The 243,084-nt window shown below is 41.2% G+C and overlaps 1 protein-coding gene and 1 pseudogene across 1 annotated transcript; both read right to left on the bottom strand.

Moving 5' to 3' along the window:
* Positions 1–8,746: 8,746 nt before the first annotated feature.
* Neb (nebulin) lies at positions 8,747–209,060 on the bottom strand. Its single transcript, XM_085834915.1, has 163 exons — positions 208,979–209,060; positions 208,397–208,461; positions 204,793–204,834; positions 202,705–202,905; positions 200,893–201,000; positions 200,330–200,434; positions 199,351–199,455; positions 198,621–198,725; positions 193,119–193,223; positions 187,409–187,513; positions 186,751–186,858; positions 177,769–177,885; positions 175,760–175,864; positions 175,559–175,666; positions 175,353–175,457; positions 174,777–174,875; positions 173,310–173,414; positions 172,077–172,184; positions 171,887–172,000; positions 170,825–170,926; positions 170,622–170,729; positions 170,426–170,530; positions 169,235–169,333; positions 166,896–167,000; positions 166,240–166,347; positions 166,050–166,163; positions 163,601–163,798; positions 161,929–162,036; positions 160,202–160,300; positions 159,375–159,479; positions 159,187–159,294; positions 157,630–157,941; positions 157,342–157,548; positions 156,253–156,357; positions 155,414–155,521; positions 153,761–154,072; positions 152,669–152,875; positions 150,966–151,070; positions 149,306–149,413; positions 148,146–148,457; positions 147,451–147,657; positions 146,876–146,980; positions 146,659–146,766; positions 145,802–146,113; positions 144,441–144,647; positions 141,824–141,928; positions 140,806–140,913; positions 139,245–139,556; positions 138,917–139,123; positions 138,253–138,357; positions 136,270–136,377; positions 132,684–132,995; positions 132,292–132,495; positions 129,549–129,653; positions 128,429–128,536; positions 127,792–128,103; positions 127,287–127,490; positions 126,955–127,059; positions 126,761–126,868; positions 125,287–125,598; positions 124,796–124,999; positions 124,238–124,342; positions 120,407–120,514; positions 117,896–118,207; positions 115,861–116,064; positions 115,454–115,558; positions 113,939–114,046; positions 112,534–112,845; positions 111,898–112,101; positions 110,708–110,812; positions 106,797–106,904; positions 105,453–105,764; positions 103,950–104,153; positions 102,691–102,795; positions 101,355–101,462; positions 100,395–100,706; positions 98,334–98,537; positions 97,123–97,227; positions 96,873–96,980; positions 95,606–95,917; positions 94,807–95,010; positions 93,915–94,019; positions 92,852–92,959; positions 91,057–91,368; positions 89,954–90,157; positions 88,744–88,848; positions 88,008–88,115; positions 86,906–87,217; positions 84,702–84,905; positions 84,240–84,344; positions 80,892–80,996; positions 80,474–80,785; positions 79,514–79,618; positions 78,868–78,966; positions 78,587–78,688; positions 78,364–78,471; positions 77,375–77,686; positions 76,033–76,137; positions 75,817–75,921; positions 75,395–75,499; positions 74,611–74,718; positions 74,394–74,507; positions 73,795–73,992; positions 73,349–73,453; positions 72,556–72,660; positions 72,354–72,458; positions 71,956–72,063; positions 70,256–70,369; positions 69,544–69,741; positions 69,125–69,229; positions 68,364–68,468; positions 67,125–67,232; positions 65,498–65,602; positions 63,817–63,924; positions 63,149–63,253; positions 62,949–63,053; positions 61,909–62,007; positions 61,394–61,504; positions 60,694–60,798; positions 59,990–60,094; positions 59,446–59,550; positions 57,370–57,474; positions 57,142–57,246; positions 56,238–56,342; positions 54,973–55,077; positions 53,572–53,676; positions 51,206–51,310; positions 50,752–50,859; positions 47,431–47,535; positions 45,932–46,036; positions 45,462–45,566; positions 44,689–44,793; positions 44,488–44,598; positions 43,730–43,840; positions 43,411–43,512; positions 43,201–43,305; positions 38,556–38,666; positions 37,962–38,066; positions 37,166–37,270; positions 35,665–35,769; positions 33,251–33,361; positions 32,685–32,795; positions 32,030–32,143; positions 31,005–31,109; positions 30,139–30,243; positions 29,460–29,564; positions 28,753–28,845; positions 27,591–27,683; positions 25,976–26,068; positions 25,435–25,527; positions 24,503–24,595; positions 22,720–22,812; positions 21,831–21,923; positions 21,208–21,300; positions 19,529–19,621; positions 19,097–19,189; positions 18,668–18,760; positions 17,731–17,838; positions 17,234–17,417; positions 16,903–16,995; positions 15,795–15,947; positions 15,293–15,399; positions 8,747–9,168 (listed from the first exon to the last, which is right to left on the bottom strand). Exons 2-163 carry the CDS (start codon positions 208,430–208,432, stop codon positions 8,995–8,997), a joined length of 22,467 nt encoding a protein of 7,488 aa, XP_085691041.1. The 5' UTR covers positions 208,433–208,461; positions 208,979–209,060; the 3' UTR covers positions 8,747–8,994.
* A 26,623-nt stretch (positions 209,061–235,683) lies between these two features.
* LOC110305937 (cyclin-dependent kinase 4 pseudogene) lies at positions 235,684–242,833 on the bottom strand (annotated as a pseudogene).
* Between the last annotated feature and the right edge of the window lie 251 nt (positions 242,834–243,084).

Below are 243,084 nucleotides of genomic sequence, written 5' to 3'. Positions count from 1 at the left end.
GTGCTGAGGTCAACCTGGTCTACAGAAAAGAACCTGTTTTAAAACCCAATTAATCTTGGAGAAAATAGGTCTTAGAAACACATTTAAGTTAATGTTCTGTTCTGCAAATAATAGCTGAAGAGTTTTGTTTGGCCTACACATATGAAAATGATAAAGTATTGGTTTTGAAGTCAGGGAAATATTTAACATGCTTCCAGACTTGACTGATTAAGAGTCAGATTTCATTTGAATATTTGTACTTGGTTTCATAAGTAGTTTGTCAGGTCCACAGGCTGTAGAACAATTGTGGGCATTGTTGTGGTGACATTTGACTGGGCAGAAGCCTGTTTTTATTACCAAAACTCTAGCTCAGGCTGGCTTGCAACTCAGTCTCAAACCCTCTTGTTTCAGCCTCCCAAATGTTTTTTCAGCATTTCATAGATATCTTAATTTTGTGGTGTCTGATAACTTAGTTATGGTTATGTTTTTGTTGTCCCTGGCTTTATATTAAAGTCCATGTCCTTTAAGTTTAAGATCTGTAATTCCTTTTAACAGTGCTCTTACTAGCTATGGAACTTCACTGAGTTCTTAGAATAGATGATAAATGTTATAATTTTTTCACATTTCTTCCTATAGATAAAAACCTTTCTTCAATTAAAAGAAATGACCTGACCTAAGATGTTAAAAAGAACAACCTCTGCCATGTAGCTTTTATGCTTCAGTTATAGCAGAGTGGATGTTGTCTTTGTTAATTTGTAATTGGGTAGAGAACTAACTTTTTAACATTAAACACATATGCTTATTAGTGCACAGGGAAGTGATAGAATGAGGGGGAATCAGGTGGGCTGAATTTGATTTTGAGGCAGTCTTACTTTAGCCCCAGCTGACATCAAACTTAGGACAAATTAGGCTGGCTGACCTCTTGCAGAGATCTGTTTGCCTCCAATTTCCCTATGTAGGCATTAACAATGTGTACTACCATATGACACTCCCTTAGCCAAAAATTGATGATAAAACCTTTTGGTGGAAGAACAAGCAATCCTGTAGTTAGAAAAATAGTGTTTGGCTTGGAATGCTTCTCTGTCATGTATAACACTACCTTTTCCCAATTAATATGATTATTTTAAAATATATAGTCAGGGATGTGGTAAGCAACTTGTCTAATTCTAGCCCTGTGGGGTAGAGAGCAAGAGTTCAAGGCTGGGAAAACTATTTTGTACATAGTTTAATAAAAAATGTCTAAAGCATTTTAGTTTTTATAGAATAAGACTTTTCTAAAAAACTGGAATTGAGTATAGAAACCAAAGTATAGTAGGAGAACTTAGTCACTACAGCACAATACGAACGATGTCTTACCTCTGCGTTTTGTGTTTGTGTGTTTGTGTTTTGCCTGTGTGCACCATGTGCATGATGTGCCCACAGATGTCAGAAAAGGGCATATCTTCTGGAACTTAAGATTAAGAGTTCCAGAAGGTTGTGGTGGTAGGAATTGAACCTGGGTCCTCTAGAAGAGCAGCCAGTGCTCATAGTCACTCCAGCCCCACTGTCTCTCATTTTAAGCCGTTGGGAAGAATTTTTTTATAAATATTTTGAAGCAAATGAAGAAATAGTTCTATATTCTTGGTATCCAGAATTAGTTGTATTGTGGCAGTCAGGCTGTGTTTGGCTGCTTTCCTAATTTGGTGACAGTTAAGTAATCAGAAATTAGCCTACTGTCCTCAAGTATTTATTTGTCTCTTAATTTAAGAGTTTGTCAGTTATCCTTTTAACAGGATAATTTTATTCATGTTTGGTATGTGGTCGATTTAGTTACTGCTAGACTCGTCTGAAAGCCTTTCCTATTAGCCATAAAAGTTTGCCTTTATAAGATAGTCATGGTTGGTTGTGATTGCTTTACTCGTGTTCTAGTACACATATAGTATGAAACAACTACTTATTTTTGGTGAGTTAGTTGCTTTCAGTTCATTTTAAACACTGTTCTGCTAATAGCCTTAACAAAATATGAACCAGTCATTTGTTAATATTTTGCTGCCCTTGGTGAAAGTTTAGTTTATACTGAAAGTATACTTGATGAGATTCTCTAATTTTACCTTACAATTTAACAGAAATATCTGTTAGTTATATTAATAACACCAGTGCCTGAGAAGTACGGGCACCATTCTAAGGGGTTGCATTAGTAACAGGCTTGGAAACAAGCAGCCTCCTCGCAGTATGTCGGGCACGTGACTGTTGAGAACCTTTGCTGCAGAGTAAAGTTTCTCATGAGTAATTGGGAGTTGGCTGTAATCATTTGCCATTTGAGAGTGATTATTTTTAAATGTACTTTTATTTAAAATAAAAGTATAAAACTTATTTCTGGTGTTTATTTTTGTTCCTTGATTTTGAAGTCTGTTTTGTATTATTGAGACTTGAGGGGACTAAGGATGACATGACTGAGTACCAGTATTTACAAGCATCATGGATGCCAACAAAGAGTAACCCCCACCCCGAATTTACCTGGGTGGCTCTGGACAGTTTCTGGTGTTTGTATTTTGTTTTGTAGGTTTTGTAGGTTTCTAAATTCATAGTTATTAAATAACAGCATTTATTTATGTGCTATTTTTTGTGGGCACAAACTAGGGTCATTTGAAACTATGGTCATTTGGAAAGTGGTAACCTTTATTGTCTGTAGTCAAGTCTCTGGGGGCATTTTCTTGGTTAATGATTGAGGTGGGAGAGACCAGCCTACTGTGGATGGTGCCACCCTTGGACAGGTAGTCCCAGATTGTATGAAAGACAAATCAAAGTAGAGTTTCTCCATGGTCCCTGCTCCATTCCTGTCTCCAAGTTCTGCTTTGCTTGAGTTCCTGCCCTGGCTTTCCTCAGTGATGGACTGCGATCAGTATGTATTATATTGCCATTGGTGTGATAAAATACTGTAACCAAGGCAACATAAAAAGGCTTAATTGAAGCTTACAGTTTTATAGGGATTGGTGTTAATCATGGTAGGTGGGGAGGGAACTTGTTGCAAGAAGGCATGGTACTGGAGCAGCAGCTGAGAACTCACATCCAGACCTATATAAACATCATGGGACTGAGGGAAGCTCTTTGAGAAACCATAAGCCTTCCCTCCCCTAGTGCCATACCGTCAATAAAAAACTTCCTAATTCCTACCAAACTACCGACAGAGTATTCAAATGCCCACAAGCTTTATGGGAAACCTTGTATTCAAATTATCACTGCATGTAATTTGACTGTTAAAATAAATGTCTATCCCACCCCTCAAAAAAAGCCAGGTGGTATGGCATACACCTTTAATCCCAGCACTCGGGAGGCAGAGGCAGAAGGATCTCTTAAACTTGAGGACAACTAGAGCTGCAGAGAGAAAACCCTGTATTAAGTAAAAGAATCTGACTAGTATAGAAATTGGTAACAGAAGCTTGGGATATTGCTGTGACAGACCTGGATATGTTTGGAAGTATCGAATGGGAAAGCCTTTGAGTATTGAGCATTCTGTGGGTACTTGGAAGATAGGGAATGGTCACAGAGGTTCAGAAGGAAGTTTGAGTCCTTCAAATAATATTCTTCATTTGAGTGATGTTTTATATTAAGAATCTGGCTTCTGATCATCTAAGATGGAAGAATCTGTAATGCTTTAGAGCTCCGGAGACCAGGACCACTGAAGTGAAACTTTGGTTTTACCGAGAATTGATGTTGGTTAGCAGGGTTGAGAACTCTAAAGAAAAGGCCAGCACCATTGAGGTGAAATCTGGTAAGTATTCCTTGTGTTCAGCAACCAGAAGTTGTCCTGAAGGCACCAAGGAGTCATTTCAAGCTGTCAGTTAAGTCTCCCACATAGTACTAGTTTTGGCTGCATGGAAGCCACAATATTGAAGCTACTGAGAGAGACATTTCTATATTGGGAGAGTCCAGGACTGTGGCAGGTGTGGAGCCAGCCTGAGATTACAAAACGAGCTTCTTGTACTGCTAGTGGCAGAGCTGAAGAGGATCTTCCTACATAAGCCCTTTGGAGCCAGAAGATGGTGAGTCCTAGAAAATAGACAAGAACTTTGAATTGCACTGAGATTTTGGTTTTGCTTTGATTGGAACTATGACCTGATTCTTCCCTCTTTTAATAACAAATTAACTCTCTTCTCCCAGGCACTTTAGTTGCCTTTAAAGACAGCTCAGACTTTTATTGAAGTGTTGACTGTAAAGTTATACTTTTTTTTTTCCTTTTAAATTATTGATTTGGATGTTGATATGAGATTTGGGTACAGGGAAGTGTTATGGTTAAACAGATGATTTTTTATGTCAGATTGACAAGGGGTCAGTTGCGCTGGTTAGTTTTACTTGTTACAAATGAGCTATTTGGAAAGAGCGAACCTCAACTAAAAATGCCTCTGTAAGATTGGCCTATAAGACAAATTTGAGTTATTTTCTTTTTAAAAGAAATACTTGGTTTCTCCCCCCCACCCCCAAAGATTTATTGTATGTATGTGAGTACACTGTCAATCTCTTCAGACAGAAGAGAGCATCAGATCCCATTATGAATGGTTGTGAACCACCATGTGGTTGCTGGGAGTTTAACTCGGGACTTCTGGAAGAGCAGTCACTGCTCTAAACCACTGAGATGTCTCTCCAGCCCAAGTTACTTTCTTGATTGATTGGTATGGGAGGGACCAGTCCAGATGCTCCTGGGCTGTATAATAGGCCAAACAAGCCATGGGAGTCAAACCAAATAAGGCTCATTCCACCATAGCCTTTGATTTAATTCTTGCTTCTTCCTGCCTTGGGTTCTTGCCTTGACCTCAAGTTGCTGAGGCATGCCAATGATCACAGTAGAAAGCAAACTGTAATAGAACCCAGCAACTCTACTTGGAGTCTGTTTCAAAGATGTCAGCTTGGGTTGAAGACAAAGTTCTGGACCTCTTTCCAGGTTTCCTGGTCACATGGGAGAAGAGCAGAGCTTGGGGGGGGGGGGGGAGGCTTACAGAAGCATCACTCCAATCTTTGTATTTAGCATCTCCTCCTGTGTGCCTTTTTGCCCACATTTACTTCGCTTGAAAGGACAGCAGACTTATTTATTTGGCTAATCTCATCTAAACAAGAATGGGGCAGGGTGGGTCATATAATCCAAAACATGCTTAGGCATGGGTGTTAATTTTTCCCTCTTTGTTACAATTAGAAGGTAAAATAAATAACTGGTCTTGAGGCCCTCTGCAGCTTGATAGTCATGCTTGTAGTGGAGATTCTCAGGTTGCTTGCTCCCAGTAGACTGGTAAAAATAGAACAAGCAGATGTGGAGGGGAGGCCAGAAGGTGGGGGCATGGGTGAAAGTTGGGACATTCGTGATTTCCAGCCTCTAGGATGTGGTTAATGTTAGGAAACATTGTGGGGTTTACAGTGAAATCTCACTAGCTAGATTTATGTGAAGTTATGGGAGGGGCCAACTGGTTGGCTGGAAAGCAAGATTAAACTTTTTTTTTTTTAAGATTTATTTATTTATTTATTTATTTATTTTTGGTTTTTCGAGACAGGGTTTCTCTGTGTAGTCGTGGCTGTCCTGGAACTCACTCTGTAGCCCAGGCTGGCCTCGAACTCAGAAATCCGCCTGCCTCTGCCTCCCAAGTGCTGGGATTAAAGGCGTGCGCCACCACGCCCGGCCCTATTTATTTATTATATGGAAGTACACTGTAGCTGTCTTCAGACACACCGGAAGAGGGCATTGGGTCCCATTACAGATGGATGTGAGCTACCATGTGGTTGCTGAGATTTGAACTAAGGACCTCTAGAAGAATAGTCACTGTTCTTAACTGCTGAGCCATCTCTCCAGCCCAAGATTAAACATTTTTGAGGATATCTGATACAGGACGATCCTCTACTTCATTGTTGAGGCTTTAAGAAAAATCTAGAATTAAGAGCTTTCTTTATATTAGCAACTAATAAATATGACGAGTCAAAATAAAAACTCTCTCAGCTCATTGTACGGAATGTGCAGATGCTGTTTTAGGTATTGCTAGATAGCTGCTTATTGCATTAATTTTCCCAATATCTGTTTGGCCCAAGTAGGAGCGGGAGAGCGAGTACAAGTGTACCTAAGTGTAAGTGAGTCGGTGAGTTTACTAGAGCACTGGTGAGAGGTGACAGGAATCTAGGGGAGCTCAGAGGAGCGGCATCACTGTTCAGTACCATCCAGCACATATGACAACCTCATGGAAACTACTTTATGGCCTGCTTCCTCTTCTGTATACTTTTGTCCCAAATCTCTTGCAACTCTGGCAATCCCAGGGAGGTCCTATGACCTTTCCCTTTTTCCTATTCCAGAATGTTAGTAATTCTGCTTCTGTGCCCATAGATCCAACTGTTGCTGTGTTTTCAGTTGATTGCTAGGGCTTCCTAGCCCATGGTAATCTCTATATTGTTATCATGGTCGACCTAGAGGAACACTGCACAATGCGATTGATGTCTCATTTAACCGAGTGGAGATGAAGCTTGGAGACTGAGGTGAGAGAATCATTGGAAGATTCAGACATTTTGGGGGTTTGGATCTAGAATGTTTTCTAAGGTTTACTAAGGTTTGGTCTCTGGTGCTTTTCGTGGGTGATGGGGCTGAAGGCTTAGGTCGTTGCGAACCATGTCCATAAAGGACTGTGTTTCCTTGGTCTTTTCTATTTCCAGCTATCTGACAAAATAGCCTCTTTTGTCATATGCTCTTATGATGGTTCTGCTTTGCCAAAAGGTAATGGGACTTGTTAGTGAATAAGCAGAACAGCTGAAGGGGTAAAATGTTGTGCAAACTGGGTATGCACAGGTATTTACCCTCGCCTAAGTGCATTTAAGAATAAACATAGGCCTTTGTGCTGGTTAGGGTGTTTTTTTGTTCTTTTGAGTTCTTGATTCCATAAGTTAAGAGTCACCTGGGAAGATTGCCTGTAGAACAGTTTGTGGGACATTTTCTTAATTTCTGACTGAGGTGGGAGGATCTACCTCAGAATGGGTATTGTGCCTCCTGACAGGGAATAAGCCATGAGGAGCAACCCACTCAGTAGCATTCTTCTGTGGCCTCTCCCTGCCCTGGATTCTCTCAGTGACATGGAAATGTAAGATAAATAACCTTCTCTCCCTCTCCACGTAGTTTTTGGTCAGAATATTTTATTACAACAATAGAAAGCAAACGAAGATAGTCTCCCTAGTGAACTCCTTAACCTTTTGTCAGAGGAGAACATAGGAAAGAGTCCCATGCAAGGCCTTGCTTGCTGCAGGTAATCTAGTCTCTATTCTTTTGTGTCTTGTTTGTGTTCATTTTGGCTTTATAGTCACTGTGATCGGAATCATTGTGTTCCCTTACTGGACTAATTGGACTGAAATTTTCACAAAACTGTTGAATTTAGAAGTATTAAGTTACTTTAGTGCTTTTGTTGTAAAATTGAAAAAAAATCAACATACGTATAGTATGCCTTGGGACTCTGAGGACACCAACGTTCTCAAATGAGTTTCATTATGTAGTTCAGTGCCTGACATAGAGATGTTTCTCCCTATTTACAAATAGGTGATTTTTGCTACAGTACTCAACCCCTTAAGTCTCAAAGAATCATGTATTAAGAAACTTAAGAAAAAGGGGACACTGCCTAGCATGCCCAAGACCCTCGGTTTGATATCCAGCATTGCCCCAAATAACAACTAAAAGACCTGCTCCAGATTAGCAGTATTGCTGTAGTTATCATGTTCTGGAGACAGTCTTTAGATCTTTGAGAAGGATAGTTTTTAAAGAAATGGTCAGGCATTCATTGCTGGTTGTCTTGAAAGAGTAGAAACCTCCTGTTCCTTCACACAAGGTTTTGCCCACATTGTTGCCCATTGCATTCAGGTGCCAGGAATCCCTCAAGATTGCTTCCCACAGGTCTCTCCAAAGCTCTTAAGGAAAGTTTGCTGAACTAAGATGGATTAATGCCAACCTCAAAAGTTGGAATTGCTTCAGTTCTCCAGTCAAGAGACACAGGTTAGCTGAAAGAATTAAACAAAATCCAAAATATATGTAAAATGGATCATTTTGAGAATGTCTGATCTTCATTTTTATCAGTACATTAAAAAAAAAAAAAACCAAAAACCTTAGGCCGGGCAGTGGTGGCACATACCTTTAATCCCAGCACTTGGGAGGCAGAGGCAGGCGGATTTCTGAGTTCAAGGACAGCCAGGGCTACACAGAGAAACCCTGTCTCAAAAAACAAAAAAACAAACTTAGGTAACTTAATGGGAGGGGTGGGTTTCATTTTATTGTTTATGCATATAGGTGTTTTGCCTGTGTATTCATGTGTACGATACGTGTGTGATCTTTGGGACTCAAGTTACAAATGGTTGTGAACTGCCATGTATGTAGATGCTGGGAATCGCACAAAGAGCACCAATTCACAGGTCTAACTTCAAATTTAGGTAACTTTTAAACTCAGACTATTAAAGTGTTGCCCATGAACAGTTTATTTCAGATTTTATTAGTTTCTACTTTCTCAACACTTTATATTGACTGTTCATCCTTACAGAAACGAAACACAAGCATTAGCACATAGTAAACAAGAGAAAGTGGTTCTCTTTTGTTTTCTTTTACAAAGTTTGGATGTTCAGAATAATGTGAAAATGTTTTTATAATTGGGAAGGACTGGTTTGGTTACATAACACTACAGAAGCATTTAACAATTCTATTGTGAATTTGAATTTACTTTAAAACTGAAGAATTCATAATGTAAAAGCTTATTTGGAAAGTAAGTTTTTACATGTTTACTGTCTCCAGTTCCATGTGTAAATCCCAGAAAAAAAAAATGAAGCTGTAAATCTAGTTTAAGAACAGAGCAGATGAATTGATGTTGGGTTTCATGGAGAATAACCATGGTTTCTATAGAAGAGATTGTAACACATGAAATGATATTGCTACAGGTGAAAACCTGAGAGAGCTTGAAAGCCATGGGTATACTGAAGTCTCCACTGAAATGTCGCCTGCAGAGTTGCAGATACTGCAGACTGATGGAGGTCTTGAAGGGCTTAAATAGCTTCCACATAGTTGGCAGGGAGCATACCGGTCCTGCCAGTCCTCTGCACAGTGCCATACATCCAGCCTTCATCAATCGCCTGAGCATTCACTATAGCATCTCCATCCTTAAAGGACACTTCATCCGCATCTGCAGCCATATAGTCATATATAGCACGGAAGATTTTCTGTTCATGGGGATGAAAACAAGGAAAATGCCATATATTGGTAAGAGTGTATGACCTTTTCCATAAATTCAAGTTACAAAGTACAGTGTGCAGCTACCACTAAAACAAAACAACAAAAGCACATGTAAAATATTTGCACGTCATTTGCTGGTAAGTTTATACTTGGAATATATGAAGGCCTCCAACACCAAAACTATTTAAGATGCTAAGGGTTTGAATAAAAGACTTCTCCAAAGGAGCTATCTAAGTGAACAGTCAGCTGGAAAAGATATTTCACTCTTAGCCAAGCTCTCAAGCTATCTAATTATTCTTTCTGCTGGAGAGAGCTCAGTTCATTAAGAGCACTTCCTGTTCTTTCAGAGGATCTGGGTTCAGTTCCTAGTGGCTTACAACAGTCACTGTGACTACTCCAGTACAGTGTCCTTTTATGACCTATATTTATGTTGTACACATAAGTACAGGAAAAAAACACTCATACACATAAAATAAAAATCTTTAAAATGTAATAAGCAAAGGGAAAGAGCCTATTCGTAGGGAGCAGAGGAAGCCCTACTTGAGTCAAGTACTGAGTGAATGTGTATTATTGACATGACTTGTTCATACCAAGGACTCCAGGGCAAAGCCTGTATACAATGCTTTACACCTGGCTGAGACTGGCAAAGCTCAAGAGCTCGCTCTCTCAAAGATTTTTAAAATCTTAAATGTTTTTTTTATTAAATGTCTTATTCATTTACATTTCTTTTTTTAAATTTTTATTTATGTATTTGTGTGTGTATGTATGTATTTATTTATTATTATATGTAAGTACACTGTAGCTGTCCTCATATACTCCAGAAGAGGGCACCAGATTTCGTTAACAATGGTTGTGAGCCACCATGTGGTTGCTGGGATTTGAACTTAGGACCTTTGGAAGAGCAGTCGGCACTTAACCACTGAGCCATCTCGCCAGTCCTCATTTACGTTTCAAATGCTAGCCCTTTCCTAGTTTCCTCTCTGAAAATCCCCTATACCCACTCACTCCCACTTCCTGGCCCTGACATTCCCTTATACTGGGGCATAGAATCTTCGCAAGACCAAGGGCCTCTCCTCCCATTGATGGCCAACTAGGCCATCTTCTGCTACATATGCAGCTAGAGACACAGCTCAGGGGGTGCTGATTAATTCATATTGTTGTTCCTCCTATAGGGCTGCAGACCCCTTCAGCTCCTTGGGTACTCTAGCTCCTTCATTGGGGACCCCTTGTTCCATCTATTAGATGACTGAGCATCCACTTCTTGGGTATTCTAGGTTTCTGGGCTAATATCCACTTATCAGTGAGTGCATATCTAATGACTTCTTTTGTGATTGGGTTACCTCACTCAGGATGATATCCTCCAGATCCATCCATTTGCCTAAGAATTTCATAAATTCATTGTTTTTAATAGCTGAGTAGTACTCCATTGTGTAAATGTATCATATTTTCTGTATCCATTCCTCTGTTGAGGGACATCTGGGTTCTTTCCAGGTTCTGACTATAATAAACAAGGCTGCTATGAACATAGTGGAGCATGTGTCCTTATTACAAGTTGGAGCTGGGCAGTGGTGGCACATGCCTTTAATCCCAGCACTTGGGAGGCAGAGGCAGGCGAATTTCTGAGTTCAAGGCCAGTCTGGTCTACAGAGTGAGTTTCAGGACAGAGAAACCCTGTCTCGAAAAAACAAAAACAAACAAGTTGGAACATCTTCTGGGTATATGCCCAGTAGTGGTATTGCTGGATCTTCTGGTAGAACTATGTTCAATTTTCTGAGTAACTGCCAAACTGATTTCCAGAGTACCTGCTTACAATCCCACCAGCAGTGAAGGAGTGTCCCTCTTTCTCCACATCCTCGCCAGCATCTGCTGTCAACCTGAATTTTTGACCTTAGCCATTCTGACTGGTGTGAGGTGGAATCTCAGTGTTGTTTTGATTTGCATTTCCGTGATGATTAAAGGTGTTGAACATTTTTTTTTTTTCAGGTGCTTCTCAGCCATTCTGTATTCTTCAGTTGAGAATTCTTTGTTTAGCTCTGTACCCCATTTCTAAATAGGGTTATTTGGTTTTCTGGAATCCAATTTCTTGAGTTCTTTATATATATTGGATATTAGTCTCCTATCAGATTTAGGATTGGTAAAGATCTTTTCCCAATCTGTTGGTTGGCCTTTTTGTCTTATTGACAGTTTCCTTTCTGGCAAAGCTTTCTTTAGGTGTCCTACTACCAATGTTTATGGACAACTGATAACCTTGTACAAAAACTACAATTGGCACCTTCTTTCTGGATGTTTACAACAGTCTGAGACTGCCCAATAACCTACTGATTCATCAAACCATCTTTTCAGAAAATACCAGAAGCATTATTTTGGACTGAAGTTTAATAAGCATAACTGAGAGACTACAGGAATAAAAAAAAATGAGGCTATGTTAACTGAACTATGAAATAGAGCTAAGACAGCAAGTAATCCACGCCAAGAAATTGTTAATTTCCTCAATTCTCTAATCAAGAGATGGGGGTTAACTGGAAGGATGAAGAGACAAAGACATATTTCTACCGTCTACAAGAAACTCAACTAATAGGTGCCACCTTAAGGTGAAAGGATAGAAAAGAGTATTTCAAGCACATGAGACTAGGATGCAAGCAGGTATAACTATCCTAATATCCAATGGAACAGTTAACCCAGAAGAGATTGTATTTCTAAACATACACACCAAACTCTAGCACAACCAGTTTAATTAAGTATAGTTCCAGAGTTAAAGACAGATTAACTTTCAACTCAGTAATAATAGATGATATAACCTACTTTCTCCAAGTGACAGACTATTGGAGTTGAATGACACATCAGATAGGCCTGATATCAGTGGAATATTTCAATTAATACTAAAGAATATACATTCTACTCAGCAACCCATAGACCACATCTTGAGACACAAACCAAATGTTAACCAAATTCAAAACAATTGAAACAAAATCATTTGTTCTGACCACAATATAATCTTAAAATCAATAGTAAACAATTATCTAGTACTTATACAAAGTCAATGGTGATTAATTAGTGAATGGTGGGGTCAAAGAAATAAGAATAATCTTGAAATGACAAAACTTTTGGGGCACATTAGAAGCAATCCTAAAAACAAAGCTGTGTGGGCTGGAAGGTTGGGGAAGCCCTGGGAAGTAGTTAAGGAAGGGGAAAGGATCTGATGATCATCAAGGAATAGTGCATGGAAAATATTTTTTTTAAGTAAAGCCAGAGCACAAGTAAGTAAATGATTTAATGGTGCAACTCAAGCAACAAGAAGCCAAATGCAGTAGACAGGATAAAACAATAAAAATCAAAGCAGTAATTAATGGGAGAGAAGCAAAGAAAACAATGAATCTAAGAAATGATTCTTGAGACTTTTGGCCCAACTTGTCAAGAGAAAGGTGAGTCAAATGAACAGTATTCGAGAAAAACAACAGACAACAAAGAAATTCGGGTTTATGAGGGAATTTTTTTTTAAACCTATTGTCCATTAAAGCTAGAAGATCTAAAAACACTAAAGCTAGATGAGAACACAACCTTGTATAGACCCATAAGAAGTGAGATTAGAACCATCATAACAAGCCTTCCAACTAAGGCCCAGATAGATTAATAGCAAAGAATTCTACCAATTTTTCAGATATCTATAGACAATCTTTCTTAAAATAGATGTTAGAAACAGAGGGGCACTTCCAAATTTCCTCTATGTAGCCAGTATCACTGTTAATACCAAAACTAGGTAAAGACGGAACAACACGGGTCAACAGAGTATGGAGGCAGAAAATTTAAATACGATATATAGAAGTACACATCAAAAAGGTGACCAGGAACAAGTTAACTTTATCCCAGAGATGCAGGGATATGTAAGTCAGTAGGTGTCATGCATAGACTTTCAGACAAAATTATATGCATATCTCAATGGATATAGAAATTTTCTGATAAAATCCAATGTCTTCATTATAAAAGTCTTAGTATGTATGACAAAGGCTGTGTTTGGCATAACTGTTGCCTTGAAGCACAAGCTATAGCTGTACGATCAAAAGAAAGTTATGGAAACTAGGAATGCTAGTTGGAAAAGGACTCAAACCATATTTATTTGCAGCTATTACACATAAATCCCAAAACTTCCACTAGACAACAAGAAATCAACACTTTTAGTAAAGAACCAGGACACAATCAACTCAGAAAACTTGGTAGGCAACAATACTTAAACATGTGAGAAAGAGATCATAAAAGCATTCCTATTCACAATCTTGGATTAAACTTAACAAAGGAAGTGGAAAACATCTACCATGCAAACTGAAGTCATTGAAAGAGATTGAGACAGATACTACAAAATGGAAAGACTTCCCATGCTCACGGATTGGTAGGATTAATACTGCGAAAACGATCATCCTACCATATGCTGTTTACAACTTCAATACAGTCACACTCACAATAGCTAGAAGTTAAAAAAAAAAATTAAATCCTAAAATTTCATATGGAACCACAAAAGACCCTGGGTAGTCAAAGCAACTCTGAGTGAAAAGAACAGGTAGGAAAAATTGTCATTAGATTTCAAGATATATTGCAGAGCTATAGTGGTAAAAAATGGTATTGTTCTGGATCAAGAATAGACATGCAGCTCAGTGAAACAAAACATCAAACCTTTGAATCCATATAACTTCAGCCATCTGATATTTGACCAAAAACCACACATTGAAGAAAACAGCGTTTTCAATCATTGGTCCTGGCAAAACTGTCCACATGTGAAGAGTGAAAATAGACCTTGCACAAAAGCAAACAACAAATGGGTCAAAGATCTTTTTTTTGGGGGGGGGGGGAGTCAAAGATCTTAATATGAAACCTGAAATATTGAAACTGCTAAAAGAAAAGTAGGCAGTACTCCTCAAGATGTAGACATCCTGAGTAAGATCCATTTCCCTAGGAATAAAGGCCAACAATTTACAAGTGGTACTGCATTAAAAGTTTCTGTGCAGCAAATGAAATGTCCAAGTGTAGAAGCCCACAGTGGGAGAGGATCTTAGCCAGCTGTATATATGATAGATGATTGGTATCCAAAATACATAAAGAACCCAAAAGCCAAACCAACAGTATAACTTTAAAACTGAGACTGAAAATCAGGGACTAGACAAGGCTTCCCACTCTCCTTATCTATTCAATATAGTACTTGAAATTCTAGAGTAGACAACAAAAGGAGGTCAAAGGGATTCAAATTGGAAAGGAAGAAATCAAAATATCACTACTTGCAGATGATATGATAGTATACTTAAGTGACCCCAAACATTCCACCAGAGAACTCCTAAACCTGATAAAGAACTTCAGCAAAGTGGCTGGATATAAAATTAAACAAATCAGTAGCCTTCCTATATCAAAGAATAAATGTGCTGAGAAAGAAATTAGGGAAACCACCCTCCACGATAGTCACAAACACTATAAAAATATCTTGGTGTGGCTCTAGCCAAACAAGTGAAAGAGATCGAAGATCTCGGCAGGTGGAAAGATCTCCCGTGCTTGTGGATTGGGAGGATTAATCGAGGAAAAATGGCTATCTTGTTGAAAACAATCTACAGATTCAATGCAATCCCCATCAGAATTCCAACTCAATTCTTCATAGAGTTAGAGCAATTTTCAAATTCATTTTGAATAAAAAAAAAAAACTTAGGTTAGCAAAAACTATTCTCACCAATAAAAGAACTATTTAGGAATCACCATCGTGACCTCAAGCTGTACTACAGAGCAACAGTGATAAAAACTGCATGGTACTGGTACAGTGACAGGCTGGTAGATCAGTGGAATAGAATTGAAGACCCACAAATGAACCCCACACACCTACAGTCACTTGATTTTTGACCCAGAAACTAAAACCATCCAGTGGAAAAAAGACAGCATTTTCAACAAAAGGTGCTGGTTCAACTGGCAGTCAACATGTAGGCAACTGATGAGAGAAGAGAATTAGTCTGGAGTGAGCCCCTTAATTGGCTATCTAATACCAAGTAGTCAGCCCTAAACACACACACACACTGCTTTATGAACCTAGCAGGCTGTATATACATACTTATCTGTGATTTGTGCCCATTACTCTTTACTTACCCCTGCAGTAGATGGGTGTGATGGGATAGAGGACAGTGTTGTCTGCTGGGTGGCAACTGAAGATGACCGTTGCTGTGGGAGCTGAGTGGTTTTCACATGTTTGTATGCTGCAGAGAAGGAAGAAACAGGTTGTAAAGGCATGTGGTAGATAGCACATCTGTGCTTACCAGCCAAGCAATGTCTTTTCTCAGTGACTCCTGTGGAGAGATGAGCTAGTAAAATTATGAAGGTCATTAAACATGCAATTCCATACATAATTCTAGGTTTTTTTTCTCAGCAAAGTAGTAACTTTTAAATTTTAAATATTGTTTAGAACAATCAGTGAGCTGACTGACCTCTTGACTGTTAGTACCATTCCCTTAGTGGTTTTTGTGGTTGTGTTTGAGACAAAGTCTGTGTAGCACAGGCTTGCCTCAGATTTGCAGCCCTCCTGTGGGAGCCTCCCAAATGCTGGGATTACAGGTGTGCACGACCACGCCCATTTAGAAAAGTCTCCTTATACCTGTTGAGGTTGCAGAGAAGAAGGCACCTCCATCACTGTATGTGGAAAGGCGCTGGTCCGCAGCTTCGGAGTGCTCAGATTTTTCCTCGCCCCCACTGATACTCAGTGCACTGGCAGATCTTGACTGGTCCCGGCTCCGGCGTTGAGCTTGGACTGGTAGACATGTGGAAAAGATAAGATTTTATGGGAGGGAAGCCCCTTTGTGTTTTTGTTTGTTTTGTCAAGCATATAGTTCTAAGCAGTTTGCTATGGCTGACATATAATTCCTCTAGTGTGTAGCTGTTCTTTATGCATGAGAATTTAAATAGCGAAAGATGGCCTAAGTGGCTCAAGGAGGTATCACACTGAAGTCATCTGTCTTTAACTATGGGCCTTCCCACCACCATACCCTTTCCTGGCTCACTTCAACAAATAGAGAGAGCAGTCATATTCACACTTCATTTTTGGTTTCTCCAGAAAGGCCTCACTCATTTCCAGATGGATGGAGGTTCCTTTCCTATGTTTCATGGTCTTGTGGGCACAATCTTAAAATTATAAGTGTCAGGGTAGAACAGGTCTCTATCCACAGACTACAGTATAAGTCTTTAAAGAACAGCACAGCTTCCTTCACTTTAAAAAGAACAGCACAGCATGATACTTTACTTTTTTTTTTTTTTTATATAAAGTTGCACCATGTAGCCCTGGCTGGCCTGGAACTCAATGTGTAGAATAAGCACAAAGAGATCTGTTTGCCTCCTGATTACTGGGATTAAAGGGGTACAAAAGGTCTGACCCATTGGTTTATTTTCTACATGAGCAGACAGTATGAATATCCCCTAACACAAATAGTTCAAAATGATCCTGATGAACGTGTATATTCTCTTCCCTTTGCCCATGTAATTTTTTTCTCTAACAAAGGGTAACTTTTCTCGTTAGAAGAATATAGAAATGATAATGGGATCTGAAGGAGACAGGAAGTGAAACAGTTTGTCAAAATTCTTTTCCTAAAGCAAGTATACTTAGTTTAGTTTGGCTCACCAGCCACCAAGCAAGCTCAGAAGATGCAAAACCCTGGAGGGAAAGAACACTCATTGATTCTAGTCCACTAGACAGTAGTGGATGGGTATACCATTAATCATGTGCAAACTTCGGGACTGAATGTTGTCTTCTGCCGGATCATAGTCAAACACTGAACCAGGGTTAGTACGCCAGACACGCAGACCTGAAAAGAAAGAGAGTATTCAGAACAAATGTTCTAGCATTTGCCTGTATCTAGAGATGCAAGCAAGAGTGTCAGCAATCAGGAGGGCTGGGCTTCTCCTACTTAGTTTAGGTTCTGGTCTTCTCAGAGCAAAGGTGGCAGAAGATAGTACTCAGATCTCAGATTGCAAACTGGCAATGGGGCTTTCTCAGATTTGGGTCCTTTGCCTTCCACTTGGTGTCAGTTTGTTTCCATTTACCTGTAATGGTATCTTGATCCTGGTCATTCCGCTTTTGTTCCATTTCCACCACTTTTCTCTGAATACCTCGGTAGTTAATGTCACTGAAGTCCTGTGTGTTTTTCTTTACTCGTTCAGTGATAGGGTCTGTCACCACTGGTGTAAAGCAGCCTTTGTGTTTCTCAAAGTCTTCATGATATTTCACCTGAAATAGGAATTTACTTCTTGAAAATACAGTAGTATAGTAGTGTGACCATCTCTGTTTGAATATATCCCAGCAGGCTGGTCAGCCAATCATAAAGGATTCTGTGGCTGGAAAAACAGCTCGGTGGTTCAGAGCACATGCTCTCACAGAGGATCTGTGTTGAGTTCCCAGTTCACATGAGATAGTCCATAAACGTATGTAACTCTAGTTCTAAGAGATTTGATACCCTTCTTCTGGCCTCCGTGGGCACTGCACACACATCGTACACATACATATAAATGTATACATATTTAAACAAGAGTTTTTGACTTACTGTTGAGATGTGCCGTTGGGTTTCCCTAACCCGCCTCATCTCTGGAGTATCTAGCACATAGGCAGCTTTCCCTTGTATTTGTTTCCGGAAGCTATCGGAGTAAAGAACCTATGGAGGAGAGACGTCTATGAGTACATGGCATGGCCTTGTTCTAATTCTTAAGCTCAAAGACTAACAGATTGAAATAGAAGTAACTGCCGAGGTTAGTTTAAGTCAAAAGACAGTAGCCAGATATTTGGACCTAGTGTACCAGATCAGCACAAGGACTGGCAAGACTTGCATCAGAAGACACAAGACTTGTTTTGACTTTGGAAATGAAAATGTTTCATTTCCAAAGTCAAAGGAGCACAGTATAAGTCTGAAAGAGAGAAAGAAAGTGTCCTCTTGAATTTACTGGGAATTGCAATACAGCATCAGAATACTTAATGACACTTTTTACATTAAATCTGATACTGATCATTTGTCTTAGGTAATGTCCAGACTACATGAACCAATATGCCAAAGGGGGGAAAAAAAACAGAGTCTTCCAGACACAAGAATATCAAAGTGAAGACAGAAATTTCAGAGCATTACCTATTTAGTAAAGTACCTTAGAAATAACAGCAGAAGGTTGAAGATGTTAGGAGAGGGGGGTCAATTTGTTTTAGCTGGTTATGAGAAACGACCTTAGAGTCAAATGTGAGAGGAGAAAACCATAGGTGATTATTGTATCTTTAGTACAGTTTGGAATGGAAAAAGCACAGTTGTGTTAATTTTAGTGTACATTTTCAGGAAAAGAAGTGCACATTTTTATGATGTTAAAAAATCTCCCAAGATGTTGCATTATCCATTATTTTTAAATTTTAGTGTGTTTTCAGTTGAATGAGAAAGGCGTGTTTTCATGATGTTAAAATGTTAATTCCAAGGTCTTCCACTGCTCTATTGAATTGGGAAATACCGAGCTAATGTTTTCTTGGTTGCGTTTGGCTCTCTCCATGTCTGGAGTGACAGGCGTTGGTGTTGCTTTTCTCATGTTCTCTTTGTACAATACCTAGGGGAGCCGAGAGTATCCCGACATCAGAGAGCAAAGGAAAAAAAAAAACAGTTCTGAGAAGTCACTGTTGAGCTATTGTTACGGCCCAATTATGTCACACAGTATAAGAAACACTTCAGGAGGAGAAAGCCATTAAATTGTTACAGTAGAAAGCAAGAGATAAGACTTGAACTCAGTGTGAACTAGCAAAGGTGAGTGGTTGTTTTTAAGTGGCCAAGGAAGAATTTGAAAAGGTATCAAGAGGCCTTGGAAACACTGTGAGAAGAATTAGTGGTATGGCCGTGATGATCAGGCTTGTTAGAATTGTAATGGTTTATTTTTGCTCTCAAATACCGAGCTAAAGTTTTCTTGATTGCGTTTGACTCTTTCCATCTCAGGAGTGAAGGGTGTGGGGGTTGCTTTCCCCAGGTTCTCTTTGTATAGCACCTGTTAGAAACAAAGGTGGACCTGCAAGTCACTCACAAGGAGGCAATATTCGCTATTAAATATATATGCATATATATATGTATGTATATATATATATACATACAGTTGGGGTGGGAGAGGGAAATGTTAGGTGTAACCTATTACTACTAGTGAAACTAGCTCTCAAGAAAAAAAGCAAAATTAGTTAATGGCAATAATGAATGTTGTGGGGTGTTTAGAGGAGATAAGAGCACAACTGGCACTTTATTTGGTTTTAACCTAGGATGGGATTAAGAGCAGGCCAAACTGCAAGAGTTACTTTGTAAAATCAGAAGCACTTTTCATTTCTCAAGACAATACCGAGCTAATGTTTTCTTGATTGCGTTTGACTCTCTGCATCTCTGGAGTGACAGGGGTTGGGGTGGCTTTCCCCACATTTTCTTTGTACAAAACCTAAATGAGTCCAGTGGATCCAAAAATCCAAAAGGAGACACAACAAAAAAGAGTTACAATTACCAAAAGAAGAAATGGAATGGTATATTAATTTTTGATGAGGCTCTGGGCACCAAGTCATTTAGGCGCTAAGGTTAGACAGCGGTCAATGTTTTTAAAGGAGAAGTTGACTGTAGTTAGAGCAAGACACACATTCTATAGTACAACCTTGCCTTGTGAGAACCATGATGCTCCAGAAAGGAGGAAGCCCTACCATCATTTTATCCCTAGTATGTGACTATCAGTCTCCTGACACATCACCTAATTGGGAGTTACCACGCGGGTCTGTATTTTGAACTTGCCCCAATACAACAACCCTTTAATGAGTACCTTTGCAGCACAGGACCTCATAGGGAATAAAACTGTAGACTTTCCAGGTAAGTGTTTCACTTACTCTTCTATCTTTCTGTCCTGCTTGTTTTATTCACTAAGTATGTCACACTTACCAGCCTCAAGAAATGTTTTCAGCAATTACATTACCAGCATGTAAAAGCTGTGTCATGATAAACTCTCAACCTCAATGCCTTCCTCAGTGTCCTTCTAAGTAACCTGGGAGAATTGGGAAATGTCACTAAGGGATTGTCTTCCAGCAGTTCTCTAAGTCCTTGAATAGCTGAGTCAGTATCAGCTGAGAACTTACTAGAAATGCCTGTCCTTGCTCTATACTGCAGCTACTGACAAAACAGGGAACATGGGTCAGACCCAGAAACCTGTTTTAACCAGTGTTCAGGTGATTCTGATGAAGAGGAGAAACCTTCAGGCAGTATAAACACTGAGCAGTAACTTCACTACTGACAGCTAAAGTCCCCACAGACTCTGTCCCCCAGTCACTGACAGATTAATACCAGAGAGCACAAGCATGAAGGAAATAATCGTTATTGTTAGCACTGAGTTTCATAGTAGAAACAACAAAACCAAAATTAAAATCAGTAAGACAAAAAGTCTCGACGCTTTCCTTTTTCAATAGCTTATTCCGTTGTGAAAACACCACCATAGCAAGCAAGTCATTATCTATGGATGAGGGTCAGGAGCTACTTTCCCAAGATCTCTTTGCCCACGTCTATCACAGTAGGACCCAGGATCTAGTTCAGTGTAAGGGAAGGGCACGCTTCAGTCCGTGCCAAGCCTTGCAGACTGGTTATATATACTACAAAAGAGTCAAATCTGGTGGGGTCAGTCAGAATCATCAACTCGTTCAGCATCCAAGAGAGCCTCATTATCCCTCCAATTTAACTCATCAAGGTCCCTAACGCCCCAGTTTCTCAAGCACACAAAACAAAGAGACCTTGGGTACAACAGTAAGTTATAGGAGAGATGAGAAGAATATTTTGTAGGAAAATCTGTTACCTTGATATTAGAATTTTAAAGGCAATAGAGCAATTCTGTTATTATGAAGTTAAGGCTAGCTAGGAACAAAGGATAAATGTGGTCAAGAAATGGACAAGACTTAAGGTGCCTTTTAAAATAGGATTAATAGGAATTATTTTTTAAGTCATTGAAGTAGTTTTAAGATCATGAAGAAATCATGTTTTTCTTTGTCAGAGTACCGAGCTAATATTTTCTTGATTGTGTTTGACTCTCTCCATCTCTGGAGTGACAGGTAAAGGGGTTCCCTTGCCCATGTTCTCTTTGTATAGAACCTGCATGGTAAGAAAGTAGCAGAAAAACAGAGGTAAGTGACATTTCATTTGCTGTGACAATTTCAAGGTAAGGTCAAATTCTTTGGCACAAAATAATACAGGAGCCAGGAGTTATATGCTGACAAGATGCCATGTGCTATTTAAGGAAGCTGTTACTGGGCTGGGAAGTTGTGAGCCACAGAAGCAAGGACCTAAACTGCTAGCTAGGAAAGGCTATTAGAGTCGTCCACACTGTTGAGGGCTTTTCCCCCCCTCCTCATTTTTGTAGGTACCTCCTACGCAATTGCATAGATTTGAGATGGTTAGAACTCGATTTTGTTATCTACAAACTAAAATAGTCACTCCTTTTTAAAATATGTTTAAAAGCATCAGGTGAAATTAAAAAAAATCAAAAACATAAAATGAAAAAGAATATCCTTTAACGACGAGACATTAGAAGCAAAGGGAGGGAAGAGGGTTTAATGACATGACGAGCGAGGTTCTGCAGTTAAATGGCATCTGGGTGAGACCCCCCTTGCCTTCCAAAATACCGAGCTAAGGTTTTCTTGATTGAGTTTTACTCTCTGCATCTCTGGAGTGATGGGGATGGGAATCCCTGTCCCCAGGTTTTCTTTGTATAGCACCTGTATGAAATGAAAGCAGGCAGAACAGAAAGCCATCAGTCATGCAGTTTCCTCTCCTGGGGAGCAGTTGGCTGTGGGTGGGGGGGAGGAAGAAGAGTTAGAGATGGGGAGATACCAAAAGCTTCAACCTGTAAGACAGAAGGATTGCAGGAGGGAGCCACAGAAATGAAGATTAAAGAGGTTCTGTTATTTTGTTGTCTGGGCTCATTTCTCAGCATATACAGTAAAGAACACTACAAAAGGACACATTAGTTGTCATCATTATGAGGGAAAGGCAGAGACAAAACCAAACCAAGAAAGTTATTTTCTTAAATCATGGAAAGGATGACGAGTTTTATAAGTATTATCTATGGGAAGATTCATACATACTTTTGTTGACTTTCTGAAGAAGTCAAAGTATTTATTTTTTAGTTTGGGTGAACATATTGGGAACAATTACTTTTAAGGTAGCTAGAGTAAGATAAGAGACTAAAAAGAGACTTTAGGAAGACTAAGTAAGTGCCAGGAGAGGGGGAGGTTAGGATAGGAAGTGAGCCAGGGGTCAGAGCTTCACAGAACGCTGCTTTGAAGCTTCATGTTCACATCATATTTGCCAAAGCAAGGTAAACACATTGTTGTTATTTTCTAAAGCTGGAATACTTTTAATGATCACGTTAATGTTTAACTGGGGTAAGGAAACTGAACCATAGGGAATGGTAGCATTAGTTAGCTACAAAACAGGTCATATTTAAAAAACTGGGATGAGTTAAAAGGTTGGTTTTGTTTTTTGTTTGTGTTTTTTAATTTTTTTAAATACCGAACTAAAGTTTTCTTGATTGTGTTTGACTCGCTCCATCTCTGGAGTGATGGGGATCGGAATCCCTTTCCCAAGGTTCTCTTTATACAACACCTGTATGACACAAGAAAGCATTGGAGGAGAACACAAGCCTATGAGATACAGACATCCAGCAGGAGCGACCACACCCACTGCCCTGCACTGTGTGAGAAATCATTGCTCATCTTTCTACTCTAGCCTAAGAATTAAAGAAGAAATACAAACAGTTTTACAAGATCATATACATGCTCAGTATGTGGAAGAGATAACATTATCAAGTTAGCAGCGAACAGTTCTTTTCTACATAAAACATGTGTCTTAGAGCATAACAGGCACTTACAACTACAGTCTGAATCTGTATTCTCTGGCTACTTTGGTCTTTGTTAAGTTTACAGAAAGTCTACATTTAATATACAGTCTTGCCTAGTGTATCTAAAAGGCCTGTGCACCGCTGGGCAAGGTTGTCTAACATAACCTGTGAGAAGAATACAAATCATACTTTAACAAAGAAAAAGTTGTCCAGGGTCATTAGAATAGTTTCAAATAGATATACAAGAATTCACTGTGATATAGAAATGACTAAAATTTTAAAAGGCAACAACTTTCCCCCAAAAAGGAATAATGAGCTCATAGAAAGAAAACAGTAGACAGCTCAAAAGAAATATCAACATACAATGAAACTCACGGTTACTGAGATGGTGTTAGTAAGCAGTAATTGGGGACAAAACACAAAGTGGACTCCAAAGGAGATACTGCTCTACTGTGTGGGAGAGCCAGTTGTTAGGGAGTACTCAATCAAAATGAAGCGAATTTCAGGTCAGCCCTCCTCCCCAAGAGTGGACCCAGTTAACGTTTCAGAAGACACCTAAATCTCCACTTCAAGCCTGGACCTTCCTTATATGGAAGGGTAACAATTTGTTATGGTAAGGGTTTGTTGTTTTTAAGGAATATAAGTTAATAAAAGAAAATAATGTAATTCATGTTCTGATTTAATTAGCATGTTTTATAAAACCATGCCTATGAAACTAGGGCTGGGGAGGCTGAGGCAGGAGGGTGGCATGTTTAAAGTCACCCTAGCCTACATAGGATGATCCTGTCTTTTAAAAAAATGGAAAGCATAGATTTCTAGTCATGCGATGGCTCGTTTAGAACAACTATCAAAGTAAGGCTTTTGGTTCCAATACTTGAGTCCATCTCTATGCACATGGGACCCGTGGTCAAGTCACCATTTTCCCAAGCCAGGGAGCTGTTCTCACACACAGCCTTGGACCAGTGTCCTGTTGCACTAACCCAGAAACATCAGATTGAGAGATTTCCAAGGAAATTACAAGCTCCCAGTTTTGGGTCATTTGGAAGTCATTTAATTTCAAAAGGACCAAGAGTAATAACAATGTTGAAAAGGAAAAGAACCAATTCAAAATGTTAAGGGAGGGGCCTAAGTGGTAGAGCACTGGCTTAACCCATGCAAAGCCATGAGTCCAATTCCCAACACCACATACAGACACAAAGTTAATACAGATATACCCACACATCTAACATAAAGAAGGTTTAAGGGGTATTTCAGGAAGTACAAAGCATTGGGATAAAATGGTAAGTAAAATATCCATGGCAGAAGGATTCAGTTGGTGAGGGTTTTTTTTTTGTTTGTGGGTTGTTTTTTTTTTCCCAAGTATTTGTTAAATTATTATAAAGGGGTAAATGGTAAGGATTTTGTTTTATCAAAATTGTTTTTAATATGGAGTTAAAGGAACTTTCTCGCAAATACCGAGCTAAAGTTTTCTTGATTGCGCTTGGCTCTCTCCATCTCTGGAGTGACAGGTAAGGGGGTCCCCTTGCTCAGGTTCTCTTTGTACAGTATCTGCGTGCACAGAACCAACAGTCACATCAGCATGGATCCATCTTTCAGGTAGATCTCATCTTAAAATAAATCACCACGAGTTCCTGTTCTTACAAAGAAGGAAAATAAACCTACAAAATAGAGCAACTGCGGACTGCCTTTGTGCGTTTAGTTGTCCCCTGTACAATAGTTGGTCTCCTGGTAACATTGATGCACACACAGGGTTGCTTAGCTTATATATAACTTCTCAAATATAGAGGATTGGGCTCGATCAGATAGCATGTAAGCTAACTGAAGTTAGTATCTATAATGAGTTAGAGAGAACATTGAAAAACAGAGGACTTGAGGAGATTAAATAAATCTCTATGAACATTCAAACTACTGACCTGAATGCATTCCGAAGGAAAGCATACAACCAAAGCTCCCTGACATAAGTAAATCTGTCTGAGCCATATAAATTGGTCTGTTGTTTTCAAATGGAAGATGTTTTAAGAAACATGACCACTTAGGAAAAGCTACAAATATTAAAAAAAAAATCAAGTCACAATAAATATAATTCTGATTAGTACTGACCTTTGGGGAAGGATGTTAGATTTAACTTTTGACCTGTCTCATACTAGTTACATTGGAGGAAGGAAACTGAGAATTATGGGTTTTTAAGGAAAGTGATTTAAAGAAAACAGTTAAAATTTCACACCATTGTTAAAAATTTCATTAGATTTGGGTGGAAATCTGAAGTAATACTGGCATCATTCCTTCATTATATGAACTTAGTAATTTTACATTTGTTTGTTAAAGATATTAATGTGACCGTATTAAAATAAGTATTAGGGTCAGGATTTTTTGCCCCTAAGAAATACCGAGCTAAAGTTCTCTTGATTGCGTTTGACTCTCTCCATCTCTGGAGTGATAGCTGTAGGGGTTCCTTTTCCCAAACTTTCTTTGTACAAAACCTGTGAGATACAAGAAAGTACCCAGAAAACATTCAAAACAAGCAGAGACAGAGGAAGGGGGTAGGTTGGGGAGTGGGTGAGGAGGGGGATTTTAGAGAGCAGTATTTAGTCAGGGTAATGTTTTGAAAGTCACAACTTTACAGATGAACTTTACACTGCTATGTCTTAGGTACAGCAGGAAGCACTGAGTTCCAGGGTTCAAGCACCCCAAGGAAGCTTGTTAATGCTGCTAACAGTGTTTCAGATCTAGCTCACACCAGTCAGTTGCTGAAACTGTTAAAGAGCAAAGAGTGGCCAATTCTGAATCAGTTCAGGTGGTTTTCAGCAGAGGACGATACACAAAACACACACAGAGTCGTTAAGCTGTTACTTTGAAACGTAGAACGGGAGGTTATTCTGGTAGTTTTTTTATGGGAAAGAATTTCTTATTTCATGTATCTGTAAATACCGAGCTAAAGTTCTCTTGATTGCGTTTGACTCTCTCAATCTCTGGGGTGACAGTGGTTGGGATGCCTGTTCCTGGGTTTTCTTTGTACATAACCTGCAGAATAATTAGAATACCCAGAAAGCAGAGTCACCACAAATGGTTCAGATTATAGCTCCGGGAGGGAGCTTTGGTGAGCGCCCATAAAAGCAAGCTGCCTTTGCAAGATGAACTCAGGGACAGAGGAAAAGAAGTCCATAAATATTTGTAGGAATTTTGCCCTCTAGAAAACTAGAAACTCAATTTTGCATTTTCCACAGCCAATACTTAGTATATTCTTAAAATGCTTTAAATGACAATAATAAATTTAATAAACAATGAGAACCCTTTTGACTGGCACATGCAAAGCATTGGATTCAGTTTCCAGTAACCACCCCCTCAAAAAAAATAAGATAAATAAAATAAAATAAATAAAAGCAAACCAAACCAAAGTAACCATTTTACTGCACCAGGCTTAGTGCCTGGAGCATAACTATGTCTACATAGTTGTACTCAAAGCACATGTTGTCTATTTTAGAATTTGCTAACCATGTGGTGTTCTAATTCTCACTTCTTCAGAGTCATTGAGAATTTTATGTATTTCCTAATAAAATTCTTACCGTTTTACCTTTTATTTCTCTCTATATTTTTGGGACAGGCTCTTATGCTACTTAGCTCTGACTAGTGTTAACCTCCCAGTAATCCTCCTGACTCAGCCTCCTAAGTGCTGGGATCACAGGCTTGCATCACCGCTCCCAGCTCTACTGAGCCTTAGCTGATCCCTAGCTGGACATCTAATACGAGCAGACAGACTTTGCTTTTCAGGAAGATCGTCTTTCTCTGAATGATTACAGGATCAAGGAAGCCAGTGCTTGTTGGCTGGTCTTTTTTTCCCTGTGTTTATTTTTATGTTTTATTTGCACTGTTGGGACCAAACTCAGGGCCTGAGTGCATGGTAGGCATGTGTTCTATCACTGAACAGTGTCCTCTGTCCCTGCCCTAAATCTATGTTTCCTCTTAGGGCTATCATCAATAGACATTAAATTAAAAAAACAAAACAAAACAAAAAACACAGTAAGTGGTCCCCACTTTCTAAATCTCTTGTCTCTCTCCTTCCTGCCTTCCTGCCTTCCTGTCTTCCTTCCTTCCTTCCTTCCTTCCTTCCTTCCTTCCTTCCTTCCTTCCTTCCTTCCTTCCTTCCTTCCTTAATAAGTTTCAGCCTAAGCCTGGCTTGGTGGTACACACCATGAATGCACATGGTGGCTGAGGCAAGTGGAGCACCTGGATCAAACAAAATTACAGAAATTACTGCAACCCAACACAACACAGAACCCCTGGGCTTGTTTTGTTTTCTTCAGGTTAGTGGACAGAGAATTCAAAACAAAGTTGGCAACGGAGAAGTTCGAGTATAATAAGGAGTACTAGGGAGTGAGCTACTGCTAGATTGAGGTCTCCTGGCAACCCGAGGGGGACAAGGGAGGAGTCACAGCATCCCCAGGTATTGGGGGGCCTTTAGCAGAAGGAAGGGATGGATGAAACTAGGGTGCCGATTGAGAGGATCCTACAAGTTCATGCGTTCATGCCAAGTAAGAGTCAGTACCGAGCTAATGTGCTTCTGGGTCTCCTTGACGCGTTTCACTTCAGGCAGGTCAGGGATCGGAGTTCCTTGTCCGATTGCTTCTTTATACTTGACCTACATGGAGATGGGGACAAAAAGGTGTTACTGCATGCTGAATTCTTCCTACTACATATGTGTGGTTGATCAATGTCCTGTAGTATTCAGGGGGGTTGGAGATTGCAATGTTTAGGATACATCCTACCATAGTGTCACACAACTTTTCTTTAGTTCTGTGTTGTCTTGAGACAAGATCTCACTTGTGTAGGCCAGGCTGACCTCAGACTCACAAAAGGTCCACTTGCCCCCGCCTCCTGAGTGGAGGGCTAAAGGCATGTGCTGCCACACCAGCTGCCTTTTTCTTAATTAGTGCTTGCCATGCATGGTGGCTTCCTGTTTTCCAGTTCTGAGCCACGGCAGCAAACAAGCACGTTTTCCCTCCCACCTCTTTTTCAAATGTATAGATATAAAATTTATTCTATCACATAGCAACCTCAGCATCCAGCATTTGTACTTCTTACAGAGGGAGCACTGCGAAGCTCTTGGGCTTATCTGACTGGGTAGCATTGTTCCTCTTTACTCTGGGGCTGTCACTAATAAGATTATGGCTACTGTACACAAACACTGCAGGAGTAAAATCTGCCAATGCAGACAGCTAGCGAGGACGGGCAGTGTGCACTTCCTTCTGGATTATATTGAATGAAGGGATGATTCGTGCCCCAGGTAGGATAAGACGGGAAGCCATAGATTTATATTATCAGAAAGGATTATTTTTCTGGGCTTTTCCATTTCACAGTTTTGGGAGGCAACTGGAATCAGGGTATGTAGAAGTAGGAAGAGGCCTCCTGCCCACCAGCCTTCTCATAACCAACAGTCCACTTGCTTATGACAGATGTAGCCACACATGAGTCTCCAGAAACGCTCAATCTTTGATGTGGATGTAGTTTCTCATAAGCCTCTGCTTTCCACAGCTATTTTCATCTTCATAAAAACCTCCACTAGCATATAGCATGTGATGACGGCAGTGCACAGGCACCTACTTTTAGGTTGGACACTGTTTCTGGTGTCAAGTTCTGAGTGTAACTCAGAAGTCACAGATTTATCCAAGACAGGTGGAGAATGGCCCAAGTGACTGACGTGTCCTTACCGAGCTAATGTGGTCCTGCGTTTGCTTCACTCTGAGCATCTCAGGCGTCTTTCCAATTGCTGTCCCCGGGGATACATCCTCTTTATATAAAACCTGGGTATTCAGAATCAGGAGAGTGTTAACCACAAAGAGGGAAACCTGGGCAATGCCTGGAGAAAGGGCAGTGCCAGGCCTCTGTGAAAACCAAGACAATACACAGTGTCTCCAGGAAAGAGCTGAAGTACAGCATCTGATGTTCTCCTGTCAGAATCAAAGCCTGAAATCATATAGGCAACCAGCTCTTGATAGTTCTATTTAGAATATCACAGGATATTAATACAGGATGAGAAAAAAAAAACCCAAAACGATTAAAAACCACAGAACTCATTAAAGAAATGCACAGTCAGTCCGTTATTTTGGAGAAGGCTAATTGAAAACCACATCACAAAGAAATCCACCTTCTTGGAACAAGACAATGTGTGTTACTGTCGGAGTTACTGTTTGAGATTAAAGAATACAAAGAGAAGAGTTATTTTGTTAGATTTAAGTTATTCCAAATGTTCTCAGGAGTGATGATTTAGAAGTTGGGGGGCTTTTATCGGGGACCTACTAGCATTAACTGGGCAAGTTAGAGGTTAATTGCCTGGGTCAGCATGGGCCCACGGACCTTCTTAAAGAGAACGGCATTGTTAGGTTAGCATTAGATGGAAAGCAAACAGTAAATGTACCGAGCTGAAATTCTTTTGGTTTTCTTTAACACGCAGTATTTCTGGCGTGTCTTGAACAACTGTAATTTTCCCTTTACTGTTTTTAAGGTCACACTGGTATTGAAGCTATGAAGAAAGAGTAAAATATCCTGTTAAGATTTCAACATTCCCTTTACACGCTTTATAATTATTCTATGTTGTGGATGGGAGGTTAAAATTTTACATTAATGAAAGCCCATGCCACTACAACCACAATGTGGTAGTCAAAGTCAATTCTTTAATAAGAATTTCGGAGAGAAACGAGTTTTAGTGATGGGGTATTGCTAGAGACCTGGAACCTCAGACATCATGAAGCCCATGCTCTAATGCCAAGCTATGTGTGTCCCCAGAAACAGAAACTAATTTTTAAGAACCTAAAGTGCATAAAAATGTTAAAAGTATTTCTTGCTTTGAATTAGTTTTAGAAGGACATGTCACCAGTTTTTAAAAAACTGGTTAAAAGATAGTGATAGTTTGTCTTCAGTGACACCAGGCCACCTACTGAGCAGGGGACACTTTCATGCTCACAAAATAAGCCCGGAGAAGATTCATGTGCACCCCTCTGCCTTCATGGGATACCAAGTGTGTGTCCCCAAAGCCACCCCACTTTAGCCTGCTGGATCCCAGCAGTGGGCTGGGCCTTTGTGGAATAGAGACTTACCAGGCTGAAGTTCTTCTGGTTCTCTCGGACTCTTTGCATCTCTGGCGTGTCCAAGACAGTCTCATAATATGACATGGACTTCTCTGCATCTTCCTTGTACTTTTTCTAGGAAAAGGTTCCAAGGAATAGACGGGATGAGCCCCATAGTTATATTGGCCGGGAAACCTAGACCAGCCCTTCCATTGCAACAGACAGGAAGTTCTTTGCATCCTGCCCATGCAGGTATAACCTGATCATCACTGAAGAGGACCAACAAATTAATATGTCCTGTTGGTCTTTGTTTTTGTTTTTTATATTTGTATTTTTATAGTTTGGTTTGCAGGACAGCTCACACTGGCCTCTTGTTCCCCTCCTCCCCAAGTACTGAGGTGACAGGTGTGTGCCACCGCACCCAGCTGCAGGAAGGTGGAAGCTATCCAGCCTGGCATGCCGTGGTTGTGTGGCTCACGTTGCTCATTCAGCCTCAGTCACGAGTGGGTGGTCTACTTTGGGTCTTCTGCTTGTGCTCACACACCTTAAACCCACATTATAATAGATGCTAAAATATTCATGAATCCAGAATTATACCACAGATACCCTCTTCAGAACTTGGAAATTCCCTCACAGTGTTTTGAGGTTTTTCTTCCTGTGCTTAGTGACCCAGGGTATCACACTCTGCCACTGAGGTACCCACATCCAAACCCTTCTCAAAATCTATCTTTCAATCTGATTTGGAATTCTCAGTTCTGACTCAGATCTAGATTGGAAATAAAGGCCTTCTGGTTTGGTGGTGGCGCGGGGGGGGCGGGGGGGAGGGTTGGGGACAGAGATATGAGAAAACAATGCCTTAGGGATACAAAAAGCCTTTGCCCTAAGGCAAACCTTACCTGACTGGAAAGGTTCTTGACTTGCTGAGCATGGATAATTTCTGGGGTATCAACAACAGAAGTAAAATTGGCCTTTTCCATTTCTGCTGATTGCTTGTACTTAATCTGTAAAAGGACAGCCAACGGTCTGGTGAGTGCTCACAATATGCATAGCACCTCTTAGCTTGGTTGAATGAAGAAGTGATCATATTTATTTCTTCTGGCACTCAATACATTTCTGTTGTGTTTAGACTTTTTAAAGTTTTAAATTTTTCTATGTACAGGTGTTGTACCTGTATTCATGTTTGCCCATCATATGCACTCCTGCTGCCTACAGAGACCAGAGAAAGATGTCGGATCTCCTGGAAATGAAGTTACCGAGGGCAGTGAGCAGGCATGAGGGTGCTGTGGTTCTGATCCAGGCTCTCCACAGGAAGAGCCAGTGCCTTTAACCGCTGAGCCATTTTTCCTGTCAGTGTTTATTGAATTATATTAACTAATGAGATGCAAGAAAGTCTTGCCTTTTGAAAGACTGACTGTCCATTTAGATAGATGCAGAATAACTTCAGACAAAGGGATAATCAGGTAGATAGACAGGAAAGCAGGGACTTGTTTACATAAGACCTGGCACCAGGGAGCCCTAGACAACACTGGATGCCTACAAAGATGTGTTTAAAATTCAGGTCTATAAAGCACGGGGGGAAAAAGAACAGAATCTAATGAAGGCATTCTTAGTACCACCTAAGGAGTGGATTGAGTAAGAAACACGGATGTCAGAATCTGCCCCAGGTCCACGCAGTCATTCGGGCTTCTGGCTCTGGCACTTTTTTTTTTTTGATGTCCCCAGTGGCTGTAGACTCAGAAAGGCAGAGACAGAAGGAGCCTGACAAAGAGACCCTGGGCTTTACATTATATTTCATCCAGCAGATGCTTAAAGATGCTAAACATATGTCACTGTCAAACAAGGAAAATGACAGAGGACCAACAGCACGTCCTTATCACCATGGCCACCATTTGGAGAGGCGCGCCTTCCCAGAAGCGCTGACCTGGCTGGCAATGTCGGTAGCATTCCTGGCCCGCATAAAATCTGGAGTCTCGTTGGCCATGGCATTCAGGCCTCTTCCTTTGACTTCCAGCTCCAGGTCTCGCTTATATTCTTTCTGTAGAAGAATTGTTTGTTCGTTTTAAAGAAAAAGGTCCCCTACCCTCTTTGAGTAGGGAGACAGAATGAATTAAAAATCCACATAACACGCTCCTCAGTGGTTGCAGATGCTGCCCTTGCCAGCTACCTCAATGGACAGGATGGCATGCTTGTTCATCCTGCTCTAGGTACAGCAACATTAATCAAGGGAAGTCCGTTAATACAGAAAGTAAAGTTTAAATCTGGTTTGGTACAAATTAGGATTAAATTTAGGTGCAAGCCATTCCAATGTGGTGTGATATTTTAAGTGACCATTGTGAGCACATCACAACTAAATCAAGTAATATTAGATACTAGTGGGTTATGACAACCTCTAGAGACACATAGAGATTTCATATCTACTCATCAGAAATTGACATGTATTTTATTTAGCAGTTAATAATTATCCGGGGTATAAAGTTTGGAATGCAAAACTTATTTTCTCTTTCTCTTGGTCTACCTTGGGTAGGATGAAGGTGCATTATTAGTTATGTGCGTGCAGTGGCTAGCCATGGTCTTACCTCATTGAGGATCTGAGTGGCATTCTTGGCTCTCAGCATGTCAGGAGTGTCTTCCATCTCAGTGAGACCTCTGCCTCGGATGCTTTCTTCCAGGTCTTTCCTATACTCTTTCTAGATTACAAAAATAAAACCAGCAAAACTGACAAGAAAGCCTGGGTCATTCTCGTAGGTGAAGAGCCAGAACTAAACTGAAACGAATCAGTGAATAAATAAGTACGACAATTATTGCAGTTTTTAAACAGTCCATGATTGAGTAAGTAAATACATGAGAAGATGCAGGGTGTGTGGTTCACAGTTGATGTTAATAATTAAATCCAAGACTGGCAATTAATAGAATGCTAAGGTAGGCATGTTTTATTAGATTTTTCTATAGACTACTAAGGTAGGCATGTTTTAAATTAGATATTCCATTTTAAAAATTAGAAGAATTAAAACGGGTCACAGATTAGACAGTAGTATCAAACATGGAAAGGCCACCTGAAAGGCTGAGTCAGGTGGGACCCAGGCAGGAACACATTAGTGTGATTATTGGGTGAAGGAGGAGGGGAAGGCCACGTGGTTACTACCTCGCTTGCTATTTTGGTCGCATGTCTGACATGTAACAATGCTGGCGTGACCTCCAGGCCCGTCAGGTTTCTGCCTTTAATGGACTCTTCATAATCTTTCCTATATTCTTTCTAATATGAGTGAGAAGGGAAAAAACAAGAAAGACTCTGTTAGAATCCACATTTCGGTCCAAAGAAGGAAAGTATGTTTTCTTTCTGACAAAAGTCACACGTTGGAAGCCGTCTCATTGTTCTGGAAATATTTTGCTGACAGAAAATGGCTCCAAAGAAACTCTGAAGTTTGTTGATGACTCCCTGAAGTCTGTCTGAGGTTGTGATGGAGCTGACCTTAACCAAAATGGGCCACTGGCTTGAAATCTGCTCTCTTCCTGAGACTGTCCCATTTACTCACTTTTATTATTTCCATTATGTGAGAACAGGAGCATACACATGCCTCAGCATGTACACCGCAGTACAAGCGTGGAGGGCAGCGGGCAGCTCTCAGCAGTTGTTTCTCTCCTTGGGACTTGTGGGTCTTCAAGATGGAACTCAGGTTGTCGGCTTTTGCTTCAAGTGCTTTACACACTGAGCCCACTTTAAACTTTATTGTATCGTATTGTACTGTACTGTATTTTTATATGTCTGGGAGTCTTGCCTGCTTAGATTCCTCAGGAACTGGCAGTTTAGACAGTTGTGGGCTACTGTGTGGGTGCTGGAAATCAAACCTGGACCCTCTGAAAGAGCAGCCAGTGCTCCTAACTACTGAGCCACTTCTTCAGTTTCTTCAATATATATATATATATATATATATATATATATATATATATATATATATATACATATATACATATATACATACATAAAGGGGACAAAGTAGTTTATTTCAGATTTGCAGCAGCTACGGGGGATGAAAGTAGAAAGAAAAAGCCTGGGGGACTGAATCTGCATTGGCACTTTCTATTCTTATGCATTTGACTGTTTAGGAGATGCGGTAGGCTGGCTTTGAACCCATGACCCTTCTGCACCAGCCTCCTGGGTGCTGAGGTTACAGATGTATACCACTGCCCCTATTGTATCCTCCCTTCCTATCTCTTCATTTAACAGCCAACATCTAGCATGTGCCAGCGCTTTGTTAGGCTCTGAAATTACAGTGCCAGACAGTCATGTCCTCTTGGTCCCGAGGGAAGCAACAAGGGGCTCATGGGTGGGTTATTTTAATCCCTGAGCAGACTTGGTGAACAGTGAGGCAGGAGCATAGGAATCTGTGGTTCCGTCCATGATTGAGAGAAAGGGCTAGTCTCCTTTCTCCTGATCTCTTCAACTCCATTCTCACAGAGACCAGGACTAGATATTAGAAGCATGCCTTTGCAACTTCTCATCTTCATGGTTTGAAATCTCCCCAAAAGTTTCAGGAGCACTTCTATAATGCCTAATTCAGAGTCACCAATTATTTGAACCTATTTTAAACTTTCCATGACCTGCATTCCACATACCAGGAAAGTCCACAGACTACTTGTCTTAAAAAAAAAATGCTGTTATACTTGGAGACGGGCTTCATGGAGAAGAAGCAAACCAGACCCCCAGAGGGCTCATTCCCGGGGAGTCTTAGGTAAGATTCCATCCTCCACAAAGATTCAAAGTGAAAAAGGTTTGTTTATAAAAATATCTCTGCTTTTCACTTAGGGAATATGGCATTTGACAGGGTTTTCATACATATGTATATAATATATTTTGATCATAACCACACCCCCCACCCTATCTCAGGCTACATCTCTTTGTCTTTCTTTTCTCCCCTTCTGGTCTTCACAAATAGTTTCCTCTCTATATTTAAAAAAAATCTAGATTCTGTAAACATAGGACAATTGTCTTAGCCTGGCTTATTTAACATGATGACCTCCAGTTGCATCTATTTCCATGCAAGTCACATGACTCCCTTTGTGTATAAAAAACAACATCACTTTCCCCATATGTATTTATCTGTTGATGGGCAAGTAGCCTGATTGCCTCACTTGGCTGTAGGAAACACTGGCACAGTAAACATGCATGTGCAGGTACTGGTCCACTCTTGCTTGGCTTGGGACATCCCACTAAGTGGCGTTTGTGGCAAAGCCATAATGCACCTGTGCAGCGGGAACTTTTCATTCAGTAAAGAAAAATTCAAATTGCACTCCACATATTTTTTTTTTTCAGTTTTAGAAATAAGTGTATTCTGATTTTCTGAAAATGTTGGAACAAAACATGTATGCCAAATACTACTCAAAACATCTTAAAGAAAATAATTGAACTGTAGAATTTCTGCAGTGAGCAAGATTTCCAGTTACAAAGCTGTACCTCCTACCACTTTGGGGCAATGTTCTAGGAGGCTGGAAAGGTTCCTGAGTTGAGCTGGCATTCTTTGGTTTGATGGTGTCACTGTTGTGTAGTGTAGGACTTACCCCGCTCTGCATCTGCTGAGACTCTTTGGCAGTGATGTATGTTGGAGTCTCAAAGTCCAGCATGGGCTTGCCTCGTTCTTTTTCATATTTTTCTTTGTATTTCACCTAGTGATGAGAAGGTCTGTTAAGTCTTTCACTGCTTGTCAATTCCTAGACAGAGACTCTATCTACAGACAGTAATTTATTGATTCATTTAATATTATCCGAGACAGGTTCTCACAATAAAGCACAGGCTGCCCTTAAACTCAGAGTCCTCTAGCCTTAGCTTCCTGTGTACTAGGATTATAGGAATGGGCCACTGCCCAGCAAGGGAAAGAGCTTTCAGTTGACAAATACTGTCTAGTTGGCTCAGCTTATTGCCACTCAAAAAAACTTTTCTATTGTGTTACAGATGTGGACCCTTTTAAGTTGATGTCTGTGGATGGAGAGTCAATGCTGTCTGAAAAGAACAATCTACAGTGTTGAGATTTAATTTAGAAACACAAAAGAATCATTGGCAACAATTAGCTGACAAAAATATTGATTTTTGGAAATGATGTTTGGAGAAAAATGCCCATATATAAGGCCATCCAAAATATGGATATATGAATTTTGACAATAAATAGCATCTTCAATATTTCTGATAAATCCTCTAGTTCTTTCATAAGAACTATTACTCCTAGACACCTGTGGTCTCCACTGACTGTAGAACATGTGAGGCTTTAAAAGCAAATAGCTCCCCCTGGGGCGCCACTGTCTGTGTACTTTACTATTTATTATAACTTTGCACTTAAGGGCAATGTAATTTATAGCTGGACTGAATAAGCCTGACATTATCAAGTCAAATTGCCTCCTTCTTACATACACAGAAGATATATGTAAGGGGGTTACATATACAGAAGATTTCACAAAGGAGAAACTGAGAGATAGAAAGACAAGGGCCCTTCCACCCATGACCTCAATGGCGCTGCTCAACTCAGCGCTCTTGGTTATGATGGGACACTGCTTTACCCGGGATGTGGGAGCACCTGTAGTAACTCAGCCCTCTGGCTAATACCCCAGGACACCCCATAATGGTAGGTTTGTGGTAGCAAGACTATGTAAGTAGTAAGTTCTTCCTTCTAAGAAAAATTATAACACTCAGAGACTCCTCCAGTGCTGGATCTGATCATGTCACGTGTCCAGTAAAATCTTCCCCTTGGACTCCCTGTCATCTCTTGGTGTTTCCTGGCTTGGGACATAGGGTTACTGTGAGGGGTTAGTCTCTCTCTAGCCATGCTTCCAGCCCTGTCATAACATGAATAACAAACACTACAGCATGTGTATTTCTCTATTATGTATAAATACTGTTAATATACTTATCTCAAAATGTTACCAAATTCAAGCCCCAGCACCTGGGAATATTTTCTCAAACAATGGCTGTTAAAATGAGTCTCCCCATGCTTAGAGTGGACTTGATACTGGTTTTTGATACTGTGGTGAATGGAAGCTTGGAGTGGGGAAGCCATCTTGATGGACTTACGATACTCTGCAGCTCTGTGGCTTCTTTGTGGTGTAGCTGTTCCAGGTTGTCAGGTATTGTGTGGTAGTGGCCTTTGCTCTTCTCATAGTTCTTCTTGTACTGGTACTGAGGGGAAGCAGCAAGGAAACACATCAGTGGGAAGTCTCTACAAAGTCTCAGTCTTCCCTCCTTAGAGAAGCTGTATAAGGACCGGGCATGCGGCACACGCCTTTAATCACCGAAAAGGCAGAGCCATCAGATGTCTGTGTGTTCTAAGCTAGAATGGTTAGCAAGTTCCAGGCCAGCCAGGGCTATGCAGAGAGCCCTGTCATCCCCCTCCCACCACTGAAAACCAACCAACAAACCCCTCCAAAAAGAAAAGGAAATGGTTGGGTAGATAAAACGCCAAGTGCAGCACTGTTGATAAATACCAGATGCAAACACTGCTCTGGTGTGGCTGCTTCTAAGAAGGTGTCATTGAAAGCAAGAGGCTGTTTCAGATGACTCGTACATCCTTACAAGAACTGGAGCTATCTGGTTTTTGTTTTCCTCCTGGGCATCAAACCCATGGGTAAACACTGTAGAGCAACATCCTTAGCCCTAACAGAAGCATTTTTACAACCTGAGAGGCATTGTAGCTGATGGTATTTTATTAGTAATTGGTAGATTAATGTAATTTGGAGGACTATCACCAAATAGTAATTTTGTGATAAACAGAATGTATCCATAGCAGAGAGGAGACCATAGGAGCTCAGAGGAGGAAACGTGCTGCCAATGCCTGAAAGGCGTTGTTTTTGGAACCAATGACGGAGCTTACAGAACTGGCGAGCTGGCTTGTATTTAGGACGTGGTGCATTATCAGAGACTCCTTCATGTCAGTCACAGGTTTGTGGAGTTTCTTCAGGTCAGCCTTATATTTGACCTGGTGGTAAAGAAGGAAATCACATATGTAGAAAATGGGAAACAGCACTAAGGAAGATGGCCGTCCATGAAACGAGTTCTGGGGGTGGCTGAGAAGGAAAACCACTTTGTGCATAGCTGCCAAAAAGTAGAAATGACTGGAGTGTCCATCAATAGATAAATGGGTATCATTAAAAAAAAGTGTGGCATACACACTGGAATTTTACTCAGCCATAAAATGGGATGTAGTGCTAATTAATGCTGCACTATGAAATGCTATGCTAAATAAAATAGACACAAAGAGACATACTGTAGGATTCCATGTATGAAGGAGACGTTACCAGGAGCTGAGGGAAGAAAAGGTTGCTTCATGGATTTGTTTGGGGCCATTACAAAGCTTTGGAAAGAGTGGTGGTAATTTGAGAGCACCATGAATGTGATCAATGCTCCTTAAATGGGATTAAAATGGCAAACAGTATGTTATGTCCTTTACCACAATGAAGGAACATACCTCACTTGCAAGGTTGTTGGCATCTTTCATAGTTTTGTAGAGCTGGCTGTCTTTCGGGTTGTATTTGGGTGTTTTGCCCTTCTCCTTGTCAAAATTTTCGCGGTATTTAACCTAACGACAAATGCAAATGTCCAGATTATTTCTGAGCTTCTGACCAGGGAAGCATAAACAGTAGTGAATATGTCTGCATTATAAGTGACCACGGAACTTGTTATGCCAGTGGGGCAGTTTCAAGAATATGAGGTGTCACAGGATTTTCCCTGTCCAATTACAATAGTACAGAGGAAGCCTGATTGGAGAGGGTAAAGGGAGTCGGCGAGAAGAGTTGCGCAGAGAGAGAGGAGAGGAGAGAGAGTGTGAATGTGTGTGTGTGTGTGTGTCTCGGGAGAAAGAGAGAGGAGAAAGAAAATGGCTGTGGATGTGAACCCATGTGGTGTTTACCAGCCACAAGTAGATATGATTTCACACGGTTAGAAATATTGGAATAAAGCTTTTATCATTATCAATTGGCTCTGAAATTATTGTATTGGCATCTTGTAAATTGTGATTTTATTGATACACAAATCTAATTGGTTAACTAAAAGCTTAAAGACTTTTAATTCTACCGGGTAACTAGGTGTTGAGATGGCTGACCGTGGGGTGCATGGGGCATTGTGTGGTAGTGAGAGGAACTGGGTTGGGGGTGAGGAGAGATTGCACGAGTGAGATAACCTGGTGGGAGTCCCGTGGCCTGCCTATTGCAGGCACTAGCCCAGGAACATGCCGGGTCAACTTTTTTATTATTTCATCAATGAAATATTCAGTATTCCCAAATCAATGAGGGAATACTGTCACAGTTACACAGGGCTACATACGAGCAGTGATGGTGGGAAGTGACACTGGACAGCACAGGCTTTGCCATCATATTCTCTGATGACATCAACGTGACATCCTGCTAATTCAAGTCAAGACTAAGCAGTAAAAGCTTGCTAGGTAGTAGTAGCACACACTTGTAGTCCCAGCATTTGGGAGGCAGAGACAGGAGGGTCTCTGAGTTTGAGGCCTAAAGAATGAGTTGCAGGACTGCCAAAGCTACACAGAGAAACCCTGTCTCAAAAAACAAAAACAAAAACAAAACAAAAAGCTTTAGGCTGAGGTCAGAGAGGTTTCTGGGATCATTTTAGCATTCCCACATGGATTCGTCAATCATCATAGATTTATAGGAACTAAGAGCAGGTTGTAAATATCAAATGTCAAGAAGTAAGAATTTGTTAAGCTAGGTGAATTTATTATTATTATTTTAATATAGTGATATAAATTATTTCAATTTATCACTATTATTATTATTAATATTAATTATTATCATTAGACTCACAGAGGGCAATGAGATGGATCAGCAGGTAATGGCTCCAAGTACCATATTTGAAATAAATAAAAAGTGAGATACTTTAGAATAACAAGGAATGTAAGATTCACTGTACTTCTGGAGTACGTAAGAGTAAGGATATGCAAAGGAGTGAATGAAAGAAAGAGATGGCCATTATGCCCAGGTAAGACACAGAAAAAGATGGCTCCTCATTGGAGAATTCAACCATAACAGAGTGACAGAAAACGTTCCTTATTGTCAAATTGATGCCTTTTTCACTAACATTACAGGATCAAGTCCTGAAGCCCATTAGCAGTCCACTCTTATTACAGGTTAAGCCAAATAAAAGGCAGCCTTTGGCCCTTAGGTTTGGAACATTCCATCCCAGTTGAAACCCTTGCCCCAGGAAGCAAATGGGATGAACAAAAGGCCGGGGGCGGGGGGGGGGGGGAGGAGGAAGGGAATGTACCTTGAAAGATTCCTGAGCGTGCCTACCAACAGTATAAAAGGGTAAACAATGGCCAAGCAGCCAGCTACAGAAGGAAAGGTTGTGTTCTGACTGTGGGGTTGCCTGCAAGCTATGGGAGAAGCCCAGGATTCTCACCATGTTCCTCTTAAGCGGTTGCTTGTGAGTTACCCCTGCTCCTTGGATGTACCCCCTCATTCATACTCTTGTTAGAAATAACCCCCAAACAACAATAACAGTGAAACCTTATTGTTCACCATATTGGACTTTGTTGCAATCATTACTTTGCTCTGTCCAGAGCACCTTTTCTGGAGTGAGTAGACGTGTGTTGCCTCTACCCAGGAAAGGTCTATAACACAACCTAGGGCAAATCATAGCTTAAAACCTCCCTCAACTTTCATCTGAGACAGCTGCAGACTCTCCTCCAACCAATGGTAGCTAACACAGAGACTCTCAGAGAGGCTTCATCAAAGCCTGCCACACAGGAGAAGATGCCACCACAGCACTAGGGCCCACACTCTGTCTGTATTCAGAATGGGAAGCAGAGGGGGACAATGCCTGAGGATGGTGGTCACTGGTGGTCACAGTACTGCAGACACAAAGACAGCACAGAGGGGTAGAAGACAAAACCACATCCCAGGAACCAAATGTAGACAGTTCTATAGGGCTCTGTTCTGAAAGCAGTTCCCAAACAAAGGGAAACCCAGTGGGAACAAAGTCACAGTGGGAAGGACTGGTATCCAGACCAAAAGGCAAAAGGAAGACTAAAGATGGTCACCATTGCTAAGACACCAAAGTCAGAATGGCGAAGACCACCCACAGATGAGGTCTCCTGGCCCAGGGGCTACACCAGACACTATCAAACACTATCAAAAGAGCAAGTCTTTCATGGGATGTGAGCCAGAAAGATGAGCTTATAAAGAGTTTGGGTGAGATGTGTTCTTCATGATATAAGGTTTACTTAGGATTTACATAGGATCTACTGGCCTTTTGATGTTCAAGAACACTCAAGCTTTCAGTTTCAACATCAAGTAATCTGATAATTGGAAAGCCTTGAAAAATTAAAAACATTAAGAATTTAGATTTGTAAGCTCTTACTATTTTTTTTACTACAAAATTGTAGGGCTTTTTTTTTTCTTAGTCATATTATGTTTTGGTCTCAAGTAGCTACACAATTCCATTAATTTATGATTAAATATGGTACAGAAAATTTACATATAAGCTCAGGGAATCATGGGGTTGTCCTGACCCAGCTGCCCTGAGAGGCCTGCACCATTGGTATTTCAGGTTAGAGTCTGTGGCCCTGGGGACACTGTGGTGACTTTCAGTTCCTGAGAAGCCCGGGCACTCTCTCAGGCAGTGAAGTGTTCAGGCTGCCTATGTTTCTTCCTGCTCCTTAGAAGTCTGTGAAGCATATAGAAGCTTGGCTGGACACTTAGTCTTAGATGTTCATCTTGTATGCCCTGCACAGCTTGCAAACAGCATTGTCTCCTGGCAACTACAATCGCACTGATCTTTCCAACCTCCACTGTACTCTGTTTCTGATATAGATATAAGAAGTCTGATGGCTTGCAGTAAACTTGTCACAGCTCAGTCTTGCTGTGACCCCTCCAACTCATGCCTGGCGAAGACTCATTTCTCATCAGCCCTATCAGCTCACCGTGGTCTGGTAAGTAAGAGCGGGTGCTTACTCTAAAAATTGTAATTGTTTGTTACCAGTCATCGGAACCTTTTGTCTCAATAATTCCAATTTTTATTTTTATTTTTTTTATTTTTATTTTTTATTTTTTTTGCTTTTCGAGACAGGGTTTCTCTGTGTAGCCCTGGCTGTCCTGGAGCTCACTTTGTAGACCAGGCTGGCCTCGAACTCAGAAATCCGCCTGCCTCTGCCTCCCGAGTGCTGGGATTAAAGGCGTGCGCCACCACGCCCGGCAATTCCAATTTTTATAACTTGATTGTATTGGTTTGTAATGTCATGTTTGATATTTCTGGAGGGCAATAGGCACAACCACATGTACCCCAAACCTATTTCTTTAAACAAATAGTTGAAGATAAAGGACAGTTGAAGAAGAAGAAGACAGGGTTTCCATACTGGAGGAGAAAGAGGATATTCCTGATCTGAAGTCAGGTAGACCCAAAGGTTGTCTTCAGAGAGCCAGTGTTAGACTGTAGCTCTCTGAAAACCTGTGTAAACTTGGAAGCATTGCAGAGAGATTAGGGAATACCAGGCAGTCCGCTTTGGGCAACACATTTCTGAGCCTGTCTTAATAATACAGAGTCTGCTGAAATGAAGCATTCTTCCTGACACCCCGTGTTTACTATGACCAAGCCCTTATCATACAAAACTGTAATTATTTAACCACAGAGACAAGAATCTGAAGATGATGGTTCACCCCTACTCAGCCATGCCTAGCTGGAGCACTTGTATCTGTTGTTAAATGCAGGAAGAAAGGTTCTTTTACATGGTTGGGTTTTACATGGTTGGAATTTCATGACTGTTACACAGTACCAAGTCTCTCACAGGTGACTCAAGTCCAAAGCAGACCTTCTGGATATAAATCTTACTGCCTAGCAAAAGGCACTCTTTGTCACAGAAGAGCAGTTAAATACACAAGCAGCTAGATGCATACCTGTAAATGGAGATGTGGAAAACTAGAAAGCATAAGTTGGTTAGCAAGAAAGAGTCAAGGTTTTATACACAGTTTAAATGCTACAGTACAAATTAAGAGCTCATGTCTCCTTGGTCATTGATACTGTGCTTTCTGGGAATCTTTTCTCACTGAATAGTTTTGAAAAATCCCACACTGGGGTCACTGTTTGTCATTTTCTATTACCTGGCTGCTCAGCTTGGCTGCCTTCTTGGCCATTTCAATGTCTGGGCGGCCAAGCATGCTTAACCCATGACTGCCTTCCTTGCGATGCTTGGCTCTGTACTCCACCTGTGTCAGAGAGAACAGAAATGGGAAGTGTGGTCTCAGTGGCACACACCCTGTTCTTGTTCACAGTGGCCCTTCAGTGCCAGGTCATTTTAATGACACTCTTACCTCACTGGCCTGTTTGGCTGCCTGGGTGGCCTTCTTGATGTCTGGCCGGTCGGCCACTGTGGTGTAATGCAGATTTTCTTTGGCATCTTTTTTATAGGCAACCTTTATTTGAGGGAAGAAAAACGCTTACGTGAGGCACACAGAATTTTCCAATAGTCTTCACTAAATACAAACTGCATGCATGTATGTAGAAAGAAGCCAATTTCCACCCCTGCTTTTTCTAAAACCGCCAGACAGGGAAGTCACTACATCAGGAGCATGAACTCGTTTGAGGTCCACTGTATCACGTGAGCTTCTGGGATGCTGAGGGGACACTTACGTCACTCTGCTTCTTAGCCACTTCCATGGCGTGTTTCACCTCTGGAGGCTCTTGCATGATGGAGTAGTTGGACTTGCCTTTCTCCTTGACAAACTTCTTTTTGTAGTTTGTCTAAATGGCAGCAGAGTTGTCCGTGTGAGGATAGGAAGGTGAGGAAAAGGTTTATTTGAGGGATCTGAGAAGATCTTCAGGAAAACCCATGGTTTCCAATCACTGTCAGTTGGAACTTGGATCTCTGGGCCATAGTCTACTGCCTCCCCTGCTTTTCTCTAGTGGACCAACACCAGAACTATCCAGGAACAACACTAGAACTATCCAGAAAGCTTGGAGAACTGAATTCAAGCACACTCAATGCTCACTCCTAATTCTTACCTTTAAAATATCTGTTATAGGTTATACCAGCAGGACGCAGTGGGCAGAGATTATTTTGGTCCACAAGGTGATTTTAGCTCTCAAACTGTACATTACTTAATGACAGCAGTGGCTACTTTCGATTGGCATTGCTGTCTCCCACTGATAACATTAGTTATGCCTTAGATTGCAAGATTTGCTAAAGTGCAAAGCCTACATCTGCTTCAATGGGCACAATTGGAACACCAATACACTTCTAAAAAATAAACCCTAGAGTTTAGGATTCATATACAGGTACTCAGGTTGAGAGGGCTGATCCATAAAAGAAGGTGGTTTGTAAGCAGGAAGTTGGTTGTCTTTGATATAACTCCTAGTTGCCATCAAGAGCTCCGCGGCTGGCCACTTACATCACTGACGTGCTTGGTCACTGCCTTGACGTGAACTGTATCCCTGGTCTCTGGTAGGGTTGTATACGAGCCTTGGGCCAGGTGCTTCTTGACATGGTCCTTGTACTTGTTCTGGAGGGATCCACAAAGAGCTTGTTAAGGCCTCTGCCTGGGGCCTCAGCCTGAGATGGAAGTGAAGCATATGGGCTGTGGGTGGGTTACCTCAGACACCAGATTGCTGACAGTCTTCGCCAAGAGGATCTGTGGGGTGTCAGGCACAGCATGGCAGCTTCCTCTTTCCTTTACGTGTTTCTCTTTGTATTTCAGCTGTGGGGGTTGAAAGGGACGAGACATTTCTTTACCTTCTTTTAAGGATCTTGCACATTTTCCTTCAGCTCCCAAACCCCTCAGCAACAGCTGAGAGCATACCACTGATAAACAAGGAACGCACCAAAGGATTTAATGCTCATTCAGAATGGGTTTTTCCTGACAACTTGGGGTTTTAATAAAGATGAAAACCTCACGGTAAATCTTTGCCTTTAGTTCAAAGCATTCTCGAGTATGTCACCCATTGGGCCTGGAAACACACAATCTTTCTTCCTTTACAGAGGTGTCAGGTACACAGTAGGAAGACTAGGATCCCACAGAAAAGAAACTTTAAGATTCGGGACAGAATCTAGCCGGTCTTTCAGATTCCCTGTGCTATGGGAACGGCCAGCTTCAGTATAAGCCAAGAATCATGCCAGGCTCAACAGCATTTTCACAGATGGTACCCAGCTCATCACAGATGCCGCTGATGGCAGCACCGTGTGCTAGGACCACAGCTGAGCTCCTACAGAGAGGACTTCTGTCCTGTCCTAGATGTTTCTGGAGACTACTGAGTCAGAGTAGACATCACTGTAGAAGCCAAGGATGGCCTTGAGTCAGGGTAGACACTATAGAAGCCAAGGATGGCCTTGAGTCAGGGTAGACACTGTAGAAGGCTGAATACTTACATCGCTCTCTATTAAGGAATTCCTGAGGGCCAGCACCATGTCTTTATCGTCAGTGACAGAAAGCTTGCAGCCCTTGAGAAACTCTCGGTCCAGCTTATATTCAAACTGCGATAGGAGAAAGCAGAGGCAGCAGGTCATTTGATTAAACTGGAGAAGAGTCTTCAGAGGGAATACCCATTCTCAGAGTCAGGGGAGGGGCTTCCTGGCCTTTCACTGTTACCACATGCTAGATTCGTCCTTTCTAGTCCAGGAACCAAGACTAGGACTAGACTCTCCTGCCCTCTCTAGCTTCAGGTCTCTGAGCCCTCACGCCTGGGACCAGTTGTCAGAGGACAGGCTCAACAGCCAGGTTTGTTTCATGAATTTGCATTTCCCCTCAAACTTCCTTCTGTTCTGGAGCCCAAGTCAGCTGGGGCAAGCGCCCTGACAGTGAGTACTGGAACGGGCCACGTGTCTGTCTCCTCTCTTACGTCACTCTGCTGCAGAGACGACTTGGCCGCCTGGATGAAGTCTGGGCGGTCGGGCGTCCACTTCCAGTATGCTTTATTGGCTTCGTACTGCTTCTTGTAGTCCAGCTGTTTTGAAAGTGACAGAAAGACAATGCTCAGGTTGAGGTGACACATATATGCAGTGCCCAGCGGGACTCTTGCAGTTTAACGTCCCACAAATCGTAGCTCATGGAACCCTCAATAAAACTGTCTGCGCTATTCAGCCTGTCAGTCACTCAGGCTATCAGTGGATACTCTTTGCTCCCAAATAGATACTGAAGCTTTGGAAGACTTCCAGATGAGATGATTCTACAACCTACCTTAACTCCACCCTCGTCACCTTCAGAGTCTACTTGTTAACTTGTAAGTAAATTATAGGTATTTTCGTAAAGGTGGCCAGAATATGACAGACACTATACACAACTATCCCCCAGACTCCACAATGTCTGTTTTCCTACATTTCCTTCCCACATCTGTTTACCTATTTATTACCTACTAGTGCATCCTTAAGACTCCTGCTAGCTTCTATGACACCTTAATCTACTGGCCCCTAGAAATGGATGTTTCTGGAATGAATGAGAATCAGTTGGATTTCTAATGTTTCATAACACTATTTTATGTGTTTTAAAAAGTTGGTGCCCATCTAAGTTCACAGAGTTGGTTCTGTGGGTGAGATTTTAGGGTGTTCCAGCTAAAGAAAGGCATCAACATAGGGATTATCTGAGTAAGTCGAACATCCAAACAGTGTACCTGACAGCAGCTAGCGGCTCTGGCTTCTCCTTCAGAAGCAGACACTAGAGCTTAGGGCAAGAGGGGAGCATGGAGCAAAGACTGAAAGATGCTGAAGTGCTTTCCAAAGCACTGCCTTCAGTTCAGAATTAACGTCTGGACTCAGCTGTCCTCAAACACTAAGGAGATGTAGCGTGTGACCTAGCAAGATCACCCTCGTCTCTTCATGCCCCTTCGTGAAGAACAGAAGGAACATCTAGTTTTTAATACCATTCGCTAGCTACTTGTTCCCCTGAAGCTGAGCTTTTCATCTGGACAGGCAGAGGCTTCATCTCATGATGAGATTTGAAAGGCCACATGCTTGCTGAAGTGGCTAAATCTCCACCACGGTTGCTACGGTGAAACGGCAAACCACAGCCATCTCCAAAACTCATGCTGAGGTTTGACTGCCACTGGTATGAAAGGAGGAGTTGAGACCTTCAGTAGGCCATGTGGGCACAAAGACAGAACCTCCAGGGGGACTGTGGCTCATGCTGCAGGAGAACAATCATTCACTTTTAGACTTTCCCTATCTGCTCTCTGCCATGGGAGAATGCACTAAGAGACGCCATGCCAGATACTCATATACTCTTGACCTCCCTATCTCTCTGAATGTAAGTCAATGTCTGTAAACTACCCAGTCATAGGTATTCTATTACAGCAGCAAAGGGAGACTAAGGCTGGCCTGAGACAAGGAAAGCTCTATAACTTACATTTGTGTTGACTTTGTAGGCATCTTTCGCTGCTTTGATATGAACAGCATCTGGCTTGATGGTGCAGTTAGATTTATTTCTTTGGTAAACTTCCTTATATTTCAGCTATAGGAGACAATGATGGCATGGTTAGTTTTTTACCCCCTAGGGAGTTAGTTAAACCTTTTAAAGATGAAGAAACTAACACTTTGATGGCACTACACTATGTTGCCCACGAGAGCATATCTGGTAACAATCTGCTGTGAGGGGAAGATGCAGCTATGTGGAACTGAGCCTTCTTACATTTGTCAAAACACAGTGAGTGTGGTTAGCAGTGTGGCTACAGGCTTTACTCCTGCTAGTGTGGGCTGGAAGAGTCAGCTGGCAGCTCTCCATGTACACTTCTCCTTCCCACATCAGAAGGGCCTTGGTGCAGACATCCTGAAAACCACCCTCCAGGACGCATTCAGGCCTGCCCTCCTCCTGTGTGCCCATGGTTCCTCCTGTGCACCCATGGTTCCTCCTGTGAGCCCATGGTTCTTCCAGCTCTCCAGTCACAGCATAGCTATTTACCTGTCTATTTTTTCTATTAAGCTGAACCTCTTCAAGGCAAAGGTTTTACATCAGTTACTATCTCATTCCCAGAAGCAGCACATAGAATCTCAAGGGGCAAACATACCAAAAGACACGGTCATCACAGCTGTTGGACTAGAGCTGTACCTCATGAGTTTTGGTAACTGGATTGAACGTGGGAGTGCCAACAAGTAGTTCTGCTATCTTGAGTCTAGGACCTCTAACTTCATCTATGTTTGCTTTTCCTAAATCCTATGGCCCAAGGGTACAATATTGTCATTTTCACTTGGTGTGGGGGAATGTGATTAAGGTAGAGTATGCTCAAAGGGAAGGAACTGTATCAGGGTCTACTATATTTACCACAAGAAGTACTGTATGCTGGGATTGTTTACAGACTACTACATTAATTAAGTTCTAGAACTTCACAAGAAAGTTCTAGAATTAGTACTTCTCATCAGTACCTACCCCAGCATATTCTAACAAGCATTTGAGGAAGTGGATATAAAAAATGCCTCAGTTTACCACAGGGAGCAGGCTGCTGTGCGCTTGACCTGCTGGATACTTGTGTTTATCTTTGTTTGTGTGCAGCACCTAAACTTATTTTTAACAGATTTCATATTGCAAAGATGCTCTTTTATACATGTCCACCTTCTCAACCACTACACTAAATATCCAAGGGTTTTTCATGGTGACTCATAGTCAACAGTATGGCATATTTATTCATCTACCAGTGTACCCCTGTGCATAGCTATAGTCAAGGTTTTGGGATAGGTGGCAGGCATAACAGTTTCCTGTGTGTGTGTGTGTGTGTGTGTGTGTGTATACTCACGTGCACGTGTGTTTGCATGGGCCAAGAAGCTCAAATACCATAGAATTATTTAAAACACTGAATTTGTGTGAGTTATATTGATTCATGCCACTTGGAAGACTGAGGCAGGGGAATCACTGTGAGTTCAAGGCCAGGCTTGGCTAGAAAGTAATCTCTAGGACAGTCTGAGCTACAGAAAATTAAACATTATAAAAATAAAACATTCTGAATCTTTTTTTTTTCTAATGAATTGATGGTGGTTTTTCAGTTACAAAAATCCAAGCAAATATCTGGTTTTGTTCTGTTTATTTTTTTCTACACAGCCCTGCCTGGCTTTATTAAACCAGCAATCCTCTCAGCTAGCCTCCCAAATGCTAGGATTATACCCATGTACCAACATAAAGTCAAGATTTGAAAATTTATGAATAGGAATTCTCCTGAAATTCAGAGTGTAAGAACATAACAGCTAGTTCATTTTCTCTGGGAAGGTAAGGTTGGTGGAGTGGTCTTGGTTGGGTCACACTGCCTCAGTGGGATCTCTTCCACATGCTACCCCAAAATGTGGCTTTGCTGTTTGCTCCTCCAGAACTGGTGACCATTTCTTTATCATTTGCCATAGTTTGAACCTGTAATGTCCCTAAAGCTGACTAACGTCTTGGTCTCCAGCCTCAGGTGCTGCTTGCTGGCAGGTAGTAAAAGGTGGCTTCAACCTCCTACAGGTCTGCTACCTCCCAGCAGTGTGGCCTGTCCTCTGAGGGGATAGTGAGACCCAGCTCCTTTCTCTTCCTTTCTTATATCATATTGGCCCTGTTGCTTTGCTGTGTACTTCTGCTACAAGTCGCAGTCTAACCCAGGCTCAAGCAACAGGGCCAATCAATCACAGAGTGGAAGTACCCAACAAGGAGTCAATATAAAACTTTCTTTTTATAAGGGGATGTATCTCGGGGATGGCAAGTGAACACATCTCTTGGAATGTGTGTAAAAGGTAGGGAAGAAATGATGTCTGAGTTCCAGGAATAACTCTTGACTGACTTTGAAACATTGGCTCTCTGCCTCCTAGATCTCAGACATTACATTGCTAGTTGCCAAGCTATACTGAAAAGATGCACAGAGGGGCCTCATTTATACAGAAGCCAATCGGCCATCAGCTGTCAGTTGTGTGAGTATGGCTCTCTGTGGATTCAGCTTCACAGAGCTGTGCTCATCTTGATTGAAACTGCCACGTCTGTTCCAGGGTCACCCTGGTCACCCAACTCAGTTTTTCTTACAAAGATTCCTAGCAAAACACTAGGACAAAATCACTGTAGTAACATATAGATGTTTACAACCAAAGGCTGGTGCCAGGGAAGGGCCTCTTGACATTACTATTTACTATTGGTTTTGTCTGCTTTTGGTTTTGAGATGGGCTCTCACTGTACAGTTCTGGCTGGTATAGAACTCAGAGATCTGCCTGCCTCTGCCTCTGTAGTTCTGAGATTAAAGACATGTACCATCATGCCCAATTGACATTATCTCAAGATGAACAGGTACATTCCTGGGTCTGGTAGAGTTGCCTTTGACGTGACCAATACATACATTTCTCCTTCTGGTACAAACCACAGGGGTCTGCTTTGCCTTGCTGCCCTGGACTAAGCTTTGCCACTAAGTTCTCTTCAATTGCACTTTGTGTCTCTGGATCTGCCTGCCCTTTTCATCCACATCAGTGTGACTCTGATACATTGGGACTGGGTCTTGTAAGAACCACCTTGAATCTTGGCCTAGCTATGTCCCTGTTGTCTGCGAATAACGTTTGGAACAGACCTTTTTTGCTGTGTCTAGTCAACTCACAGAATCATAAGGAAGATGGGGGATTGTCATTTTAGGGCATTAAGTTGCTATGTGGTCTTTCCCCAGGTCACCACCTGGAGTTTACTACATCACAATGAAAGGCTAAGACGGAGGGGCTAAGGAAGGTTACTCACATCGCTGACTTCATCCTTCACTTTGCGGACATGCAGCAGCATGGGTGTGTCATGGATGGTGGTGTAGCCTCTTGGTCTGGCTTTGTTGTATTCCAGTTTATAAAGTATCTGAAGCAGATCAAAAAAGCAGGAAGGTGTAACATCATGTCTCTCCATTTGCAATTTAAAATACACATGGCAAGTAAGTAGGAAGGAAAGGCAATTCTATAAACCCAATAGGTATTTACAAGCCGTCTGCTGAGGCCCCTGCTTCTTCCTAGCTTGCTTGCTGATTTGAATGACAAGTCTTCAGTATGAAAGAAGAGCCCTGTGTGCAGGGGGTATGCATCCCCCTTGCCTCCCGCCCCCTGACAGCCATTTCTCAGACACCTGACAGTCTACAGTGGGCCCCGCCCGGGCAGATGCTCTGAGCCCAGGGATGCTCTGGAGATGCAAGCCTTTGCTCTGTACCTACATCACTGATTTGCTTGTTGACTTTTGTGGTGCGCAGGTGCTCTGGGGTGTCCACAACCGAGGTGAATTTGTCCTTTGACTTCTCATACTTTTTCCTGTATTTGATCTAAATCGTGGAAGAAAGGACAAGTTAAGCTCAAGAACAGAGGCCCTAAAGAAATCTCATGCAACACCAGAGTGTGTTGGCATCATGGTGGCTTCTGCCTTAAATCCTAACTGGAGATGTTTAACACAGTTTATATTTCATTGCAGTAGTATAGTAGCATGGACAGATATTTTTCAATATATTTCATATACATGGAAGCAAAGGGGCTCTCAGAGGTTAGGAGCCTGAGCCAAGGGCACGTATGCAGTAAATATCAGAGGAAGACTAGATTCTTCTCTGGACTGACAATGTTACTCTAACATTTCATATTACATTGGTAATTTTTCCATGCCCAAGTAAAATAGATGTCCAATAAAATGAATATATATGACTTTTAAAGTATTTTAGATTTTTTGTCTATCATCTCTCTGTCTGTCTGTCTATCTATCATCTATCTATTAATATACCTATCTATTCATCCATTCATCTACCCACTCACATCCTCACCCACCCACACATCCATCCATCCATCCATCCATCCATCCATCCATCCATCCATCTATCTATCTATCTATCTATCTATCTATCTATCTATCTATCTATCTATAATCTATCTACCTATCATTTATTCTTCTTTCATACAATACATCCCAACTGTACCCTCCCCTTCCCTCCCTCCTTCCCTCCCCTCCCTCCCCTCCTCCCACCTTCCCTCTTCCCCAGATCCAAACTATATCTTTTTTGTAATTCCCAAGTCTCATTTTTTTGTGGTTTTGTTTCTTTTTTTTTTCATGCACATAAGCTGTTTTAAGCAGGACAGATACAGAGACCAACAAATTTTCATGCACAGTGTTTTGATGATCCTATCAAGGCAAAAGATGTTTATGTAAGAAGGTATGCCTTTATATATATATTGATTTGACAACAAACTAAAAATCACAAAGCTTTCTGCTAATACAAAAGACTGGCTAAAGCCTTTCTGGCATTTCATTAATGCTCTTGCAGGTAATGAAGTTACCATATTCTCTTCCAGTCTCTGATGGAAAGGTGTCAGTGTGTGCTCAATGGACCTTGTGGGGTGATAATATTACCAATATGAATATGGCCAATGTCTGGAGGCTACGTGGCTAGCCCCAGCTCTCTGAAACAGTTGCAGTGAGAACTGAGCAATGGGGCAATTAGAAGAAAACATTAAATATTCAGACCTTTAAAAGCCACGAATCTCCTAAAGAGCCTTAATTTCTAAGGAATCTGCCTCTCAAAGCAAACACTAAAAAACACGAGTAAATGTTATATCAGGTTGAAAGAAAAATGCATGGAGACTCTGCTGATCTTTGCAGATTTCTGAGCATTAGATGTACAGACAGTGGCTGTCCGGTACCCCAGGTCACAGTTAGATTTTACTTCTAAGGAGTGAATATTCATATGCTGTATCATGAGAAAGCAGCAGGGGCAGAAGTCAGGAGAGGAGACCAATGAGAGCATAAAAGGAAATGCACAGACGGTCTAAGCCTGCTTCTTCACACCCCTTGAACATTACCTGGCTCCACATGTGTGTATTGTAGAGAGCAGTCAACATATCTGGACGCAGGATTTCATTACAGCCTTGTTTCAGAAGCATCTTGGCACTAGATTTATATTTTCTCTGTCCATGCAAAGAGCAGTGAAGCACAAAAGAGACTCATGAAGACAGAAAGAACATGGCTCTATATCCCAGTCACTGCTTAGTGAAGAGATGTAGGCTTAACATACTCTGTGTACTCACAGGGCTGTGTGGTGAAGTCCCCATGTGGGATCAAGGAGAGTGGCTGAAATATTTATGCTTTGACCACCCCCAATCCTTGCAAACCGGTAGGACAGAGGTATCAATATGTATGTTACCACCCAGACTGCCTTACGAAGATGATATCAACAGAACAGAAAAATAAGAGTAGGGATTTCTTCTGTCTTTTTTCTCCCATAACTTTAAAATTTTGTTTTTTTAACAACTCAATTTGCAGTTTACAGTTGCTGTTAACAAACCAGTTCTACAGAAGAATAAAACAGAGAGAGCCCAGGCTTCTGTTTTCATCTTCACCACAGCACAAGTGAGGACACAGAGAATTGACTGGCACACTCAAATAGCTCATAGGCTCTTTGGGTGGCTAGACAGATACTTGGAAACAGAACATCCCAATATCATAGGCAGAACCTATGACATCCTTGCAGCAGACGGGACGACACCTTGGGAGAAATCGCAGCACAGTCCTGTCTGGGCCAAGCCACTGGCCTCATCACAGTACCTGGCTGATCTGGTCGCCTGCGGTCTTAGCCAGCAGATGTCTAGGTTCATCGACTACCAGGTGGTATTTATCTTTCCGCTGCTCATAATCAGCTCTGTATTTTTTCTGCTCAAACATCATATTAAATTACAGCAAGAATGTGACTTCGTGGGTACATGGTTATGTCTCAATCTAAACACTCCGGAGCGTTTGAAACCTATCAGTCCCCAGGACAACGCTTAGATGATCATACAGAGAGTTGGAATTACAAGTTAAGGCAGATTTTCCAGAGAGAGGCTGGAGCCTGGGAGAGAGCAACCTCTGGAGCAGACCAATGGACCTTAGGCCCACATGTTTCCATCTTTGCATAAGACATGTTAGTAATGTCAGGCTGTATGGAATCTTACACTGTATTTAAAATGAGATGCCAATAATCTACAAGTTTAATAACAAGGCACCAAGAATCTAAGAGTATAATTAATGCTATACAAAAGTGTAACTAACTATAATATCCAAAAGTATAACTACATTTACTCAAGGAAAGTTGTACTAATTTCCTTGATGATTTAAAAGACACTTGGAAATTATTCATGAAATAGGAAAAATAAAATATATCAAGATTGTTGGCCCTAGGAAGCTGCTGATGGTATTGTTCTTAGAGTTTTCCTGCCTGGAAATGTGTTGAAATGAAATAATTAGACAGAAATGAATTGAAACCGGCAAAGGCCATACATGGAAATGCACGGCTAGCTACAGTCTCATTGCTAGCTCGCCTTTACTAATTATCTAACGTGTTTGGACTTATGCAAGTCCACGGATATCTGAAAGCAGAAAAGAATAAGTTTAGTTATGAAAACATCTAAACATTATAAAAACTCCCCAATCAGGACTTGATTATCAACTTGCTCAAATTATATTCAAATTACATCACTGTAAAAACAGGTATAAGAAAGAAGGGGTAGAATATAAGGGGAGCTATAAATAGATACTACTATGCATCTAATTCCATGGGAGTAATAGTCATATATTTGAATGCATGAGTCACACAACTATTCCCATTGAGTGAGTCAGGGTTCTGACCACTTCCATTTTGGTGCCTTTGTAGGACTACTGAATCAGCCTTGACCATCTAGGTCTCCCAGGTCTACAACGGGTTAAAGGGATTTAGCTGATAGTCCACAGAATCCTTCCTCCTCTCTCTGGCACCATAAAACTGTTACAGAGGTGAAGATGAATGTGGGCCTACTCAAGATTTTGGCAGAGCCTACCAGTTAATGACACTGTATAGTCTTTCCAAGTTCTTATATGGAATGGGCACTTAGGACAGATTTCCTGTTCATGCTATATAGTAGGTTTTAATGAAATAGCCTTGCAGATTTATTAAGAGAACTGAATAGGCTTAATCAAATTAGTTGTACGTACCTCATTCATCAACTGAGTTGCATACTTGAAATGCCTGTTAATTGGACAGTCAGCAACATACTTGAAGTTTGACTTTGTTCTTTCAAATACTTCTTTATACTTATACTGGGGGAAAGAATATAATTATTTGATTGCATATCTAATCTTAAGGTTGAGCAACACTCTTTATTTTACAATTGTAATAATGCATCCATAGAACTAACAAGTCTTCATTGAGTTTTTTTTTTCTTTATCTCCTGGGGCAGTGCAAATCAGAAGGGCTGACATCTTGAAAATTGTACCAAATACATAGTATAAACCACCTACTAGATGGTCACTAAATACAAATTCCATGCTGATGGAAGACCCAAAGTTTTTTCTTCTCTGTTTTGGCACAGTGCGGTGATTCTACTTTAAAGTGTTTTGAAGGGCCACAGGAAAGCAGGTTTTAGTATATTAAACTGTAGTTTTCTCACAACTAATCAAATAATTAAAGTTTTACAGAGGAGGGTGGATAATGACCTAGTTACCCCGAAACCTGTTTTTAAACAGTTCTACAAATTAAGAATGTTTTTTAAAATATAACTTTAAATGATTCTAACAAATAAAATGGATGCTATAATAAAGCCACCAAGTCTACTGCAAAATATCTTCTGTCTGGCACTCATCAAAAGTTGGATTTTTTTTTTTAATTTTAGATTAAAGGCAAATTCAACTGCTTTGTTTTTTTAAATAGAAAAATGAGGTCCCAAAACCATAATTCACCTCATATACCACATTGCTTTTAGATTAAAATAACCATACTTGATATTTGTTGCTGTACTAATGCTTTAGTCAGGCGAATCATCCCTATACATTCATGAGAGGGAATTCTGGAATCATCATGAATAGTCATACTAGATAATTTTTCATCAAATACAAATAAACTCCTGTTAATGAGGTCAGCACTAAGGAAATTTCTAGCCAGGCATGACTATACATGCCTTTAATCCTAGCTCTTCAGGAGAAAAAGAGAACCAGAGCTTTGTGAGTTCAAGGCCAACTACTCTGTACACATAATGAGTTCTAGGCTAACCCAGGCTACATAGTAAGACCCAGCCAAAACCCCAACCAAACCAAACTTGAAACTCTCTAAAAAGCGAAAAGTTCAGCATGGGTTTAGTTGCAGGGTCTAGAAGTGAGGACAGAGACGGAGCTATAAAAGGCTTTCCGCAGCGCTCATCTCTGCGAGCTTGGCTTTATATTTAATGATGAAGCCTCTCTCCTGGAGAAGATAACAAGTATACCTTGCTGTAGAGAGTCTTGTTCTGTTCAGCTAGCGTCAAGTCAGGGGTATCATAGGCATAGCAACCAATGCCTTTAAGCCAGGTCAAATCTTCTTTATATTTTACCTAAGAGAAGGGGAATAGCAAGGCATTTTAGTAATTCATCTCTAATAGGTATAGGTTAGGAGCCATCCAAGTGAACAAATTGGAGACTGTGAGTCCCAAAGTTTGTCAAGTAATGAAGATTTAAAAGAGTCTGTTTTGTTTAAATAAATTTCTAGAATTACTGGTTTCTTATGATTTGTTTTAGAAATTTTCATTTTTATTATTAAATAAAATCAACTTTAACTGGTATACTTTTCTATAGAGAATATCAGTGGCTTGGCCGCTAATCTGTCACATAGACAGGTGAAACCTCTTTCTACATGGGCCTTGCTTTCTGTCATATTCTCTTCAAAGGAAGCAAGATGGGCATGGACTATGTTGCTTTGAGACATTGATGAAACCATAGGGGGACCCAAGATAGGCATAAACTATATTGCTCTGAGTCATCAAAAACATAGGGTGACAAATTTGAATATAATTTTCTCTCTCCTAAGCACAGGCTTAGTCACTTAGTAATTAAATTTTATGACTTGAAATAACCATACCCAAGATCTAAAAATCTATGGAAGCGGGGCCAGCTAGATGGCTCAGCAGGTACATGCCACAAAGAACCCTAATGGGTAGTGGGAGAACCAACTCCCACAAGGCATCCTTTGAACCCAGCACATTCACTGTTTCTCATGTCCCATGGCATATGAAACCTACTCCCTAGCCCTGCAAAAAACTAGGCAAGTGTTGCAGCAGTTTTTAATGCAGTGGCTGATATCACAGCTCACAGGGAAGCATGGATTTCTGTGTGAAAACTGACGGTGATACTCACATCGCTGACAGCATCGGTGACTGCCCGGTGATGGAAATGTTCAGGGCGATCAGGGATGGAACTCCAGATTCCCAGCTGGCTCATGTAGTTTTCCTTGTATTTCACCTGTTGTAAAAAGTCAACTCTAAGTTAATGTAAAGTGAATCTCCCTGTAGTTTTAGAAAAGTGACTTTTTTTTGGGGGGGGGGTTACAGAACCCATTTCAAGCAGTCACACCCAGGGACATACTTTACTGATGTCGTCTGTGACTTTGCGATGATATACAATGTCCAGGGCGTCCTTCACTGTGTGATATTTCCCTTTAGTCTTTTGAAATGTTTCTTTGTAGCGAAGCTGTTAAGAGAGAATACAACACTGCTTATGAAGATTACCGAGTTTAAATAACTCAGGTCAGTTCAGTTTTAACTCTCCTGACTTTCTCTCTCAGATTTTCCCCATGAATGAAATTAGAGAAATGCTTGAAAATCCATTCCCGATGTTGGAAGAGAAAAAGACACTAAAGAAAGCTTCATAATTTAAAAAAAAAAAAAAAACACGGACTGAAGAAGTAGTAATGGATGGAGCCATGCTTCATGGTTGTGCAAATATCTGAATGTTAGTGACGGGTGAAACCATGTTAGAATTCTCTGTATGTCTTTGCTGTTTTTCTTTAAATCGGAGTCTACTTAACTTTAAAAAAGAAGTATATGTAAATGTTTATTTCAGGGATGGGGTGGAAACAAACAGCGAAGAATACACAGCCTTGCTTTGTCTAAGACAAACTAATGTCTTGGCTCCCACCCTCTGCCGTTAAAATATTTTCCGCCAAGCAGTCTTGAAATTTCACTTTATTATGACTTTCATCTTTGTGACATGATGACTCTATTCTCTCATCTGCATAGGACAGATGCTTCTCTAGGCAGCCTGCTTTTAGTCCTGAGCAAGCAGATAGTGAAAGATGCCTTTTCTGAAGTACTTTGTTCTTTATGTGGGTGATGTTAGAAAATTACTTGTGGGGTCAGCCATGGTTGCTACAGTAAATCTAACATCCTTGTTGTGCTGGGGTGATTTTAAAGATTAAGGTTTCTTGGGACTGGTGCTGAGGACTGTTAAAGATTAAAGATATAAAAAATTGCCATGGGGGGAAGCTCTAGCACACAGTTGGACCCTGGGATCAACTTCAAGGTATGGCCACTTCACTGCAAAGAAAATTAAATTTGATACAAGTTAATATTGACAAGTTATTGGTCACAGTTGCTCCAACAGTGTACTCTCAGGATTTGAGAGGGACTGTTGTGAGTTTGAGGCCAACCTGGGCTACATAGTGAATGAGAGGCCACCTCAGCTACAAAGTCAAAGCTTAGTCAACAAAACAAAACGGGAAAAATTCAGCTGTAACCTTGAATGATAAAGACAGGGGATGTCACACAAGGACTGGAATGTACTGAAGGATAGATTTTTGAAGTAAATCTATAGTTTTCTCACCTTGCATTTTAAGTATTAACTAGAATTGTCTTTTTCCTAGTAATTACCTCATGTGGCCATGAAATCTAGAGCTATACTGTGTATACGTAGTGCTGGCTGGGGCTTTCAGCTAGGTGTAAGCCCAGTTGTCCAATCCACTAAGAGCTGTGGCAATAGGTATAGCAAATCTGCAGTTGAGTTTTGAGGCACAAAGCCAGGAGGCCCTCCCTCAAGCGGACTAATAATCCCTATCTTCAGAAACAGATAAACTCATTGGCAGCAGAAGGCAGACTTTTCCCTGATCAGGTGATGTGGACAAAGAACTCTTCCCTCTGATTCTAGCTACTGTGTTCCTGAGTCCTGGCACTCACACACTGTACAGGAGGAAATTAGAAAGAGAGCATTTCCCAAGCACTAACTAACAAGCTCTGTAGTGTAGTAGACACATTATTCACATTTTTTGGTACATGTAGTCTTAGTTCATTACCATGTTTCTCATCCTATTTCGCACGTGAGAAAAATTAGACAAATTATATAGAACATATATATTGAAGAGCATGCAACTTAATTGAATCTATGTGGTTTTTTTTTTCACCCAAGACCACGATTTTATGTCTAAATAAATTAGCTATCAAGTATCTCCGGGATGCCGCCCAAGACCTACAAGGAGGGGTCATGCTGTTGCCCAGGAGAGCATGAATAGCTTGCAGCATCTCAACACAATTCTTAGCTACTTAGCTGGAGTGATGCTGTGTTTGTATGTTCTTTCTTGATCCATTCTGTGGGCAATGACTTTGAGCTATAGATGTAACAGAACAGTGCTCTCTATCATAGCAGGAGAAGGAAGGAAGGGACACTCACATCACTGGCGTTCCAGTAAGCTCTCTTGGCTCTGATGAGGATTGGTGTGTCTGCAACTGGTGTATACTTGTCCTTCATCTTTTCATATTGAATCTTGTACTTTTTCTAAGGGGTAGAAAGAAAAGAGAAAGACAAACAAGCTTAAATTTCATTATAATTATTGTGGCATGTTTGTGTGTGTGTGTATATACATACATGTGGCATATGCATGGAGACTGAGGATAACTATGTGGGTTGGGTCTCCTTCCAATTTTATGTGGGTTCTGTGGACTGAACTCCAGGTTATCAGGCTTATCCTGCAAGTGGTTTATATGTAGATACCACATGGTACCAGCCCAAGTTTGTGTTTTAACCCTTTCCAATTTACACCCAAGTCACAAGTCTAAGGGAAAGGTACAATGCCTCTCATTCTTAGAGCACAGCTTCTGTGTGTGGGTGATGATGAGTACACGCTGTAGTGGTAAAAGTTTCACTGAGACAGCAGGAAAAGGCTTGGAAGTATTTCTTAGCTAATGGATGTGTTGGTATGGGATCCTCAACTTACCTCGCTGACCATGTCCTTCACGTCTTTAGCGTGTTGCAAAGCTGTGGTCTGATTTCCAGCGTGGTGATGAGGTCTCTCTTTAGTAGCAAGTTCAACATAGAGATACTGGGTAATAAGAGAGTAGGGGAGGAGTTAGCGATGAAGTTTCAGTCTGTCCTCTTCATTTTGAGTCTTTATCTATGTGTATGCATGTTTGGCTGCCTAAGTTTGTTGTTGGTATATGCGTTTGTGAATCTGTTTCTCTGGGCATGACATTTGAAAACACATATCCACGAAACAGCTGTCTAAAAATCCTTCTGCTGGACTTGATCCAGTGTAAAGCCATGTGATAAAAAATGCCAACGAAGACTGAACAGATCCTGAAAGATCCTTCAGCATCCTACCCCCCCCCAACTTTGCCTGCATATGTGACATAGAGTTTCCTTTGTCTGTGGATAACAGACACATTCTTGAAGTGGTCAAAGGACCATTTTTACTACTTAGCGCTCATGACAAACTCAGACAGCCCTTAGCAAAGAAGACAAGGTGCCCTTTGTTTGTGAAAACGCAAGCACAGTTATGATAGCCCCAAAGAAAACTGCGATATTAGTGGACATAGGCTGCAGCAAGGACAACCAACTCTGTCAGCTACCAGCCCAGGAAGGTCAAGTAGACATTACCACCTCCTAGAAGACTAATCAGTTTTCATTAATCATAGGCACTACCTGACTCTGAAGCTTCTGTCCTCGCTTGGCTCTTAGAAGGTCAGGGGTATCAGGAACTGAAGTGAAGATGGACTTCTGCTTCTTGCCTGAGGCTCTGTACACCAGCTAGAGGCAAAACAAGAGACCGCTGTCACTTCCTCTTTGTTGGCATGGCTAGTGTGCTGGGGATGCCCTGACTGCTTGCTTGTGGGTAAGGCAGGTGACCTACTGCTACAACTGGTTAAGTTTCTTCCTTCTAAACTGATAGTTCATGAATATGTGCCTCCTGAACTTCCCCTCCCTCCCTGCCATTGCATCAACACAGCAGCCATTATCAAGCCACCCAATAGTCAATGACCCTGTTGCTATATCCTTGGTTCCACACTCAAGACAGAAAAACTTGAATTAATGTTAGTTTGCAGGCAGACAATTGTTTAAGGCAAAGACTTTTTAAGCTATAAAATCATGTCAAACCTCTTATTTACCCTAGTTAGAGAAGGGCAACTATTAATGCCTTTTTACATGAGGAGAAAAACAATTAAACAGAGCCAATGTGAGGCCAACTGATTTACATAGAGACAATGGAACATTCTGCAGTCAAGCACAGAAGGGACATCCTTTCCCTGTCATCAGTGAGTACTATCATCATAGACAGGAGCTGAGAATCCTGAGGAGCTCAGTCCATCTGGCCTCTCTGCCTCTTATGTAGTGGCATCCTTACCTCACTCAGATGTGTCTTCAGTTCCTGCACTTTTCTGTATTCTGGGGTGTCAAGCACCACTTTGTATTTGTCTCTCATCTTCCGGGCATTATCCGTGTACAGGTAGTTCGACTTAGAAGAAGAAAGCCAGAAACACAAGTTGATTAGTCATTTAAGGGACTGTATGTCATATCTATCAAATGGCTGTCATATGCAAACTGAAAAGGCTCTAAATGTGTCCTGGGAGGCTAAGGGTCTCAATCATTTCCATCCCATTTTCTCCCTCTTCAGGGGGACAAAAATAACATCAAACAAGAACAAAAACAACCATCACTTAGCTAAGCACATTACCTTTATAACAGGCACAGATCATCAGAAGTAGATTATGACCTACTCAAGTGGGTTGATGGCAAATTTCACCTTAAAAGTAGAAGTAGGCCTAAGATTCTTTCTGCTCTTTCCCTGACGGGAAGCCAGCAATGGGCTGCATGAGAGTTCTATGGGGGAAGCTGTGTACTGTGAAGGCATGTCCTCACCCAGAGCTTCCTTAGGTGCCGGGATCGGACCATGTCAGGAGTGTCGTACAGGAAGCAGCCAAGTCCCTTCAAGATCTGCAGATCCTCTTTGTATTTAATCTGCGGGGCAAACACAGACAGATGGTTATGAGCCAGGGTAAATACAAGACAAAAAAACACAGACAGCCACACTTCTTTACTGGTGTATAGTTTTGTTTTCTATGGTTTCAGTTTTCTATTGTCAACTGTTATGAAAAACTAGAAAATGGAAAATTCCAGAAAAAAGCAGTTTGTGCATTTTAAATATCTTTTATTTTAGTATATCATTATGATTATTTTACTGTATTATGAGTTTTAAGCTTACTATTGTGTGCCTTATTCACAATTTAAATTCTATCAAGAGTATGTAGTAGAGTCGTGGCTTGATACATCCATTGGTGGTCTATGGAAGGTTTCCTCTACAGATAAGGGGGGTGGGGGAGCTGAACTTTCCAGCTTGATTCAACATGTATACCTTATTCTCTTACTCTGCCTGCAACCAAATTGTAAGTTAAATCTCTAACCCTGAGTCAAGGGGAGAACAGTGATATTGTATTATCCTGTCTAGGGAAAAGATTGCAGATCCAATGGGTGGGTCCACCAGGAAAAGGAGACATCCAAGTAGCTTTTGTTTGTTTGTTTGTTTGTTTTTAATGGCAGTAGGAAGATGCTAAGAGGGAGTGCCAACAGGGTCCGGAGGAGAAAGAAACCTAATATGACCAGGGACACAGGACACTAGAACAGTAGGAGTTGGTGAAGATCTTATGTTGACGTAGAATGGCAGTGACTAAACAAGAGGACATGGTGGCCATTCCTGTCCCTCCACTGGTTTTCTCATGACTTTTCCTGTGGCCAGAAAACTGTGGGAATTCCCTCAACAATTTCACCTCCACATTGTACATTTAGTTATGAAATGTGCAGTGGAAAAGGCTTTTTTAAAGCCCACAGCGAGTATCTTAAATGCTGAAAGCAATGCTATTTCTCAGTTGGACTTCTTTAGAAAGAGCCTACAAGATGCTTACATCACTCGTGATGTCTCCCACGTAGCGACAGTGCAACACTTGGGGTGTATACGGCAGCGAGATCATGTGGCCCTGCATCTTGAAGAAGTCTGATTTGTAGATCAACTAAAGTGGGGAGGAAAAGAACAGAATCACGTTAGAGAGCAAATAGTGAGCATTTCTCCCTGGACAGATGGCCTGTCTGCTTCCCATACTCTTACCTCACTGACAGCTTCTTGTGTCTTCTTGACTTGGCGGATTTCAGGTGTGTCTGGGGTTGTATGTATCTTGTCTTTTAGTTTGTGATACAGTTCTCGATATAGTCTCTGCAGTGAAGGAGAAACCATGCTAAGTGTTTAGGGCAGGATCATGAGGGAATCTACTGAGTAACAAACAAGTTCTTTACACAAAGGACCAAGAGAGGAAACTCCGGGACTACAAAATGATTTAAGATTAGAATGAGAGAAGATGTTTCTGTCATCTAGGTGAAGAATTCTGAGGGTAAAGTAGTCTATGTTCCATGAGATGGTAGTTTAGTAGGGCAGATATACAATAGAGCTGATGAAAGTCGGGGTGGTGAGCCAGACACAAATACAACCAAATGAAAGATTAACACAAATACCAAAGTGCAGTATTTCTTTACAAAAATAAAACGCCCAGCATAGTCTATGGAACCAAGTCTTTATGATGATTTAACAAATAGGAAACAAAAACAAAACAAACAAAGAAAGAAAAACACTGAGAGGGACACCAGAACCATAATAGGGTCCTCATCTTGTTGTCCAATCTGCAAGCTTACAGATGAAATATAAGAATTCTTAATGTTTCCCAAACAAAGCCATCATTTTGAAATTCAGTGTTTTCCCCAGAGAACAAATGTTCACGGTACCTCACTAGTGACATTGTTGACTCTCCGGACATGGACAAACGGGACATCCTTGGGTCCAAGTGTGTACCCATTTGCCTTGATGTGTTCATAGGCTTCTTTGTATTTGAACTGAGAAAGCAAAGCCAGATGGAGATCAGTAATGGATACACAAACAACCGTACTCTATCTCTCATTTAGAAAAGAGACTGTGCCTTGATTTGAAACTTAGTCTCTAAACATTAGCTGTAAGAACTTGTCATTGACATAAATTAAATGTTATTTCTATATTATTGGTGTGTGTGTGTGTGAGTGTGTGTGTGTGTGAGTGAGAGTGTGTGTGTGTGTGAGTGTGTGTGTGTGAGAGAGTGTACGTGTGTGTGTGAGTGTGTGTATGTGAGAGTGTGCGTGTGCAAGTGTGTGTGTGTGTGTGTGTGTGTGTGTATGACATGTACCTGTGGGTGGAGCACATGTGTATGGCATGCATATGGAGGTCAGAGGGCCAATTTCTGGAATATGTTTCCTTTTTCCATGGGCTCTGAGAGTCAGATCTGGTGCCAGCTCACGTGACATATGCTTTTGGCCTCTGAGCTGTCTCACTGGCCCCACTGTCATGATTTTAATATGGTCTTAAGCCTTGTAAGTTATTAGCTGAATGATAAAGACGTGTCTGGAAAGGTTAAAAAAGTCCCCTTACCAGGTGAAATCTTTTTATAGGAGATGATACAAAAACACAAGAAAAAAAAAACCCTATCACTTTAATCTCAAAGTGGCTTGAAAATTAGGAAACATAAAAAGGACCAAGGTGATATTTTTTAAATATTGAATGATGACTTATCGAGTGATTTCTAAAAATAACAGGTTTGATTCTTAAATCTGTTAATGTCTACTTTGGCAGTAGTGCATTATTGGGCCATGCTGGCACTGTCTGGTCAGCAGGATCAATACCCAGGACTCTGAAGATGAGCATCAACGAGAGAGAGAGAGAGCTTAGCCTCGCTCTCCACACAATGGCTGGCTCATGGTATGGCCTGTAGACGACTACCACACTTCTCTAAGCCTTGCTCCTGGAGTACTTGTCTCAGGTCCTATGCTGATTCTGACAAAACCCAGGAAAAGGAAGTGCCAGAGGCAACCTATGGCAACTTACCTAGACACCCCTTGACTGCCCATGAACTGAGCACAGAGGTAAAAGGCAAGGTAAGTGTCAGGCTCAGCAGCGTGGCAAGAACTCTTCTCAAAGGGGCACACGGTGATGTCTCCTAAGCTTACGCCCTCAGCACACAGTGTGTATGTGAAGTTGCATTTCCAGCAAACTATGTGGAGAATGCCCGTGATACTTCTATGTGGAGAATGCCCGTGATACTTCTATGTGGAGAATGCCCGTGATACTTCTATGTGGAGAATGCCCGTGATAGATACTTCTAGTCTAAGCCCAGCTGAACCAGAGGCATCTTGATAGCACTGAGTGCTGAACCAAGGTGCCTGTGATATCCTGTTCTGACTCACTATCCTAGTCAGGCACACCCAAGCTGTATAAGCAGCCAATGCCATCACATCCCCAGGAAACATGACATCTGCCTTTGTCCTTTCCACCATCACGTTGAGCTGTCTGGGTATAACTTGAGCATGAGAAGAGATTATTAACTAATATTAGCTTCTTCACATTTAAATTTCAGACCCTGACACAATGAAGGTTACTCACATAGCTGCTCATGTAGCGGGTATCCTTGGTGTGATTGAAATGAGGGGTATCAACAGGGAGCCTGTACCCAGTGGGCAGGAAGCGCAGGCCTTTCTTGTACAAATTCTGCCAGGATGAAAAAGAGCAAGTAAAATGTCTTTTAGCATCAAAGCACATGGAGTTAAACACATCACATTAGATTTTTGGTCAGAAAGTTGATCTATTTATGTTCTCTGAGTTGATTTCAAGAAGTTCAGTTGTAAGAATTATGGATTCAGTCAGGTTCCTCTTGTCTTACTCTTTTGGGGAAAAAGACTTTTAGGGGTTGGTACTAGCACCTCTGTAGGATCTTTATACGGCCTCCTAGGAGACAGGCCTAGAGGCATACCCATGAGGTATTACATTAGGTTAGCCCCCGAACATATCCAGGAGGGATATTCCTGACTGAGTTTACAGAAGTGCACACCCTAATGGAGAGCAACCCCATACCCTGTGTTTGGCTCCTAGGTTGTATAGAAGAGAAGATGCCAGGTAAGTACAAAGACTCATCTCCCTCTGCTTCCTGACTGTGAACAGAATATAACCAGCTGCTTCAAGTTCCTGCCATTGTGACTTCCCTGCTATGGACCCCTGAACAGTGAACCAGGATGGTCTTTTCTCCTTATGTTTGTCAGTACCTTTATGAATTTTTCCAACAGGAAAAATTAAGACAAGGCTGAAAGAGGGAAATGGCTTATAGATAGGAGGGTGTTTGTGCTATCAAATATGTACCTGACTGGCTTCATGGCATGTAGCAAGAATTTGGCCATGCAGACAAGATAGGCAGCCAAGTACTATCTCTGCCATATCTGCTCGCAGCCAAGTACCATCTCTGCCATATCTGCTCGGGAGATACTCAAGCCATTGATGGTCCCTGCGATGGTTATTATTATGAGGCACATCTGATAATTGTCCTCCTGTATTCCCCAGACATAGTGACATCACAGAATGAGGTCAAGATGGATATGTTGGTGGAGGAGTGTAGGGCAAAGGTCTGTTCATGGTCTTACATATTCTGGCTCTCAGGAGAGCTATAAGCATAAGAATAGTGTTTAAAGTGGGGAAAGAAACCAAATGACATATTATATTCTAAATACAAACTAGCAGTAGAGCAGCTTCCTGGGGTTGCACAGTAAAGTGGGGTGAGAGGGAGAGCCCCCATTCTTCATCTTCCAAACTCAAATGGCAGTTTCTACCTTTATCTCTTACTGTTAGTGGCCTTTTATAGCAAATGCCTTAACTCTTCCTTTGTGATTTTAAGGTTTTTAAGAGTAGTGATGGTATATCAGCTCTCATCTTCCTGACTTGCAAATATTGCTCATCTGCATGCCCATTTATCATTTGTTTGGCTTCGTCTTAGGAGGATCCCATTAGCTGAGAAGGAAGGCAAGACATTACTGGTTCCTGTTTCCAACCCACTGAGTGGAACAGTGAAATATTTGTTTTTGATGGGTTTTTTGTTTTGTTTTTGTTTGTTTTCCCAAACTCATGAAATAGAACAGCATTTATATATCTTACAAGACCGGTCAGTGAGGATGCATAAGCCAACCTGCCTCTATGGACCCCGAGGCCTGGCTTTCTGCTGATATTTCCCTTTCCCAACACCCACCTCACTCTGAAGCTTGTATGCGTGGAGGGCCCGGTCCAGATCCACTGTTTTTGTAGTTGGGGCCACTTTGCCTCTGACGCTGTGCACGTAGTCATAGTGGTAGACAGCCTGGGTGCAGAGAGGGGTAAGGTAAGCTCATTCAGACTGCAGCTGCATTGTTAGAGTGAACCAAGTGGGAATCATATTTAGGACTATGAATACGGGGCAGCCTGCTTCCCCTTGCTCAGTGTTTAAATACGACCTCCCCCACTGCCATTGCTTCTTTAACCCTAGCCGGTGGGCACTATTTTGGAAGTGGGGACCTAGCTGGGGGAAATTGGTCAGTGGGGGCAGATTCTTGACCTAGGCCTGCTTCCTCACCCCTTTCTCTCCTTCCTGTCTACCACGAGGCAGAGAACTAGCCTTCGCCACAGGTGGGTACCTCCACAGTATCCACACCAAACACACAGGGTCAAGAAACCACTGACCGAACTCTCTAAAACTGAAAGTCACTAAGTAGTTCATCCCATTGTTTCTGTCACAACGAAAGAGGAACGGATACACCTAGAGACCTCTGCTATGTGACCATGTCTTATGCAGTGGAATCAGAACCAGCTACAGATAGCTCTGAGAATTTTTGGCACCACTCATGTGTCAAAGATAGGGATGGACAGATCCCCTCCAGAAGTTCAAGGGAGTAGGTGGGATCAGATCCTATAACTGGTTCGATTAGATTAGATTAATTACATTAGATAACCAGTGGGCTCTAATAGTTACTTGCTACCCGTGCATAAAAAGGACAGCTGGGTGGTTCTCTTCTCTGCCTGCTCACAGCCATGACAGGAAATCTACATGCATGCTTCCCCATGTTATACATAAAGATGCCAGGCTTGTATTATGTGGCAAAGGTACAACTCCAACTTACATCATTAACACCACAGCCCGCTTCCTTCTGCCACTTGGCTCTAAATTATTAGACAGCTTAGACGGGGAGACATAAATGCCTCTCACTATGTACAGTACAGCAATGAAAAGCACCACTGGACGCTCTACCATACAAAGCATTTCACAGACTTGGCTCAAAACTTTACCCCTGCAAACTACTGACACTTCCGATGTTAGGGAGAGGAAGCTCTTCAAGCACTTTCTCGGGTACCAAGTCTAGTCCCCAGTTAGGAAGAGCTGCTGCTGTCCAGTCCTTGGTTGATCTGTGCCCCATCTTCCTTGCTACCCAGAGTCATTTCCCCGGGGAGGACTTACATCACTCAGCTGCTTCCCACTCTTGACTGCCTGAACGTAAACCGGTGTGTCAGTCACCAGCTTGTAGTCATTCCTTGTCTTCTGCACGTGAGCTTTATACTTGATCTGCCAAGAAGAAGCAAGCAAGCAAGCCTACGCTGGAACATCCGTTGTACCAGATAGTGCAAGATTTTACAAAGGGCTTGAGGGTCACTCCCATCCATAACGTGCAGAGGATGGATTTGAATTTTATAGCAACCCATACTTACCAATGCTTACAATCATTTGGGGCTTTAGAATTATACAAATGGTGTTATGGCCACTCTCCTCCTCTGAAAGCTCTTGTTGAAATCCTCACTATCATATTACTGTGTGACAAATTCCCTTATATCTCACAAATAAATCTCTTTGATTTTCCCAACGAATGAGTTTTTCATAGAATAAAAATTATGTGCTCATTAATATATTCAAAACAGTTTAAATATATTCAAAATAGTTTAAATACCTCTAACATAGTCTAAACAGATCTAAAATAGTTTAAAGAGAGGAGGCCTTGGAGTCACTTCTCCATAGAGGAGCAAGGCACAGCCGCATCAGGTTGTTTGATAGAAATGCTAAATGTGTTGCTAAGAAATGACTATTCTCTCTTTAGCATCTTTCTCCAGCTTGGGCATCTTCACCAAGACTGGACCGTGGCACCGTTCTCCCTTTAAACATTGTCTCCTTGACTCTAAACTGTGTAGAGGTATGTTTATACCAACAAATCAAATGAGGCTACTCACATCATTGCGTAGGTCATAAGCATGCTTTGCATGGAGAATTTCAGGAGTGTCCCAGACGTAGCAACCAATGCCTTTCAGCCAGGTGAGGTCATCCTTGTATACAATCTAGGGGGTTTCAGCAGATACAGAAGATCAGAAAAAAAATCTGACCATCCCTTGAATATTAAAGAATTGGTGTACCCTAGACCCAGATGACATGGGGATGGAACAAAAAGCAAAGGTTATTAGTAATGAGGCTGGGAGGCCACAGAAATCTGCCCAATCCTGCTTGCAGGGATAGCTCTAAAATCCCGAGACTCAGGTAATCAGAACACAAGAGGGATAAAGGTGGATAGGCAGGCGAGCCAGCTTCTCAACAATGTTGGGGTATGAGTGTGTTAGAGCAACTATGGGAGGGTCCGCCTAAGCAATGGGCTTACGTCGCTGATCTGGTCTGTCACTTTTCTGACGTGACTGTTGACTTGTAAGTCAGGGTGGCAAATCCATTCATGGAGGTGCAGGCGGTAGTCAATCTCGCTGACTTTCTTCTGAGAGTCCTTGGCAGTCACCATCTCCACCATGTCGGGCACGATGTTGATTTTCATCTTGTTCTTCTCGTACACTGATCTGTACAGGCGCTGTGAAAGTCGTTACAATTCAGTTACAGGAAACCTGCTGTGTTGCCGTGGAATGACTGTCTTCTTCAGATCATAGCAAGCAACTGGGTTGGGGGGTGGAGGCTGGAATTCTCTTGCACTTTTTGTATAGATTAATACCAGGATATTTTTTAAAGATCTATTTCTCTGTTTACGTTTATGTATGTGCCTGTGTCTGTGCCTGTGCCTGTGTCTGTGTGACTGTCTGTATGAATGAATGTGTGTCACATGCATGCTGGTTCTGGTAGCTGGACTTCCAGGCAGTTGTGAGTTGCTTGATCTGGTTTCTGAGAACTGAACTTGGGTCCTTTCTAAGAGCAGCACGTATTCTTACCTCTGAACCATCTCATCTCTCCAACCTCCAGTTTGAGGCAATACTTAGCTTCTGTGTAGATGTACAATGAGTGTCACACGCCTGGTTTCATAGAAAGTACTCTGATAACGCATGGCTATTTGGTTCAGCTTCTGTGTACACTAAAGCCTCTGCAGTACTTACGTCGATGTTAAGTTTGCCCACTCGGAGACACCGCGCTGTGTTTGGATCGTCGTCAACACTTTTTGGTAATGTGTAAAGGGCTTTGAACTTTTCATATTCTTCTCGGTATTTGATCTACAGAGAACAAATAGAAAGGCCAGAACATGAAGAGTAGAGACTTACTGTTAAACAAAGAAAGAAACAAACAAACCATGAAACAATAGAAGGTGCCTGATCCAGCTGATGTGGGGTGGGGGGTGCAGGTTGGACCACTTCCCAGTGATCACTTCCTTACCCTTGAAAAGACACTAGAGCCAGCAAGAGTCATTGTGAGACCAGCAGGCAATATTGGAAAGTACTTTTATACTGGACAGTGCATAAAATTGTATTGTTTGTTTTAAGTGCCCATGTCAAATATTGCTGCCACTACACATTATTTTTAGGAACATGCTTAATCGGGTAAAATGTTTGTCATGATGAAGATCAAAACCAGGGCCTTGAACATGCTGGGCGGAGAGTCTACTACTGAGCCACACTCACAGCTGATAGTAAAGCGATTGATTGTTCAGTAATCTCTTAGTGATGTGGCTTTATCGTCCTTACTCTCCTGAGTAAAAAGTTCAGACTATGCTTGGAATCTTGATCTTAAGCGGTGCAGTGCCTTGTGGTTGAGTGTGACAATTCTTGGATTTCACTTTCTCCAAGTATTTCAATAAGGCAGTGCAGCCCACCTTTAGCTCATAGTCTGCTCCACCTGTCAACTGATACTTGGCAAGTCCACAAGCTAGGAATAAGGCAAAGGGTAAGAGCCATCCTCCCAGTGTGCAGGGGTAACACAAGCCTCTCAGGACCCAGAGGGAGTGGGACGCTGCTCCGTTAACTAGAGGCTAGACGGAATTCTCCCCAGAATCTCCCAGAACAGAACATGCCAGTCTCTTTGCACTGATCAAATTAGCATTCAAAGGATCTCTTTTTTTTTCCTCCTTAAAATTATTTCTAACTAGTGTTAGGATCCTTAATTTTTCTCTGACCCTCAGTCCTTGCTCTAACAACAGGTTGCCAAGAATTTGCAACAGAAGAAGAAAAGCCTCCACCGAACTCTGCAAAGTTTATTCAAAAATCCAAATGAGGGGCATACTCCTGCACCACATCTGTTTATTGACTTGGTAATGGTGTGATAACAAGTCACCAAACACATCACCTTAGCTTTGTCCCAGTTCTCACCTAGTTCTATCAAAATATCCTATTCTTGGTTTTGTTTCTTGAGAGAGGGTCTTACTCTGTAGTGCAGGCTAGACTATGTTGTAGGCTATGTTGGCCTTGAACTCACGACAATCTTCTTGCTTCAGTCTCCCCAGTGCTGGACTTGTACTTCTGAGCCTCCAGGCCTGGATGGAAACTCCCTATTCTGTATAGCATTTGGTGTCTGCTTTCTCTCTTCACTGCTGGCTGAAGCAGAAGCTATCTATCCATGTTGTCTGCCCATAGGTAGCCTGAAAGATCACACCTGTGTCCTCCTGGCTGATAGGTGTGACTCTCCAGGGACTGCAGGGCCCTGAGAGGAGGCAGTGAGCAGACTCTGGTGCCCAGCAATTGGAAAGTTTTGCCATACATGCCAGAGAATAATGGGGTGCTTCTGGGTAACATCTGAAGAGCTTGGGGAATTCTTGGTAAGGGGAGCAGAGGGTGAGGGGAGGCTATGATGTTTATACTTGACTTACATGGCTGGCCAGGTGCTTCTGGTTCTTGGCATGTGTCAGGGACAAGGTGCTGGTAGGCAGGTTATAGCTGGTGGCTTTCACCTTATCCCAGGCTTCTTTGTATATGTTCTAGAAGGGTTAAAAATCTTGTGAGTACAGGAATTGAATTCTGGCTAGCTTCCACATCATCGAGTTTTCCTCTGTCTCTGTCCTCAGATGGGCTTCGCCAACCCCAGGATATTTCTTCAAGTGAGGTTTAATTGTCTAGTGAGAATTTGTAGGTAAATTTGGAATTTGATAATCCAGGGGAAACTTGACAAAACTTTAGGGAAGAGTCTTATCCCTTTTGTTTACTCCCTCCTCGAGCGGGGCGGGATGGGGGGAAGACAGCTCCTAAGAATGAGGAAAAGACAACTCACACTGCTGTACAGACTCTTGAGGTTCTTGGTTCTGTCGTAGTCTGCTGTCTCTAGCACTGTGGTATACTTGTCCTTAATCTGATGGTAATTTTCTTTATATTTCACCTGCAGACCAAAGAGAACGACTTCTGTACCCTTGCTGGTGGGATATGTCTAAGACAAAAAAGGACTTGCCCTGCCAGACAGGACAAGGACACCATACCTCACTGGCATTAATGCCACTCTGAAGAGCCGTCACGTAAACTGGCGTATCTGTGACCAGGTTATAGTTCTGCAGATTTTCTTTACTTGCTGCTGTGTATTGTAGCTGTGAAGAAAAGACAAAGTCACCCAACGTGGTAAAAAGCAGTGCTAGCTCTTTATAGCAACCAAGTCACCCTTTTCTTTATATCTGGGTTTCTGCTTTAACTTAAGAAGCAGGCTGCCATCCTTCTGCAGTTTGAGGACTCTGTGTGGCAGCCAAAACAAGCGGCAGCTTTCCTCTGCCAAGAGAGAGGTCTGGACCTGTGTGAGGTGCCTTTCTTCATTTTGTTACTTGCTCCAAGCCACCTCCCAGTCCCCCCAGCAGCAGCCTGCTCTACCAATTGTCCATCAGATCTGCTCAATCGCAGTTCAGCCACATGCTGGGACGTGCCCCAGATAATGATGTCTTTTCCCCTCCAAACGTATATCCCTGTTGTCAAAATACATTTTACTTCCTAAATTCTGCATATTAACCAAGCCAACATGACGATGCCTATGAGTAGTTCACCATCCGCCAACCCCCTCTTCTATAACTTCCTGTTATAAATGTGTATCACCTTCAGCCACAGGACAGACTCATACCAGAACAGGTCACTACAAGAGTTTTGATTGGGACCCAATTTGTTTACCTTAGACCATACACCTTTCTAGCAGTCTCTCAATCAGAGCTTAGTGGTAGCCGCCTACAGATGCTACTACCATGGACCACAATGACATCTGGATAGTTGGTCCTTAAAGGGAGATTGGTTCACCTGACTCTGGAGGTCATATGATTTCTTGGCATGGAGAATCTGGGGTGTGTCCCAAACATAGCAGCCAATGCCCTTCAGCCAATTCAAGTCATCTTTATATACATTCTGCAACAAAGAAGAAACATGAAAGGTGGCAGGCATTTAGAGTTTACAGTTGGTCACCTCTTGGTGGTTTCTTACTGCTCCCTGGCCTGAAATAGCTGAGAACTTCTTCTTGGATGAATGATGTCTCAGAGGGGGACAGTGTCTGAGTATAGTGCTGAACAGATTAAATATTCAACACAAGTGCCCTATGGCTCAAAGGGGATTCTGACATGAGGCATGGTTACTCATGCTGCTCAGTGGTGAAAGTCTTTGGGTCTGTGAACAGGAGACGTTGTGCCACACAAGGTTAACGGGGAACAGAAGTCTATAGGCCAAGTCAAACTACAGAAAGGACATCATACATCACTTAAGATCTCCTGGGCATTTCGGGCGCGGATAACATTGGGCTCCTCGGGAAGTGACGTCCACTGATGAAAGTAGTGTCGGTACTCCAGGTCACTGAGGATATACTGGCACCTCTTCGCCAGCACGTGGTTCATCATGTCATTGGGAATATGCACATTTGCTTTGGTGTCTTCATAATCTCTTCTGTAGTTCAACTAAAGGTGTTTTTAAAGACAAACACTTGAATCATTCCAACCAATCTCTTTAGTCTCTCATGTAGAGCAGTATAAATAGAATAATGTTTACGATAATACTAACAATTATAAAATATTCTTCCTATCCCTCTATCATGCTATGTCCACAGGGGAGTTGTTTTCTACTTCTGCCAATTCAAAGCTCTTAGTGTGTGCTTGGTCAAAAAAGGGTGGGGGTGGGGAGCAGGACAATGTCCATAGATTTTAAGGGTCCAAAGGTGAGGGTAAAGAAACCTGAAAGATGATCTGCCCCATACCACTCTCTCCCCAGGTAATCCTGAGTCACAGGGGAGGCTATAGATGGGTAGACACAAGAGCACACGGAACTTGTACACATCTACTGGGAAGCAAGCCTTGCTTACCGCACTCCGCATCTGCTGGAAATCCAGGCAGTGGACCACACCAGGAAACTCACTTATTTCTTTTCCAGCCAGGTAGTGACCTTTCTGCTTCTCATAGGTTTCCTTGTATTTAAGCTGAAAAATGGATTCAACATTGAGAATTTCTGGAGTTTTCTATCCAGTTTCTTGTTTCTCAATAAAGACTCTGATCCTAAGAGAGGGAAAGCATCAAACGGACCTCACTGTTCACCAGGTCAGCATGCTTGGCTCCAACAATTGGAATATAGCGCTCATCCAGGGTGTAGCCGTAGGCCTTGGTGCCCTCCCAGGCTCCCTTGTATAGTATCTGGAACAAAGAAACATGTGTTAATAACATTGCATTCAACTATATTCAGATAGGACTAAAGCAATCACTAAGGTTGGGGCTGGAAGGTGTATGTTCAAGGCAAGGATGAAAACTTTATTTGTAGTTATTAGAGTGCCTAACCTGGAGCAGGGTCATTATTTGATTAAATCTACAAACTGAAACATCTTATATCAGAGTTGATGTGTTTCTACTCTTTGAAAAAAATGATGAGAAATTCTTATACAAGAAAGGATTTACCAAACACGGTTATGTATTGACACACATATCCTCCCTCCCTCCCTCCCTCCCTCCCTCCCTCCCTCTCTCTCTCTCTCTCTCTCTCTCTCTCTCTCTCTCTCTCTCTCTCCTACTCCTTTGAATTAGCTGAGTTAAATAGGAATTAGGAAGTAAACACCTTCCATTTGTTGGTTGGAATTGTGTGTGTGTGTGACTATTGAAGGATGTAATCTCCACCCTTCTTTTGGTACCTGTTGCATCCTTTGTGCTGTCTCCAGAGCCCTGACAGCACTTATTATAGGTACTATTACCTGTTTATTTGTGTCAGTATAAGAAACTGATCACCTTCCAAATTCATCAGTTTATAAAGTCAGTCAAGAATATGAATACAGACAAGAGCTTCATTAGGAAACAAGTTATAATATAAAATAGGACTCACAGTACTATAGAGTTTCCCCATGTCTTTGGAGTGGGAGATGTATGGTGTGTCTGGAGAAAATATGTACTTGCCCTTGGCTTTATTAAATGTTTCTTTATATTTCACCTAGGAAGAAGGGGGAAAAAATCTTTGGTTAGTCTAAACATATATTTAAATTTTAAGACATACTGAAAACAATCTACACATATGTAAAAACTAACCAGGTGGTTGAACTTCTGTTCATTTTAGAATATTCTGGTCAAGAATACAGATATCTAAAAGTACCCACTGGTATATACCCAGTGGTATATACCAGTGCCAAAGCTTATCTTACGACTTGCCCCTCTGTCCCTTTCTAATTATCAGCTATCTAGAGTTAAAGGAACTGATCATTCACTTAGCTCCTCAGCCGAAGCACTTCAACATATGCAGTATGAACTCACATCACTTTGATTGACTGAGTTAATCTTGGCTAGAACAATCTCTGGAGGGTCCTCCACACTTGTAAAGTTGGGATAGTTGGCAAGAGCATCTTTCTTGTACTTTATCTGAAATGAATAGAGACAGGTAAGATAGCTCTGTCCCCATGGGGCATCCATCCCTCTGTGGCAGGTAAGGAAAGTAAGCCTTTGGTTAGAAATCCAAAAGGCTCTGCATACCTGATTCACCATTTCCTGGTTCTTTGTAACCCTCACATGGTCCACAGAATCCAGAGGGATCCAGCCAATACCTCGGAGCCATTCCAGGTCAGCTTTGTAGACATTCTGAGGGGCAGAGGAGAGATGGGAGGAGCTGTAAATGATACAGGACAACTGCGTAGCAGTCCAGGCAATCTTTTCAGAAAATTAAGATGGATTTCTCTTTAGCGGCTACTGTCCCCTTCATTCAGTCACAGCTTTGCCTGGTTTTATTTCTTGAGCCTGTGACTACACAAGGCCCTGAATTCAGTGCCTTAAGGAGTCAGTATAAGGTGATGTGCTGTAAGAGTTAGCTCAATGAAGTGCTATTGGCATTAAGGAGCTGTTGACATAGGAAAGGTTTACCAAAGAGGCTGCAGTTTTAGGTAGACAGGGTACCTCACCTCTGCTACAGTTAGCTAGCTACCTGGACAGAAGGAGGGAGCGTGTACATGTAAATGGTCAGGAAGGTTTAGGGAATGGGACAGCATCTCCTCTAATCTGGACAAGCCTGCCTGCTCCCATCACCACCTTCTCTCCTGCTCTAGCTCCTGGGCTCGCTGGCCCTTTCCAGACAAAATGAAGAGTGGATGGTTGGAATAAAGTCATTTTGTAGCAATCAATGAAGCAGTCTCCTTTCCTATCAAGTAGTGATGAGAAGACCTACGATGAGTCTTCTGCATCTGACGTAGGGCTGTGATGTGCGTTCAGGCTTCCCTGTGAGGTGGCCTGTGTCATTATGTACTACACTATCTCTCTCTCTCTCTCTCTCTCTCTTTTTTTTTTTTTGGTTTTTCGAGACAGGGTTTCTCTGTATAGCCCTGGCTGTCCTGGAACTCACTTTGTAGACCAGGCTGGCCTTGAACTCAGAAATCCGCCTGCCTCTGCCTTCCGAGTGCTGGGATTAAAGGCGAACGCCACCATGCCCAGTACAGTTTATGTACTACATTCTAAGTTTAACTAAGGCTCTTCTTGAGGGATGCTGGGTGCATGCAGCTTATAGTACTTTGTTTCTCTCTCTCTCTCTCTCTCTCTCTCTCTCTCTCTCTCTCTCTCTCTCTGTCTGTCACTGGATTTCTTGTAAGCAGTTCCTTAAGTGTCTTAAAGAGTAAGATGTTCAGTGAAATAGGAAGGAGGCTTTTCAGTCTTTATCCAGGATCACGAGTGCTAAAACCTCAGCTCAGTCTCCAGCATCTTCCCTTTCTAGGGATGAAGCTAAATGCTTATGGTATGGTCCAGACTGACATTCCTTTTTAGGGAATGCTGCTTATTATTCTCAGAGTGTATGGTACAGTCTAGATAACAAGAAACGACAGTTACTTACGTCACTCTGAAGGTCGTAGGCAATTTTTGCCTGAATAACATCATTTTGGTCAGGGTGGCACGTCCACTGGTGTAGGTATTGACGGTAATCGATGTCACTGACAAGGTTCTGCCCTTCCTTGGCGGCCACAACTGACACCATGTCAGCCGGGATATTGATTTTGGCCTTTGACTTATGGTAGCTCTCCTTGTAGAGTCTGTCATTCTGAATCTGGCCTGCGTGCTCAAACCAAACCAGCTTGGGATCGTCTCTCATTGTAGGAACGCCAACGTAGTGACCTCGCTGCTTAACGTGTTCAGCTTTGTATTTCAGCTGCAGAGAGGTAGAATACAGAACCCAGAAGCTTTGATAAGCACATAGCACAAAGCGGGGTTGGTGAAGAAGGGGAAACAGCAGGAGCTTTAGCCCTTAGCTTTCGGTTGGACACATCTATTCTGATATTAAAAAAAAAAAACACAGAGATAAATAAATCCCACTGAAATAAATAGACATGAAGAAATAGCCAGTTCACACTTGCCACTACTGATGCTTTGGACAGTTTCTCAGCTCACTGAGAGGAGGCTGGCCTTCATACATAGTTGAAGGTGGCTTTGAACTCCCGATCCTCATGCCTCCACCTTCTAAGCTCTGCGATTATGGGTTTGTGTGGTAAACACCTGGCTGAAAAAGCATTTAAAATAGAACCCCCTACCCCATATCATTGTTCTCTAATTATGGCTATTTCTTTTTTGGGGGGAGTCTGCAGATTTTATAGCAGCCAGGTAATACAAGAAAAAAGCAAAACCCAAACCAACCAAACAACAAAAACAAGCCCCAAACTCAAGTGAAAAGAGCCAAAAGGGAGGGACTATTTCAGGCCTCAGTCAGCACAGACTCATCTACCAAGCTGAGATGGAGCATCCTCAAGCGGTCATTTGTATTTTACAATGTGTATCCCTTTCCAGCAAGGTCCGGCTTCTGCAGGGTGCAGTCATATTGGAATATATTACCTCACTCTGAACATCGCTGGAATGATGGGCATGAACGAATGGCACAGCATCAGGTGGCAGAATGTAGCCTGTGGCTTTCTGTTTCTCCCAGCCTTCCTTGTAGAGGTACTAAAAGACCAAGAGCCACATTAGGGGTCAAGTGCAGGGTCAGGGGGAAGACATGGTCATGTATGTAAATCTACAGACCCATCTCCAAGCACGAGGCATCTGCAAAAGTCCTTACCTGGTCCAGGATCCGGGCAGCCTCCTGGGCAGTGTGCAGCAGTGGGGTTTCTGTAAGGGTATACTTTGACTTGATGGCATTCCAATCTTTGCGATATTTAATCTAAAAATGAGAGGCATGGGGGAAAATTACTTAATGTTAAGAAATCTCTCTGTTGTCTCTAAGAAATCTCTCTATATTACTAGCACAGATAATTTCGGCGATGAGATTATTAGCGCAGTCATTGCAGGAAGAGGAGAGTTTTGGCATTGCTGTACGACTTACAGCAGCTATCTACTTACATCATCTCGGATCTCACTGCTCTGTTTCGCTGTCACATAATCCACTCTGTCATCCACAGGAGTGAAGTTGAGAGTTTCTATTTTTGTGCGATATTTTTTCTATGAGGAAAAAGAGAAACTTGTCAGCCATAGTCACTGGATGTGTGAGCTGAGAGATGCTAAATTAAGGATTTCTTTTAGAGGCATAAAGTACCATCAGTGAATGGCATTTTCTTAGCAATTTAGTTTATATTTCTCAAACAACCAGATTGCCTTATTATACTTCCTACAGATTTTTTTCAATATTGGGGTTTGAATCCAGGGCCTCACAGATTTTTCAAGTAGAAGGATTCTCACTCCTCCCAAGGTCTCATCATTACTTGAGTCATAATATTTGATTTTTTCCAATGGACAAACTTCTCCCAGAAAATTGCTATTGTTGACAAGAGAAAATTTCCATTTGTGCTATTTCATGCATCAGTGATTATGTTTGATGCTGTTAGGGATATAGTACCAAAGTATAATAGGTATGGTGCATTTTGAAAAATGTCTGGCCTAAATTACAGCAATGAAAAATAGTTAAAATGCTGACCCAAGGTGATTGTATTTTGAGTTTGTTGTTTTCTAAGGAAATGTGCAGAATGTCTGGGCAAAGTTTCGGAGTTACCTCACTGAAGATATCTGCAGCATGTTTGGCATGATTGACAGAGACAGAATCATTTGGCATCCACCCAATTCCACGTAACCATTCCAAGTCAGCCTTGTAGACAGCCTGTGAGAACAAGGCCAGAATCAGTTTAGTCAGTCTAATTCCCGGAGCCTATTGGTCTGAGGAGGAAACACAAGGTTAAGGGTATAGAAGCAACGGAAGATATATTCAAGCAACCAGGCAGGACATGCAATAAAAGCTGCCAGGCCAGGTTGTCATAGCTGGAGGACATTCCTTCTATTTAATACGAGAGCCTCAATTCGGCTCTAGGCTACGGTTGCCAAGTGACAGAGCCTGTCTGGGGCTGCATGCTCAGAATTTTCAAAAGTAATAGGAAGCCTTAGACTTGCAAAAATTTTTTTTTCCTGATTTGAAATTTTGACAACTTAATTCAAGATCTCTGAACAATTGTGTCAGTTGAAAAAGTGTATCTAGATCCTGTGTATGAACTATCAATAGTGTATGTGTGTGTATATGTACATATATATATGCACACATACCTTGATTGTTATATGAATGCTATAGATAATAATTTTCTATAATAATTCAGTCTCATCCCTTCCCTCCTCACCAGGATCGAACTATGTGTCCCTTGCACTAGTCTGGATCTCTCTATTTAGACCAGGCTAACCTTGAAGGCGCAACAATCCTCTTGCCTCTGACTCCCAAGTGCTAGTATTATAGACATGAACCACTACAAATTTCTCACAGTAGTTATTTTAAACCTTCCCTCAAGACCTACACTCATTTACACTGCTATTCATTTCCTTCCTGGCACTGTTGATTCTGATGTCATACTGCAAGGCCTAACTACTGTCGGACTCTTCGCTGGGTAAAGCCATGTCCTTGTGACAAAGGTACTTAATGCTGTGAACCTTCTGGGAGTCATAGGAAAATGATACAGTGCAGGCCACTCACATCGCTCTGCAGCTCGTAGGCTTTCTTGGCCTGAATCACATCGTTTTGGTCAGGCATGCACGTCCACTCGTGTAGGTAATTGCGATAGTCAATGTCGCTGACCAGCGTCTGGCACTTCTTCGAATGCAGGATAGAAAGCATGTCCACGGGGCTCTGGAACTTGGTCTTCCATTTGGCCCACTGCAGCCTGTACTCCCTTTCATTCTGAATCTTGCCAGCGATGAGGGCCCACCGGATCTTGTTGTCATCCCTGGCTGTGAGGGTGCCCACGTAGTGTCCCTTCTGCTTCTCGTGGTCAAGCTTGTATTTATACTGGAGATTAAAAAGCAGAACAGATGGGTCACAGTGCGCCCTCGGAAACACACAGAGAATTTGCTGGAAAAAAAACGAAACCCAAAGGTATAAAAGGCTCACTTACGTCACTGGCAATCTCCCTGGAGGCCTTGGCAGCCTGGATGGGGATAGCATCCAACCGGACATCACAGCTCATCTTGACTTCATCCCACCCCTCACGGTAGAGTTTCTGAAGAGGAGAAAATGTAGAACAGGCGAAGTTATTTTTTTAATTTACATCATTGTTCTTGAACATGAAATTGTATCCACAGTCAGAGACCCAGACCCAACTAGGCTTCTTTCTTGTTTCCGTTAATCACAGCTGACGTGTGGCCATCCAAAGCCTGGCTCATTTTCCTTTCTAGTGTCAGTGTATAGATAGCGGTGGGATAAGTTAGATGCTACAGACTATTGTCTGTGTCTTCAGCTCAACTTTGTTGTTTTTTACAATTACAGATGTTTTCCATTTTTGAGGTTTTCTTCTTTCCAATATAGCCTTTTCATTCTTCTATGACTGATCATGTGCATTGTTCAAGGATAATAATCTGATCTGATAAGTATATGCTATATTTTTACTGTTACAAACAATTGAAAATAAAGTAATAACTTATCACTCCCTTCAAGGTTTTTATTTTCTACTCTAAAAGTCAGATGACTAGAACTACCATGAGAGACGATAGCAAAGGACGGTGCAGTGTCTCCATTACCTGTTTCTTTGCATTGCTAAGGAACGTGATGTATCAGAAGTGATGGCGTTTGGCCAGTAAGTGCCAGAGACATACGTGTATCACACACATTTCAATGGCTACATTCTACATTGACCATGATAGAAAGACTCAGAAATGACAGTAATTTAAACATATAATTTAAAAATCATACTAATCAGCATGGGGACTTCCACAGTGAAAAAAGAAAACACGACAGTGTCATAACTATCAATTGTGTCCTTAATTTGGCATATCTGAGTCTTTAGGTGAATTTTATACTTGTAAGTATGGTTAAGTGCTGTATGAATTTTCATTTACATTTTTTGTTTGAGTGAATTTTGGGTGGGTGTAGTTTAAAAACTGATTTGCCTTCTCTGTAAAGAGGAAAAGGTGTCTTCCGTAATTAAATATATTATTCTCCATCATACTTCATGTAAATAAGTCATCATGTCACCTTAACTTTATTTTTGTCTTCAGCATTTCATATTTATTGTTATATTTTTATTCTTTCTTGTTTATGAGATCAAACAAATTTCTGTCAATGAACTGAAGCAAACCCAGGCACAAGATCTAATTTTTTCACCTAATAATGCTGAGAAAAAGCACAGATTTCCAAACTTTAAAAGTTTCAATTTCCCTATCTAACTAAAAAAAAAAAATCACTCTATATTACTGACATAGTTTGAGTCTTGTTAAGCTGAATTTGCTTTGCTATCCATAAAACTGCATGCAATAATTTTTACTTTACAGAAGACATCCTTTCTAAATTGGCAATTCTCAACCTTCCTAATGTTTCTACCTTTTAATACAGGTCCTCATGTTGTGGTGATCCTCAATCATAAAATTATTTTATTGCTCCTTCATAACTGTAATTATGCTACTGTTAGGAATTGTAATGTAAATATCTCATATGCAGGATATCCAATATATAACCCCAAAGGGATCACAGCCAGCCCACAGTCTGAGAACTACCAGTCTAAAGGTGGACACTGCTGTGAATAGCAGATCTTATCAGTTATAATGATAGTAATGTCCCAGGAAAAGAAAATGTATATTGCAGTATGCACTGCAATGAGGTATTTGATTCCCTGTGATGTGAACCCCTGTCATTACTGCCCAAAGTTTGCTCTTAGCACAATTTTGAACACTCTGTTAGTTTGCAACCATGATATTAATGATAGGGTTCTAGTATTCTCACATGAGAACTTTGTCATATAAAAACAAGCATATGTGACTTTCCAGAACGCTTCTGCCAAAATGGCCATAACTGAATAGAAGAAGCCCCTTTGCTGTGGCATAGAGATTCCCCAAGAGTGTCTGTCCTACACTGTGGCACTGATACTGGATCTCCAGCCCCCGAGACACCCTCCAGCTGCACTGTTCTCTCAAGTTCCAGAACATTCAGCTCCATTGTAGCTCACTACTCAGAGCTGACAGAGCTGAACACATGGAGAGGAACCTTTGCTTAGCTGACTCAACCCCTCACAAAAATGTATTTATTTTTGAAAATAAATATGAGGCTTCAGATTGGAAAGACTGCACTAGGCACCCCCTTTTAATGGGGTGCATACTTATTCTACGCACCTGCAAATTTCTGGGTTATGATGGCATCTGTCACACCCCTCTCTTGAGATGTGTAGCTAGCCACATAACTGAATCTTTCTCCCTAGCTATTGGGTTTTCCATGTTCTCTTGTGGGCTTAGCACGGCTTCTGCAGAGAATAATTTGGCCTCTTTCTTTCCAGCTTTCATTTCTCCTTCCTCCTCATGTGTTACCAATGAGAGGCTTTACTTAATCACCTAGTTAAGTTTCAAAGAGGTGCTGTGAAGGAACAGCCCTATTTCAGTCCCAGCTTAACATCAAAGGCTCAAGAGGATGAACTGGCCTTAGCTTTCAGATAGATTTTGAATGTCACATCTAATCTTAATTTATCCATTTTAACTAGGGCTTTATTGAAGAACAAGAATGGATATTGCATTTTGTCACATCATTTAAAATATAGTAAGGGCACGTGTTTATTTCCTTGTGAGTTACTGTATTTTTAGGCTTTTGGCATGGGATCCCTGTTATTCCTGGACCCTTGCTTGCATCCCATCATTTGAGCCCTGATGAATGTGACTTATTAACATCTCATGGTTTTCTCTGCTGTTATTGTTCATCATTTCATTTCAGAATCAACCTGTAACAAGTTTGGTGCCCATGACAGCCTCCCTTTCTTGTATTAGGTTCCCCAGTAGTCAATTACCTATAATTCTGAAGGAATCCTATGAAATGATTAGAAGGATCTTGGCATTAAATGACAAAGCAACTAATAAATGTCTTTTTGTTCCTATGTGTTTTCTAAAAATTTCCAGACTCAATTTTGGTCATTTCTATTTTCTACAAAATCTTTCACAATCTGGATTTTGCAACTAACCAATATATTTTTTGCAAATATTTTAAGTTAGAGTCTGCCACTATCTCCCTTTTCTAACCTGTGCATTTCTTTCTCTCCTCTCTCTTGTTCTAGTTTTCGCCTCCCCTTTGTCCTGTGGCTATTGGCTCACCACTAACTGGCTTGGTTACTGAGCTTTAGGGCCAGAGTTCTGCTCTGCTCCTCAATCTTGGCCAAGTGCTGGTAGTGACGAATCATCTTCCCCTTGGCTACACAGATACACCCTGGTCATCTACAGAGGCACCAGCACGGTGACTTTCTGAGCAAGACAGAGTCTGTTGCAATACTTACATTGCTCACATTAAGAGCATTTGCTCGAGCGAGATTAATTTCAGGCGTGTCTGGCATTATGTGGATGGAAGTTTTATCTTTGTCCCAAACTTCTCTGTATTTTGGCTGTGGAAGGAACCAAAAAATAACAGAAATCAGTTGATGGTTTATAATCTTACTAGTTTCAGTGAACAACTTGTCACTATTTTGGGGGGGGGTGTCTAATCCAGGGTTATCATTTCATATTAAGGTGAAGGTTATTTTAAATTTTTTTGCACATAAGTTACTCAAAGTTTGTAAGAAATTATTAGTAGTCTTTATTAATATTTTTGGTCTTGAAAATATTCAAAAACCAAAACTATGCTATCAAAGCTGCTTATACTTATTGATATTTTTCTTAAAGACACATGGTTAAGATAATTATTCATTATGATTTATAGCTTGAATTCAATATCAATACATAGAAAAACACTAGTAACTCACAATGCTAATATTTTCAGCATTTGACTTAGCAAGGACAACTTCGGGTGTGTCCACAATACTTGTGTACTTGAGCTTCACCACGGGGGTCCGGTAGACACTGTCGCAGAGGATCTCCTGGGCATTTTTGACTCTCAGGACTTCAGGAGACCCTTCTGGCATCCAGCCAATGCCACGCAGCCACTCCAGGTCAGCCTTGTAGATGGCCTGCGGGAGAAGCCACAGTTATGTAGAAGCAGTGTTATCTCTTTCTGATTGTAACAATAAAATAAGGAAGCCATTTTTCTTATATAGCATTTTATACTTCACAAGCAATAATTAACAAACAAACAAACAACACTTGCCAGACATATCCCACACCCACACCCATACACAGCAGTGTTTTGTTTCGATGTTCCCTGTGCCAGGGTTCTAGAACGAGGCGCCAAGGCGTATGTGCAGAAGTAGCCCATTGGTTGGGTGTATGCATGGATGCTTTCTGACTAAAAGTTAGGCGATCATCACACTAGCCAATGCGGACTTTCAAAGCTGTAATAATGGCTCTCTGCATAACCAGAATGACTTTTTCAAAGTCCTCAGCTCAAATCTGGCACCACTAAATCCCCCTCCTATGGCTCCCACTGGTTTCTGGATCAAAGACTTTCTCATGGACTTTGATCTGGTGCTTGTCACCACCTACTCTTCGGACCTCCTTCACCCATCCCCTCTGTACTGATCACACGGGCCATCTCCGAGTGTCTCTGTGACCCCTGCCACCATCATAAGTCTGCAAAATCAACACTCCGCCCTAGGAATGTCCCACTTCTCTTTCCATAGTGTCTCAGATCATTCATTCTGAGCCATTCCACTTTCAGGACACTCTTGTTAGCATGCATTTCTGCATCACTGTGAACTCCCTCACCCCAAGAGCCACATCCGGCTCTTCCTTCTCTACTTGCTATCACATCTTTTGTGCTAATACAATGCCTGGTTCTGGCATGTTTAATAAGTATTTTTAGAAGGATAATTAAGAATTCAAAACCAACTGCACAATTTTGGCCTAACTTGACTTTTCTTTATCTAAGATAGTCTCTCTTTTTCAACCGGGATCTGGCATATTCTTGATTATCACGCCACATATAAAAGTAAAGCAGATTAAACTGCTCTACTGTTAAAACACCAGCAATTAATATAAAAAGCCACTGGTTAGAAATGGTATTTTAATAACTAGCTATGGGACACAAATGTCAAGTGGGAGTACGAGACTGAAAATATTAGAAAAATCTCCAAAGGATGGCGTCATGCGCTGCAGCATTTACATAAGATGGCTCCTAAGTTCATGGTTCTCTGTCCCATTTTTAAAGAATGTGATTTAAATACCTGCCTCAATATACTGATGCAGTTTATGCTAAAACCTGCCTACATCTGCCCCTGGCCATTCAAAGTCATTTAAAGCCATACTACCTTTAACACTTCATTCAATATTTAATAAGCGTCTTTTGAAGTATAAGGAAGCCCAATTCAGAAAATTAAAAGAAGACATCCATTCTACACAAGAAATACATAACCTTGGGCTGGAAAGATGGGGCAGTGGTTAAGAGCACTTAGTGTTCTTCCAGAGGACCCAAGTTCAATTCCAGCACCCCCACAGCAGCTAAAAACTGTCTAACTCTAGTCCCAGTACCTCTGTGGACACCAGGCACACACATGGTGTACAGATATATATGCAGATAAAACACCCATAGACATAAAATGAACAAGTAATTAATTTAAAAAAGAAACATATAACCTTGTAGGAGCTATCATTTTAGAAAAATTGAACTGGCATATGAGTAAATCTAAAAATGTTTTGGCTAAGGTAAACACTGATGTCAAGAACATCTAGTTCAAGGGAACAGGTGAGTTCAGAGCACGCCCCAGTCTTTGAAATTAATCACAAGGAAGGCATCTCTATTGTTCTTCAGTATACAGCTGAAGGGCTATGGCTAGTCTTCCATTGAACAAACCATAAATGTTAAACACCTCAGCAAATCTCCTAAACATTCTAGTAGCCCCTTAGCAGTGAATATTAGAACCTTCCGAACAAATCTTGCCACAGCACAGTCAATCAGTAACTCGGGCAAAATAGTAAAGGGGTGTGCTTACATGGGGAGTGTTAGGCTTCCTAGAGCATTGGCGGGTGTCAGCACGCCAAGCCACGGAAGGCTTTCTTCCTGGGGGACACTTACATCACTCTGTAGGTCGTAGGCCTTCCTGGCTTGGATCACATCATTCTGGTCAGGAAAGCAAGACCACTGGTGCAGGTACTGCCGATAGTCCACGTTGCTTGCCAGTGCCTGGCCCTCCTTGGCAGCGTTGATGGACACCATGTCCACTGGGATGGAGATCTTGGCCTTGTGATCATTGTAGGCTTTTTTGTACAGCCTGTCGTTTTGCATCTTCAACACGTTTGCTGCCCAAACCAGTTTCGGGTCTTCCTTGGCACTGGGACAGCCAATGTAATGGCCTTTCTGCTTCTCATAAGCAGTCTTGTACAGGTACTGAGAAATGTGGGCACAAGAAGGAAGATCACGTTTCCCACACTCACTTTCCTACACACAGTAATTTCCCACTGACAACAATCCTGCCTCCCTTGGGTCACCTTTATTTTAGACACTATTTTTTCCCCCTAAGTTTACACTGTAATTTATTTTTTCATTGTTTGTTATATCAATTTGCTTCCTAAGAGCACATGTCTGGAAACACTGTGGGCACCTGGAAGATAAGAGCTGTCTCCTGGACATGTCTCCTCTCACGCCCCACCAGCATCCCCCAGGGTCCAGTCACTGTTAGCTACCTTCCACCAGCATCCCCCAGGGTCCAGTCACTGTTAGCTACCTTCCAATATTTTGTCATAAACAACCACAGCCCTGTCACTTCAAATGAAATTAATTGTTTAAAGTTATTTTCAAATTGTAAACTTATTTTTAAAAATGTCTAAAATGACTTTTAAATATATAACATAGAGGATAATCAGCTTGTCTATTCTGGTAAAATAAATTTCATTATTAAAAATACCCCCCCCCAAAAAAAACTTTCCCTGTACTGCCTCAAATTATTCACAAATAGTAAATGTGTCACACTTCAGGGTAATAAAATTTTCTATATTCATTAACCCAACAAATGTGTGTCCTTCAAAGCACTGAACAAGTTGTTCTGGAATTTGGAATTTTAAAATAATATGCTAAGAAAAAAATATTGTCATTCTAATGTAATCTCTGAGAAATTAAGTCAAACTCCCTATGTGTCTACAAGTCAGTGTGTTGAACCTGGACAAGAAAGTGCTCTTACGTCACTGGCAATATCCCGAGAAGCCTTGGCGTGCTGGATCCCAATGGCATCTGCACGGATGTCATAACCTGTCATCTTGACATCTTCCCAAGCCTTCTGATAGTGTTTCTGCAAATGGGGATTGCAATGCGACAGTCACTCTGAAGAGGGAGCTGTTGAGTCAGCATAACTGAGCAAGAATAGCTATTAGCAGGAAGCGGCATTTTATACTGACAATAAAACCCTACATTACAGGTGGTAGAAAATGAACTGCTGCTAACAGTCCTACTGTTCATAAATCTCCTTAAGGTTTATAGGACAGACAAGCTTCACACTGAATTTGATCTCACATGCATTTTCAATGATTCGTACTAAAGAAATCGCCAATAATTTTTTTGTGACAGAAATTTCAGAGACAGTAAATAAAATACAATAAAATAAAAATTATAAAACTTTACATTTGTTGGCATCTAAAGGGGGAAAAAATGATAGTTCACTGAAAGGGAAGCCACTACAAATACCTTTCGGCTATATTTTGTTTTAGTTGTGAGAAACCATTGCGTTTTTTTAACAAGGCCTTTCCAACAAGGATATGTGTCTACACTATAAAAAGTAGAGAGAGACATACTAACTTCTAGTGTCTTAAAAACTGGAAATAAAAGGGCCGTGCTCTTTGCCTAACTTTTGTTGGATACACGGGAAGGAAAGGTTTGGTAGACGGAGTTCTGTGAACCAAAGCCTACAGAGTCAGTCTTACATTGCTAATCTGGATGGCATTCAGTTTGGACTGCAACATCACAGGTGTGTCAGCAGGCACGTTCACGTTAGCCTTCTCTTTGTCCCAGGCGTCACGATACAATGGCTGGTAAGTGTGGAGGGTAACAGAAAGGCAGATTAGAAAGTCACTAACCACGGGAGTTGTGTGGAAAATTAAAAGTTACTGCTGGCTGTTACTGTTGGAGACACACACACACACACACACACACACACACACACACACAGTATGTTTTTATTTACAAATACCAAATAGTTACTGCTGGCTGTTACTGTTGGAGATACACACACACAAACACATATAGTATTTTTTTATTTACAAATACCAAATAGTTACTGCTGGCTGTTACTGTTGGACACACACACACACACACACACACACACACACACACACACACACACATATATAGTATTTTTTTATTTACAAATACCAAATAGTTACTGCTGGCTGTTACTGTTGGAGATACACACACACACACACACACACACACACACACACACATATATAGTATTTTTTTATTTACAAATACCAAATAGTTACTGCTGGCTGTTACTGTTGGAGATATACACACACACACACACACACACACACACACATAGTATTATTTTATTTACAAATACCAAATAGTTACTGCTGGCTGTTACTGTTGGAGATACACACACACACACACACACACACACACACACATATATAGTATTTTTTATTTACAAATATCAAATAGCTTCATAAATAATTCATATATAATACAATATAAATTTAAATATGGTAATAAAAATTCTTGTCCAATTACTACATATAGTCATGTGACTCTCACGTCTATATTATAGAAATTCTGATAACATACAGTACCAATTAGAACTTTGCCTTCTTAGCCAAAATAACTGTCATGATGTCTAAAGATAGAACTGCCCTGGAACTTCTCAGCCTATGTCATGATTAAATAGCCACAAATAGGTGACAATTTTATGATTAAAGTATTAAGCAGCATTTCAGTTTGCATCTTCAAACGCAATTAAAATGTGTGTCAGACTCTGGACCCAGTTGTCTTGACAGAGATGGTGAACTGACTGTGAACATCTGGACTCAGCTGTTCCCCAGATCTTACTTCCCATAAGACTGGTAAATCTGAAGTTCACAAACCGAACTCCCCTTGACTGAGCTTTGTCTTGGAAACATAACCGCACCAGCTTACCTCACTGATTTGCAGAGCATTGGTCTTCGCCAGGATCACCTCTGGAGTGTCGACAATGCTGGTGAATTTGTAGGCCTCAGGCCTTATTCGGTACAACCTTTCATTCAAAAGATTCTGAGCATTCTTCACTCTCATCACTTCCACAGAACCCTCCGTCAACCATCCGATACCCTTCATCCATTCAAGGTCTGATTTGTACACATTCTGTAGGGAGGAGAGAAACACACAGTAGGAAGACGCAGGTTAGCCAGGAGAACTTGACATTAGAAGATGTAAGCCCTGCTTATGTCAGCCAGACATCATTTTGATTAAACTTGAATCTTTGCATGTTACGTCTCTGCCACCTGTCCTTAGATCTCCTGAGGGAACTAGAGCATAGTTCCTAACTGGCACTTGGTGGAATGAGGGACAGCAATGGGTAGAAGGACAGATGGCACTGGCACACAGTTTTACTTTTGTACTAAATTGAGATTTTGTGCTTAGTACTTGAAGTATCTTTCATGAGCCACCAAGAACAACAGATGTAGCAATATTAGGGAAGGAGCCCTTTAGATGTATGGACAGTAAGAAAATATCTCCATATTATTTTCTATATGTGTCACTTGAATTAAACTAATATTTCTGTATGTTTTTATCTGTTTCTGTAATGTAGATATCAGATCACACAAAGGTCAGAATAGGAGGACTGAAACTTTCAATTTAATTACATAGAATAAGATGGATTTTTTTTGTTGTTGTTATTTTTTCGAGACAGGGTTTCTCTGTGTACCCTTGGCTGTCCTGGAACTCAATCTGTAGACCAGGCTGGCCTTGAACTCAGAAATCCACCTGCCTCTGCCTCCCAAGTGCTGGGACTAAAGGCGTGCGCCACCACACCCAGCTAAGATTGATTTCTTAAAAAAAAATGTTGGTGAATAGGATCCTGCCATCACCAACAAGATTCCTTCACAAGATAGAAAATGTTGGGATGGCTTCTATTATTACCATGGGCTGTGCAGAATGGCATAGGTCGTATTAAGATTGCTGCTCGATTGGGGCCTCTGGAGCACACACTACGATTAAATGCACACATTCCATCTCCTTGGAGGCTCACACACACTTACATCGCTCTGCAGCTCATAGGCTTTCTTAGCCTGGATCACATCGTTCTGATCTGGCAGGCACGTCCACTGGTGCAGGTAATTGCGATAATCAACATCGCTGACCAGGACTTGGCATTTCTTGGCTTGAACAATTGACATCATATCCAAGGGTGTGTTGTAAATGCCTTTCGACTTCTCATAGGCTTTCTTGTATTCTCTGTCACTCTGGATCTTAGCAGCATGTATAGACCATACCAACTTGGGGTCATCTTGCAGGCTGCGGAAACCCACGTGGTGGCCCAGCTGCTTTCTGTAACCTTCTTTGTATTTGTACTAAAGTTGTGGTTGAAAAGAAAAACAGAGAAAAAGACAAATAATGTATTTATATTTTTCTTTAAGTGATTTCAGAATCTTAATCTTAATGCAATTTGGCTCAACACTGGAAGTCATTATATATTTCAGTTTAAAAGAAATCAGGACTATTTTAGGCAGATGAATGAGTCAGGAAGAAAACATTATGGTGAATTGAAATAATGTAAAAAAAACCCTAACATTTCTGAGCAAATACTGTTTGCCAGACCTACTATGAGAGCTTCAGACGTGTGAGGTTTATCCATACCAAACGGATGAGTTCTTTACATTCAAAAATAAACAGCGCCAATTATAATTACAATTCATTCTCCTAGTGTTATTGTGACATAGATCCTATGATATTCAATAATTCAAAAGAAAGATTGTACAGTGGAGGTAATAAGGTTGCTGGGCAGATGGAGGGTTCAGTCAGACAGACCCCCAGGGTGCTGAGGGGACCTCAGGTAGGGAAGAGTCATGGGCATGATTTTAAAGATGGGAAGAAATGTATACATTTTTCATGAAGCAAGATCACTGGTTTCAAGCAGGAGATGTCTGTGGACAAGAGCTTTCACCTGATAAGCTCTGGAGGGAGATGGTGCCCTTTTCTTTCTTGTGTCCAGACAACTTGGAAACATTTGGATCAAAGGGAGAAAACTGGGATTAAGGTGTGGGTACTGGTGGTTAAGAGGTGAGACAGAGGAGAGGAAGCTCTATGTGAACAGATAAGGTATAGAGGGACCAGAGGACGGGAACAGGAGTGCTTTGTTGTTGTTTGGAAGAAGGAGTGCTTTGTTGTTGTTTTGGTTAGTTGGTTGGTTTTTTGAGACAGGGTTTCTCTGTGTATCCCTGGCTGCCCTGGAACTCACTCTGTAGACCAGGCTAGCCTTGAACTCAGAAATCCGCCTGCCTCTGCCTCCTGAGTACTGGGATTAAAGAAACATGCCAGCATGCCCAGCTTAAGGAAGGAGTATTTAAAAGTTGGAGCTGGGAGCATAGGACAGTTTAGAGGATAATTACGTTACTGCTAGTGAATTTTAAAAGGCAAGAAGTAAACTTGAAGACATTGCTGAGATATTATACATAAGCCTCTAGCATAAAATATTTGATATAAAATATGATTTCAAGTCTTAAGTAGTGTACAGAATGATCATCACTTATACTGTGAAGAATGCCAGAAATATTTGGGGGATGAAATGATATTGTATTGGTTCCTGAATTTTCATCCAAAATTTTAAAAGTGCTTTTATGATATTTTGTTGTTGCCAATAAACAATGCAGAAATTATATCTCTACTTATTCTAACTATAATGTTTTTACCCCTTTTAATATTTCCAAGTAGAGAATGACTTCAGCCCAAGATAAAACATGATTGTTTGCATGAATCATGAAAAGAAAATAAGATTCTTGGAACAAAGTATTTGTTTTACAAAGGAGAGAGCCCAAAAGCAAGCAAGGACGTTACCTCACTGGCGATCTCCCTGGAGGCTTTGGCATGCTTGATTTCAATGGCATCTGCTCGCAAGTCGTAGCCTTTCTGCTTGGCTTCATCCCAGTCTTTTTGATAGAGTTTCTAGTGAGCCAGAACACAGGTTTGTTTAGTAAATAAAGACACTCATAGTATACCTACCAGGCATCGTAACCCATGATATAAAGGTGGTATAAGAAAGACATTCATCTCTGGAGTCCTTTGCTGTTGGATGTTTACTTTGTAGTAGAGGAAACCTCTGATATAAAATTTAAAGCTAAACATCCAGTAGTACCAATGGCTGAACATCTACTTTCATCACAACTTGATGCGTGTTTGAAAATCTCTTCCTGCCCAAATGCATGGGGATTTCAGAAGGAATGGTGAAGCCAGGGATGGCTTATTTATATTAAGGTCCAGGAAGACCTGTGGAGGATTTTCCTTTCATTTTGCCCTTTAACTCAGGCTTTCTTTTCTTCTCTTCCCTGCACCCCCTCCTTGCTCTTTTTGAGCCAGAGTTTCTTTGTGTAGCCCTGGCTGTCTCTCACTCTCAAGACCAGGCTGACCTCGAACTCACAAAGATTCACCCACCTGCCTCTGCCTCCCCAAAACTGGAATTAAAGGTGTGCACCACCACTGCCCAAAACTCAGGAGTTTTTTGATGGGAAAATGTGACATTATCTCTTGCTCTTTATCATTATAAATTTCCCTTGTCTATCACTTGGCTTTGCGATGTCAAACAAAAAGATATTATCAGAAGGCCTGAGATGACGGTAGATGCTGTTGAGCATGGAGGTGTTTGACCGGGATTTAATTACTTCCAGGGACTCATAAGCAATTAAGTCACAGATGTTGGCTATAGGAAGATGGTTACGAGGCTACAGAGAGAACATCTAGAGTCTAGGCACTCACCCATGCAGTTACACTAACCTTTTAAAAGACAGAATTTCTATCTATGGATGCTAAGGGGAAAAAAAAAACCCATAGCACCAGAATCCATGGGCCTTATTCATTATCTAGGAGATAAAGACTTTGTGCCCTCTGTGCTTATTCTCCTTACGTTGCTAATCTGCAAGGCATTGATTTGGGCCTGGAGCATCGCTGGGGTGTCCAAGGGAAGGCTGATATTGGTTTTATCCTTATTCCAGGCTTCCTGATACAGCCTCTGTGGATCAAAAAGGAAACATCACTTTAACTCAGCAGCAGGTAATGGATATCTGAAACATTAAGCCTTGGCAACAATACTATTTAAAATCAAATGTTTCCATAGGTACTTATAATGGCTAATCGGATGCTTTAACTTGAATAAACAGTGGTATTCAGACATAGAGCCTGACATTCCGTAGACTTCAGAGAACACAAAATTCTCCCATTGTGTGGATGGGCCTTGTCCATCAGTTGGAGCTTGTAATATTCTCAAGTCCCCTATCGAGAAGGAACTCTGTCAGCAGACCACCCATGACAGTGAGCTGCCATTTTTCCCTGGTTTCCAACCTGCTAATCTATCTTGCAGATCCTGGAATTGCCAGCCTACATAATGACATGAGCCAATTTCTTAAAGTTGTCATTTCTTTTTTTCTACATATTCATTTGTAGATAGATCCCTCTGGATCGGTTTCTCTGGGAACTCCTGACTCATGTAACGCTACACTATTACAGAGCATCATGTCCCTTGCCTTAGTACTACTAAGAGTTAAATACGTAATTCCTTGAATTGCAATGGAGTGAGACCTTTCAGTTTAGTATTTCAATGTCCCTGTGAGAAGGGAAAGACATATTCCCCCATCAGAGTTCTACTTTCAACGTGACTGCATTAAGCTAGTCCCCGATACCCTCAGACTTGCACCCTCCATAAAATTGTTTGAAGAGAACAGTCTGTTTCCTCAGCTTTATCTATTGTCGACTGAACACTGTCTGGAAACATGGAAGCTCAGTAGTTGGACGGCTCTTACCTCACTCATTTGCAGAGAATTGGCTTTTGCCAGGACAACTTCTGGAGTATCGACAATGGAGGTGAACTTCAAGGCTTCCGGTCGTGTCCTATACAGTCTCTCATTCACAAGGTCTTGGGCGCCCTTCACTCTGGTCATTTCTATGGAGCCTTCCGGCATCCAGCCAATGCCACGCAGCCACTCCAGATCTGCTTTATACACACTCTGCCAAGATGTCAGAGCAAAGAGTTCTGAATGTTAGACACACCCCCTGCTAGCTGAAAACCCAAGGGTTTGAGGAAAGAGGCGGGAAGCAAGGGGAATGTTGGTTGTATACAAGGAAGAACTTTATTCTTATAGGATTCAGGGGTTTTAAGACTGATGACAAAAGTCATTTGTAAAAGCATAGTTATTTCTACTTTCTATATTAGTAGTATTTATGATGCCACAATATAATTATTTGAACTTTTAAGACAGTTATGTAATTGAAAAGATTTAAAGGGAACTTTTGTTGAATCTCTTTCCATTTTAACCCTGTGATAAATGACTCATACACTGTTTTGGAACTGGTGATAATTATTCTTAAATGTTCAGATTTTCCTGTATCTGTTTGATTTGCTAGAAATTACAAAGGACATGAAAGAATTGTTTGGAAATAAAAGATATGGCCTCAGTAGGGCTTTTCATCTAGGTATTACAATGTGGATAACACTTCCCTGGGTTGTGCATAGACCACACATCTATGCCCAGGGCTCTGATAGAACAATTAACAAATATTCCCGCCTCCTTCATCATCTGTCCCCAAGTTGATGTTACATACATCACTCTGCAGTTCATAGGCCTTCTTTGCTTGAATAATGTCGTTCTGGTCAGGCAGGCAAGTCCAGTTGTGCAGGTAGTTACGGTAGTCCACATCGCTGACCAAGGTCTGGCACTTCTTGGCCAGCACCACCCCCAGCATGTCCACTGGGCTGCTGAACTTGGTCTTCCATTTTTGGAATTCCTTCTTGTACTCCCTGTCACTGTAAATCTTCCCTGCATGCATGGCGCAAATGATCCTGGGATCATCTTCAACACTCTGGGCTCCGATGTGGTGGCCTTTTTGTTTTTCATAGGCTTCCTTATATTTGTACTAAAATGCCAGAAACAGGTTCAGAAAAAAAAAAAAAGGTTTAAGTCACATGAAACGTACAAGAATTTCAAACCTTCAGCTTTCTGACAGCCCAGTACGATGTTTACATTTTTATGTTATTATGAAAATAATGGGGCTAAAGAGATGGCCTTGTGGTTAAGAGTATTGGCTGCTCTTCCAGAAGACAAGATGTTATTCCCAGCACCTGCAAACTCACTGAGGGATCTGCTGCCCTCTTCAGGGCTCCTTGAACACAATGTTCACATGTTGCATGGACATACATGCAGGCACACATGCATGATATAGAATGAATTAGATTTAAAAGACTGTAATGATTGATACATCCTCATTGCTGAGACCTTTCCTTGCAGCAAATTTAATTCAAAAATGTACTCTCTGCAAAAACAAGGGGAAAGGTCTGGGGAAATGCACATAGAAGCAATTATGAAGTGGTCCACTGTTGTGGATAGCCCTGGGGCTAATTATATTTGATGTTAATTCCATTCTCCCGTGAGGGGTTTGGAACAAGGAATGAGTCACACTCAGGTGATTTCTTGTAAACCTGATTCCCACCTTAATTTGTAAAATAAAGGAGAGCTGATGATTGGGCAGATAAAAGGGAAGGTGGAGCAGAAGGCGAGGGAGGGAGAAGAAGGAGAAAATGGAAGAGGGAGAGGACTCAGAGGAGGAGGAAGAAGGAGAAAAGCAGAGCAGAAGCACATGGCCTCTAGAAACTGCAAGTTCTAAGGGGTCTCATAGATGTGGACGATGGTAGTGTAGTGGTAGATCTGCCCAATCTAGGCGCACAGCATGTATTCACATTAACTATGTTGTATTTTCATTGCTGGGGCATACCTGGGTTAGAGAGATTTACCACAACAGTCCACTAGTCAGACTGTTGGATGCACAGCACTACGAAAAGCCCAGGATCTAAAGTACAGGTGAAGGAACTCACATCACTGGCAATGTCCCTGGAGGCCTTGGCACTTTTGATGGAAATAGCATCCTCTCTCAGGTCATAGTCCTTCATCTTTGATTCATCCCATCCCTTGGTATATAGTTTCTAGGTAGAAAGGGAAATACAACAGAACACGGACCTGTTTTAGAAACCCAGCAGGCCACTCCCAGACAAGACACTATTAAGGTGGAAAATTATTTTAAAGGTTTCTACGAAGGCTTAAGCAACACCCAAGAACATCTCTTACATGGCTGATATTGGCAGAATTGCTCTTGGCCAGCAGGATTTCAGGGGTGTCTGGCATGACGTGGATGGAGGCTTTGTCAGCGTCCCAAGCTTCTGTGTACAAATGCTGTGGAGAAGGAACAATAAAACCTTTTGCAGAAGCCAGTAACCTTACAGTTAGTGTCAAAGATCACCAAAGTTACTACAAATAAAGCCCTGTTAGGTAGCAATCAATAAAACATGGCAACATTGAAACAACTAGAACATGGCCTTAGAGCTCCCATAAACCAATACAATAGTTTAATTATGAATTGGTTTCACCCAGTGAAACCCTGATCTTCCTCATTAAACCTCTAGAGGGCCATTGGGTTACACATGTGCAATATAGCAGAGATCAAACACAGAGAAGTCAGCCGCAGGATGAAGCTGGGTGCTCTTGAGAAGGGTGTATACTCTACACACTCCTGTTTAAAAGTAGATAACGGCATGTGTTGGTGATTATTAAGAGATTATAGTATGTAAAATGCCTTGAGCGATAGTAGATTGTCGGTGTCTCTGTGTCTCTTCTGTGTCTCTGTCTCTGTGTGTGTGTCTTTTTCTCTCTTTCCTGTTCTTCTTTGTGGTTGTCCTGGATGGGAATGGTGTATTGAAAATAGATTCTGGAGTTTTATTCTACAAACTCTCTCATTTCCAGAATGACTGAAAGACATCTAGGCAGGGTTAGCAGAATTCATATAAGTTCGATTCAATTAAATGTTAATGTACCTACTGATTTGATAAGGTATAAGCAGATAAGTTGGGACTCTGTAGAAAAGCATCTCCTATTTTGTGTCCTAATACTGCAAGCATATACAGCTCCGTTTCAAAAGTGGATTTTCACAGCCTAAGTCAGCAGAGCAAAAGAAGCAACTAAGCTGTTGCATGCAACATGGACCAAGAACACCGAGGTCTATGTGTGCTGCAGTTGGGCCAGTGGTCCATGCCGGGGAAGGTCAGAGGGCATGTGCATTGCTGTAGGAGATCACCCCAGGTTCGGCTTTCACATGTATACATGGTTAGAGGGCATCATTGGAGAAAAGCACAGGGAGTCAGCTAGAATAGCTGCAGTCCTTCTGCAGGAGGCTGAAGAAGAAGGCCCTGTCCTGACTGCTGCCCCCTGGCTCATCAGGCCGTTTCCAACACCATGGGCCAAGTCCCTGGGAGGCCTGGCTCGGGTGACACCTAAGGACTCACCTTGCTCATAGTGATGGCATTACTCTTTGCCAGGACAATTTCTGGGGTGTCTGTAATACATGTGAACTTCAGCTGGTCTGCAGGTTGGCGATACTTCCTGTCACTCAGGATTTCACCTGCTCTCTTCACCTTCTCGACCTCTACAGAGCCAATGGGAACCCATCCAATGCCCCTCAGCCACTCAAGATCAGCCTTGTACACAGCCTGCAAAGGTAGTGGTGAACATTCAGACGTTATCTATAGTCATTCTGGCATCTGACGTCGACAGAACCCATACAAGTAACTACTAAATCATATTTGTGTGCAATTTTAGGAAGGCTCATCTTTGTGAAAAATGGTTTAAATCCTTGTCCCTGAAGTTGGCTGATATTTGCTGGTTTTTATCCCCCCGAAGGGCCACAAAACCTCATCAACATTTGATTTCAGTGGCATGAAACAACATTCAGGAAATCACTGTCTGACTTCTAGAGTAAGGTGCTCGCTGTCTGATGTGATGTTCACTCTTTCCCAGGTGGGAACAATCCTCTTCAAACACAGCAGGCTCCTATCTTGTTCAGCAGCAGCCTTCACAGAGAGCTTCATGAATAAATATACTTTCTTGTGCAAATATAAGTAGTATTTTCATATGGCTTTTATGTCTGTGTGTCTGAATCATATTTTCCTTGCATTTAGTCTGGGTTTTTTGTACTTGGTCTTATAATTCATTTTATTCATTGAATTCAAATAATCAGCTATAGGAGAACTTTTCTTACAAGGAAGGGCAACAGCATTTTATTTTTATGTTTTTTTTTTAAGGAATTAAAAAAATTATACCATTACTTTTATGACTCTTGCAAAAGTAATTATTTAGTCAGCGTCCAGTCAAAACAAGAATTGACTATACCAATAAGGGGGTGTCTGAGAGGCCGCAGGTTGCCTACTTCAGGCAACAGAGGTGTCTCTTTTGGTTTTAGGTCACTATAATTTTTCATTTTACTAGAAAATTGGTCAAAACCTGCATGATGCATCCCTAAATGTTCATTCACAAATTATTACTGATGCTTCATATTAAAATAGGGCATCAGTAAAAGGATGATATAATTAATCAGTTTGCTTTAGATCAGGAATTCTTTTATTTATTTATTTTATTATTATTATTTTATTTATTAGGTATTTTCTTCATTTACATTTCCAATGCTATTCCCCATACCCTCCCCCCCACTCCCTTACCCACCTACTCCCACTTTTTGGCCCTGGTGTTTCCCCTGTACTGGGGCATATAAAGTTTGCAAGACCAATGGGCCTCTCTTTCCAACGATGGCCGACTAGACCATCTTCTAGATCAGGAATTCTTAACCTGACATCAATGACCTTGGACAGAACTAAATCTAACATCCGTGTTTTTATTAACATCTAGCTGAAACATAGCATTCGTACTTACAAGTAAAAGTATGCACAACAGTATGTATCAATAGTACATGTGCCTGAGTAAGCAACAGATGTTATAGACACTATTGTATTATTGCAGATGTTGCATATTTCTTAAAATATTTTTGCTCAGTGCTCTGGAGAACTGGTTCAGCAAATATGAGTACTAGTTGCTCTTCCAGAGGCCTGTCTGGGGTTCAATTCCCAGCACCCACATGGCAGCTCGCAACTGTCTGGAACTCCAGTTCCAGGGGATCCAACACCCTCACTCAGACATATATACAGGTAAAACCCCAATGTGCAAAAATAAAAAATAAATAGATCATTAAAATATTTATGCTCTTCACATGTCTTTAGAATTAGTTATTATACCCAGAGCTTGTTATTATATATATGACTATAATTATTTACTATGTTAACACATAACTATACATATTACCATACCTCAGATTTGGTTTAATATTTTCATAATCATTCTCAATATGATTGGTTTCCTTTGAGCCTAGTGCTTATTTTATGATTTTTATACCACTGCCTTGAGAATGGTTCATGGGTTTTATTAGACTTCCCAAAGATTCTATATAACACTGATAATTTAGTAAGCCCCCCCCAAACTATTAGAACATATGGCTGAAGAACATTAGACCCACTCACATCGCTCTGGAGATCATAGGCCTTTCGTGCCTGGATGACATCATTCTGGTCAGGCAGGCATGTCCACTCGTGGAGAGGATGCTTGTAGTCTATGTCACTTACAAGGATCTGGCACTTCTTGGCCAGCACCACGCCCAGCATGTCCACTGGGCTGCTATACTTGGTCTTCCACTTCTCAAAGTCCTTCTTGTACTCCCTGTCACTCTGGATCTTTGCCACATGCATGGACCACATCATCTTGGGGTCATCCTTGATGTTCCGAGCCCCAATGTGGTGGCCCAGCTGTTTGCGGTAGCCTTCCTTGTACTTGTACTGAAGAAAGAAAAGGTTTGTCAACCTGACAAAAAGGACACATACTACTTCTATGTGTTTCCCCCACTATTATCAAGCAGCACAGAGATGCGCATCACCCACCCTGTTATACAACAGGATCCTGATGGCCACAGTTCATGATTGTAGTAGAGTGGAGCCTGGACTGCAGGGCTTCTTATATTTTGTTTTCCCCCTTTTTCTAAATCACACTACCCAGTGTATACTGAATTCCTTAACAAGTAAAGATATAGGTTTTTTTTTTTAAACCATTTATCTGTAATGTCAGGTAACATCTGGATTAACTACTGTTAAATTTCTGAGGTTCAAAAATAAAAGGACTGGGACACAGCTTGGTTGGAGAGCTATCACCTAGTATGAGCAAGACCCTGGGTTCTATCTCCAGTACCAGAAAATGAGATGAAACAAACAAACCAGTAGGTCTTTACCGGACTAATAGGCATAATGGGCATGGGTCAGTTCCTCCCTCACCCCAACCCCTTCCAATCTTTAACTTTGCATTGGAGGGGAGCCACCAAAGGGAGATGAAACTTGGAAGTGTAAGCAAGGTGTAGCAAGAAACACTCTGAAAACTTGCAGCCAATAACAGCTTTAAAGAAAGAAACATTTCTTTAAAAGCAATCAACTTACATCACTAGCGATCTCTCTTGAAGCCTTGGCTGATCGGATAGGAATGGCATCCACTCGCAGGTCATAGCCTTGCCTCTTGGCCTCCTCCAGAGACACTTTGTAGAGTTTCTGTGGAAAGAGTCCTTAGTTACCACTCCCTTCAGAAGAAATGAACCTGATTTCTGATCATTTTTTCCTGTCCTCATTTCAGTGACTGAATTGAAGCCCCTAAGTGCTCTCGTAGCATGTCTCACAGCCCACAGATTCACAGGCATGTGTCTGAAACGCCAGGCTCTCCTGATTGGGAAGTCTAAAAAATGTTTGGAGGTACATCAACATTTGGTTGCAGATATTTTATTTTTCCCAAAGGAGCACATATAAAAATCCAGCTCTTACTAGTGCCTCAGAATATTAAAAACATCACCTTAATGAAAGGAGAAAGAATAAGGAAAGTGTCTTTAAAATGGAATATATTTGTTTTTTTGGAAAAATCCATGTAGGCTACTATAGTGGAACATGATTGGTTAGGAATCGTTGCCATTATGAAAATATTGGTCCAGATAAAGACGACCAACTATCTGCAGGAACACCAAATGAAAATCAGAGCAAGAACACAGGAACTCACTGAAAATACAGTTACACCTCCGTGCCTGAGAAGGGTTTGGTCTAAAAGCTCTCTCCCCACATGAAGTCCTTTGACATTCAAGTCCCTTATACACATGGTAGCCTAAGCACATCTCTAAGTAGAGCTCTCTATTTTCAAGTCTTGAAAAAGCTCAGGTTGTCCCAGACCTTGTTATGTAGCCCAGAGTATGCTCAAACCCATGACCCTCCCTGCCTCAGCCGTCCTTCTGAATGCTAGGATTTACAGACATAGCTTACCTTACCTGACCATCCTATATATATTAAATCAGCTCCAGGTTACTTATGAAACATAATACAACATAAATCTATGTAAATGGTTACACATGACTCAGGGAATGTTAACAATAAAAGACCTTGAGACACTTTCATAACAGGTATAGTGTTTCTGAGCATCTTTAAGCCAGAGATAAATCTACAGATGCTGGACCACACTTGTGGCAGCAGACTACAGGGACCTTGCGCCCATGGCTGACCCAAGGGAAGGTTTGAGAGGACCGACTCTGGTAGATTACTTCCCCATAAGCACTCCACTTCCTGACTGATAACCGAGGGCTGGCCTTCTACGCGGACCCACCACATGGCTCAAGATTAAGTCAAGGATGAACTGTTTCTTCTGCCAACTATGTCAGTTGCAGGGTAGGGGATAAAGTAATCAAAGCAGTTAACTAAGGGAAGCCTCCCGGCCCCTCACTTTTCCTCTCTGGACACTCACATCGCTGTAGTTTATCCTGTTGAGTTTGGCCAACATGATTTCTGGCGTGTCTGGCATGACATGGATCGTTTTCTTGTCATTGTCCCAGGCTTCCGTGTACAGGCGCTATTACGAAAAGGAGAAAAATGATTTTGGTGTCCACAGAAATTGTGATCTCTTTGATACAAAGCAGAACTAAATTTACTAAAGCTACATTCTTACATTCCTTACTAAAATGTATAAATAAGTACTTTAGCTATTACAGAATTCAACAGTTCTGCCAAGTATAATCTGTCAGAGAAGAAATTATTGTCTCATAGGATTCGTTGTCTCCTACAGCTCAGTTTAGATCTTGTTCCTCCTCGCCTCTACTTCCCAAGTACTGGGATTACAAGCACGGACTATCATGCCAGGTTTTATATATAGTATGTTTGCATTTTAAGTAATATTTCAAATTAATTCTTTGAAAATTAAAGTGTATGAGCTGGCTAGATTTATGTCAACTTGACACAGGCTGGAGTCATTTGAGAGAAAGGAACACCAGGCTTCAGGCAAGCCGGTAGGGTGTTTTCTTAATTAGTGAATGATGGAGGAGGGCTCCAGCTCATTGTGGGTGGGGCCATCCTTAGGCAGGTGGTCTTGGGTTCTATCAGAAAGTAGGCTGCCAGTAAGCAGCACTCCTTCATGGCCTCTGCATCAGCTCCTGCCTCCAGGTTTCTGCCGTTTGAGTTCCTGTCCTGACTTCCTTCAAGGATGGACAATGATATGGAAGTATAAGTTAAATCTTTTACTCCCCAAGTTGCTTTGATCATGGTGTTTCATCATAGCAATAATAACATTAAGATAACACACAATGTATATTGATCAAATTCTCCCCTCCAACTTCTTCTGACCTCTCTAAAACTTTTCTCTCTCAACTTTACTCTTCTTTTTCATAATATTTTAAACAAGAGTTTAATATTTGAACTATCATCAAATAATACATATATTTCAGTAGAAAAACATTTATATTAAGAAAGGTATTCTAAACTCAAAAGGAGTTGTTTTCAAACTACTTGTTTTTATATATAGACTCTAGTTTATACTGTGTGTGAGAGAGAGAGACAGAGAGAGACAGAGAGAGACAGAGACAGAGACAGAGAGAGAGACAGAGACAGAGACAGAGAGAGAGAGAGAGAGAAATTAGTCTTAAGATAATCTTCAAGGCATAACAGCATGCCAGAGTCTTTGACTTGCCCTGTGGTCACTTTTGATGCTTCACGGTGAATGCGAAGACTTACCTTGTTCATGGTGATTGCATTATTTTTTGCCAGCACCTGCTCCAGCGAGTCGGTTATACTGGTGAATTTCAGTGTGTCAGGACGCTGGCGGTAGATGTTGTCACTCAGTATCTCTGTGGCCCTCTTGGCTTTGACAACTTCCAAGGAACCAATGGGAACCCAGCCAATGCCTTTCATCCATTCCAGGTCTGCCTTGTACAGATTCTGAAGAGCAACAGGTAAGAAAGATACATTAACTAGCCTACTGATTCATCCCAATGATGTACCATACTCAAGACACAGGAATACAGAAGGTAGGCGAGTATAGGTAGCAATATGCTCAATGTATAATATATACATATACAAAAACCTTTAAAATTAATGAAAAAGGAAGTATAATTCCTGCTGGCAGACAAAGCTGTCAGCTGTCAGACACCCAGTCCCTGGCTGATAGTCTGTGGAGCTCTCTGAAGAGTTTTTCTTGAAGTTTCTTTTTTTCTAACAAAAAGGACAATGTCCTGTCCTTAAGAATTTTACAAGATCTTTCATAGAGGACCAGTGCTCTTTAAGCCCTGGAAAATGTGTTCTAATTATGTGTTCTTTTGTCTGAATCAGCTAAAATTTAGCTCTCAAAATAACGGTACTGACCCAGCCATGGTGGCTTACACCTGTAATCCCAGAACCTTGGAAGTGAAAGAAAGAAGATCTGGAGTTCAAAGGCAGCCTTAGCTAAATGGTCAAATCAAACCATGTGAGCAGACCAATGGTGCAAGGTACGGTGACTGTAAAAGCCCTTGCCTTAATTTCCATCTCTAAAAATCACAAACAACCAAGTGAGTAAAGGAAACGTGCTGAGTGTAATGACATCAGGGGTTTATCTAGGTTATTCCTGACAGGGCAAGCTAACTATGAGTATAAGATAACTATTAATATAAGACTCTTGAAAAAGTAAGAATGTTTTCATATTTTTCTATAAATTTAAGTATAAACAGTTATTAAAGTAATATAAAACAATGTACTTCTATTTTGCTGGGCAAAAACTCATCAGTGACCCCCCCCCACTCTCTCTCTCTCTCTCTTTCTTTCCTTTCTTCCTTCTTTCCTCTCTCCCTTTTTCCCCCCTCCTCCCCTCCCAGACAGAGTCTTATATCTCAGGCTGGACTTGAAAACTTCCTGTGTAGCTAAGGCTGCCTTTGAACTCCAGATCTTCCTTCTTTCACTTCCAAGGTTCTGGGATTGCAGGCATAAGCCACCGTGGCTGGGTCAGTACTGCTATTTTGAGGGCTAAGTTTGAGCTGATTCCGACAAAAGAAGCCTGAATCACTAGGGGCACACTTCTGTCTAGACTTGCTAGTACTCATTTCCTGTTTCACACATAACTTCTGGAGGGGTTTCCAATGAGAAACTCCTTTCAGATATGCATTGAATACGTCTAGGGACATATAGGTTCCAGGCCCTTGACACTCATCAGACTCTCACAGGTTTGTCTCTGATAGGGTCTTGTCCCGCATCAGGGATACTCACATCACTCTGGAGGTCATATGCTTTCCGGGCCTGTATGACATCATTCTGGTCCGGCAGGCAGGTCCATTCGTGCAGTGGGTGTTTGTAGTCCACATCACTGACCAAGGTTTGGCATTTCTTGGCCAACACAATACCAAGCATGTCCACGGGGCTGCTGTATCTTGTCTTGTATTTCTCAAATTCTTTCTTATACTCACGGTCACTCTGCACTTTGGCAATGTGGAGGGACCACATCATCTTGGGATCGTCATGTATCGCTCTAGCGCCAATGTGGTGACCCAACTGCTTCCGATAGGCTTCTTTGTATTTGTACTGAAAAAGACACAGCCCAGAGCATAAGGAAGAAGGAAGGGATGGAAAGGACCGCTGCCTGTAGCTCCCAAGAGGAAGCCCCTCTGTGAAATCATAGGACAAGGAGTTTCTTCCATCAAGATGCCATGTCTTGGGGCAAGAAGAGCCCTACTGTTCTTCTACAAGTTCAGAGAATCATAGGCTGGCAATAACTGAGAAAAAGTGAACCCCCAAATAAGCTGCCTAACCATAGCCACAAGCCAATCCCGTGCCTGAGAGGTCCTACTTGCCAGCCTGCTTGAGGGGACCCCTGTGCATGAGCCTATGTGGCTCCCAAGTTTCTTTTCCTAGGAAAGGTAGAGAAATTTAGCACATATGTTACTCAAGCTACAGAGAGCCTGCAGGAGCGTAATGGAACCTGGGAGACATAGTTTTGAAATGGACAATTTCTGTTACTCAGTATGTGTCTAGTCTTGGTTTCATCAAATGATAAAGTTACAGAGACATTTTGCCCTACAGTGGGGACATGCTGGGGGATCACACACCACAGTTATTGCGGTCAGTTTCACGTTTCTGGACCATAACTAAAAGGCTTTAAAAGCCTACCTTTTGGGTAACTTTAAACATGTCTAGGAATCTGTTATCTTCACTTTTAGAATACAGAAATAATGATTTTTTTTTTTTAACCCTCAGTACAAAGGGACCTTTAGCCTTTGGTTATCCTCCCCGCTCCTTCCTGTGTGGGCAAACTCAGATAAGTCTATTTCATTTCTGGCTTTATTGCCTTGAGTGTATCCTGGGATTCCAAGAGCAGCCCAACACCAGTGTATCTGACTGTGAGGCATCTGCTCTATTAAACAAAGATGAAAAAGCAAGATCAAAGGCACACAGTGCAAGTAGACCATGAGCCTGGGATCATGAGTGAGCTACCCACAGTTCCATCTCGACTAAGTGGGGGTGGTAAGGACTTCAAAGGAGAAGTCGTATAGTATTACAGAGATGTGATTCCCTGAGGCAGTGGCTGGCCTGACTGGTCACAGAGTCAGCTCTTACATCACTAGCAATGTCCCGGGAAGCCTTGGCAGCCACAATGGGAATGGCATCACTTCTCAAGTCATAGCCTTCCTTCTTAGCTTCTTCCATGGCCTGGCGGTACAGGCTCTGGGGAAAGAAGAAAGATACATTTAGATATAGAAGTCACATTCACTTGAAAACCACAGTTTGAAGAGGGGTGTCATGAAAAGCACATTTTGGGGTGGGGAGGGGTGTCAAAAGAAGACAGCCCTTGGATATAGAACTATGCAATCTTAACCAAAACAAAACAAAAATGATTTTTTCCAAGCTGTTACATTAAATGGAAATTTCACATTCAGTAAATTGTAACATCGTATCTCCTTGCATAAATCATTACAGATTTTTGACACTAAGTGAGCAGTTCTCAGTGGTGTTTTAGGCAGTCAGCACTTACTCCTTTCATCAGCCAAGAAATATAACTCTGGATTTGAGATAGGAACTATTTTACTTGGCTGCCAGCACCGTTGTATAATTGTTCAATGTATAATCATTGTATAATATATAGCAAAATACTGTAAGTATGTGTTCATAATCAAAACTATGCTGCAATAAGACCAGGTGAACAATGTTTCTCTGTTAATATTTAATTGTTCATGAGCCGTTGGTCTCAACCGCTGGAAGCTCGTAGCAGATACAGGAACAGCAGATACCAAAGACTTCTGAGTCAAAAAAAATTTTCTATCTCTTTAAAACCGAGGAAACATCATCACTGTTGTTTCTATGACAAAAGACAAAATTTTTCTTTGTTCATGAAAATTTTGAGCAATTTTGTATCCTTTTTGAAATAATGTAGACTTTATAATCACTTCTAATCAGTAAATCAAAACCATTGCTCTGATTTCATGACAGTGTCTCACTATGTAGCCCAGGCTGGCCTGGGACTTACAGTCCTCCGACCTCATGTTCCTCAGGGCTGAGGTAAGTTGAATGAGGTATACGCACCATGTTTAGTAAAATACTTGTTTTATTCAACGAATTTTAATTGTAAAAAAAATTAATAAGTTACTAGAATTCATAATGAGATGTGTTTCTCACTAACTGTGCATTGAGTAAAAGTGATTCCAATTTAAATTTATTTTAGGAAATATTCCTGTTTTCACAGTAAAAGCAACATATTCTTCGCCTAGCCACAAGCTGACATACGTTTATTCTAAAGCAGCACTAAATCCCATGTAGACACTGGACTCAACAGTTCATGTTAGGGATTACTGAATAATAATTTACACTAAATGATGACGATTTAAACGGTCTGTCTTCAGATTTTTGTTTCAATATGCTCAGATGTACAGTGCTGTGCTAGAGACTCATGTGTGTTTTTTACTTTAAAAAAAATCAGGTCGCTGTGCAATCATACTTGGGTAAAGATTGTAGTGGATGTTTCGGTACTTTAGAGCAGCAGTTACCTCTTTTGCAAACCAGTAGGAAAGTTTCATGATGACACCAGCATCAGTGAACATCCAGCTTCTCCCATGCACTTCTCTCCTGCACTCGTGTGTGTGTGTGTGTGTGTGTGTGTGTGTGTGTATGTGTGTGTGTGTGTATGTGTGTGTGTGTGTGTATGTGTGTGTGTGTGTGTGTGTGTGTGTGTGTATGTATGTGTGTGTGTGCTGGAGGAAGGCAGAAGAGGGCATCAGATCCCTGGGCATTATAGGCTGATGTAAGCTAGTCTGCGGGTGCTGGGACTGGGTACCCTAGAAGAGCAGGAAGCACCCTTAACTACTCAGTCATCTCTGCAGCCTTGGAATACTTCTCTTGTAACTGGAAAATCATACACTCCATCTATTGATTTTTCTGGAGCAAATGCTCAAGTATAATGCTCATGGTAGCACAGGGAAGGTGTTCTGGATCCGTCTCATCACCCCAAGTCAGGTTTCCTTAATTTTTCCAAGGCAGACAGCAGTTTTCATTATCTCCAAGGCTGTATTTGAAATCTTGTTTGGAAAGTTACACGTGCATGGGAACTAGAATAGATACCTGAGGATACAGGAGCAAACGGTGATACGTGTTTGTGTGTGCTCACTCACAGAGTGAACAGGGGGATGGAAGACCCTGGCAGCTTTCCCAGTCATTCAAGCAGGCCATGATGAAGCCTCCTCTTCATAAACAGCGGTTGGAGAATTAATCCTTACACTTCATTTTTATTTTTGTTTTTTGGAGATAAGGCTTCTCTGTGTGGCTCTGGCTGTTTTGGAACTCACTCTGTGAACCAGGCTGGCCTCGAACTCGGAGATCTCAGCCTCCTTAGTGGTGGGATTCAAGGTTGACTTCTGCCTCCCAAATTGGGAGGGAGCTGGGATTAAAGGTGTGAGCCACCCCCGCTGGGTACAGCTTGACATTTTAAAGAAAGTAAATCAAATTGGAAATTTTAGAATTAAAAAAACTATCTAAATATATTGTTTCTATTGTAAAGGGAAAATCGACTTCATTTCTCCTCATAGAAGCAGGAGTCTCATCCCAACCTAGGACAGAGGCAGCTACATGTGCCTTAGGCTCAGGGAGGCCAGGTCCCGCAGGAAAGCTCACCTTAACCTGGCTGAGCTGGGGCCAGGGGGATATTTATGGTGAATCTGGTTTTGCGTCTGTTCTGTGATGTTTGAGGAAGAAAAATGCCCCCTTGCCTCATTGATTTGTCTTTGCTAGATGATGTAAGAAGCATGACCTTTCTTTAGGATTCTGTTAATTATGGATAGAGGCGATTAATATGTTAATTATGAATAGAGGTGATTAATATGTTAATTATGAATAGAGGCGACTAATACAAAGTAATACACTTCATCAGATCTTAAGAATGAAAGCTTAAAATTTCACTGTTAAATGAAAGAAAAATGTCCCTTAAAAATGAAAAATGTAGTAAATTGAAATATATATATATGCATATATATTGAACTAGTACGCTTGCATCAATCAGATAGATTCTTCACTTGGATAAGAGAAATCAAGTAAGGTACTATTTATGCAGTAGTAATTCAGAACTGCAAAGATAAGCATTTTTCTCTTAGATTCTAATGTCTCTAAGAAGCTTCAGTGACAACAGAAATTTGTTTCATTGCCCTCGGGCAGTTTTGAAAAGGATGATTAAAAATCTATCTTTTGGATCTTTTTAATAAACTTTGTTTTTCCAAACATGTTAAATACATTTAATATTCATGGTTACTTGAGGGTATAAGAAAGAAATTAAAATTTACTAATCAGCTATTTGACCCCATCCTGTCCTTGTCATCGATTTTATCTCATTCTGTCACCACAGAAAAGTTTCTAGATAGAGATCTTATGGATGTGGTAACCAAAGAGAACAAACATGCAAACTACATTCAAAATGAGTCTTAATTTGATGGATCTCTTTGGATCTTTGTGTGTGTGTGCATACAAATACATCTCTCTCTTCTCTCTCTTCTCTCTCTCTCTCTCTCTCTCTCTCTCTCTCTCTCTCTCTCTGTGTGTGTGTGTGTGCGCATGTGCATGTGTGCGTGTGTGTGTGTGTGTCCAGGTACACACATGCCACAGTACACTTGAATATATATGTGGTCAGTCATCACTTTCTATCCTCTTTGAGATGGGATCTTGTGTGTTTGCCTGGCTAGCTGGACAGGGAAATTTCGTGAATCCCCCTGTCTCCACCCCCCATCTTTCATTAGTTCTGGAATGAAGGTCTTCACTCCCATATCTGGCTTTACATGGTTTCTTGGGCTCTGAACTCTCTTGCCTTATTATGTGCTGACCGTAAGGGCTGATGTTCTTGTATTTGTCTTTCTAAAGTAAGATAATGAGTATAAACACCAAAACTAAGTACAGTGGACCACACCGCGACTGTGGTGCATACAAGTCCAATGTTCCTACAGCAAAAATCAATGTGGCCAGATGACGGGAATCAAAGAGATGGTTGGTCTTACCTCACTGTAGTTTATTTTATTTTGTCTGGCCAACATAATTTCTGGTGTATCAGGCATGATGTGGATCTGGGTCTTGTCTTTGTCCCAGGCTTCTGTGTATAAGCGCTGCAAAAGATAAAACAGTAAATGAATCAGAAAAAAAAAAAAGGCCATTGTTTTAAATATGAGTTTTTGGTTTTTGTTTTTTTTGGTTTTTTGAGACAGGGTTTCTCTGTGTAGCCCTGGCTGTCCTAGAACTCACTCTGTAGACCAGGCTGGCCTTGAACTCAGAAATCCACCTGCCTCTGCCTCCCAAGTGCTGGGATTAAAGGCGTGCACCACCACTGCCCAGCTCTAAATATGAGTTTTAATGACGAAATCATCAGGAAATTGAAACCCAGCCTGTTTGCCTACTGTACAAACAAAATACAGAAGAGTGTATTTTGTTTACAGTCTTTTCAATCCCTTTGATTTTTATAGGGTATCTATTATAAACATAATACATGACATAATATATAAATATAAACATAATATATAAATATAATATACAGACATTCAAACACACACACATTACCAGGTCACTCAAAACCGAATTAAAATTGCTAAATCAAGTATTTCCACAGCATATTTATATATCAACATGTTTACTATGGCTGTATTAAAGCTCATTTCATGAGTTTAAAGAAGATTTAATACCAAACAATATATTACTCAATATACTACTCTAATAGACTTAAAACTTGTTGAGCCCCAAATAGACATTTGATTTTAATATGTTTTTAAACTTTGAATCATGTACACACATGTAGGCCTGTGTGTGGGCATGTGGACATGAGTGTGAGTGCCCATGGAGGCCAGAGACATTAGATCCTGGAAGCTGTTCTTACAGGCAGTTGTCCACTGCCTGGCAAGGGTTCTAGGCACCAACTTGGATCCTCAGCAAGAGCAGTAGATACTCTTAATTACTGACCTATTTTTCCAGCCCAAAGGAATCCTATAATGGTACCCATTTCATAAACAGACGGCAAAGCAGAAATTCTCCAGCCTATATTTGCAATTCTTACATGAGGATATAAAGAACTTAACTAAATCATTGTACTTTGGATGAGAATTTAACTGGATAAAGTAAAAAAGGCTAACTCATAGACCATAGCGATTCATTCTAAATGGTCTACAACCCTGCTTTATTTTTCCCTAGACTGGGTCCTCACCTTGTTCATGTTGAGGGCGTTGCTCTTGGCCAGCACCTGCTCCAGAGAATCAGTCACACTGGTGAACTTGAACTTGTTTGGAGGCTGGCGGTAGATGTTGTCGCTCAGGATCTCTGCAGCTCTCTTACACTTGACCACATCCAGAGACCCGATGGGGACCCAGCCAATGCCTCTCATCCACTGGAGATCTGACTTGTACACATTCTGGGTAGAGGAAAAAGGAGATCTTATCGCTAAGAATCTGTGTTGGTCTTACACTTGACCACATCCAGAGACCCAATGGGAATCCAGTCATTTCCCTTCATCCACTAAAAGATAAAAATGCTCTACAGTCTAATGAGATCCAACACAAAAGCAAGTGCTAATGAACATGCTGCAACACTTGATCTCAGAGTGAAGAATAAACATTGGGAAGGTAAGCTTTATATATGCCTTTAACATATGAAGGTAGAATTCCACAAAATTCCATCTCGTGAACAAATGCTCTCTTTAAAAAAAATAAGCAAAGGGCATGTGAAAAATATGAGGGGTAGAAATAAGATACACCCGCTCTCTGAGGGTGCTACCTAATCCTAAACATAAATGTTATTATTAATCACTATCATAAACATGACTCCCATAGATCTCAACACTCACATCACTCTGGAGATCATAGGCCTGCCGAGCATGGATGACGTCATTCTGGTCAGGCAGGCATGTCCACTGGTGTAGGTAGTTCCTGTAGTCCACATCGCTGACCAAGGTCTGGCACTTCTTGGCCAACACCACCCCCAGCATGTCCACTGGGCTGCTATACTTGGTCTTCCATTTCTCAAAGTCCTTCTTGTACTCCCTGTCACTCTGGATCTTGGCCACATGCATGGACCACATCATCTTGGGGTCATCTTCAATGTTGCGGGCTCCAATGTGGTGGCCCAGCTGCTTACGGTAGCCAACTTTGTATTTGTACTGAAATGAAATGGTCATTTTTTTAAGTCAATAGAATGGGTTAAGAGTTTCATTACTTTAAAATCTTATGTTTTTTTGTTTTTTGTTTTGTTTTTAAATTGCCAGTTCTTGCTGGGAAATAGTTATCTGGATATTTTCCTGTCTCTATTCTAAACTGTGGCTTAAGTGCATAGCAACACTCTAGTGGGAATTCAGGTCAAGCTAAATTATCCTATATCTTGCATACACCAAGTCTCTGGACTATTTTGCAAAAAGACGAATCAAAACTGTATGCTGTCTTCTCTTCAGCTTTAGCCAGTAAATTCACTAACCATAAATCTTGTGATTTCAATACTACTGTTCTTTAGTTGGTAGATATTATTTCTTTTCTCACAATCTCCCTCACTGCCATGCCTAGTGTGGTTCTGATCATTTTCACTCAGTCTCTTGAAATGGATAGGACTGGACGTCCATGTTGTATGTCCTGGGTCAAATGTGATTCAGATTAGGCTTCCACAAGTAGGAAAATTACATGTACGTGAGCAGGTTAGTGTTTTAGTGGTAGGGGGAGCAGCTACCCTGGTGTTCTCTGGCAGAAACATCATGAAATTCTAATGTCAAAAATTAATGCAGCCTACATTCTACTGTTTTCTTCTTCAGAGATAGAAGGAGTACTAAAGCTCTTCACTGTTTATTTTGTTCATCTTTGTCTCTCTGCATTTCAGCTAATTTCCAAAGGGAGAGTTGGTAGTACTACAGAGCAAGTTTGGGAAAAGGTAGAGTTTCCTGTCCCCTACCAGGTCTTTATCTGTTGGACAGTGAATACAAAGTTATCTTCTAGGATTTTCTATGCCTATGAAAGCTACATGATCAAATATAAAGAAGAAGTTTACATAATTACAAATATGAAATATTATGGATTGTGATTTAATCTTAAACCAGTGGCACCTGGATATTAACCTTTTGGAAATAAAAATGAGTTTTCTTTTAAAAAAATGTAAAAAGTATTTATGTGACTTATAGTAACTGGCACCTGAATGTATCTTGTCACTGTGTTACTGAGCCTGCTTCCCCAACCCATCCATCCACATAATAGCCATCTGTCACTACTCACGTCACTGGCGATATCTCTGGAGGCCTTGGCTGCCACAATGGGGATAGCATCAACACGCAGGTCGTAGCCTTTCTTCTTTGCTTCTTCATTGGCCAGTTTATACAGACTCTATGGAAAGAGAAAAGGGCCAGTGGCAACGTTATGAAGAGTATGCATCAAGTGACTTTCACCACATGATTTTTAAAGGATAGAACTGGATACAACCTAAGGTCTGGTGATAGGGAAAAGCAAATAAAATCTAGTCTATTCTTCAAAAAGTATTTAGCTGTGTGGTGTGGTGTATGCCTTTAATCTCAGCACTTGGGAGGTAGAGGCAGGTGAAATAGATGAGACATAGTAATGGGCATTAAAATTGATATATTTTGTAAGGTGTTTCTTATAAGTTTACATAGTACTTGTACATTAATGATTAAAAACTATCAATATAGACTTATATAATTTAGTAATATAGATTGATAAAATATAATCCACACATGCTGCTAAATAAAAATAAAAATGGGAAGCAGTGTGTGCAGTGTTATTCCTTTCACATATATGACACATGCTTTTACTCATTTCTTCACTATTTAACTTTTATTATAACAGGTGATATCTTTAACAGTGTTTAAACATGAATAAAAAAAGAAGACAGAACTTTGAGTGTAGTGGACTATAATCACAACTTTAAGATTATATTTTGGTTATACTAGTAAAACATGTCTACAAAATTGCACTTTCTGTGAATAAACCAGCCACTAGCATCGTTCACGGAGAGTCCTTCCGCCAAAGGACTTGAGTTCCTTTACCTCTGACCTCTTTATGCCTTGCTCCTCTCTCTGCCCCAGATGGTTCAGTGATTTCCCTTTCTCCTGGGAATAGATCTGGAGTCCATGTATAACCCATCTCTCTTTTAGTAACCAGTCTCCAGCCCTCTCAGAAGGGCAGCATCTCTGAAGCCAAGTAGGGACAGACTGGCAACTCTAGTACAGCTTGTACCTGAGCTGAGAAACTTGACCATGATGGTTGATTAAAGCATGCTTGTTTAATTCTCTCACATACACTGTGATTTAATGTAATTTTAGAAGGTTTTTTCAAAGTGATATTTTGACTATAGTTTCTGCTCCTTCATTTTAATTCAAGACCAATGTGTGGAAAAGATGTTCATTAATAAAGACTCCTGGCCAGGACTATGAGACTTAGACAATTAAAATATAGCACTTTAATGTAGCTTAACACCTTGAATTCCAGGCAAATGAATATTATTTATTGGTGTAAATAATGGTGTAAATATTTTATCTGGCAATCTGACCCTTTAGAAGTGCCAAAGAATACTCCTTGGTCTATTGGTTCACTTTAGGAATAACTTCAACATCTAAGAAACAACATGAGCTCACTTTACTTGCAGAATCTCATGAAATATAGCATGTGATCCAGAAATGAAAGGGGATGGGTCAATGTTCACATGAAAGAGCAATGTTATCACTTTCCGTATCTCCCACCACCATAGACTCTCCACATGGCTTTGGCAGCCCCTACCTCACTGTAGTTGATTCTGTTCTGCCTTGCCAGCATAATCTCCGGTGTATCAGGCATTACATGAATTTGAATCTTGTCTTTGTCCCAGGCCTCTGTGTATAATCGCTATAAAAATAAGGTAAGATGTTGAAAGAAAACCATTTAAGATAGGCACTCCAGAAAGTCAAATTAAAACAGGACTATTGTTTGTACAATTAGGAAAAATAAGCTAGACTTGGATATTAGGCATTATCTAGAGGTCTGGGTCTTACTGCTTGTTACCAAGACTCAAACAGGAAACAACAAGACTTACTAGATTTCAAGGACAATTTAAAAGTTAAATATGGCCCTGTCCCTTTGGGAGAACTTTGAATCCACTAGCCACTCAAGTGGAAAGGTGCTTAGGAACTCTGAGGTGGCTGCCTCACCTTGTTCATGTTGAGGGCGTTGCTCTTGGCCAGCACCTGCTCCAGAGAATCAGTCACACTGGTGAACTTGAACTTGTTTGGAGGCTGGCGGTAGATGTTGTCACTCAGGATCTCTGCGGCTCTCTTACACTTGACCACATCCAGAGACCCGATGGGGACCCAGCCAATGCCTCTCATCCACTGGAGATCTGACTTGTACACATTCTGGGGAAAGGAAAAAGGGCCAGAGAGTCTTCATCAAGGGCAAAGAGCAGTGCCAAGCCCATTTATGGTAAAGATGCAAAGGGCATCAATAAGAAAATGACATTCTATTGTTTCATAGAAAGCGAGCTTAGCGTAGTAGGCAGGTGGACAGAAGGACTATGTTCAAAAATGACCCAGGAATGCTTTCCATTCACAATAAAATATGCCAACTATGTAACTGTAAGGAAAAGAATGATCCCACTAACATCTGTGGGTCGTGTTAATGGCTTTTATAAATGATGTACACAGGACAGAATGCCAACCCAGAGTGAGAAGAAGCACCACACATGGCCCACAACAAGCTGCCAGGAAATCCTTAGCCACACGAAGCATTCTGTGGCTATCAAAACCTTTACTTTCTAAGGATACTGCCAACATGTAAAGGGGTATTAATACATATTTTAATGAAAACTGGAATGTGAAGCAATGTGGTTTGGAAAACTCTTAAGTGTATGTAGGGTTTTTGGGGGGTTGGGCTGAACCAGATTATTGCCTTCAGTATACTCTTTTCTTATATTTCAAGTTATCTTCGTAAAAAATGAGTGACTTAAAGTGAGAATAATAATAAGGACGGCTTGGTCCCCAGAAATGTGGATAGCTACCATACCACCCAAGATTGGGGGCATTGCACATGTTACCGGGCTAGGGTCTCTGCCACTTTCCCATCCCATTCTCAGGGTAGGAGGCATATGATAGGTTTGCACAGTCACTCATCTTGCAATATGTTTCTCAGTTAGTTTTCAGCCATGTTTTTTCTGTTAAAGGTTTTTACATACCCCATAAGTATTCAAAAACTACTCCCTCAACAATGGTACTGAAACTGTAGTCAGCTAGTAGCCTTGGGAGCAGAATGAGAAAGATAAGTGGGAATTTCACAGACAAAGCCTCTGGCACAGCCCTGCATGGCCTGCTCATTAGGCTTAAGGAGCCACAGCAAGGCTGGCTAGCACAGTACTGCTGTATCTGCAGCGAATGCTTCCTGCAGCACCAAGACCAGCCACTACAGGAGAAAAGCTGTCCAGGACAGGCACTTGGCAACCAACCTCCAGCAGTCTATCACTGTTGCTCCTGTATGTGGCTAACCCTTGTTAACTACACTTCTTCACAAACCACAAAACACAGAGCAGGTGGCTGTACAGCTCAGTCATTGACGTATAATTATTGTGGATTTATCTCACTCTCCAAAGCTCTCTAATGCTTTGTAATCGCTTCACACGTTTATAAAACACCCAGATCTGAGACAGCCATCCGCTGCCAATAGACGCTCGGTTTAGTCATTAGCATCTGACACCCCACACAAATGGAGCAAATGTCAGCAAAACTGTCCGACAGCTTGCAAATGCAGCAGCTTCAGCATCCTCTGGGAGCAGACAGAGTGTCGTTAGCAGTCCTGTGACTAGAACTACAGAGGAAACCAATAGCAAATTCTACAGTAATTGTGTGTGGGGGGTGCTGGAAGATTAGATCCAGGCCTTACACTAGACAAGCATTCTACCACTGAGTTACATCGCCAACCTTTTGGAGTCATTTTTTTAAACTAAAAATTTGCTTTTTCAAAAAAGTTAACTTCCTGAAGAATTAAGAAAATGTTTTCCTTTTGAGGACTCTTGATTCACATTTTGTTTAATTAGAGTTTTGTCTTTATAGAATCAAATGTAGTTAGGGAACAGCATTTCCTTATAAGGATGTCATTTACCAACCAATGAGTTTTAGATAGAATAGGCCATGGACTGTGTGTAAGGGCTAACCTTTTCATATAGCTTGGAGGTTCTTTTATAAGCACCATACTCACATCGCTCTGGAGATCATAGGCCTGCCGAGCATGGATGACATCATTCTGGTCAGGCAGGCATGTCCACTCGTGGAGAGGATGCTTGTAGTCTATGTCGCTTACAAGGATCTGGCACTTCTTGGCCAGCACCACACCCAGCATGTCCACTGGGCTGCTATACTTGGTCTTCCACTTCTCAAAGTCCTTCTTGTACTCCCTGTCACTCTGGATCTTGGCCACATGCATGGACCACATCATCTTGGGGTCATCCTTGATGTTCCGAGCCCCAATGTGGTGGCCCAGCTGCTTGCGGTAGCCATCTTTGTATTTGTACTAAAGTGAAAATTCACAAATCAGACTTCTATTATAAACACTTTGATGTAACAGATTTGTACAAAATCATGTTACTTTCATCATAGATTAACTTATTTTTTTCTGATGAACACCAACTCCAGCCAGCATCCTGGCCTTTACCCTTAAAGCCTGTTGATGTGGTGAAGTAGATAGATTTCATACAGCATACATAGATTACCTCAAGTAACCTATGGTCTGGCACTAAGATACAGTCTGGAAAGCAGGAAGCACACACACCTGGGAACATCACTCATAAGAATCAGAATGAGGCCACTTGAACGAGGGGATCCTGAAGAATTGGACCTTATACACTGAAAGTATGGTAGGAAAGGAATGCACTTGGAAACATTGTGTGTTTATTAATCCTAGAAAGTAGCTTAAAGTGGCTATCTCGTGTAACAAAGGAGGCATTCCTCACCAGATTCAAATATTCGGTATTAGCAAATTTCTATCATCATGATAAAGACTGGTTATATTGGAAAGTTGCTATAGCAACTCATCTGGTTAAGTGAGCTCTTAAGGTCATTGTGTTCTACTTTCACATAGGTCAACAGTGCTTATTATTATTATTATTATTTATTATTATTATTATCACAAGTTCAGTGACTTTGCTGTGGAACCTAAGCCAATCCTCTCCAATTTAGGCTTCCAATTTTAAAGATAACTGAGTTAGAAAGTATAGATAAATCAATGGGAAGAGGCATGGCATAGTGGGAAGGAATGAGGAGTTTGTCTAGTTTAAACTTCACCATATATTAAGGCTGATTTCAGTAAAGCTGTTTGAATAATTCATAAAATGGAGATAATGATAGTATCTACCACTTTGGGTAGAATCTGAAGATAAGGCATAGAAAGCTCTTAGTAGAGTTCTTAAAAATATTATTTTAATTATTTATGACTGTTGGCACGCATCCTTTTGCTGAGGCAGAGAAGGGGCTGATACACAAAAAACAAGGTGAGCCACTTCTAGTATAAAAAATAGTCCACCACTATATCTGTGAATAGTGACCCTTGATATTTACAGCAGGTATCCATTCCTCAAGAATCTGGAAGGCACCAGGAGAGCAGGATAGTCTTACCCTGATGGGGCAGGGAAAGGGGGTGCTACACTGTATAGCCAGGGGCGACAGGTAAGGTGTAAGCCTGGGCTAGGAGCCTCTATCTCATACTGGTAAATACTTTTTCTTCTTAATCCAACAAGGGTGAGTTGTAACGTCAGGTGTTAAGTGCATCTTTAAATACTATTTATTAAAACACCACATAAAGCTAGACCCAGATCCTCAATAGAATGTAGGCTTGGGAGTTTCACAGCAGGTTCTCCTGTGAACCTGTAATCACTCTTACATAACTATCCAAGCCTGCAGCTCTGCTCTAGCCTTCTCTCATGCTCTCTTCCTGGGAAGTGTTTTTTTTTTTCTGAAAACACACAAATCCTTTTCATAAATAGCAACTTTTCCATTCCTTCCAAAGCCAGGTTTCTGAAAAATTTCATACAAGGGTGATAGGCTTTGTTGTTGTTTTCGGTTTTTTTTTTTTTTTTTTGAAAATCACATTGTGTCCTGGCTAGTTTTATGTCAACTCAACCCAACACAAGCTAGAGTTATCTGAGAGCAGGGAACCTGAGTTGAGAGACTGCCTCCATAAGACCTAGCTGTAGGGGATTTTCTTAATTAGTGATCAGTTAAGGGGGGCCCAGTCCATTGTAGGTGGGACCATCCTTGAGCTGGTGGTCCTGAGTTCTTAAAAGAAAGCAGGCTGAGCAAGCCATGAGGACCAAGCCAGTAAGCAACACTTCTCCATGCCTCCACATCTGCTCCTGCCTATAGTTTCCTACTCCGTTTGAATTCCTGTTCTGATTTCTGTTGTTGATAATCAATGATCTGGAAGTGTAAGCTGAATAAGCCCTTTCATCTCTAACTTGCTTTTTGGTCATGGAATTTCGTTATAGCAATAGAAATACTAACTAAGACACCCTGAATAAATCTCTGGTTAGTCTAGTATTCACTGCATGGTGGAGGCTGACCTCAAACTTAAGGAAGATTTCTTGCCTCAGCCTCTTAAATGCTTTACAAGGACATGCCACCATGTGCAACCTATGGAAAGTACTTTGTAAAGCTTTAACACAGTGAAAACACCACACCATGCTGCTCACAGATGGGAAGAGAACTCATAGCTTACGTCACTGGCGATGTCTCTGGAGGCCTTGGCTGCCACAATAGGGATGGCATCGCTTCGTAAGTCATAGCCTTTTTTCTTTGCTTCTTCATTGGCAAGTTTATACAGACTCTAAATTTGGGTCATTCCCCCAAAAAGAAAGCAATCAGTTAGAGGTTTATGTTCATATCTAAAAAAAGTAATAGAGGATTTGAACAATTCATAAAACTCTTCATATAGTGCTCATTATGATGTAATTTCTGAGTTCCAAGTCTTCTTAAGCAACAAAGAAAATACCTATGAAGATCATTATATCAGATTATTCTAAACGTTTACAATGAATTAAATAAACAGATGTACATGGAAAAAATTTCCAGAGAAATTAAGCTAAAACCTAAGGTGGGAAACATGTAGATGAATTGTTTAAAGAAAGTAATTTACTCTATTTGGCCTGGCTTTGTGTCTGTGACTATGTATGCTGTGTACATAGCAGGGATGAAGATGAGGACTCCCTCAGCTTTCGACTTTCTGGGAGAAGTGATGAGAGCCTGGTAACTTAGGGGACCAACTGCTGAGAAGCCAAACCACAAGAGGCAATTTAACAACACAGTTCAACCACAGAGACAACAGTGGTTCAGGAAGGAGTGTGTGTGTGTATGTGTGTATGTGTGTGCATGTTTTACTGTGATCTCAGAATAAGGGAAGTTTCCAAACCCAGATACTATTGCAGATGCCAACAAGATTTTGCTGACAGGACCCTGATATAGCTGTCTCCTGTGAGGCTCTGCCAGTGCCTGGCAAATACAGAAGTGGATGCTCACAGTCATCCATTGGATGGAGCACAGGGTCCCCAATGAAGGAGCCAGAGAAAGGACCCAAGGAGCTGAAGGGGTTTGCAACCCTATAGGAGGAACAACAATATGAACTAACCAGTACCCTGAGAGCTCCCTAGGACTAAACCACCAGTCAAAGAAAACACCTGGTGGGACTCATGTCTCTAGCTGTGTATGTAGCAGAGGATGGCCTAGTCAGTCATCAATGGGAGGAGAGGCCCTTGATCTCATGAAGATTCTATGCCCCAGTATAGGGGAATGTCAGAGCCAGGAATTGGGAGTGTGTGGGTTGGGGAACAGGGGGAGCAGGGAGGGAATAGGGGATTTTCAGAGAGGAAACTAGGAAAGGGGATAACATTTGAAATGTAAATAAAGAAAATATCTAATTTAAAAAAATAAGGGAAGTTCCTGCAGAGGGCTGATCTTGAGTTCTACGTTGAAAGATAAGCTAGGCTTCCAAAGACTAAGCTGGTAGTTGGAAGACAGAGCACAGGAAGGACTGGAATGAGCGACCAGAGAGGAATGTCAGACAGGGACTGAAAAGATTTTGGAGTTGGAACAGAACACCTGCATGTAAGAAATGAGCGTGCCACTTAGGGTTAGGGCTCTAGCTCCACCATAAGGTGTCTGCTAGCATCTGAGGCCCTGAATTCAGTCTCCAGTACTGGTGGAGGCGGGGCAGTCTTTGTCGCTTACTTCTTTAGAAGTCAAGAAAAATCTTAGAGGGAGAAGGTCAAATAATTTTACACTGTGTTCTCCCATCTTAACTGAGATTAAAACAGAAAAGTATTGAATTTGTATAAAGAGAATGGCAAGAAAAGAGATTGGGTGGGCTAGGCACTCAGCCAAGGGATTCTTTCCTGCCACGCCTTCCTAGCAACATTGTTCTACTATGGTGTCTCTGGAAGTTTCCAGCAGTACAGGTTCAAAAATTCCAGAAGAAATTGCTTGAGGACTTGATATTTTCAGTTTGGGTGGCCATTAAGAGCCAGTTCTACAATCACTACAACTCCAGTCTGCCTCCCACCCCCACCCCTCCAAAAATTACTTTAGACCTGTGATTCTGTCTAAAGTCTCTGAGTTCCATTGTGGATAAGGTTAATAGTCTATTGCTCTGTCCTCTCAGACAAATGGCATTCAACTTGCCAGTGGCACAAAGCTCAGAGAAAAAGATAACACACCTGTCCCAGAATCTTAGATTCACAAGATCTCTACAGGCTGAAACCCGTAGCGTCAATCTAACTGGAAGAAATTACACGGAGATGAATGACAGTCTTTGAGATAGATATAAATTACAAATGCACATACTCAACCTAGCGGAAATATAGCTTAACTTTAGCCTTTGTGAAAGGTCTTGTCGTCTAAGAGGATTCAAGATCATGTACACTAGCATTGATATAGCAGCCAACGTGCTCCAGCAGAGTGCAGGAATGCTGGCCATAGGTCCAGAAGATGAAAACCAGCTCGTGTGTTCAGTTCTGCTTATAACCCACTCACAGTATTTGATTTAGCTTAGAGTCACATCTGACCCGCTGAAGAAATATCTAGGAATACAGGGATGTTAATGCAAACAGAACCTGGGGTGGGGCTGGTAAGGAAGGACACTCATGGATATCAGTATCTCTGTGTACAGATTGGTACTGCCAATTTCAGAGGACTTTGGGATTTTCAAAGGGAGTATTCCAAGAGAAACAGTTTTTGATGGAAATTTCCAGAACAAAGAGGTTGATTTATGAAATAAGCTCTTTGTCACTGGAAATTCTTAGGCAAAGGTGGCACAATCCTGAGTGGGGTGTCTCTCCCGGAGAGGGGCTGACCTCTCTACCTAAGACACAGGTTCTAAAATGAGGGCACATGATCTCATGCTCACCAGCCATAAAAAGAAACAGGCTCATTTATATATAATCCCAGCAGAGTTTCCATCATAGACTCTCTATGTATTGTTTCATGGTTCTGGGATTTTAGATCATGAATTTATTCTTATACTTTAGAAATCATAAGCTTTAAACTACAGCATAATCTAAAAGCAATATACTAGACATGGAAAGTAAATTTATGAGGCTTTGCATTAGCACTAAGGGGAGATACATGTATAGTCTGTCTTTAATTTCTTTATTTCAAAAGTTAATAAAGAGGGGCAAGAGCAGTAGTTCTCAACCTTCCTAATGCTCTGGCCCCTTAATACAGTTTCTCTTGTTGTAGTGACCCTTAATAATAAAATTATGTTTTTGTTATTTCTTAACTGTAATTTTGCTATATAAATCATTAGATAAATATCTGATATACAGATGGCCTTCGGCAAGCCCCGTGAAATGGACGTTCGACCCCCAAAAGGGTTGTAACCCATGGACTGAGAACAACCAGGCTAGAGAGTTGGCGTAGTGGTTAAGAGCACTGACAGCCTTTCCAAAGGACCTGGGTTTGATTCCCACCACTCATATGGTGGCTCACAGCCATCAGTAACCATCTGTACCACCAGTTCCAGGGCATCGAACACCCAGGGCATCTAACACCCTCTTCTGGCTTCTGTGGGCACCACTCATGTACATGGTGCATAGACAAACATCCATAAACATAAGATAAAATGTTTGAAAAAGAGAAGAAAGTTAAATAAAAGAAAATGCACTTCATCTTATGATTATTGCTGAAATCATTAATTCTTGTAATTAATGCAAAAATTGTATTACCCTAAATGATAACTCATCATAAAGTTTAGCACTTATGATAGTGATTGAGAAATGCAAATGTGACTTTTCTCATGAAATAAAAAAAGGTGGTTCTTTACAAAGCTGCCATTCATCATTATATCACCATGGAATGGTGAAAAACAGCATTCTAAAATATGCTACTTCATCAAAACCAAGAAGTAATAATAACTGAACTCAATAGTAAAATATGAATACCATAATAGGTGATAACAGATTAGAGAAATAAATGATAAAAGAAGATATAACTGTCTTATTTATATCACAATGGAAGTGAAAAACAGCACCATTTTCTAAGAATTGGCATGTATTCCCACCTCGCTGTAGTTGACTTTATTCATTCGCGCCAACATGATTTCTGGTGTATCTGGCATGATGTGGATTTGCGTCTTGTCTTTGTCCCAGGCTTCTGTGTACAAACGCTATCAAAGAGGATATACATTCATCAGGAAAAACACCAATGTCTAATCAATAGGAGTTGCAAGACCACAGAAAATATATAAACAAAGGAGACAAGGTTACAGCATTTTATATACATGTCATCAATTAATTAGTTCATAGTGGAATATATATTTGTAATATATATTCTGATAATCTGAAAACACATACAAATTAAAAGGAAAGTGAGAATAAGTATTTCAGTGCAGTGATTATTTTTCCACAAAATAAGCTATTTTATCAAAATCAAGGAATACTATAACTGAAATCAATAGTAAAATATGAATATCATACTAGGTGGATAACAGATTAGAGAAATAAATGATAAAAGGTAGCTATAAATGTCTTAATGTATAAAACTCCTCTCAACCATCTTCCTGTTTCTTGGATTTAGCTTCAGCCACCCCATGTGACTTCCCTGAACTCTGACCTCTCACCTTGTTCATAGTGATGGCATTATTCTTGGCCAATACTTGCTCCAGAGAATCAGTCACACTGGTAAACTTGAACTTGTCTGGGGGCTGACGGTAGATTTTGTCACTCAAGATTTCAGTGGCCCGTTTGCATTTTTCCACATCCAAAGAGCCAATGGGCACCCAGCCGATGCCTCTCATCCACTGGAGATCAGACTTGTACATATTCTGTTGACACATACATTGCCCATAAATATTTATCTCCACATTGGGAATGCATTTTTAGCCAATAGATATAAAATCAAGTAAGAAGACTCCTAAAAAAATAATTTAGTAGGTAGCAGGTCCAAGCACTACTTCACTTTGGATGAATGCTAAGGATTAGCATTCAAAAGGAGAGCATGCATGCTATCCCTCACACACTTGAAGGCATAGGTGAGCATTGGGCCATCTATTTAAACCTTCTTCTGTGGAATAAACTCACTGATCCTGCCTTTATGATCATCAATACTTACATCGCTCTGGAGATCATAGGCCTGCCGAGCGTGGATGACGTCATTCTGGTCAGGTAGGCATGTCCACTGGTGTAGGTAGTTCCTGTAGTCAGCATCGCTGACCAAGGTCTGGCACTTCTTAGCCAGCACCACACCCAGCATGTCCACTGGGCTGCTATACTTGGTCTTCCACTTCTCAAAGTCCTTCTTGTACTCCCTGTCACTCTGGATCTTGGCCACGTGCATGGACCACATCATCTTGGGGTCATCATGTATACCGCGGGCACCGATGTGGTGGCCCAGCTGCTTACGGTAGCCTTCCTTGTACTTGAACTACAAGAAGAAAAAGACTGCTAGTTGTCTGCTTTGACCTTTAGAGAAATGTAGTCCCTAGGACAGAATTATCGTGTTCATTAAATGTAATGGTTTCCTTTGAATATATAGTTTATGTTGTATCTTATATCATGAAGAAAATAAGCAAAATACTAAAAAGAAAAGGAAAGCAAATATATTATTTTATTGCACAGAGCTCTTTGTGGAATGCGTGTAATGAAGAATATAATTAGAATATGAGTCATAAGTTAATGGGTTTTGTCTGCTTTTTTTTTTTTTTTTTTTTTTTTTTGGTTTTTCGAGACAGGGTTTCTCTGTATAGCCCTGGCTGTCCTGGAACTCACTTTGTAGACCAGGCTGGCCTCAAACTCAGAAATCTGCCTGCCTCTGCCTCCCAAGTGCTGGGATTAAAGGTGTGCGCCACCACCGCCCGGCTTTGTCTGCTTTTTATAATTATTGCATAAGCATTTTTATGTCATTAGAATTTTTTATAAACATGCATGATAGTCATAGCAGGCATGCCATTATACAGTTATACATTAATAATAAATTCTTTTATGTTGGTCATTTGTTTTTAAATGTGATGACCATTTCCTATATTTTCGAAACAAAATAACAATGTATTTTTGACTCAATGACAAAAACATGAGTAAAAAAAAAACCTTAGCAATGTGGGCAAACCCATCTCTTAAAGAAAGCAAAGATTGAAAAGGGGGATGGTATCAGGGTATGGGGAGATGTCCAAAGCACATGTGTATGCTTCTTTAAAAATGGCCTTGTGTGGCATGGTGGCTCATGCTTTTAATTCCAACACTTGGGAGGCAGAGGCAGGTAGATTTCTGAGAGTTTGAAGCCAGCCTGGTCTACAAAGCAAGTTCCAGGACAACCATGGGCTGTTATAGAGAAACCTTGTGTTGGAAAAAAAAAACCCAACAAAACAAAATGGCACACTGAAATGCTCACTACTACGGCTGATGACTAGCTGGAAGTCACAAGTTTAGTACCATTATTTTAAGCTGATGGCTGACATAATCAAAGATTAGCAACAACATTAACATCATAGCTTGGTCCATTGTACATTAAAGAGAGCCAGGTGATCCTGGAGCCAAATCTAAGATGAACCCCCCTCCCCCCGCATACCTAATCTCCCCAGTGTACTTACGTCACTTGCAATGTCCCTGGAGGCTTTGGCTGCCTTGATAGGAATGGCATCAAGCCGCATGTCATAGCCTTTCCTCTTGGCTTCTTCCAGGCCGAGCTTATATAATTTCTGCAAGAGACATAAATAATCATAAGTTTCATTTACAAAGCGTAATCTAAGGAAAATATATCACGTATTACAAATACATTGCTTACCTCACTGTAATTTACTTTGTTTTGTTTAGCCAATATAACTTCAGGAGTATCTGGCATAATGTGGACAGTGGTTTTATCTTTATTCCAAGCTTCTGTATAGAGGTGCTAAGAACAAGAAGAAGACAGGCCAATAATTAACACTTTGAAGCCATGCTCTGTGAGTTAATGTCATGATGTGTTCAGGTTTCCATGACTCTGTCAGTAAGAAACATTTCGTTTAGAGACACCTTAATGTTATTGAGAAGAATTTAATGGGATTTTTCTTTCTACAGGAACAGTGACGCCCACTGTTGTCAGAAACATTTAATACCTCCCTCATGCAAAAGACTTACATGGTTCATGGTTATAGCATTATTTTTTGCCAAGACCATTGGCATGGAGTCCATCAGGCTGGAAAACTTGAATTTATTTGGGTGCTGACGGTAAACATGGTCACTCAGGATCTGAGTGGCTCGTTTGTTTTTCTCATCCTCGAGGGAACCAGAAGGTATCCAGCCAATGCCTTTCAGCCACTGAAGATCAGCCTTGTACACATTCTGAAATTTGAAGTGACAAATCACAAATATAAGCATATATCCTCAAAGAGATGGACGTGTATGTTGTTACATGATACAGACATTTTTGTAATATTTAACATTTGACTTCCTGAATGTTTGGTAAAGTGAGAGAAATGTGTGGAGAATGATCAGCTATCTAGAACATTCCACCGTAGATTCTTTCTTTGCAGACTAACGTTGCTTGGATTGCTAGGTGGAGTTTGAGCATCAGTGTATAAACTCACTAATTTAGGAAAGGAGACAGACTAGTTCATTGAACAAAGGAAAATCTTAGACTCACATCACTCTGGAGATCATAGGCCTGCCGAGCGTGGATGACGTCATTCTGGTCAGGTAGGCATGTCCACTGGTGTAGGTAGTTTCTGTAGTCAGCATCGCTGACCAAGGTCTGGCACTTTTTGGCCAGCACCACGCCCAGCATGTCCACTGGGCTGCTATACTTGGTCTTCCACTTCTCAAAGTCCTTCTTGTACTCCCTGTCACTCTGGATCTTGGCCACGTGCATGGACCACATCATCTTGGGGTCATCCTTGATGTTCCGAGCCCCGATGTGGTGGCCGAGTTGCTTTCGGAAGCCTTCTTTGTATTTGTACTAAAGGAACAAAGGAATACCTCATTCCTTTAAAAACTTAACTTTTGTTGCTACCTTTGTAGCAATTTTCAAACTTTACTAATTCTAAATATCTTGCTAAGCCCCTAGAGCTACATGTTTCTGCTTTTTGATAGGCAAGATTAAAGGCTAAATTCAGCCACAAATAGTCAGTCAAACTGACTTTTGGTCTTATTTTTACCCCACACTGTATGTTTGGGATCATCACCCTGTTTTAATTTGTGACTCCTTAGATGATGTTTGCTCATTTAAAAATAACGCCCATTGCAATCGAACCACTATCTACAGGGCGCAACATCTTACTTACTTCACTGGCAATTTCCCGGGATGCTTTCGCTGCTTTGATTGGAATGGCGTCGACAGGAAGATCATAACCTTTCTTCTTCAGTTCTTCATAACCCATTTTGTAGAGTTTCTGTTGAGAGGTGGAGACAATCACTTTGGGAAAACAGTTCTTCAGAAACGGTATGACGAATAAGCAGAATAATTAAGCCAATGTACTGCATACTTCAAGAGTTTGTGAAAATAGTCTCTATACTCTAGACCACTCCTATGTGATTGGATATTATGTCTATGAATTGCTAATGATCCTGTTCTACATTTTACAGCTCTCTGATTACCAAACACACAAAATTCCCAAGTACTTTAGAAAATGCAACCAAAGTTAACTGATAGAGACATGAATTATCATTTTGGTGGTATTTTCCAGATAATGTTGTGTTCCATTAGAAATAAGAGAAAGTTTTTCAGTCTTATTTTCCTTATGGATTCCTCTTATGAAAAATAATAGTGAGTGACTATCCCTTCTATGTAGCTTGTGCATCATGAGTGAGTATCTACCTCATCCCATGGGGCCACTGGTGGTCCTTCATAATTAAACAAATACTTTATTGAATTTAAAAACTTCTGCCTATAATTTGCTCATTCAGATTGTGATGTAACTGAATAATTCATAATATATTCAAACGTATTTTTTACCCAGAAATCCATTGCCTACTGATGTTAGACTTCTGTTCATATTTTAGTCTTTGTAGTATTACCGCCGCATATTCTTTAACATTAAAACCACTCTATTAGGGTTCAGGATTTATGTTTGAATGTTTAAATTTTTATATCCATACATTTGAAAGGTTAACATTTGCCAGCAGAGTAATCTGGTAAAAATGAAAATATCCTTCAATTGATTGTTTGCTTACTTGTTAAAAACTTCACCTAGAAACTATTTGTGAAGCACAAAACATTGTAAGCAATAAAAATCTAGTAAAAATAGATTCTTCCCACACAAGAAAGAGCAAATAGGGAATCAGTCCTTCATTGTCTGCTAATTAAAATGATTTGGAATTCAAAAGATTTTTTTAAACAACTTCGCCAACCTAGAAGTGATTAACTGAGCTTTCTGAAAAGGCACACTGAATTTGTAAACTCACATCACTTGTATTGATTAAGTTTGCCTTAGCCAGAATGATGTCAGGAGTGTCGGGCATGATGTGGATCTGAGTCTTGTCCTTGTCCCAAGCTTCTCTATAAAGTCTCTAAAATGAGAAACAATAATTTTATCAGTGGTATTGTCAGGCTCAAATACAACAGTTGGCTCCAGATGGCATTATAACAAGACCACAATATAAAAAGACACATAATTTTCTTATCTGAAATGCAACTACCTTTCAAACACAGACTATGGATCACCTTTTTGAAGTTATGGATACTATTGTCTATGGAAATCAACACATGAAATAAAAACTTTGTTGATACTATCAAGTAGTATCAACAATTTTTTTTTTTTTTTTTGGCCAGTAAAATCCCCCTGAGTGTTTAACTGTCTTATCAAAAGGTGACCTATTTAAATTATGCCTAGGAATTAGGGAATCTTAGTTCTCATTTGGTTTACTATTTAAGATTATACAATTATTTTGGAGAATAAGTAAATTGACAAAAATGTTGGGATTTCCCCAAAAGAACAGTTTAAATTTTATCAAAATCTTTTGGATGTGTTAAAACCATTTTCATGTCTGTCTTCCATAGAAGACCAAGGGAAACCAAATTTAAAAATCTTGGTAGTTAAATAAAAGTGAAAGTTTGAAGAATAGAATATTCTTTGATACAGTATCAAATTTATCAACAAAAACTCAATTACAAGTTTTGAATGCCATTTCTGGTCCATGTAGTGATATGCTGCCAAATGTGGTAATGCAGGTCTTTAATCCCCGCACTTGAGAGGCAGAGGCTGGCATCTCTGTGGGGTTGAGGGCAGCCTGGTCTACATATATAGAGAGAGTTCCTGGTCACCCAGCAATACATAGTGAGACTTGGTTTTTAAATTTTTCTCCAAGGGATAAAACGATTAACTCAACAGTAGAGGAATCTGGCACTGTCACTTTAAGCAAGTGATAAAAGTTAAAATGCTCAGCAACAGGACAACTTGATATCCTGGGCTCTCCTGCCATGAGGGCTGAGCAGTACACAATGCGTAGTTTCCTCGTGAAAAGACACAATCTGAATCATCATAAGGACGCCTTGGAAAGCCCAAGGTGAAGGAGAAGCTGCACCTGTCACAAATGTCAAAGACTTAGAAGACAGAGAGGAAATAAGCTAGAGTAAGAATAAATGCAAGGTGGGACTCCCAGTTGCATTGTCAACCAGGGGGAACATTTTTCTTTTGCTACAAAGGGTATTAGTAGTAAAACTGAATAAGTTTTTGTTACTTAAAATTGATTTAGTGTGTGTGTGTGTGTATTTGTGTGTGTGTACTTGTGTGTGTGTATTTGTGTGTGTGTGTGTGTGTCTCTGTGTGTGTGTGCATGTGCATATAGGGTTCAGGTGCCATGGCTTGCATGTGTAGGCAAGAGACAGCAGCTTGCAGAAGCAGCTTCTTGCTCACTCTTGTGGACCCCACGTATCACATGCAAGAGCTCAGGCTTGGTAGCGGGCGCCTTTATCCACTGATCCATCTCACCAGCCCTCCAGTATAAACATTTTAAGGATTCATTAATTCCTTAGATTTTGTACTTCTCTTCTGTATGAATATGCTTTCTATCATGCAAATGGCTCAGAGAAGTTAATTAGGCCTTCAGGACCAAACTGAAACAAGACCCATTAATATTAATCTATGTTTACTCAAGTTCTTTCCTAATCTTTCTGGTAGGAACGCCAGTGCTTTTTGGCCTCATAATCATTGGTGTTATACTCTGGGTGGCTCTTGATTGTAGGACACAGTCTTGTGTCGTTGGGGATTTTTCAGTAGCCATGCCTGGTTTCTATCCACTAGAGGCCAGTAGCACACCACCTCCAAGTCAGGACAAGCCAAGGGGAAAACTTTCTAGGTATTGTCAAATTTCTTCTAGGGTACAAGAGTGTCCTGGTAGAGAAATTTCCTCAATATTATATGCTACCTTGATCCCGCAGAATGCATAATGAATGCTAATATTATTTAGTTCAGCATATTCAAAAGAAGAGACTCAAACACCCTAGCTTCTGCCTGGGTGTGCAAAGCCCCAATAGGATTGCTATTCAGCACCCCTGCAACTAGGACAGGGCTTGGTCACCTTTATGGTCTAGTCCTTCCCTTGCTTAACTTCTCCATTCAGAGCTTCCCGCCCCCTTCATTAAAATTCTAAGAAAGAAGCCATGTTCAGGGGTGGGATGGGGAGAAAAAACAAAAACAAACCCGAAAATGTGCTCGCCTGGTCTTCCACCCTTTGTATTCAAAGCATATCACAAAGGCAAAGAGAGAAGAACTGGAGATTGAGGCAGAAAGAAACTGGCAGGCTTGTATTTGCTTCAGCTTTTGGAAAACAAAACTGTTGTCTGTGAATGTTTTCTTACCTGGAGAAGAGCTACAGCTCTGCTGTGAAACACAGCCTCTAGTGTATCAGGTAAGAACTAAGTATGCATTGAAAATGAAGGACACATGGAGCACCGTGTACAAAGCGCCTCTTAAGACCTATGCAGTTATCATTTGTACCTATTTAAACTTTTTTGCATATATATATGTGTGTGTGTATATATATATATATATATATATATATATATATATATATATATATATATCCCTTTAAGGGAGACATGACTCTGTGGTTAAAACAAAACAACAAAACAAACAACACCACCCCAAACTTGTTTCTTTATAATATTTTCCATGCTCTGTCAATATATTTCTAAAGAAATACTCACGTCACTCCTGTTTTTGGCATTTGTTTTAGCCAGAACTATGTCCATGGCATCAGGGATGCTGGTGAACTTATTTCTGTCTGGAGGTTGGCGGTATTTCTTCTCACTGATGATTTCTGAAGCCCGCTTGTTCTTTTCTGCTTCCAAAGAACCCAGGGGACTCCATCCTATGCCTCTCAGCCACTCTAGGTCAGACTTATACATATTCTAGGAAAGGACAAAACAAGCCATCAAAAAACCATCTTCCCCTTCACCATGACTAGGAGATGCTAGTTACAGACAGGTGTTTGAGGGGGTCGAGGATAATTTCTCTTTCCAATCTGTTTTTTTCCCTCACATAAATGGCTATTAATATGTGGAGTGATTTTAAGTAATCAAATTTGATAGACACTGACCTCACTTTGCAGCTCATAGACCTTTTTAGCTTGGATGACGTCATTCTGGTCAGGCAGGCATGTCCACTGGTGTAGGTAGTTCCTGTAGTCAGCATCACTGACCAAGGCCTGGCACTTCTTGGCCAACACCACGCCCAGCATGTCCACAGGGCTGGTGTATTTGGTTTTCCACTTCTCAAAGTCCTTCTTGTACTCCCTGTCACTCTGCATTTTGGCTACATTCATCGACAGCACAAGCTTTGGGTCATCTTGCACACTCTGGAATCCAATATGGTGTCCCAGTTGTTTCCGGTAGCCTTGTTTATATTTAAACTGAAATCAGGAAACAGAGTCTTTTTAATAACATAAAAAAAAGCTAAGTCAAACTTACCTTGCTTTGTTGCTATACTTCCCCCCAAAACAATGGGTATGAAAAATGATTTCTGAGCTAACCTATCAGGAAGTGTTTCTGTCCTTAAGTAAGCTCTGTTTAATTAGATCTATCTAAAGAATGTAATGCCGCCAAGTATCAAGGGAGATTATCATGAGAAATTGGTTCTATGTAAAGGCAGAAATATGTGCCCAACATTGTTGTCTGACTTCAGGATAACATTTAGCAAAATGTTTGTTGCATGCTTATGAGAAAAGATAGGGGCTGGATGGCATAGAAAAAAATTATGAAGATATATGATCTGGTGAACAAGCAAAAATGTAGATTGGAGAATTTTTACATGATTATATTATTATATCATATGTCTAAATTGGGATCTATATCTTGTGGGCACAGATAGAAATATCTTGATATGTTAGTCAGAAACAAAGTTCCTCAAGAGCTCACCATCTTGTCAAGCAGGTAAAAATAAACGATATAGATTTCAGATAACCAAAGTAAAACAAATTAGATATAGAATCATCTAAAAAGGTTGAAGGTACTCCTCTGGATGTATCTGTAAGGGTAGTTCCAGATGAAAAGGACCCACTCTACATGTGGGCCATAGAGTCCCATGGACTTGGAGCCTGGACTGAATGAAAGGGGGAAAAAGAGAGAGCCAGATGAGGGTCAGCTTTCCTGTCTTCATATTTCTGGCTTGCAGTGATGCAAACAGAGGCTGCTCAGCATGCCTGTTTTGCCAGGATGAATGAAGCCTTGGAAACTGTGAGCACTAGTCTTGTCTTGCCTCTCTAACGTGTTCTGGTCACAGTAATACAAAAGCTACCTGACACAGCCCTTGATTTGGATAGCCTGGCAAACATTGCTTATAAAAAGTAAAGCCATGAATTCTGTATGCAGCACACATAAGCACATACCAGAAGCTCATTTAAGCTGCCCTGAGCTCCTGTAGCAACAAATCACTAAAATTTTGTGCACTATTTTAAGATGATGAAACAAACAAACAATCAAATCACAAATAGAATGAACTGCCAATAGAAGGTTATTGTAGTTATAAAATCAAAACCAAAGGAGAACAAGGAAACTAGAATGTTTCAAAAAATGTCAAGTAGAAGAAAAAAATAAGTTACTTTGTGATATTCCAGAATATAGATTTAAAGCAAATTATAAAATACCACATACAAACAGAAAGAAATCTGACAATAGCTGAGTACAACCCAACAGAGGAAACACCTGCTCTGCAGGCCAGTACAAGTCCTTGCTCATGAGTAAAAGGCAGAATGTCGGGCAAGAGATTGAACCAAACAACCTTTGTATCTTCCAACTCTAAACTCCATTAGTTTAACTTATTAAATTACCTACTTAAAACCTACTTCTAACTCCATGAAATGTTACAGATATAAGAACCATTTGAAGCCAAGAGAGAATACAGTTTCTCTTGTGGTGGGAGAGTTCATAGGTAGCCAAATTAACTATAAAGTTTGAAGTGGATTTGCAAGAAGAGGAATGGGGAGATACTGGCCATTGGACTGCCTGGAAATTATTGATGCCCTTTCAACTACTTCATTATCATTAGCATATAGCACTAAGTGAAAATGAGTTTGCTTTATCATGTGCACTCATCATCATTTTGGTTGGATTTAATGAGGTCTTAATCTGAAAGCCAGAGAGTTCAAATTACTTCCTGGTGGTTTTGGAGTATCACAGTTAAATTACATAGAATCTCCCCTTATATTCTTTGAATTTCTTGTCAGATTCTATTTTTAGGCTCTCTTCCTCCTCTTCTAGGTTAGCCTATATGTGGAAGCAAATATTGAGGTTGTTTTGGTTTTTTGTTTCTTTTTGACACAGGATCTTACTATGTAGCTTTGGCTGTCTTAAAACTTACTATGTAGATCAGGATGGCCTCAAACTGTAACAGAAATCTGCTTGCCTTTGTCTCCTGAGTGCTGGGAATAAAAGCATGGGCCAATATGCCCAGCTTGCAAATCATTGTTTTAAAGGTTTTAAGAGGTAGTGTGTCCCTATAAAATTTTGATAATTAATTCCTCTAAAACCAAACTCCTTTGCAGTTTTCATAACTATAATTTAAAAAATTAACATATACACAGACACATACATATGGGGGCTGGGAGAGGGAGGGAGGGAGGGGGAGAGGGAGAGAGAGAGAGAGAGAGAGAGAGAGAGAGAGAGAGAGAGAGAGAGAGAGAGAGAGAGAGAGAGATATGCTTCTACCACAGTGCATATGTGGAAGTCAGAGAATAACTTGTGGGAGTCATATTCTTCCTTCCATCATGTGGCTCTCTAGGACCAAACTCAAGCTGTTGGGTTTGGCAGCAGTTACTGTCATGATAAAACAGCTCCCATAAATTAATTTTATTATACTTATTTATTTACTTGTGTGCATGTGTGACTACACATGCCACGGTATACATGTGGGGGTCAGAAGATAACTTGTGGGAATCAGTGCTCTCCTTCTATCACATGAGCTTCAACACAGATTGTCAGGCTTGCTGGCAAGCTCATTGACCCACAAAGCTCTCTCACCCACCCAAGATCATCTGAATTTCTTCTAGTTAGGTTTTTGGATTAGCAAATTGAAATATTTATTTATATGCAAATGAAATATAATTTATAGAAAAACAGTGAATATGGGGACCAAATGTAGGATGTCACCAAAAGTTCCAACGTTTCCAGCCATATGTGAAATCTGCCCTTTGGAGCACAAATGGTCTTTTACTCTGAACCAGATCTATGAATAGCTAAGAGAATGTAAAGGGAACTTTTCTGAAATTTTAATGCCTGAGGCTAACTTTATAACTTTACAATTGCAAGGAAGGGCTAAATTAAATCAATGATGCATAACTTTCAGACATATACAGGTAAAAACTATCAACACGTGCTTGCTAAAGTTGATTTATTATCTGGTCTAAATTTGTCTAAAGGAGACAAAAAGGAAACAAGAATATTAATTTTAGGCAAAGCATAAAAAACTCCGCAATATCTAGTTTCTTTGTAATATCTGGAACAGCACCGTAGAGGGCCCCACTAGGTGATTAGAAAAGCCCCCTTTGATATTTGGGGGTTGGTGGGGGGGACAATTCTGAGTAAATACGGTAGAAAGAGGTGAAGGGACAGAAGTACATTTCAAAAGTAATCAACACTACATCTCTCACCCAGCTGAAAATACATTCTTCTACCCATACCAGGACTTACGTCACTAGCAATGTCCCTTGATGTCTTAGCCAGCTGGACAGAAATCGCATCAACAGGGAGATCATAGCCTTTCTTCAGAGCCTCTTCCCAACCAAGTCTATAGGATTTCTGAAAAGTAAAGAGACTCTTTAGCACTATTCATTCTTTATTAAAATTACAGATACACCAAAGTATATCTGGAGAGTGGTCACAGAACCCTAAAATCCTCTACCCTGACTCTGAACATATACAGAACCAAGCAGGTGGCTTGATAGGAGTAGACTTAGCACTGGTATAGATAGCATCATGTGATCTAGCTTTGTTTTTTGTTTCATTTTGGGGTGATGATGTATTTGAACAAAGCTTCCACTATTTAGCAACCATCTGGTCTTATCATGTTTATAAGGTACCTTTCACCCTGTAGTTAACAGCAGCCTGGGTCAATGCTTTAAATATTGACATTAAGATAATTAAAAAAAAGACAATCAGGTCAGATAATTTCAACTACCTACATGATAATAGTAGTAAAACTTTTTGTAAGTTGCAATAAATATGCTAGCTGTTCTAGTCAAATTTGTTGGAGGTGTGTTAGAATCACCATAGCAAAATAGTCATCTAGGACATTCTATGTGCTGGGTACTGTTCTGGGCACCTTAAGGGGTTTTTTATTTGTCCCTCGTGGCAAACCAATGACACAGGTCTTGATTTTAGTAGTGAAAGAACCACACTTAGTATCAAACAACTCATAGATGCCAAAGCCAAACTTCTATCAGGTATGTTTGACATAGTTATATGTTTTAATAATTATGGCAACTCTACTTTGTGTCAAAGTACAATGATTGCACAGATGGACAGATATAGTGTCAGGAGCCATCTAGCAAAGGCTAAAAGCTAGCAGGTGATCTTCCAGAGAGGTCTCATTGTGGAACAACAATGAAAGAGCCTTTGAGAGGCAAGACTCTAAGGACAAAATCTTAGGCAATGATTTCTGCAGCTGATATGTCTTCCCTGTCCTTATAAAATTAATACTGGGCATTAGCTCACCCTATTGGACAGATTTTTGAAGATCAACAAAGATGTACTGTCTTGTAGTGATGCTATATAGACAAAGAGATGATTCCTTAATTCCTAATGATGATTCTAGAAGAATTCCTAAAATTACAATAGTAATTATTAAGTCCTTTATATTAGGACTGCTATTAAAGCCCTCTCTGATATGAAAACTACAATTAAAACTCTGCCAGTCTACACCTGAGCTCAGTTTTCATCCAGAACGAGTGAGTTCTTTCTGCATTGGTGCTTGGACTTTTGCTCTAGATGTATATGTGAGTATGGACAGGTGTGTGTGTAAGTATGAGATAAGTAAGTAGCTGAGTCCAACAGGAGTGCATGAAGGTGTATGAGTATGTGTACCTGAATTTGTATATAAACATATGTGAGTTTATGTATGTTTGCTTATATAAAGCTTTTCCTTCTGCAAGCGGGTGACTCTTTTTGCATGGATCAGTAAAAGTTTATTGCTCCAAACCTCCCTCAGTACTGACAAGTGAGAGGTAAAGTTTCTGGGCAAGCGAGAAAGAAGCCCTATCAATTAATCCTTTACTTAACTCCCTGCTGTTTGACAAGTGTTAATTCGCTCAAGGCCTGCAACTTCTGGCTTCAGAGTAAATTAGAATCAACACAGGTAAACATTGTTATAGAGAGCAACCTGAAGTTTTGTAAGACCAAGTCTTGTCCCCACCACTCTTTCCAGTACGCTGCTTCAAAGAGAACCCAGGAGTGGGGGTGGGGCGAGGGGGCACTGAGTTCCCTGAACAGCTCCTGCCTACTCCTGGCACACAACTGAGGCCCATGCTCCTAACAATATAGTAAAAGCCCTCTAAAATAAAGAGTTTGAGTCACTCAACTGTTTCAGCATTTACAGATGTTATTTTCTACTACATCAGGTTTTAACTTAGTACGTTTTGTGACAAAACATGCCATTACTGTGCATGCATTCTTTACCTGACTGTAAAGTGTCTGATTCTGCTTGGCTTGCAAAATATCTGGGGTATCAGGCATCACATGAATCTTGGTTTTGTCTTTATTCCAGTCAACAGTGTATAAATGCTAGAGAGTGAGAGAAGAGATCTTTTAAGTCTGAATAATGGTTAATGATAAATAGGAAAAAAATTAGAATATCTGAATGCACTTAAAGTAGAAAACAGTAAGGAAAGATAAGATTCAGAAGAGAAATAAAGAAAAAATTAATATTCTTTTAAAAAACTTTATATACACATTATATAGATAGATGTATAGGTATAGATAAATCTACCTAGCTATCAGTTGCCTTGAGCTTCCCATCATCCTGCTCAGCCTTTTAACTGATAGGGTCACAGGTGTGTCCTCTCATACTTGGCTTTAATATCAGATTTGGAAAAATAACATTTTGCATCTGTTCCATCTTTAGAATGGAATGAAAGTACTTAGGATATATGCATTGAAAGTCTAAGCAATTTCTAACCCAATGAGAAGATAAGGGAAGGCACTGTAAGAGACCGTCATCAAAATGTCCCAGGGCAACATTCTGTAATCACTTGCCACTTCCTGAGTTCAACTCCCTAAATAAGGACCATAGCCTTTTGACCTCTCCCTGCTTAGAAGGAAGGAAGAGCATGGCTCTCTCTACCTTATTCATGGTGTGAGCATTCTGCTTCGCCAGTACCATGTCCATGGAGTCAGTCAACTTTTTAAACTGGAAGGTGCTGGGATGCTGCCGGTACTTCTGATCGCTGGCATATTCGGTTGCTTTCTTGGCCTTCTCCACCTCTAGGGAGCCAGCTGGGCTCCAGCCAAGCCCTCGGTACCACTCCCTGTAGTCTTGCTTATATTCATTCTATAAAGAAAAGGGACTTCAATTAAGTCTTCCATTAAGACACAGAACTATGGTGTATAAGACTACGGTATTCCCATCCACGTGGGGACGCAGCCAGCCCTCAGCTGGAAGATTCTCTTACGTCACTCTGGATGTGATTCATGTTCCTGGTCAGCTCGATGTTCATTGCGTCTGGGAGGAGGATGTACTTGTGAATGAGGCGCTTGTAGTTGGTGTTGGTGATGTTGGCTTGTGCGTCCTTGGCTGCTGTGACACTCAGCATGTCGGCAGGAGTATGGTAGCTGGTCTTTGTCTTCTCATAGTTTTTCTTGTACTCTCGATCAGACTGCATCTTAGCCACTTGCATGGAATGGACTAATTTGGGATCATCCTCCAGACTGCGAAAACCAACCATTTTTCCTTTCTCCTTTTCATAACTGTGCTTGTATTTATACTGTGAAGAAAATGTGAATAAGGTGAAGGACACTTTTCTTAGCTAAAAAGAAAATCGTGCTAGTGTCAATATTCTAGTGTCAGTTCTTCACTGGCACCTGTGTACAGCACCACTGTTGACGAAACACATTTCTGACATTTGCCTGTGAAACCTGGCAGCAGAGTCCTTATCAGAGAGCCCATTTTATATGAGACTACATGCTGAGTGACCTCCTGGGATGAATAAGGACTGGGGCGCACATCAGTCTGCACTACAGTGATGAATGCTCACACTCTGCTCTTACAGGAAGATAACAGTAAATGAGAGGGAAAATGAGCAGCCAGGGAAATAAACCTGCCAGCCGTTTGCTGCTGAAATATTAGTTCAGGTAGGGAACACACAACATAATTTTAGAGCAGCTTTGTATCTTGGAGGATTTTTTTTCCCTTCCCAAACTGACAAAACCAAGAAGAAATGTTGCGGTCCCCACCCAGAATCCATAGAGAGGAGATAGTGAGCAGCCCCGAGCTTCTTAGTCTGCTTCATTTCATGGGGCTGAGTGTTAAGGTTACAGGGGAGGAGTCACGGAAGACAATGGACTCCAGTGTACTATATATAGGAAGAGCTTGGGGATCTCAGCACTGGGAGAGTTCTATAGGGAGGGAGGAGATGCCAGCAGGGAGAGAAAGGAGAGCACAGTCAGGAACAGGACCGGCTTGACCAGCAAGGAGAGCTGTGCACTGTGTTCCTCATTGCTTCACACCATAAACCTTCTGAGAGCAGATTCCTGGGGCCCAGATCAAGTTTCATATGAGCCTTGACCCAGTACACCAGTTGTTCCAGGGTGTGTGGAGTCCTAGTTCACAAGGTTTATTAATTTCTGGGTATGAGTTCACCCATCACAGCTGATGCCAAGTTTTTTCAGTATTTAAGAACAGCCATCATCAGCACCAGTGATCAAAACCCTAGCTACACTAAGAGAAATATCCTGCTGGGAATTCAGGGCCAAGGAGCAGAGAGTTCATCTAGACTTCCTGAGAAGGGAAGCTGAGCGTGTGAGGGCTCCACCATGATTAGCATCTCACTGAGCCTTGTTTGTGTGCTTTCCAGAAATGCCAGTAGAGACACACAAACATTGTCAAGCTGCATTGTGGAGCCCAGTGGGTCTACTGTTCACAGGCACCAGAGCATGGTTCACTCTTTTATCCCATTCCCTTGGTGTCTGCGGCTGTATTGTTCTGCTTGTTTGCCGGCCACCCTTCTCACTTACATCACTTGCAATATCTCTTGATGCTTTGGCAGCTTTGATGGGAATTGCATCCGTTCTGAGGTCATAGCCTTTCTTTCTAGATTCTTCCAGAGAGAGCTTATAGAGTTTCTGCAAAGAGAAGAAGGGGCAGCAGGAAAACCTGGCTTTATTCTAGAAGACTGATCATTGATAGCAAGACTGTTGGGCAGATGTGCTATTGGAGGATCAATGGTTGAATGTTCTAAGAAACATCATTGTGTGGGGGGAAGAAAAGACAAAGCAACTATTTAAGCTCAAATATGTTTTTGGTATATCATTACAGGAAGGAAATGAGCTGGTCTCTATGAGTAAGTTCAGAAGGCTCTTTCTGGTTTATTTTTATCAAATAAGAGGCAAAGAATGCTCACAGAGGAGCCATCATCACATGCCAAAAGGGCATCTTAGTCCTACAGTCGTTCCTTTTACTTATATAGTATTGTGAATTCCACAGTCAAATAAAAAGCATCAGCAATTCCAAATCTTTGTGGAATTCAAACAATGAAAAAAACAAAAAGAAAATTGTCAAGCTTGGAGACTTCCCACCCAGCCAACAGAGCTAGGACAAAAAGGAAAGGGAGTTAGATATCAAATGCATTTTCTAATGAAAGTTTCGCATTCCTTATTGCAGGGCTTGTCCCAGTTTGTTCAAAATAGCCATCTTTTCTTTCCATTGTTTTAATTCCTTTTAGGAAAAATTTCATAGTTTAGCCCCAGGACTTACTCTTTCTGGTAGGTCTCTTAGCTCAAGGGGCACTTTGAAAAATGAAACTCAACAATTATTCAAAGCTGTAACTGCTATCACAGCCTCCGTGGACAGCCTTGCTCCAAATTTGAGCAAAGATTAGGGAGGGAGAGATGCTCAATTGTCTTTAACAAAAGACAACGATCTATTAGTTTTTAAAGGTTCCTTCTGATACATTAAGAGACATCACTGAGTTAATTTTCTATGACTGGTGGGAACAGGCTAAACAGAAAGATCGAAATGGGAGATTATACTTACATCGCTCATGTTGATCGCATTTGCTTTGGCCAAAACGATCTCGGGGATATCAGGCATGATGTGGATTTTTGTCTTGTCAGCCTCCCATGCTTGTTTATAGAGATTCTGGGGGAAAGTGTGAAAGTGTGTTTAAGAATCACACACATACAACCCTCACTTTGCACATGCACAGCCTCAGGTGTACACAGGTGCCACTCTTTTGGGTATCTTTTCTAAACAAAAGCCCAACATGGTAGAGGCAAGACAATGGATCAAAGTGCCCCATCCCTTTGTTTTAAGCCTGGGGGTGAAATCTCCCTCCTCAAAATTTCTAAGCATACTATTTCAAAATCATATAACACATGATGTTCTATAGCTTGCTTTTCTTTACTTCAAAATATGGGCTAAATATCTTGCTTGGAATCTTCTGAAAATGGTTGACTTCATCTGTAGAGGTATAGTCCAACTGATTTAAAAAACTCTCCATTAGTAGATATCCACCGGTATTTTCTGGTCTGCTTCTACCACGGTAACAGTGCTTGGACAGGCACCACTCAGGTTTTTGGTCCAAGATGGACCAGCTTTTGGCAGGTGGACTCTCTTGGTCAGCTGCATTGGCCAAGCCTCTGTTGAACCTGCATTCAGTTCAATTTTTCCCTCTGAAACAGCCCTCTCTCCTACAGGTATTATCCATTAAAAAAAATTGCAAGCCTCAAATTCCTTATTAGCATGTCTGTTGAAAAACTCTAACCCGCAAGAGACATGTGTATGTATGTCTGTACACACAAGGATTTCAGGAGGACAAGGAATAACCCCAGTTTTTTTCACAATTATTGATTAAAACTTTACATTACTATAAACTCCCTCATAGATATGGTGAAGGGCACAGCTCTGGCCAGTTGTCTGTGGCTGGTCTTTGCTTTAGCCTTCGTGTTACCAAGAGAAATTTTGGTGATGATGAAAATGTTTATATAAGCTAATAAGGTAGCCCCAAGCTGAATAGGTCCACTGAGTACCTGAATATGGGACAATTTTAAAGAGGGCTAAGTTATTCATATTAAATTTGACTATATCACACTACAAGCATGTGGCTTATGATTTATAGGGGTGGTAGAGTTCCAGTGGTAGGCAGTGACTAGGAATTAGAACCCCTTTCTCATCCAGGCTGGGCACTGATTCACTGTGCATCCTGTAGAGGTGCCATGCCTGTCTGGGAGCTCAATTTCCTCTACTCTGCAACAGGAGAACCTGATAATCAGTAAGTGCTCCCAACATCAGCATTCGTTATTTTAGGATCCTCATATTGATAACATTATCCTGACATTTTCATCACCAATATCGGAAGTACAAAAAAAAAAAAAAAGAAAGAAAGAAAGGAAGGAAGGAAGGAAGGAAGGAAGGAAGGAAGGAAGAGAGAAAGAAAGAATCTAACTTTTATTTCCTTGGTTTTGGTTTTGAAAACAGGATTATGCTGCTGTAGCTCAGGCTGGCTTCAGCCTTCAGCTCCTCCTGCTTTAGATTCCCCAGTGCTACCAGACTGAAAATATCTCATTTAATATTTTAAAAGATAAATGCATCTTTGTGACAGCTGATACTGAGATCCACGCTTTGCCTTTGGGGCAGGTCCCTTTCAAAGGAGAGGGTCAGCTGTACAAATCATGCTCCAGGGTAGACACCCAGGCTGCCTGGCCAGGTCAATTGGAACTGTCATCTTCTAGAGTTGTTGAGTGTTAAGGTCCAAGTGATGTTTTTACTTAATCAAAGGCACTTCTAATTGTGATCCAATGATACAGCCAAGGCTAGCACAATATTTTTTCAACTTTAAATGCAGATGTCCACTGTTGATATGCTTATTGGTCTTGAACATCTTATAGATAATTAAGTTGTAGAGACTTATAGATAATTTGTTGTATGGAAAAAACAAACTAGTAAGGCTTTTCTAAATAATTAATGACACAAGGAAGCAATGATGTAGGGCAATTGCTCTCAGGATTGCCCAGGGACTGTCTCTGGTTCCAAAGCTGCAGCCATAGGATGGAAATCTCTGTGATTTTGTTGGAATGGTGGGAATGCTGCCTATAGCTCCCACTCTTGACAGACACTCTGTGGCTCAGCAGCAGCAATCTCACCTGACACAGGCAGGACTCCCTCTCAAACTGAATAGTCAAAGGACAGACTCTAGGCTGGGGACAGAGTTTGGTTAGTAGAGTGGAAACCTCACATATACTGGGTTTGACACAGTACTGCATAAACCAAGCCTGATGACACACTTCTAGCATTTAGGAGGTAGAAGCCGGAGGACCAGAAATTCATCATCATTTTTAGTTACATGGAAAATTCAAGGCCAGCCTGGGCTACTTGAGACCATATCACAAAACCAACCAACCAACCAACCAAACAAACAAACAAAAAACCCCAAAAGGGTTCATTTTGTTACATCAATGAGGTGGACAATTCATTAAACATTAGGGAACTACTGATTAAGGATATTTTCTATTTTTTTATAGTCTACAGAACCTTTTGTCTAAGTAAAGCAAACTTCAAGAATGGTCTCTCCCAACCGTTCACAAAACCTGTGGATTAAATGTAACGGATTTGCTTTGATGCATGTGGCACACCACACTGCTGCAGGACTTACTTTATTCATAATTTTTGCATTATTCTGAGCCAAGACCATGTTCATTGAGTCCATTAGTGTGGAGTACTTCAAAGTGTCTGGGTGTTGCCGGTACTTCTTTTCACTAATAATCTCCATGGCTTTCTTGTTTTTCTCAGCTTCCAGGGAGCCGAGGGGGAGCCATCCAATGCCCTTCATGAAGTCAGCATAGTCTGCCTTATACTGATTCTACCAGAGAGGAAAACAAGTCAATGATCAGAAGGACCCAAACTTCATGAGTCATGAGTGTGTTTGACATGCCATCATTTCCACTTGCAGCGTATTAAACACCAACTACCACACCCCAACCTTTTGTTCTTTCATATTTCTTCTCACATGAAATTAAAAATAAGTATCTTGTGATGTATTTTTCTTGATATCTTCATAAAGAAGGTGCATTAAGAACCAGTAAATGGACTCGTGTGCCAAGGGATTGCAATCTCCTGAGCTGTTGCACATTATTAGTCAAGCTCCCTCCATTGATAGGTAATTCCTGAAATCAGATTTTTCTCTCCAGTAGTAAGTCTTTGATCATCTACCACTGTGACAGTTTCCTGATGCCAACCAGAAACCTGATTAGCACTCAGTACAATTGTGTGGGGTTTCACTCAGCTGAGACATTTCCCCCTAAAACTATACATGATACTTTCAGTTAGACACTGAGGTGTCTCTCTGACAATGCACAGCCCAGGTTTCTATTCCAATGAGACATCTAGACCTGGCCTGATGGGGTCTTCCTTTATTTCTGTAGTGCACATTATTTTAGAATGGCTTTGGAATCCCTCTGTCTTCCCTGTATTTGTTCCTGAAGCTGCCTCACTCACCACCTCCCAACCATTGCATTGGTAGCAGACAGAAGTGCAAGGGTAGGCACATAAGTGGATGACAGTGGGTTGGGAGTGAAAGCCTGGGGCTGCCCAAGTCCTGGGGTCATAAGTGTACACCACCAGGCTGGTGTTTCTCTTTCACCTTTCTACCGAGAGCCTTTTATACATTTTATCCTCTTTGCTAGGCTTGTCTCCTTCAGTGGAGTCTGTCAAAAACCAAATCAATGTGCTGTTGCTGTATTCAGAAGCCAATAGTGACTGTAGCACCAAAAGTGAGAGATTAGATGTTAGCTTCTAGAGTAAACCTTATTTCATTATAAGAAATGAATTTGGGCCAAGAGAATGAGTAAAACACCTCTTCAAGAAAATGCACCTGGATTACTCTTAGGAGTTTTGAAATGTTGTTATATATATGGTCACTCATGCGCTACTTATGATATAACTAATGGCTTATGATATAGCGAATGGCTTGTGATATAGGTAATGGCTCTACCAATGTGTATCACTTTCACATACATCACTTTGAATCTGCATCATGTTCTTGGCCAACTCAAAGCTCATGGCATCAGGAAGCATGTTGTAGGTGTGGATGATGTTCCTGTAGTTGGCATTGGTGGCCACTTCCTGGGACTTCTTGGCTGCCACCACACTGAACATGTCCACCGGGGTGTGGAAAGATGTCTTGGATTTCTCATAGCCCTTCTTGTATTCCCGGTCTGACTGAATCTTGGCCACCTGCATGAAGTGCACCAGCTTGGGGTCGTCTTCCAGGCTGCGGAAGCCAATGTGCTTCCCTTTGGCTTGTTCATAGGCTTGCTTGTACTTGTACTGTGGATAGAAAAGAAACATGGCAATGATATAAATGGTGCAGGCAGGAGAATATGTGATTCTCTGGAGATACTTAACTTTGGTGGAGATAAAGAACTTAGAGCTTCCTATATTGAGACAGAGAGGGGGCGGCCAAGCCAGGGAGCAACAGCTCTGTGCATCAAATGGAGAGTAATCTCAAAAGTGGTGTCTGCCCTCCTCACTCCCATACCATATGCCACAGAAAAGGCCTCAAGTGCAATTCCTTAGTGTGTCCTTAGGAGGAGAGCTGGCTATGGATCTCACAGGTAAAGTATATAGATCACACCCTTACATTTGCTTAGAATTGTCTTTCACAACTCTTGATATAACTTATTTTAGCAAGCAAGACCTTATCATTTTTACACTGAACAATGAGCAAATCACTAGAGGGTAACTGGCCCATGTGAAGGGAAATGTCTGGGATCGTGGGTCTAGCTAGTGAGCTGATCCCACCTTCTGATCAGACACAAGCCTGGCTTGTCTGCACCCTCACTCATCCTTAAGGTTCCAGTGGAAGCACTTACATCACTGGCAATATCTCTGGAGGCCTTTGCCGCCTTTATTGAGATGGCATCAGGCTTGAGATCATAGCCTTTCTTCTTCTCTTCTTCCCAGCCAGCCTTGTAGAGTTTCTAAACCAAAAGCCAGAGAAACAAGTGTCTTGTTACTTCCGTTACAACGAGGCCGCTCGCTCGATTGCAGCATCCCCCTCCCCCCCTTCTTTGCTGCACAGATGCTTACATCACTCATTGTGATCTGGTTTACTCTCGAGAGCAAGATGTCTGGAGTGTCAGGCATGACATGAATGCTGGTCTTGTCTTTGTTCCACTTCTCAGTGTACAGCCTCTGTAATTAGAAGACCAGCATGTGACTTTACCATGGAGTTCAGTTTGTAACAATGGAAACAAGAGGAGAGATGCATCTACATGGTGGAAGAGGTTAAGTCTGAGAGTGAGAAAAATCATCACTAAATATGGGAGCCCTGTTCCGGACATAAGCACCATCTTGTCTTCCTTTACAGTGATATGGGGCTTTGGTAGTTCGGTCTCATCTAAAGTCAATAGAGAAGAGCTCTCTAGATACAGTGCAATTGTGAAATCCATAATATTCTTTAAAAAGTGTGAGCATATACATACTCACACACATATATAGTGTATACACATATCTATAAACACACAAACACACATTTAGACATGAATGCATATATGTACACACACCCATCCTGCCTGTAATCATGACACAAAAGTATTGAAGTCTTACAAAGTGTACTCTAGGCTCCATAATGCAGTCATCAGAGGGCTTCTGGTGACTCTTACCTTATCCATAGTCAGCTTGTTGCTTTTGTTAAGTGCCTGTTCCATGGTGTCCATAGAATATGTGAACTTCAGCTTCTCGGGGTGCTGGCGATACTTTCTCTCACTCAGAATCTCCCCAGCTTTCTTTGCCTTCTCCACCTCCAAGGAGTCTATGGGGACCCAGCCGATACCTTTCATCCAGTGGGTGAAGTCGGACTTGTATAGATTCTATATCATGAAGAGAGAAAAGTTCATTTCGGAAAGAAGTAGACCTTGGGTTTCTTTGGCTCCAGGACTATTTATTAAAAAGAGAAGGGGGCAGAACTAAGAAAAGAGAGAACGTTTACTCAAGGCTAAGACAGGACTGCGGGTTCAAGGTCAGCTTGTACTACATAGTGAGCTTCTGGTAGGGTTAAACTGAAACCAAACCAAACCAAAGTAACATCAACAAAAACAGGATTAAATTTTAAAAGTTGCACTGGGAATAATATTCTAGATCTTAATTCTGTCACAGAACACATCACATGTGGGACACACACACACACACACACACAATGGGTCACATGTGGTTACATATATGAAATACTCTCACTCTGCAAATCCCTAGGAAGAACAGTGACCTAGGACAGGTACAAGATGAAGGTGACTATGATGACTCTGGCTCTTCCCTCCCTCCCGTGGGAAGCTGACCGCATCCACTATTGACAGGTACGTACATCACTCTGGATTTGCATGGCATTCCTGGAGTGTTCCACATTCAAGGCATCAGGCAAGAGGGTGTAGTTGTGGTAGGGCTGCCTGTAGTTGCTGTTGGTCGCAACTTCCTGAGACTTCTTTGCAGCAGTCACACTGAACATATCCAGGGGTGTGTGGTACCGGGTCTTGCTGGCCTCATATCCCTTCTTATATTCACGGTCTGATTGTATCTTGGCCACATTCATGTAGTGAACCAGCTTAGGGTCATCCTGAAGACTGAGAAAGCCAATTTGCTTGCCTCTGGCTTTCTCATAGGCCTCTTTGTATTTGCACTGTTTGGGAGAGAGGACCAGACAGTTTGATATAAACTGAATTTATTTAACAGTCTACACAAAGCCAAGTTCAGTCTGAATATAAGGAATACTCAAGATATCTTCAGCATTTTAATACACAACTTGAAAAATATTTCTAATGGATGACTACAATACTTGTTCTGAGAATAATAAATAATATAATAATTTGCAATTTATATCTTGATTGTTCATTAGCAGATTCTCTGGATGTGCTTAAAGTTTCCTGAAAAAGCTTACTTATTAAGCAGTTATATATTTCTACCTCATATCCATAAATAATTTACACTGCTTTAAAAAAGCTCTACTAAAAAATTAAAGTATTGAACTTAAAATGAATGAACTCATACTCTATTATGATAATTATGTCAATCCGTCTAGAATACATAACTTGTTTGAAAAACAATTAAAACATTGTTATTTAACCTACAGTTCTTGCCAGCTTCTCTCTTGTTTCACTAGATTTTCTTATGTAAATAAATTGTTAAATTAAAACAGTATATTTTTAAAAAATATTCAGAGCCTTTGTTTAGTGATATTTTAGTATACTGAGATATTTTCTTGACAAAAAATCTAAATAAAAAAAATTTAAGTTCACAGTGAAACCAGTTAAGATTTCCAAACTTCCCATAGTTAAAGAGAAAATGTATCTGTATTTTTTTTCTTTGTAATGAAGTATTGAAAATTTTTTTCAGTGAAGTAATAAAATATCACTGGCAGTTGGGAAATGAGGAAATACTTCATACTGTAATCCTTTCGTGTCTTTCCTTCTACAGATCACGGTCTTATGCACAATATGCAGACGGTAAAGCACGCAGAATTTCTCTTACGTCACTAGCGATGTTCCTTGAACTTTTGGCAGCAACGATGGGAATGGCATCTGGTCTCAAGTCGTAACCCTTGGCCAGCGTTTTCTTCCAGTCTGCTTTGTAATGAGCCTATGAGAAATAAAGTGTCCCTTTATCATTTGACATAAAGGACAAATTGACACCAGACAGTAAGGTATCCTTGACGAGACATCTACATTCCATTCTACTAAGAGAACCTGCGGCTAAGTGGCTAGTTCATCGCCTGAATGTCTGTTACGTTATTTTTGTAAACTGTAAAAGGGGCTGGAGATGGAGGCCAGTAGTCATAGGATTGATGATGCTGAAGGGTGGATTATAGGTTTAAGGCCTGCCTGGAATATACAGGAAGACCCTGTTTCAGAAAACAAAACAAAAAGCCAACTCAACAACAAAACAATAAACAATATTGTTTAGAAACAATAAACAATACACTGTATAATCTCAGCTAAGGACACAGGGTCTACATCTGTGTGACAAAGCAATGGAAAGGTATGCTGTGAATGTAAAATAATACTTCATACATTTTTTCATTTTTCAATCTTTCCTTTAAGACTGTTCATATTTGTGACAAACTTTTCATAACAAAAACATTTCAAAGTTAGAGAAGTTTGTCATCAAAATTAGATATGCTATCACTTATGTGGCTTTCATTGTAAAGTGCTTTTAATGTTGTACTGAGGGAAAATTTCAAATGGACCAAAATCATAGAAATGGTTACCAAAAAAAGGACTTAAAATGTAAGAAGAATAACCAAGACTAAGCTATCTTTTCTCTTTAAGTAAGTTATCATTAAGACATGAGCAGTTGCTTGGCATGGTAGCACACACCTTTAATCCTAGTACTTGGGAAGCAGAGGCAGGCTTATCTCTGAGTTCCAGGCCAGCTTTGTCTACATAGGGAATTCTAGGCTACTGTTAGTTACATAATGAGATCCTGTCTAAACTATATATAAAATAAATGAACAGATTAGATTTTCACCCCCAGGTTTAATTACATTTTTAATTATAATTAATACCATGGATTTATTTGTTTTATTTTATTTTTGAGATGAGGTCCTACTATGTTGCCTGGGCTAGGCTGAAATTCTCTATTCTTGAGCCTTAGTGTCAAGGACCAGAGTCCCAAGCTTCTGACATTGAAGGCATGTGTTACAACTCCTGGCTTCACATTTTGGATTTAAACATTGTAACCAATTATATGCTCCCACTACCACTTAAAGCACTAATAACTAGTTGTTTTTGAAGTTACAACAATCACAGAAGCAAACAATTCTTCTAGAAGTTTTAATAAATAGTTGAAACAGAACTGTACAGGGTGGGGGTCCTTACTCTTGGGGCAGACTATGTGCCTGTTACTTCTAGTCTTTGCCATACTTTGTGTTTTTCAAAAATGCTTTACTATTTTCTAAACTGGTTTTGCCATCTTCTAGTGAGTCACAGCTCTTACACAGAGAGAATATACATTAATAAAAATGTTATTTATGGTGACCTCGAGTCCCCTGCTGTATAAGGCTCCCATCTGAGTTTTCAAATGGTCTACATTTGGTTTGCTCTCCCTGAGTGACTCAGTACAAGAGTTACCCAGAAATAGAAAAGGAGCGTTCACATAAGCAATGCTACGCATTTCCAGGTCGGATACTCACATCACTCATGTTGATGGCATTAACTTTGGCTTGAATGAACTGTGGTAATTCAGGGTCCATTGTATATTTATGCTTCATTTTCTCTCCCTCTATTTTGTAGTTCAACTGCAAAGAAAAGCATGCGAATGTTATGAGCTGACATGGCATGAGCTTCATTGGGTAGCCATGCCTAAAAAATGGAAAGGTATCATTGGTATTTTCCATATACAAGACAAATGCATACGTCATCATGGCCAGGGAGCTGGGGTAGGTATATTTGTATCTTCATTCCACCAATTGGGGTGGCGCATTGTGTTTAAAGCGGAGGAAAAAAAATGCAGATCTCTCCTTTTGGAGCTTAGTCTCATAGAAAAAGGCATGTTTTTGCATAAGCATGCAAACTATAATCCATAGCTAAATTCGCAATATGCTGCAAATACAGCAACCATCCCAGAGAAACTTGTACTGTCATGAAGGCAGAGTTAGAGAGGTGGTGTGTACTCAGACTTGGGTGGACAGAAGAGCTCCAGGCAGAAAGGCATCCAGGGCCTCAGGGCTAGAATAGCCGCATGGAGTAGCTCAGAACAACCTGACACCCAGGATTGGAAGTGGCATAGATGGATGGGAGAGCAAACCACGGAACAGAGGTCTTCACCCAAAGTTAAGTTCAAGGAGAAATACCCTAGAGGGTTTACACACACGAGGATGGGATTTTATTATTGGAGAGCCCAGACAGTGAATCTAAGTCACTGCAGCCATTGACACGACAGATAAGGAACTCTGGTTAATAACAGGTCAAAGACAAGTTCTGCTGAAAGCCGGCTCTTCAGGACACAGGCTTAGCATAGGTACTGGATGTGGGGAGGGCACGGGGGTTACATCCAAAGTAACAAGCACATTATTTCTGGCTTGAGTATCTCAGTTTACACTCATGGCATTTATTGTGATGGAGCAGATAGTACATTTTCCTAGCTAACTCAAACTCAAGGAGCAGTGACAGCTTTCTCAGCACCAAAGAGTCTCCAGCATTTATGACTATCCAAGTACAATGGATCCCTAAACTCTGCAGTGTTGCATGCAGATTACCCTGAAGGGATAAAAGCCACAGGTGGTCTGCAGGTCTGAGGCAAGTCAAGTGTGCCTTCCTTCCCAACATCTGGGGCTAAAACAAATACAATCTTTGTTTGCTTCTCTTCCTGACAGAGGCATTGTAAAGGAACTTCGGAAGCATTGGGCATAGAAATTTGCCTCTGACAGGAGGAAAGGGGACTGGGTCTCAGAAAGTCCGGCAACCAATAGACTGCTGGTCTTTTCTCCAGAGGCCTCATTTTAAGAGTGCCTCACAGAGCGAGCCGTTATACAAGAGAAGTCAGACATCATGCTATCTCTCTGTATCTGGGAGAACTCCTGCCACTCAGAGCAATCAACAGCTTTTGCAATTCAGACTCAATTGAAGATGATAATAGAAACAGTCATCTCCCATGTATAAAGTGTAGGTCCTACTTATGAACAACATGTTTTGGGAAAAATACAGTTGAGTTGGAAAGGCTGCCTATTTTCCCTGTCTTCAAAGTCAACCTGGTTACTTCCAAAGCAGCCTGGGCTCTAACCTCTGAAAACAGTTTCTGTGCTATCATGCATGTACCCTCATGTAGTGAATGAAGGAGCATGGTGCAGTGGCTTAGCTATGGGGTTTATTCGTGGACTAAAGGGAAACCTCTTACATCACTTAGCTGCTTTGTGTTCTGCTGAGCCAAAACCATGCCCATGGAGTCTGGCACACTTGTGAACTTGATGGTGTCTGGGTGTTGTCGGTACTTCCTCTCATTCAGTGCCTCGCCTGCTTTCTTGGCCTTCTCCACCTCCAGCGAGCCGATGGGGATCCACCCAATGCCCTTGAGGAAGCTGTTGTACTCGTCTTTGTACACATTCTGCAAATGAGGATGCTCATATGAGAAGGTAGCCTAGGGAACAGTGAAGCTTTCGGGACCGGCAATTCTACCCCAAAGAAATTAAAGCAATTATTTCCCCTGAGCTTGCCTGTGTGTGTCATTCAACTTATTACCAGGAACTAGGAATAACCCAAAGCAGGTGTGCTGTTAGAGTGCATTATACAATTGCATAAGGGAACCTAGGTCATGTATTTCCATGGGTGTAGCGTGGTGAACTTCTTTTTGTATCTTTTGACAATACTACAAACTTTGCAAGTTTGAGTTTTCACCTATACTGTGCATCCAAGTTATTCCTGGTCTCAGCTGGTAAGAGATTTTCACTGACAGCTCAATGACCAAGTACTATTTCTTCCCCGGCAGAGGACAAGTCTTACAGAAATCTGCAGAACGAAATGCCCTGAATGTTAAACAGCTCCCCGTTGGGGCTCGCTGTGATTCATGCTGCAAGTAGAGCCTTCCCAGTTCATTTGCTACGACTCATTACATAGATTTACAGGGATGACAGTGTGACCTTGAGTTTAAAAGAAGAAAGAGAAGTACCGAATACAGAATGAATTCAGTTCTGCATCATACAGCTGTTACCACTGAAACAGGCCCATCTCTGGCTGAGAATAGAAGTACCTCATGCCATTAGGAGAACGTGGCCCTGGCTTCATCCATAAGTTAACAGAGACAATGTCAATGTTTACAGTGTAAGTATGGGGAGTCAGCAAAATGTACCTTTGAAAGGTTTTGAATGAGTGTTGCTTATTCTAATGTGTATTTCTCAAGTGTCTTACTGCATTTTAAAGCCGAATAAAGGAGACAGGAATGATCATCCTTTATGGACACATGTCTTTGGGTTGGTACGTAGCACATACTTACATCACTCTGAATTTGATTGGCATTCCTTGTGTGCTCAAGACTCAAGGCATCAGGCAGGTATGTATAGTGATGTAATGGTTGTTTGTAGTTGACGTTGGTAGCCACGTCCTGGGCCATCCTTGCAGCAGTGATGCTGACCATGTCTCCAGGGGTGTGGTAACTGGTCTTGGTGTTCTCATAGTTTTTCTTGTATTCTCGGTCTGACTGCAACTTCGCCACATTCATATAATGGACCAACTTGGGGTCGTCCTGGAGGCTTCTGAAGCCAACGTGCTTTCCCTTTGCCTTCTCATAAGCTTCTTTGTATTTATACTGTGGAGATCAAACTTGCTTAGTCAAGTCCTAGGACTGGGAACATTAGGAACAACAATTTTTTTTTCACATACAAAAGGAAACAGGATATCAAACACATATAACATGTCTCCTAGAAAACACATTGCAAAACTCCTTTAAGCTTCTTGGGGATGTGGTGTTCTCTAATCCTGTGTGCAATTTCTGGTCATGGATGTGAATATCAGCCATGGAGTAGTTGGGCCTTTGCCCAGTCCCTCTATCAGAGCTACTCCCTCTGCAAACTCAGGACTGAAGGAACTGCAAATGAATGAAGGAACTCCAGCAAAACCAGGAACTGCTATGGGCTTTCCCATCAATAAAAACCCAAGCCAAAGCAAATCTGTTCAAGGTCTTTCACTGCTGGAGCTATCATTAAGATGCAGATCGAGGTACCCTCAATAGTATTTAAGAGAAACCAAATCTATTTGAACCCTGCAGATGCTGAGCACTGGCAGAGTAAAGAGGAATTCATAAGCAAGGACTTAGCAGGTCAAAGGTTACCAAGAAATCACTAGATATGTTAGAGAACGCACTGTAAACCTGCTAGGCTGGAAGAGGGACAGAGTTATACTTCAGACTTTCACTTTCAAATTAAATCAAGAGTGTATTTCAGAGTGATGGGTGCAGTGTACAAAGCTTTGAAAAAGACATTTTCAGTCCTTGCCTGTAAGGAAAGCTATAGTATCTTTATACCCCTTTCTTCTATGTAGACTACACACATAGCTGGTTTCTTTTCTTTTCTTTTTTTTCTTTTCTTTTCTTAAGTCAAGATTATAACCCTGCAAGATATGAATGCCTAAAAGTGTGTTTTTAAAAATGAGACTCCTTTTCTGTGTATAAATATTCACACACACACACATAAAATCATAGATGAAATGACATCAATTGACTGGAATAATTACAATTATATCCTAAAATGGGGAGCAGTCCCACTTGGCTTATAAAATATCTGCAGATATGTAACATTCTCCATTCTATTTAATGCACTGGCAGTGAAGGCAGTCATCTGAATTTAATATGTTACTGTCATTCACTTCATGTTCTCACTGAAAATAAATGCAAGCTGTCAGGGAAAGGCATCAGTGGAGGTAATTTTGGCCATGAGTCAGGGGAGAAAGCTACTGTCAGACTTAGGACATTGCTACTGAGTGCAGTCATCTGGGGAAAAAAAAATCACAACAATGTTGAGAAGGTGGCAGGTCTTCAAAATAATAGTTTGTGGAGAAGTTGTCATTAATTGTATATACCCAAGCAAGCGTGTGTCTGAGAATTTTCTAAAAATAAAGCAGCCACTCTAATTTTGCCTAAAACTTTACTCACATCACTGGCAATGTTTCTTGATGACTTGGCCGCAGTGATCGGAATAGCATCAGCCAGGACATTGTTGCCTTTGGCTATTAAGTCATGCCAGTCCCGCTTGTAGCAGACCTGGGGTAGAAAGCAAAAGGGGGTCAGTGCTTTATTTACCAATCACCCCAGGAGTCCCTCGAGCACTGGGATTCTTCAGTTCTCTCAGGTGTGTGAGCTAAGCGATTAGATTCCCCAATCACATTTATTCTTCTCGGAGACCACGTCAGCCAAGGCTCACACTTTGTATGTAGCACAAAATCGTAGGTCTCTGCACCAAATATTCACCCAGATCTGGCCTTGGTACACACAGAAGATGGATGCTAAAGATCCAGAGTGGATGAAGGAGGGAACAGTAAAGGCTGTGTAGACTCTGGTATGTGATGGCTAATAAGAGAAAATGAAGCTGTCTTCCTGTCATAGGAAGGACGGCCAAGAGGAGACTTGGAGGCCAGCTTTACACATTTTAAGGCTATTGTTTAAAAAAGAAAAGAAAAAAGGTAAACCAATGAATAAGGAATTCATTTTCATTTTCTCCTAGAGGATTCTAGTGGAGACCTGGAAAACTAAGCAGAAACATTGGGGGAATGTGCAACAGACTCTGTGTAAAGGAGAGTGCTATTCCGCACCAAGGGGTCCTTCCTCACCAAGAGCCCACTCAAGAGTCAAGAGCCACCATTTTGAGAGTGCTCTGCTGGGGCCCAAGGATGGGGAACTGGCTTACATAATTATCGAGAGGCTTTCCTACTCTAAAGCTCTGTTTTCTTGTCACATGGAGCTTCCCCACTCCATGAAAGACCCCCAGTACTCACGTCACTTATGTTGTAAGCATTGCACTTGGCCTGGAGAAACTGTGGGAGATCAGGATTCAGAGTATACTTATGCTTCACGTCTTCTCCTTTAGCTTTGTATAAGATCTGCAAGACACAGACACAAGCATGGAATGCCTTCCCCACCTCGCTGAAAGGGAACACCGTTAACTACATGCTTAAAGGAGTTGTTCTTGGTAGAACTGCCACCTTTTCCCGTCCCTTTGTTGCGTTCTCTTTCCTGTATGGATCTTGCTACATAGCTGAGGCTGGCCTTAAGCTTCAGACTCTCACATTCTGGGATGAACAGAGTGTGCCACCACATTGGGTCTGGAATAATCTTTTGTGCCTGTCAAATGTATCCAGTAAGGGGAGATGCAAAGGGGAGGAAGTAGAGGAAGGGAGTTGGGAAGTGTAGCTTGGTTCTAAACATCTTATATCCATCTAGTAAATAAAATATCTTCAAATGTCTCCAATAAGACAGCCTTTTAATGGCAGTTGAAAAGGAAAATTTTACAAATGATGGTTTTAAAAAGTTAGTGTCAAAAAATTGCCTAAGCTAAAATAAAAATCTTCCCTTTTATTTATTCAATAATTTAAAATATATTTAATTTATGTGTATAAGCATTTTGCTTGCATGTATGTTTGTGCACCACATGCTCAGTCCCTGCACAGGTCAGAAGGGACTGGAGTGATGGGTAGTTGTGAGCCACCATGTGGGTGCTGGGAACCAAAGCAGGTCCACTGCAAGAGCAATCAGTGCCCTTAAACACTGAGCCATCTCTCTAGCCCTCATGGTTTTAACACTGACTATAATTAATGTTCTAATTATAATTTAATTTATAATTAGGTAAATTCTAATTATTTAAATCTAAATCTATATTTAATATAGATAATCATATAAATTAATAGTATATAAATCTAGATATATAAAATCTAAATTCTAATTTAATATTAAATTAGAAATAAAAAGACATTGTCATAAGCATAAACATATTAAGCTGGTACTTAGCCCTAAAAGAGCCCCCACTCCCAACATACACACACACACACACACACACACACACACACACACACACACACTGTACTCACATCACTGGCTTGCTGTGTGTTCTGCTTTGCCTGCACCATCACCGGGGAGTCTACGATGCTGGTGAACTTGAGTGTGTCCGGATGTTGCCTGTATTTCTTTTCACTCAGGGCATCCCCTGCCTTTTTAACTTTCTCTTGGTCAAGGCTGCCAATCGGAATCCAGCCAATGCCCTTCATCCAGGTGTTATAATCTTCCTTGTAGGCATTCTGTAGTGGGAGGGAAGAGGAGTGAGACCCAGGTGCATTCTGGGAACTGAGGGCTGGTCCCCTGGGAAACACAGCACTTACATCACTCTGTATGTGCATCATGTTCTTGGACAGCTCCAGGTCCATGGCGTCCGGCAGGTAGGTGTAGTGGTGGAGAGAATGCTTGTAGTTGGTATTGCTGATCACATCCTGTGCCTTCTTAGCCGCCACAACATCGAACATGTCGTGAGGTGTATTGTATTTGGTCTTTGTCTTTTCGTAGTCTTTCTTATACTCCCTGTCTGACTGTATCTTGGCCACGTTCATGTAATGAACCAGTTTAGGATCGTCTTGGAGACTTTGGAATCCGACCATTTTCCCTTTGGCCTTTTCATAATCTTTCTTATAGTGAATCTATTGGGAACAAAGGTGGGCATATTTTAAAATGTAGCTTTGAAGGTTTGTGCTAAACAGTGAGATCATAATTTGAATATTTTGAGCTTCCAAGAATATTCCCCTAACAAGAGGATTGGTTCCAATTCCCCATCCCATACAGACACCAAACCCAATCCATACGCTAATCTCTCATATGCCTATGTACATAAAACCTATGCATATTCTCTCATCTATACTTCACCTCTAGATTATTTATAACATCTAGCAAATTCTAAATGTGATATAAATGATTTGTGGATGATCATAAGGAAAAAATCTGTACGTGTTTAGTACAGATATAATTTTAAAGATTTTTTTCCATATGAAAGACCAACTTCCTACATAGTATGCTAAAATAGAACATCATTTAGAAGCCACTTGGATGTCTATAGCTACTTCTGTCCACCCAAAGGCGGTTGGGATACTGATGCTACCAGAATTGCCATCAGCGACAAACTGTTTCTTCCTCCATAGACACTGGTAAAAATCACGAAACGAAGCATTTCACATTCTTTACCAATTACTCTCTGCTGCCAGTACCCCAGAATAGCTGAGGATTTGACAGCTGAAGACTCAACAGAATAGAGATTTTCTGAGTCCTTGATTATTGAAAAAGAAACTGTAGTCAGCCAGTCATGCTGAATATAATTGGCTTTGCATCATAAACAGAGGGGGCTTTGGAATTCTTGGAGAGACCTGCAGAGGATCTTGGAAAACCCAGAGCAGATACAAGAGAATTCTGGGAGATTTGGGAGTGGGGTGGCTGGAAGAGGATCTCAGAGAGAAATTTCAGGTGGGAGGACTTTTCAGAACAAGGGCATTAGGATTTTGTTCTGTTTTGTTTTTTGTAACTGTATTATAATTACATTGTTGTAATGAAAACTTCATATTATCAGAAGTCATACATGGATTTCCTAGGGAAATAGACGTACTGTATGAAATGGAGGAAGGGGGAAGAGAAATATTATGTAAATTAATAAAGATTAGTGATAAAATTATTCCATCTAGAGGCTATTACAACTTGAATTTCTTCTTGGCTTCAAAGTAAAGTGAATTTATGCAGAAATCTGCACAGTGATTTTAAGTCTCGATGGCAACTCATGGGTAGATGGTTATGCTAATCCTGCCTCCAAGATTACTAAGGTCTGTTTAGGGTACTTTTCAGATTAGTTTCCAGTCAGGGACACCATACTTGGACACACATGTGACCACAGCTGTACTTACATCACTGGCAGCCTGTCGGGCAGCTTTGGCGGCTTTGATGGGGATAGCATCAATTCTCAGGTCATAGCCCTTCTTGCTTAAGTCTTTCAAGTCAGCCTTGTACATATTCTGAAAGAGAAATCCCCCTTGAATAGGACTGCAAGGCCACGTTGGTAAAGGCTGGGCATGCAGGACAGTGATGTACACACCTCGCTGATGTTGTAGGCGTTCACCTTAGCCTGAATGAACTGCGGCAGGTCTGCTGGCAGGTTGTACTTATGCAGAATTTCCTCCCCCTTGGCTTTGTAAGCAATCTAGGAGAGAAACCGGGTGTAAACAACGTATGAAGACACTGGAGAATAAGTCCAAGGTGTATTTCACTATGTGAAGAAAGACATTCTCTGTTACTGTCTCTATCGTCATCTGCAGAAACATATGTATATTCTAGGACACCCATGCAATGCCACAGAGTTCTTTCTCAGTGCATAGTCACTGTTGGACAAGATCTCTGAGCACAGACTAGGAGTCTCTGCCTCTAGGTAGGGGTGCCTGGAGGACCTCAACCTAGAGACATGGCCTGGTGGAAATGTGAATCTGCAGGCACTTCCCTGAGTCAGAGAAGACTAGCAGGGCAGACCATAACAATAATCTGTTTTAGACGGCAAGGAAGGCTAAAAGGATTTATAGGTGGTTAAAATACAATCTCCAAGCCCCGACTTGAGATACAATCTCCACGTGACATAGTATTCATTCTTTCTTGTCTCTATAGAGATATCTCATAAGTGTCATTAAAAGAAGACTCTCTCACCTTTCCCTCAGACAGCCTTCCCTTGGTGATGACTGCATAGCATACAGTATATACAATACCCTAAAGCTATGATAAGGTGTGTGTGGCATTGATAGACAGCAGGAATTTACTGCTGCCCAGAGGAGGCTCTTCACATGATAAAACAGCTACAGGTGACCTGTAAGTTTGAGTGCAGGTACCTTTATGCTACTAAATAGCTACTGAAGCACACATGCAGTGGACACTTACATCGCTCCTCTGGGCCTGGTTAATTTTAGACTGCACTGTAATGGGAGCATCTTCAATTGACGTAAACTTGAGCGTATCTGGATGTTGGCGGTATTTTTTCTGTTTGGAGAATCAAAAAGAAAATTAATGATTACTTTTCACTCCAGGCTAACGTTGAAATCCTTGACGTTTCCTTTGGAAAGACACAGGGATAATTATAAAATTATCAGTTTTATAATACTGGAGTCCTGATCACCTTGGGTGAGAGAAGAATACAGAACTGAGTGTTTTAAAATTGATGTCATTGTGGGCGGTCTGTGGCACAGCTCTCTGGACACATGCTTGCACTCCTAAGTTCCTCGATTATGGCATAAAAGAAGAGCTTTCTGGTACACTGAGTCCAGAAGCACCAGAGAGGTCTCTGAAGGGTTATCAGAAGACCAAACAAAACAGGATCTAAATCTAACACAGGGGTGGCTTCAAGCTTAGTGAATATCCAAGGATGGTCTTGTTGCTGCGTCCTGAAAACTTTACATGACCCTAAGAACCTCATCAGCACCTGAAGTAAAGACTTTTCCCAGCTGTGGGAGAAATAGCTAATGTTTACACCAAATGTGGGAGAAATAGCTAATGATGACTGGGGCAGAGAAATGTTTACTTTGTAGCCTTAGTGTGGCTTCTCAAGTCTGCACCACTGATGTGCTTAAGAGGATAGAGAGTCTTTGGGAAGGTTGCTCAGCTGGGGAACTGACACCTTTTCACTAATTTATGTCTGTCTCCTCTACTGCTTTGCTCCATAGCCAATGTTGGGGCATACTGAGCACCCCACTTTTACATATACTTAACACTACTTTATCAAATCCACACTTCTGCAATCTACCAACTTAGGAAGATACTTTCTGAAAGATTCCCCAAGAAGGTCCTCACTAAACCAAACAAAAGCACACAGTAACTAGACCGCTTCCAGCTTGAACATGGCAGAGAAGCCTCACTCAGCACCACTGCCCCTTAGACCCTTCCTTTTCCTCAGAGATGCAGTCATGTGACCACAGTATGCTTCCAGTTGTTGATGGAGAAGGCACAGGTACTGTGGCCATATTAGCAATCTCAGGACTACCACTACCCTTTCCCTAAGGCTGAGTGACAATTTTAAGCTAATGCAGAATCATCAAGACTATAATCAAGGCCATGATTCTTTTGTCTGCTATTTTTTTTTATTAAATTGTTTTATTTATTTCCATTCCAAATGTTGTCCCCCTTTCTGGTCTCCCCTTCCAGAGTTCTTCACCCCCTTCCCCTCCCCTTTGCCTCTGAGAGAATGCTTGTTAGGGTTCATGCCTGGAATCCCTGTACTCAGAGGCTGAGTAAGATTACCACCACATGTTCAATGCCAGCCAGGGTGATATAATGAATTCCAGACCAGTCTAGGTTACAGAGTGAGACTGTGTCTTAAAATAAACAAACAAACAAAAAAGTAGAAAAAAATAATCCTAGCAGGAGTGAGGGCACAAACGCAGGAATTATGTTTAAAGCAGGTAAACTTGACATTATGCAAAGTTATTCAACAATATTTGAATGCTTTAGATGAATAGTTTGGATACTGTAAAGGTGTATAAATATCTTTCTGAATGATTTGTGCTTTTAAAAAACTTTTCAATATCAATGACCATAAAATGAAGTAGGAAAATTGCTTCTTACGACTTAGCATTGTATGAGGACCCGGTGCTCTGACACAGCAGTGGCCATACCTCGTTAAGAATTTCCGAGGCTCGCTTTGCCTTTTCCATCTCCAGGGAACCAAAGGGCACCCAGCCACAGCCCTTCATCCAACTGTTGTAGTCAGCTTTGTACTCCACCTGCAACAAAGAAGAGTCACGATTCCTTCCCTGGCATTATTACACCTCGGACTTTTTTACGCAGTGTTTTAAATATTCTTTTTTTTTTTTTTTTTTTACTGATCAAGCTCTGAAAACTTTATTCAGGAGTGGCAATATAAGCATAAGCAAGAAGAGGCTCCAAGGGAGGGGGGAAGAGCCCAGGGGCTCTCTGAAGGTGGCAATCTTCAGCTCCTGGAACCAATGGTCACAGTGTCCTCTTTACCCACAAACATTCTTACTGTTATGACCACGAATATTCGCTTAGGATTATTTGTGTAAGCTAGGAAATATCCACAAGGCCATGGCTGAGGCCATGTCTCCCGTCAGGACATTACTTTCTACCTTGTTTGAGACAGGGTCTCTGCAGCTGTGTAGGCCATACTATATGTCTGTTGAGTTTCCAGGGAGCCTCCTGTCTTGGCCTCCCATCTTGTCATAGGAGCAAGGGTGCTACATATATGCATTACCCATGTCTGGCTTTACATAAGCTCTTGAAATTTGACTTCAGGTTCTTAAGCTTATTTGGCAAGTGCTTCACTCAATGAGTCATCTCCTCAGTCCCTGGGCATCAGTTTGATTCTTTTTTTTTTAATTTTTAATATTTTTATTACATATTTTCCTCAGTTACATTTCCAATGCTATCCCAAAAGTCCCCCATAGCACCCCCCACTTCCCTACCCACCCATTCCCATTCTTTTGGCCCTGGCATTCCCCTATATTGGGGCATATAAAGTTTGCAAGTCCAATGGGCCTCTCTTTCCAATGATGGCCGACTAGGCCATCTTTCGATATGCTTGAGTAGGAGTGTTGTTCCACACATGCACATTTCTATGGTGAATTGGATTCCTGATTTCTAATTGCCATTTGTCCTCCGTTTCCCCCTTAAGTTTAGCTGAAAGGGCATTCGGTTATGCATGGTCATAGAAACACAATTCACGATAGCTAAAAGGTTGGAACAATCCAAACATCCACCAACAGAAGACTGGATACACGTGATAGGGCATATATTTATAAAGGAAAACTGCTCAGCTTTAAAAAGGAAGATAATTCTGACAAAAGCTATAACAAGGCTAAACCTTGAGGGCACTATGCTAAGTTCAATAAAAACAGCCTCCAAAGACAAATACTGTATGATTCCACACATGTGAGGTGTCTGCAATAGCAGAACTCACAGCAACCAGTGACTCCGGAGGGCCAGAAGAGAACAGGGTATCTATCTGAGAGCACTTCTCCTTCTGAGCCATCTTGCTGGCCCTTGGCATCCATTTAAATACTCAAAACAATTTTGGTTTTACTTCAGTTTAACAACTGAGGCCTCTTAGTTCAGCAAGTTTGGTAACTTTCCCAGAAGGAAATAGTAACAAAGAAAATAGTAACACATGTGTACTATCCATCCTAAGAACCCCAGGGACGACTTCCCAATACGTTCATGCTTCCTCACAGACGAGGCAGATGCTTCAGGGAGGTACCAACGGCAAGGCTCATACCAGACCCTGTCCTGTCTCACTTTCCAAAGAGGGGAAGGGAAAGACTCAGTACTCACATCACTCTGCAATGCGTAAGCCTTCTTGGCCAGGTCCACATTGATGCTGTCAGGAGGGTAGCTATAGTTGTGCAAGACATGTTTATAGTCCACGTCGCTGGCAATCGCCTGAGATTTCTTAGCTTGGGTGACTTGGATCATGTCAAGAGGGGCTGTGTAGATCGTTTTTGACTTTTCATAGTCCTTCCGATATTCACGCTGTAAGAAGAACCTGTTTAGTTCCGCTCATCCTTAATGAATTCTCAGCAAAGCAAAGTACGACTTAGAGAAAGAGCTGCAAACATTTGAGTAATTATTTTGCCCCAAATTTGTTCCTATGTCTTATATCATCAAATTCCTCCAGAAAATGATACGTGGTCAGACCTTCCCAATTTTACTTTTCTTTTATCTTTTGGTTTTTGAGACAGGGTCTTGCCTGTGTGGCTCTGGCTGGCCTGGTATTATCTATGAAGCCCAAGTGGGGTTCAAACCCTGGCAACCCTCCTGCCTCAGTCTCCTGAGTGCTGGGGATTATAATCATGAGCTACCATACCAGGTTTTCTGTCAGAGAACAGCTATTGGTAAGTTTAGGGACCTTGTTCTGCCTTCTTATATTGTGTGGGTTTTACTCTCAGGGAGTCATCCAAGTGCTGGCTGATGGACAGAAAGCTCCAAACTTGTTGTGGCATGCAAGCACGTGTTTAAAGCCTGCCCCAATGGAAAGGAGCTAATGAGGAGGTGCTGCAGCGGCAGTCATGGGGAAGTGACTAGCTGAATTGTTTTGACACTTGTGTTTATGTTCCCAGCAGCTGACACATATCAGTGCCTATAAAATGCTGTCAAAACACACCACAAAAAGTAGTGCACATTCATGTTTATTGTTACACTCTTCACAATAGCTGGGAAATGCAACTGGCATGGCTGTCCATCAGTAGTCAAATGGATACACGAAACGTGGTTCACCCACAAAGTGGAATTTCACATAGCCATAAATAAAAATGAAACTAGGACATTTGAAGGAAAAATGGATGCAAGTGGAAATCATTATGTTAAGTGAAAAAGGTAGCCTCAGAAAGACAAACTCCATGTTTTGTCCTGTGTATGTGTGTGTGTGTGTTTGTGTGTGTGTGTTCATATGGTGTAGGTTTCTAGGCTACAAACTACAAAGGGTGGGATGAAAAAGAGATAAAGCCCCTAAAGTGAATGGGAAATAGAGAAGAAAATGGAATACATACGACAAGAAGGCAGAGGGATTGACTAACAAGAAAGGGAGCAAGTCAGAGGGAGTGGGGGACTGGGAGGGAAGGCAGTGCAAGTGACTTGAGAACAATCTAATGACACAGGTCACATGTGTGAAGACACTGTGTGCTATCCTAAACGAAATCCACTAAAATGTTGTCAAGGATGCAAGTGGCTTTAAGAACAAGCTTCCTTGCTAGACATACCTTAGCACTGGCATGGGCACTGTGTGAAAACAACTAATTGATAATGTCTTTCACTTGCCAAAGTCAATCAGTTGATAAGAATATATCTGTTTATATTATGCCTACTAGTCTGATATTTTCAAGGACAGGGTGAAAACAAACAAACAAAAGGAAAGCTAGAGCCTTCTGTGCCACCGCTGTGGAGTCAGTTGTAGCTTCTGAACCTGAGAAGGCTTAAGGAATGGTGGACAGGCAGAGCATGCGCATGAACACTGTGCGATGCTCACAACAGTGATTTAAAAAGCACATATAGATCAATGTGTGTGCACATGGCTAAAACAAGCAAACGATACCCACATCTTTACCATGGAGATGAGTGTTTGCAAGCTATGCAGAACACTGTAGCCACTTTTAAAATCTCTTCTAAGCAGTATGTATCTTAGTTGGAAATAGATCTCTTTTTTATTTTTTGTCTCTATAATAAAAATTATAACTAGAAAAGGAGAAGTGACCCATAGATTACCGTTAGGCAATCTATGAATCCCCAAAATTCAGGAAATATGTATAATGAAGAAAATGGTCTACAAAGATTATTTATAGTTTTAAAATCATGTTTTTAAAAAGGTCTATCATCAATGGAATATTTTTCTTAGATAGAGGTCACAATCAGTTATCAAAATCAACAGAAGACATTGATGGCCATACTTGATTTTACATAGAAACTTCATTAGATTTTTCTAAAGATAATTTTAAAATCAATTTAAAAAGCTATTTCTAAATTAGATTAAAACATCTGGTGATCTTTTCTAGGAGGTTTTTGAGAACAAAAACCGGATGCTCTGTTACATATTAATGCAGAGCCTTCAAAGTGGATTGGGTGTTAATTCTATCCGTAATTTCTTTCCTCAAATGTGAGGCACGTAAGAACCGGGGTACACTCTACCTCTAAAGCTCTCAGCAAGTTTGTATGAACCCTCCAACTGAAACCTTTCTACTCCCTGGCACGTGACCAGTTAAGCCATCTTTAAAGTGGGACAGACACTCACGTCGCTCTGGTTCTTGGCAGTCTTCAGGGAGTGCAGCATCTTGGGGTCATCATTGATGCTGAGGGCACCGATCATCTTGCCTTTGCTCTTCTCATAATCCTTCTTGTACATCACCTGCAAGGACACCACACATGCTAACTGCTCAGCAGGGGCATCCCAGGCCAGCAGCCCAGCCCAGAGCTATACTCACATCACTGGCATTCTTGCTGTTGGCTTTGGCTGCCAGCAGTGGGATGGCATCCACCTTGATGTCGAACTTCTTAGCTTTGCTCTTCTCCCAGTCATGCTTGTAGACATTCTGGGGAAGTTTCAAAAAAGAAGTCAGTTTAAAAAAAAAAAAGACTTTGAAAGCAGGTTAATCCAGTGATTATTAAAAAAAATTGAAAGCTTGTATCTGTAAATTTATTTCATCATGAGTAATTTATTAACCAAATAGTAGTATAACTATTGATTCTATTACATAATTTCTTCTACTTCGCTAAATGTATAAACAGCATTCTCTGCCTTAATAGTTTAAAATCCTTCAAAAGACTCAAGTATATCACAAATAATTATATTATAGACAGCAACCTATAAAAGGTAAAATGAGATATTTACATGGGAGACATCTCAATTACTCTAGAGTTTATCATAGGAATAAATGAGAAAATTCTTCTGATACTAAGAGAGGTCCTGGAAATGATATCTGCTAATGAAGTAGGTCCCCAGAGTACGTGAGACTTAGAACCCTCACTTCCACTTAACTGGCCCCAGAGCTCACTGCATTGAATCTAGTTCTACGTTTTCAGGCAGACGCACACTTTCTCTCTTCCCACATATGAGGCAAGCATGTGGCCTCTTACTTACATCACTCAGGTTATAAGCATTGACTCTGTGCTGGATGAATTCTGGTGCATCTGCTGGCACGCTGCACTTGAATTTCTCACCTTCATGCTTTGCTTTGTAATTCAGCTGAAGGGGTATGGGGGCAGGGAGGGAAAATATATGTTACTGTGGGCTGACTGTGTGCCCCAATTACACTTAATCCCTTAAAGTCACCATTGGTGGTACTTAACAGGACCCACCCATCAGAGGTGATAGGCTCACAAGAACTCTGCCCTCATGGTCTGATTGGCCAACAGAAATGGCCTCATTATAAAAATGAGCTCTGAGGAGGGCTTGATCTCTGGCCCCCTAAGCAAAGCCGGTGCAATGCAATGATTCAACAAGAAACCCAGAACTGGTACCAAGCCCTTAGACTTCCTAACCTTTGGAACTATGAATTAAGTAACCTTTATTCTTTTTGAGGGGCGACAAGACAGATTTAGATATAGTGTCTTACCAGGAAGCCCAAATTGTCCTCAAACTCAAGATCCCCCTGCTTCAGCCTCCTAGTGCTCAGGTTTCAGTCAAGGGCAATTATTTCTGGTAAACTTCTATTCTTTATAAATTACTTGGCCCCAGAGTGTTTTTTTTTTTTCTCAGCACACAAAATGAACTCAGCAGACATTCAAACAGTTCAAAGTAGGAATTTCGTTGAATTTATGTAAGAAGGTATTGGTGTCTCTTTAAGAAGAAAGGGAGGGAGTTATTTAATCTTGTCAATGTCTCATTCGTCTCTCAGAGGAATCATGGTACAACTGGGCCTCACTCTGACATTTCTGCTGTTACACTATAGACACAGTTAACAGACGCCTCATCAGCATCACAAGACTGGGTCTGGAGAGAGTGAAAACCCAAAGTTATAAAGCTCTATAGTCAGAGGAGTCAGGAAGTCAGGAAGAATTCCCACTAACAAACATCTTAATGCAGCTATAAAGTCTGGTCCACGCTGTCCCCTCTTTAGACTCTCCTCACCTCTCTGTCTACAGTGCCCTGCCAGGCATTCTTCTTCCCGACATCCTAGCTTAGTTTATTTATTGAAAATGTAACTGCATTGTTTTCTCTCCATTACCTTTCCTTCCTTCAACTCCTCCTGTGCCCCTCACTCCCTCTCAAATCCCTGGCCTCCTTTCCTTTAACTCTTCCTTTTACATACACACATGTACTTACGCACACATGCATAAATAGATGAACACAACCTGTTGAACCCATTCAGTGCTGCATGTGTACAGGGTTATTTCAGGACTGACCGCTGGATACCCAGCTAAGGGGGTCTTCCCTGCGGGAAAACTCTCTCTCTCTCTCACTCTCAGCATCCCTTAGTTGCCTGGGATTCTTTGTCTATGGGTGATGCTCCACATTAGCACATCTGTTGGTGTCAGTGTTCAGGTCTGGTTGAGCTAGCCCTATTGTTGAGGTATCAAGAGGGGAGCTTGCCTGTCGTTCCCAAGAGACAAAACTTACAGCAGATTTATTTTATGGTCCTCTGGCTCCTACCATATTTCCACCCACCTCTTCCTTGACGTTTCCTGAGCCTTAGGTGCAGGAATTGTGAGATCTATATCTATATCTATCTATCCATCCACCTATCTATCTATTTATTTATCTATCTATCTATCTATCTATCTATCTATCTATCTTTTGAATTTTAAAATGCTTTAAATTGCATTTTAAGTTTTTGGTTTTGTGTGTGTGTGCGTGTGTGTGTGTGTGTGTGTGTTTGTGTGTGTGCACATGTGTGCAGAAATGTGCAGTGTCAAGTGTGGAGGTCAGAGGACAATTCTGGGGAGTCAGTTCTCTGCTTCCACCACATGGAAGGAGATTGGGGATAAGGCTCAGGCATTCAGACTTAGTGGCAAGCATCTTTCCCCACTGAGCCATCTAGGCAACCCCCATATTTTAACTCTCATTTGTTTTCAGATTGCTGCCTGGAGTATCACTTTGTTGTAAGCACACCTTCTCTTTCTTTAAAGTCTTTGACTTCACCAGAACAGGAATGCTCCACTTTTTGCCCATTAAATAGATGTTTCTCAGTTGCTACTGTTCTATTAAGTGTCGCAAAGGTCTAGCATTCATGGGACACATTTTAATTAGTAAGGCAATTCTATGAAAAATAAATGAGTTATTTAAAAATATCAGTTACTTCATTGCTGTCTAACAATCTGTGGGAGGGGGATATAGTTCAAGCTAGCAGCTATCGTATTAATCAAAATCTGAAACATGGCATTAAGAACATGACCGATGGATGACACTTGAAGACACTGAGATTTTTCAGTAAGTCACACCCGGGTCACCCCCTCTCGCAAAGAAGTCAGGACACTTACATCACTGAGCTGTTTGGTGTTGAGCTGGGCTTGCAATAGCACGGGAGTGTCGGTGACTGCTGTGAACCTGGTCTTATCTGGATGCACTTTGTAGGTGTGCTGGAAGAGAAGAGAGCCTCTGCTGACACTCCACACTGAACTTTTCTATTCTTGTTCATACCACACCAATGCCGGAGAACTTTACATCTAAAACTTTGCTTTCCTTAGTACTGAAGAATGGATCCAAATGCTACTTCCTTCTGCTTTCTACTCCTCTTTCTCTCCTTTCATCTCCCTTCCCCAGTGTTCTATTGTAGATGTGTAGCTTTTATTTTAAACTAAAACAGAATTATATTATTTCCGTCCATTTCTCCCACTTATCTCTACTCCTTCTTCCTCCCCCCCTTCCTGATTTTTCTACACTTGATATTAGCCAAAAGGCCAAGAAATCATTGAGGTTTCTGCTTCATCTAAGCTGCCCAGTCAATCTTTCCAGTGCCCACATGGCTCTGTGATGAAACTTGTGTTTTGTTTGGGCTGTACGTTGAGTTATAAGTTCTGCCCATCCCATCCTCCATCATCTTTATATTATCCTCCTCCTCCCTGGTATATCTCGGCCATGTCTCTTCTCCATTCCTCTTTCTCTTGAGAGCATTCTTTCTGCTTCTCTGCCCCTGATCTTGGCATAGCAGAACAGTCCTGCCTCAGATCACTCTGGACCTCCAGTCTCTTCACATCACCCTGGTCTAACTCTGAGTCACCCACGTATATTAGATGATATCTCTCTTGATCTTGAATGCTCTTTGTTCATTGCCTGTCTCTTCCACTCCAGTTGAACTTCTGGTAGAGCAGATCATCTTTCCCCCTAGTTCCCAGCACTGAGGACAGTGTCAGGCTCATGCTAGCCCGGTATCATTTTGTTGAACAATGAACACCCTGATTATGACAAATTTGGATAGTCTCCTTTTATCCTGAATTTATAGCTATACAAACTACTGAAAATAGACATAAAACCTGAAAGAATTTTATAACCAATAGATATCTTCCTAGAAATTTTTGTGTTCTCCAATCCAACATCCAAAGTCAAATTAAAAAATAAAAACAACTCCATCCTGACAACTAGGTGACCACATTTAAACTCCTGTTAAATGTACCACTAGATGTCAGAAGCATCCTGTACCCAATCTGAAAAACTCAGGGCAGCTGGCTTACATCTTTACACTGGTCCAACTTCTTGATAGCTTCATATTCTTGGGTTATTGTCTGAGGGAAATAGCATTTCCCTTTATCTTCTTCATATTCTGCTTTGTAACTCTTCTGAAATGGCAGAAGAACAAAACCAACTGAGGATGGCTGTTGCTCCCAAACAATGTCACTACAAGGCCAGAGGAACTGGATTCAAACTTACATCACTGTTTTGAGCAGAAACTTTCATGCAGTGTGTATGGTACGGGTCTTCAAAGCTGCCTACATAGTGGCCCAACATATTCTTTACATATGAATCTTTATATTTAGCCTAATGAAGAAAAGCACACATACTTTGAGTTAATAGCGACTTTCCAATGGGCAGGAAAGCCTTCCCACCCAAGAGGTGGCCATGGCTTTTCGAACCTCACTGAAGTTCTTCAGAAGGGTGTCGAGTTGATACTTAGGGGTCTCACAGTAATTCATACTCTTGGCCTTTGTCTTCTCATAGTTTTCTCTGTATAGTCTCTGTCAAAGGAAAAAGGAAGAAAATACATATCTCAAACACTACCAGTCATCTATGCCATTGTCAGACTCAAACAATGGGATGGAATTAGTATGGTTTCTTCCACCCATTTTCCATCACACGGAAAGGATACTCTTAAAGGTCATGTCTTGTATGGTGTCACCTGCTAATAACAGCAAGTGTTCATATTACCTATCCCAGTATTTCTCAGATTGAAAAACGTAGCGTGTGAATGCATTGAAATAACTGTCCCATTTGTGTGTGCTTGAAGAATGTGGATTGCTTTAAAATTTGAAGTACAATAAGGCCTAAGGCCTAAGAAGGGTCTGAGGACTCAGGTAGTCCCACAAAACCCACCAGCTCAGCACTTGATGCACACACTTCTCATACCCTTGGAAGTTGCTTTTCACCATCAGCCTTATATTTTCTTTATAGCAGCTACCCACAAATTATAGTTTTTAAGGTTTGGAGTCCTCCAACAAGTGCTCTGTCATATTTTGCTTCATAATCTCTCTTTTATAAAAATTTTAAACTGAAATGTCTTGCTTCTGTGTTTCTGCTTCAGCCGGTTTTCTACTCTGCCTCTCAGCTGATTTTCTCGCTTCCTGCTTTTTGTTTTCTGCACATCTTTGCAAGCACCTCAGTTCAGGGCACTGAGTGAATGCACACCCACACTGATACTAGGAGCACTGTATGTACTAACATTAGCCCACTTCTGAGAAATAAAGAAAACAGCGTTTTATTATTTGTTTCCTCCTTATGAAACAAAGGCATAGAGGAGTTTAAAGACACAGTCCTCCCAGAGAAGAACATCACTAGCAGTGAATCTCTCCTATCGCCTCTCCACATTTAGTTTGCCATGCAAATGTGAGATTTGCATGCAGGCTGACATGCAACCCAAGGGTGCATTAATTGGTGGGGATCCCCACATCAAAATGAAGTGGCTTGTGAAAGTTACTCACGTCACTCTGGTTCTTGGCAGTCTTCAGGGAGTGCAGCATCTTGGGGTCATCATTGATGCTGAGGGCACCGATCATCTTGCCTTTGCTCTTCTCATAGTCCTTCTTGTACATCACCTGCAAGGACACCACACATGCTAACTGCTCAGCGGGGGCATCCCAGGCCAGCAGCCCAGCCCAGGGCTACACTCACATCACTGGCATTCTTGCTGTTGGCTTTGGCTGCCAGTAGTGGGATGGCATCCACCTTGATGTCGAACTTCTTAGCTTTGCTCTTCTCCCAGTCTTGTTTGTAGACATTCTGGGAAAGGAATTAGCAAAACTGAAATATTTCACATCACATTTAGAGACCAAGGCTAAATCTTTATTATTATTAATTAATTTATTTATTTATTTTGGTTTTATGAGACAGGGTTTCACTGTATGGCCTTGGCTGTCCTAGAACTCATCCTATAGACCAACCAGCCTGGCCTTGAACTCAAGAGACACAACTGCCTCCCGACTCTCACCCTACCCTGTGCTGTGATTAAAGACATGCATCACCACTGCCCTCTGCAGAAGATAAATGCATCCTGCTCATTGTCTAGAAAATTGTGCATGCTTGAGGTCATTTTCCATAAACTGGAGCTTCTAGGTTTCTTGTTCTCCATCCGAATATTTCATCAACTTAGCTCCTTTTCAGTGATCTCACTAATATCTGAGTTCTAAACTAAACAGCAGTGAGGAGTACACACATTCTACTCTCTGTGGTTTCAGGAATCACTTCCATCTGCCCTCTAAATCCACCCAGAGGTCAGTTCAGGAAGCATCCTATTACCCTCCAAGGCTAGATAATCGCAGTACTTGTTTTAGGAATTGCTGAAGAAATTAAGACACACTCTTCTCCTGAGGGACATTTAGCTTTTCTATAAAATTAAATTTGGAAAGTGAAAGCTGGCAATGGATTCATGGCCTTCTGCCCTTTACATATTCCTTCTGTGCTATCATTACCATAAGCCTTCTTACTGGTAGAAATAAGTCTAATTTGTGTAAAACGGGACACTGTAGGCCTGGGGAATAAAGGAAATCATTTCTAAAAAAAAAGATTATATTCCAAGAAAGTTAAATTACAGTATAGGATATATAGCAATGCTAACAGATCTAGCATTAAGAATTACAACGAAATACACATGCAGGGTGATATTTTAGAGGCTGGTTAGAACATATTAAGATTATCTAACAATTGAATGAAGCTACTTGCAAGATGACTACACAGAAGCAATAGGGATTTACAAGGTAAGTTTAAAGTTATTTTGGTAGAAAGGTAGAAACACACATTTGTTAAGGGTTCTTCCCATCTTTAACGTTGAAGTAGTCATTGGATTACAATGAAGCAACTCAAAACCAGGGGCATAGCTGTCTGTGGTGCAGTACGTGAGAGACTTACGTCACTTAGGTTATAGGCGTTCACTCTGTGCTGGATAAAGGCAGGAGCATCTGGAGGTATATGACACTTGAATTTTTCACTTTCATGTTTGGCTTTGTAATTTAGCTAAAGAGGGAGAAGCAGGGTATGGGCAGAGAAAAGACCATTAAGATTAGAAGAAAAAGGTTTACTGAATGTAAAACCTTCTTCAGACATGTTGAAAAATAGCTGGCCAAGATTACAAGAGCAACAGCTTAGGAGGACTGCACTGTTGAATCTGTGTACTGGATTCTTGTCATGTCACCACGTTTATCACAGTTACCACGTCCACCACCGTGGTAGGTGACAGAATGAGGTGGCTCTTCATTCACATTCTTCTCCATGCCTCTCACAATTGGCCCTTTAACAGAAGCATATATATATGCAAGGTGCATTTATGAGGGGAATCACCATATATATGTGTGTGTGTGTATATATATATATGTATATATGTCATTCTTACTGATACTGCAGTCGAAACTGTCATATCTGGCCATAAATACACTGAGGTCATTTAAAACTTATCTCTTGGAGCTAGAGAAAGTACCCAAGGAGCTAAAGGGATCTGCAACCCTATAGGTGGAACAACACCTATTATGAAGTAACCAGTACCCCGGAGCTCTTGACTCTAGCTGCATATGTATCAAAAGATGGCCTAGTCGTCCATCACTGGAAAGAGAGGCCCATTGGACACACAAACTTTATATGCCCCAGTACAGGGGAACGCCAGGGCCAAAAAAATGGGAATGGGTGGGTAGGGAAGTGGAGGGGAGGGTATGGGGGACTTTTGGGATAGCATTGGAAATGTAATTGAGGAAAATACGTAATAAAAAAAATTCACATAGTAAAAAAAAAAACTTATCTCTAGGCTTCCATTTTCTAGAAAGTTATTTGACAGAGAGAAATCTGCATATTAAATATCTGATCTGTACCACACCTGCATATTCTGAACACATCTAGCGTTGTATTGATTTTCAAAACATCTACAAACTATGTAAGAGAAAAAAAGGCATAGAAAGATTAAGCTGCTTAACTATCGTGTCACAGAAGCTGGGATACAAATCCAATTTTGTCTAAATCCAGAATTCCTGTTCTTTTCAGTACTTTCAGCTATGATGGTTCCTTGAATCAACAACTTTACGAAGTGTTATCTACTTGAAAAGAGTCCATCCCACCAGATAGGAAAGTATTTTAAGTGATTAGAAATATAGAAAGTTATTAGAGATATATAAAGGCCTACTAAAAATGTAAAGGTTTTCTAAGTGAAATAAAATAAGAAGTTGGGTTTGAGGGGCTAAGAATGTAGTGGTAGAGCATTTGTCCACATAAACAAGGCTTGGGGTTTGACCCCAGAATGGCAAAATGGAACAAATTGAATTTCTGTATGAATTTATGAAATGTCTTCTCAACCCCCTGTAACTGGTTCCCTAAATGCTTAGAAGAACTTACATCACTCAGCTGCTTGGAATTGACCTGGGCTTGCACCAGAACAGGAGAGTCTGTAACTTGAGTGAACTTTGTCTTATCTGGGTGGACTTTGTAGGCGTGCTGTGAGGAAACAAAGGGATTTGGTTTAGTGGTGTCTCTGAAGTCCAAGGTGGTCTATGAGCTAGGAAAAGAGAACCTGTCTTACCCCCACCCCCCAAAATCTTGTAGTTAATCAAACATTTCTTAGTTTTGTTTTTAGCTGGCTTGCAGTTCATTTGAAAGGATGCTCTTCTGTGAACATGAGGAACACCCCCCCAAGCCTTTGATTCGTGAGAGCTCTTCACAGCAATGAGCTAGAATTAGCTCTTGGGACCCTGGATACCAGCAAGAAAAGAAGTATATCTTCTACAAAATAGATGCTGGTTCTTAGAAGCTCCTCACTTAAGCAAATTTGTAAAATGGTCAATATATTAAGTATCTCTTGTCCTCTAGATGCCACAAAGGGCAGCAACATCCTTGGGTCAATATCCTTGAGATGGGAAGGATCTGGTGTGTGGGAGGAGGGATGACTGTCACAGCCTCTCTCTGTGAACGTACATCTTTACACTGGTCCAGTTTCTTGATTGCTTCATATTCCTGGGTAATGGTCTGGGGGAAGAAGCCTTTGCCTCTGTCCTCTTCATATTCAGCTTTGTAGTTTTTCTATGAAGGGGAAAAAAAACCAGATGTAAGGATGCAATCTTTATTTTATGCCTTCAGCCTACAATGTCTTAGAGCATGAAAACAATAATCTTAGAACTTACATCACTATTTTGGGCTGTAACTTTCATACAGTGTGTGTGATATGGGTCCTCAAAGCTGCCCACGTAGTGTCCCAAGATATTCTTTAGGTAGGAATCTTTATATTTAGTCTGAAAGACAAAATGTTCTTTATTTATTAGCTGATCAGCAGCTCATTAACTAAGAGAGCCTTTAACAGGTCGAGCGACCGTATGATCACTTACGTCACTACTGAAGTTCTGTAGCACTGTGTCAAGCTGAAACTTGGGGGTCTCACAGTAATTGATGCTCCTTGCTTTGGTCTTTTCATAGTTTTCCTTGTATAGTTTCTATCAAAGTGGGGGGGTAAGCAATTAAAATAGATCCTGTTACTCCCATGCTGATTATAAACTCATTTTCCAATACAAAACAAAAGAAGAAAAGATGCCACCTGTCAACTATCTTAGAACCTGACAATCAAACACAGGGTGATGTGGTATTATTAGCAATGATTGTAAAACCAGATTTTTTACATTTTCAAAAGCTTAAGAATCCAACATACTACCTTGAGCTGAGCCCCTTGGTGGCAGGGTTGTATCTCTGAGCTGGCCCCCCTCTCCTCTCACCTTCCCTCCCCCTTTCTCTCTCCTTTCTCTCTCCCTGTTTCCCTCTCTCACCAATTGTGACCCATGCACACAGAAGCCATGATAATACCAGTCTATAAACTTGTTATTTTCAAGTAAACATTTGGGAAAAGCTAATTTGAAAAAGTACATAAATAACCTTTAAAAAAAAAAAAGAAGCCGGGCGTGGTGGTGCACGCCTTTAATCCCAGCACTCGGGAGGCAGAGGCAGGCGGATTTCTGAGTTCGAGGCCAGCCTGGTCTACAAAGTGAGTGCCAGGACAGCCAGGGCTACACAGAGAAACCCTGTCTCAAAAAAAACAAAAAACAAAACAAAACAAAAAAAAGACCCTCATGAAAATTTGAAGCATGGGTCATCACTAACTCCCCTGACTGCTGGCATTTAGTTAGCCTTAAAATAACAGAAATCAATCAATTGGTTTCAAGTACACGGCTGTAAAAGCTGCTGTCACAACCTTTTCATGCTGAGTTTTCAAAGTTTTAATAATCCTATTCCTTTGCTTGTTTTTTTAAAGATTATTTATTTATTATATGTAAGTATACTGTAGCTGTATTCAGACACTTTAAAAGAGGGTGTCAGATCTCTTTACTGCTGATTGTGAGTATCATGTGGTTGCTGGGATTTGAACTCAGGACCTTTGGAAGAGCAGTCAGTGCTCTTAACTGCTGAGTCATTTTTCCAGCCCAATCCTATTCCTTTGTAATACGTTTCTATTCCTGTTTCTAGCAACAAAAGTAGATTTGAATCTGCGATGGTTGGTTTCATAAACATGCCCTTCATTTGGGAAGCAGAAGCATTTTATGTTGAGGTCACAGCAGAGCAATTTGGAAAGATGGATTAACACCATATTTTCTGTCTTCCTATTCTCCAGCTACATGCACACACTCCCTACCATGCTGACTTAGTTCAAGGGCAGAGAGATGGTAACTAAACTATCCAGAGAGTCATGTGAAAATCTTTGAATCTTGGAAAAGGCTTCGTATATTCTATCAGAAAAAACAAAAACAAAAACAAACAAAAAACAAAACCACCTCGAATGATCACATATTTAAACCGTGTATGTTTGTTGTATATGTGTGTATTTTATGTGTGTTTGTGTGTGTGTGTTAGCCAAATTAGTAAATTCATCTTTGATCTTTAGTCTTTTAATACCAGGCTCTGGCTTATTTATCTATTTCTATTCCAATAGCCTATTCCGGCTTTAACGAATTCTACAGATAGAAGCAGACAAGGACCATGTCAAGAGGTATCTTCCGAGTTCAGTGTCTGCAGACGATAGTTTCAGGAACTGCTTCTGAAGTCTCATTTCACCTGTTCAGAAGCCCAGCATACCATGCTCTGTGCCTTCTGGGAGCCCAGGTGCTAGAAACTTCGAAACAGATGATGGTCTCCCTGACCTTTGAACGCAGCCCACTGGCTGCAGACAGAGGCATGCTATGCTCAGAGACACTCAGCCTCTATGGCTAGCCATCTCTGCTCTGCCTCTGCCTCCATAACCTCACACATTAGTAAGGCTACACAAGCATACAGGTAGGTACCACAAAAGGGGAAAGACTCCATCACTCTCCAAGTTAAGGTTTAAAGCCATGTGTGAGGAGCGTTGACTTACATCACTGAGGGCGTTTCCAGCTGTCTTCAGCTGCCTGAGCAGTGGGTTCTCTGAAGCAGGAAGTACATTATAGTCTGCTTTTCCTTTATTCTTTTCATAGTCTTGCTTGTATTTTACCTGTAGGATGAAATAAAATAATAAAGTAACTCCACGGGTTATTTTTGACCCTCATCTCCATTATACCAATTATGACATGGCTCTACAATCAATTTGTCTTTAGAAAAATGGCAGCTTGACATTTTATCACCATAAACCCCACAGAAACTCATAGCAGCAGTACAGAGAGTGCATGAATTTCCAGGAAACTTTGCTGTTCATTCATTTCCTCATTCAGAAACATCAGAGGGGGCTGATTCTGTGTCTGGCTCTGGGAAAGCCACAAAAAAGAGCAGCATATGGTCTCTGTTCTCAAAAGGAGAAAGGCACATAAACACTGGGGCAAAGAAAGCCACACAGATAGTGGCAGCACACTATGTCCCAGATGTCTGCTCCTGCAGAACCTTCACTCAGCCTTAAAGTCCCAGCTGCTATCTGCCTAGACATCTTAGAGACAAGACGATAGGAGGATCATCAAGTTCGCTTTTTTTTTCTTTTTTTTTCTTTTTAATATTTTTATTACATATTTTCCTCAATTACATTTCCAATGCTATCCCAAAAGTCCCCCATAGCGCCCCCCACTTCCCTACCCACCCATTCCCATTCTTTTGGCCCTGGCATTCCCCTATATTGGGGCATATAAAGTTTGCAAGTCCAATGGGCCTCTCTTTCCATTGATGGCCAACTAGGTCATCTTTCGATACATATGCAGCTAGAGACAAGAGCTCCGGGGTTCTGGTTAGTACATCATGTTGTTCCAACAATAGGGTTGCAGATCCCTTTAGCTCCTTGGGTACTTTCTCTAGCTTCTCCATTGGGAGCCCTGTGATACATCCAATAGCTGACTGTGAACATCCACTCCTATGTTTGCTAGGCCCCGGCATCGTCTCACAAGAGACAGCTATATTTGGGTCCTTTCAGCAAAATCTTGCTAGTGTATGCAATGGTGTCAGCGTTTAGAAGCTGATTATGGGATGGATCCCTGGATATGGCAGTCTCTAAATGGTCCATCCTTTCATCACAGCTCCGAACTTTGTCTCTGTAACTCCTTCCCTGGGTGTTTTGTTCCCAATTCTAAGAAGGTGCACAGTGTCCACACTTTGGCCTTCATTCTTCTTGAGTTTCATGCGTTTAGCAAATTGTATCTTATATCTTGGGTATCCTAAGTTTTGGGCTAATATCCACTTATCAGTGAATACATATTGTGTGAGTTCTTTTGTGATTGTGTTACTTCACTCAAGATGATACCCTCCAGGTCCATCCATTTGGCTAGGAATTTCATAAATTCATTCTTTTTAATAGCTGAGTAGTACTCCATTGTGTAAATGTACCATAATTTCTGTATCCATTCCTCTGTTGAGGGACATCTGGGTTCTTTCCAGCTTCTGGCTATTATAAATAGGGCTGCTATGAACATAGTGGAGCATGTGTCCTTTTTACCGGTTGGGACATCTTCTGGATATATGCCCAGGAGACGTATTGCTGGATCCTCCGGTAGTACTATGTCCAATTTTCTGAGGAACCGCCAGACTGATTTCCAGAGTGGTTGTACAAGCTTGCAATCCCACCAACAATGGAGGAGTGTTCCTCTTTCTCCACATCCTCGCCAGCATCTGCTGTCACCTGAATTTTTGATCTTAGCCATTCTGACTGGTGTGAGGTGGAATCTCAGGGTTGTTTTGATTTGCATTTCCCTGATGATTAAGGATGTTGAACATTTTTTCAGGTGCTTCTCTGCCATTCGGTATTCCTCAGGTGAGAATTCTTTGTTCAGTTCTGAGCCCCATTTTTTAATGGGGTTATTTGACTTTCTGGAGTCCACCTTCTTGAGTTCTTTATATATATTGGATATTAGTCCCTTATCTGATTTAGGATAGGTGAAGATCCTTTCCCAATCTGTTGGTGGTTTTTTTTTTGTCTTATTGATGGTGTCTTTAGCCTTGCAGAAGCTTTGTAGTTTCATGAGGTCCCACTTGTCAATTCTCGATCTTACAGCACAAGCCATTACTGTTCTATTCAGGAATTTTTCCCCTGTGCCCATATCTTCAAGGCTTTTCCCCACTTTCTCCTCTATAAGTTTCAGTGTCTCTGGTTTTATGTGAAGTTCCTTGATCCACTTAGACTTGACCTTAGTACAAGGAGATAGGAATGGATCGATTCGCATTCTTCTACATGTTAACAACCAGTTGTGCCAGCACCATTTGTTGAAAATGCTGTCTTTCTTCCACTGGATGTTTTTAGCTCCCTTGTCGAAGATCAAGTGACCGTAGGTGTGTGGGTTCATTTCTGGGTCTTCAATTCTATTTCATTGGTCTATTTGTCTGTCACTATACCAGTACCATGCAGTTTTTATCACAATTGCTCTGTAGTAGAGCTTTAGGTCCGGCATGGTGATTCCACCAGAGGTTCTTTTATCCTTGAGAAGAGTTTTTGCTATCCTAGGTTTTTTGTTATTCCAGATGAATTTGCAGATTGCACTTTCTAATTCGTTGAAGAATTGATTTGGAATTTTGATGGGGATTGCATTGAATCTGTAGATTGCTTTTGGCAAGATAGCCATTTTTACAATGTTGATCCTGCCAATCCATGAGCATGGGAGATCTTTCCATCTTCTGAGATCTTCTATAATTTCTTTCTTCAGAGACTTGAAGTTTTTATTATACAGATCTTTCACTTCCTTAGAGTCACGCCAAGATATTTAATATTATTTGTGACTACTGAGAAGGGTGTTGTTTCCCTAATTTCTTTCTCAGCCTGTTTATTCTTTGTGTAGAGAAAGGCCATTGATTTGTTTGAGTTAATTTTATATCCAGCTACTTCACCGAAGCTGTTTATCAGGCTTAGGAGTTCTCTGGTGGAATTTTTAGGGTCACTTATATATACTATCCTATCATCTGCAAAAAGTGATATTTTGACTTCATCTTTTCCAATTTGCATCCCTTTGATCTCCTTTTGTTGTCGAATTGCTCTGGCTAGGACTTCAAGTACAATGTTGAATAGGTATGGAGAAAGTGGACAGCCTTGTCTAGTCCCTGATTTTAGAGGGATTGCTTCAAGCTTCTGACCATTTACTTTGATGTTGGCTACTGGTTTGCTGTAGATTGCTTTTATCATGTTTAGGTATGGGCCTTGAATTCCTGATCTTTCCAAGACTTTTATCATGAATGGGTGTTGGATCTTGTCAAATGCTTTTTCCGCATCTAACGAGATGACCATGTGGTTTTTGTCTTTGAGTTTGTTTATATAGTGGATTACATTGATGGATTTCCGTATATTGAACCATCCCTGCATCCCTGGGATGAAACCTACTTGGTCAGGATGGATGATTGTTTTGATGTGTTCTTGGATTTGGTTAGCAAGAACTTTATTGAGGATTTTTGCATCAATATTCATAAGGGATATTGGTCTGAAGTTTTCTATCTTTGTTGGGTCTTTTTGTGGTTTAGGTATCAGAGTAATTGTGTCTTCATAGAATGTGTTGGGTAGAGTACCTTCTGTTTCTATTTTGTGGAATAGTTTGTGAAGAACTGGGATTAGATCTTCTTTGAAGGTCTGATAGAACTCTGCACTAAACCCATCTGGTCCTGGGCTTTTTTTAGTTGGGAGACTATTAATGACTGCTTCTATTTCTTTGGGGGATATAGGGCTGTTTAGATCATTAACCTGATCTTGATTCAACTTTGGTACCTGGTATCTGTCTAGGAACTTCTCCATTTCATCCAGGTTCTCCAGTTTTGTTGAGTATAGCCTTTGGTAGAAGGATCTGATGGTGTTTTGGATGTCTTCAGGATCTGTTGTTATGTCTCCTTTTTCATTTCTGATTTTGTTAATTAGGATGCTTTCCCTGTGCCCTCTAGTGAGTCTGGCTAAGGGTTTATCTATCTTGTTGATTTTCTCAAAGAACCAGCTCCTTGATTGGTTGATTCTTTGAATAGTTTTTCTTGTTTCCACTTGGTTGATTTCGCCCCTGAGTTTGATTATTTCCTGCCGTCTACTCCTCTTGGGTGAATTTGCTTCCTTTTGTTCTAGTGCTTTTAGGTATGTTGTCAAGCTGCTAATGTGTGCTCTCTCTAGTTTCCTTTTGGAGGCACTCAGAGCTATGAGTTTTCCTCTTAGAAATGCTTTCATTGCGTCCCATAAGTTTGGGTATGTTGTGGCTTCATTTTCATTGAACTCTAAAAAGTCCTTAATTTCTTTCTTTATTCCTTCCTTGACCAAGGTATCATTGAGAAAAGTGTTGTTCAGTTTCCACGTGAAGGTTGGCTTTCTATTATTTATTTTGTTATTGAAGATCAGCCTTAGTCCATGGTGATCTGATAGGATGCATGGGACAATTTCAATATTTTTGTATCTGTTGAGGCCTGTTTTGTGACCAATTATGTGGTCAATTTTGGAGAAGGTACCATGAGGTGCTGAGAAGAAGGTATATCCTTTTGTTTTAGGATAGAATGTTCTGTAGATATCTGCCAGATCCATTTGATTCATAATTTCTCTTAGTTTCTCTGTATCCCTGTTTAGTTTCTGTTTCCACGATCTGTCCATTGGTGAAAGTGGTGTGTTGAAGTCTCCCACTATTATTGTATGAGGTGCAATGTGTGCTTTGAGATTTACTAAAGTTTCTTTAATGAATGTGGCTGCCTTTGTATTTGGAGCATAGATATTCAGGATTGATAGTTCCTCTTGAAGGATTTTACCTTTGATGAGTATGAAGTGTCCCTCCCTGTGTGTTTTAATTACTTTGGGTTGGAAGTCAATCTTATCAGATATTAGAATGGCTACTCCAGCTTGTTTCTTCATACCATTTGCTTGGAAAATTGTTTTCCAGCCTTTCATTCTGAGGTAGTGTCTATCTTTTTCTCTGAGATGAGTTTCCTGTAAGCAGCAAAATGTTGGGTCTTGTTTGTGTAGCCAGTTTGTTAGTCTATGTCTTTTTATCGGGGAGTTGAGTCCATTGATATTAAGAGATATTAAGGAAAAGTAATTGTTGTTTCCTGTTATTTTTGTTGTTAAAGTTGGCATTCTGTTCTTGTGGCTGTCTTCTGTTAGGTTTGTTGAGGGATTACCTTCTTGTTGTTTCTAGGGCGTGGTTCCTGTCCTTGTATTGGTTTTTTTCTGTTATTATCCTTTGAAGGGCTGGATTCGTGGAGAGATAATGTGTGAATTTGGTTTTGTCGTGGAATACTTTGGTTTCTCCATCTATGTTAATTGAGAGTTTGGCTGGGTATAGTAGCCTGGGCTGGAATTTGTGTTCTTTTAGTGTCTGTATAACATCCGTCCAGGATCTTCTGGCTTTCATAGTCTCTGGTGAAAAATCTGGTGTAATTCTGATAGGCTTGCCTTTATATGTTACTTGGCCTTTTTCTCTTACTGCTTTTAGTATTCTATCTTTATTTAGAGCATTTGTTGTTCTGATTATTATGTGTCGGGAGGTATTTCTTTTCTGGTCCAGTCTATTTGGAGTTCTGTAGGCTTCTTGTATGTTCATGGGCATCTCTTTCTTTAGATTTGGGAAGTTTTCTTCTATAATTTTGTTGAAGATGTTTGCTGGTCCTTTGAGTTGAAAATCTTCCTTCTCATCCACTCCTATTATCCGTAGGTTTGGTCTTCTCATTGTGTCCTGTATTTCTTGGATGTTTTGAGTTAGGATCTTTTTGCATTTTACATTTTCCTTGATTGTTGTGCCGATGTTCTCTATGGAATCTTCTGCACCTGAGATTCTCTCTTCCATCTCTTGTATTCTGTTGCTGATGCTCGTATCTATGGTTCCAGATTTCTTTCCTAGGGTTCCTATCTCCAGTGTTGCCTCATTTTGGGTTTTCTTTATTGTGTCTACTTCCCTTTTTAGGTCTAGTATGGTTTTGTTCATTTCCATCATCTGTTTGGATGTGTTTTCCTGTTTTTCATTAAGGACTTCTACCTGTTTGATTAGGTTATCCTGTTTTTCTTTAAGGATTTGTAACTCTTTAGCAGTGTTCTCCTGCAATTCTTTAAGGGATTTTTGTGCTTCCTCTGTATTGTCTTCTACCTGTTTACCAGTGTTCCTTTGTATTTCTTTAAGTGTGTTATTAAAGTCCTTCTTGAAGTCCTCTACCATCATCAGGAGATATGCTTTTAGATCCGTGTCTAGCTTTTCCGGTGTGTTGGGGTGCCCTGGACTGGGCGAAGTGGGAGTGCTGGGTTCTGATGATGGTGAGTGGTCTTGGTTTCTGTTAGTAAGATTATTACGTTTACCTTTCGCCATCTGGTAATCTCTGGGGTTAGTTGTTGTCATTGTCACTGTTTAAAGATTGGAGCAGAAGCTGTGTTCCACTCACCAGCAGTCTCAAAATCCTGTGGCGGGGGTCGTGGGTAGCTGGCAGTACCCTGGTGCTGGTCCAGCCGGAAGAGGCCTGTGGTCCTACTCAGGCCGGTTTTCTGCTTCCCTAACTAATGCTGTCTCAGGTCCCGCGAGCAATTGGATTGGAGCAGAAGCTGTGTTCCACTCTCCAGAAGTCTTAAGATCCTGTGGCGGGTGTTGTGGGTAGCTGGCGAGTGTCAGCCGACCCTGCGCCCTAGCTACCCTGGTGCTTTTCTGACCGGAAGAGGCTTGTGGCCCTATGTAGGCCGGATTTCTCCCTCCCCAACCAAAGCAGTCTCAGGTCCCGCGTGATTGGACTGGAGCAGAAGCTGTGTTCCACTCACCAGCAGTCTCAAAATCCTGTGGCGGGGGTTGTGGGTAGCTGGCGGGTGTCAGCCGACCCTGCGCTCTAGCTACCCTGGTGCTGATCCAGCCGGATGAGGCCTGTGGCCCTACTCAGGCCAGTTTCTGCTTACCTAACTAATGCAGTCTCAGATCCCGCGCGCGCAATTCTCAAGTTCGCTTTTATGGCCTTCCTAGAACCGTGCATTGAGCAGACATACATTTCATATACAGGCAGGACAAGGAGGAGGTAGGTAGGAGGAATGGTGGCAACTTCAGTTTTTCTTTCCACTCCCACCTTGTACTTTAAATTCCAACCATGACAGAAGCAGTTAAGGTGGGGTGGGGGCAGGGGAGAGTTGGGGAAATGAAAAACCTGTAATCAGGAACATGTCCGGAGTGAGAAGAACAGCAAATGGATCCTGATTCCGACCATGTTCTCTAGTCTGAGACATTTATTTGGGTAGTATATTTACTGTGCTGTACAGCCTAAGTAATTTGCTACCCTTACAAACCTTACCAAAAACCCAACTAGCTTAGCAGACAAGGGCAGGTGATACAAAACTGAAACCCGGATGTACCAGCCCTATTGCTTAGCCAGACTACTGCAGAGGCTACTCTATAGGCTCTATAGGCATGGGAGACCTGCATAGCCTTTCTACCTCATGGAATTATAAACTCCCTTGTAAAGCAGAATTGAGCAGAGGGGGACAGTCATGAATCCTATCATCCCACCTGCCTCTGTTACATGGAAGAACTGTTAGGACTTCTGACAAAGCCACCCCTCCTTTTACAAATCAGATCTCCCCTCCTTCAAGGGCGTCAACCCAGCAGCTTTCCGTCAGCATTGGTTCAGTGTTACCTCTCTATTGGATTTTCCCATCAGCACAGCAGCATGGGATTTTTGTATTCTATTTGAAAACTTTTCCTTATCACCTTCTCTACCATCAGCTATCACCCATTCTTGCTTCTTTTGGGAAAGCACTTGGAAAAGCTTAATATATTCTGATCTTTAGTTGTTTTCTAGTTATTATTCGGTCATGAGCCCTCTCCAAGCAAGCACAACCATACTGTTCTTTGGGCTGCCAGTGACGATGCACTAGCAAACCCATGTAGAAACACTTGGTACAGGTGATAACGCCATTCTCCCTTTTCACTTGATGTAACAACCCTGCTACCTTTCTCTTGTGCTCCTCTCTCACTAGGCGGGAATTTTCACATGGGAGCACATCAGGGTTCAGTCTGTGACACTTTCCATCCACCCTACATCCTTCATGTTGTTCAGTCTCATGGCATTACAATCCACACCCTAACATACCCAAATTGTATATAAAATTCCCATAAAGGTACTTTGAAACTTCAGACTCATATAATTGACCAAACAACGTGATATGTTCACCTGCAAATCTAAAAGGCATCTGAAATGTACCATGTTTGAAGATGAACTCCTGTTTCAACCTCTTTCAACCACCTTCTCCTTCTGCAATCTTCCCCTTATCCATCAAGGGAAACCCCGTACAACTAGCTGCTGAGTCTGGAAGCTTTCTCTGATCCAATCCTTCAACAAACCAAGTGTACTCCACTTCCAAAATATTTCTCATCCATTGTCCTGCTGGTATCTTGATCTAGAACACCATTGCCTTATACTTTCTCCATGGTGGGAGAATCTTCCTGCTTTCTTCCCTCTGGCAGAACCAATGCTCTGCGGAGGGCATTAGTTTACTCAGCCTTAATATTTATGCTTTTTATAAAAATCATACTACTTTAAGATGGCAAGGAATAACCCCTTTATGAAAGTCACTCTCCAGGGCATACGAAGACAACCATGGGCTCCTGATCTTATTTGTGATCACCAACTTGGAAGAACCTAAGAGCCGTGACAGTGTTGAGTGTGAAGTGTGCGTCATATAAGGTTGCCAGTTATTTTTTTCTGGTGGAAGCACTGCTATCTAAGATAATTCCTTTCATGTGTTTGGCCAGCAAAAGGTCTTCCACTCCAGGAAATGAATGAAAATGGCAATTAGGTGATGCTTAGGATTCTACTGTTATTGCAGCACAGTTTTCCTCTTTATTGTTTTTAGGCATTGAACTACTATGCACTGGCCTCAGCTTTGGGAATTTCCCTAAGAATCTACTCCACCACCTTTTCAGTATATGCAAAGGTAAGAGTTATGAGTTCTCCCCACTAAGGACACGAAGATCAATACCTTGCTAGCGGCGACTCCAGCCTGTTTATTCATTTTATACTCAGGTGTTTCGGTCTGCATGAAGTAGATCTGGTCTTTCATGTTCTCAAAGTCTTCCTGATACTTCCTCTGTAAGACAGAAAAGATAGTAGAGAACAGCTGTGGAGACAGACTTCCATGACCGTGTATACTGGGCAGAACCCCTCAAGTCTGCATGTCCCCTCCCCCTTGGTTTAGGCCAGTCAGGTTTCAATCAGAGAATACAGGGGCATTGCCAAAATGATTATCAGCTTAACAGAGGTCTGGACGATTAGAACAGGCTGAGAGAACAACTGGAAAGGCCCACTAGGAAAGAGGACTGGAAATCCAGAGCAGGTGAATGAAAAAGAATGAGAGTTCTGTTTTCTAGTGAAACTAAATCAATTGATGTTATAAATTTACAATTTTATTCAGTGGGCAAAGAATAAACCACAAAGTCTCTTTGATTCATGCTAACTATACTTTGCAATTAGTAAGAGGGTCTCACCAGGTTGTTTCTATGAAAATTAAGGTAGAAACCATGTGATCTGGTCAAGATAGCATCTAGAATTCTAGAATTCCTTGAGATGTTGCAAGCAGCTGAAAGCTGTTAGAGAAAGAGCTCCCCTCCCAGGACATCTGGCCCCGGATCCCGGCTTACTGAGCTGAGATTATCAGCATTCATTCTGGCTGTTGCAATTTCAAAGCATGGTGTCTCACTCCATTTTCCTTTGACTTTCTTCTCATAGTCTTCTTTATATTTTTGCTGGAGGAGTTAAAAAAAAGAAATGAAATAAAAACAGAAATCAAGAGTTGACAAACAGGAATTGACTGTAGTATTCGATTAAGTATCTTGACGAGGTTCGTATTAGGTCCTCAATGAATACCTTCAAGTTATCTTGCACTCTAGTCTACTGACCCAGCAAGAAAGTTGACTTAAGGGGAACAAAGAGAGAGATAAGAAGACTATCTTTCTTAGTTATCTTTGTTAACTTTGGGGACTTAGACTCTAACTCAAATAGTGCTGTGCAGAAGTTACCTCACCACTGACCTAAGATACATTGCTATGAATTATCTTGGCCCATGTGTTCTTGGAACAGAATTAACCTACACAACCCCAGATCTGGGACCATGAGGCAAAGCTAGAGCAGGGTTAGAATGATTCTCCTTGACTCACATGGCTATGCCAAAGACTGTGTCAGGTGGCTTGCATGCACCTATACCTCGACCACACCCTTCATGGAAATAGAAAGTCCTTCGCCATTATACTGCTAACTCAAGCTCTGATGTACAGAACCAGTGTAAAAGGAAGTGCAGCTTTCTCCCAAATGCCCTATTTCCTGTTTTTGCAATGGTCAATATGCTAATTATCAGCGAACAGCTTTTATAGCTGTTCATTTTAGATCTCTGGATTTTTAGTGCCCATGACTGGACACAGTCATTATTAAAGTTTTGACTTAATGATTCAACACTTCAATTTTCTCAATCCCAAGGGCTGCTGCTGTATTTTACCCAGAACATTGCTAGAAAGATAAAGCAAGATCATATGATAAAGATGCTTCGTGTATCTACAGCACTAAGCAAATGTATGGTACAGTAATTATAATAATGACAACTGTTATCATAAGGAAATGGAGAAAATTGTATATTAGACAAGAGAGACAGAGAGGCAGACAGACAGACAGAGAAACTGAATTTGTCTAAGACTCAGATCTGCAGACACAGTAGAATCTTGAGATCAAGCCATCCTGGGTTACATGGAAAGAACCTACCTCAACAGACAAAAACAGAACAACAAATTCTAAAGTAGACTGCTAACTAATTCAGCTACCCTCCTATGATGGTTTGAATGGAAACAACCCCAATAGGCTCAGAGGGAGTGGCACTATTAGGAGGTGAGGTTTTGTTAGAGTAGGGGTGGCCTTGTTGGAGGAAGTGTGTCAGTGGTGGTGGGCTTTGAGGTTTCAGATGCTGTCTGTCTCTCCCTACAGCCTAGCAATCCAGATGTAGAACTCTCAGCTACCTTTCCAGCATGGTGTCTACCTGCTTGTTACCCACCATGCATCCCGCCGTGATGATAATGGACTAAACTTCTGAAGCTGAAAGCAGGCCCAATTAAATGTTTTTCTTATTGAGAGTTGCCATGGTCACGGTGTCCCTTCACAGCAATAGAAACCCTAACTAAGACACCTCCTCTGTTGAAGTAAATCCCCAATACAAAACGAAAGAGAATTAATAGATTTGGGGACTTGCCAAGGCTGCCCGTAGAAGTACTTCTAATCTTTTGGGAAACAGGTTTCTTAAGAGTCAGATGAATAAAATACCCATAAACACTAACGCTTCCAAAGTCTGATTTGAGCATGGTGGCAGATATCTGTTACAAAAAAAAAAAAAAAAAAAAAAAAGAGAGAGAGCTTTAGAAGTCTGAGGCAAGGGAATCATGAATTCAAAATTAGCCTGGGTTCTATAGTAAGACTCTGTCTCAAAAAACCAAAACCAAACTAAATAAGGAAAGCAATAAAAATATTCAAAAATAAAAAGCAAGGAACAAAAAACCATTTCAGAAGTTTTTGATGCTCCCCCATTTCAGGGTTCAGTCTTTCGGTAGTTAAGTCTTTCTGATGATCTGTGCAGGGGGGTGGGGTGGGGGTTGGGGAGAATGCCAGGCAGTTCAGGATTTTAGGCAAAGAGATGAGACCTGAGGCATCAAAAAGCTGATATACAGAGGTCTTTGTAACAACACTCTGAGAAGCAGCAGATACTATTCCTGGCCAGCCCTGGGCTGTTACAGAGAAATGGGTGCTGGGTGTGTAGCTTTGCTGTGGAGAACTGAGTAGGAGTATAATTCTCACAACAGAGATAGACTTGTGGCTTTTGAGGAAGTAGTTAAACAAGATAAAGAGCAGAGCACAAAACCACCGGGACATCTCCTCCAAGGTCCTTCCTCTCTTCTCACCTTCCAGGAATAAAAGCTTGCTATTTCCTCCTGCCATAGGTCTGGCTGGGGACTGATCACTCACAGTCTATACCCAAGTCCTCCTATGTTAGTAAGGGGTCCCTCTGCATGGGAGAAGGGGTGGCTGTAGCTTGCTAATTGCTGAGGAGGGTACCCTCCTCATTCCCCTTTATGTGCAGGAAGGAAGGAGGGCAAAGGGACAGGCCTCTGACCAGAAGACGAGAGGAAAAGGCAGGCAGTGTCCACGTGGGCAGTCTCCCCCATATCAGAAGCCCAGCATCGAGCTTTCTGTCTAGCCCTGAAACTTTCTCCTTAATCGTCCCTCCCACTCTCTTGTAGTTGATCAATGACAGCCTAGAAGAAAGATCGGACTGAACTTTCCCTGAAACCTTTGTTAAATAGAGGAAAGGATACCAGGTCAGTTCCAAGCTCTGAGTATCAACTTTGTAGGGGGAGGTGACCAGATGCCAGTAGGCACAGTGGTTGTTTCCTTAAACCATAGGCTCTCCTTACCACTAGACAGCTAACGGCACTGGGCTTCAAAATTAGGCTTCCTGGTGTTTTGCTTAAACTCATGGCTTCATTTTCCACTTTCCAGATAGGTACCGGTAGTTTTTATATGGTTATCAAATGGAAAGAAACTGAAAGGAGTTAATCACATCTCTTCTCTTCTAAGTAGCTCAGCACTGAGCTACCAGTCACTTCCATTAGCAGAGAAGTTATCGTTCAGAGCATGTAGGGCATCCTCACTGGGTTACATCGACCGTAGTTGGTACAGAGTTACTTTCAAGACTCAATAAAATGCCTTATGGTGAGATCCATAGGCATCTCCCTAATTCAATGCAATAGAATATTTCAGAAGATCAGGGCTCCGTGTTATTTAACAATGTGCCTCTGCAAGATATACTTTTTACAAAAGCTTTCCAGGTTCCACAGGAAACTACTGGAGGGAAGCAAAGAGGCAAGCACAGAGAAACTAAAGGCACTTCCCAATGGTGTATGCAGAATTCACATTCAGCAGGTCCTGGTGAGCCTGTTCTCTCACCTGGAATATCTGTTATAGGAACCACTCAGGATCCTGAGTTATTCACCTAAGTCACACCCACAAAGCATACCCAAGACTGAGAAGGGTGCTGGCATGAAGCTCCTGGTTTTGGCAAAGATAAAAGGAAATGAATATACTGTGAAAAGGAGAGTAAGAAGAGCTGTTGGAGAGAATGTAATATCTGTACAACCGTTGCCAGTATATGATCATTACCAGCTGAACAGGAAGCTGTAAAACAGACAACAGACACAGAAGGCACAGTTTGGCAAGGAAGCATCAAGAGTTTTAAGTGTCTGAAAGAGAGACAATGAAGGAGACATTTTAAATCTATTTTGGAGAAAAAGATGCTACAAAGATGCTGAGATGGGGATCCCAAAAGCCTGAGCATGGGAAAGATGAGGGAGAGCATCAAAAAGAAGTCACCCTTGGCAGCCTGGGCCTCTGCTTGGATGCCATGTTGCTGGATGACTACCATGTACAATATTTCTCACTAAAGAGACTGGTATTTTTGATGCACAATAGACACTAGGAATCTGGATAAGACTTGGATAAATAAATTATGTCTCTTTGGCCAAACCCAGTGACCTTCATCTTCAGCCACTCAGCTCAGATTATTCTACAAGGTCAAAGTTAGGTGTGCAACTCTTACCAAGTACCTAATACTGTGTTACCCTCTCCAAACAGTGGGCAGTCCAGACAGACCTGACACGAAGCTAGTCCAGAAGCCATATCTCTTAAGATGCAAAAGAACAGGCGGGAAGAGAACTTTAATATACTTTACTTAGCCTAATAGATCCAATGCACTACCATTCTAGCACACAGTTGGTATAAACAGAGACTGGCTATTTTACATTTGTTTTTACTTTATGGTAAGCATTTAAGATCCAAGCTATGCTTCCTGTGTGTAAGAAAGACTCTCGATGTTAGGGGAACAAACTCATGTATGTGCCCTCTTCCAATTCATAAATGGAATTCTTAGCTCATAATGTGAGGGCACTTCATTTTGACTTTAGCTTTTCTGAGACTTTGAGAAGCCAGAGCCTGCTGTTTAAGATACTCTGTATATAATTTATTGTAGGAGTCCAAATCCCCTAATACTCTCAGAGGGTTTTTTTTCTAGTTATGTTTTAAGAGCTCAGTTGTCAGCTTTGTCTAAGGGCTGCCTTACAGAATAGCACAACTTGGATTTCATTGGTGGATCTACATTGATGGAGAGTGGCTATGGGAAAGTTTGAAAGCAATACTTAAAAGTCACTTGCAAATGTCCACTCTGCATGCTCAAATTAGATAAAAAAGAATTCTACTCGAATTGAGATAGTCTTTACAAATTAAAAATGGATTATTTTTAAATGACCACTTGGAATACAACTTCTCCCAAACAATCTTTTTGTTCTATCTTTTTCTCTGCTATGGACACACCCAGAAGCCATTTCAATATGCAAAGTCCTCCATTTAACCTCTCTCTGCTCAGCCCTAGGGGAAGGTTGCAAGTGTCCTCAGAAATTTTACTATACATACACAGCCCCTGGTTTTACATTAAATACTCTTCGAAAGGAGAAGCTAAAAACACTGTGGGAGAGATTATATCATTTCTATCTTTTTTTTCAATAGCCTACCTCTAGCAAAAGAGAGAGAGAGAGAGAGAGAAAAGAGAAAAAGAAAAGAATCCTGAAGTTCAGTCAAAATTGAAGCAGAAGATGAAACTGAGTCTCGACTTTCAGAGGAAAAGAAGGGAAGATAAAAGCAGCTGTGTCTCAGAGAGAGTGGCCCGACAGGACCTCATCACAACAGGACTTAGCCCGGCCTATGTACCAGCCGAACACTTGTCTCCCTGCATTCCTTGCCACAGCTGCATCCTTCTGCGTTACTTTATCTGGCTAAATATAGGCAAAAGAAGCAGCTTGCTAGGGTTTCAAAGCTCTTAAAGTGCTGGCCCCACCACTGGCCACTGAGCCTTGTCTGAGAGCTCACTCATACAGTCTGTCCGCATCTGACTGAGGGTACAGGGGTATAAGACTGCCAGGGTGTCTCCCCATCCCCCAAGTTAAACTGCAGCCTCCACAGAGGGTGTAGCTTAGTCAGTCAGTGACCTGGGTATCTTTCTCGGAAAATGTCAAGTGGCTATAAGCCAATAAGCTGCCTTATCAAGAGGTAACTGTGACATTTAAAAATCACTGAGTCACCAAGTTCACTAACCACTGAAGCCATTTATGTGATCAGCACATGTGCTGTTTTTGGTGTAAAGGGTTTTTTGAGGGGGAGGGAGGCAGGGCATAAGCAATCATACTCCTGGTGTTTCTGTTTCTTCTTTCAGTTCACCATCAGTAGGTTGCCAAGAGAAACAGGGCCCAACCCCTGCTCTACGCTTACCTTGCTCACTTGGTTGGTTACTTTCTTGGCAAATTCGACCTCAGGAGGATCAGGCAGGGACGTGAACTGAGTTTGCTGCTCAGTGAGTCCTTTTTTGTAGGCAATCTGACAAAAAGTAAAAGGCAAGAATGTTCATATGCATCTGGAAAATGAGCCCTCATTTTTCATACTGCATTTGCTCCTTGGCCCTTTTAACAACGCCAATGTTTTGTCTCTCAGGTTTGAATTATTGTGCGCTACTGAGCCTCGACTGTCCCCTGGTTTACACGCCCTACCTCTCAGGACTCTCACTCATTTCTGTTTCTTTGAGTCTTCTCTCTTCTCAAGGATTCATGGTCCTTGACCTGTTTCTTTGCATCTGTCTTCATAGCATCCTTGGCAATGGCAAGTTTTCTTTTTGCTAACATCCTCCACTCTCGATCTTGTCTTTTCTTCATACCTACTTAGCCACGCCCACTTCTGGATAACTTAATTACATATCATTCTATTCTCTGACCCAGGATGCTGAGTGGTACAGGGGAGAATCACACACACTAACCGATGGGATGATGCTAACATTGTAAGTGGGATTAAGAAGGGCATAGAAACAAGGTGTATGGGAGTAAGACTTCAAGCACCTAACGTGAACCCTATAGGTCGTCTACCCAATTTTTGGTTCTGTGAACTGGAACTTGCCTGGGGCTCTATGTCTAACACTCTATGACTTTATAATGTCCAACTGCCACTTTGTCTTCAGTGAAACTTGAGCATCCCATGATGTGTCCAGGCTCCCAGAAGCAGGTCTTGAACTCTGTTCTACTCCAGTGGTCTCTCTTGTGGAGAAAGAAGGGGCTTTGGACTTACAGTTTACCTCTGATCTTCTGCTTGGGCTCTAAGAAGCAGTCCTCAGGGGCCTCCTGAGCTTTCTACCATCCCCTCTCCTGCCATTTGTATATGGCTCCTGCATCAACTATCCCTGCTATGTGTCACAGCTTTTACCTCTCACTCCTTACTACCTCCTTCCTCTCAGCCTGTAAAAGCTTCTATTGTCTTTAAAAAAAATAAAACAAAACAAAGAAGTCTGGTACATATACATCACAGACTCCCTTCATCTCTTCTCTCCTCTCTGCCTGCCTTCCTGAATCTTCTAACTAGTGGGAGTGGTCAGGGACTGACTCCAGCAGAAACTGGACTGGAAGTCATCTTCCCAACTCTTCTATCACACAATACCTTCACTTCAACATGACAACATTCTTATTTATGTTAGAAAATAAATTGGCTCATTCCAAGACCACAATTATCTTATACCTGGTCTAAATGTCTCTTAATAGTATCAACTTACAGGAGCCTGATACAGCTGTCTCCTGAGAGGCTATGCCAGTGCCTGACAAATACAGAAGTGGATGCTCACAGCCATCTATTGGATGGAGAACAGGGTCCCCAGTGAAGGAGCTAGAGAAAGTACCCAAGGAGCTGAAGGGTTTGCAGTCCCATAGGAGGAACAATATGAACTAACCAGCATCCCCAGAGCTCTCTGGGACTAAACCACCAACCATAGAAAACACATGGTGGGACTCATGGCTCCAGTTGCATATGTAGCAGAGGATGGCCTAGTTGGTCATCAATGGGGGGAGAGGCCCTTGGTCCTTTGAAGGTTCTATGTCCCAGTATAGGGGAATGCCAGGAAGGCAGGAGCGGGTGGGTTGGTGAGCAGGGGGAGGGGGGAAGGGATGGGGGTTTTTGAAGGGGAAACCTGGAAAGGGGATAACATTTGAAATGTAAATAAAGAAAATGTCTAATAAAGAAAAAAGAAAAAAAATTTTCTGGAAGCAATTACAAAAGGGGGAGGGGGAGGGGGAACAGGGGGAGGGGGGAGGGGATAAGAGGTTTCAGAGGGGAAACCAGGAAAGGGGATAACATTTGAAATGTAAGTGAAGAAAATATCTAAAAATAAATAAATAAATAAATAGTATCAACTTAGTACAGTTAACTGAGATATAAAAGACATTTCTTTTAAAAAAAAAAAGTAGATAATAGGTATACATCCCCCTGCTTAATTTAAGTACATAAAAACTTCATTTTAGGTAAAGGGAAAGTGGAATTTTCCATGACTTCTAAGTCCTTAGGGAGAGAGTAGCATTCAAACAGGAGAAATGCTCATCAAGTGCGACAACCCGTCAAAAAGTTCCTGAGAGGGCTGGCGAGATGGCTCAGTGATTAAGAGCGCCGACTGCTCTTCCGAAGATCCCGAGTTCACCGAGTTCAAATCCCAGCAACCACATGGTGGCTCACAACCATCTGTAAGAAATCTGATGCCCTCTTCTGGGATGTCCTAAGACAGCTACAGTGTACTTACATATAATAAATAAATCTTTAAAAATAAAAAAGTTCCTGAGAAATCAGATCACCAAGTCTCTATTTTTCAGAAATAATGCTCAGAGTTCTGTCTGGTTAGAATTCTGTGCTCCAGATCAGTTTAAAGACATTCTTAATCTAAACATGGTAAATAGTATTTAATAAGATGCATAAATAAGGTAGAGAGAGAGAACAAGAGTGACTAATATAAGGCCCTGGCTTGAAGGCTACGTGCCCACATGGGAATATGTTCTGTAGACAACAGCTCTGAGCTAGAGACTGTAAAGCTCATGTTGCTAACAATAGTATTAATAGCCATGCTAGTAATATGATACTTGGTGCATACTTGGTCAGCAATAAAAATAAAGCTGTCTCCTAACTGCAGAGGCAGAGTGGGCATTTTTAATTCATTCTTGTAAGTTCTTTCTTGTTTTCATTTTTGCGACATCTCAAAGGCACAGCCAACTTTAAGTGGTATGGAAACATTTCTTAGTCATTGTTTTGTGGAAAAGAGAGGTGTGCAGACAGGGTCTTCTTGGACAACTCTCCCTGTGCCTACATGACATGGCATTTTCAGACTCCCCTTCAGCCTCTCTGTCCCCTCGTCTTGTGCTGGCTCCTTTCTAAGTGTCCTGCAGTTGAGTGTTCTCCAGGACTCTGTCCTTGACTTATTTTGCTGCTTCCCTCCTAAGGTTCTTGTCTTCAGCTATCATATTTACCCTGATGACTTTTAAACATTAAGTTCTTATCCTTATCTCATGTCTATGAGGATTTCATAGCCTCAACATCTACTTTATCCATAGAATGCCTCGATCCAAACACTTTCCCTGTCGATTTATGTATGTTTCTTTCTCCATAATACAAATGTTTAAGTAGATGTGTTATGTGGTAATAAACTTTCCCATGGCTTCATTCTCTCCTTTGTCTCCAATATCCACTGTCATTAACACTTAATATTTATTATCTTATGGTTCCTTTCTTTCCCTTTGCTACATCTACACTGCCAAATTAGAGTTCTATGAATAGCCACAAGTTTGAGTTTTCCCTTGGTCTGTCTATCACGAGTTTCTTCAGACTCTTCTTTCATTGGCCTCTTGTCGTCACTTGCACCTCATGTTGACTTATTGCCCAGACTTGTACACCAGTCTGATTCCTAAGGTCCTGCCCTAGCAATTTAATAAGAACCCTACAAATGAGGCACCCACTTTTATCGTTCTCTAACATCCCAGACTCATGTGGCCCTTTCCCGTTGATTAAATGGTTTCTGAACCTGAATTGTCTTTCTTCATCATCACCCAGATTTCCATCATTTCTTCTGTGTGACCTTTCTCATAGCAACGATCAGACATTTCTGCTCTTTTTATTTTTATTTGACATATAATACTTTTATCCTGCCAGTATGATATTTTAAAGGGAAAGAATGAACTTTCTTATTCTGCTATAAATTCATGTACAATAAACTTTCAATACATAGCTATTTATTACTTGATAAGGACCTGTATTATGAACAAGGCTTGGCTTGGACTTAAGCGCATTTATCTCATGTCCTCTGAGATTCCTTGTCCAGGGACAGGCTAGCCCTTGACACTGTGACAAGAAAACAGAACATCAAACAGCTTCCTTCTGAACAGGCAGACGATAATCCATTTCCAACCACTGTTACTCTTACTTACGGTATGGTATGAAATGCTTGCAGTGGGAACAGGAAGCCAGGAGCTCATCCACAGAGAAGACATTCTGCCTGTCACTCTCCATTGGCAACCCAACATAATTGCTTCAGAAGGTTTCCCTAGTCATTCCTGCTCTATGTTGTAAGCACCCAAGTTGATGTTCTGCTACCCACTTGCTATTTGCTATTTGTTCATTTACTTTTTTTTTTTGCTATACAATCCATTCACTCACTTGAATTAAAAACCATAGATACCATTATAAGTTTTTCATCAACCAGAATATGACCTCATCACCAAATTGTGAATTTGTGAGATACAAACCCAAAACTTATATCCTAAAAGAGAAGCAGGAAGTGCATATATTTTAAAATTGGTACAGTGTGTTAGGTGACTTCAAAGTTCCATTTTGATTTCTTTCCTAACCTGCCCTATGGAAGTATAAACTTATATGAGTTGAATTTTAATCAAAAGTTGGGTCAAAACAAATCCATTAAAATTTGCAGGTCAAAGCAAAGAAAGGCAGCAAACATTAGACCTCAGAGTTAAAGACATCATAAAATGGCAGTGTTGATTCATCCAGGATCCTAGCATTAACTGGAAGTAAATCTCGTGTAAGTCTCACTGCTTTGTTAAGTCTGCATTGAGTTCTTCTGGATGACAACTGAATACCAGGTAACAGGCCATTTCATAAGATAGTTCTCTGCCAAAGCCTGGATCTTTTGTAAATCTAGAAGACTTCCAGTAAACCCAAGAAGGAAAAAACAAAACAAAACAAAACTCAAAACAAGGGTATGGGACTCTGCCATGGTTGGTTCCAGTGCTGAAGATTTTAAGGTCTTTTAAAGTTCCTCTAATATACTGTTTTCAAGACCTAGGACATAAAAATCCTGGCAAGTGGCCTGCTGGTGTTTTTTTTTTTTTTTTTTTTTTTTTTTACTAACTCTGAAAATAGCCCCTACATAAAGCATTTCCAAGGCTCTCTCTCTCTCAGGGGGATAAACTGTGCAAACAGGTTTCAAGCATCCCCAGGCAGAAGAGAGAAACATCCCATTCAGGGAATGGTGGATGGTAGGATAGAGATAAATGCTCTGAAGTGACTGTGTTCCTTTAGTAAATTTTCAAAGGGAGGGATGTGACTCCAATGGCTGTTTAAAAAAAAAAATGCCACTCCTCAATCACCACAAAACAACTTTGGCCGAGGCAAGGGAGAAAATGATATATGGTTTGGTGGGAAGAACATTATTAGTCTTGGGGTCTAAGTCTAGGCTCTGCCACTACTGGTATGAGCTTAGGTCCCTCACATAAAGGAAGAAGGGCTTGGGTTAAATTATATCTAATATAAAGTATAAATTATTGCTGAGATAAATACACATAATATATTTTGACTGTAGATATAGTCCTCTGTAACAATGACTTTGGATCTTTCCTAAGGACCTAAGGACGTGGCCCAGGCTTTCCCGACCCCACATTCAGATGGTACCCAGTGTATTTCACTTACATCACTAAGTGCTTTCTGGGCCTGGGCTACCCTCCTCAGCTCCGGACTGTCATTATAGGGATAAAACAATGCTTTGTCTGCTTCCCAGTCTTCAGTGTACAGTTTCTAATCAGAGAAGAGCAAGAAGTGGTGAGAAAACAAGCAATACATGAAATATACCATTTGAACTGCATTGATGACATGAGGCACCAAGGTCAAGGTGAGAGCCGAGGTCAGGAAAAGTCACAGACAACCTCCCTCCTCCATTGGTCCACGTTATTTATTTTTGTTAGGAGCTTGTCCTACCTCTAAAAAGTCGTACTTTTAGATGCTGTCTACTATCTATGACTTTACCTGCCTCCTGCCTAAGGAACAGGGAAGTTCTATCATAAAACAAACTGCTAATTAGGGTGACAGCCAGGGATATCCAAAGAAAAGCTGACAATCTAAACAAACAAAGAAATCAACCACTGCTTGGTCAACTCCCTAATCAGTTCCCTGGTGTGTCTTGATTCTCTCCATGTTATGTTCCCACCCATGGGTTGTTCAGGTTCTCCAGGGACTTTCAGCCACCCTGCCCAAGCATGCTCCTCAACAGGGTCTGAGGGTCCTCCTGGTCAAGCCATAGTCCCACACAAGTCCTGAGGCTACTTGCAGAAACACAGAGAAGCTGTGCTCCATGTTGTCGAAAGTTCAGCACCTATGGCTCGAAGTGTGCGATGGGACATTAGACGGAACTAGCTCCCCTCACCTTACTGAACATGGCTGTGTTCTTGACGGCTTGGACAAGTTCAGGGGCATCAGGGGGAAGCAGGTACTTATCCTTGGTGTCTTCCCAGTTCTGCTTGTATAAAACCTAGAGAGAAAACAGATGGACAACGATGGCTTGACAGAGCAGTGATGTTGGCTGCACACAACCAGGAAAGCGTTGACCATGCTAACATCCTAGTATTCCTTCTCGGCATCAGTAAGCTTTTGCTAAACAACAACAACAACAACAACAACAACACCTTCTGATTCTGATTTTCAATTTTTTTTCAAAGATTGTGATAAGCTAATTAATTCAGCTTTCTTTTGACTTACATGATATTCTAGAACTCTTTAATTAGCTGCCCACATTTGAATTTGGAAATTTCTCATAAAACTTTTGCTTTCTAAACCCCTTTAAAAACAAACAAGATGGCCTGCTCCTGTTTTAAAGGGAAATGGAGGAGTGGATCTGAGCTGGGGATTGGGAGAAGTGGAGGGACGGGAGATTGTAGTCAGGATGTAATGTATGAGAGAATAATTTTTTAAATTAATTAATTAATGAAAAAGGAATACTCACAAAAGAATAATGAAAAAGAGAAAGAAAATTTCTGATTTTCAATGCTAACATCTGATAACTTACAAATCTATTTCAAAGTTTAAACAGCAAATAAGATCTTGGCTTTTATCTTGCAGTAAATAAATAAACAAACAAACAAATAGACAAATATCAGGACTGTACTTTTGCAGCATCCCGCCCCCTCCTCCATCAGAGTAGCAAATGCCTCTTCAGGCAAGTCAAGAAATCTTCAATCCACCCCCAGCAAGCTACAGGCCACTTCAGTCCTCTGTGGAGCCTGCTGTTCCATGTAAACATCCTGCTCACATGATCTGTGAGCAGGATTATGGCTCTCAATCTACACAGAAATGGACCTTATGCATGCTGTTGACTACCCCAGGGCCACCCATCAACATGACCTTACCTTGCTGACTTGCTGCGACACTTTCTTAGCATGTTCAATGTCTTTTGCTTTTTCATCCACGTGGCAGATAGTTTTAGCAACATCTCCATCCATTCGATACTTAACCTGCAGAAACAACACATGTCTGAACTTCACAACCAGCATGGACACACATCTAAGGCTCTTATAAGCCAAAGACTGTATGCTTGCATCACAAAGCAAAGAGGCCTGAATTTTAGCTAGGAAGATCCACAGAGAACCTGCAGCTACTACTTGTCTGCTCTGCTGGCTGAACTTCCAGCCTGAGGCTTCTCAGCCTCACTGTACTCAACTTGGAGGACCACTGTCGCTCAAAATACAGTTGGAAGATCGTCTCCTCTTTTATTGCTAAGCCAAGTTTTCCAAAGTTTCCCTGGATTCATTCGGATCAGACATGATTCATGGCTAGCTAATGCCATATCTAGATGTCTGAACTAGCTCAGAGTGATTTGTCTCCTTATTCCCCCTATGCTTAGAGCCCCCAGGATCCCGAGCCAGGCATATTTACACAACGCCCCCTTCTTTACTTGAGGAATGAAGCCCACCTCACTGAGTTGATCCTGGACTTTCTTGATTCTGCGAAGTTCTGGAGTATCGCTTGTGATGGCGTATGGCTGTCCCTTTGCTTTCTCATAGTTCTCTTTGTATTTATTCTGAAAAGAATACTAGATATTAGCCTGGAACGTGACCAGACAGCAGCAGAAAGTTCAGGCAGTACACACATCCTCATCTGATTTTTTAAAAAAATCCTTTAAGGAATAACAATTATCTGTTGCAACAGCTATCATTCTGTCCCATACCCTCTCAGCAAAAACTAAAATAGATTTGTAAATTGTTCCTCCAAAACAGGATAGGATCCTGGAGAGTTGTTACAGACAATTGTCTTGGATATGCTCGAAAATAATTCTCTTGATTTTTTTTTTAGGTTGCACACATATACAAAAGCCTGAATATAGATTATTCAAGAAAATGACTTCGGCCTGAAAAGATTTAATTGCTGATACAATGCAGACAGAATCACTTTAGAAGCTGCAGCTGAACTGCAGTGGTTACAAAGCCATGGTGCCAGCTGAATTAATGGGAAGCCTGAATTATGGACTATTTTATAATGATATGCAAAGTTATTATTTCTGCTAGCTATTCAGTGAATCCTTGCTTTAGTAATAATATGCATCGTTTATAACTATCAAGGCCCTCAAAGAATATTTTTGAATAGTCAACAATTTAAATTCCACTGCCTATTTAGACATCAGCCACTGGCAGTCTGTGTGTGTGTGTGTATGTGTGTGTGTGTGTGTGGGTGTTTGCAAGCACTCCACTCAGAATATCAGAAATTCCAGGTTCCTAATGTCCAAATTAGTGAGATTATATGGCAATAAATTAATGAGATAATTTTGTCTTTATTGAACACTGCAGAGAGAAGGAAGCAAGAAGGTCTTGTTTAGAATCCTTCAAGGATCCAAGTTAGAAATTTACTTCATAATCCCCAGGAATTAATACAACCAAAATCGAATCTTTAGAGGCCAGTCACACATGGAAGGATGTCCCCCTGAACAGCACAGCTCTTCAAGCACCTAGACCACATAGAATCAAGCTCCCTAGAGAGATCATAGCCTGACATGGAAATCAACAAATCAGATCTACTGAAATAGGTGTATCTCTGTCCTGGCAGGCACTGCCCATTACAGGACTGTGGTGTAAGAAGCAGAGAACATTGGCTCTTCAATCATCTTCAGTCCGGGGTACATGTGAGGACACCTGGCAGCTTTGAAGACCCCTTTTGTACCAGATTGAGCCTCAGAACACTAAACAGAAATGCTCTGAGCGCCAGTAGTTTTAAATCTTGTAGGCAAACTGGCTGTGTAGCTCTGCAGAAACCTCATGGTTCTGGGTTACCCTTAAATGCTCTGATCCTGGCTTTCAAATGAGTTCAGTCTGATCTCGGTTTTCTGAATCACAAGATCCTCACTTTCTAATGAATTCAGTCTGATCTTGGTTTTCTGAATCACAAGTTCTTCTTGAAAACCATTTTATAATCATTCATGCCATTGGATACTCTACAAGGCTCTTGTACTCAGTTTATCTGTACAACTCAGCTTCTATGAACAGACTTCCAGTAAATAAGTAAAGAAATAAAATATTCGTGTTTCTGTTGCTCTAGATTGGCTATGCAACACATGTTTTATAGTTAACTCCTGTGTCATCTTGTGGTAACAACAAGGGTTCATCCTGATGTTGCAATGACTTGGGTGAGCTACTCAACAATCCAGAGTCACACATAAAAGGCACATTTCTACAAAATTGACCAGTAACTTCTCAATCATACAACTGCATAGGAGGTGGTGTTTAAGACTTACTGAGCTGAAAAGATCCTGCATTTTCTGACTGTGTTGAATGTAGGGGGTCATGAACTTGGACGAGTCCACCTTCTTTCGGATGACCTTCTTCCGCTCCACCGGCTTTGCTGGTTGTGGCTGTACCAGCGCTGGTGTGGAAGTTTCTGATTGGCCATAGTCCGATGTCCTTGTCGTTGTGGTTTCATAGACTTCTGTAATTGTCTGAAAATAAAACACGTGGCTATGAAATAAAAACCAATACAGTGACCTTGCTGTATAATGTTCTAATTTCAGTCATTCTGACATCCCTGGTGCTCCTTTTCCATATACAAAACAAGCCATAGCAGGAAGATGCATATTATATTCATACATCCATATGAAGACACGTACCATGCATAGCCTGGAAATTGACTGGGACATCACCTGTAACCCGTCTTTTCAGAGATTTCATTAAATATCTTAAGGGATTATTTAAAAAATCAGAGAGTCTAAATCATGTCTTCTTAAGCGAGGGCTGAGGCTGTCGCTTAATGGTAGAGCCCTTGCTTAGCATGTACAAGATCCTGTGTTCAACCTCCAGCACCGTCAACATAAAACAAAATAATAAGAATATTTTCAAGTGGTTTAGGTCAAGAAAAAGCAAAGGAGACCTGGAAATGAAAGGCTATTAAGAATAAAGCTTAAATTCTTGATCTTAACTTTTAAGTGGATAAGAAAGACCAGTTGCAATTCCCATAGGCATTAGTCATTCTGTATATCATGGGGAGAAACCAAAACCTTAAAAAATGAATCACATCAGGATTTGTATTATTCTCTTGACTTAGTTCATCAATCTGAACTAGACCGCCATTTATGCCGGGGACCAAAACAATGGTGGCAACATAATGGACAAGTATCCTCTCAACAGTCTTAGCTGAGCAGTAGCTGGGAAGCCATTGTTTCTTACAGCAGGCTGTGACGGAAATGCTAAGATTCAAAGTTGGAATGTAGTTCAAGGTTAGGAGTAAGGGACACAGGGGAAGAGGGTGAGCAGCAGAGGCTTCAATGACCTGTGGAAGATCATGTCCTTCAAGGCAAAGATCTCCAGTCCAAAGCAGAATTCTAGCACCAGCATGAGGAAGAGAAATCTGCCAAGGCGACTGTAAATCTGACAAGTCCCACTGTTAATTGGCTAAACTCTGCCTACTATTACTCAAGCATGCCTGGGCATGAGGAACCAATCAAACTACCAAGGTTAGCTTTGATCCAGTCACGGGCTCTTGGCATAAGTGTCACAGTTTGCTGCTTTGATTAGTATGTGCCATGCTCAAGGAGAAACAACTCCATGCAGAAAGTAAAGTACGAGGCAGGGGGATTTCCAACTTGGGATTGTTGGCAAGAAAATAAAAGCCTTTTCTTGGAATTCTCAGGAGCACTATCCCTGGTGGCAGAGACTTTACCCTGCAAGTTACAACTTTACGTGGTGAAACTGCAAGGCTGTGCCAATCACAAGTCCTAGGCATCCCTCATATGACAGTGTAGGAGAAAAGGCAGTCACTGGCATGGCCTTCATTCAAACTTATCTATGCACAAGAAAACCATGCCACATGCAGTAGGGAACCCTTTCTAGCCATCTGAGCTTAACAGAGTATAAAAACATGTGAATTAGCCTATCAATTGTGGAGTGTGGTCTTTTATTTTATTTTTTTCAACTTTTGGGACTTGGTTTATTCCTTCTATCATTTGGCTCTCCAAGATTGAGGCCAGGTCATCAGGCTTGGCAGCAGGAACCTTTTTATTTTTCAATTTTTTTATTAGATATTTTCTTCATTTACATTCCACATGCTATCCTGAAGGTCCTCTATATCCTCCCCCCGCCCATGCTCCTCTACCCACCCACTCCCACTTCTTGGCCCTGGCATTCTTCTGTACTGGGGCATATAAAGTTTGCAAGACCAAGGGGCCTTCCCAATGATGGCTGACTAGGCCATCTTCTGCAATACCAACTTCTGAGCATGGGAGAGTGAGCTCCCTAAAGAGACTCCCTTTCTCCATCTTTCTGTCTCTAAGGGAAGAAAAAGGCTCTTCTCTAATGAGAATCGGTTCATGCAAGTGCGGGCTGAGTCTTACCTCTCCTGGCACCTCTTCGTAAACTGTCTCCTCTGTGTAGTACTGTAAACAGAGCACAAGAGTGTTTGAGACAAGTAGAACAGCCAGCAGCCAGCCCTCCCCTGCTGCCACTGAACCTGTGAGGTTGCTCCCTGGCTGACTTGATGTGGAATATCTGCAGGGAGGAAGGAGGTAATGTCCTGTTCCTATTCTGGGATCTATTTTCACTTAGGAAGTTCGAGGAAAGCTAAAATGCACACATCAGATCTAGCAAGAAGTTGCACACTGTCCAGCAAGATGAGGGGTCTGAGGTGCCTCTTAGTCACTGGAAGCTATTTTCCTGGGGCAAGAAACACTTGCCCCTTAGAATTTCTGTCCCAGTTTGCTTCCTGTTGCCATGAGAAAACACCACCACTAAAAGCAATTTAGGACAGAAAGGATTTATTTGGCTTACATGTCCCGTGACAGTTCCATCCAGGGAAGTCGGGGCAGGAACTCAATCGGGAGCAGAGGCGGGAGCCATGGAAGAACAACACTGCTTATTGGTTGCTGTCCCTGATGCCCCCAGACTGCTTGCTTTTACAAGTGAGGACCACCTGCCCAGGAATGGCCCTGTCCACAGTGGGCTAGGTCCTTCCATGGCAATCATTAATCAAAAATGCCCCACAGGCTTGCGTACTGACCAGTCTGATAGAGGCAATTCCTCAGCTGAGGTTCCCTCTTCCCAGGTGGACAAAAACCTAACCAGCACCATATCTAAGATGATCTGCTTAGAAGAGGATTCAGGGTGTTGTGCGCATACAAAGGGAAGCTACTACAGGACTCACTGCTACTGATTATAAAACAAAACACAAACCTACCGTGAGCAAATGTCTACTAATATTCACATCTGTTGTTCCCATCTCCCCTGGATTACTAAGAGTGTCTTCTGGAGTGATGGCTGCCTCTTTTTCAATACAGTATAGCCTACATCCCACTCAGCACTTGCCTGCGTGCCTCCGCTGAAGCAGCAGGTGACTTCACTAGCTTAACTGGGGTAGAATATCTGTGGGGAAAGGGGGGTTGCTGAGGTTCAGTTGGTGTAGGTCATAGGAAGAAAGGGAAGGGAAAGGCACCTCATGGGACTTTGGGAAGTGAGGCTGCAGTTTGCCACTGGGCCTGCAGCCTGGATCTGAAACCCACTCCAGGTTTGTTCTCTGACATCATGAGGAATAAATAGATGCAGAGAGGAACTGGCTGACATTTTGTCTCTGGTGCCTAAGGAGAGTGGAATCCTGCCCCAGCCTCATCCAGTGCTGCTGGGCAAACAGAAGGCATGGCTTCTGTGGGTCAATGTACTCAACCAAGGGATGAAAAGGGAGTACTTGGCTCATTTTCTCAATCAAAAAAAAAAAAAAGATGGAATTTTATGCTGATTTTCTTTTATTTCTGACAGGGAAGCTTTTGGGACAGGGGCTGGGGGGGTGCAGATACATTGAAGCAAAATTCTCCTCAGCGCCCTACTTTCTCCTGCCCTTGGTTCAGTAAGCTCTCCTTGCCCCAGGCCAGCCGAGCTATTCACCGTGGTCATTAACTATATAAAGCTCACTTAATGTTCCTTACATTTGTACTTATTTTCCATTTAAAATTTAATTTTTGTGTGCACGCATCTTTATATATAGTAATAGGTGCCATGTGCTCTCAGGACAGAGGAGAGCTCTTTACCCCTGTGACTTCAGCACAGGACAAAGGCCATTTAGACACTTTAAGTAGTACTAGTGTTTAGCACTGAGGTCAAACGGAGCTATTCCATTGGTCACACAGAGCCTGAGTAGCCTGCAAAGAAATATTAAACTACAGTGGATGATTCCCATCGATTTTAGATTTTCTTAACATCCCAGTAAAAGCAGCTTTCGTGAGCAATGTGGTTTCATCTTTTCTGGGATCTCACAATGTCTTGGAAGTAAGCTCACAAAAACTACAACATCATCCAAGTGCTTGGCATTAACTTGAATGCCAAACCTCATGCTTTTAGAGTTATTCTGCTAATCAGGCAGTACATTACTGCTCCTTTCTCCTTCTTCATTTCAGTCCATATAGACAGTGCCAGCAATATTTTATTTCAGATATCTAAGATCCCCAAGAGCCATGGATTTGAGACTGGCTACTCTTTTTGAGCCAATCCTCTTGGATCTGCAACCACCCAATGCTTGTGATCTTTTCTGAGACCAAAGAGACTGGAGTTCAACACTCCCTGACAGGCGATCTATTAGTTAGTATGTGCTAGTCAGACCACAAGCAGGAATGAGAACAAGAGAGCAAGGATGGAATGCCTAAAATAGCCCCTTCCACTGTCGTGACGAGCTGGCTCAATCAAAGCTAACACAATGCCCTTAAACACTTTACACAAACACTTAAAGGCTAAGGTAGTCTGACTGGAGACTTGAAAATGTTCCTCTGATTATCATAACAGAGAGAAATTATTCATGATTGCTAATTTATAGTGTGCTTCTTTAATAGGGATAGTTCTGACTTCTCCAAACTTACTTTAATATGCTCATTAGTGATGGTACAATTCATGAGAAGCTGCAGCCACCGACATAGGAGTAGAGAGGTACTCACTACCTCTGTCAGATACAGCTTGGTTTTTATATACTTCAGTAATAACGGTAATTTTATTTATAGAATAGAAAATTTTCTTTGCCTAAATAAAGATTGATTAGCAAGTATAAATTTTGGCACCTTTATCCAGAGTTTTGTTTGGGACAGCTCTTCTAGTTAATTTCAATCATTTTTTAAAAAATAAACAACAGATTTTCATCTGTTTAGACCATTATTAATTGGAACTTTTTAGGCACTTTCAATTTCATAGCAATATATTAACGCAGATTAGCCTCAGGCCTTTGGGTTTCTGTTCTAGAAGATAAAGGCAAGAGCAGCTAAGGAAAGGAAACACCGAGATTACAACAATGTAATACTAACAGGAAGTACACATTAATTCTGCAAAACGTCCAGGAGGCCACCAATGATTTGGGAGGACGTTGTCAAGATAGCCGCTGTAGTCTTAGTTCTCAGTCAAGATTCAAAAGCTCATCTTGTTTACTTAAGTATGATGGAGTTGGTGGGAAAGTGGCTCCAGCTGTCTCTCGGACCTTCATGGGCTCACATGTGTATCAGTGAAATCTTGGGCGTACACACACACATACACACACACACAAGCGGCTCATAGATGGCTCCTCCTGTGTGTAACACCTCCCCTATGCAATTCAGCTAGTTGAAGCAGATTCCTTCTCTCTTGGTGCAGGTGCTGGGAAACGCGCCTAGGGCCGTTTGACGGCTTGGGCTGGGATGTGGGAAAGCAATCCTTTTAAAAGGTAAATTAAAACCTATCTGCACCTACAGCCCAGCTTTTGTTTGTTGTGTTGTGTGTTTTTGGAGCAGTTAAGAAAAAGTAAAACTGGGAAGTAGCGATGCCCCCTGTCACTTCCAGGTGAAACGGAACATGAGACACGCCTTCTTTGTACTTTGTTGGTGACTCTTTGGGATGTTATAATAGATGATGTGTTTTTTCAAATGACTGATTCACCCCCTGGCTCCAGCCGTCACTACACAGAGTGTTTTGCTGCCGGAGGGGCTCTCTTCTTACCTCTATCACCTCCTCATACTCTTCCTCATCCGCCATTTTTCCAGAGTAGTAGTGGCACCTACAAACTTTCCATATGCCATACAAACAAAAATATATTAGTATTTTCTTATACAAGAAATTTAAAACCAACCCATTCTACACTAACATATATGTATATACATATATGTTATGTATACATATATATACACATATACATATATATAGTGGGTTAAGGGACACGTAAAACAGTGTACAAATCAAAGCTTCCATTTTTCTCTCCTAATACCTTCGGTATACCCTGAGCACTGCCTACTCATCCAAAATTTACTCAATTCAAGTTTTATAAAAGAAAACAATGCAGTTTGGACTCAAGAGATGGGACTTAAATGACCAAACATTAGGCAGGAAATATTTTCAAGCAAAATGTTCAGCGAAAGAAAATTGAGTGTGGCTTTCAGTAATTGGAGTTTAGCCTCATAACCCCCAAACTCTAGGCAGGCTAACGTTGTTTTCTGCCTTGGTCTCGAATGCTATATGAAGTATATCTAATATTAGAACATGTAGAATAAATCTGCCCATAAATTTTGAAATAGAAGTATAAACCTCAAGGCAACGGGGTTATTTTCTTCCGGAAAACCATTGGCTTCCACGGATATCCTTCCCTTTCTGTAGCTCTTGTTCAAACCTGAAAAATAAGAAAGAAAGAAAAAAAATTAAAGCATTGCTTGAAGTACACAGAAGCGTGTCAGTCTTTGGCCTGGATTTCTAATTCGGGAACTGGGGAAAGGCTGAAGGCCCTTCGGCCTGACGCCAGAGAATGGCCACCCCATACAAGCTGTATGATGTCTGAGAGCAGCTGCCCTCTCCCAGAGATGCTTGACTGTAAACCAATACCCTGAGTGGCTGGTTTTGTTAAGCTAGCGAAACTGCTAGGCCTTCTGAGGCAAAGGAAGCTCTGTATGGTGGGATAAATATAGGAACACTGACCATGGAGCTTTCTTCGTAGGAATATAGGTAACGACAAAAATTAAAAAGCAAATTGGTGTTAGACAGCCAACATGGTCAAGCAATACCGAGAGAGGGCAGGACCTCCTCCACGCTCTGTGTCAGACATGACTAATAGGGTCTCTTCCTAGCCACGGCTCACCGCTGTTTCCCCATTTAGAGACACAAAACTTTGAACATTAATTCAAGGGAAATCATGGAACATTCTCTCAGGAGAACACTCCGGAAGAAGACACGAATGGTCCTTACCTTCGAGCTATGCGAATAACCCTGGCCAGCAGCAAATCCTCTCCCCGCTCTCCCCTCCTGAGACGCCCAGGCAAAAGCCACAGGGGTGCAGGCGCTCCCAACTTATCATGTGGGAGGAACAACCAATCAGATCTCGAGTTGCTCAAATTTCAGAAGCTAAATATACTGGGTGATCTTCTGCAAACCACCTGTTCGTCGATTCCACTAAAGGATAAAGGGTAACAAATTGCTAGCCTAGAACTATTCAAATGCGATGGGATTTTACCTAACTGCCAACCCCTAAGAGTCAAGTCCAGGCTTAAATCAATCATTTTCTGAAGCCTCGCTTGGTACCCGACTTGGACAGAATGATTTGGAGGAACTAAGCCGGACTTGGAAACTTTGGCTCTTCTGTTGCGGGCCTTATCCTGTCTGATCTTCACAGAGGTCCACAGGTTTCCTTAGGAATGCTAACTTCGGAGGGACAGGCATGTGTGAGACCGGTGTAGTTGTGTGAGAAACTGAGGAACACAATCCAGACATCATCAGGCTGTCGGAAACAATTTTTTTCAATGTGATGTAATTTATAGGTGACATTATTTGGTTGTAACATTGAATGAGATTTCCACAAGTGTAACCAGAGAGTGTGGCCTCATTGGCTTTCTGGTTCTAAGGCAAGGGCATGGCCACTTGGGTCCAACTTCTTCCCCCAGTTGCCCAGCTGCTAGGGATACAAGGCCTCACCTCTCCATGGTAACTGAGCTGCTGATTTTCTATTGACTCCCATCTCCTAGAAGCAAAGCATGAATGCTGGCCCCAAAGGCTCTATTTATGAATGGCAGATACAGATCAGCGGGAAGTTGGGAAATTACTACAGGAGGAGAAAATGATGACCTACTGGAAAATTCACAGGATAAGACATTTACTTTGTACAGAACCATATAACAGCTGGGCCATGGTAGGTCAAGCCTTCCATCCCAACACTTAGGAAGGAGATCAAGGCTGGCTTAGACTACATGAGGCCCTGTTTCTAAAACAAACAACAAAATAAAAACTCAGAAATAGACCAAAATAACAACAGCAACAAAACCATCCAACAACTTCCTTAAAGCTTGCCTGGCCTGAGACCCTCATTCTTATTATCTTTGATCTTAGTGTGCTGTTTAGGGCTACAATCTGATTCTGTCTATCCTCATGCAAAGCACAGAAACTATAAACACACATAGGAGGAATAATTCATCTTTCTCTGGCTTGCTTCTGGACCAAAGCTTAAATCCCAGGGGTCCTCATTGGCACCAATCTTACTGAAACAGTTTTTTGAGTGAAATATTACATAGCTATCTTATACACTGAAGATATCGACCCCTCTGTCCTCCTTACTGCATGATTTATATAACAGGAAATACTATTTAACCTCTCTTTATCATCTTAAATAAGTATACCAGTTCATCTCATACAGTCTCCTGGATCTTACGAGCAAGGGATATTTGTATAACGTGAGATCATTCCCTTGGTGACCATAGACTGGAAACATAGCTTGCTTAGTCAATATATGCTACAGAAAGAACAAGTTAAATTGAGAAACAAGAGCTAAGCTTGGTGAGACATACTGCAAACAACATTCAAGTAGCAGAGGCAGTAGACTGGCTACGAGTTCCAACATAATCTAGGCTACTCTGTCTAAAAACCAAAACAAACATTAGAAATGTTACTTTTTAAAAAACAAAATTACAAAAAAACTAAACATAGACTTTCTCAATGTTAAATTTCAGATATTTCTAAAGGAGGCAGCAACAAATTTACACATAAAAACTATAATAGCTTTTTATTAAAATTACACAGACATGTCCTACCTCACTTCCACAGATAATTCTATTGAATGAATAGAGTATAGTTTGTTTAATCATTGCTTCAATTGTGAACATTTATATTATTTTACTTCTGCTTATTTGTTTTGTTTTGACTCAAGTTCTTACTATGTAGCTCAGGCTGGCCTCAGACTCAAGGCCTCTAGTCCCAGCCTCCAGAAAGCAGGGATCACAGAGCTGTACAACCAGATGTGGCTTGTTTTTTTGTTTGTTTGTTTGTTTGTTTGTTTGTTTTTTGTTTTTTGCTATAACAAAATAAAACAATATAGCACTAAAGAAAACAAAACACACAGTAGGCACCCCTGCATGGTATGCTTGCTTAGCTGTATGAAATGTATCTGTAGGATGAATTTCTAGAAACAAAATTACCAAGCTCCAGGTAATAGGCACATTTTGAAAATTGATAGCTCTTGCCAAAGTTGCCATCAAGAATAGCCATGCTCATCTATTGTGCCTGCATCTTAGCTACCTTAGGGTTATCAGATTTGTAAACTGTACAGTCTATTTGGGGAAATAGTCACTTTTCTGTTTTTGCGTGAATGTGTATATACCCCAGAAATGAATATGTTGAGACCTTATCTTCTAATATAATCCCATTCGAAAGTGAGGTTTTGGGTGATTTCACCCGAGAGTGGGACCCCTGGGAAAGGAATTTCTGCCTTGTCCTCTTTCTACCACCATGTCACCATACCAGAAGCTGGCAATGTGCCACCAGCAATGGCAGTGTCCTAAAGAACCTGACCCTGCTTCTAGCCTGGCCTCAGACTTCCAGCTCCAGAGCTATGTGAGCAGTCAATTTCTGTTGTCTATATGCCACCCAGCTTATGGTCTTTTGTTTTAGCAAACACACTACATTACTTTGAAAAACTCCATGGCAGTTGACAGAGACTCCAGAGGAATGGAAGCCCCAAACTTTGCGTCTGCACAGTATGTTCAGGATCAGCCTGAAACAAATCAGGAGGCAGGGAGTAAGCTCATATGAAAATATTTTACCTTAGACTTCTTGAGTTCATTCCTTCCTAAATGAAAGTCCCAAATTCCCAGCTAAATTTGTCTGCTCCCTGTTGTATCAGTATGTTGCGCCCACCTCGGCTGGCAAGGAAGACACAACATGGTCGGATTCTTCTCAACAGCCTTTATTGCAGGAACGCCTCAATGCAATGAGGACCCCGGGCACCCAGGAAGGTCAGAAAAGAAAAAAGGCAGAAAAAGAAAAAAGGGGGAGATGTGAGGAGCAGGTGTGGCAGCAGTCCCAAGATGGCGCCCGGGACTGCAGCTAAGTCTTATGACTTGCACCTGACTTCCTCATACACCTGAAAATAAGCCACGACCATCGTGAGAGCTGTGCAGGTGCACCATGATGCTGGCAGTGTAAACAAGTGCATATTTGGTGGAGACATGCCCCTGTCGCCCTGATTGGCTGAAGCTGTGTGCCTGGTGAGATGACAAGGCCTGCTGTGAGTGGATGGGGGCTGAGAGTATATAAGCAGACCTCCCTGGGTTCCCGGGGTCCCCATAGCAGCATCGAGACTTTCCTGCAATAAAGGCTGTTGAGAAAAATCTGACCATGTTGTGTCGTTCTTGGAGCCTCCATCAAATATGGACTTGTTTACACCGCCAGCATCATGGTGCACCTGCATAGCTCTCACGATGGTCGTGGCTTATTTTCAGGTGTATGAGGAAGTCAGGTGCAAGTCATAAGACTTAGCTGCAGTCCCAGGCGCCATCTTGGGACTGCTGCCACACCCGCTCCTCACATCAGTAGTCTGCAAAGCTCATAAAAAAATGTGAGTCACAGGGCAGTTATTCATGGTCCCATCATGGTCACCCAAGAACAAATGTCCCAGTGAGCAGCACACCATGCGTTCAGTGAGGTCTGAAGTGGCTAACCTGAACTGTGCCCTCTCAGAATGGGAGCACAGATCTATTTTCCCTGGCCTCTTATGCAGAATAAGGATAAAACCAAATCCTAGCTTAGTGACAGATACTTATAACATGCCTTGCAATACAGAGTGCTCAATGAACGTTTACTATGATTTTTAAATTCTGACTGCTTTTAACTTTCTATTAGAGTTTCCATCTCTCTACCTTGTATTTAGCTGAAATACCAAAATATCACAAGGCTTCTGAAGCCAGCCAGTGCTTAGTCTGAGAATTTCAGAATTCACGGGGGTTGATCACAAAATGTAGGAGGGTTGGGTGAGGCCCTGCAGGTGAACTTGGGGCACTGTTCGCTAAGCAGTGCCTGTGAGAAGATGGGGTGTGGCGAGATATTGCTATAGAGGTTTTCTGATTGCAATTTGTTCAGCTTTATACAGTTCTTGAATCCATTATATGTAAATAGGCTAGTAGTCAAACAGTTTTTTAAGGCAGCCAGGCAGATGGTGGTGCCTTCCTAAAAGTGCATCACAGAGGTAAGGGATATAATTTGAGGTTTTACTGCCTAGCCTCCTTCCTCCTCCTGTTCTGTCTGTGTCTGTGTGTCTGGTCTATCTCTGCTTCCTGTGTGCAGGTGAGATGTGGTCATTTATTTTCTACGCTGCCAGGATGGCTTCATGCTCCTTTGCCACACCTTCCCTGATGCGACTTTGTTGTACCATATCCCCTTGACAACTAGAAGGCAAAGTAAGCCCTTTCTCCTACAGCTTGCTTTTTGTTACTGTATTTTATCACAGCAATAGAAAAGCAACTAATAGGGCTGGTTAATGAAATCAGCATCTACCCCCAACCCTCCTCTCAGCCCCAAATTTCTTGTTTCATGCCCTACACATTTAACAGAACGCCGATCCTGCTTTTCCCTGATCCATTAGTCACTCACATCCTCTGCTTATCCCCCACATGGGAAGAGGAGTCTTTGGCTGACTTTCATAAACTTCCAATCCTCACAGGACCCGCCCCCCCACACACACACTCAGACACATACATGTGTACACGCACACATACTCATCTCCTAAGGCAGAGTTCCAGGCCCACATTATCATGACCTCCTAAGGGAGCATTTTTTTTTCTCAATTGTCTTCACTTCAAAAGAATCAGCGTGTCAGAGTGACATTTGGGGGGATGGCATGTTCTGATGTTCTTCAGGTGGATAGATCCAAGAATCCCCAGAACATACAAAGAGATGCAGAACTTGATAGTTGTTGAGTACTCTTGCCTTTAATTTTCTCAATCACGTTTATTTTCAAAGTGTTGGCACTAATTTATATTAGTTCCATACTCCTCACCCGCCACTACTTAAAACTGACTTTCCAAAATTCAGCTTTATGATATATATATATATATATATAGTAAGTGAATTTTCTAATTTTAACTGTATTTCTATAAAACCTCATGAGGTTAAATAATTGAATTCCCCCCTCCTCTCTGCTTCTTTCCTCCATTCTTTCCTCCCTCTCTTCCTCTCTTCCTCCCTCCCTCCCTTCTTTTCCTCCATCCCTCCCTCCATTTATATAGCAATGTGGACTGAACCCAGCACTTCATGCTATGTGAGTACCTCATCACTGATGTCCACAGCAGCCCACTATCTTCAGAGCTTCTCTTGTCACTGAAGAGTTTTATTTCTGTGGCCTGACCAGAATCTGCTCAAGCCTCTTGCCCACTTTCTTGATGAATTGTTGACCTTTTGTCTGTTGATCTGTAAGTCTCTCCTGGATGCTAATCTGTCTATCACTTGTGTGGTTGACAGCTTCCTCCATCTCTGGCTACTCATTGCTTTCATGTAGATGTTTGTGTTGTTCACTCTGTGTTGTCGAATCCCTTAGTGCTTTTTGTAATGACTAGTGCTTTCAGAAAGAACACTTTGTACCCTGCAGTCAGGGAAGTGTTTTCAGGTGCTCTTCCAAAACGCTTTGAGTTTCATCTTCCGCATTTAAATCTTTCACTTATCTGTCAATTAGTTTTATGTGACCTGAGGACTGTTTTAATCTTATTTCCTTAGCTAGCTGACTGTCTAGTGTTTATTCGGCATTTTCCTTCCCCACTGGCTGACATCTCCCCTGCCATCTATCTCCGTGAGTGCTCTCTGGGCTTGCTGTCCTCCCCTCCAGCCTGTCTGTCCAGCTTGGCATTGATACAAGAAGGCTTTTGTTCTGTGGCTTGACAATGCCTTTCTGCAACAGCAAATTCATCCACTTAGAACTCTCCTGGAAAAGTGCAGGCTCTTGCCTCAAATCGTCTACTACTCCTGTTTGTATCATAGTGGGCTTGAGTGCTTTGATACTACAGGGTAAGAGCTCTCAGATAATTGTACTTTTAAAAAAATAATAATAACAACAGTATAGAGTCTACTCATTATTTTTTGAGTGCAAGAATTACTTTTAAATAATCTCTCCACCCAGATCCCTTTTAAACCATCAGCAAAGTTTTAACTTCTTTGCATACATCTTATGTGTTAATATGAATACATTTCTAGCCTTTTCTTTTCGTTATTTTTTCTTTCCATTTTTACTGTTTGAGAGTCTCGCTCTACATCTCAAGTTGTCCCAGAATACACTATGTAGGGCAGATTGACCTTAAATTTGTTGCCATCCTCCTGCCTCAGCTTCTCAAGTGCTGATATTATACCGATGAGTCACCAGGCTCACATTCCTATTGTATCATAGCACATTTGCTGCCTTTGTAATGAGATTTTATGTGGAATTTCTAGTAAATACTATTTATCAAGTAGCTTGTTTTATTTATGGATATAACTTTTTTTCCAGAATTTGTTGTGACCTTCAGAAAGGTCAACCAGTGGTACTTTGAGGGATGTCTGAGGTGAATCCAGAGCATAGAACTAGATTCTAAGGGAACTTTAGGTAGGGCTTTGAGAGCTAGAGATAAGGAAGAAAATTTTGGGATGATAGACAGCAGGGGCATTAGTAGTGTTGGAGCAGAAGGTGTGTGGCATACTTGAGGAAGAGAACTTATTCTGACAGGTTTTCTAAGCAGCTGCCGTGATACAACATACCAGAAAAGTCACTCACTCAGCCCAGCCACAGGAGGTAGCATCTGACACAGGCTCATTGCTACTGCAGTCAACGGCGTTCAAGGCATTGGCAAAGTGGAAATACATTCAAACTCTATTATATAACTTGCAATTACACACATTCACCCATGTGGCACACAGGTGAAGTGACACAGGGAAGACATGTAGGAATACATGGCTCTCTTATAGCTCTGTTAACAGTCAAGAGAATTGTCTGCTCTTTAAGGACTGTTTTGAACATAGTCGATTTTTCCTATGCTGTTTATTCTTCTTCTAGGTATTCCTTCTCCTCCTCCTCCCCTCCTCCTCCTCCTCTTCCTCCTCCTCCTCCTCCCCACTTCCTCTATACTCGAGAATGTCTAGTTTCCATCCCTCCTGTGTTCATTGTCATGGGATTTGGATATTATCTTGTAAGTGAGCTCTTCCATCAGGTTTGTTTGTTTGTTTGTTTTTGTTTTTTCAAGACAGGGTTTCTCTGTATAGCCCTGGCTGTCCTGGAACTCACTTTGTAGACCAGGCTGGCCTCGAACTCAGAAATCCACCTGCCTCTGCCTCCCAAGTGCTGGGATTAAAGGTGTGCGCCACCATGCCCGGCTTCATCGTGTTTTATTCTCTACAGAGCCTTGACTTTTAAGTCCCATGTTCCTTGATCCCCAAACAATAGAAGATCCAGTGCAGACTTCCAGTACTGTATTAAGACTGGGGAAAGTGGACATCCTTGCCTATTTCCTGATCTGGGTCAAAATGTTTTGAGTTCTCTCCATTTAGTATAATAGTGGTTATAGGTTTGCCACATAAGCTTTTATTATTTTGAGCTCTGCACTTTCTATTTCTAGTATAGTCAGGGCTTTTAACATGAACATATATTAGATTTTCTCAAAACGTTTTTTCTACATTGAAGAAGCTGCCCTTTTCTCCAGTGTATTTTTGGCATCTTAGTAAAGATGATCATGTGGTTTCTGTCCTTGAGTCTGTTTATGTGATGTATTACTCTGATTTTTATATGTTGATCCGTCCATCCACCTCTGGAATGGAGTTAATTTAATCATTATGAGTGATGTTTTTTAATGTATTCTTGAATTTAATTTGCAAGTATTTTATTGGGAAGTTGTACATCTATTTTCACCACAGAGACTAGTCTATAATTTATTGCCCCTTTCCCTCTCCATCTCTCTCTCCCTCTCTTCCTCTCTCCCTTTCTCCCTTTCTCCCTCTTGCTCCATCTCTTCTTTACTTTATTTTGTTTTAGTCTGGGGTAATACTGACTTTGTGAGAGAATTTGGCAAAATGCCTTCCTTTTCTATGTTATGAAATTGCTTGGAAATCACTATTAAGTCTTCACTGAAGGTCTTGTAGAATTCAGCAGTGAATCCGTAAGGGTCTAGAGGGGTTTTTTGTTTGGTTGGTTTGGTTTGGTTTTTTTTGGTCAGGAAACTTTAAAATTACTGCTTCAATCTCATTTCTTGTTATAAATCTCAATAAGTTGTTTAGCTTGTACCCATCCGATTTTAGCTAACTATATGAATCTAGAAATTAATTCATTTCTTTTTTATATTTCCAAGTTTAGTGGAGTGTAAGTCTCCAAGTCATGCCCTAATGATTTTCTGAATTTCATTGACATCTGTCATAATATATATATACCCTTTCTATCTCTAATTTTATTAATTTGAGTCTGTCTTAGGGTTTCTACCCCTGTACAAACATCACGACCAAGAAGCAAGTTAGGGAGGAAAGGATTTATTCAGCTTACACTTCCATACTGCTGTTCATCACCAAAGAAAGTCAGGACTGGAACTCAAGCAGGTCAGGAAGCAGGAGTTGATGCAGAAGCCATGGAGAGATGTTACTTACTGGCTTGCTTCCCCTATCTTGTTCAGCTTGCTTTCCTATAGAACCCAAGACTTCCAGCCCAGAGATGGTACCACCCACAAGGGGCCTACTCCCTTGATCACTAATTGAGAAGATGCCCCACAGCTGGATCTCATGGAGGCACTTCCCCAACTGTAGTTCCTTTCTCTGTGATAACTCCAGCCTGTGTCCAGTTGACACACAAAACCATCCAGTACAGAGTCTTATATAATTTGAGTCTTGATTAATTTGGCTGAGAGTTTTTCTATCCTCCTTATCTTTTCAAAGAACCAACTCATTTCTCACTGATTCTTGTATGTGTTATTTTCAGTTCAGTAATTTCTGCCTTAATCTTAATTATTTATTTCCATCTACTAATTTGGATTTTGGCTTGTTGCTATCTAACTGAATCCTAAGATGTTAGGCAATTTATTTGAAATCTAATACTTTAAATTTGATTTAAAAATAATTCCATGCATTTATACAATGTTTATTGTCACCCCTATTCCCTTCTTTTACTCCTAACTTTCATGTCCTGTGTTCATGCTTTGTCTGTGATCTGCAGGTCTGTGCAAGTAGCCACCATTGCTGTATATTCCTGATTGTTGCACCATAACCGGAAGACAGTGTTTCATGGAATTCCCTCCTAGCCTCTGCCTCTTACACTGTTCCCCTTCCTCTTCTGTGACGATCCCTGGGCCTTGAACAGGTGATATTTGTATCTTATTCAGGGTGGCATATTTGGTGGTCACTTTCACTAGTTACCAGTCTCTGCATTAACCATTGCTCATTTCAAAATGAAGCTTCTTAGAACAAGGCTGAGAGCAGTTCTAGTCTAAGAGTATAAACATAACTATTTGAATGGTAGTTTGACTACACATTCATTTAGCAAAACATCAGTATTAAGTTACCCTCTAAGACCTATGAATTCCTCAACCCTAGGCGTTTGATGAGATATACAGTACCAAGCATATCCTGTTTCCTGTGGCGTGAACCTCAAATCCAATCAGAAAGCAGTTGCTTATCACCTGCACCCACTGTTACCACTATCATGACACTTTTGTTCCAATGGGCACATCTGACCTGGAAGGTCAGAGTTATAGCACACAATCTATAGCTAGGTAAGAGTACTTGTTCATGACTTCTCTCCCCTAACAGCCTGCATCACACCCTCCAGAACCATGGATGCTACTCAGTGGGGAGGAAGCTTCTGTCTCTGTCCCAGCAGTGTGGTCTTACCATCTGGTTGTAAGTGAGCAAGAGCAGTAGAAAAAGCCTCTGTTGTTTTGGGAGTTCCCACAGACTTCCTCTCTCTGCTTTTGTTGTTGTTTGTTGTTTTCATTTTGTTTGCTTGTTTTAATGTAGACACGTATAGCTATGAACTTCCTCTTAGGACTGTTTTCATTTTGTTCCACAGGTTTTGCTACATCACATTTAATTTTTAATTCTCTTCTAGGACTTTTTATTTCCTTCTTAACTTTTGATCACTCATTCATTACTCAATAGTGAGTCCAATCTCTACAATTTTGTACATTTTCTGGAGTTACCTTTGCTATTGACTTTTAGTTTTGTTTCACTGCAGTAAGACAATATGGAAGTATGTCAATTTGTATTTGTTAAGACTGTTTCTGTATCGTATTATCATATCTATATTAGGGAAAGTTCTATACTGAGAAAATTTGTATTCTGCAATGACTAGACAGAATGTTATGTAGATGTTTGGGAAATTTATTTGATCTATGATGCAATTCAACTGAGATGTTTCTCTGTTTTTTTTTTTTTTGTACAGAGTATTTTCTATTGCTCTCAATAGAATTTATCAATGTCACCCATTATTAATGTGTCAGGGTTAATATGCACTGACATATTTTAATGAAAATGCCTTGTTGGAGTGTTCTCATAAACAGTAAGAATTACTTTATCTTTATCTCATCTAAATTAATTTTGCTTGTAATTTAATTTTTCAGGTCCTTTTGCCTAATACCTCTTTCTTTCACCTTAGGGCTGTATCTGTCTTTGATGGTAAGAATTATTTATTGCCTCTTTGGAGGTTCCTGTATTATTTTTATTTGCTTATTTATTTGTTTCAATCCAATCTGCTAGCCTATGGCTTTTGGTTGAAGAATTTAGACATTAATGTTCAAAGTTATTATTGAAAAGTGTATATTAGTTTTATCCCCTCTGTGCTTCTTCTGGTCCACACTTCTACCTACAATCCTGGATCTGCATCCATTCTTCCAGCACAACTTAGCCTGCCTCCCTGGAGGCCTGCTGCCATCAAGGACAACCAGGTGAGATATCCATTCCCCAATCCCTGATCTGCTAGACCCCCAGCAAATACAATAGCCATGAAGTCTGCCTATCCCCTCTTTGCTACATCTTCCAGACCACAATCTCTGCAATCCCTGATCTTCACTCCATTCCCCAGGCCACAACCCTGCCTGCCTCCCTGGAAACCTGCTGCCACCCAGGCCAACCAGCTCTTCCTGCTTCCTTGAAGGCCTGCTACTACCCAAGATAACCAGGGGCCTGCTACCATTAGGGACTGCCAGGCCAGCTAACAACCAGAGACAACCATATGGCTAAAGGCCAGTGGAATAACACAGTCAACAAAAGTCAGTGCAATATGGAACCATCAGAACCCAGTTCTCCTACTACTGGAAGCTCTGGATATCCTAACACACCTGAAAAGCAAGGCAAAAACCTTGAATTTCATCTTATGAAGATGATAGATGCCTATAAAGAGGAAATTTACAATCCCTTATAGAAATACAAGAAAATACAATCAAACAGGTAGAGGCCTTTAAAGAAGAAATGAATAAATATAAATAAATACAAGAAAATACAATAAAAAAAGGTGAAGGAAATGAATAAAACTGTTCAAGACATGAAAATGGAAATAGAAGCAATAAAGAAAATTCAAATGGAGACAACCCTGGAGATGGAAAATCCAGGAAAGAGAACAAGAACTATAGATGCAAGCACCACCAACATAATATATGAGATGGAAGAGAGAATCTCAGGCATAGAAGATACAATAGAAGAAATGGCAAATCTAAAAAGTTTCTAACACAAAACACCCAGGAAATTTGGGATACTATGTAAAAACCAAACCTAAGAATAATAGGAATAGAAGTATGAGAAGATTCCCAGATCAAAGGCCCAGAAAATATCTTCAACAAAATTATAGAAGAAAATTTCCTTCACCTAAAAAAAGAGATGGCTATACATACAAGAAGCTTACAGAATACCAAATAAATTGGACCAGAAAAGAAAATCTTCCTGCCATATAATAATCAGAACACTAAATCTACAGAACAAAGAAAGAATATTAAAAACTGCAAGGGAAAGTGTCAAATGACATATAAAGACAGGGTTATTAGAATTTCACCTGACTTCTCAACAGAGACTATAAAAGCCAGAAAGACCTGGACAGATGTTTTAGAGACACTAAGAGACCACAGATATCAGCTCAGACTTCTATACCCAGCAAAATGTTCAGTAACCAGAGATGGAGAAACCATCAAAAAAAAAAAAAAAAAAAACAAGTTTAAACACTTGGTTTTCTTTCCACTAACCCAGACCTACAGAGGATATTAGAAGGAAAACTCCAACACAAGAAAGGTAACTACACCCAAGAAAACAAAAGAAATTAATAGAAATTAACATAGAAAATGAAAAGAAGAAAATCACACACAAACACTAACACTACCAACATCAAAATAACAAGAACAATTATTCGTCATTAATATCTCTCAACATCAATAGACTCAACTCATCAATAAAAGGGCACAGGCTAACAGATTCGATGCGAAAACAGGATCCATCATGCTGCTTCATACAAAAAAACACACCTCAGCAACAAAGATAGCCACTACTCCAGAGTAACAGGCTGGAAAGCAAATTTGGTTTTCCAAGCAAATGGACTCCAACAAGCTGGAGTAATGATTCAAATAATATATTCAACCAAAAATAATCAAAAGAAATGGGGAAGAACACTTCATACTAATCAAAGGAAAAATCCACCAAGATGATGTCTCAATTCTGAACATCTATACCCCAAAATCAAGGGCACCCACATTCATAAAAGAAACACTACTAAAGCTTAAGTCACACATCAAACCCCACACATTAATAGTGGGAAACTTCAATACCCCATTCTTACAAATGAACAGGTCATCAAGACAGAAACTAAGCAGAGAAATAATGAAAGTGACAGAGGTTATGAGTCAAATGAATTTAACAGATATCTGCAGAATATTTCACCCAAACATAAAAAAATATACTTTCTTCCCAGCATCTCATGGAACCTTCTCCAAAACTGACCATATACTTGGTCACAAAGCAAACCTTGGCAGATACAAGAAGATTGAAATATCCCCTTGCATCTTATCAGATCATCATGGATCACAGCTGGACTTCAACAACAACAGAAACAACAGAAAACCTGCAAATTCATGGAAGCTAAACAATCTACTCAATAATCACTGTGTCAAAGAAGAAATAAAGAAGAAATCAAAAAACTTTCTAGAATTCAATAAAAATGAAGGCACAACATATTCAAATTTATGGGACACAATGAAAGCTGTGCTAGGAGAAAAATACACAGGTCGAAGTGCCTTCATAAAAAAAAAAAAAAAAAAAGAAAAGAAAATGGAGAGATCTCATACTAACAACTTAACAACACACATGAAAGCTCTAGAACAAAAAGAAGCAAACATACCCAAGAGAAGTAGAGAGCAGGTAATAATCAAAATCAGAATTAGAAGCAAAAAGAATAATACAAAGAATAAAACAAAACACAAAACACAAAAACAAACAAACAACAAAAAAAACCAAGATCTGTTTTTTTGAGAAAACCAACAAGATAGACAAACCAAAATAACCAAAATGCTGAGGCAGTATTCAAATTAACAACAGCAGAAAAGAAAAGGAAGACATAACAATACACACTGAGGAAATTCAAAGAATCTTTAGGCCTTACTTTGACCCCTCTAGAAAGTTTTTGATTTTTTTCTTTATTTCTTCTTTGACACATCGATCATTGAGTAGATTGTTTAGCTTCCATAAATTTGCAGGTTTTCTGTTGTTTCTGTTGTTGTTGAAGTCCAGCTGTAATCCATGGTGATCTGATAAGATGCAAGGGGATATTTCAATTTTCTTGTATCTGCCAAGGTTTGCTTTGTGACTCCACAAAATTGGAAAATATAAATGAAATAAATGATTTTCTAGATAGATACCACTTACCAAAGTTAAATCAAGATTAGGTAAACTATTTTAATAGTCCTAAGGAAATAGAAGCCATCATTAAAATTCTGCCCCCCCCCAAACAAAACAAAAAGCCCAGAGCCAGATGGTTTTAGCACAGAATTCTACCATATTTTCATAGAAGAGCTAACACCAATACTATTTAAACTATTTCACAAAATAGAAACAGATGGAACATTGCCAAACTCATTCTATGAGGCCACAGTCACCTTGACACTTAAACCACACAAAGACTTAACAAAGAAAGAGAACTTCAGACCAAGTTCCCTTATGAACACTGATACTAAAATACTCACAAACTGAATCCAAGAACACATCAAAAATATCCTTCACCATGATCAAGTAGGCTTCATCCTAGGGATTCAGGGATGATTCAATATACAAAATTCCATCAAAGTAATCTATCAGTGTTGCCTGTGTACTGGACTACTTGCCACCTGACCCTACCTGCTCTTGGGGGTTTGAGCTGAGGTGGTGCAGAGTCAGTGACACAGATTCTGGGAGCAGATAAGGAAAGCCACAGCAAGCTCATCTGAACACTGCTGCAAATTCCTTTAATACCCTCCAACCATGTCCCATTGGTCCCAAGAAAGCGTCTCTTCTAAACAGCAGTTCCTGATTGGCTGGCATTGTTTGTGCTAACAATCTTTGGTCTCTCGGGCAGTCCTCAGTTAGGTCCTCCTGCAGGAGATGCTTTTGCAGCTGTATACCCCTAGCATTTAACGTAGAGATGACCAGGCTGTTCCTCCTACATTTCCACCCTTTTGTTTTTAGATTTTGATATCCTAGTGGGAGCCATGGTGCCATTGCCTTGATATTGTTGACCTTACCTCAGGGGATTCCCAGTATACTGGACTGTGTCTGTCTTAGGTTGTTCTGTCTTCCAGGATCTTATACATCATTGACTACTAGCCCTCAAAGAGGGCATGTCACACAAGGGGGAGTTGAGGAACAGCCTACATGGTGGTATCACGGATCTCTGCCATCCATGCTTTGATCACTTCATTTGGGAGGTTGTAATTGGGATTTTTGAGAGCCATCAGTACCTGGAGGGTCGCCTTATTTATGGAACGCTGCCTGGAGATATGCTGTGTGAGACACTTAAACAAAATAATTATTAGTATGACAATTCCTCCCATCATAGCATAATTGGCTACCCACGAGGGGTCAAATAGCCTCTTAATATTGTCCCACACTTTGCATAAGAATCTATCATCTAGGAAGAGCACAGATACCCTGGCCGCATTGAGGTTGGCTATGTTCTCCCTTAACAGCACAGAATAGTTAAGGAATTTGTCTGGCCAGTTACCTTCAAGATATTGAGCCAACTATTGTCAGGCTTCAGTGGCATTATGTACCTGGTAAGTGGTTAGTCAGATTGAGTGAAACCTGGGGTCACATGCCAATAGAGACATGTCCCTAACAATGGCCAACTCTTCTGCCAGTAAGTCAATCTGTTGTTATAAAATGTGGATGGTTTGATAAAGATGTTGATTTAGTATCTCCTGTGCCTGTAACACCTCAGCTGACTTAGAGACTACATAGTTGATAGCCTCCACCATAGTGTCTATCGGGGCCAAAGCAACAGCAGCTGTTGTTGCTCCATCAGTGTCTGTCATGGTGGCTGCAATAATGGCAGCTGTAATACCAAATTCTCTCTTTCCCTGGTGTAGGGGTTGTAAGTGAGTCTTGGGCCATCAGAGTGATGGCATGAAAGTGGGTGGTATTTACCACAGGCATTCAAGTAGCTGCTGGTTCCCTCATCAGCATAGCCATTATTGAATACCCCATCCAGCAGGTGGTCAAAGAAAATCCCCACATGACCATCTCATTAGACACTGAAAAAGCCTTTGACAAAATCCAACACCCCTTCATGTTAGAAGTTTTGGAGAGATGAGGGATACAAAATACATACCTAAACAAAATAAAGGCAATGTACAGCAAACCAATAGCCAACATCAAATTAAATGAAGAGAAGCTTAAAGCAATCCCACTAAAATCAGGGACAAGGCAAGAATGAATACTCTTTCCACAACTCTTCAATATAGTACTTGAAGTTCTAGCTAGAGCAATAGGACAGCTAAAGGAGATCAAGGGGATACAAACTGGAAAGGAAGAAGTCAAAGTATTGCTTTTCACAGATGACTTATAAACAAGTGACCCCTAAAACTCTACCAAAGAACTCCTACACAGATAAACATCTTCAACCAAGTGGCTGGATACAAAATTAATTTAAAAAATATCAGTAGCCATTCTTTATATAGATGATAAATGGGCTGGGAAAGAAAGCAGGGAAACAACATCCTTCACAATAGTCACAAATAATATAAAATATCTTGGTGTAACTCTAACCAAGCAAGTGAAAGGTCTGTATGACAAGAACTTCAAATCTCTGAAGAAAGAAATTGAAAAAGGTATCAGAATATTAAAAGATCTCTCATGCTCATGGATTGATAGAATTAACATAGTAAAAATAGCCATCTTACCAAAAGCAATCTACAGATTCAATGCAATTGTCCCACATGATCAAAATTCCAACACAATTCTTTACAGATCTTGAAAGAACAAATCTCAGCTTCATGTGGAAAAACAAAAACAACAACAACAACAACAAACCCCAATCCCAATCCCATACACTCAAAAAGCTTCTAGAGGCATCACCAGCTATGAATTCAAGCTGAACTACAAAGCAATAGTAATAAAAACTGGATGGTATTGGTATAGAAACAGACAGGTTGATCAATGGAATCAAATCAAAGCCCCAGAAATAAACCCATATACCTACAGACAAATGATATTGGTCTAACTGGATGTTTCCATGTAGAATAATAAAAATAGATCCATATTTATCACCCTGCACAAAATTCAAGTCCTAGTTACTCGAAGACCTCAATATAAAACCAGATACACTAAATCTAATAGAAGAGAAAGTGGGAAATAGCCTTGAGCACACTGGTAAAGGAGACAATTTCCTTAACAGAACACTAATGGATCAGCTTCTAAGATTAACAATTGATAAATGGACCTCATGAAACTGAAAAGCTTCTATAAGGCAAAGGAAACTATCATTAGGACAAAATGGCAGCCTACAGATTGGGAAAGGATCTTCACCAACCCTACATCTGACAAGGGCATATATATATATATATATATATATACATATATATATATATATATATATATATATATATATATATATATATATATATGAAGTTAGATATCAACAACCCAAACAACCCAATTTAAAAATGGGGTAAACAGCTAAACAGAATTTTTAACAGAGAATTCTCAACAAACGAATCTTGAATGGCCAAGAAACACTTAGAAATGTTCAACATCCTTAGTCATCAGGGAAATGCAAATCAAAATAATTCTGAGATTCCATCTTACACCCATCAGAATGGCTAAGATTAAAAATTCAAACAACGGCATATGCTGGTGAGGGTGTGGAGCAAGGGAAACACTCCTCTATTGCTGGTGGGAGTGCAAACTTTTACAACTACTCTAGAAATCAATTTGGTGGTTTCTCAGAAAGTTGGGAATAGATCTACCTGAAGACCCAGCTATACCACTCCTGGGCATATATCTACCATACCACAAGGACACATGCTCCACTATGTTCATAGCAACTTTATTTGTAAAATCCCACTATACCACTCCTGGGCATATACTCAAGAGATGCACCACCATACCGAGAGGACATGTGCTCTCCTATGTTCATAGCAGCTTTATTCATAACAGCCAGAAACTGGAAACAACCCAGGTGCCCCAATGGAATACTACTCTGCTATTAAAAACAAAGACATCATGAAATTTGCAGACAAATGGATGGAACTAGAAAATATCGTGCTGTGTGAGGTAACCTAGAGACAAAAAACAAAAACAAAAACAAAAACAAAAAACCAAAAAACCATGCATGGCATGTACTCACTTAAAAGTGGATATTAGCCATAAAGTACAGGATACCCATGCTACACTCTACAGACTCAAAGAAGCTAAACAAGAAGGAAGGCCCAAGTGAGGATGCTTGAATCTCACTTAGAAGGGGGAATAAAATAGTCATAGGAGGCAGATAGAGTGAGAGAACTGAGTGGGAGAGGGGATGGGAAGGGAATGGAGGTAGGAGTGTTCAGGAAGAGGTGTGGGAAGAGAAAATCTGTCTTGTCTACAAAAAAATGCAGAGACAAAGATGGTGCAGAGACTGAGGGAATGGCCAACTAATAACCAGCCCAACTTGAGACCCAACCCATGGGCAAGAACCAATACCTGACACTATTAATAATACTCTGTTATGCTTGCCGACAGGATCCTAGCATAACTGCTCTCTGAGAGGCTCCACCCAGCAGCTGAATAAAACAGATGCAGAGACTCTTAGCCAAGCACTGGACAGAGTTTGGGAAGTCTTATGGAAGAATTGGGAAAAGGATTAAAGGACAGAGATGGTATACGAACTCCATAGGAAGTCCAACAGAGTCAACTAATCTAGACCCTTGGGGATTTTCAGAAAACAAGCCACTAACCAAAGTGGGCTGGTCCACTGCACATATGTAGCAGATGTGCAGTTCAGTCTTTATGTGGGTCTCCCAACAACTGGAATGGGAACTATTCCTAAATCTGTTGCCTGTTTGAGGTAAAAGGGCTGACTTATCTGACCTCCATGGGAGAATGTGCCTAGCCCTGCCTAGCACTTGGTGTGCCAGAGTCGGGGAATATCCAGCCAGAGGTTCCTCCACCCTCTCAGAGGAGAAGGGAGGGGGATGAGGGAAAGGACTGTGTGAGGGGGAACAGGGAGGGGCAGCAATGGCCATGTGAAGTGAATAAGTAAGTAAATGAATGGGGGAAAAGTAAATAAAACACGCCCAAAAGAAAAGTGTATATTAATTCCTGTTGTGTTATTGCTTTCTGTGCCTTGTGAGGTTTCTCTATTTCTCTATTGCTTAACTACTGTTCTAATTCCAGTGTTCTTTATTCTTTTCTGTAGCCTTGTGGATCTGCTTGTCTCTTCACTCCAAAGGGATTCCTTCATATATCTTCTATAGAGCTAGGAATTCTTTTAGTCTGTTTTTATCATGAAAAGTTTTTCATTCTCTTTCAATTGTGATGGATGGTATAGCTGGTATGGCTTAGCAGTTGTTATCTTTCAAGGCTTGAAATACATCATTCCAGGACCTCTTGATTTTTGAAGTTTCTGTAATAAATATTTTGATATTCTAATGTACCTGCCTTTTTATACAGCCTAGTGTTTCTTTATTTTAGCTTTCAAGTACATATTCTCTGTTCTTTATATTTAGTGTTTTGACCATATCATGATGTGGGAGGCTCCTTTTCTGTTTTGCATTCTAAGGGTCAATTGATCCTGCATGGGTATTTGTTTCTCTAGATTTCGGTAAATTGTTTTACTATTGTTCTATTGAAAATATTTTCTAGAACTTTGATACATTTTTCTTCTTCTTTTGCCTCTCATTCTAGTTTTTGCCTCTTCATGGTTTTCTTTATATCTTGCATGTTGTGTTTATACACTTCTATTAATCTATCTCTGCCACTGACTGGATGTCTAAATCTCTTTACCTTGTCTTTAAGCCCCAACATTCTATATTTCCTGTGGTTCATTCTATTGGTGAAACTTTCCATATAACTGTTCCATATTCTGAAATTTTCAGTTTGTCTTTGTTCCAGTATCATCATTGAATTTCTTTTCTGTATTCATTATTGACTTCATTACTTCCCACAGCTGTTTGTGTTGTCTGGGAATTTCCTCAGGAGTTTACGTTGGCTCTCTTTTATTTCTTTGAACATAGTTATGGACTTTTTTTTGAGTTCTTTGGTATTTCATTGAATTCATTCTTGTTGGAGTTCATTACTGGGGGATTTGCCTTTTTGGAGGAGTCATGTTGCTTTGTTTTGTGTACTTCCTGTGTCTTTGTGTTGTGATTTGTCCACTAGGGTTATGCTCCTTAATGATCTTTATTCTTTCGGTGTAAGTGTTTAGAATCTTCAAGAAGGGCTGAGTTAATGGTATGGGTCAGTTGTCACTTTGCTCTCTGGACTGGTGTTCAGGGCAGTAGACTTAGTACTCAAAATTCCTCTGAGAGTAAAATACTGTCTGAAAAACAATTTTTACTGAAGGATGCCACCAAAATGTACAGAGATCATACAGCAAACATTGTAAGGAGGCAAAGGGGCCCTGAGAGCATGGTGTGGACCAAGATGTTAGGTTCTGGGGATGTGAATAAAAGAGCAAGACTAGTTATCAGTACTAGGTTGATAGAGAAAATAGTAGAAGAGGGAAAAGTGAATATAAGTGGCAAACAGTAAAATCAAGGGAGGTGAGCAAGGCAGTTTTGGCTAAAAGTGGAATGAAGGAGATGTAAGGAGATGTGATAGAACGGCTTGCAGGCAGGTCTCAGGAGGTGGAGACATGGAGATGCTATGAACCAAACTACCTCATGTTTGGGGCAATGCCCATCAAAAGGAAGATGGAAAAGGAAAGAGTAGAGAGAAAGGGAGAGGGAGGGAGCAGAACAGACCTGGTTTGCCAGACTGATGCTGGGTACTCAGCAAGGATTAGCTGTGGAGGTAAGAAGTGGCTGGGTATAGAGTCTGATCCTCTCCTCTCAACATTGCTTCCCAGATGCCTGTCACTTCTCTCTGCTGTCACTTCCAGAGGTCAAGTCACAGATGGTGGTCACACTTCTGAGTGGCCCTTTTGGAGTCCCCAGCTGAATGCCACTTTGGAAACTGTGTCAGTGTTCTACAGACGCTGGCTGCAAACACGTCTCCACCTCCCTGACTGCCACACGGTTCTGATTCGGTTTCTCCTCAAGTTTGAGCACACAGTCCAGTGGCACTCCCTCTGAACTTCTTCAGGATGTGGTTCATGAAAGGTCTGGAGACTCGAAGCCTCTGACTCAGCTGGGGTCTTTAAAATATGAACTCTCGCTGCTTCTCTGACTGAACCCTGAGTAGACAGGTTTTTCTGGAGTCTTTACAGCTTTTATTTCTCTTTCCCATCCCGCTCTTATTCTCTGTCTTGTAAAGTTCTGTTACTGAGATAACAGTTCTCATGTTCTGAGGCTGTCTTAAGTGTGAATCCAGCCTTTCACCTCTCACTGGGGTTGAAGAAACTCCAAGATCTTCCCATCTTTCTATGATGGTCTTTTTCTTGTTAGGATTTAAAAAAATATATATTTATTATTACACTTAAGTACACTGTAGCTGTCTTCAGATGCACCAGAAGAGGGTGTCAGATCTCATTACAGGTAGTTGTGAGCCACCGTATGGTTACTGGGATTTGAACTCCGGATCTTCGGAAGAGCAGTCAGTGCTCTTACCCACTGAGCCATCTCTCCAGCCCTCCTTCCAGCCTTCAGAAATCTTGAAAGGATTTCAAACTTTCCCATTCACTTTTTTATTGCCCTGGAGTTTTAGCCACCACCCACCTGGACTGATCACCATTATTCAGGCTTTCCACGGGTCTCTCTGGAGACCCCAGCAAACCATGCCTCCATGTTGTCTGCCATCTTGGATCCAAATAACTCTTATTCAGAAATACTTACTCCTGCTTTTTCTGGGATAAAATAGTATGGAAATGCCCAAGTCTCTCATCAGAGTTTGAATACCTAAATCATTTCCCCATCCCTCTTACTAAAAGAACCAGAATAGGGTTGTTCTTTGGGACTTGAATAGGTTGTTTTCTTAGGAAGAAAACAAAGAGGAACACATTTGTTTACATTAACTTTTCATGATTCAAAATCTGGAGTTAAAAGTTTAATGATAACAAGTATGGGTGGATAAATAGTGGGCAGTTATCCAATTAATTCCTAGTGCCTGTTGAGACCTGCAGTGTGGGTTCAGCCCAGAAACCTAGTTCATCACGGAGTAGTTGGCTGGACTACTGAGCACAAGGAGTCTGGAGGCCATCGAAAGACTGGGACAGCTTTTTGATCTAAAGTGGTCTGAGATGTGCTTTAGGGATATGGATCAAGATAGCTCCCTGGGCCATGGACAGAACAGACCATCTGAGAGCCAGACTGAAGCTCCACATGATTCCTCTCTAGAGTTTTCCCAGCAGACATCTGTCCAGAGTGAGTGTGGTATAAGACTTGTGGAAACACGAGAGTAACTATCATTTTGCAAAACTGAAGTTAGTCTGGTCTCATAAAGCTCCCTGTAGCTTCCTTTCCCCCTAAGTAAGCAAGGACATTGAAATGGGCTTTTTCAGTACGAGCTCTTGAGAACCTTCGTGTCCTAGTTGCTCTCTCAGAAGAGGGTTCCACTATCAACAACTGTGGGAAAGTAGAATGCTGTCACCTCCCCCACTTGCAGGCACATTGTCTGCAATGACTCCAAGAAGCTGAAACTCAATGTCAAAGAGACCTGGCTCCATTTTACCTTCAGTGTCTGAAAAGTGGCCTAGCATGGAACAATCCTTTAAACTAATGTCGAAACGTCTCCTGAAGCTGGGCTTAGTGAGTCTCTGCCTTGATTCTGACCCAGATTGGAAACTTGAAAGTAGCCCTGGTCTGAACTTAAACCCTTGGAGATGGCCTAAAACAGAGGAGGCATCCAAGTCTGGGAAGAAAGGCTCAGATTCCCTCTGAGCCACACGCCATTCACTTTACAGCTAACTGTATTGCTCTTGGAAGTCACTGTGCTGCTCCGAGACTCATCTTCCTTGTGCGGAAAGTGAGTGAGCTGCATAAACCCTTGGACTCTGCCATTGCATGAAATATCTTCCTGTGAGGGAGGCTCACTTCAGACACTTTGCCTCACCACTGCCCTGAGGCTGATGAGTGACAGGCACCACAGCTAATCCTCCATAAATAGATGTTCCATAGCTCAGGTCTCAGGATGAATTTATAGCTGGAGAGTGACATTTAGTAACTTTCAAACAGGACCAATTTGACCTCCAAGAAAAAAAATAGCCTTTACTGTCTTTAAACCATGATATTATACATTGCAAAGCAGTAGCATGTATTTTATTTGAGAAACATATAGCCCTGACCTTTGTTTTAGCTCTAATATTTTTAATATCTGGAGCTAATCAGGAGCTGGTAAAATTTCTCAAAACAGAAAAATATCTAAGAGAAATGCTGATGGACCTGAGAGTTACAATAGGAGTCACTAGGGCTAATAATGAGTTTCAACCTGAAAAACCCCTCTGTTTCTTTTTAACTATCTATAAGACATCTTTGTACATGATTAGTACATTCCTTGATCAGTTATACATGTATTCAATCACCATTAGAGTTTAACGAGTGACAGAAACATCTGGTTTCTCCCTCATTTTCTTAAACTCTAAACAGTAGCAAATGACTACCATTCCAATTAAACTCAAAGTGATTCTGAGGCTACAGAGAGAAGGGAGTCAAGAGTAGAATACAAATCCAACTTAGATGCCCAAGAGAATGTTATTTCCACGAAAAAATATGTGATTTTGGCTGTGCTTTCCAGATTTGTTAATTTTTCTCATTCTTATAACCTAGTTACCTGACAAGAAGCAGGTATTTAGAAAGAAGAAGGTGATGAAGCTGAAAAGATGGTTGAGTATTTAAGAGACCAGGCTGCTCTTCTAACAGACTTGGGTTCAATGGCTAAAAGATGGCTGCTAACAACTGTCTATAACTCCAGTTTCCGGGGATCTTACCTTGTCTTCTGGTCTCACTGCACATGCATATGGTGCACAGACATATATACAGGAAAAAAATCTATTCACAAAAGTTTTAATTTGTAAAACATGCTTTTTAAAAGAGAAGGTGTTCACAACTCTAGTGGATATAGCCTGTCCTTGTGGAGAACACAGGAAGTTTGAGGACACTGGCCACACTGTGTCCACAGTCAGAAAAGAGAGCAGTGACTGCCAGTGTTCAGCTTCATTTCTCTCTTTATTAAGCTTGGAACTCCATCAAGGCAACAGTGAACCAACCCCTAAGCTCATATTTTAGCTGTAACCGCTAATGGGATATCAGGAACTGGGGCTTTGAGGTAGTTGAATTCAGAAGAGCTAGTGAGAGTGTTGGTTCCTTATGACAGGATTACTGTACTTAGAAGAAGAAAGAGACTATTTGCTTTGCCACATAAGGACACAATGGGAAGATGGTCACCTGTAAACCAGGAGGAGGCTCTTGGCCAACACAGAAGCCACTTGCAGATCCTAGACTTCTTTTCCTGAACTGGAAGAAATACATTTGTATTGTCTGAGCCACTGATTCTACAGTGTCTCAGAATAGTAAGCAGTACTGACTAAGATAGCACTTAATTCCCTGAGGAAAGATACCCATTGAAAAAAAGCAATAGTGAAAAGCTATGAGAATAAATTACCATATAAATGTGCTAATCTAAAGTAAAGAACTAAAACAAACCCTGGGGCCCTGCTCAGTGTGAAGTATTCTTCAGCTTTATAGATAGACACAACAAAGAACAACAAGCAGCAAACAAAATCAATCATTTACAAATAAAAACCTTCCCCCTCGTACAGCAATGGCTAGCAATACTGATGTCTTATTTCCAGAGGCAAAATACACCTGGCACACCCGGCACACCTGGCACCTTTAGAATACAAAGGCACCCATCTCCACTCACCCAATTGGCTTTCTCTTTCTCTAGATGGGAAGGAACATGGAACCCCATGCCCTTTGCTGCTTTACTGCTTGACACCCATTGGCCCAGATCAGGATCCTTGACAAAAAGCATTACTGGTGCATGCTGCCTTTTTTACACAGAGTCTCTTTGGATCTTTGACTAGATCCAATCCATCCAGGGCATTCTGCTCATCAAAAGCCAGTATCTGTATCTTAGTGAACAAGGCTCCTTGCCCAGGACTTTGTAAGCTACTATGGAGTAAATAGAAGAACAGACATCCCAAGGAGTTAATATGCCTCACCTGTTACCCAGTGATGATGCCCAAGAATCAGAGTATACACCCCAGTTCCCTTGGATGGGATAATTTGAGAGTTGTGCTTTAAATTCATGCTAGCATCTGTATTGGCTAACAATTTCCTTTCTTCTGGAGCTGGCTGTAGTAATTTTTGAGACAGTTGATATGTAGTTCAAACAGACCTCAAACACAATCTTCCTGCCTCTGCCTCCTGGATATCAGGATTGTAGGCATATGCCAGCATACCCAGATACCTGAATTTGGTTTTTTTTTTTTTGTCTCCTTTTATTTTGTTTTATATTTAAAAAAAAAAGATCCAGCTTTTGCCTCTCTTACCCTCTTGCTCTCTTACTCTCTTATCTCTCTTAACCTCTTGCTCTTACTCTCACCCTCCCTTCCCCCTCCCTTCCCTCCCCCTTCCATGTGGCCACGGCCACCCTCTACTTCTCTACACGTTTCACTCTCTCTCTGCCTTTCTACAATAAACACCTTAAAACCAAAAAAAAAAAAAAAATCCAGATATAAAGTAGGGAGGGATGAAGAGATAGGCAGTAAGCCTTGAAGGGAGGGGTAGCAATGTCATTTAAAGCTTAAGATATTCTCTGTAAAAAGATGGAGGAGGCCTCCCTCTGTGAAGCAGAAGTTTCTGGATATGTCAGATGATATAGACTCGTGTGATGTTTTGCTGAGGCAAGACCCATAGGAGGACACATGATATTTGGAGAGAGTATAAGTGGGACTCAATGAACAGTGATGGCACGCTCGCATAGCTGGCTTTGCAATGCTTCACTGGTCTTGCATCTTCATCTTCGCTAATTATCGATTCACTGAGAGAGGCACTGCAGAGAACTTCTGGCCTCTGGCATCTTGGCTGGTCCTGGTCGCTGGCACTAACTTGTGCTGATTGGGGGCAGAGGACTGGCAGTGTCTGCTAGATGGTGCCACTGCTGCTGATTCAGTTTGCTATCCTGACACTACTGAACTGGACTGTTGGTATCCTGACAAAGAGAGATTGGAATCGCCCCAAGGAACTACTTCTAAACGGGTCCATACTCCCTTGTCTTATTTACTATCTTTTCTCCCCTACCTTTGGACGGTAGACTAGGGGGAGGGGTCAAAGCGCTTGATAAGTCTCATTAAAAGTAGGTTTTAAAAATATCAAAGCCTATACCCCAGCTTTAGAGGACAGTAGAGATCGTCTTTGGACTTAACTCCAGTTCAAGTGTAAGGAAGTGGGAAGGTAGCTGCTTTATTCCGTGTGTAGGGGAGAGTTCTGCAGGAATTGGAAGCAAAGATTCATCCATGGCTTAATAGTTAGCATTTCCCACAGCAGCAGTGTTCTAGACTCCTCTGTCCCCTGTAGCAACCACTGCACTGGTTGAAGCCATCTAGGGGAAAAGACTTGGGTAGAGAGATACATCTAGAGACCAGTCATTCTCTGGATGCAGTCTAATCAGACAGAAGTCTTTTCCCAATAGTCAGCTTCAGAGTCTCCACAGAAGAGAGGCTTTCCATGAACCATCTCTGCAAAGATACAGCTGACACAGCACTACAATGGCACGCTGCCAGAGTGCAACACCACATGTGTAAGGGCCATCTGGTAGCTATAGATTCTGGCTAGGCCAAAGTTGGCCAACTTGACAGTCCCACTGATTCCTACAAGAAGTTTCTCTGGGTTGGGTTCAGGTCTCAGTAAATGATGAAATTCATATGCCAGATATACACATCCGATCCATGATGGTCTCAAACAGTGCCTTGTCTAGATATGTCCTTAGGTTCTGGTTCCTATGCACAAACACTGAGGTCACCTTGATATGATAGTTAAATTGAAGTGGCACAGACCTCTATCAGCTGGATAACACTGGGACACTCAGAAACCTCCAGGCTCCAGAATTAAGCTACTGAATGAGCTATGCTGATAGGAAGGACTCCTCCTCCTCCTCCTCTTCCTCCTCCTCCTCCTTTATTGAGGAATGCCACAATCATGATGGGCACAAAGTAGCCTAGGGAGTCATAATCCTTATTAATCATAATAATTTTCAACTGCCCCATAGGCATCAATAACAACTTCATCTACTGGTTCATATTGAGGGGTATATAGCCATTATTGGATCAGGGAATACCTTTGTAACTGGCCAAGAGATGTGGGATAGAGGGTAACATGTGGCTTGATCCTGATATGATCATAGACACAGGCTGCTAGAACAGTCTCTTTGCCTGGAATCTCACCATATGACCAGCCATCAAAGGGGCAGCCAAACCTAGAGGGAATTTTTTTTTTAAATTAAGCTTAACATTTTTTTTAAACATTCTGTGATCCAGGAAAGTACATTGTTCATGATCGGTAAGTGTGACCTACCATTGTTCTTGTTTGTATATGTGTGCTTGTGTATAAGCATACCTGCATGCCAGGATGAGTTGCAGGAGTCAGTGTTCTCCCTCCACCAAGTGACTTCTGGGGATCAAGGTCAGGTGGTCAGGCTTGGTGGGTGTATACCTGTACTCATTGGGACATCTTGCCGGTTCCGCATTTTGTAAATAATGTATATTTACTTCCACCCACTGTAACTCAGATGAAACTACTCCAAGACAGCATCTCTCCTAGAGTCATTGTACAGCCTAAGGAAGGAACAATTTCAAAGCCAGAGAGACATGGCTATAACCCAACACCTCATCTCTACCATGATCTGTTCCTCCAAAGGCTGCCTGAGTGGCCAGGTCATTGTCTTGTATTACTGTGCTGTCTCCACTACCTAACTCACCTATAGTATTCTCCTCCATTTTCAAAACCATCCTCCATCTAAATACGTCCTACACATCACACCCAAGCCAACCCACACTGTTCTGTATTCCACATGACTACGGCTTCTGATTGTGGCCTCAAAATTGGCAGTGTTTGGGTGGGGGTGTTTGTTTTGAGACAGCGTCTCTCTTCATAGCTCAGGCTGACCTTAAACCCTTGCCTGGGCCTCTCTGAGTTCTAAGATTACAGATATGGACCACCAGGACCATGCAGCACCTGATCTCTAACAATCTTCTAATTGACTCTGGTACATGCCCAGGCTCAATGGTAACTTATTGGGAAGTTATTTCTCTCTGTTCACAATCTGACTGCAAAACTTGCCATATTCATACAGGCAACTGTTATTGGCAGATTTGGCAAAAACCTAGCACTACTTCGATCTAGAACTTTCTCACACCACCTCTTTTCTTGCTTCTCCTTCCTTCTTCTTCATCTCTCTTCCTCCTCCTTCTATTCACAATTTTTATTCTATTCACAATCAGACCAATCAGTATCTCTCACCTGAATTACCAATGTGACTCCCCAGTTGGGGTCTCTGAATCCAGGCCTCCTGTCTATTCCCATCTATCAGCTGCAAGAATTCTCTACCTAAAATGCAAATTGGGTCCCTCTAGTGCTTCTCAAAGTACTTGGAACATCTGTGTTAAAAGCCAGTCTGGTGCCTCTCAAAAAAGCAACAGGCATGTGCAGAGCAACCTTCTAAGGCAGCATCAAGCCTTTAAGGGATCAAAGCCCAGAGCAATTTGGGGTGTCTCATGAAGAGAGAATGAAGGAGAACTGGCCTCTTTCCTGGGATCTGTCAGGCCACCTGGTTTCTAACCCCTGCTAGCTACTATCCTAGCTTAAAAATGTATTAGGCTTCTAAACTCTTAGAGATATATTGCTATTGTCTGAGTGTTATCTGTTCCCCCAAATTGATAGCTCGGAATCTGGTTCCCTGTGAGATTATTTGAGATGGAGCCTTTGGGAAGTTGTGGTCCTCTCATGTCGGATAGTGCACTTACAGGAGAGGCTTGAGAGTAAGTTACACCTCAAAGATGGCCCTCTATTAGCCAGAAATGGACCTTCACTGGATACCAAATGTGCTGGCATCTTGGTGTTAGACAGCCAGCCTCCAAAACTATGAAAAATAAAATTGTTTACAAGCTGCTCAGTCTGTGATTTTTTTTTATTTTTATTTTTATGGCAGGCCAAAAGATCCAAGACAGAATCATAGTGGTCAAAAGTCTTATGCCTAGGGTCAGATCCCCTACCTGTCTGGGGTATTTTAGTTACTTTTCTATTGTTGGAATAAAACACCATGACCAAGGCAATTTATAAAAGAGAGCCTTTAACCTAGGGCTTACAGCTTCAGAGGTTTACGACCTCCAGAGCCTGGAGCATGGCAATAGAAAGGCAGGCACAGGGCAGGAGCTTACATCTTGAGGCACAGCAGAGACGCTGAGAGAGCTAATTGGGAATGGTGTGGGATCCTGAAACCTCAATGCTCAACCCTCCAGTGACACCTTCTCCAACAAGGCCACACCTCCTAATACTTCACAAACAGTTTCAACAACTGGTGACCAAGTATTTAAATATATGAGCATTTAGGAGTCATTTTTATTCAAACCACCATGGGGGTGATCTGGCTCATCAGAGATGCCAAATTGGGTAAGTCTGCCAGCTTTGTGCTTTGGATTCCAACCTTAGGAGGATAGTTGTACCTGCCCCATAGGATGCCCAGGGACTGTTTCTGTTCTCATTTCCCTCTGTCACACGTGGAGAATAGAGCATGGCAGCCATTACAGTGACAGAGCATTCACGACAGTCAGAAGAGTCATGCCGGCCTAGTGCCCTCTAGATTCATGAGACAAGAGCACACAGGCTTAAGGCCTGACCGTGGAGCTCACAACTGTAAATAGCAGCCGCCTTTGGCTGTCCAGTAGCATGCCCACCCTCTGACAAAGAGCAAGCAGGACACAGAGGAGAGAAGACAGAGGGCAGGAGGATGCTTGATGAGCCAGGAGTAGGAGAACAAAGCTAGGGAGAGGGCAGTGGGGGTTATCTCAGCAGGTAGAGGAAGAGAACCAGATCATTGCATTGTAAGTGGCTTCCTTCCAAGCCAGGGCAGGGCCCACCTCCAAGGCATAAAGAACCTTAAGGGTATGTGTCCAAAGCTATGACTAATGAGGCACACAGTGGCTGACAAACATAAACCAAGGGGAATCAAATTACCATTCATTTGAAGTTCAAAACTCAGATCCCACTATTGAAAGTGCACTATCAATCATGGTTCAGTTGCCTTTGTGAATCACATACTTGTATTACGCTGTTCTTGTGTTACAAGTTACTTTGCTTGCTTAAGCCCTTAAAGTATTTCATTGGTGCTTTATACTCTTAATCCTGTAGGAACAGTGTTAAAATACATTTTTTTTTTGAGTAAGTCTATTTATTTACAGCTTGGCATTACACAGTTCAGGCTGGCTTCGAACCCTTGATCCTCTTGCCTCACTTCTGAGTGCTGGAAATACAGTCATGAGCCACCACACTCAGAGAAGTTGGAGACCTTGAAAATGGAAGCAGAGCTAAAACAAGCCAAGAGCTGAGTCTCCCACAACTTGAGTGTTTCAAACTAGAGGTGGGGGGTGGGGGGATGGTCATGTGAAGAGGATGCCTTTAGGACTCTCCATGACCTTTAGCTGTCCCATGGAGACACAAACTCCAAACATGCCAGCAAACAGATATCCAACTCTATTCTCTCAGCCTGAGGCCCAGCAGCTGTGTAGGAGGCATGAGATCCAAGGGCCTGTGTTATATAGTTCCTGTTACCACCAGCTCTGGTGGAGTTCCTGGTACAGACCCACCCACAGCACTGCTCAGAGGCCAGCTCATCCTGGCCCATGTTCCCTTTGTGCTGGGCAGGCCAAGACTACAGAAACCGTCCAGCTGCCTCCCTGAACACCAGGAGCCCCCTTACAAGTCTGACGTTCCATTTTCTTCTATTTGCTGGCTGGAAAGATTTCTGCAGACACGATGATTTTTGTAATCTCAGGAAATAAAGTAGCACTTTTATTAAAATATTCTTAACACACACGAATGCATTCACATGCGCATGCGCAGGCACACAGTGAGGAGATAGCATCAATGCAAATGAGACCTGTGGTATATGCGTGTGTGTTTGTGTGTGTGTATACATATACATAAACATATACATATATATGCTAAGCATGTGCTAGAGATGTGGACATCTCAGCAAGTAGGCCTCTGCACACACACCAAAGCATTGCTCTAGAAAACATCTTTAGAATGCCAACTGTATGCTATGCAGGGCATGGTGAGGACTGGACAGAGTGACTTCTTGGCCTTCCATGCTTACATGCTATGGAGGAAGGATAACCAACATCTTAAGGGGAGTGAGAAACGATCTAGCAGCACCAGGGAGACTCAAGTGGGACTCAGCTATAGCACTGCTGGATAAAAGAATAGAGAGGGCTCAAGTCTGAGAGAGACTGTCCCAGAAAAGGGAACCCAAGGTAAGCATGTGTTTGACTTACTTAAATAAGAGAAAACAGGAGGAGCTGTGAGCAGCAGATGATGGAGACTAGCAGGAGGGTCAGGCTGCTTTTGGAAGGTTTTGAGTCAGAAAGTGTTAGAAACAGCGTGGTCTGCCTGGAGTCCCTCTGGGAGAGCAGCTACCTCAGACAAATGCTGTAAGAATTTTCAGGATGACCAAAGATCTCATTATTACCACACAGATCCAAGCCTCAGATAGTACATAATTAGGAAGAAAGCCCTCCCTCTGCCACAGCTCTCCTCCCTGTGCCCCACTGCCCCTCCTTTCTAGGCCTCCAGGAAAGGAGAGCTGTGGAGAGATGGTACAGTCCACACCACATCTCCTGCTTGGTATAAGTTCAGGTGGAGGGAAAGCTTATCCTCTTCCAATGGGTCCCAGCTCAGGAGCATAGCTAGGCGCAGCTGACGGTTAGCATTTGCCCTTCATGTTGGGGTCGTTGCTCCAGGCTTCTTGTCTTCCTGTCTTATCAATCAAAATATCACTTCTGTTATTTGTTGTTTGCCAGTGCAACTGGCCATCCCCTCCTGGAAATGACATGCCCGCTGCCTAAGCCACCCCAGCCACTGGCGGAGAAATTTGTGGGTAGTGATTTTGCTTTCTAACACTGTATTGAAAGAATGACTCTGAGTGGCTCACGTGATGATAGTTTTCTCGTTACCACTCACCAGCTTTGCAAATATTTTTGAAGTAAGTTGTGAGACAAATCCCAGGCATTGGCATTGCCTCTCTCTCTCTCCATCTCGCCTCCAGGGGAAGGAAAAGAGAGAGGACACACAGTTCTCTTCCTTCAATTCTGTGAATGAGAATGCTCAAGATGAACTGGAGTGTGTTCCTTCCCGTTCTTTTGTCACCAACTTGACGTGTTCTCTGGGGGACTTGCTATACCCATCTGCTCCTCTCCCCACCAGAGAGGGAAGCAGGCAGGAGAAGCACAGATATTAGTTTCCTGTTACCCACAGACTACCCCGAAATACAACTCTGAGAGCTAGAGTGAGGCTCACACTTCCAATGGATAGCATCTTTCTGCCCATCAGCCCAGTTCCTGCCCTTGAGGTTCTTCGTCCCAGTGACTGTGTCCCAATGCCCTTGACTGGCTTGCTGGGAGCTGTAGGCTGTGGGCATGCTCTCCAGCTGGCCTGGATGCTCTTCCGCTCACACTACTGCCCTTTGTGTGTCCTGGAGCTCTGCTCCAACCACACTGGCTTACCACACCATCTGTTTGTTGTCTTGCTTGGGCTCCCTTGGTGGTGCTCACCCATTCTGACCTTTCAGCCATGTATTTATATCTTGGTTTATGACCTGTCTCCCTCAGTGACACAGGAACCTGAAAGGGGGACCCTTGCTTCTTCTGGTGACACAGTTTCTGGAATGAGAAGGATACACAATAAACTAGAAGGGGAAAAATCAGAATCAAGTTTATAGTAGCCACTCACAGCTCTCTCTCTCTCTCTCTCTCTCTCTCTCTCTATATATATATATATATATATATATATATATATATATATATATGTCACCACACACACACACACACACATGAAATGAGGTTCAAGAAGTTGGAGTGGCTTTCCTAAGGCCTCAAAGTCAATGGGCAGAACTCAGGGCTGGAAGCCCAAAGATCCCGATGCTCTGGACCAGTGTTTACCATTAGCACTTCCATCCCCAGTTGCTTTGAGGGCTTGGATCACTCTCTTTCTCTTTCTCCTTTTCTACCAACATTGGCAAGATGGGAGAATCTGGACTAAATTAGACAAAGACTTTGATCATCAAAAAGACAAAAGCCCTAAGCACATTGCAAGGTGAACCAGCCAATCAAGAGCAATATTGACACCAGCCCCCTTTCTCCTAAATGCACTGCCCACAAGACTCCATGCCTCTCTTTGAGTGTCAGCACCACTGGGTGATGCCTCTGACATGCAGTGATTTGTCTCCCGCAGATTCAAAACAAGCTGCTTTGTTGCACCTCTTCAACTTTGAGTTAGAGTTGAGGGTTATGTGCTGGGAGAAGTGGTGGTGGGGCTTCCTTGGATAACATCTCACCTGCATGATTACCCTCTAAGACGTCCACAGGTTGGATGGAACCCAAGGGCAAACACCTTCCCTCCTACACTAGGTCACAGATGATCACTGGAGTAGCTAGAAGCACCAATAGAGATCATTGGTTAGACTACCTGGGAAGGAAGAAGCTCAATTGGAGCTCAGCAAAGATGGAGCAACATATACTCCAACACCACAGCAGAAGCTGGGCCTGTGCTTCCAGGCTATCTTTTATCCTTCCTCCTTCCAGCACACATGCA

Source organism: Mus caroli, unplaced genomic scaffold (assembly GCF_978045245.1).
Source record: "Mus caroli unplaced genomic scaffold, Mus_caroli_1 scaffold_2, whole genome shotgun sequence".
Taxonomy (NCBI): Eukaryota; Metazoa; Chordata; class Mammalia; order Rodentia; family Muridae; genus Mus; species Mus caroli.
This window is presented reverse-complemented; position numbering and strand designations above follow the sequence as displayed.

Excerpts from the sequence above, each read along its gene's own strand:
- Neb (XM_085834915.1), bottom strand. The coding sequence starts at position 208,432 with ATGGCGGATGAGGAAGAGTATGAGGAGGTGATAGAG. Across the intron at positions 201,001-202,704 it reads TGCAGGATCTTTTCAGCTCA|AATAAATACAAAGAGAACTA; the intron begins GTAAGTCTTAAA and ends TATTCTTTTCAG. Across the intron at positions 17,418-17,730 it reads CCCAACGGCACATCTCAACA|GTGAAATATCATGAAGACTT; the intron begins GTAAGTCAAAAA and ends TTCCTATTTCAG.